This window comes from Eumetopias jubatus, unplaced genomic scaffold (genome assembly GCF_037043125.1).
Source record: "Eumetopias jubatus isolate StellerSeaLion01/CBP00866 unplaced genomic scaffold, mEumJub1_p1.0 scaffold_2, whole genome shotgun sequence".
Classification (NCBI taxonomy): domain Eukaryota; kingdom Metazoa; phylum Chordata; class Mammalia; order Carnivora; family Otariidae; genus Eumetopias; species Eumetopias jubatus.
Window position 1 is genome coordinate 82,940,892 of NW_028274808.1, and position 253,302 is coordinate 83,194,193.

A 253,302-nucleotide genomic window follows, 5' to 3' on the forward strand; every position below is an offset into this window, starting at 1 on the left:
GACTATTTTGCAAGAGAGTCAGGAATTACAGAACAGGGACCTTGTCAATAAGAACTTTGTAAGCCTTTGTAATCTTTGCAGGCTGCTCCTACTTGTTACTTTTGTCACTCCTTTTGATGACCATTTCAAACCTAAGTTCTTTACCATTGCATTTTCTTCTTCTACATTCAGTACTCTGAATTGATGAACCATTATATTTGCAAGTAGGCTGAATTTTAATTCTGGATTTTAAACTCACAAGGAAGTATTATTTATGATGCTGTAATTTCCTTTACTAAACTAGTAAATCTTAAGCACTTAGATTCCAAATCAGAACCTTTAAGGTGGAAATTGTGATAGCAATGGTGTCTCACAGCTGGTTGGCATTTTGTTTACATATCGTGTCCACATCCTCACAGAAGCAGACACCAGGACGGGATCAAACACGCAAAAGATTTATTGGTGAGGAAATGCCTGCTAAGGATAAAGGGAGGCAGTGGGAGCAGGGAGAGAGCTCCTTCAGGAGGAGATGTAGAGCTAACACTTGCACAAAAGAGGGTAAAGATGGAGGGCTGGGGGCCTCGTGGGTGGCTCAGTTGATTGAGCCTCTGACTCTTGGTTTCGGCTCAGGTCATGATCTCAGGGTCTTGGGATTGAGCCCCACCTCTGCTCTGCGCCCAGCATACACTCTGCTTCAGATTCTCTCTCCCTCTCCTTCCTCTCTGCCCCTCCCCCCACTCCTGAGCTCACCCATGCTTTCTCCCTCTCTGTCTCTCTTTCTGTCAAATAAGTAAATAAAAATAAAATCTTAAAAAAAAAAAAATGAAGGGCTGGGAAGGAGGAATTACAGTTTACAGCAGAGCTCTAAGAAAGTTTTGACTACTCCTATGTGCAGTTCTCAAGCCATGGCCTCCTGTAGGTAAGTCCCATGTCCCATGGCAATGTTCCTGTTTGAGTACCACTGTCTACTGGGACACCCCGGAAGAAGTGTGCCCTAAGAACACAGGGGTGGTGGTGGTGAGGAGAGGATGGAGGGCTGCAGAGTTGGATCCACAGAGGCAGAGGCTGCAGCTACCACAGAAGAGCTGAGGTCACAGTATCGGGGTGGGATAGGAGGCCAGAATGTGCCACTCCAAAATATGCCACTTTGGCCTGAGGACTATTTTGAGCTAAAGGTAAATGTGAATCAAGAGATGCAGAAAAAAGCCATCCTGGGGCTTCTTTTGTCGGACTAAAGCAGAAACTTCTGAAAAAATGAGGAATGCCACAAATCTCCTGTCCCAGGGAAGTTCTATGGCTATGAAAAAGACTGAAAGTCAGCGTCCAGATGGATCTGCACAAAACCTTAGTCCATTAGTTTCCCCTATATATTTACGTTCTCACAGTTTACCACCCTTGAGAGCCTAAAACCCTTTTCCTTTGCCTTGTCAGTTCTCTACTAATGTATTGTTCTTTTGTTAAGACGCTATATAAGCCCAAGTTCTAGCCACCTGTTTGAGTTACTCTTCGTCGGGATTTCTCCTGCACTATGAGCGCCGTGCATGTTGATAAATTGTTTGGTTTTCTCTTGTCAATCTGTCTTCTGCCATTCTAATTTTACAAGGCTCCAGCCAGAGAAACTGGGAGGTAGAAGGAAAAAGAACTTTTTCCTCCTTTCAGTCACAACAAATTATCTGACATGTTTTGGAAAGAAAACAATATGTACTTTTAGTAAATTTGTCTCCTAATTTTAATTGACCAATCTCAACTGATTTTGTACACACACACACACACACACACACACTACGCACACACTACACAATCTTCAGCACCCAAAAGTAAAACATGAACTTATCATTGAACCCTTATTTGGATTCACAAAGACCCAATGCACTCCGAGTAAGGAAAAATTAAATGAAACAAGACTTGGACTTTGATGATGATGACGATCATGACAATGATGGTGATGATGAGATGATGATGATAACAAACTTTTGTTTGTTAATTACATGTATTGTGCCACATAATGCTCTGGGTGTTTTACATGCACTGGCTTATTTGGCCCTCACATTAGCCCTTGTGACATGGATATTTGTCCCCCTATTGCAGAAAGAGAAACAGACAGAAGGTAGAGTGACTTGCAGAGCATCATGACTCCAGCGGTACAATGTGTGATATGGCAGATTAATTAGACCAAATGGCATAAGAGTAAAAGATGAAACCTGTAGCTCAGGGCTGGTAGCTTATTATGAATGGGGAAACAAATGAAGGCCACTCAGGTGAGAACACCCAGAGGCTATTTATTCAGAGGTTACTCTACCAAGGGAGTTAGGTACCATCACTTGCTCTTGGCATGGTGGAAAACTGGCAGAATGGGGAGTGGAAAAGCTTTACAGTGGTATGCTCTGATTAGAAACTGTTGGCATGGAAAAGCTAGAGGTGCACTGACTAGAAGCAGGGCATCTTATATGTTTGGTTTGGGGAAAGTATTTGGCTTTCTCTGATTGGTCCTGGGTTTGAGGTGAAAAATAGGGAAGTTGGCAGTCATTGACCAAGTCCTGATGATTCTGGGCAGATTGCTGTAGAAGCTGTGGTTTAGCTTCTCAGGCTGGTTGCTACAGAGACTGTGGGTCAGAATCCCATTGTCGTATTTGATCAGTTTGTATACTTAGTGTCTCTAGAGGATAAAGAAGTCACCCAGTTTATCTTAATTCTGCTAATAATAGTTTGCTTCTGTTTAATGGTAATGCTGATAAAATGTTATTTAGGTTATCATTCTATATATGTACACCACGAGGTTTCCTGCAGTAAAAAGTGAAATAAATAGTACAAAAAAATATATATACATATGATATATATATATTCACAAAAGAAGGTTAATTCTAAGAAAAATGAAAAGGTTAGTACCTCTACTAGTTCCTATATTATTTTTATTGAGAAAGTTCATTTTAAAATGTGTTATTACAATAGACTTAGACTTTTCTCCAAAAGCCATTCTCCAGTACTCTCATTTTAGCTGGGCATGTGCTCCTGTTAATTGAAGACAGCATTTCCCATCCTCCCTTGCAGCCAGGGGTGGCCATGTAAGTGAGCGATGAGTGCAGTTTTTCATGCTTCACTTACATGAGAGAAATAAACTTCTATCTTGTGTAAGCCACTGTTATTTTGAGCCCCTGTTACACTCCACTAATCTACACTCAATAATACAATGTTTAATTTTTCTCTTGTGCACAGTTCTGGCCTTGAAACTGTGATTTTTTTTGAAACTAATTGAGATCAAGGGGAAAAAGTTATTTAGAGATAAATATTCAAAAATGGGTTTTCTACATGGAGCAGGTACCCTTCAATGAAAAACAAAAGGTACTTTTCAAGTGTACAAAAATTCTTTTAAAAATTTGTATATAAATGTGTGCCTGTCACCTGTCCAGAAAAAAAAGGTAAATGTTTGGTGAAAATACATTCATAATTATGTTTCATGCATTCTCATGGTGAGCCAAATATTTTAAATATACTGAAATAAAATTTTATTAAGATGCTATATCAAAATAGTACATTACTTACTTCCTATTTCAGATATGACTTTGTGTAAATAAGGATTACTTTCCTACGCAGGTATAAATAGGAGCTAAGCACATGGCTGGGAACCACCAACCACCAATTTTTTAAGTCTTGCAAGAGAAAAAAAAAAAAAAAGAATTGATGAAGCAGAAGCTGTGTTCCCAGCACTTCGGTAAGGAAAACAATTCAAGCGCAAGAATGAGGAGGGGAAAAATACAGGCTCAGAAGAGAAATTCTCAAAACCAAGCACATCCCCAAGGACATGTCAACTCTGCTCAAAGGCAGATATCAAGAAAGAGACTAAATATTCCAGTTAGGGAAAAAAAAGCATCAGACTGGATAAAACAACAAAACTAGTCTATATGCTGCTTATAAGAGATAAATCTTAAATATAAGGGTGCTCAAAGGTTGAAAATAAAGAGAAAAAGATAGTTCTTGCAAATATTGACCAAAAGAAAACTGGTGTCATTATAATAACAAGAAGCATTACTAGAAATAAAAAGGAACACTTCATAATGGTAAAAGGGTCAATTTACCAGGAAAATATAAAAATTCTAAGTTGATATGCATCTCATAACAAAGCCTCAGAACATATGAACCAAAAATTTACCGAGTTATAATGAGAACTAGGAAAATCTGCAATCAAGTGGGAAATTTCACATTCTTTTCTTAGAAACTGACAGAACAAGCAGTTAAAAATATATATATATATCAGTATGGGGGGGGCCTGGGTGGCTCAGTCGTTAAGCGTCTGCCTTCAGCTCAGGTCGTGATCCCAGGGTCCTGGGATCCAGCCCCGCGTCGGGCTTCCTGCTCTGCGGGAAGCCTGCTTCTCCCTCTTCCTCTGCCTGCAGCTCCCCGCGCCTGTACTCTGTTTCTCTCTCTCTCTCTCTCTCTCTCTCTCTCTGTCAATAAATAAATAAAATCTTTAAACAAAAAATATCAGTATGGAGGTGTAAGATGGATATGATTAACAAACTTGACCTAATTAATATATGAAGAAAATGGCACCTACCAACTGCAGATACTCATTCTTTTCAAGAGCACTTGGAACATTTACCATATTTGATGCTATGCTGAGTCATTAAGCAAGTGTTAACAAATCGTTTTTTTTAAATAACTGAAATGAGAGCATCTGTTTTCTGACCATAGGGAAATTGAGGAAGAAACCAGTAGCTAAAAAATTACTATAAATTCCTCACATTTGGAAATTAATCAATATAATTGTGAAGAAATCAAACTGGAAATTAGAAAATATTTCAAACCAAATGGTAATAAAAATATGACATTTCCAATTTGGGGGATATAGCTAAAGCTAAAATCAATAATCCAAGTGTTCATCTCTATAAATTATGAAAAGGATAACAAATTAAACTCAACTAAAAGGAAGGGTATTATGAATATTAGAAATTAATGAAAGAGAAAAGAGATGTTCAATAAATGTCAGTACTACCAAAAGTTAGTTCTCCGAAAACGAATAAAATAGATAAATCCTCAGGATGCCTGTGTGGCTCAGTCAGTTAAGCGCCTGCTTTCGGCTCAGGTCATGATCCCAGGGTCCTGGGATCAAGCCCCGTCTCAGGTTTCTTGCTCAGCGGGGAGTCTGCTTCTCCTCCTCCCTCTGCCTGCCCCACCCCCTGCTTGTGCTCTCTCTCTCTCTCTCTCTCTCTCCCTCCCTCCCTCCCTCTCTCTCTGACAAATGAGTAAATAAAATCTTTAAAAAAATAGGTAAATTCTTGAAAAGGCCAACCAAGAAAAGAAAAGAAGAAGCACAAATAAAATATCAGAAATGAAAAAAGAACATCAGTACAGAGCCACCCAGCATTAAAATGATTAAAGCATATTATGAACATTTTGTCGATAAACTTGAAATTTTATTTGAAATGGACAAATTCCTAGAAAAATATGAAATCCAAAGCCAACAAAAGAACTAGACGTAGAAATTTTGAATAATTTTATGTCTACATGAGGTGTTCCTGCTCTGGATTCCATCTGTAGCCATATCAAGGAGGTTGCTCCTGCAGTTATTTGTCCTTTTTCCAGTATCACAGATATTTTCCCCCTTGTTTGCTGGATCATTGCTATCAGCATGCAAACATGGGCTCATGTGAACAATTTTATCTTTCAGTCTTTTGTTTTACAGCTAGCACTTCTTTTTTTTCTTTGTTTAAGATTTCATTTTTAAGTAATCTCCACACCCAACATGGGGCTCGAACTCACAACCCCAAGATCAAGCGTCGCATGTTCTACCAACTGAGCCAGCCATATGCTCCTACACCTAGCACTTCATGAGTTCTATTGAAGCTGTTAAAGCTTTCTGATCTAGCATAGTCATTTTCCACCTGAGCAAATTAAGATTAACTTTCTAAAGTTATATGGGCAGTTAGTGATCCACTCAACCTTTCAACCTTTTGGATTCCAAGTCTAGTGCTCTTCTCAATTTTTAAATTATTATTTCCCTCTTCAAATTTATTAACATAGATTTTTAAACTTCATTGGTAAATCACTAAAATTCTCCTTTAGTGTTGCCAACATGAGTTGTGTTTATTTTTTGATGTTACTTAGTATGGTCAAAATGATTCACATTATACTAAGTATCTTGTATGATTTTATGGGGTTTGGGAATCACAACGAAAATCCCACTGCACAACTATAGAACAAGGTTAACTCTAGTACAGTATCTATCTAACTATACTAACTATAGTACAGTATCACAGCTAGGATCTTGACATTGACATAGTCAGGGTATAGAAGGTTTCCAACACCACAGAATCATCTGGTGTCTTTTTATATCCACACCCACAGTGTCCTACCCCGAATGGTTACTGATGCCCTAGCAACCATGAATCTCTTCTCCATTTCTATACTTTGTTATTTTAAGAATGTTGTATTAAATGGAATCATACAGTAAGTAACCTTTTGGCACTGGCCTATTTCACTCAGCATAATTCTCTGGAGACTCATCCAGGTTGTTATATGTACCAATAATTTGCTTTTTGTTTGTGTGTTTTCTTTGGGTAAATATCCAGTAACGGAATGACTGGATCATAGGGTAGTTCTATTTTTAAGTTTTTGAGGAAACTCCATACCGTTTTCCACAGTGGCTGCACCAGTTTGCATTCCCACCAACAGTGCATGAGGTTTTTTCCTCCACAACCTCACCAACACTTGTTTCCTATGTTTTTGATCTTCACCATTCTGACAGGTGTGAGGTGATATCTCAATGTGGTTTTAAGTTACATTTCCCTGATGATTAATGATGTTGAGCATCTTTTCATCAGCCCATTGGCTATCTGTATTGAAAACTGTCTTTTCAAGTCCTATGCCCATTTTTAATCAGATTATTAGGGGTTTTTTTTTGTTTTGTTTTTTGTTTTTTGGTTTTTTTTTTGGTTTTGAGTTGTATAAGTTCTCTATATAGTTAGGGTATTAACCCTTAATCAGATATATCATTTGCAAATATATGCTCCCATTCAGTAGGTTGTCTTTCCATTTTACTGATAGTTTCCTCGCCATGCAAAAGCTTTTCATTTTGTTGTAGTCCCAGTAGTTTAATTTTGCTTTTGCTTCCCTTGCCTGAGGAGATATATCTAGAAAAATGTTTCTATGGCCAATGTCAAAAAAATTACTGCCTTTACGTTCTCTTCTGGGATTTTTATGGTTTCTGGTCTCACCTTTAGGTCTTTAATCCATTTGGAGTTTATTTTTGTGTGTGGTTTAAGAAAGTGGTCCAGTTTTCCCAGCACCATTTATGAAGAGACCATCTTTTCCCCATTGCATATTCCTGCGTCCTTTGTCATAGATTAATTGATCATATAAGCTTAGGTTTATTTCTGGGCTCTCTATTCTGTCCTCTTAATTTCTGTGTCTACATTTGTGCCAATACCATACTGTTTTGAGTATTACAGTTGGGTAGTAATTTGCTTTTTATTGCTAAGAACTCTCCTAATTATTATTTTTTTTTTTTAGGAGTTTATGAATCATGGGAAAGTGTTTCCATTCTTTTTTATTCAGAAAAAAAATGTCCAACTTACAGAGAGTTATGTAAACATGACAGGGAACTTCTGAATACCTTTTAAACAGATTCGTTAATTTACACTATTTTGTCACATTTGATTAATCTCTTTATCTGTGTATGTGTATACATATACACATACTATCATTTTATTAATGAGCCATTTGAGCACTTTAGGACTTCATTAGACTTTACTGACTGACACCATGTCCTTCTATGGATATCCCATTAGGGAACACTGAGATCTCTCTGCCTCCTTTTGGTAACAGGAATTTGGGTCACCAGGTCAAGATATTTTCCAGTTTCTTCTCTGTAAAGTTACTATGCTTTCCCCATTCATTGTGACTAATAAGCAATTGGGGCAAAGGTGCTTTAAAATCACACAAATATCCTAATCCTCATCAAACAGCCTAAATTTAATGTATATTGGTTATCCATTGCTTTGGAAACACAGTTGATTTTCTGGTACGTTAGCTTCCTATCCTGCAATCTTTTTTTTTTTTTATTGTTATGTTAATCACCATATATTACCTCATTAGTTTTTGGTGCAGTGTTCCATGATTCATTGTTTGTTCATAACACCCAGTGCTCCATGCAGAACGTGCCCTCCTCAATACCCATCACCAGGCTAACCCATCCCCCTACCCCCCTCCCCTCTAGAACCCTCAGTTTGTTTTTCAGAGTCCATCATCTCTCATGGTTCGTCTCCCCCTCTGACATACTCCCCTTTTCTTCCTCTCCTGTTATCTTCTTCTTTTTCTTTTTTCTTAAAATATGTTGCGTTATTTGTTTCAGAAGTACAGAACTGTGATTCAACAGTCTTGCACAATTCACAGCGCTCACCGTAGCACATACCCTCCCCAATGTCTATCACCCAGCCACCCCATCCCTCCCACCCCCAACCACTCCAGTAACACTCAGTTTCTTTCCTGAGATTAAGAATTCCTCATATCAGTGAGGTCATGTGATACATGTCTTTCTCTGATTGACTTATTTCACTCAGCATAACACCCTCCAGTTCCATCCACGTCGTTGCAAATGGCAAGATCTCATTCCTTTTGATGGCTGCATAATATTCCATTGTGTATATATACCACCTCTTCTTTATCCATTCATCTGTCGATGGGCATCTTGGCTCTTTCCACAGTTTGGCTATGGTGGACATTGCTGCTATAAACATTGGGGTACACGTACCCCTTCGGGTCCCTACATTTGTATCTTTGTGGTAAATACCCAGTAGTGCAATTGCTGGATCGAACGGTAGCTCTAATTTCAACTGTTTGAGGAACCTCCATACCGCTTTCCAGAGTGGTTGCACCAGCTTGCATTCCCACCAACAGTGTAGGAGGGTTCCCCTTTCTCCACATCCCCGCCAACATCTGTCGTTCCCTGACTTGTTAATTTTACCCATTCTGACGGGTGTGAGGTGGTATCTCACTGAGGTTTTGATTTGGATTTCCCTGATGCCGAGCGATGTTGAGCACTTTTTCATGTGCCTGTTGGCCATTTGGATGTCTTCTTTGGAGAAATGTCTGTTCATGTCTTCTGCCCATTTCTTGATTGGATTATTTGTTCTTTGGGTGTTGAGTTTGATAAGTTCTTTATAGATTTTGGATACTAGCCCTTTATCTGATATGTCATTTGCAAATATTTTCTCCCATTCTGTCGGTTGTCTTTTGGTTTTGTGGACTGTTTCTTTTGCTGTGCAAAAGCTTTTTATCTTGATGAAATCCCAATAGTTCATTTTTGCCCTGGCTTCCCGTGCCTTTGGCGATGTTTCTAGGAAGAAGTTGCTGCGGCTAAGGTCGAAAAGGTTGCTACCTGTGTTCTCCTTTAGGATTTTGATGGACTCCTGTCTCACGTTTAGGTCTTTCAACCATTTGGAGTCTATTTTTGTGTGTGGTGTAAGGAAATGGTCCAGTTTCATTCTTCTGCATGTGGCTGTCCAATTTTCCCAACACCATTTGTTGAAGAGACTGTCTCTTTTCCATTGGACATTCTTTCCTGCTTTGTCAAAGATAAGTTGACCATAGAGTTGAGGGTCCATTTCTGGGCTCTCGATTCTGTTCCATTGATCGATGTGTCTGTTTTTGTGCCAGTACCATACTGTCTTGATGATGACAGCTTTGTAATAGAGCTGGAAGTCCGGAATTGTGATGCCGCCAGCTTTGCTTTTCTTTTTCAGTATTCCTCTGGCTATTCTGGGTCTCTTCTGGTTCCATACAAATTTTAGGATTATTTGTTCCATTTCTTTGAAAAAAGTGGATGGTATTTTGATGGGGATTGCATTGAATGTGTAGATTGCTCTAGGTAGCATTGACATCTTCACAATGTTGATTCTCCCAATCCATGAGCATGGAACGTTTTTCCATTTCTTTGTGTCTTCTTCAATTTCTTTCATGAGTATTTTATAGTTTTCTGAGTACAGATCCTTTGCCTCTTTGGTTAGATTTATTCCTAGGTATCTAATGGTTTTGGGTGCAATTGTAAATGGGATCGACTCCTTGATTTGTCTCTCTTCTGTCTTGTTGTTGGTGTATAGGAATGCCACTGATTTCTGTGCATTGATTTTATATCCTGCTACTTTACTGAATTCCTGTATGAGTTCTAGCAGTTTTGGGGTGGAGTCTTTTGGATTTTCCACATACAGTATCATATCATCTGCAAAGAGTGAGAGTTTGACTTCCTCCTTGCCGATTTGGATGCCTTTGATTTCTTTTTGTTGTCTAATTGCTGTGGCTAGGACTTCTAATACTATGTTGAATAGCAGTGGTGAGAGTGGACATCCCTGCCACGTTCCTGACCTTAGGGGAAAAGCTCTCAGCCTTTCCCCATTGAGAATGATATTCGCTGTAGGTTTTTCATAGATGGCTTTTATGATATTGAGGTATGTACCCTCTATCCCTATACTCTGAAGAGTTTTGATCAAGAAAGGATGCTGTACTTTGTCAAATGCTTTTTCTGCATCTATTGAGAGGATCCTATGATTCTTGTTCTTTCTTTTGTTAATGTATTGTATCACGTTGATTGATTTGCGGATGTTGAACCAGCCTTGCAGCCCAGGGATAAATCCCACTTGGTCGTGGTGAATAATCCTTTTAATGTACTGTTGGATCCTATTGGCTAGTATTTTGGTGAGAATTTTTGCATCCATGTTCATCAAGGATATTGGTCTGTAATTCTCTTTTTTGATGGGGTCTTTGTCTGGTTTTGGGATCAAGGTAATGCTGGCCTCATAAAATGAGTTTGGAAGTTTTCCTTCCATTTCTATTTTTTGGAACAGTTTCAGGAGAATAGGTATTAATTCTTCTTGAAATGTCTGATAGAATTCCCCTGGGAAGCCATCTGGCCCTGGGCTTTTGTTTCTTGGGAGATTTTTGATGACTGCTTCAATTTCCTTAGTGGTTATAGGTCTGTTCAGGTTTTCTATTTCTTCCTGGTTCAATTTTGGTAGTTGATACATCTCTAGGAATGCACCCATTTCTTCCAGGTTATCTAATTTGCTGGCATAGAGTTGCTCATAATATGTTCTTAGAATTGTTTGTATTTCTTTGGTGTTGGTTGTGATCTCTCCTCTTTCATTCATGATTTTGTTGATTTGGGTCATTTCTCTTTTCTTTTTGATCAGTCTGGCCAGGGGTTTATCAATCTTGTTAATTCTTTCAAAGAACCAGCTCCTAGTTTCGTTGATCTGTTCTACTGTTCTTTTGGTTTCTAGTTCATTGATTTCTGCTCTGATCTTTATGATTTCTCTTCTCCTGCTGGGTTTAGGCTTTATTTGCTGTTCTTTCTCCAGCTCCTTTAGGTGTAGGGTTAGGTTGTGTATTTGAGACCTTTCTTGTTTCTTGAGAAAGGCTTGTATTGCTATATACTTTCCTCTCAGGACTGCCTTTGCTGTATCCTAAAGATTTTGAACAGTTGTGTTTTCATTTTCATTGGTTTCCATGAATTTTTTTAATTCTTCTTTAATTTCGTGGTTGGCCCATTCATTCTTTAGTAGGATGCTCTTTAGCCTCCATGTATTTGAGTTCTTTCCGACTTTCCTCTTGTGGTTGAGTTCTAGTTTCAAAGCATTGTGGTCTGAAAATATGCAGGGAATGATCCCAATCTTTTGGTACCGATTGAGACCTGATTTGTGACCTAGGATGTGATCAATTCTGGAGAACGTTCCATGGGCACTAGAAAAGAATGTGTATTCCGTTGCTTTGGGATGGAATGTTCTGAATATGTCTGTGAAGTCCATTTGGTCCAGTGTGTCATTTAAAGTCTTTATTTCCTTGTTGATCTTTTGCTTAGATGATCTGTCCATTTCAGTCAGAGGGGTGTTAAAGTCCCCCGCTATTATTGTATTGTTGTCAATGTGTTTCTTTGCTATTGTTATTAATTGCCTTATATAATTGGCTGCTCCCATGTTCGGGGCATAGATATTTACAATTGTTAGATCTTCTTGTTGGATAGACCCTTTAAGTAGGATATAGTGTCCTTCCTCATCTCTTATTACAGTCTTTGTTTTAAAATCTAGTTTGTCTGATATAAGGATTGCCACGCCAGCTTTCTTTTGGTGTCCATTAGCATGGTAAATGGTTTTCCACCCCCTCACTTTCAATCTGGGGGTGTCTTTGGGTCTAAAATGAGTCTCTTGCAGACAGCATATTGATGGGTCTTGTTTTTTAATCCAATCTGATAGCCTGTGTCTTTTGATTGGGGCATTTAGCCCATTTACATTCAGGGTAACTATTGAAAGGTATGAATTTAGTGCCATTGTATTACCTGTAAGGTGACTGTTAACTGTCTGTTGTCTGTGTTCTTTTCTGCTCTGTGCTGCTTTTAGGTTCTCTGTTTGCTTAGAGGACCCCTCTCAATATTTCTTGGAGGGCTGGTTTCGTGTTTGCAAACTCCTTTAGTTTTTGTTTGTTCTGGAAGCTTTTTATCTCTCCTTCTATTTTCAATGATAGCCTAGCTGGATATAGTATTCTTGGCTGCATATTTTTCTCGTTTAGTGCTCTGAAGATATCTTGCCAGTCCTTTCTGGCCTGCCAGGTCTCTGTGGATAGGTCTGTTGCCAATCTAATGTTTCTACCATTGTAGGTTACATATCTCTTCTCCCGAGCTGCTTTCAGGATTTTCTCTTTGTCTCTGAGACTCGTAAGTTTTACTATTAGATGTCGGGGTGTTGACCTATTATTATTGATTTTGAGAGGGGTTCTCTGTGCCTCCTGGATTTTAATGCCTGTTTCCTTCCTCACATTAGGGAAGTTCTCTGCTATAATTTGCTCCAATATACCTTCTGCCCCTCTCTCTCTCTCTTCTTCTTCTGGGATCCCAATTATTCTAATGTTGTTTCGTCTTATCATATCACTTATCTCTCGATTCTGCCCTCGTGATCCTGTAGTTGTTTCTCTCTCTTTTTCTCAGCCTCTTTATCTTCCATCATTTGGTCTTCTATATCGCTGATTCTCTCTTCTGCCTCATTTATCCTAGCATTTAGTGCCCCCATTTTGGATTGCACCTCATCAATAGCCTTTTTGATTTCGATTTGGTTAGATTTTAGTTCTTTTATTTCTCCAGAAAGGGTTTCTCTAATAACTTCCACGCTTTTTTCAAGCCCAGCTAGTATCTTTAAAGTCATGATTCTGAACTCTAGGTCCGACATCGTACTAATGTCCGTATTGAGTAGGTCCCTGGCTGATGGTACTACCTCTTGTTCTTTTTGCTGAGGTGATTTCTTTCATCTTGTCATTTTGTCCAGAGGAGAATAGATGAATGAGAGAACAAAATGCTAACAGGTTTACAACGTCCCCAGCAAATATACTGTATACAAATCAGAAAAGACCTGAAACCAGGGGAAAAGAAAGGGAAAGAAAGAAAAAAGAAAGAGAAAAAGAAAAAAAAAACATAAAAACAAAAACAAAACAATACAAAAAAGGCAGAATATGATCAAATATGATCAGGCTAGTGCATAGATCAGTGCCACACACTAGATTTTGGGCGTATTTTGGTCCGTTAGAAAAAAGTGCCTCCTAAAATTTTAAAGGAAGAAAGACATATATGTACAAAATAAGGGTTGATACAATGAAGGGATGGAAGATGACTGTAAAGATGAAAATTATAAAAGATTTTATAAAAGGACTTGGTAAGATAAGTTGTTTGAAAAAAGAAAGAAGATTTAAGAAAAAAAAAAGGAAAAAGGGAGAGAATGTGATCAGGCAGGAGACTAGAACAAAGCCATACACTAGTGATTTAGGGTATATTTTGATCTGTTAGAAGAAACTGTACCTCAAAATTTTAAAGAGAGAACAACTTATATATATATGCCAAAAATAAGGGTAACTACAATGAAGGGATAAAATATGACTCTAAAAATGAAAAATAAAAAATGTTTTTTTTTTTTTTAAAAAAAGGGATTTATAAGATGTTGGTTGAAAAAGGGAAAAAGAAAAATAAAAAAAAAAACAGTGAACAAAAATTAACTTTGATGAAATAATGAATCATGGTTAAAAAAAAAAAAAAAGCCTTGAATCTATGTGCAGTACTCCCCTAGCGCTGGAGTTCTCCTATTCTCCTTGATCGATCAACTTGGTCTTGGCTTGCTGGCTGTTTGTGCTGATCTTCTGGGGGAGGGGCCTGTTGCTGTGGTTTCCAAATGTCTTTGCCGGAGGCGGAATTGCCCCGCCCTTGTCGGTCCGGGCTAAGGAAGCTGCTCCGGTTTGCTCTCAGGAGCTTTTGTTCCCTGCAGGCTCTTGGTACAGCTTTGGAGGACCAGGGCAGAAATGGTGGCCTCCCAATCTCCACTCGGAGGAGCTGAGAACTCGGGGCCCCGCTCCTCAGTGTGCCCCCAGAGAAAAGCAGTCACTTCCGTGTCCCCGGTCTCTGGCCGCACTCCGTGCTCACCCGGCCTGTGACCGAGCTTTGCTATCTCTGGCACCCGACCCCGCACGGAGTCTCCAAACCCAGCAGATCCCTGCAGTGCGTTCCCGCACCACTCCTCCCCGGGAAGGAAGGGGAGTCTCCCCGGATCTGCCGCTTGTTGGGTCCCTGCTGGAGGAGCAGTGGCCCGACTGGGCCGCAGATCACAGTTTATGGCGACCCCGAGCTGAGAGCCCGCGACTCTGCTCCGTCTCTGCAGCCGGCTTCCCCGCTCTGATACCTGGGAGCTCTGGCGCACTCAGGCACCCCCGGTCTCTCTGTGACCCCAAGGGTCCTGAGACCACACTGTCCCGGGAGGATTCCACCCCCCCTTAGCCACTGGAGCGACGTCCCTCAGCGGAGCCAACTTCTAAAAGGTCCGATTTTGTGCTCCGCGGCTCTATCACTTGCCAGAAGCGGCCGATGGAGGCCCCTCCCCCGCCGTCTATCCTCCCGAATATCGCCTCGGATTCACTTCTCCGCACGCCCTACCTTCCAGTAAGTGGTCGCTTCTCTGTTCAGAGAGTTGTTGCTACTCTCCTGTTCGATCTTCTGTTGAGTTCGTAGGTGTTCAGAATGGTTTGATCCCTATTCAGCTGAATTCCTGAGACCAGACGAAATCTAGGTCTCCTACTCCTCCGCCATCTTGCTCCGCCACCCCTCTCCTAATTATTTTTGACATTGTAGGAACAGTGACATTTATCAATAGGTGTCACACTTTAAGGAATCACACAACAGTGATTTAATGATACCATTTGTTACTTCTGTTTCATGTAAGTCTGAAAAGCAGTGTTGAAAAGTCATTTAGGTTAAATTGAGATCACTTCAGTAGAGGAGGTGTACAACAGCAATGGAATCCCCTTGGTAAAGTCAGTTTATAACATTCCATATACATTTACAAAGTTGTAAATTTTAGAAAATACAGCTTTTATTTGACATAATTGTCTCATAATTTAAAAACCCTCTTATCCATAATAATTACCAAACACCGAGGCTCACCTGAAAATATGAGCACTTGCAGTAGCCATGATGATATGAAGTGCTCTACTGAAGAGATATACTGACTGTCGTGTGCTCTAGTCCCTTGGAGATTGTCTGCTTGCTTTTTTTTTTAATTCTTTATTTAAACTCAGTTTAGTTAACATGTCCTGTATTATTAGTTTCAGGGGTAGAGTTTAGTGATCCATCAGTTGCAGATAACACCCAGTGCTCATTACATCAAGTGCCCTCCTTCATGCCCATCACCCAATTACCCATCCCCCCACCCACCTCCCCTCCAGCAACCCTCAGTTTGTTTCCTATAGTTAAGAATCTCTTATGGTTTGCTTCCCTCTCTATTTTCATCTTATTTTATTTTTCCTTCCCTTCCCCTATGTTCATGTATTTAGTTTCTTAAATTCCACATATGAGTGAGATCATATGGTATTTGTCTTTCTCTGATTGACTTATTTCACTTAGCATAATACACTCTAGCTCCATCCATGTCATTGTAAATGGTAAGATTTCATTCTTTTTGCTGGTTGAGTAATATTCTATTATATGTATATATATATATATATGTGTGTGTCTGTGTGTGTGTGTGTGTGTATACTTTTTGCTGGTTGAGTGATATTCTAATATATATATATATATACATCTTCTTTATCCATTCATCTGTCAATGGACATCTGGGCTCTTTCTGTAGTTTGAGAATTGTATCCTGGAATTCTCTGGCTACCTCAGATGCATATTTGGGGGCATTTCTTCTGTTTCTCCACGTCATCTAAATCTCAGCCTCTGGGACCAGGGTTTGGACGGGCACAGAATTCCTCAGACAGGCACAGCTTGGAATTCTTCCCAGGAAGGGCCAAATAGCCCTGGAGGGCCAGAAATGCCAGGGACACCTGGCCTTATATTAAAGTAGAGGAAGAGAGGGGGCAAGAGCATTTGGAGACATAAAAGAGAATGGGGGCAGAGAGTAAATATTTTGTTATATATTGCTACATTAAAAAAAATTACCACAAATTTATGGGCTTAAAACAGACAATGTATTTATTGTCTTACAATTTTTATGGGTCAGAATTGTTAACAAAAATGAACAAACCTTTTAAAAATTTTTAAAGAGAAAGGGAAAGAGTTTTATCCAAGCTCAAGTCAGGACAGTTGCCAAGGATACACAACCTTCACAAAGAAGAGAGTGCTCCAGGGAAGGGACTTTTGGTGCAGGGTTATATATGTTTTTCTACATGAAAAGTTACAAATTATCATGATGAAGGACATTCCAGAAAGTTACAGACTTTCTCTTATGTTTTTAGTAATACAAAGCTGCATGCCTTTAATCTGATGGGAACCCGGGAGGTTTCTTTGTTTTTCTTATCTTTATGTTCAGAATGCTCCTTTTTGGTTATTACTTATTTATTTTTTTAACAAAACAGACAAACAATGTGTGCTTGAGGCAGAAATAGAGCCACGCTTTGAGGTTTTGCTGAGTCATTTTGACCTTAGTAAATGTTAAGCATAGCTTCCCTGGGAGCCCAGGAGCAGGGCACGCCAACATCAAAAGTTCAACATTTCCTTTAGCATTTCCCCCCTTTTGATCAATAATCTCGCCTCAGAAAGCATGGATGATCAACTCTATGTTTTTATGTCCCTTCGTGCCAGAGTGATCAGCTTGTCTGCCCTGGGTCCATCAAGCCCCTCTTTGCTAGATCTGAATATATATATATTTTACCTAGGGTTTCTCATTGGGTGGAACATATTGTAACATAAATGGTGGGAAGCTTAAAAGAGATGTATGTTCTCTATTTAAAGTCCAATTGACAAGCAAACATAGAATGTGTGCTTGGCTTAGAGCATCTGGTTTTATATTTGGTAAAGCATTTTTAACAAAACACATGGACAGTAAAAGAATTCAAATAAGTACAATTTGTTTTCTTTTTTAAAGATTTTATTTATTTATTTGACAGAGAGAGAGACAGCGAGAGAGGGAACACAAGCAAGGGTAGTGGGAGGGGGAGAAGCAGGCTTCCCATGGAACGGAGAGCTGGATGCGGGGCTCGATGCGGGCTCAATGCAGGGCTCGATCCCAGGATCCTGGGATCATGACCTGAGCTGAAGGTAGACACTTAATGACTGAGCCACCCAGGCGCCCCATCAAATAAGTACAATTTGAAGGAACCAATGCAGCATTGGAATAGACTTGAATAGACAGGAGGAAAAAAAAATCTAAAGAATCCTTTATATACACCTTGATAAAGGAATAGGGAAACTTATGATTATTTATGAGGAAAGATGGAGCATGTGCGTTGAGCAAACATCTATGTAAGGTATATCCCCATGTTTACTTTGGGGTGGAGACTTAACACCGGAGCAGGGGAAAATTCAGTCCCTGACATCAGGAGGTTACCTTAGGACAAGGAGAAGGGGTTATGGGCGTGCTCCAAAAGCTGGTGTAACCTGGATGGGGTCTTAGGCTTGTCTCTGGAAAGGAATTCAGGGCCTTGCTCATTCCTAGGTTGGAACCGTATCAGTTGACCTTGAGTCCAAGCTTCTGCAGAGACAGCTAAAGAGACTGTTAGTGGGGTCTGAAAAGACACAATAGCTGATTAGGGGGAGATAGTTCTCTGAAAAACAAGCTCTAGACTTTTTGCTAATTTAATCTCGTTAACCCTATGGGGCACGGTTTCAATTCCCCCCTGAGTTATGATCATTTTTCAATCTTGAAGAATCGGAATGATGACCTCTCTGGTATTTCCTTATCTCTTCAGGTAAGGTAAGTTTTGGATGAAGAGCATTTTCTGTAAATCTCAGCTGTAACATGCCTATATGCTGAATTAGTCAAAAAGAAGACTTTATTTAGAATTTGAATTTCTAGGAAGTCTGTTAAAATATAAATGTAAATATAAATATAAACATAAAGATAAAGATAAAGGCACCCCTATATATGGCTCAATTGGTTAAGCTTCCAACCCTTGATTTTGGCTCAGGTCATGATCTCAAGATCGTGAGATGGAGCCCCATGTTGGGCTCTGTGCTGGGCGTGGAGCCTGCTTAAGATTCTCTCTCTTCCTCTCCTTCTGCCTCTCTCCCCCCCTCCCTCTCTCATTCTCTCTCTCTCAATATATATTTCAAGGCACATGCCTAAATAAGATCACAGATCATTACGAAACTTAAGACTTAATTATCGGTTTAACCAAGATAGCCATAAGAGATTGTATAAAAGGCTATATAGTTGTTAGCAAAACTTAGCCCATTTAATATTAAGGAGTTTTAGTTTTCTTAATTAAAGACCTGATAAAAACAAATATAGAAATTTTGTTTTTCTGGGCAGGTCAGGGGAAAAAAATACTGTTTATAATTTCAAGAGCAGATGAACAATCCAAAAAAACCTTGTCTTTTTAACAGAGAGAAAAGCCAGATCTCAAACCTGTGTACTTTTATTTTTTTAAATATTTTATTTTTAAATAATCTAATAACCCACACCCAATGTGGGGCTCAAACTCAACCCTGAGATCAAGAGTGGCCTGCTCCACCCACTGAGCCAGCCAGGCGCCCCTATGCCAGTGTACTTTTAAAATTCTCTTATTCCAATCTTAGTTGGTCCTGACTGTGCATAAAGTTCTTTTCCAAAGATTTCCCTTCACAAACTTTCTGCAACGTTTTTTTTTTCTTTTCATTCAGACTTGGTCCTAAGTTTTACCTCTCTAAATAGTCTCATTTCAGGACAAAATTACTTTCTTTTCCTTTAGCAAAAATGTATTGTCATTCCTTATACCTTTCTCACACATCTACTTTCCTACATACAGATTTACTTTCCTTATCATTTTCCAGCGGTCTTAATTACATGTGGCAGAATTTTAACTTTCAGAAACCTTAGTCTCCAGTGAAAAGAAATAGTAACCAATTGTGAACTATGACACCAGAATTCTTTAGATTGGCAAATTTATGAATATATGCCATAATTTTCTTAGAAAAGTGCAATTTTTAAGAAACCATAAAATAAGTTTACTAACAGACCCAAATATCTTTAGTTTTTCTGTAATAAGATAAGATAGACAAATCTTACGGTTTAGTAATTAATGTTTCAGTATTTTATCTTATTTGGAAAAGACTTAGATATTCAATGAATTCAACCCAATTTATCATTTAATTTAGCAAAACTTCAAAGTTTGGGGTTGCTAAAGAGTTTGAAAGCTATTTTAAAATTTATCTGTAAACCGTTTTAGTTATTTAACCTATTGGCTCTTAACAATTACTCATGAAAACTTTATGAGACAGACAAAAAAAATCAACCATCCTTTTAAGTCATGTTTTTCTTCACAAATTACAATAGAGATAACACACGTTTATTTGGCTTGAGTAAACCTTGGCAGAACGAAAGTTTTATATTTAATGCTGAGAACTCTAAAGACATGTCTATTTTAATTGGACCAACAACCTTGGATTAGCTTCAATACCGAACGCGCTGCGCCCGCGTCCACTAACAAGTCAACCGGTTTGTCTCCCACTGTCAGGTCTTCCCTGGGGCTCCTGTGGGGAAATGGGAAGCGAGCGGTTTAAGTCCAGGGGAGCGCTTAGGCCCCTGCGTGCTGATTTGGGAGACGCTTCGGTTTGAACCTCACGAGGAGGTGGCCCAACAGCTTCGAGTGCTCTTTGCTCCTTGCTGGTGAGGGTAGGAGGAGCGGGAGCGGATGGTGCGGGCGTGCAGGTGCTGAGGGTGTTACAGGGGCGGCCGCGCGAGCAGAGCAGCCCGGGAGCTGGTGCCCGGGCAGGAGGAGGGGGGAAGCAGAGGCAGCAGGGGTGCTACTCGCAAGACCAGAGGCAGATTTAAACTTTTGAACTGACATTCTCTATTTTTTGATCTCCATCTCCTGTCTTTTCCTCTTGCAAAATGGGCTTTTTCTCTGGGTGCCTTTCAGCCCTCGGGAAAAGGTTGAGGAGCGGGCAGTGGGTCGGGCATTGATTCTGGTGCTTGTGCGTGGAGAGGGGGGTGGATTTAGGATTTCTAGTGTCTGCCCATCTTCCTCCTCCTCTCCCTCATTATTCTGACTATTGGGAAGGGGATGAGGTGTCTACAATTTTTGTTCATCTTTATCTCTTCGGATCATCATCCGGGTCTCTTCCTGGGATGCATCTTTATTATGGAGTAACATAAAGATCTGGACGTGGGGAATTTTATCTGAGAGCATGTGAACTTGAAAAACATTTGGTTTAGTTTTTGTCTTTCTGAGTTGTAGAATGCCCAATTTTAACATGCACTTGCCTTTAAATCAATGAAATAGAGCCCCGTTCCAAATCAGCTTTAGCAATACATATGGAGGTAGAGAAAATATCTCACATTCATAACACACATGGACACATGGACACAGATAAGATGCAAACAAAACTTAGCCTTTGTTTCACTAATATTTGTGTAGAGGACATTCAAGACCCAATTTCCAACTAGCCCCCTTTTATTAAAACAAAACGAATTATAAGACAGCATTATAATTTATGGATCCATGAATTTGTTATTTTGCATGGCCTGTTTCATGCAAAGATCTCACAAGCTGCAGCAACAGACAAAACACACGAAGCCCAGAGCACCTCTGTGATCGTTGGTTTTCCCCCCAGAAGCTGACGGCTTCACTGACTGAACCACATGGGTTCCTAGTTTCTGGTTACTTAGTCTTAACTAAGTTTCTCTCACTGTGTTTCTCTCACTGTGTGTGCATACCAGAAAACTAATACAGACATGTCAAAAGAACCTGATTTGGGCCATCTGAGATACAGGTCATCCTGACATTTTCCCATTTAAATAAGCACTTGCAAGTATAGGCTCCCTATGTATTGTACATATAGCCTGCTATAGTTTTCCATGGGTGTTGTTGGTTTTCTGGCGGTGGTCCAGCTTTTGAAGCACAGTTCCCCATTCCTTTCAGTTTCAGCTTTATTTTTAGAATAAGACTTGAATAAAATCTAAGGATATCAAGTGTGGTGGGTCCAGAGGGTGCTGCTTGTGACAGTCACTTCCAAATGGTCTCGATACACCCTCTTATGTGTCTCGGGTTTCTCTCAGTGAGGTTTCATCCAGGGGCTCGGAGCACTGGATGATCAATCCTTATGTGTGCATCCCCAGACGAGCCAATCATTAATTACCTTATGAGATGGGAAATTCCTGTGGGACCACTACACTTCTCCAGGAATATCCTCAGACACCTCCTCTAGGCTTTCAGTCCCCCGGAAGCAGCATTCGGCTAGAAGGAGCAAATTTCCCTGCTCTTTGGAGCTGAGTGAGTTAGTCTCTCATATTTCTAGCCAGAAAATTTACTCAAGCCTTATATTAATAAGATTGGTATAATGCCAAATTAAAACAACCAACCCGGGGCCCCTGGGTGGCTCAGTCGGTGGGCAGCTGCCTTCGGCTCAGGTCATGATCCCGGGGTCCTGGGATCCGGCCCCGCATCCGGCTCCCTGCTCCATGGGAGTCTGCTTGTGTTCCCTCTCTTGCTGTGTCTCTCTCTGTCAAATAAATAAATAAAATCTTTACCAAAAAAAAACAAAAAAACAAAAAAACAAAACAAAAAACCAACCAACCCATCAACTCCTACCCCTCTGGTTATTCCCACCTTCAGAACATTACTGGTAACCCTCAATAGCTCGAATAAAAGTCAGGACCATCAGCTCAAATTGAGGAGGTCCAGATAGCAGGAGAACTCACCTGGTATGGCTGTGAGGAGCTGAGACGTCGGACGGGCACAAAGGGCCAGTGCTGGTACCGAGCACTGAGCTCCAGAGGACCCCCGGGTGATCTCAGAAGACTTGCTCTGATATCCTGGCTACTACACCAGGAAATGTTGACACAAAATGAGTTTTACTTGAGCCCAAGTTAGGACAGCTACCTGGGATACACAATTTTCACAAAAAGAAAGTGTTCTAATTTTTAATTTTGCACAACTTCAGGAGAAAACTAAGAAGTAAATAAGTTGGAATTTATAAAGTTACTAATTATTAAACTCTTATCACGTGAAAACACATAAAAGCACATAAAGCTGAATTTAAGAATCTGTTGTATACATAACTAGGAACATAATTTATAGCCAAAAAGCAGAAAATAGGAAGTATGAGAACAGGAATCTTATTTTAGGATTATAAAAGTATTGAAGAAGAAAATAATGGAAATTGTACTAAAAGTAGAGGGGTGGAGGGGAGAAAAGCAAGTACTTTGGAATGTTTGGAAATGTGCTTACAGGTAACCTGAAATTCAGAGGTCACAACCCAGAGTTCAGAGGTCAAGGAACAGTGTTTTGATGACTGTCAGCCTTTCACCAATGTTTAAAAAAGGAGTCTGTTCTCCTCCAACCTTCCAAGATGCCTGAAGGAAAGAAGGCTAGGGAAGAAGGTGTGCTGAGTCCCTGCCATCTTGAAGAGATAAGAGGCCAAGGAGGTGTTACATCCCCTGACTAAGAAAAGGCCCAAGAATTTTGACATTTGGACGAGACATCCAGCCTGAAAGGGATCGCTCTCTGCTTTGTTAAATGGCCCTACTACATCCAGCTGCAGTGGCAAAGGGCAATTCTGTATAAGCACCTGGAAGAACCTCCCGCCATTAACCAGTTCACTCAGGCCTTGGACCACCAAATAGCTACTCAACGGCTTAAGCTGGCCCACAAATACAGATTAGAGACAAAGCAAGAGAAGAACAGAGACTGTTGGCAAGGGCAGAGAAGAAAGCTGCTGTCTAAGGAGATGTCCCCACTAAGAGGCTATCTGTCCGTCAAGCAGGGGTTAATACTGTCCCCATCTTAGTGGAATACAAGAAGGCTCAGCTGGTAATGATTGCACCTGACGTGGATCCCGTTGAGCTGGTTGTCTTCCTGCCTGTGCTCTGTGTCATAAGATGGGGGTTCCCTACTGCGTTATCAAGGGGAAGGCAGGCTGGGTCCACAGGAAGACCTGCACCACTGTCGCACTCACACAGGTTAGCTTGGAAGACAAAGGAGCTCTGGCTAAGCAAGTGGAAGCTATCAGGACCAACGACAATGACAGATATGATGAGATCCACCCTCACTGGGGAGGCAACATCCCAGGTCCAAAGCCGGTGGCTCGCATTGCCAAGCTGGAAAAGGCAAAGGCTAAAGAACTGGCCACCAAACCAGGCTAAGTGTACACTGTTGGATTTTCTGTACATAAACGTAATAAAAACTGTCTTTCCACCAGTGTCAGAAAAAAAAAGTAGAATCTGATGGGTTATAATTAAATCACATGAAAACTAATTGTGAGAAGCAATGGCTTTGCACATGTTCAAATTTGAGATAAAAATCACCTCCCGGTTCCATTAAGTTATGGTAAGATGGCAGGCAGGCGAGAGATGGGAAGAGGGGGAAGGAGGAAGAAAAGAAAGAAAATGAGAGAGAAAAAGGGGGAGGGACGGAATGAGGAAGAGGAAGAGGGGAAGGAGGAGGAAAGAAGAGGGAAGAAGGAAGGGAGGAAGGAAGGAAGGAAGGAAGGAAGGGAGGGAGGAAGGAAGGATGCCTGTCAGCAGCTGGCTTTTATCAGGTACTTTACCACAAGGCGTTCTTTAGTTTTCTCTTCACTCCCTGGGCACTCTTCCACCCAGGTCTTCTCCATCTGACAGTTTCTCGGAATTAGTACCACCAGACTCACGAAAGACTCTGAGTCTTTTATCCAAATCAAAGAGTTATTGGTATGATGAACCAACCACACTGATGACTAAAATCTTAAGAAGTAGGTTATAAATTTTAAAAAACATGCAAGCCACAGTTAGAAGAGTATTTTTGACTTGTTTTAAACTGTTGTTCCTCCAGCAATGGAATAAGCCCACCTTCTGCTACTAAATATGCGTGGCTCAAATAATATTTAAAGAGTACTTTTAAATCAGAGTTCCATAAATTCTTTTCCTGCTTCTTAAGTTTGAACTATTACATTAAATGGAAGGCAAGGAAAGAGACTAAGTAGGGACCGTGAAGAGTACCCATTCTTTCATCCTGCACGAACAGATAGGCAACCTTGGTTTTCACATTTCACCTGAATGCAGCCACCTTCTAGGAGAGTTGTCAGTTATTTTCAATACCCATAAAACTAACTGCCTTGTCTAGGAATACTAGACTTGTGTGGCAGTCTCACTTTTGCGTTTATTAACTCTATCATTAAAGATCTCAAAATCCATGGGCCAGGGGAATACATGTAGTATTTGTTATCCAGAGCCATTTGTAGAACTGAAAAATCTTTTTTTCTGTCACGGATTTGTACTCTTATGTGATCTATCAGATTTTCTACAAGACAGAGAAATTCCCTATCATTATTATTCCCTGTCAGAATTATGCCATATAATTTATGGTCTACATCAGGATGCTTATGAGGTACAGAAAGAAAGCTTTTTAAAATTACTTCAGTTCAACAGGTGTAAACCAGAAGGTAGACATCATCTGATGAAGAGACGTGGCCTGGATGTTATCCTAATCAGAAAAGCAGTTTGTAGAGAATCAGTGGTTTTAGAACACTTAACTTAAGGGTAACTTTAAAATTATTCATTATTAAAGAAAATGAGGAGAAAAACTATCTGTTTGAATGAAGTAGACAGTCAAAAAGGGAAAATGGAGGACTTAAAAAGAAGAATAAAGAAGAAACAAGATATATTAGAACCAAGAGGAAATAAATATATTTATGAAGTCCATCTACTATAAGATACAGAATCAGAAAAAGAACATATTAGGATAGGATAATATAGGGAAAAAAATACAAGTTAGATAAAAAACACAAAAGTTAAGAAGAAAAACTTCAAAAGTCAGGAAGAAATCTTATCAAACCAGTTTACTTCTCAGAGAGATAGAAAATGTCTTCTCTAAAACCACTGTGTATTGTTCAGTGTGACTGCTTAAGGCTGCCATGCATGGTTGTTCAAGTTGTGCACTACACAAAGGTCCTACATCTAAATGAGTGCTGTTTACATCATAGATATTGTGGTAACTAGCTTCTACGATGGCCTCCAATAATCCCAGCCTGCTAGTACCAGTTCCATGTGTAGTCTCCTCTACACTGAGTGAGGCCGACTGTAACCGATAGGATATTGTGAAAATGATGATGCGTGACTTCAGAGAATGGGTCTGAAAACACACCGAGGCATCCATCTTCTTCCTCAAATCACTTGCTTTGGAAGAAGCTAGATGTCAGGATCTTAGGATGTTCAAAGAGACCTAAGGAGAGGGCTCCTGAGTGAGGAACTGTAGCCTCCTGCCAATAGCATGTGAGGACGTCATGTTGGAAGCAGATTTTCCAGCTTCAGTGAAGGCTCCAGGTCCCTGTAGCCTTGGCTGACATCTTGACTGCAATCCCAGGAGATACCTCCAGCCAGAACGAGCCAGCCAAGACGCTTTCAATTTCCTGGTCTGCAGAAACTGTGTGAGATGATAAATGTATATTGCTGTCTAAGGTCACTAAGTTTTCAGGTAATTTGTTAGGCAGCAATAGATAACTAATATAGATATCTTCGTTACTTTGGATGAGTTGTGTAATTATAGTGATAATTGTCTAACAGACAGCACGGATGTATCTTATTCTAACAAAATCAGTGTATTATAATTTTCCAACAGATGAGATTAAGGGTCAGTTTCTAACTTGACTGATAGTTTGTGTTCCACTTTATGAAAAAGGTAAGAACTTGATAACTGAAAAATCTCATTGATTTAATATCTAAAACATATCTAAAATATGTGCTTGTAATAAAAACCTGTTTTTCTGGCTGGTGTAATGATTATTAAATATCTTGAAAATTTTAAAAAGAGAGAGTGAAATCTCCTATTGGTACTGGAACACTGGCTAAGTTTGACAATTAAGTAGCAGTTCAGATATTCTTCTATTTGTTTACTGTACCAAGTTGCTACTGGTGAGTCCCAATTTAAATCAACAAATATTTTCATTATATAACAAACCATCATTAATGAATAAAAAAGCCTCTGTAATAAAAATCATGTATTTATAATATAAATATTTTAATAATATCTATCATACTGTTATCATATATGCAGATAATATATTTGTGTAAATATATATGATACAGTGCAATTCTTTATTAATGTAAACATACATAATATAAAATTATATTATAAAATATATAATATACGCTATATGTAGTATGTATATTATTCTTTCTAATAATATGATATATTACATAAAAGTATTATATATCATATATATGTATAATGTATTTATGTATAAGTAAACACATCTCATAAACAATATATATATTAAAATATATTTACAACATAGATATATATAACAAATAAATATTTGTATTTATAAATATATGGCATAAATACATATTGCATTATATAAATATTTATAATATAAATACTTATTTATGATGATAAAATATTTTTATAAATAGGGGCGCCTGGGTGGCTCAGTCGTTAAGCATCTGCCTTTGGCTCAGGTCATGATCCCGGGGTCCTGGGATCGAACGCCGCATCGGGCTCCCTGCTTGGTGGGAAGTCTGCTTCTCCCTCTCCCACTCCCCCCGCTTGTGTTCCCTCTCTCGCTGTGTCTCTCTCTGTCAAATAAATGAATAAAATCTTTAAAAAATATATTTTTATAAATAAATGTATTGGGTGCCTGGGTGGCTCAGTCAGCTGAGCAGCCACTCGGTTTCAGCTCAGGTCATGATTTTAGGGTCGTGGGATCAAGCCCTGCAATGGGCTCAGTGCTCAGCGGGGAGTCTGCTTGAGATTCTCTCCCTCTCCCTCTGCTTCTCCCCTACTTAAGCACTCTCTCTCAAATAAATAAATCTTTTTTAAAAAACTAAATAAGCGCATTACACAGATATATTACTATAAATAAGTAACTTATAAGGATATAGAGGAAAGATTGGCAATTGTAAAAATTGTTTTTCTTGTTTTTATGAACATTTCTTCAATACAAAAATTAATTGTTATTAAAATTTCACTGGTATATTGTTTATATATTATATTAAAATGCTACACATTCTAAGTTAAAACATTTCCATAATGTCAGAATTTTTTCAAATATACACACATATCAGAAAAGGAAAAACCTAAAGCCACTAGAAAAGACACTGAAAGACAATTATTGCATTTCCTCAATTCTAAGAAACATTTATTCATGTGTTCATTGTTCATGGGCTCAGCTCCGCAAGACTGCACCCATTTCAGATGCCAGTTGCAACCCCAGGTTGTCACTCATACTTCTGACCAACCGACTAGAAATCTATACACTGGGAGTTCCCACAACATTCTCTTCAGGGTTGATAATTTGCTAAACGGCTCAGAGAACTCAGGGAAACACATTTACCGGTTTATTACAAATGACATAATCACGGATACAGAAGAATAGCCAGGTGAAGGTGTATGTAAGCTGAGGTCTGGAAAGGTCCCCAGCACAGGCGCTTTCGTCCCCATGGAATTGGGATGCACCACCCTCCTGGCATGTGTATGTGTTCACCAACCTAGAAGTTCTCCGAATTCCATAGTTTAGGGATTTTTATGATGTCTTCAGTTATTAACTCTCTCCAGCCCCTCTCCGATTCCATGGATGGGGGTGGGGTGGAAAGATCCACACTTCTAATCAGGGCTTGGTGTTTCCTCAGGGACAAGCCCCCACCCGGAAGTTCTCCAGGAGCCCGCCAAGAATCGCCTCATCAGTACAGAAGACACCCCTATCATCCAGGAAATTCTGAGGGACTTAGGAGTTCTGTGTCAGGAACTGAGGTCAAAGGCCAAATATTAGAACAAAAGATGCTCCTAGAGCCCCTATCTCTCCAGCAATTATAATCATTTTTGAAGGAGCTCTGTGCCAGGAACCAGGGGCAGAGACCAAATTTATATTTCTTATTCACAGAGATTATTAAATCTTTCTAGGTAATGGTCAAGTAATTTGAATGTTAAACAATGGTAAACCCTTGTTGAAAATTATACACCTCAAGTGAAAAATTTTAACTTTTCAAAGGATGGTTCAGATTGGGATTTTTCAGAAATTTATTGTAGATAAGTTTTTCTTAATGGTGGTGGTAGGGAGCCAAGCAGGAGAAAAACTGATCCTTTTTACTTTATCTTAGAGGTTTGTGTATTTTGTCTGTATCGTAACCTCTTTGGGAATGGGGGGAAAAGCAACTGAAGAAAAAGAATAGACATAGGGACACCTGGGTGGCTCAGTCGGTCAAGCGTCTGCCTTCAGCTGGCTCATGATTGTGGGGTCCTGGGATCGCAACCCCCATAGGGGCTCCCTGCTCCGCGGGGAGTCTGCTACCCCTTGCCCTTTGCTCCATCCCTCCCCCCCACTCGTGCTCTCTCTCTCTCTCTCTCTCTCCCAAACAAATAAATAGAATTGAAAAAAAAGAATAGACATAAAGGTTGTTAGATTTTATATTTATCCTTGGTAAACATGAAGTGAGATAAACATTGTAAAGTATTCAAAACTGATGTAAGTCTAACTTTGCAGCAAAACAGGTTATACTGGAATGATCGTGTCAAGTGCATAACAGATGATGCCGTTCTTGGCAAGGCCATGTTTAACATTCAAAGGATCATCCAATAGATGTTGGAGTAAGATAATGAGAATTTTTTTCATTTCACACAAGCCATAGCAAACATTAATAACATTATGGTATATATTTATGCAGAATACCAACACTGACATGAATACAACACAATATATAGAGAGTAAAATACAAAAATAATTTAAGTGATAGCAACTGTGATTCACAAAATCACTTTGAACAAAGTAAGACATGCTACTACCCAACTATTTTTCAGTTGATGTACTAGATGTAAATCATGTGAACTAGTTTAAAATTATTGTTAGATTCATGGATTTAAAAGTGCCAATATTTCTATCTTGAATAGTTTTGAGGAATCTGTCCAGTAGAAGACATAACTAAAGAAAGATTATACACATTTTTAGTAGCCTGCTTTTAAACAAATTTCAATCTTGTCAAAAATAAATTGGGAGTTCAGGGATATGACAATGCCATACATCTGAAGCAAATGCAACACATTGCAAAAACATACCCTCAAAAAACAGTCTAGGGCATTATGGTCCTTGTTCCATTTGCTCTTTAAACTTGGTAATGAATGAAGCAACAGAAGAATGTCCTTTACACACTGAATTTTTTTTTTATATCATCCACTAATTTTACAATTACTTTTTTGGTTTCAACAACATATTGAAATGTACCAAAAACACATTTACTAAAGACAGATTTGAAACTATTGTCAATACATTATGGAAAAATTGAGATGACACCACCAGGTCATTAAAAACTCAATTACAGCTAATATGCAATCCTTTTGTAGAATTTATTGATGTCATTAATAAAGATGTAGATTCTATAACTTGAGCTATAGGCATAAATTGAAAGTCTCCACTTTAAATTTGTTTTCTTAGAATGAACTTGACATAATATTTTAAGTAAAAGTAATAGTATAGTCAAAATGATATATGACTAAGCTCAATGTAAATAATGCCCTCGAAAACATCAAAGGAATCAATAAATTCTACAAAGATTCCAAGCTGAACACAAACCCCACGGGGTTCTCCATCCCACAACCATGAGATCATGACCTGAGCTGAAACCAAGAGTTGGTGCCTAACCAATTGTGCCACCCAGGCGCCCCAATAAATTACTAGTTTTATTTTTTATTTATTTGTTTTTTAAAGATTTTATTTATTTATTTGAGAGAGAGAGAGAAAGAGCACGAGCTGGGAGGAGAGGGAGAAGCAGGCTCCTAGAGAGCAAGGATCCCGATGTGGGGCTCGATCCCAGGACCCTGGGATCATGACCCGAGCTGAAGGCAGACACTTACAGACTGAGCCATCCAGGTACCCCCGAATTACTAGTTTTAAAACTGATTATTACGTCATAGTTATTTTGAGTTCCTGATTGTTAAAATTAATTTTCTTTTTTTTCATTTATTTATTTGAGAGAGAGATAGAGAGAGAGCACCAGCAGCGAGTGGTGGGGAGGAGCAGAGGGGGAGGGAGAAGGAAGGGGAAAGAATCTCAAGCAGACTCCATGCTCTGTGTGGGACTCAATCCCATGACCCTGGGATCATGACCCTGAGATCCTGACCTGAGCCGAAACCAAGAGTGGAATACTCAACCCACTGCGCCAACCAGGCACCCCATATGATTAATTTAAAAAATCCTGATAATTTCATGATGACTCTGAGTTCCCAGTTATTTCAATTACAATTTTAAGTTTCCTTTAATTTTGTGTTGAAATTTGATATACAAATTTATTCAGAAGGTTTTATATTGACTTTACAGATGACTCTTCTGTAATTGCTGTTACTGAGAAGTAAATAATAAACCAACTTAATTTTTACCCATAGTTTCCAAGAGCAGCTCTTACACCTGAGAGTAAGAGGTGAAGGAAACAGTGGTGAGTTGGGCTTTAATCTGAAGGGGGTAGGGGCCCCCTGAAGGACATTAGGCAAGGAGTGATGTGATCAGATTGGAGATAAGAAAGATCCGTTTAGCGGGAGTGAGGTGGTTCAGGTGGGAAAAGATGTAGGAGTAAACTAGGGCAGTAGCAGAAGGAAAGAATGGATTTGAGAACGGCATATTTATTATCTGAGCAGAGACAAAGGACTGAGGGTTATAAAAATGTATTAATAGGAATTCTTCACAATTAAAATATATCACAAAATGTGCATTGATAAATATGAATGTGCCGGTAGTATATTTCTTTTCCTAAGTATATTCCCGGTTGCCACCACCTCCTTGGCCATCAGTCTCTATGGGCTGCCCAGCCACCTCTCCAACTTTTCTCTATCTTCTTTCTGCTCCAGCTACAGAAACAGGGAGATAGAGCAGACTCCTTCCACTGTGGCCTTTGAGCTGTCATTTCAGCTTAGAAGGCTTCCATCTTTGCAACTGTAAAAGGAAAATAATTGAATGTCTGTAAGGAGCATTATTGATAACTGCCAAAGAGTGGAAACAATCCAAATGTCCATCGATTGACAAACGGGTAATTAAAATGTGGTACATCCCTGCAATGGAATACTATTCAGCTGTAAAAAAAAAACTGAAGTAGTGATACATGCTACAACAGAGATGAACTTTGTACACATTAAGCTAAGTGAAAAAAGAAAGTCAGAAAAAAGCTACACAGCATATTGTTTGATTCCATGTATAGTAATATTCAGAAAAGGGAAATCAATAGAGACAAAAGTAGACTAGTGGTTGCCTAGGGCTGGGCTGTAGGTTCGGGGAAATGAGTAGTGGCTGCTAATGGGTATGGGGTTTCTCTCTGGGGTGAAGAAAATATTCTAGAATTATCTACATTATGATGATGGTTGCATAACTCTGAATATATTAAAAGCCATTGAGTTGTACACTTTAAATGGGTGAATTGTATAGTATGTGAATTGTACCTCAGTAGAAATTATTCCTGTTCTAATCAAACAAAATACGGATGGGAGAATACTTGAGAGACAAAATACTTCGGTGCTAAATACGTTGAAATCACTAAGGCAAGCATGGGGACACCCTCTTTGAGGGCTTAAAGAAAAGGTCTAATATTTTGAAGCTGGCCATAACTGAGTAAATGATGGTGTGGTGATACACCATATGACTCCAAGGAACTTTTACACCTGTAAAAGAATTTCCAGTTTAGTCCTTTTTGTCATGACTTGACTTGCAGATTCAGTTTTATACACAAGAGGGCACTGTCCACCAAATGACAAACTTGTTCAAAGCTGCGGGAAAGTAAGCAAATACAATCTCAGGGAAGTATCATAAAAACCAACTGATATTTACAAGTCCCATTAATATATACATGGATTTGTTTATGAGTGCACAATATCTAGAAGGGCAAAAACATGGACATGGATGGGACGTTACTTTGGGGGGGTTTGTTCTAATTTTTATTACTTAGGTACAGTTGCCATACAATGCTAGTTTCAGGTACACAACATAGGGATTTGACAATTCCATGCAACTCACCACAGTAAGTGCAGTTACCATCTGTCACTGCACGACGTTATTACAATGTTATTGACTATATCCCTGTGCTGTACTTTTCATCTCCTGACATTATTCTGTTTTTTGTTGTTCGTTCACTTTTTTTTTTAGATTCCACATATAAACGTGAAATCATATGATATTTGTCTTTCTCTGTCTGCCTTATTTCACTTATTTCAAAATACCCTCTAGATCCATCCATGTTGTCACAGATGGCAAGATCTCATTCTTTTTTTTTAATAGCTGAGTAATATTCCATTGTACGTACACCACATCTTCTTTGTCTATTCATCTGTTGATGGACACTCAGGCTGCTTCCATATCTTGGCTACTGTAAATAAGGCTGCAATGAGCTCAGGGGCACATATATCTTTTCAAGTTAGTGTTTTTTGCTCTCTTTGGGTAAATATCCAGTAGTGGAATTACTGGATCATATGGTGTTTCTATTTTTAATTTTATGAGGATCCTCCATGCTGTTTTCCACAGGGACTGCACCAGTTTGCATTTCCACCTATAGAGCACAAGGGTTTCCTTTACTCCTCATGAGAAAGATACTTCTTGTTGAATAATATTTTATGCTTTTTATGTTCTGAACTACGTGATTGTGTTGTTTATGCAAAATGTTCTATAGAAAAAATACTTTATAAGGAAGATTATTTTGTGCTTATTTAGACTAATATATGAATTTGATAAAGAGATATGGAGAATATATGCAAAATATAGAGATTATTTTAAAATGATTTAATAAATTATTGCCAATTTATACTAATAGCTTTTTAAAAAACATCCTTCTAATGAATTCGAGAATCTTCCCATGTGTTATTTATTATTACCATTCTGTTTTCTTTCTTTCCCCTTCCTTCTTTCCTTCCTTCCCTTTTTTCTCTTCCTTTCCTTCCATACACAGGAAAGATCATTTAATTATTTAATTATTTTTCAATTTTCTCCTACCAAACTCTTCAATAGAAAGTTTGAAAAAATATTACTGTAAGTACGCACCATTTTGACAATAATGATTTTTTGTTTCATTTGTTTAAATCTCTCTACATATATGTGTGATGTGAGCATTTTTTCCAGATTTTTTTTCAAGTTTTTTCTTCAGATGCTCTAACCTTAAGTATTTCAGCATGCAGCTATTTAATGAAAGATATTCAACTACATTGCCGTAATACTGTTATCACGTGAGAAAATTAAGGGTAGTTTTTAATATAATTTATTATCCAGTCCATTTAAAATTTTCTGTTGTGCCTAAAATGTCTTATATAGCTTCCCCTTGCCCCACCACATCAAGGTTTATACATAGTATTGTGACTGTTATGTCTCTTCAGTCTCTTGCTTTCGAGCATTCCCTCATTTTTTTTTTTTTAATGACTAGTTTTTTGTAGAGACCAGGCAAGTTGTGTTACACGGAATGTTTTACATTTGTCTGATTGTTTCCTAGTGGTATCATTTAAATTGTTCCTCTGTCCTCTGGAAGTTAGATTCAGGTGAAAATTTTTTGACAAGTTTATTTTTAACATTTTCATTGTGCAAAAAACAAAAGCAGCATCATGAATTATTACAAAACACACTTTTATAGACACAGTCCAGATCAATAAATAGAACATTGTCAGCATTGTAACTCTTTACCCCTCTCTCCTCATCCAACATCATCACTATTCTTTTTATGGAAACCGATTCCTTACTTTCTTTATCGTTTTACCATCCAAGCATGCATGAAATGCCTTGATAGAGTTTTCTCTGTTTTTGAACTTTATGAGTAAAATCATATATTAAGTATTCTTTTGTGTCTAGCTTCTTTTGGTCAATGTTATCTTTGTGAGATCATCTGTGTGCATGTGAATAGCTGTAATTCATTCATTTACATAGCTTCATTGTAAGAATATATCATAATTTATATGTCTTTTCCACTGCTCATGGACATACGGCTTATTTCTCATATTTGGTTTTTATAAATAAAGCTACCATGAACACTCTGTGTCTGTCTCTTGGCATACATGTGCATGCATTTCATTGGACCTATACTCAGGAATATAATGACTGGACCATGGGGTATGCATATGTCCAACTTTCATGAAAATGAAACCGTCTTTAGGGCGCCTGTGCGGCTGTCGGTGAAGCGTCTGCCTTGGCTCAGGTCATGATCCCAGAGTCCTGGATTGAGCCCTAAATCGGGCTCCCTGCTCAGCGGGGAGCCTGTTTCTCCCTCTCCCACTCCCCCTGCTTGTGTTCTCTCTCTCACTGTGTCTCTCTCTGTCAAATAAATAAATAAATAAATTTTTTTTAAAAAAATGACAGTCTTCAAAGTAATTATACCAGTTTGAACTCCCACTAACATCGGATGAGAATAACTGTTGCTGCACATCCTTGCTAACACTTGGTATTGGCAGTTTTAATTTTAATCACTCTGATCCTAGTTTTAATTGCATGTGTTTTTGTGAAAATTCTGTCTATTTCTCTTATCTTCTCCTTCCCCTTTCTGGATTACTGTATTTCTTTTACTGATCTATAACCTAAATATATTTGGGATATGAGTCCTTTGCTAATTATGTGGGTTGCAAATATAATCCACAGTGTGTTTTGCCTTTGATTTCTCTTCATGGTGTCTAGTGGTGAACAGATGTTCTTAATTCTGATATAATCCAATCTATCAATCTTTTCTTTTTTGGTTATTCTTGTCTTCTTTAAGAAATCTCTTCAGATCACGATAAAATCATCCTGTATTAATTTTGTTATTGTTTTGCCTCTCAAAATGTCTATGGTTTACTAGAAATCAATATTTGTTTATGATGTGAGTTACAAGTCAATGTTCTTTTATTTATATGGATATCTAATTTGTCCACCACAAGTTATTGAAAATAACATTATTTTTCCACTGCTCTGCAGAGTACCTTGTCATAAATCAAGTATCCATTTTTTTGTGTCCTTCTGTTTTTGTGCTCTCTCGAATTTTATGGATGTATTTTTCTTTCCTGTACCAATATTACACTGTATTAATTGCTATGTCTTTATAATGACTCTCAAGTTTTCTGTTGTGTGTCTTTCACATTTTTTTTTTCAAGAGTGTTTGGCTAGTCTTAGTCTTTTGCACTTCTATAAATATTTAAGAATCAGTTTCTCAGGTTCATTAAAAAACAAGCAAACAAAAAATCTTCTGGGATTTTGAATGAGAATGCTTTGAATTTAAAGATTAAATTTTGGGGGAAAACAACATTTATTTAACTAACAATTTTACAGATCATAATTTTTTTATTTTGTTCAATTAGCCAACAAATAGTACATCATTAGTTTTTGATGTAGTGTTCAGTGATTCATTAGTTGCATATACCACCACCTTCCTGGGCAGGCTGCTCTTGGCTCCGTGTCCTCACCAGGTGTGGGGCTCTCGGGTGGCAAGTGGGTGACAGCAGCAGCAGCTAGCCCCCAGGTGGTGGGCAAGACAGTGTGGGAGATGGGGGAGGCTCCAGACCCGGCTGGTAAGCCCTGGGGATGGCGGGGGACCAGAGGACCAGAGGGGAACGAGGACCCACCACTCTGTCCTCGCGGTGCTCCGCCCTGAGCTCCTACCAGCCCTGTGCACATTTTAGGTTAATGCTTTGGGGTTAATTCCTTGAAATGCAATTCCTGGGCAAAAGGTTAAGTACAGTTTTAAGACTTTAAGGTTGTATTGATAAAGTGCTATTTAAAAACATTGTACCAACTTATGATCCTAGTGGTAGTATATGGTAGTGTTCTACTCTCCACACCCCTATCAACATTGGATATTATCGCTGAGTATTTGAAAATATTGGAAGGAATATTATGAAGTCTTTAAAGATGACGATTCAGATCCTCCTTCACATCTGCAAATATTTATGACAGCAGTCAATGCAAAAAAAACCCAGAATCCAACTGCACATTCTGGCAAAGATAATGAAGTAACATAGTTTGTGGGTATTTTTTCTGTTTCTCCCCCAAATTTTTTAAATTACACAGTCTTACAATATGAGGGTAAGAAAAAAAAAATCCAGAATGCAAGAGGCTTGGCTCCTGTGTCGTTTTTCAACAGACTTCAGTCACTTTAATAATTTTAAACAAAAATGAATTCAAGGTAGAGAATTAAGAGTTTGCAATTGCCAGCCGGTGTGAAGGGTCTTGAGGGATGATTCTTAGAACAATGCCACAGAACCACCAGACATGGGAACCATCAGGCATCTGAGCTCAGGAAACCATGGCACCGACTTTTGAATCCAGGATCACACAGCCAGAGTACCATGAAGGTGAGGAATAGCCCACCTTGGCTGTGAGTCAAAGATCGGGAACTCATTGCTTATTGACTAAATGCAAGCTGCTAGATGTAATGATTTTGAGGGCCCCACCAAGTTCCGGCTGCCTCCCCACTGACTGAGTTTCCGAGTCTAAGTGAATGTGACTAGCGGGGAGGTCAGAGCAAAAGCCTAGCAGCAAGGAAGTCAGGAAATGTACTTTTTATCCTTACAGATCCTGAAGTACAGGATGGCACTCGAAAAAGAGGTTGGATCAGTTGTTAAACAAGCCGGTTTTCTACAGACCCTTTATTTCCTTGATGGTTTGATGACATGGTAATGATTATGAATACTGTTAAAGATTTTCTCTGCCCTGCCTGATCATGCCCTCTTCCCTTCTCTGCCTTGACATGTGCCATGGGAGGCTGACCCCTATATTCATCTCCTTGATTATTCCTGGCGGCTAGTCAGTTTTATCCAATGGCAAGTCATGGAAGAAATAAACTGACTTCCTCCCTTCTGGTCTGCTTTTGGTAGTGGTTGTATTCTTCTACCTAAGATGAAAGCATCCGCTGGTGCACAGATCTTGCTGGGCATCAGTTAGAGTGCCCTCCACTTGCCTTCTTAGTTCTAGAAATATTAATGGCTTCCTACTGTCGCTAAGCATTTTTAACCACCCCTTGTTGGTTCCCTTAACCTCACCCACAGATGTGGAGTAGTTCTTTCACTTGACTCTCTTCAATTACTTCTTTGAATGTGCCATCTTTTCCTGCCAGGAATGTGACTGATAGGATGATGGAGAAGACACAGTTTTCATTCCAAGGTACTTTTGGCCAGGTAGATGAGATAAATATAGCCATCTATTATGCAATGAATTCTTTCCCCCTTGCCCCCAAATTAACGTTGAAGTCCTAACCTGGAGTACCTTGGAATATATCTGCTTTCGGGGCTAGGGCCTTTAAAGAGGTAATTAAGGTTGATTGAGGTCATAAGGGTGATCCTACGTTCAATTGAGCATTAGCTCTAATCAAGTGTCACTAGCGTCATAAAAAGAGAAAGACACAAGGGCTTGCATGAATAGGGGAAAGATAGAAGACATAGAAGATGGCCATCTAAAAGCCAATGACAGAGGCCTCAGAAGAAAGCAAACCTGCCAACACCTTGATAATTGGACTTCCAGCCTCCAGACTTGTGAGAAAATAAGTTTCTGGTTTTAAGCTTTCCAGTCTGTGATGGCACTTTGTAATGGCCACCCTAGCAAACTAATACACCATCATAAAAGCCAAATAAGAAAAATCTGTTAAGAGTCACCAATTGTGTTACTCTCAGAGGAAGGAGCCATTATCTTTGGGTAGGTGAGCTGAAGGAAATACTCACTGAGTTGTCTCAATTGGAACTCGAAAGTTGGAGAGAATGGTAGTACCTACCTACAGTATTATGGGCATAAGAATAAGTATAAAACACAATGTTTCAGTAACTGTTAAATAGCTTTGGATTTTATGAGAACACACAGCTATACTCCTAGACCTGGGTTTAGAATGATTTCCTTACTTCCTGTGGCCTACTCTTTCAATGCTTAGGCTTGTTCTGATGTTTTAAAGTCCTTAATTCCCAATGCACTTGAGTTCCACTCGGTTCTCAAGACCTTCCATCCTTGGCCTCATCTCTTAACACCCAACTCTGCCTTTGAGATAGCTAGCCTCTAAGATGCTTCCAGTGATCCTTACTTCTTGGTATTCAAGTCTTTGTAAGTTTTCTTCCACAATCAATCAGGGGTGGACTATATGACCCATTAGAGTACAACAGAGATGACAGTGTGTGGCTTCCAAGCCCACGTCATAGAAGACACTGAAGCCTATGCTTGGTGCTGAGGATTACTAGCTTTGGGGGAAGCCAGCCACCATACCACGAGGATACTCAAGCAGCTTTGTGAAGAAGCCCACATGAAGAGGGACACAGGCCTCCTACCAATTTGCCAGTCACGTGCGTGAGCTCCGTTGAAAGCAGATCCTTCAGCCCCAAGATGACTACAGACTCAGCTGATTTGACTATCATTTTTTTTAATTTATTTATTTTTATTATGTTCAGTTAGCCACTGTATAGTACACCATTAGTTTTTGATGTAGTGTCCAATGATTCATTAGTTGCGTATAACACCCAGTGCTCATCACAGCATGTGCCCTCCTGAATACCCATCACCCTGTTACCTCATCCCCCCACCTCCCTCCTCTCTAAAACCCTCAGTTTGTTTTCTGGAGTCCAGAGTCTCTCATGGTTTGTCTCCCTCTCTGATTTCTCCCCCTTCAGATTTCCCTCCCTTCCCCTATGTTCCTCCATGCTATACCTCATGTTCCACATATGAGTGAAACCATATGATAATTGTCTTTCTCTGCTTATTTCACTTAGCATAATCCCCTCCAGTTCCATCCATGTCGATGCAAGTGGTGGGTATTCATCCTTTCTGATGGCTGAATAATATTCCATTGTATATATGAACCACATCTTTATCCATTCATCTGTTGAAGGGCATCTCGGCTCCTTCCACAGCTTGGCTATCGTGGACATTGCTGCTATGAACACCTGGGTGCATGTGCCCCTTCTTTCCACCACATCTGTATCTTTGGGGTAAATACCCAGTAGTGCAATTGCTGGATCGTATGGTAGCTCTATTTTCAACTTTTTGAGGAACCTCCACACTGTTTTCCAGAGTGGCTGCACCAGCTTGCATTCCCACCCACAGTGTAAGAGGGTTCCCCTTTCTCCATATTCTCGCCAACATTTGTTGTTTCCTGTTTTAATTTTTTCCATTCTAACTGGTATCTCATTGTGGTTTTGATTTGTATTTCCCTGATGGCTAGTGATGTTGAGCATTTTTTCATGTGTCTGTTAGCCATTTGTATGTCTTCTTTGGAGAAATCTGACTGTCATTTTATTAAAGACTCTGAGCCAGAACTGCCCAGCCAAGACAATCCTCAATTTCTGACCATGGAAACTGAGAATAAATGACTTTTTTATTATGCCTATAAGCCATTACATTTTGGTTTGTTACAGCATTAGATAACTAGTACAATATTCATAACCTTCGACCTGATACACAGCTCTCCATATTTTGCCTCTTCTGACATTTTTACACCTCTCTTCTCAAAAAACAATAGCAAACTAATAATAAGTTGTTCATATTGTTGTCTTTTCAGATGCCCTCTTTCCTTCTTGCCAACCCTACAAGACCCAGCTCAATCTCCATCTCTTTGAAGCTTTTCTTGACTATGATACTTTGAGTCTTCTTCAGTAGCTCATCATTGGTACCTCAGAAGTAATTTACTGTCTCATATAATTTGTTATTTCACACATTTGTAAATATAAAGATGACATAAATTTGTTTCCTACAGCACCTAGCATAATGCCACACTAGGAGCTAATGATTTAATTTTTTTTTTTAAGATATATTTATTTGAGAGAGAGACACAGCTAGAGCAGGAACACAAGCAGGGGGAGCAGGAGAGGGAGAGCAGGCTTCCTGCAGAGCAGGGAGCCCGATGCAGGGCTCCATCCCAGGACTTTGGGACCATGACCTGAGCCGAAGGCAGACGCCCAACGACTGAGCCACCCAGGCGCCCCGCTAATGATTTAATTTTTAATAGGCCACCATCCAGTAGAATTGAAATGTGAGACAACAGTACTCTCTTCTTAGTCTGAACTTCAGAATTACTGTTTTGTCTAAGGATTGGAGTGAGCAACTTTCGGTCTCATTGTTTTGACGAAGTTTTTTTACAGAACTAGTTTTAGAGGTATTATAGGATATGTGTCTCACATACACAAGGGAAATTTAAAGCAGGGATAATTAAATGTCTTAAGGTCATAACATGTGACAACAGTCAAGACCACAACCTGAGAGTAGCAAATGAAATTCTGTTAATAAGATATTGTGCCTCACCCAGCAAGAATATAATAATCTTTTGTTTCTTTTAGCATACTGTCTCCCCCTCATGCCAATTTAATGGTTCCTGAAAGACAAAAGTTATGGCTAGCGTAAGGAGAAACATGTTTCACTGTTAGTAAATGGCTTCAGAAATTCATGGACACTTTAATTTTAGAAGAGAAAATAATTTTGGAGTAGAGACTACCAATATATTTCAAGTTAAACTTCAAAAATCATTGCTTGGTATATGCGTAACAGGCACTCAGATTAATGAATTAATACCGGTATCAGTCAGGGTTTACCAGACAGACCGATAGAAGCGACTGATTGATCTACCCGTTCATCCATCCATCTATCCATTTATCTATGGGAGAGATTTATTTTAAGGAATCGGTTCACACAATTGTGGGCATGGGCAAGTTTGAAATTTGTAGGGCAGGCTGACAGGCTGGAAACCCAGGCAGGATTTCTATGCTACAGTCTTGAGGCAGATATCCTTCTGTGGGAAACCTCAGCTTTTGCTCTTAAAACAAACCTTCACTGACTGGATGAGGCCTATCCACATTACGGAGGGTGATATGCTTTAATCACATTTACAAAATACCTTCACAGCAACATCTAGACTAGCGTTTAAATGAACACATGGGCACAACAGCCTAGCCAAGTTGATACAACCATCACAATACTGTATTTGACAAAGTGGGCTTTTGGAGGGATTTGATTTGTTTTCTTTCCTGTACACTGTACAACCCTCATACTGAGTATTCCAAATGTTCTGGGCATCACATAGAACACAAAGTCAGAGACGTATTATGCTAAGAGTTAATCACCAATGTAAAAACTGTAATAGTAATAAAACCCTGTTCTAATGAAGTACAGAAACACATCTTAGAAACTCAGTTTTCTATACATGTTCACTTATTTTATTACAAAAATATTTTTAATTTTAAAAAAGGGAAACAAAGGAGGAACGTTACCCATCAAAACTTAATAAAATGCCTTCCATCGCTGACTCAGCTTTTAAATATGCAATAACAAATCCACAGAATTGCCAAGTTATTCTCTATGAAACTAATAAAACTGTAACTCAAAGAGTGTTTACCAGAGAAAGCAGCTTTTTTTCCAAAGAAAGAATAGGCAGTCAGCAGTGTCACCATTTACAAGGTGACAGAAACACAGATGAGTAGTGCATGATCTCAAAGAAGATAACCTCACATTCTCCAAACTCCCCAAATATCTAATGAGTCAGAGTTGCAAAATGCTGGAATGAGTAGGCCAAAGGACCGACATGGCCATTCTTGGGGTTTTATGAAGTACTGGAGATGTTTGACAACTCACGGAAATGAAAAAGCCCAGCCAGTTATCATTTCCCAAATCATGTTTTATATAAAAAAGTATTTTCTGATGGAAAAGGTTGCATGCAGACCCTTATTTATTGGCCTTTTACTCAACAAAAGGCTGGGAGCACTTGGCTAAATGAAGGCATAACAAGGGCATATGCATGTGGCAACGTCTCAGAGGTTTTTCTTATTAAGAGTGTGATCATTGTATTTCAGCACGATCTAGTGAGATCTTGGCTGCAGAAAATGAGTGACCCTACGGAAGTAGGGCTGGGGAAGTACAGCTGACTCGAACAAGACTTAGGGATGCTCACCCCTTGCACAGTCAAAGCCTACATGTAACTTTTGATTTCCCTAACACTGAATTACTAATAATTTTTTTTTTTTAAAGATTTGTCAGAGAGAGGGAGAGAAAGAGAGAGTGCACACAAGCAGGGGGAGCGGCAGGCAGAGGGAGAAGCAGACTTCCCGCTGAGCAGGGAGCCCCATGTGAGGCTCGATCCCAGGACCCTGGGATCATGACCTGAGCTGAAGGCAGATGCTTAACCGAGTGAGCCACCCAGATGCCTTAATCTACTGTTGACCAGATGCCTTACTGATAATACAGTCTATTAATTCATATTTGGTGTTGTGTATTGTATACTGTATTCTTACAATATATAAAGCTAACAAAATGCTATTAAGAAAATTGTAAGGAAAATACATTGAGAGTATTGCTATTTACTGAAAAAAATCTGAATAAGTGGACCCACACAGTTCAAACCCATGTTGCTCAAGAGACAACATATAATAAATGGCAGAATTGTTTTTTTTTTTAATTTATTTAGATAGACTCTAAGGAAGGGTTAGAAATATAAATTTATATGTCTTTTTGGTTCAGTCTCAGTATCCAAACTGACTAAAGTCTTGAAACCAAATTGTTTGAAAAGTTTTATTTGGTAGCAGAAAATATCTACAACTGGATCATTACAAAAAAAGTAGTCCAAGAGGGGGAAAATAAACTTATACATAAGATTTTGCTACTGAAATTTGGGATGATTATCAACAATTGATTCAGGTTACAACAACTTAACACAAAGTCATGCCTTTTTAGGTAAAGAAAGTAGAAGTTATGTTAATCCCTTGACTAAACAGTTTATTGAAACTCATAATAAACATTATAATGAACCTAAAGAAAGTTAAGTTTATGGAAGAGAAGACAAACTAAATTATTTCAAGCTATAGTAATATATAAACATATTTAGTCAGAGTAAAAACCAATTATCTCCACAACCTGGCAATCAACTTTTCATTCTATCAAGTCTATAATGTCTACATTATTCATTTACACCATGGCTTTTCATCTCAGAGCAGTCAGTATTTTAAATTATATACAGATTTACATATAACATATCAGATGTTACTGACAATCAATCTTACCCTAGGAGATATATATATATATATGTATGTCTCTCTCCCTGTATCCACTTGATCATATGTACAACCCCTGCCATGGACCTCATTGTTTATCTGACAATAAAGGACAAGACCTACCAGAATGACCCAAAGACAGGATTAGGAGGGATCGGCTCACCTTGTTGTCTCTAAAATTTTACAGGCTCTTGTATTCATTCAAAATACTAATACCAATACTTTCAGTGGGCCAAAGAAAGAGGCACTAAGAGTTTTGAAAGCATCCAAGAATTATGATCACTGTCCATGGTATAGTCTACAGGCATAAAGTAGCTAACGTTTTAAAAAATATCAAAAATACTGTTTTCGTTAAAGGGGGGTAAGCAGATAACTTCTTACTATTAGAAAAAGAAAAACAAACACTGTTCAATTTCCAGCTTAAATGCATTTATGAAGATTGTGACCCCTGTTATACTCCAGAAGAAATTGACTTATGACCTTAATGTGCAAGTATAGCAGTATTTCTCTATCAAATTTAGTCTGTGATTAAATACAATGCTACACACACACACACACACACACACACACACACACACACACACACACACTCATAGTAGTACCTTATGGGATTCTCTAAAATGCTCACAGTAGCTTATACGATATTGATGAAAGTACAGAGTGTAGATAAAAACCATCTTTTATAGCTTACTAAGTGATACCTTCCATGGGTTAAGTAGCTTAAATTATTCAAGTTTAAATTTCAATTCTTAAAAGCAGAACTGTGCTTTGGTATTCAAACCTTCATAAAATTTTACAGCTATTCAAAGTAAGGAATAAAAAAATAGAAAACATCAAACATGTGGGAGAAAAACACTTCTGACTTACAACGTTAACTGTCACATGATTAACCAGTGGTTTCCAACTCTTGCCTGGCCAAAACTCAGCTTCTTGGAGGTGATTAGGGTTTTAAAAAATTTTGTTTTTATAAATGTGTATTTTTAAAACTTAATAAAAATGCACACTCTAATGTGTTACATATCCCCCTTCCACTACAAGAATAATTTTTTTTTTTTAAACCTTGGAATACAACTTCAGCTATCTCTAAAGAACCTTCCGAGATGTGTGCTTAAACCTATTATTTACACTTACTTATGTTTGTGTGAATCAAAACTTTCTTGATAATATGCAAATAAAACAAATTGGGGGCTGAAGTTTTTCGCCAACTCTATAAGGCCAATTACACGTTTGTGTTATTCGCAAATTTTATTCCTAGTAGTGGACTAAGAAATAAACTTAAATGCGAATCCAAAATATTTACACTGATAAAATGAACTTTTCAGGCTTTATGTGTTGGGGTTACATGAAATTTTATTGAAGAAAGATTCCACTGCTAAAAGATGTTTGGAAAATAATGCTCCATAAGAAAATGTCTTTTAATTTGTTAATACAATGTTTTAATGTGATTTCATTTTCTAACACAAACTGCCTAATACATTTCAATTCTTAAATTACTCTGCACAGTGGGAAAACTTCTAGAAATTAAGAGTGCTGCAGGTCTTCAAAAATGATAACTTGTAAAAAATTAAAAAACTACACTAAAAAAGTTAGTCTATTGCCTTAGACTCTTTTAATAGGTAGCTTTAAACAAGATTTCCATTTTTTAATTAATAATATACTTATTGAATATACTTATTGTTGTGTTCTAAATCTGAAAATGTGTTCAGCTTCCACATTAACACATTTTAGCATCTTCACACATCAACTGTGTTTTGTGTTTTAACAGTTTAGGCACATTTCAATAATTTTGGATTTTATTTTGTGGTTTCATTATAAAACAGCTTACGCACACCAAATTCAAACAATCTTTTTATTTAAAAATCCACCTGAAAATTCACTTCTGGATTTTAGTTTTTGTTTAAAAAGAAGCAAACATTTAAAAGCATCAAATGTTACTAGTCTACAATTCATCATGTTATGAACATTTTTTTTAGTTCACGGGTTGGGGAAATAAACCCATTACATTGATTAGGCACAGTACTATGGCCAAGAGACCAGATATCAGGGCACATCTGTGTACTCAGGCAACAGTCAGAGGTCTGAATGGAGGGAATCATGCCTCAGCTGTGGGCACTCCTATCTCTGCCCCCTCCAAAAACTGTTAGTAAGCTCAAATCAATAAGAGATTGTATGTAACTTAGTTAAAAAACAAGCAAACAACCATACCTGCTTTCTAAATTATACTGCAAAGCCAAAACAGGTAAATATAATTGTAGCCTCACTATATAAAATTTGTGGTTTTGATATCATGTCACAGGACCATATAATAGGTGAGACAGAATTTATATAATTCCTCCGGTCATTTCAGAAATCTGGTTGGAGGAGGTCCATGACTATAAGATTTCACATTATAGCAATGCTTCAGTATTTCTCGAATTAGGGCAGTGAATAGAAATCACAGTACAAAATCCTTAATTATTTACTGGAAAAGCAACAGGTGCTACATATGAGAATCGCTTATAGAACATCTATTTTTTTAATGTAGATATAAAATATTAATTGCATAGGGATTTAAATATAAGGCCAAGAAGAATATAAAGTAAAGCTAAAAAAATCATAGAAAGGGCACTATGGTGTCAAAAGACAGAATTTCATTCTTAAGAGTAATAAATCTGAATTACTGTCTAATTAAAAAAATCACAGTATGTTGCTATAACTAACAGTGAATGTCTGATTAAGTCCAAACTGGAAACCAATATTAGGACTTACAAGAACACTACTAAAGCTCATTGTCTAAACCTGATCAGTGTATTAGCACATGAGTGCCTGGTACGTACCTGATTAGTTATATAACCTATGTTTTGCAAATAATGTAAAGTTTAATACACGTTAACAGGTGTGAGAGCACATCATCACCGCATACTGTAAGTGATCTGTAGGCTTACTTGATAGTGTATTCCAAGGTGCAAGATCCCACCTGGCAGAATCTTCACTCAATGAACCAAAAACACTGTAATTAACAAAATACAATAAAGTTCCACCATTGAAAACTAAATGTACATGAACCAGAGAATTAGTTCCTGACACCAGTACATATATCATCCTCAGCATTTTGGAAGGCAGTGAATGATGAGTCCAATATACACTGTAGTCTAAGCTAACGGTTATCACCTCAAGTTTCAGGTAGAAAGGTAAATCGTGGATCTACTTCTCATTTTAATGTTGTTAGAGTGCAGTTTAAAGAGCAATTTCCAAATCTAAGAGTAGCTTAGTTAACTTAGTATTGTTATATAGAGTAGTGTGAGGAAAAACAAGAACTCCCAAAGGAATTATTGTTAAGGAACATTTGGGAATACCCAAACCAACGTTTTAAATGAAAAAGTGCATAAATACAGTAATACTACAAGTGAGTTAACTATGGAACAAATGTTTCTCTGGGAGCTAGACAATACTATTTTCCCACATTATTTACATGTTATGAATTGTTCAGATACCACAAAGCACCATTTACAGTCTAAATTGTTTGATTTTGTCTGAAAGGTCCTTTGACTTCAATTCTACTCAGTTGAGGATCTACCTAGAACAGAAGCGTCAAGTCATCTTCAGTTAAACAGGATTTATCTTTACAATTCAGTTCTCTTTTGTTCAGAAACAGCGAAGCAATATTCTCATTTCACAATCTTGGCTGGTGTTTCAGATTCTGTGGACTGTCTCCCGTCTGTCCAGGCTTCCCGGGTGCTCTTTAGGGCCAGGGTCTTCTGTTGGTCAACCACAACATAATCTACTCTCTCATCAGCTACACTGCTGCCTGAGCCACTGCTCTTTTGCTAAAAAGCAAAGAAAAACACATATAAAAGAGTTCTGAGTGAAATTCAGTCTTAAAACATTGACACTCACATGCTGTGAATAACTTGAAATTCTACTGGGTCACACACACAAAATAACATTACCTCAATTTAACAATGTTGTTTTTCTCCTAACTGTATACCGTTTTCCCCTTAAATTTAAAATCACTATGTAGGGCGCCTGGGTGGCTCAGTTGGTTAAGCGACTGCCTTCGGCTCGGGTCATGATCCTGGAGTCCTGGGATCGAGTCCCGCATCGGGCTCCCTGCTCAGCGAGGAGCCTGCTTCTCCCTCTGACCCTCCCCCCTCTCATGTGCTCTCTTTCTCTCTCATTCTCGTTCTCTCAAATAAATAAATCTTTAAAAAAATAAAATAAAATAAAATCACTATGCATAAGAATGCAGACTAATGCTCCTAACACAGATGGAATTCTTGTAAAATAGGGATCACAGACACCAGGTTCATCTTAAGATACACAGCTTGCTTCTCCCTTTAGCTTAAGCTTCACTTTTTCAAGTCCTGAGAACATGTATCAGTGTTCACTTTCAGAGCTAAGAGGTGTTTTTTTAAAAGCAGTATTTCAAGAATGGCAAACTACATAGGCTGACAGGACCTCCTCTTTTTTTTTTTTTTTTAAGATTTTATTTATTTATTTGAGGGAGAGAAAGAGAGAGACTGTGCACAAGCCAGGGGAGTGGCAGAGGGAGATGGAGACTTCTCCATCTTCTCCCTCTCAGCAGGGAGCCCGATGTGAGGTTCAATCCCAGGACCCTGGGATCATGACCTGAGTCGAAGGCAGACGCCCTAACTGACTGAGCCACCCAGGCGCCCCAGGACCTCTTACTTCTAAAATACAACTAAATACTAACTTAAAACACATATAATTATTAATGCATTGCTGGGCTCTCTAGAAAGTAAGAGGAATACCCAAGGTGTGAGGGAAACAGAGGGGACGAATTGCTGCTCAAGGTAAACTTTACAGTTGTCTTCAGGATGAATGTCAATCTCAGCAATGCAATCAGGAGGCCCCGGGTGGGAGGACTTGCGCAATTTGAGACCATCCTGTTAAGCTAGGGACCCCTGAAGGGAACTGAGGTGGTCCTAGAGTGCTTCCCAGCAGAAGAAAATGCAAATCTATTTCGAAGGAAATTAGGTCCGTGGGATTCCCACAGATATGCTCAGCAAAATGATTTGCAAAAAAATGTATAAAACATGGAAGGAAACAAGTTATCAAGAGTGAGCAGAAATAACAAACACAGATTCAGGCCTCCAAAGACTTCAGACATTGAAATGACAATAAACAGTATAAAATATGTATGTATAAAATCTTTAAAGGAATCAAGAAAACTAAATAAAAGGAATAAAATAACAAGATATAAGAAACTATTCCAGGGCACCTGGGTGGCTCAGTTGGTTAAGCAACTGCCTTCGGCTCAGGTCATGATCCTGGAGTCCCGGGATCAAGTCCCGCATCGGGCTCCCCGCTCAGAGGGGAGTCTGCTTCTCCCTCTGACCCTCTTTCCTCTCGTGCTCTCTCTCACTCTCTCTCTCAAATAAATAAAATTTAAAAAAAAAACAACTATTCCAAACAGCTAGGCATATTTAAAAAAACAAGCAAAATTTCATTTTAGAAATAAAAATAACTGAAATTAAAAATTAAACAATGGGTTAAACAGGATAATTGAGAATTAGTGAACTTGGTGACAGATCTAAAGAAATTATCCAGATAAGTACAAAGAGATGAATAGAGAGAAAATATGAAAAAGTGAAGAGATATGGAAAATAAAAAAAATTCTAACTAATCTCTAATAAGAAACCTCAAATGAGAGGATAAGAGGAATAGCTGAAAAGCTGTATTTAAAGAGATAATGACTGGGGAGAAAAAAAGAGAGCAATAATGACTGGGACTTTCCAGAACTGTAAAAAATACAAATCCAGAAATAAAAACAGCACAACTTCCATCAAGCATGATAAATAAAAAGCAATCTATGTTTAGATACATTATAGTAAACATGCAGAATACTAAAGATATATAAAAGATATTAACATCAGTTAGACAAAAAAGAAATTATCTACAAAAGGACTGTAATTAGACTGACAGCATACTTTTCAACAGGAACTCTGGAAGACAGATACTGAACAGTATCTTCTATGTGTTGAGAGAGAAATTTATTGCCAATCAAGAACTGTGAACTCAAAAAAACTCTTTTTCAAGAATGAGGGCAAAATACAGATGTTTCACTCAAACAAAAATTGCAAGAATTTACCACTAACAGAACCACCCTCCCCCCCCCCCGGCCCCAACAGGAACTTCTAAAATACATATTTCAGGAGGAAGAGAAAAATGATTAATGGGGACACCTGGGTGGCTCATCGGTTAAGCATCCAACTCTTGATTTCAGCTCAGGTCATGATCTCAGGGTTGTGAGATGAAGCCCCATGTTGGGCTCCATGCTGGGTGTGGAGCCTGCTTAAGATCCTCTCTCCCTCTCTCTCTGCTCTTCTCCCCACATGCCCCCCTAACCCACCCCCAAGAAAAAAAGAAAAACAAATGATTATGGGAGGAAGGGCTAAAATACAAGAAGAAATGATAAGAAAGATAAGTTTGCAAGTACGTAGGAAAATGTAAGTAAACACTGTCTATATTATAAAGAATACTACTAATAGTACTAGTGTGTTATTTGTGGATTTAACAAAAGGAAAAAACCAAAACATTGGACAAAAATAGCACGTAAGTCAGAAGGGGAGTAATGGGAGAGAATGAAGACAATAATTAACTTCAGATTTTGTTAAGCAAGCACTTCAAAAGTAACCACTAAAAGAGAAGAAGTGTATAATTTCTGTACCATTAAAAAGGAAAAAATTAACTTATTAGTCTCCATAACTTTGTTAATTGTGATTTATGAAATAATATTAAGTAACAGACTTTACTAAATTTAAATTAAACATAGTAATAAAATTTCCCCAAAGGAAACATGAGTCTGTGGGTTTGCAATAGGTGAGCTGATTGTGTTTATAGAATGAGATTTCACTTACCTTACGTGGTGGTGTGGATTTCCCAGAATCTAAATCGAGATCTAGGTATTCCACTTGTTTGTCTCCTTTGGGCTTGACCATAGGACTGCTTCTTCCATCAAGACTATTACTGCCAAAAAGATTCTAAAAATGGTGATATAACAAAATCAACTGTTGGACATCCATGAGACATACTGCTTATCTTGTTTATTATCTATTAAAGCCAAAGTATTTATTTCAAGAGGATATGGCTTAAAACAATGTCTGCTTAGAAAGTTAAGTAACCTTTTAGGATTGGAGGAAAATAAGTAACATTAATAAAATTAGTTACAACTTAGCTTAGAGCAAGTTAAACGCAGTTTCAAAAGTTAAACTTGGTCCAAACTAGGACTAAAACATCAAGTTACAGTTAATTGCAATAGCACCACCTGAGCATTATTAAAATGGTATCTTTACACAATTATATTTTTAAACTAATGGATCTTTTCACTCCTTGCTTTCTAATTAAAATTTTTAATAAGTTTTATATTTTATTTAAAGGCTTTCATGTTGGGCGCTCGGGGGGCTCAGTCAGTTGAGCAATCGACTCTGGGTTTAGGCTCAGGTCATGATCTTAGGGTAATGCGGTCAGCTCTGTGCTCAGCGCGGAGTCGGCTTGCGTCTCCCTCTCCCTCTGTCCCTCCTCCTGCTTGCACTTTCTCTCTCTCTCTCTCAATTAAATAATCTTAAAAAAAAAGCTCTCACACTGAAATCAGTTTATAATATGTATGTTAACTAAAGGCTATGAACAATTACTCCACTGGCAAAGTTTGTTTTGTTTCAACCATCTGGAATTTTTACCACTTCATTTCTTCTGTCTTCTTCAGCCTTATCTCTTCCGTCCTAATAGGAATTGTACAACAGAAGCGCTACCTTCTAAAAACAGATAAAGGAAAAAGGAAGATAGAGGACAGCAATAAATGATAAAAACAAAAAAGTCCTGAGGCAGAAAAATGTAAAAGCAACAGGTTAACAGGAACCTGAAGATCACTGCTGAATAAGGAAAGGATGACATGAACTTATGCCCCTACACATATATCCTCTATGCTAATTACAACAGTCCTTCTAAACGTGTGCCAACAAATGCCTTGTTTCCCTGCCTTGCTGCTTTTAACCTCACCCAGAAATGTTCTGGACTTCTCATAGGCAAGACTATATACATATTCATTAGCAGCTTCCATCCTTGTGTCTTCTATCACATACATAGGAATATTCACGTATTATCTCATACTTTTGAAGAAAACCATAATGATGTAATATACTTAAAATTTATACTTGTTATAATGAACAAAACAATTTGGAAACTGCATAAACCTGGTTCTGTTCTTTTTTTTTAAGAGAGAGAGAGAGAGAGAGAGAGAGGGCGTGCATACCAGCAGGGGTGGGGTGGGGTGGGGGCTGGAGAGGGAGAGAGAATCTTAAGCAGCTTCCCCACCCAGTGCACAGGCCCCGGCAGGGCTTGATCTCAGAACCCTGAGTTCATCACCTGAGCCAAAATCAAGAGTTGGACACTTGACCAACTAAGCTACCCACACACCCCCTGTTGATTCTTTTATATTGCTACTCCTTTTCTTTTAGTTCAAGTTAAACAGAGTAAATTGTGATTTAGGGAAAGGAAATTGCTAGAAACTAAATACTGAATTTATTTCCTCATTTGAAGCAGGGCTGCTGATAGCCCGTGTCAAACATTTCTGTGAATTAGAAAAAGGTGTTCCTGCCTGTAAGGCTACACAGCTCTGTGCCGGGCCCACAGCCTGGTGAGCAGGACACGGTCTGAACTGCACGTACCCACAAACACAATACTCTGCAGTCTACTGTACATATTACATACTGTACACAGCATATCTATGCAGTGAGCAAGATGCATGGCTGAATGTGAGGGCTCTATCTGCAGGAACAGATTTTTAAACCAAGTTTACCAACTACTACTGATAAAACATTAAAAAAATATTGAAAATAACATATAGGGCACAAAAAAATGTAAGCAGTTTTGCTGCTCAATTAGTACAAATAGCTATTTCCCTCTCTCTTTTGTTCCTAATTCATAAAGAAACTGAAATTTTTTTTTCTGAATGACTCCATATTTTCATTCTCACATATAAAATCAAGCAGAAGAGTGTGTGTGTGTGTGTGTGTGTGTGTGTGTGTAAAATTTTGTATTCAAATGTGACTCGTGAAAGAACCCATACCTGGAATTCCCCTAACTGGAAATGCCTAGCGTTGTTCACAGTATTACAAGGCTATGAAAGGAACCTATGAGTTCATATGAGGTACACTTTAACTTAAACTCAAGCTGTTCCTAAAGAGAATTTCTCAGAATTGCTGGCTAAATTGTTTTCTGTCTAGTTATTATTAGAATTGGAAATTTTTTCATCTTTAAGTATTGTTAAAATTTGTGACCCTGCAAGGTAGTCCATTTACTCTTGATCTAATCTCAACTGGGAACAACCTGTTCCTGCGTTCTAGTCTTTAACCCAGTGCTTTCCCAAAACAGTTTAGAAAAACCCTAAGATTCTAGGAGTTATAATAAATGTTCTATGATTTAAAAAGAAAAACAATAGTGCTTTGATTTTCTAAAATTCTTTTTTTAAAGTACGGGAAATTATTGAACATATTTTTGTCGTCATTGTTATATAACAATATTTATGTCTTTAGTAGTGAGGTACAGTCACCCAAATTTCAAGTGTCATTTTAAGGGTTCACTTCACGAATGCCTGACTTTGGATCTCTATAAATTAATAGACCAGCATCACGGTTTCATTAAATACTGCCCGCTCTATGATCACCGGGATGGTAAATGTATCATGCTTTGAAACTTCAATGTACAGAATTTAATCTTCATTGTAGGCATAAGCCAGATTTGATCTGATCCTGTCTCAACTTCTCCAAGACAATTTTTTTTATTGACTTCATCAGTCCGAGCATAATGAGATCTTGTGAATTTCTATGGTATTCCACTAATGTACTAACTTCCAAGAGGTATGGAAAACATTGGGGTAACTATCATGTTCTTTTCTAAGGAAGAGTTGTCTGGACTATGATGAACTCTTATAGCTGGCAGCATGAGGAAATGGAAATGGTGGCTGGCTTCTCTATTGTGAATGGGGGGGTGGATATTTTTACGGGGAACATTTTTGCTTATTTCTAACACTTAGGACCGAAGTACTTTAGAAAATCATCAGCCGGCAGGCAAAAGGACCTTTCTGGCTTAATGATATAAGGGATAAAAGAAAATTTTATTTTCTTAATTTCCTTTGACTTTCTGATTGTAATGTTTTTCTTTCTCATCTTTTCCCTTCACCTAACACTAACTTGTGACAAATCACATTTCCAAACTTGCCTATTACATGTCCTTTCCAAGATTTTTATGGTAATTTACTACTTTGGGCAAAAGGAAACTCTTTTAGTATCTCCGAAAATAATTATACTTTTGTAATAAAAAAAATCCATTCAACCACCTAAGGATAAAAATTGATAACAATATATACTCTGATATTGCACTGAGGATTTATGTAGACTTTTACCAGTCTATTCATTATAATGAGAAAAAAATAAGTTAATAAAAATAATAAAACACCACTTATCAAGTTGAAATATCTTGAATGCAAAAGCAGAAACCAATTAATAAAAATTGCTCTGCCTTAAAAAATTAGTGAAAGCATTATTGATATAGCTAGCTTGTATTCTAATCCAGGACTGATATAAACATTTTAAATTATCTTATTCATTTTGTACAACATATAAATTTGATATTTTAAAGTTAATTAGTTTAAGCACCATATCAAGATTTTCAAATCACCTAATTTTTGTGAGGAACCTGTTTTTGCCTAAAGTACATTAAAGACGTAAAACAAATTTGTTGATAGAGATTCTATTTTGAATCTCTAGAGTATTGCTTTAAAGAAAATAAAGTCACTAAAATGTTACCCATTCCAAATTTTGGTATCACATGCTTGCTTATCCTGGCAATACTACCTGGTTGTGCCCTAACATCTGCCTTTCCCTCTCCCACATGAATAGGTTTTTGGCCAGGCCCACTGTCTCTCAGAACAAAGGATGTTTCCCAGCCCCTCTTGTATCTATGTGGCCACACAGTGTGTACGGCAGTTTCTGGGAATCTTCTTTATAAGGCAGATAGGCTTTCCTCTACTCTGCAGCTTAGAATGTGAATTGCTGGTGCAGCACCCCTTGTTCTAGGAGCATGTGAACCACACCCAGAAGATGGTGGACAGGAGAAGTGGAAGGGGTCAGAGTCCCCAAGGACTTTGTAAAACAGGGCTGCCACAACAATCCTGGCTTGATTCTCTGGACTCTTACATGAAAAAGAAATAAATGTCTGTTTAAAGTCATTGTTATTTGTTTATCTTTTGTTACTTGCAGGTGAACCCAATCATAACTGATACACTCATCTACCAAAATACAAGTAACAGAGCAAACACTGAACCTGATTTGAGGGAAAACAAAAGCAAAATATTATTTCAACATTAAAATAGCTTGTATTCTTAAATATCTGCAGTATTTTCTAGCAACTATGTAATTTCTGGAGAACTCAGGCTTGCTACAATTATAAAATTCTTGTGCCTTATGCCAATACAGCCAATCTGAAACAAATTAGGTTTGTAACAGGTCTGTAATCTTTAAGCCACATCTAAGGGTATATTATTGAAAGATTATCAAAAGCCTCCTATATAAGATCATTTCACTCTAAGAGTGCCATAAAGTGGGCCTGGAGAACTGCATTATGAAATACTTCCAGTATATTTTCTTGAATAATTTCAAAAATCAAATATATCTTAAAAGAAACATAACTATAAAATTATGATTTTTAACTAATTTTTATCTACTTTATAGATGCTGATATTAAACACTGATGCTTTATTGGTTTTAAACTTTACAACATTATTATTTAAAAAGCATTTTAAATAATTGTCTTCTAGCCTTTTTCCATAAGTATATAAAGGTAAGATTTAGAAACTGGAAGAAATGTCCTGGCGTGCAGGACTTGGAAGGGCTGCTTGGAAGGACAGAAGTGAAGATGCAGACATTACGTACTGAGTCCTCGCTGGAAAGGTTTGGGTTCATGGGAACGTAATTCTCTTCACTGTCGTGGGAGTCGCTGCTTGAAGTTGTGCTATGCACTGAATCCGGTCGGGGAGATAAGGGAAACCTAGAGGAGCTAATTACAGAAACTACTGTTACAAACCTAAACCTGAACAAGTTTCTAAAATCACTTCCAAAATAAACATGAGTGATAGTTTACATTTTTTCAGAAGTATTCACTAAAGTTTACAATCATTTATTGTATATATTTATTTTAATACAACTTATTGCATACATTCAAACGCACACCTAATGTTTATGGCTATATAGTAAAAAGTATATCTTCAGGCATCAAATTCCTTGTGTAGAACAAAAAAAGTACTACCGGTGATTTGGGGGATAAGTAGAAAGTCACAGATATGAAAAGGAATATTGAAGAGTTCCTAGTTAAAAAAACTAGCTATATGAACACATAAAACACAAACACATATTTAGTGCAGGTTTGTAACTTCACATATTCACAAAAATCTTGATTAAATAACCCCCACAAGAAACTGCCGTATTTTCCAGATCAGTGGATCTTGGAAATTTCTAGCCTCACGAACCATTTATACCCTTAAAAATTATTGAGAACCCCAAGGAACTTTGTTTATTTGGGTTATACCTATTTACCATATTACAAATAATAGAACATTTCTTAAAAACACAAGAGTAATAGTCCAGGATGGTGGAGGAATAGGTGACCTTAGTCTTGTCTGGTCCCAGGAATTCAGCTAGATAGCTATCAAATCATTCTGAATACCTGCGAACTCAACCAGAGATCTAAGAAAAGAATAGCTGCAACTCTACAAATAGAAAAGTGACCACTTTCTGCAAGAATGGCAAGACAGAAAAATTCACCTCAAAAGTGAATAAGAGGCAGTACCAACTGCCAGGGACCTAATCGGTATGGACTAAGTAAGATGTCGGAACTAGAGTTCAGAATAATGATTATAATAGCTGGGCTTGAAAAAAGCATAGAAGACACTAGAGAATCCCTTTCTGGAGAAATAAAAGAACTAAAATCAAACCAAGTCGAAATAAAAAAGCTATTAATGAGATGCAATAAAAAATGGAGGCTCTAACTGCTAAGATAAATGAGGCAGAAGAGAGAAGTAGTGATATAGAAGACCAAGTGATGGAGAATAAAGAAGGCGAGAAAAAGAGAAACAACTACTGGATCACAAGGGGAGAATTGAAGAGATAAGAGATACCATAAAGTGAAACAGTATTAGAATAATTGGGATCCCAGAAGACAAAAGAGAGAGAGAGACAGAAGGTATATTGGAGCAAATCACAGCTGAGAACTTCCCTCATCTGTGGAAGGAAACAGGCATTCAAGTCCAGGAGTCACAGAGAACCCCCCGCAAAATCAGTAAAAATAGGTCAAAACCTCGACATATAATAGTGAAATGTGCAAATCTCACAAGGAGAAAATCCTGAAAGCTGCTCAGGACAAGAGGTCTATAACCTACAATGGTAGAAACATTAGACTGGCAGCAGACCTATCCACAGAGATCTGGCAGGCCAGAAAGGACTGGCATGATATCTTCAGTGCGCTAAATGAGAAAAACATACAGCCAAGAATACTTTATCCAGCAAGGATGTCATTCAAAATAGAAAGAGAGATTAAAAGCTTCCAGGAGAAACAGAAACTAAAAGAATTTCTAATCACTAAACCAGCCTGGCAAGAAATATTATAGGGGATCCTGTAAACAAAGACACAGCCCAAAAGTAACATAAACCAGAAAGGAACAGAAACAATATACAGAAACAGTCACTTCACAGGTAATACAATGTCACTAAATTCATTTCTCAATAGTTACTCTGAATGTAAATGGGCTAAATACCCCAATCAAAAGACAAAGGGTATCAGATTGGATAAAAAGGCAAGACCCGTGGATATGCTGTCTGCAAGAGACTCATTTTAGACCTAAAGACACCTCCAGATTGAAAGTGAGGTGGGAGGGAAACCATTTATAATGCTAATGGACATCAAAAGAAAGCTGGGGTGTCAATCCTTGTATCAGACAAATTAGATTTTAAACCAAAGACTGTAATAAGAGATGAGGAAGGACACTATATCATACTTAATGGGTCTATCTAACAAGAAGATCTAACAATTTTAAATATCTATGCCCCTAACATGGGAGCAGCCAATTAATAACAAAATCAAAGAAACAAATCAACAATAATACAATAATAGTAGGGGACTTTAACACCCTCCTTGCCAAAATGGACAGATCATTTTAAGCAAAAGATCAACAAAGAAATAAAGGCTTTAAATGACACACTGGACCAGATGGACTTCACAGATATATTCAGAAAATTCCATCCCAAAGCAACAGAATATATATTCTTCTCTAGTGCCCATGGAACATTCTCCAGAATAGATCACATCCTAGGTCACAAATCAGGTCTCAACTGGTACCAAAAGATTGGGATCATTCCCTGCATTTTTTCAGACCACAATGCTTTGAAAGTTGAACTCAATCACAAGAGGAAATTTGGAAAGAACTCAAAACATGGAGGCTAAAGAGCATCCTACTAAAGAATGAATGAGTCAACCAGGACATTAAAGAAGAATTAAAAAAATTCATGGAAACCAATGAAAATGAAAACACGACTGTTCAAAATCTTTGGGATTCAACAAAGGCAGTCCTGAGAGGGAAGTGTATAGCAATATAAGCCTTCCTCAAAAAAACAAAGTCTCAAATCACAACCTAACCTTAAACCTAAAGGAGCTGGAGAAAGAACAGCAAATAAAGCCTAAGCCCAGCAGGAGAAGAGAAATAATAAAGATCAGAGCAGAAATCAAGAAACAGAAACCAAAAGAACAGTAGAACAGATCAACGAAACTAGGAGCTGGCTCTTTGAAAGAATTAATAAAATTGATAAATCCCTGGCCAGACTTAACAAAAGAAAAGAGAAAGTACCCAAATAAATACAATCATGAATGAAGGAGGAGAGATCACAACCAACACCAAAGAAATACAAACAATTATAAGAACATATTATGAGCAACTACATGCCAGCAAATTAGGCAATCTGGAAGAAATGGATGCATTCCTAGAGATGTATAAACTATCAAAACTGAACCAGGAAGAAAACCTGAACAGACCCATAACTAGCAAGGAAATTGAAGCAGTCATCAAAAATCTCCCAACAAACAAGAGCCCAGGGCCAGATGGCTTCCCAGGGGAATTCTACCAAAAATTGAAAGAAGAATTAATACCTATTCTGAAACTGTTTCAAAAAATCAAAATGGAAGGAAAACTTCCAAACTCTTTTTACGAGGCATTACCTTGATCCCAAAACCAGACAAAGACCCCACCAAAAGGAATTACAGACCAATACCCCGATGAATATGGATGCAAAAATTCTCACCAAGATACTAGCCAACAGGATCCAACAGTACATTAAAAGGATTATTCACCATGACCAAGTGGGATTTATTCCTGGGCTACAGGTTGGTTCAACATCTGCAAATTAATCTACGTGATACACCACATTAATAAAAGAAAGGACAAGAACCATATGATCCTCTCAATCGATGCAGAAAAAGCATTTGACGAAGTACAGCATCCTTTCTTGATTAAAACTCTTCACAGTGTAGGGATAGACGGAACATACCTCAATATCATAGAAACCATCTATGAAAAGCCCACAGTAAATATCATTCTCAATGGGGAAAAACTGAGAGCTTTCCCCTAAGATCAGGAACACGACAGGCATGTCACCTCTCACCAATTTTTATTCAACACAGTACTAGAAGTCCTAGCCCCAGCAATCAGACAACAAAAAGAAATAAAAGGCATCCAAATTGGCAAAGAAATCAAACTCTCACTCTTTGCAGATGACATGATATTCTATGTGAAAAACCCAAAAGACCCCACCCTGAAATTGCTAGAATTCATACAGGAATTCAAGTGGCAGGATATAAAATCAGTGCCCAGAAATCAGTTGCATTTCTATACACTTAACAATGAGACCGAAGAAAGAGAGATTAAGGAGTCAATACCATTTACAATTGCACCAAAACCGTAAGATACCTAGGAATAAATCTAACCAAAGAGGCAAAGAAAACTATAGACCACTCATTTAAGAAATTGAGGAAGACACAAAGAAATAGAAAAACATTGCAAGTTTATGGACTGGAAGAACAAATATTGTTAAAATGTCTATGCTACCTAGAGCAATTCATTGTAATCCCTACCAAAAACGCCTTCAACTTTTTTCACAGAGCTGGAACAAATAATCCTAAAATTTGTATGGAACCAGAAAAGACCCTGAATAGCCAAAGGGATGTTGAAAAAAACCCCAAAGCTGGTGGCATCACAATTCTGGACTTAAAGCTCTATTACAAAGCTGTAATCATCAAGACAGTATGGTACTGGTACAAAAACAGACACATAGATCAATGGAACAGAATAGAGAACCCGGAAATGGACCCTCAACTCTATGGTCAGCTGATCTTTGACAAAGCATGAAAGAATATCCAATAGAAAAAAGATGGTCTCTTCAACAAATGGTGTTGGGAAAATTGCACAGCCACATGCAGAAGAATGAAACTGGACCATTTCTTTTCATCATACATAAAAATAGACTCAAAATGGATAAAAGACCTAAATGTGAAACAGGAATCCATCAAAATCCTAGAGAAGAACATAGGCAGCAACCTCTGTGACCTTGGCCACAGCAACTTCTTGCTAGACACGTCTCCAAAGGCCAGAGAAACAAAGGCAAAAATGAACTATTGGGACTTCATCAAGATAAAAAGATTTTGCATGGCAGAGGAAACAGTCGACAAAACCAAAAGACAACTGACAGAATGGGAGAAGTTATCTGCAAATGCCTTATCAGATAAAGGGCTAGTATCCAAAATCTATAAAGAACTTATCAAACTCAACACCCAAAGAACAAATCATCCAATTAAGAAATGGGCAGAAGGCATGAACAGACATTTCTGCAAAGAAGACACATCCAAATGGCAACAGACACATGAAAAAATGCTCAACATCACTCGGCATCAGGGAAATACAAATCAAAACCTCAGTAAGATACCACCTCACACCAGTCAGAATGGCTAAAATTAACAAGTCAGGAAACAACAGATGTTGGCGGGGATGCGGAGAAAGGGGAACCCTCTTACACTGTTGGTGGGAATGCAAGCTGGTGCAGCTACTCTGGAAAACAGTATGGAGGTTCCTCAAAAAGTTGAAAATAGCTACCCTATGACCCAGCGATTGTGGGTATTTAACCCCAAAGATACAAATGTAGTCATCCGAAAGGGCACATGCACCCCAGTGTTTATAGCAGCAATGTCCACAACAGCCAAACTGGAGAGAGCCCAGATGTCCATCCACAGATGAATGGATAAAGATGATGTGTTTTATATATATACACGCAATGGAATACTACTTGGCATTCAAAAAAATGAAATCTTGCCATTTGCAGTGGCAAGGATGGAACTAGAGGGTATTACGCTAAACTAAATAAGTCAATCAGAGAAAGACAATTATCATATGATCTCACTCATATGTGGAATTTAAGAAACAAAACAGAGGATCATAGGGGAAGAGAAGAAAAAATAAAACAAGATGAAGTCAGAGAGGGAGAGAAACCATAAGAGACTCTTAATCATAAGAAACAAACTGAGGGTTGCTGGAGGGGAGGGGGGTGAGGGATGGGGTAATTGAGTGGTAGATATTAAGGAGGGCACACGATGTAATGAGCACTGGTTCTTATATAAGACTGATGAATCACTGACCTCTACCTCTGAAACTGATAATACATTGTTAATTAATTGAATTAAAAAAATAGACTTATACATAAAAACAAACAATCAAAAAACACCACAAGAGTACACAAATATTTTCTATTTATTACCTGTCCCGGGATATGATCAAACACTATGTAGCCTCTGGAAAACTCCAGCAAATACTCATGAGAGAAAGAGAGTGGAAAGGGCAAAAGCCATCTTAGCATCTTAATGAAAATAGTTTTGACCTCACAGAACCCGAAAAGGAGGGGCTTCCCAGACCATACTGTGGGAACCACTGTTCCAGGTATTTTCCATTATAGTGAACAATCAAGGTACATATTTTAAACAAAGACTTACTCTCGAGCAAAACTCCTAGTGATGGGAGATCTAACTGGGGCTTGTAGCTCTTCCCATTCTGGCAAAGGTTTTATTTCTAAAGGTGCTGGCTTGGCTGAAATGAAAAAGAGAAAAAGAGGCTTCAGTATACAGAAATTTGGAAAACAAAACAAGATCCTCACTCTCTCTCTCTACTTATACGTTATAGCCAGAGTACACCTAAGACCAGCTGGTTTCACACATGAAAAGAGCTTCATGGATGTTAGGTGATTTGCCCAAGGTTACACAGCTAAATAATGAGTGACAAAAGCTAAACCCAATAATGTTTCCTGGTTGTTGACTCAAAGTCTAAAGCTCTATTACAACACACTGCTTCTTAATTTAATATTTTATGAAAATAAACTAAAAGAGAAGAAAGGGTAATGTGACCCAATTCCTTTACTTAATGTATACTTTTCCTTATTTCCTTTTTGTAAAAAATAATTTATCCCCAAGTATGGAGCTTTAATTTCTATGTAAAAACATTTCTACTCTTCAACACTGAAGCATCAGTTATATAACTATACATATAAAATGATGTATAGAAAGCATTAAATACCAAACTTTGCTAAAATCAAAAACTGAAAAAAGAATTGACCAAATCTTTTAAACTAATTCAAGCCCAGTCTGGAAACAAATAAAAGAAAGCAATAATAACATTTTAAGGCTCAAACTCAGCTCTGAGAGAAGGCCATTATTAAAAATTACCTCAAAGTTTTAGCTTATTTAACCAACAATATCCTTTACCAAATTAAATAATAAACACTAATATTCTTATTGGCTTGATTTATAAGTGGTCTTTGCTTATGTACCTCATTATTACAACAGACAATTACCACGCTAGTAAATACCACAGAGCTCTCAGCCCTTAAGGTCAAGAATGAAACATTTTTCAGAAATAAACTAAATGAACAAAAGAACTAAAATTGTATGTTAACATTAATTATATTTTAGGAGACTATTTAAACATATTAGGTAAATATTTTGGTTACATTTCATCCTGCCACTCCAAAGAAAAATATTTCATTTTTCTAGGTTTCCTTCTTCTAGTCTTTGTCCATATATGGACATACTTTTACTCAACTCATACTTTTAATCAACTATGTTATAATTACCATCAAATTATAAAATAGCTGGTCATTTTAAAGGACTCTATAGATTCACTGGGGCTTGTAGGTATTTTTGTCTATTCAAAACAAAAAACAATGTGATTTTCTGAAGACGAGATTAAGTCTGAGTTTAAATCTTGCGCACCTATACGCTTAAAATAGATAAGCACAGAATATTGTGCTTAGCGAACATATTTCTTTAATTCTTATGTTTTATTTTTTTGAAACCCAAAGGTTAATGGCAGTTTAAGCTGTCAAATACTAAGTAATGGCATAAAATAATCCATGGGAAGTGATTCTTTATTTTGTCTCAGAACAGAATACATATCACATTCTATATAAATAAAGAAGGCATTTGGAACTCACAAGTAGCTCACAAGCTTAATGAAAACAATGTATGGATGTCCAAAAGGTTAAGAGAATAAGGCAAAAGGACAAGACTAAATATCATGTATTATCAAATTTATCATGCTGCTATTCATGGCACAACAAGTAGACTTGGGTGTATGGAAAGCCACAATGGGAAGACACACATCATGGGAAGCATTCACTTTAGAAATAATGCGCTAGGAAGCTTTATTTACAACATCAGTAGTACTTAAGGCTCTTCTCTTTTACTTTTTAAGAAAAAAGCATCACAAAATAAATAAATTCCCAATGCCCCATCCAGCATGCGGTACTAAAGTACATACCCTTTCTTCTTGTAGCAAAGTCACCTATGGTTTGTGAATCAGTTCGCTCTAAACCATGGGTTTTGGGTCTTAAAATTTTAGGACTTTGACCTAATTGGTAAAAAGAAGACTCTCTTAATATGTTATTTTTTTAATTGGAAAAATGGATTCTGTAAAAAAGCATCAGAGCCCTGAGCAGAAATGTTACATCTCAAAGCATAAACAAAAGTTTGTTTGTGGAAAATATTTCAATCTTGCTACATATAATTCATGCTCAGTACAATGGAAAGGAAGAAGCTTCATGCAACAGTGTGACAAGCCAAGTGTTATAAAAGATGGTAAGGTTTTAGTGGGATAACCAGACTGGTTAGTGGTTATCTTTATTTGGGGGAAGGGAGGAAAGACATGTGCCATGTTAGTTATTCTTCTAACATGCCTTAGAAAACTGGATCAAATAAAAAATTATAAAATACCTCAGACCTCAAAGTACATCTTTTCTTTGAAGTCTGATAAGAAAGTACCAAGGCCTACTTCCCTAGAATATTACTTTCTTAATTTAATGGAGGTATTTAAACAACCTTAATCTGATTACTCTTTGACCTCCTGTCCAAAAGCCCTTCTAGAGAAGCATGTTGATGCTACAATGTGTGCTAATCCAAGATCAAAACCAAGACCACTGATGTTTCCCCTGGATACTGGTAGTTGCCGGGGGACATCATTTTGCAAAGATTAGAGGTCTCGATTCTGGAACTGCTGGTTGTTTAGCTTCTATGTAAGTATTTGAAAACAAAAATTCAGTTGCCCTCATTTTCTTTTCATTTACTCTCTGCCACATACAAGTGCTGCTGAAAAGCCCTATGAGAAGTACAGGGTGAACATTCAGCAGTGGCCTTCACTTTTTCCCATAGGAAGCCTGGCGGCCAGAGTAGCAATATCATTTAAATCAGTAATTTAAGCTGCTCTTTTCTCAATGGAACCAAATTTTCATCTTTTTTTTTTTTTTGGCATTTACAAAACTGAGTCAACATCTATTAGATGGCAAAATTAAGAATTTGCTGATTAAGTGGCAATATCTAGTACCTTATCTACCGAAGGTTAAAAGTTTCTTAAAATAGGAATCTCTAGGTTATAAAACGTGAGAGTTCTCTAATGAACCAATTTTCTAAGTTAGGCAATTAATACATTGAGTTGATTCGGAAATGAGGCAGGTCTAGTTTAAAATGTGAGTGATGAGATTTGGGGCTGTAATCCTACCCCTAATGCTGAATACCTATCCAGGGCCCACACTGGCAGGGCACTTTCCTAAAAACAACAGAGGAGGGCAGCTTTTTATCAACTCCCCAAAACAACGTACTTCCCTTCAAAAAAAGTAAGAGGCAGAGGGTAAGGGTTACCACAGAAAAATACTTATTTCACAGCTAAAAGGCTTTTACACATCAAATCCAGCTTCTTCATTTTATGGATGAGATACCCCTGAAGAACGAAAGAGGTTACGTGACTTGCTTGGGTAACAACATTACAGACACCAAATGAAGGCTTCCCCTAGCCTCGCACCTGCTGGTGTATGCTCCTGTGCTGTCCACACTGTTTTACCTCTCGATCCTTTTGGGCAATCGAAAATCCGAGGAAACCAGTGTTTAGAGGTCAGTTTTGAACTGCTCAGTTCAGTTCGAGATCTTATATCTACTTGAATGCCACAGGTAGCTGATCTGTGAGTGACGTGAAGTTTAATAATTGTTTTCAGGGCGACTTCTGGTTTGCTGGTGTCCCCTCAGTGTGTCTTCTGCCCTCCTCCTTTTCTCAAAGACCCACTAGCTTTGGGTGCCTGGGTGGCTCAGTTTGTTAATCGTCTGCCTTCGGCTCAGATCATGATCTCCATGTCCTGGGATCGAGCCCCATGTCCAGCTTCTGGCTCAGCAGGAAGTCAGCTTCTCCCTCTCCCTCTCCCCCCTGCATGTGCTCTGTCTCTCTCCCTCTCAAATGAATAAATAAAATATTAAAAATAAAAAGAATCTCCTTTTGACCCTCCCCTTCTCTATAAAAAGAAAAAAATAAAACCTCTTTGTGCCATAGTTTCCTCATCTGTAAAATGGAGATGATGATAATAATAAAATACCTATATCATAAAAATATTGTAAAGTTTAAAAAAGATAATACATGAAAACATTGAGAACATTGGCCTATTCTAAGCATACAATAAAAATTAGCCATTACGGGGCACCTGGGTGGTTCAGTTGGTTAAGCGACTGCCTTTGGCTCAGGTCATGATCCTGGAGTCCCGGGATCGAGTCCCACATCGGGCTCCCTGCTCAGCGGGGAGTCTGCTTCTCCCTCTGACCCTCTTCCCTCTCGTGCTCTCTATCTCTCGTTCTCTCTCTCTCTCAAATAAATTTTAAAAAAATAATAAAATCTTTAAAAAAAAAAAAAGACCCACTAGCTTCATTAGGTCTGGGCTTCTTCCTGATTTGTCACTGGGTTTCTCCCCCAGTGGTCACCCCGCCTGTGATCTACTTCCATTCTTCCCATGTCTGACAGCTCCCTGCAGTGATCCTTCTACTACCTGACCCTGAACAGATCATCTCTTCTCCAAACCAATTCCATCTGTTAAGCACTGTCAAGGGCACACCTTGGTTTTCCTAATAGAAAAATATTGTATCAGGTGAGGTTTTTAAAGTGTTTTTATAAAATTTATATGTATTTTCCACTCCATGCAAAGCTCAAGGTTGATTTTGGGACCAAAGTCGCAATGTGGAAGTGTGGCACTGAATCATACTGAGTCACTTAGGACATTTTGTTAGCTTTATCTCTTTATATCCCTCCAAACTCAATTTGACATTGATGTTCCAGACAGAAATGAAAGTCATACCCAAATGATGGCTCAGTACTACTTAGCAGAGAAAGGTGAAAAAAGGTCCAAGGTATTAGTACGCCTGTCTTGGCCCTGTCTTCTTCTCTACTGTCTACTGGCAAATATTTGAATGTTTTCCTGATTGTTGAAGAAAAGGGTGAAAATAAAGAATAAGAAATAAGGATAATAAAGTAAAAGCAAAAATAAACCAACTCTGGAGAAACACTGGTTCTCAAATTCTGAGAGGAAACAGAGTAACTCATTCGAGGCTCAAATTTTAAATCCACAGCAGATTACAACTTGGCTTTAGCTAGACTACCTTTGAACAAAGAAAACAACATTATTTCATTTAGAGTGCACTGATTACTGGCGAAATTCCTTCCGTACTTTAACGCTTATGGGGGTCAATCTCGGGATCATGTGACTTGCTCTGTAATTTGGAGTACAAGTTGACAGATCTTCATCCCTGGTTCAGATCTTTTTCTGGAGATCCTAACCTACACATTTACACAACCACCCCATATGACTGTTCTGCAGGCATTCCCACTACATGTTCAAAAGGCAATTTCTCTTTTGAGTCACCACAGACCTGCTTTGTTTCCTCTATTACCAGTTGCCACTGCAGATCTCTTACAAGAAGTCATTCTAAATTCTACTTTCTCTCTAATCTTTATTTTATAAATTTTAATTTGTATTTATAATGACAGTATAATAGTCTGTTTTCATTTACCTAAGAAAATAAAAAATCTGCAAGTCTGAAGTCTTTTCTTAAGACCTTCCTATTTTTAATACATTCCTCACTTACCTGGTCTGTTTTTCTGAAAAGTGATGAGCTCACACTGTATGGCTAAATAACCTCCACCTATACTCTAAATGTCTTCAAAACTTTAAAAATCACTGTAAGTCCCCAAGTTGAAGGACCAAATAAGAGCCAGGAAAGGGGCTCTGTTATGCCTTTCCTCATTTGATCATTTCTAAACCAAGGCTTTAAGAACACTAGATTTGGAAAACCAAGCCAAGCACTCTCTGAGGAAGATGCTGAAAAAATGTGACTTTTGTAACATTTTACATTAGAGAATACAGTCTTTTTTCCTAGCATATCCTTAAATTTTAGCATGAGCTTTCTAGGGGCCAACCTGATTATGTTACTTGCCTGCATAAAACCCTTTAATGGTGTACTCAGAATAAAGCCCAAACTCATTAGCATGGACTGTAATACCCTCAGGATCAGGCACCTGCAAGGCATTTGGCATTTCTTCCTCCATTCATACTTTGCTCCCCTCCTCCCTCCCTATCTTATTCCCTCCCTCCCACCCACAACCCAGCCAGTCCCATCTGCCCTCTTTTAAAGCATCTGGGTATGCTGTTTATTCTGACTAGAAGATCTTCTGCAATCCCTCCCTCCTCTACCATCATTTAATTGCCATTCACCCTCTCAGACTTTCCTCAGGGGAGCTCAGATAACAGTGCCAAAAGCTTACCTCAACCACAGCCCCTTTCACGCCAATTACGATAATGTGTTTACTTTTCTACATCCTCCACTAGACAGTGAACTTCTTCAGGGAAGCCACCTTATCTTCCTGTGTTTGGAGACCCAAGGCCTAGCAAAGGTTATATCCTATAATTGGTAGGCATTTAAATCTATGATGATGAACTGCTGTTCTCTTAAAGCTGGTAGTGTTTAATCTGATCAATATCATAATTTTTTGTTGGTCTTTTAAGTGGGAAAAAAAGAACAACTGAATGTTGTTTAAGAAGTTGATCACCCCAAATACGGTCAAAGCAGTCACATGAGGTCATGTTTCAAATCAGATGCAATTGTTTTTGCAAAGTCCATACACTATCAAGTATTCTTTTCATAGGTACTGCTTACATAAATTCAACACAAAGTGGAAAATTTATTTTGTTTTACTACAGGTTTAACTTAGCCTAAATTATTTACTCTTCCTCAGTTTTACAGATTATACTATTTCCATTAGCTATCTCAAAAATCAAGAAAGAAGAAAGATAATTCACAACATTATTATCCTCTGATAATTCCAAAAACTAATCCAGGTAACTTTTACACTTGTTTTAATGGTCTGACTGTATGAAGAAGAATGTAATAATGACACTTATATATTGGAAGGTAAAGACTATTTAGGAGAAACAATCTGCATGTAAAGCCTATGCTATAAAAACGCACTCCATTCTTTTTTTAAGTTTTTATTTATTTAAGTAATCTCTACACCCAACATGGGGCTTGAGAGATCAAGAGTCACATGCTCTTCTGACTAAGCCAGCCAGGCACCCTAAAAATGCACTCCATTTGCATTTCCTTTAAACTGTAACACCAAACCAAAATTAATTCAAACTTAACACTTGTTTATTAAAATCTAGTTATATTTACTAGTGTCATTCATCTCCCAAACATTTATTATAGTATAAAAGTAGTTTTTAGGGGTGCCTGGGTGGCTCAGTCGTTCAGCGTCTGCCTTCGGCTCAGGTCATGATCCCAGGGTCCTGGGATCGAGCTCCGCATCGGGCTCCCTGCTCGGCGGGAAGCCTGCTTCTCCCTCTCCCACTCCCCCGGCTCGTGTTCCCTCTCTTGCTGTGTCTCTCTCTGTCAAATAAATAAATAAAATCTTAAAAAAAAAAAAAAGTAGTTTTTAAAAAGCATGTTAATTTAAAAAATAGAAATAAAAAGCATGTTCATTTTTAATCACATTCAAAAACTTCAGACGATCTCTTGAAAAAACATCTAGAGCAAGTATGTCAACTGTGTCAAAAAGACCCATCTAGGGAAGCTCATCCAGACTGGTCTTCTGGATGCTCCCTATACTGAAGTGAAGATGCATATGTGAAGATACTTTAATCCGACTAATGTACAAAAATACCAGAAGTAAACTTGCACTGCTTTTTCAAAATCAATACAATAACTTAATGGTCAGAACTACTACAGAAAGCCATGGTTGGACAAAGCCGAACAAAACAAAGTATAAAGACAGTGTTTGAGGCTCAAATGGCTACCACATCATGTTAGGAGACTGGATGGGGGTAGGGGGCCTAGATCAGCACAGTGGTTAAATACAGTAGATTCAGGTAATGATTTACTTTAAGAGAAGCCACAATAGATAGCTTACAGAAGTTTCCAAAACTTTATAAACTTGCTTTTCAATTAAAATGTAACTTCCAGGTGAAACAATCAAAACATAATTTTTCCTGCATTTACAATGACCCCCCTGCTTTCCTATATTTAATATAATATATGTAAATTATGCTCTTCTCCTCTATTAATATACACAAAACTTGGTTCATAACAAATACTATCGTGACAGAAATAGTAGGGGTGAAAATACAGCTACCATAAGTTGGGTGATGGGCAAAAGGGTCCATGAAAATAAATTAAACATAAATGTTTAGAACATCTATGCATTTCTGAAGCTTCAGTTACTCAGAAGTATTCGAAAAACTTATCTGTACTACTAACTACAGCAGCTGACATCTATAATTGGGGGTATAAACAAGACATTAGAATGTCACTCATTTATTGTAGACTCTTCCAAAGAAGACAATCACAGAAACTGGTTACACTGGGTACTGAACTAGTTATATGGGGCTCTGAAACTAATCAAGTCAGATTTGATAGAATCAGGTTTGCTAATTATGAGATATAGTTAACAAGAGATACTGGAATAGATTGAGTCATGTATCTGATGTCACAAAATTTGAAAGTAAAACAGACTCATCTGATGCTATGCATGTGAAGAATTTCATGACCAAATAAGACATTTGTCTTACAGTTTAAGTTTTTATTTTTATTTATTTTAAAGATATATTTATTTATTTTAGCATGAGTGAACAAGCATGTGGGGGGGGGCTGGTAGTAGTGGAGGGGCAGAGGGAGAGGGAGAGAGAATCCCAAGCAGACTCCATGCTGAGTGTGGAACCAGACATGGGGCTCAATCCCACGGTTCTGAGATCATGACCAGAGCCAAAATCAAGAGTCGGATACTTAACTGACTGAGCCACCCAGGTGCCCCTACAATTTAGGTTTTTAAATATAAACTGCTCCAAGGTCTGAATTTGGGTGTTCAATGTGTTTTTCTTGAATAGTTATTAACTTCCTAAAGTGAGTCGATCAAGTTTGCTAAGTAGTTTCTCATGCTTTCTCTTTTGTATCATATTTTTAAAAAGTAGAACAGTACTAAAAGAAAAGCAAAACCTTTTTTTTTATTACTATGATTTTAGTAACCTCCCCTGTTTTGCTAAACCTATTCTCCTTGATTTTGCCAAAAACGATGTATTTTATTCTGGGTGCTTTCTCAGTTCATTTTGTATCTAAGCATAGATACCAAATAAACCACCTGGCCAGTGAGCTCAGGATTGTCTCTCAACAGTTCACTTAATTTTTTAAAAGCCTGAACACAACCTCCAGAAGTAACCAAGAACCTACTTTGTTCTGTTCTACTGTAAAATCATTTTACGTTGGTTTAGAGAACTAGGGCAACTAACTGCTACCATACTAGAATATATAGTACTTTCACTATATATACATAAGGAGGTATAATTATACATATATGTAATATAAATGATATACAGTACACATGCCATATTATTATGACATATACATAAGATGATACATATCATAATATGAGGTACATGAGCTCTGTCAGACTTAGGGAATACTAAAAGCATATCATTACAATCTTAAAATTTTTCTAACATATAAATAGGGATCTTTTCTGATTCTTCATTATGCTTACCATGTGTAATCACTAACTGAAATACACTGGGAATTTTCGAATTGTGTTCTGCAGAACCTGGGGAAAGGAAGGGGCAGGCAGAGAAGTACAGTAGGTAGGACTCAGCGCTTTGTACACTTACCCTAACAATACCACCTCTACATTTATGTAGGACTTCCAGATATAAAAGTTACATTTGGGGTTAAAAAGCAGAGATCTGATGGGGCACCTGGGTGGCTGTTGGTTAAGCGTCATGATCTAATGGGTCATGAGACTGAGCCCCACATGGGGCTCTGCGCTCAGCGGGGGAATCTGCTTGAAGATTCTCTTCCTCTGCCCTTCCCCCTATTCGTGCTCCCATGCTCATTCGCTCTCTAAAATAAATAAATCTTTAAAAAAAAAGTAGAGATTTGCTGCTCACATGCACTAAGTAATAAGTAAAGAACCAGTTTAGCATTAAAAATGACTATTTCAATATTGCGAAGAGTTCATGACACTTGGACCTTAATCCTTCAGCTACCTGTCAACTCAATTATAAATCTATGCATGTCCAAACATACTTTTGCATTTTGTATGCAAAGAAAATGACTAATAATGCCTAAATAGATTTAAAGACAAATGAGGACAAAGAGAAGCAAAAGGAAAAGTTGTCAAAGAAAAAGCCTGTGATGCTCACACCCTTTCTAAGATAACCACCCCTGATTATAGCCCTGCTGCTGGGGCTATGTGGGCAGCCGTGGGTGTTACGCATGATTATCCCTCCAGCTGTCAGACCAAAGGTGGGCAGCTGACCAGTGGTAGCCAATCTACGGGCTGGCCTACAATCCATCCTACGGCCTGGTGTGAAAAGACAAATAAGAGAAATCAAATTCTCTGTGAGCACCCTACAGCGAGTGAACAATGATGGAGGCAGCAGATGCAGAAGCTGCACGCATGTAAAATAAGGAGCCAGGAGGCAGAAGTGAGGCCACAGAGGGGCGTTGTGGGCCACAGCTCCTGGAAGGCAGAAAACACGTAGAGGATCCAAGGCAGGAAAACAAGAAAAGAAGGAAAGAATGTGAGACAAAACAAAGCAGATACAAAGACTTCCCACAGGATAGAAATGCAGACAGCAGGACAAAGTGATGGTCCCCTGAGAGTGCTTCTGTTCCCAGTAACTTTTCTCATTTCAGCAGAGGACCGGCCTTACTTACTTACTTAAAGGCAAAACAAAACAAAACTCATTTTCTTCAGATACTCTGAGTGAGTCTCAGACTCTGTTCCCCACAGCTGGAACTTAATTAGAAAAATTGTAACGATCTAAAACCCAGGTTAATGAGAAATTTACACAGATAGTACATACCCTTAAAAAGTTATGTACAGCACAAGAGACTTCAGATGTGCTGAATTCCCCAGAAATGGTGCCAACTCATCACACAGCCAATATACGAACTTATGTGGTTGTCAAGATTAAATCACACTAACAGCACGCTGCAACACAGCTAGTTGTCTGGGTTTTAACCACTCAAACCCCAAATTCAAAAACCTGGGTGTGTATTACCAGTTTGGAGTTTCTTTTATACTGAATTCTTATCAAACCATGCTACCCTAGAATTCAGTGTTACTTACGAAGGCCAGTATGAAAGAACAGACCAGAAGCATTTATACCCCAGCAAAGGCAGAATCATTTTTAAAGAAGCTGTTATACGGACAGACTAGAAAGACTGTACAAGCAGCCTCACTGTTCTTAAAGAATTACGTCAAATGCACTAATAACCTCTAGTCTGAGTTGGTATTATATACTCTGGAGAAGAGGTTACAAACCAGCAGCCAAAGACCACAGCTAGCCTGTAGAAGGGTGTGGTCTGTCTGCGGTGTTTTTTGGTTTTTGTTTTTAAATTACACTAGCTGATCAAACTCAAAAATCAAAAGATAATACATGTAAGAGATGAAATTTCTGGCTTCTCTTGACACATCAGATGATTTGCCCATATGGGCCCACATTATTTTCATACAAGTGAACAAAGGATTACAGCCAACGAGCAGTTAGTTACTCCATTTACAATGCGCAAGTGCATTCCAGTTTCTCCTCATTTTCTCCTGTTGCTTGCCAAATCTTGTGAGTAATTTTTAGTTTGTAACCTCTGCTCTAGAGACAGGAGACAGAAATCTCACCCGGGCATCAACAGATAACAATTATTAATCTACAAATAGCAATACCACACTTAAAACACGTTGATAACTAAGGTAATATGAGATACTTCAGAATTTCTAGTCCCAATAGCATTTGGGATTTCATGACAGTTAAGAGCAGCTCTAAGCTGGCAGATCTAAACTGGCACCAACCCCCCCCCGCCGCCCCAACCCTTTCACCATGCCATCCCTCCTTACCTTTTCTGTCAGGCTTGAGGTTCCTATCCACGGGGGGTGGTTCACAGTCTGCAACAGGAACTGGCCTTCGGGGAGGGGTCTTTGGGCTGGACCGGAAGCCCATATGAGCAGGAGGAGGAACTTGCATTCCAAATGAAGAAAAATCAAATGTTCCCGGAGTCATTGGCACATAATTTGCTTCCTGAATTGGTTCCGTAAAACTGCTGGAATGTTGTCGTGGAGGAGAATTGGGATTCATTGGGACGTAATTTTCATCCAGTTCTTCACTTGATACGCTTCCCACTGTCAATATATTTTTGATTTTCTAAAACACACATACATTTCTTTTAATAAACAGAAACTATTATCAAACAGGAAAACACAACTCTAAGTCACACCTATTCATACGGAGCTGAAAGGACTTGTATTTCGTGATCTCATTTAGTCTCAGGGCACTGTGTGTGAAGATCCTGAGAGTGAAATACACTTGATGACGCCAGGTCAATTATACTTACAAAGTGGTTATGGAAGCCTTCAAGTGAACTAGATCTGTCACTTGGAAATGTTCGTGGAATATCATAGCAGTCTTGAGAACTAGCATCTAAAACAGAAAACAAACGATCAGCATTTCTTCTCACCTTTGCCAGTTCTCAGAATGGTCTGTTCTCTCTTTACACACCTGTGTGCAGGTATGCGTGCACACACAGATTTTTTAAAAAGATGCTCACAGAATAATATCCCGAATGGGCACATTAAATCATTAGAAAATGCAAACGCTCACTATATGCTGACCAGTACCAGCATTTGATTACGGCAATGAATGAATGTCGAAGCCCAGGATGAGATGGATTCTTTAAAGATGGAGAAAGAAATACTTTTCTTTTCTCAGCTTCTGCACCACCTTGGTCCTAACTTATATCTCAGTAACCTTTAATCAGATTACAGAGCCACTTCATGAAGAGAATCAGAAACTGGTAGTGAATGGCCAAGTCAAGTCTCCCTATTATTACTCTTCGTGATGCATTAAATCTTTATTTTCTTTAGGACAGGTGGGTAACTCTACCACAACATACAGAAACATTAGCACACGGTTTTTAGGGTATGGACATCTTAAACTCTGGCCTTCTATCTCTAGGACTTTAAGAACCTCAGAGTGTAACCCAGACTGAATCTTTCTCCTCTCAAGGTCTATAACTTTTGGCAGGCTCTGGGACATGGTGTAGGACTAAGTGAAGTGGCCAGGGTAAGGGGAGAGAAGATTCTGAGCTTTAGAGATAAATAAAACCAAACAAAAGTGGAATGGCATGACTGGAACAGAGTTTACTAGTTAGACACAATGTGTAAACTGCTTATCGAGGAAGGAAGGAAATGGAGCCCAGCAGATGGGACACAGAAGCAGCCATAATGGCACACAAATACAGGAAAGGGATGACTCGGAGAGGCTTTGTGGCTGGTCCATTTCCTGCTCCTCTGCCCCAGTAGAGAGTCCACCCACCCAGGATACATGGAAAGCAGGAAAGAGGGGTGCACACTTCCTGAGGCAGGAAGGTATTACTAAGGCCATACTTCTTCAGGGGTGAAAAACTCCAAGTCTTTCTCCCTGCCAGCAGAACATGCACTCAGGCACACGCTGCATGCACAAACACCCTTCCAACCATCTACTGAGACTCCGATAGCTTCGCTACATGAGTGGGTAACCGCAGAGCTGAAGAAAAAAAGGACTATCATTTAACATCATACGATGCTGCAAAGAACAAATATTCAGATGAACATATTTTCTATCATTAACCTCTTAACACAGTAGAAGCCAGTTAGAGCTGACCTTTTCGCAATTTGTTCAAATCCACAGTGGAAATGGTATTACTACGTGATGGTGGCATCCCTGCTGTAGGGATACAGTAACTATTGTCAGTATCTGAGGCCGTGCGAGGGATACTGCACGTTTCCACAGGAGATCGGTCATGAGCTGGATGTGGTTTCGGCGGCCGAGGTGGAGGAATATCTGGAATAGTGTCTAGCTTTGACGTCTGTCCCAAAGTTCCTTCTGGAAATGTTCGTGGAATCTGATAAGTATTACCAGGTGTTGGAGGAATGTCATAACTAATAGATACATGCCTCATTTGAGTCTCTACACTTGATGTCCCAGATGGGGTATTAAAAACATAGAGTTCTCCATCTGCCTCGGTACTCGATGGAGACACCTTTGGTAAAACATCGTGGGAGTAACTCCTGGGCAGGTTATAAAGGCTGGAGTCTACAGAAACAGATGCAGCACGAGACGGTGGAGAGTCATACATCATTTGCTGCTGAAAAAAGCCATTCATTCCATGTTTGTTCTGGGAGGAAGCAGGATTTTTATGAGAAGGGACGTTATCATTGCAGTCTGTTTCAGAAGAGGTGGATTTTGCAGAATCAGCGTGTGTTCTAAATAAAAATTGTTAATGACAAAATAAAACATGGTGAAGACATAAGACTACATTTTAATAAATATATTTATAGCTTAGCAATCAAAATACATGGCTTTTTTTCATTTGATTTTTTGTGCGATCCATAAGATTTAAGCATGAAGGTTTCTCAGTCTTTATGATTATACACCAGACAACAAAACCACCACCACAAAACCACCAAAAGCATTCTCCCTAATGCCTGTCCTGTATCGGCCCACACCCCCAACTCCACCTATAGAACCCACACATAAAACCATGATCCCTGAGGCAGTGGAATTAGAAAGATACAAAACTCTGAGAAAGGTAAATGATTAAGGCATAGACACAAGGAAAAGCATTTCCTCTGAAGAGCATGCAGAAACCTCGTGCCAACACTTATCAAGTTGGTCCATTGCTCTTTATTTAGCTTACCTCTGGCAACTGTTGTTCTTTAAGACTAACAGCCTAATGATTACCTGGTATTGCATAAATTCAATGTAACCTACAAGGAGGTGGCAACTTGAAAGGTTTTGTGTATCTTTCTACTAATTTTTTCTTTTTTTTTTTTTCAAGATTTTATTTATTTATTTGACAGAGAGAGACACAGCGAGAGAGGGAACACAAGCAAGGGGAGTGGGAGAGGGAGAAGCAGGCTTCCTGCTGAGCAGGGAGCCCGATGCGGGCCTCGATCCCAGGACCCTGGGATCATGACCTGAGCCGAAGGCAGACACTTAACGACTGAGCCACCCAGGTGCCCCTCTACTAATTTTCTTTAACAAACACTTAGCCCATACTGTAAAGATGATCAAAATACAACCCACAGAGTTGGCCAACTCCAAAAAATAATTAACCTTGAGAACTCTCATTAGAGTCTATTTAATGTTTTGGGTACATTTCTAGTTTCTGCCTTTTGCAGTAACACAAAATTTGGGTAGAAGCCAAAATGAAGCTAACAATACTAGCACCCTGCATGCACTTCCTTAATGGTTAACAAGATACCTTAACTACTGTGAATGTTGTCCAAAGTCCTGTAGGAACTTGAATTTAATCTTCTGAAAAATAACTTGTGATAGTCTTTTTAAGGTCTGATCTTCCCTGATTTCTTAATAATGCCTGGCACTGTGTATCACATTTATTCGTTCAAACTCTTTGCCTCTGGTGTCACAGAGCCCATACTGCAACATCCTCATTTCCCTTCTCCCCCCTCACTGATTATTACCTTCTTTCACTGACTGGTTCCTTCTTCCTGCGCCTCTACCTTGGAACAGCCAACAGAATTCAGTCTTCTAATGCTTTACCACACACACCATTTAAAAATCCTCCTTTCTCGGACGCCTGGGTGGCTCAGTCGTTAAGCGTCTGCCTTCGGCTCAGGTCATGATCCCAGGGTCCTGGGATGGAGCCCCGCATCGGGCTCCCTGCTCAGCGGGAAGCCTGCTTCTCCCTCTCCCACGCCCCCTGCTTGTGCTCCTGCTCTCACTATCTCTCTCTGGGTCAAATAAATAAATAAAATCTTTAAAAAAAAAAAAATCCTCCTTTCCCATAACTTCACCTTCTGCTGAATGTTGACAACTCCGATCTTCTCAATCGAACTCTGAGTCCCGTATTTTCAAACTGTTCAAATATATTTCTACTTGGTTATTCTGGTGTTACCTTCCTTGAGTGTACCAAGCCCAACTCAACTTACTTACTTCTCAAATTCATTGTCCTTTCTGACTTGCCATTAAAAGAAATCTCTTCATCCAGAATCTCGAGGCTCAAAATGCTATCAGCTTTGATTCATTCTCTTTGATCTCCACCACCGAGGCACCAAGTTCTTCTTCTAACCAAGTAACTATTCCCCAGCTCTGTGCCCACTGTCACCACCTCATGTTCAGATCCAGGTCTCTGCTACGATTCATACTACTAAACCCTCCTAAGAAGTCCTAGTGGAATTCTTTCCTCCAGTCTCTCCTTCTTCCAATGAACCCAAGGGACCATACTGCTATACTGCTGTAAGGTCAGTATTTGCAGAACACGGTTTTCGTATCACTCATCTACTTGGAGAAAATCCTTTTAAGGGTCCCAACTGGCTGTGGGAACTACAAAAAGCCCACAAACAACTCCACTTGGTACTGAGGCTACCATCGCTGGCTCCATCTGGCATGCCCTAACTTATGTGCTACTCTTCCCCAGTGGAACCTCTACTACAGGCAAGCTCTCCTCCTCATTAGCTTCCTCCCAGCCCTCACTCTTACCTTGCCTTTCCCTAAAAAAATTTTTACACGGATTGCGAATGACAGGGTCCTCTTCTCTCACCAACCAGTGTAGTTCAAATCCTACTCCTCCTTTGAAGCATTTCACCCTCCATCTTAAAAATACTTGCACTGTCCCTTCTAAGAATTTCTAATGCACCTACACATATTCTAAAATTTGCACTTCACTGAATTCAAACAAGTGAGTTAAGAAAAGCTAGAAGTACAATGAGTAGTAAGTTCCCTGCCCTTGACTGGCTTATTGTTTGGTGACGAATAAATTAAAATATCAAGCTATTTCCAATTCTGTGATAAAACACAGATTAGGGGGCACAACCAGGATGCTAAGAAAACCCACACAGGCATTTCGTCCAGTCTGGGAGTTTGGGAGATGTTTTCTAGAGGAGTACATGCCTGAGCTGAGTCCTGCAGGATGAATAAGAGTTTGCAAGGCAATTATCCTGACTTCATCTACAAACACTTAACGTTTTTGCATGTTCTGACTTCTTCAAAAGCTTCCCTTATAAACTCTGAAGGGACTTATCTGAGGCGGCTGTATCTTACGTAATTAGTCTGTACCTTCACAGCACCCTGCAAAAGAGTGGGCACATAGTGGGTACTTCATAAATATTTGTCAATTAACTGTCACTTCTGCAAAATATATCTGAGCAAGGACTCTGAGCATATTTTCTACTACAACAGGAAAGCTGTAATACCAATGAGATCAATGAAAGATACCATATAAAAAGAAAATGTACTGAAAACTGCCACTTAGCTGCTGGCTTTAAAAAAGTTGATATTGGAAAAATAATTGTGAATCTCCGTAAAATAAAATCTTAGTTAGTAGCACAGGTAACAAAGTTGCGAATGTGTAATTTTAAATACTCACAGCAAACAAGCAAAATCAAGTTAGAATTTGGTATTATTAACTAGTGTTGATTTATAAAAAGATTTCTTTTTTTGCTCTTACAGGTAAAATCCCATTACAACAAATATGTGGAAACCCAACTTTGGAATGTTTGTATTCCAATACCTCAGGGAATAATTCACAGCAACTAAACTGTGGTTCTTGACAAATTCTGTATAAAAATTGAACAAGCGCTTTGTATGATCTTAGCCCAGTAACAGTCACTTTCTCCATGAAAACAACTTTTTTGTTATAAAATAAAATAATGCTTAATATCCAATCATTCTGTTTAAAAAATATCTTTCACATCTACTATGCAATTCATTCCCACTTTTATGTATTGCAAATCAAGATGTAAATATCCCCAACATCACTAGTTGCCACACTGCTGTTAATGGCAGAAACGGGCTCCCCAGTCTCTATTTTCTGGCTCCAATTCTGTTACCTCAGGCCTTCCAATTACTTAACAGCAAATGACAAGAATGATCAAATTAAAATATCGTATAACTTTAAAGAAGAGAGCAGGAATGGAGATGACGGGGAAACCAAGCATTTGAGAAACGCTTTATGATACCTTTGGGCAAGCACTGAAATCCACATGCTTCTTTCTACTTAAAAATGTATGAAGTCAGAGTACGCTCCACTTCACTGCTAGATAGGATGATTGGGAAGTTTTAGTTTCTAGCAATTTATTTGATTTCATCAAATTTCACTAAAACCCAGTTTGTATATCCCATAAAATTTGCTATATTGGGATTTTACCTGAATAATTAATTTCTCACACAGATCCAAAGCAACCACAACACACTCACTGCAATGGAATCGTTTTGCTTTCAAAATCTTCTAGTAGTAGGTATTCCTCTCCTTCTTCAGAAACAAAAGATGACCCTTGGCTGGTTTACAATCACATAAGAAATGGAGCAAGATCACCATTTATAAATCAGTGAAATCTGTTAAGCAAGTAATACTGTGAGTCTGTAACAAAGACTACGGAACAGGAGACAGATTTCCAAAAGAGCCTTGTAGGTACAAGTGTTCTCTACCTAGATAGTAGAGAACATGTTTCTCCCGTAAATCTCCTGAATATCAGAAATGTTAGAGGAATATACCCTGAAATATAATAAGCCTAAAATATAAATCTATATAGTTGAGTTTCTTTTAGGCCTTCGAATCAGAACTGAAAAAGTTTAAAGGTAAGATTTCTAAATGTACACACACACACACACACACACACACACACTCACCCACGCGCACACACACCCACGCGCACACAGGCATCTGTGGTTTACCTGGTGGGTTCAGGCTTCTTGCTTTGACAGTTGATTAGCAAGAGGTAGTCTTGAGGATCCTCCTGGATGCCAAGGGTTTCTAGGTGTGGTGGTAGGTTAATTAGCTGATATGGAGGAGGCGCAACAGCGGAGGATGAATCCACCTGGGTGGATGGTGGTGCTGTACTTACAGCTAAAGGTAAATCAGCTGGCGCTTGTATGGAGCTGCCAGGTGGCTTCACAGGATCTGCAACACCAAAACGTAACTATCATCATCTATCCCATTCTAAGAATTTTTTCTTAAATAAAGCTACTTCAAAGTTTGGAGATAAACTGTTTAAACACACAAAAGCATGATAAGCCATGACAATGTCAATTAAAACAAATACTACCTAAATAGCAAGATTTATACAGGAAATAATTGGCTCTTGTCAAAGAGATCTGAAGAGTAGGGCTCTTTCTTCCAGAGGCTGTAATAAAGCCATGGTGAACTTTGTCTTGAACAGTCTTTAGTTTTGAGGCTACTGGCAATGAAGACGTTCTACAATCTTAGCACAAGAGATAGATTTTTTTCCACGATAAAAAATAAAGTCGGGACGTCTGGGTGGCTCAGTCAGTTAAGCGTCTAACTTTTGGTTTCAGCTCAGGTCATGATCTCAGCGTCCTGGAATTGAGCCCTGTGTCGGGCTCCGTGCTCAGCAGGGAGTCTGCTTGAGGATTCTCTCTCTCCCTCTGCCCCTTCCCATCGCTCTCGCGGGCGCTCTCTCTCTCTCAAACAAATAAATAAATTTTTAAAACAAAACAAAACAAAAAACCAAAGTGTTTCCCAACCCAAGCCAACTTTCCAAGGAGGCCCATCTTGTTATGTGGCATCTACAGGCACAAGCATCACCTCTTTATCTCATCTTTATTTGCTGTTCATTCTTTTCTTTCTACTTCCTCAGCAGACTAAGGAGAAATAGTTCTAATTGTGGGATTCATGTTCAGAGAAAGAGCTTTTTTTTAAGACATCTCCTCTTCCCTCAGCTCATAGCCTCAAGTGCCATTTACTGGATTTCCGTAATATTTTCATGCAAAAGGGGACAGCAAGTAAAGGAATAATTTATTAAGCACTTAACAACGTTCTGAAAAGACATATGAAACTACCTAAATTGTTTAGAGCGAAGTAATTTGAAAACAAGCTGAAAACCGAGAGATAAAATCCCACTGTAATCACTGACACAACCAAGTACATTTTGAAGAGCCCAGAAGAAAAATTCTCTGTTGGTCTGGTTAGGAATACAAGACCATACACCCAGAAAAAGATAAACGCTCATATATGAATAAACAAATTTGTTTACTGTCTATGTTAGAACAGAAAAGCCTGGGTTGAAACTGAGATTTTTATAACAAAACATTCCCTAAAAGACAATAAAAAGTGGTAAAAGGACTTAATATGTTCTATCAAATAAAATCAAATGCAGGTCATCTGGCCTGTTAGATTACCAGGGAGGAGCTACATGTCAGCTCTAGCTTCTCTAGATACTACAGAGTAAGTCCATATGCTTTTGATAATGTCTTCATGTATTCAACTTTAATATTTGTATATGCACCCCAGTGAAATTTATGTAGTTTGTATTTTATGGCTCTTCTTCCTAGGCACAGAAGCTCACATCATAATTGCTAAGCTTGAATAATAACACATTAGTATGGCTAAATATAAGTTTACCTTTATTTGTGGTTCCCCAAAACAAACAAAAAGGATCAGAACTCCTATGCGATAGTTTGCCCTACATGTTGTAGATGCTCAAAAGGGTTTCATTCACCCAGCGCAAACTCACTGAGCACTTTCTCTATGTCTTGTTGGAAGAGGCCAGGGGCACTCGCAAATCTTCAAGACCCATTCAACTGAATGTGCAGTTTGGAATGTGCTCCTTAAGAAATATAGGGACCCTACTAGATGCTAACTAAGTTTAAAGACTTCTTTCAGTTGGAAAGTTTGGCCTGAGTAAATAGAAGTTGAGCTAATTTCTAACTTTTTTATCAGTTATGCTGCAGGCAATGTCAAGTCTTCATACAAGCTCGTCTAATAAAATCTAATCCTTAATGCCAGGAGTTTATTAGTTAATTCTTTCTCTTTTATGAAAGGTGAGAAAAGATAATGGTGAGAAAAGAAAAATATTTTGGGGGGACATTTATACGACATAATGCCATAATTTCAGTAGGAACTCATAAATATCATGTCTAACAGATGATTATAAATAGTGTATATAACATACTCTAGGAAATAATGTTTTACTGTTTTGAACTAATTACAAATCTGAAAGATTTATTTAAGGGGATATTAAAGGCCCTAGATTAACCAGTGACTCAGGAAATCCTTGTGGCTTGTTAAACTTAATAGAACTATGAAAAATATTTAACTTTTAAAGAAAAGTTTTTGGAAAAACATACACAACATTGAGGAGAAAAAAAAAGAGCAGAGTGGTCAGAAAGCACTTATTGTATCCTACAGGCTGTATTCACAAATGTATTTTACATACTTCTCCTTTTTGTACTGTAGAGGTGTGGTAAAATTGTACGATCCCATTCAATTTTCAGTTTTGGCCAAAACAAAATGAAACTTAATACTGGAAATACATCACTACATAAAATAGTATGAGAATTCTAATTTTCCAGTGTAACTCCTAAAGTAAGTTTTCCAGGTGGCTGTTTTTACAGATACACTTTTCCTTTAATTTTTTTTTTTATTTTAAATTTGATAGCTATACACTAAATTAACTGAGTCATCTTAGGTAGGAAAAGAATCACCCAGCCAGGTGATCACATTTGTCTGACTTGTTTTATTAACACAATGGGACCATCTCATTTTTAAACTTCCATTTCTCCCACCTGTGAATGACTAAAGTTTTTTTTTTACCCTCTTTAAAGATGAAAGATCCTCTCAATTTCTGGAAAAAAGAAAAAAAAGGGATTCAAAGTTCCTCTTTTTTTTTTTTGGTCTTTGTCAGTGTTTTCTTGAAATTAAAATAGATATGTTATACAATATGCATTATTTTTAAAATCCTTTTGTTCTTCACTATTTCTGGTATTTGGAGCTCATTCCCTAGGAACACAGATGAATTTAGTTGCATTTAACATTGAGAGAGAGTTTTATCAATGAATATATTTTACAATTTATTATTCTATTTTGTGACTCATAGACATTAATGCCATTTCTACTTTTGTGCTATTACATGTCTTTACACGGTGAAGGCAGTGGTGTGGAGTAGAATTCAGTGATTCATCATATACATACAAAAATAAGTGCCCTCTTTAACATCTACCACCCATCTAGCCCACCCCCAATCAACCTCCACCCATCACGCCTCAGTTTGTTTTCTATCGTTAAGAGTCTCTTATGGTTTGTTTCCCTCTTTCCCTTTCCATTTGATCATCTGTTTTGAGTGAGATCATATGGTATTTGTCTTTCTCTGCCTGACTTATTTCACTTAGTATAATATACTCTTAAGAGCTCCAACCAAAAGTATATAATATCCTGATCACACTATGGGAAGGCTTACATCTACTTCTAAGAGGCAAGAACTAGAGAGAACTTCAAGTCTGTTCACAAGCAAGCTCACGAAAGAAAAGACCTTCACACAGCCATGAAAAGCAAGCCCAACCATTCCAAACAACATGGCATACAAAGGACTTTAAGAGGGAAGGGATGGGGTGCCTGGGTGGCTCAGTTGTTAAGTGTCTGCCTTCGGCTCAGGTCATGATCCCAAGGTCCTGGGATGGAGCCCCACATCGGGCTCCCTGCTCGGCGGGAAGCCCGCTTCTCCCTCTCCCACTCCCCCTGCTTGTGTTCCCTCTCTTGCTGTGTCTCTCTCTGTGTCAAATAAATAAATAAATAAAATCTTTAAAAAAAAAAATAAAGAGGGAAGGGAACACTGCTCTACCACTTTGGCTCAGATAATGCCCTGCCTCCAAAGTTTTAGTCTTTGGGATTATTTTACTCATACTCCTATTTCTCAGCTCTGCATATTTTAATGCAAGCATTGCAGTGTGTCTAAATATGCCTTAATATAAAATTTCTGGTCAAAGTTAACCAACTGGTGTGAAAAAATTAACTTCTATTTCACTTTATAAAGGCATGTGATTTGCCTCATTCTACCCAACGAGTAGTTGAGCAACCACATTTGTTGCTTTCTGCCTCACCTAGGTTTCTAACTTACCGCTGCTCTAAGTAATGGCTGGTATCAACTTTCTGAGAACCAAATATCAGTTTAGGGTTTGCTTATGTGTGTAAAATTATTCCCTGTCTCTTAATTCAAAAGGCATAAAGAGTATAATTAGCATCCATTAAAGGCTTAATGAGTTGCTAGAGCAAATTCTTAATTGAATTTTACTAAGAAAGCTAATAAGTACTGGTAAAGTAAGCCTTAACCAGCTTTCAGTCAAGAGAAGCAAATTATGATGTGAGAACCACAAATAATAAGTTGGTCCACAGATCCCTAGCTTAATGCACAGTTTTATCCTGTTTGGAACCATAATGCCCTGGTGTTATGTCCCTCACAGGAGTTGGGGTGCCCAGATAATGCCTCTAAACATTCAAAATAATACATCTACACACACATACCAAAAGGCATAAGAGCTTAAGCCCAGGGAAGCAATTCTACTCTTTCTCATTGGTAAGGAGAATATTTCAAAGTTAATGTGACAGGTTCTCTGATTTTTTTTTTTTTTTAGATTTTATTTATTCGACACAGAGAGAGAGAGACAGTGAGAGAGAGAGATGACAAGCAGGGGGAGCCGCAGGTAGAGGGAGAGGGAGAAGCAGGCTCCCCACACAGCAAGGAGCCCGATGCGGGGCTCGATCCCAGGACTCTGGAATCATGACCTGGCTGAAGGCAGCGGCTTGACCAACTGAGCCACCCAGGCGCCCCAGGTTCTCTGATTTTATAACTACTGCCATACTCTATCAACCATGTGGTAATAAAACTGAGGTGCTGCTCATGTCCTTGTCAGGAGACCAGATGAGATCCTTGTCTCTCGAGATGGGACTACGCTTGCTGAAAGGATATTTTTGGGTTTCTACTACAAAAATTACCTTTATGTTCACAATTAAAGGTAAATAGGTCAGGGTTATTCTGTTTCTATTGATTACTAATTTACCTGTCTGTTGTAGAATTTGTTTTTTGTCAAGAAGCATTTTGATTGGATGTATGTCTAATTAACTCAGCAAATAAGACTCTACCCACAAAGAGGAGTATTATCACTGAAGCTCAAGTAACCATCTTCTCATTTCTGAACACACCGCTTCTCATAGAAGACCATTTTGTAAAGGTAAATCTAACAAATGGATACAAACAAGAAAGAGCAGTAGTTGCAATTTTCAGTGAAGCAACCTGTAATTTCTTCAATTTATTTCATCAAAAATTGAAGATCTTTAATCATAGCCCAATCTATTTAATGTGTTTCAAATAGAAATTTTTTTTATCTTATTTGTCATGATTATCTCCTTAACAGGTCATACAAATATTCTTGGGAGACTTTAAAAATAAACCCTTAGGAAGTGCTGAAAATGCCTTAATTCTTATCCAGAAGTGTCATGGCATCAGAATCACTTTTTCAGAGTTCTAAGTGCCTGAGCCCCATCTCAGGAGACTTAATGAATCAATATCTCAATATCTTGAAAATGTGTAAGAAAACAAAACAAAAACCGAATAAATGCTCTAGTTGAACTGGTCCTCAGGAAAATGCAAATTAAAACCACAATGAGACACCACTACACATTCACTAGAATGGCTAAAATTAATGACTGACAATACCAAATGAAGTGAGAATGTAGTGTACCTGGAAGTCTCCTACACGGTTGGTAGAAAAGCAACTGGTACATAACCTATGATGTAGCGATTCCACCCATGGGTACACACCCACAAGAACTAAGTGTTCATGTGCATCAAAAGATACATATATAGCACAGCTCACAGTAACTTTATTTGCATTAAAAACTAGGAACAACCCAAATGACCATCAACATTCAAAGAGACCCATAATTTGGGATCTATTCACACAACGGAATGCTACAGAAGATGAAGAACTCCCACTACATGCTCCATGGATGAACCTCACAGACTTCTACTGGAAAAAAAGAAGCCAGATTCAGTGGTTTTATTTATATGAAGTTCATGTATAGGCAAAACTAATCTCTGGTTATAGAAGCAAAATCATAGTTACGTTTGGGCTTTTTTTCTAGGTTTTTACTGGGAAAAAGAATGAAAAAGCCTTCTAGGGGGCTGGAAATGTTCCACTTCTTGATCTGAGCAGCAGGTACACAGACTTCTGTTTCCATATGTAGATAGAGATGGATATATAAAACTATACTGAACTGTATACTTAAGATGTGTACCTTCCACAGTAGTAAGTTATACCTGAATAAAAAAGTAAATAAGAAATTTAAAAGTTCTCTAGTTAAGAAGCATGGCTTTACAGGAAAGGGAACACATGCACATTCTTACATCAGCTTACCTACTTTTCCAAAGGGAAGAATATCAAATACAGAAGCATTATTTTTTTTAAGCTACTACTACCTGGACATTCTGAGAAAAGCAACTCAACTGACTGATAAAGGCAACTTTCTAATCTTGCACCCTGAAATTAGACCAGGAGCCTTTGCGCCAAGTTAGTTAGCTGTTTAAAGCCTTTAGGCTGTGTTTCCTGGCACTTGTTTAGCAGATTTAACAGCTTCCACCTCGGTGTAGAAACAAAAATAAATCTGCACATTTCCAAGAAAAACAAAAGAAATTAGTTTCTACCCTCAAATCTGCTAAATAAAAGCATTCATAGGAACCGCACATAGTTCAATGAGCTAGAATTTAAAAACAGATTCAGCTTGCCAGCATTCTGAGTATTCAATAATAGCAGTGGTCACCTGGGGCAGCGGAAATAACATGGTAACGATATTTTGAGAGGTTCCTGGAATCAAAACACAGGTCAGATTTTTCCCCTTTCCTTTTGTTTTCAGCAAAAACTAGTTACTCTCCTAGGGACTGTGGATAGTTATTTTCTCAGACTGTAGTATCCAAGCATAGGGTATTTCTTCCCACATCTAGCCTGACACGAGTAGAGTGAAAAATGGTTTCGTGTCATTAGTTTTAAGCCAAGAGTGAGAGCGTACTCAACTCTGAAATGGGAACAGCACAGGGCTCCGGGGACAGATCTAGGTAAAAACAAAAACATCTATTATTTAGTGATTGGTGGGGAGATCTATTTGGAAGCAAGAGACTATAAAGCAGGTGGTAAAGTAAATGGAAGAACACAGACATTTTGATATTTTGATATTTATCCTGTCATATTAAACTGTACAAACGTGATCACAAAGGATAATAGCAGTTCTCTGCAGTTTAGAATCTGGCACCAATCTTCAAATGTGTGGACTTTTTTTAAAAGGCATCTAGCAAAGTCAGCTACTACAAATGAATAGAGAAAATACAGTGGTTACCTTTAAAGCCTTTTTGCAGTTTTGCTACTATGCATGAAAAATCAAAATTATAGAGTAAAATATTTTTGTGGCCCCTTGATACTACACAATGAAAGACTGTTCATCTTCAACTGATTTAGGACTTACTGATTTATTTACAACTTTATGATTTATGAGAAGCTCAAGTCTTCAACATCAGAGTAAGACATTTCTGACTGTGGCTATTGGGGAGAAGGCCAGGATGAACTTGTAAAAAATCTATATTGTAGAATTTAAAAAACAAATGCACTTGCATTTAGATACAGCTCGTAAACTACATTTAGAAAGCAAGGGCCAACTGAAGTCCTTAGTGGCTTGTTTTAATGAAGCGATAAAAAATGAGTTATGATTAGCACAGCTGTTCTTGGTAACCAACTCATTACATATACCAAATTTGACTAATAATACTATTAGTTTTCTTACAACCTCTCCCTTTATTGATATTGTGAAGATAAAACATTCACAAGTTGAAAGTTTCATTCAAGGCAAATATACTTTATCTGTTTTAAAAGGATTTGGGAGTTTGCCCCCCTCCCTATATTAGTTAAGTTTATAAAGTGAAAAATAGACATTGTGACCGATTCTGACCACCAATATCAATGAAAATGTTCCCCTAAGTACAAAATAAACTTCTTAGTACATTATCAGCTGCAGTCACAGAACCATTTAAAACTACCTAGCCTTTTCCTCACTTTCTTAAATTAGCTGCTATCTGTTATTTCTTCTTTACCAGGACTCTTATTCCTAGAGTATTTGCCTGTGTCTATTAGACTGACTATAAGCTCTATGAGGGCAAGAACTGTATTAACACAGTCTTAAAGTATCATACTTTAATATATGCACATAATCATACTTTAATACATTGTAAAGTATGATTATACACCATATATATATATATATACACACACACATACACACATATCTATTATGTATCTTGCACTCACCAACTGTAATGAATTATTATGGGTATGACTTCTTCCCCACTAGATGCTCACTCTGTTCCATGTCTATAATGTTTGCCATCGGTCTCCCTAACTAGTCACCTAATAATATGTAGGTTAAACGAATGTCCAAAGCTTAGTTGAGTGTTGGCAAATTCAATAATTTGGTAAATTAATGAATCAATTTTCTAAAGCAGACAAAACTCCTTCTTTCCAGAGATGACTGGGTGTTCATCAAACTCTCAGATGATGAGAGTCGTCTTAAGGTGGACAAATGGACCAGACTTCATGCCTTGAACTTGCAAAGTTAACCTCAGATACTTGTGCATTCGAAATTCTTATTTGGGGGGGGGGGGGTCTCAACTCTACCCACCCCTGAATGGGCTTCAAAAAATTAGACCATTCCTTGACTGCAGAATGTATCTCCTTGGGCGCCTGGGTGGCTCAGTTGGTTGAGCGACTGCCTTCGGCTCAGGTCATGATCCTGGAGTCCCTGGATCGAGTCCTGCCTCGGGCTCCCTACTCGGCAGGGAGTCTGCTTCTCCCTCTGCCCCTCCGCCCCCATGCGCTCTCTCTCTCTCTCATTCTCTCTCTCTCTCAAATAAATAAATAAAATCTTTAAATAAAAAAAAAGAATGTATCTCCTCTAGGAGGGTATCTCATTTCCTTTGTTAATTATATTTAGGAGAATTATATAGAAAACAAAGAGAGATGGAAGAACACCTACTACTCAGTCTTTCAGATCAACAGAATCGATACAGGCAACCAATGAGGACAGAAGTCTACTTTTATGTCACTAAAAACAAATTCTAAACTTTTCAGTTTAGAAGGTAGCAGGCAAAAGAACATCATCAACCCAAAGAGTATACAATGACTTAAATTATTTTTAACTGAAAATCCATTACATCATGAGCCTAATGTAGTATTTTAATCCAAAAATTATCATTACTGAGTGGTCGTTAAGTAACCACTAGAGACCTATCTCATTTGTGACTTTAACTTTAAAATCCTCCACGGTACTCAAATATTGACTATATATGCAAGAAGAAAAGAAAGGAGTTTAACTGGAGTTAGAAGTAATACCCCCACACCCACTTAAAATGTGAACATATTTAGTACTTCACAAAAACCACCAAAGCCTTAATTCCACATGTGAAACAATTTCTTGAGGCTTTTAATCACTAGAGTTCTGTTGAAAAGCTCTAGCTCATTAGCCACCTCCTGTCTAAACTGGAGGCCTCCTTTCCTGTCTCAGTGCTGCCCCCCTCAGGATTGTGGATTCCCTCGCCAAGGGGTTTCCCCACCCTGCTGGGCCAATCCCAGTCCTGGAAGGCTTCTTCTTGTGGGCCGCTGACTGGCCAGAAAGGAAGCAGCAGGCTGACCTGAGCTAATTAGAGATGATTGCTCTTTCACTTCGATCCAAAACTTGATGTTGATTGTTGATGCAATTTTTCCAGCCCTCACCGAACCTCCGGCACTCCTAAATATAGATATTTGGAAATGCACACTGTAAACGTGAGTATAGCCATGAAGACGGTAAGGTCAAAGAGCTCAAGCCTTTATTTCTGATTTTCGGCTTTACGAACCTAAATGTGTGCTGGAGTCCCCTAGATAGGTGTTTGTTATAAATGGAAGAGAAGTGGAGAAGTGGACAGGGACTAAGTAGTCAGGAAAGCTAAATAAAAGCACCTGAAGAGGAATTCTACCTGTAGAATTCTTCATGAGACCTCTACCCACTCAGCTCTTCCCAGGACAAGCACTCCAAATCTCAGCTCCTCAAGCAACTCTCCCCCTGCCTTTATCATTCACAGCCCCCTGCCCCAGGCACATAGAATGCTGTTCCACCTCCGGGTCCTTGCTCTCCCTTGCCCCTAAGTCTAGAGGGTTTTGTATCCCTTTTTTTCCCTTATGTAGAAATACTACTTCCTTCAAAAGCCTAGAGAAGCTTTTCTTCACTACGCTTATCCAAACCTTGAGCCTCCTCTCCCTCCATGCTCTTTTTAGGACCTCTGTGTTAAGCAAACTCATTTGTTACTTGTTCATCATGTTTTGTGACTGATTGTCATTTGCTTTTCATAGGTACTGATAACTGTCTTGGCTATTTCCTAACTTCATAATCCAATCTAGTTTTTAAGATGACATCTAAAGAACTGAGTCACATGAAAATGATGCTTTTAATAGGTGAAAAATAGTCAAGTATCAGCTGTGCTATAAGGCTCAACTTGATATATACAGATGCAAGAAATGCTCTTAAATAAGTATGTCTTCTTGTCACCTTTTTTCAAGACATTTATTTAGACATGGTCCCACAATGGCTAAGTCTCCCCTAAAACCTAGAAAAAATTTCTCCCCAAAATGATTAAAGACTTTAGTGCTTTTTTTCCAAATGTTGTTTGTTAGCTATTATAAAAAGGTAAACAATATTATATTGTGTAATTGAAATAACAAAGAATTTTGTACCAGTTCTAAAAATGCAGTAATAAAGGAGAACTCAGGTGGAATAATAAAATCTTGAGCTTACCTTCTTCTGTAGGATTAAACCCACAGATGTCACAAATACAACGAACCCACTTGTTCATCTCTTCCTCACTGTCTGCTACCAAGTAGAATATTCGGTCAATAGTGTTGATATCAAAAATGTAGCTGTTTTCAAACTCTTTTTTGTTAAACGTCAATCCAGCATCAACTTGCTGACATAAGTTTAAATCAATAATACGGATAGGCTTCTTGGCATGATCATTTTTGTAATATTCCAAGACATCTGGATCTCCAGTTAAGCGACCACTGCGTAACACAAACCATCTCCTCTTCCATGCCTGGGAACAAAACAAAAATACCATCTAGTATTAATTTGACAGAAATTTTTCAAGAAAGTGCACACTTATCAAACCAATTTTACAACTGCAATGTCTGGAGAAAGTCACATACATGTTTTGTTTCCACAGAATAATCTACCACTCCAGCAAAATTTACTGATGGCTCAATTAACTTAATAATGTGTCTATATATACATATTTATTATGTTCTATTAGACCTTCTAATAGAAGACTAGAAGATATTGATTGCTATCAGAAGATATTACATTGATATGTAATATCAAGTCAACAAGGAAGACTTAGTTTTTACTAAATATAAAAAAGCAATGGTTTCAACAAATGGAACCAGGAAAACTTGGTATCCACATGCAAAAGAATGGATTTGGGACTCTTTACATCATACAGAAATTAACTCAAAATGGATCAAAGACCTAAACGTAGGAGCTAAGACTATAAAACTCTTAGGAGAAAACAGGGAAAAGCTTCGTAACATCAGATCTGGCAATGATCTACTGGACAGGACACTAAGGGTACAGAAGAAACACACAAAAAAATAGGTATACATCAAAATTTAAAATTTACACACTGAAAGACTCGATCAATTGAGTGAAAGGCCAACTCAAAGAATGAGAGAAAATATCTGCAAATAATTTATCTGATAAAAGATTAACGTCCAGAATATATAAAGAATCCTACAACTCGATAACAAAAATAAATAACCCAATTTAAAAATGGGCAAAGGACTTGAACAGATTCTCCAAAGATATGTAAATGACCAGTAAGCACATGTAAAGATGCTCAATATCATTATCATTTACAGAACTGCAAATCAAACCCACAATGAGATATAACTTCATAGACGTTAGAATGTGTTATCAAAAAAGCAGAAAATAACAAGTGTTGGCCACGACGGCAGAAATTGGAACCATTGTGCATTGCTGATGGGAATGCAAAATGATGTAACTGGTATGGAAAACGGTATGGCAGTTCCTCCAATGATTTCAGTTGTGAATAAATATCCAAGAGAATTGAAAGCCAGGTCTCAAACAGGTATCTGTACACCCATGTTTATACTAGCATTATCCACAGCAGTCGAAAGGTAGAAGCAACCCAAGTGTCCACTGCTGAATGAAGAAATGAACAAAATGTGGTATACACACATAATGGAATATTATTTAGTCTTAAAAGGGAATAAAAATCTGACACATGCCATAACATGGATGAATCTTGAGATGTGATGTTAAGTGAAAAAAGCCAGTCACTAAAGGACAAAAAACTGTATGACTCCACTTATATGAGGTACCTATTGGTAATCAAATTCATAGAGACAAAACACAGAATGGTAGTTGCCAGTGGCTGGAAGGCAGGGATAAGGAGTTAGTGTTTAGTGGGTACAGTTTTAGGAAGATGGACAGTTCTGGAGATGGACAGTGGTGATCGCTGCACAACAAGGTGAATGTACTTCATGCCACTGAAACCAAACACTTGAAAATGGTTAAAATGGTAAATTTTATGTTAGGTATATCTTACCACATTAAAAAAAAAAGCAATGTTTTTTCATGCCTTAATATCATGCCATAAAGAATACATAAAGATACTTCAAAAGACTCCTTTGTATTTTAAGCTATAGATTTCTCTCTTTTGTTGTGTGTGTATGGGGGGGTTGCAAGGAGTTGGGGGGGGAAGGGTTCAGAAGCTTTCCTGATTTCTCACTTGAAAAGCAAGCAAAGAAATGGACTATGTCTTTCTTCTGGTCAGGCTATTGTTCAAAGACCACGTGGATAAGATCTGTATTCTTTGAGTATAGGTTGCAATCTTCCTTCTCCTTTCCCTTTCTCCTTCTCTTCCCAACAAACATATATTGGCAATCTGGACATGTACTCACACAATGTATTCTCTCCACAAGCTTTGGTAAATTTTGAATATGATGCTATGCCTGAAGAAACTTAAATTCTTATACTATTACTCTCCCTGAAATCTATACTGGTTAAATAATAAAAGCAGAACCAAAAGACTGAAACAGTCGGCTTCAGCTGTCTTTAAAACCAACAACTCTGCCCAGAAACGATACTAAACCTTACTCCTCTCTGAAGGTCTTCCTCTTTACTAACTTGGACAACTGTACCCATAACTGAATTAACTTGGGTGATAACTTTAGGTTTAATATTTAATAGATTCTTTAAATTGTATCCATTCAAGGAAATATAGATACACTAAAAGGTAAATCAACGAGTTAACCAGTCAGTAAATTATTGATTATATTGTAAACACCTGTAGGAAGAAATACACGTAGGTAATTCATGATTGCTACTCTACTCAACTCCTTGAGAGTAGAGTTGACTAATAATGAAAAAAACATTTACCAGACATGAAAATATTTGAGAATATAGCAAACCCAGCAAAGTATCTGCAGAACTATCGCTAAATGGAGAAACATTCCTTCCTGGAAAAACTGGGTGCAATCCTTCAACAATATTGGTAGAAATATCACAAAGGCCTAAAAATACTATGTAGTTCTTTAATGTCATCAAGGTTTTAAATTAACATCCCAGTCTGACTATAGCTCCAAGTAAAGAGTAAATAATTAGTGGTGTCCAGAAGGAGAAGGCAGTGGAGAGTTCTTACATATGCTTTAGAGAACACTGAAAAATCATGATGTGTTAATTCACATAAATTTAGCACTGGTTTCTGGATTACAAAAATCCATTCAGTTAATACGTAAGACATCTATTTACTTCAAAATAAATAAATATCATCTCTTAGTAAAGTTATGCTTCTATGGATACCTCCCTATCAAGCAGGAAGCTTGCAAAAGTAATACAGAAGTAAAGAGAAAAGAAAATACAGTATTATATCATTTATCTAGGGCCATCGAGGAATCGTATCTTTTAGTAAGTGATTTCTCCAGACAGTGAAGGTTCTGTCTTTAAATACAGAAATGACTTTTTAAAACTTTAATGTCTTACATGGCAATCTTTCTAAAATGCCTTACTACATAATTCATTGAACATAATTCATCCAGTCCCCAATGACTCACTTAGTATCATAGGCATCAATCTCTATTCTGCACTTTTAGGGAAGCTCTCAAAGGCTACTGAACTGTATGGAGGATCATTTGCCCCTATACTAAATAGTACCATACTGCTGTGCTCCTATAGTTCATCTATAATCTTTTTAATACAGTTAGGCTTATCAATTGTCACTTCTCTCTTCTAATAATACAGTTAATAGGATGGGCCCTGTGTGCTCTGTTTCCTGCCGCAGAGACTTTACACATGCCATTTCCTGAGTCTAGTATGTTCTTTCCTTGTCTTCGCCAGGCTGACTCTGACCTTCTAGGCCTTCCCTTCCCAGTGGCCCCCAATGTAAAGTAGGGCACAATTTCAGGGACCTTATTGCCTATGTAATATACTTTATTACCTATGTAGTGATTATTGTCATTTTGAAATTTAAGTTTTCTTTGTATTTATTTAACACCTAACTCCTTAAGCAGACTGTAAATCTGTAAGTCTGTAAAATCCATGAAGACAGTGACAATTTGTCATTACATACTCAATGCATAGCACAGCATCTGGTACCTAGAAATACTTGTACAATAAAGAGAATTCCCTGAAGACTCTATGGTTGTAAAATTTTGAGAATATTAGATTAGATAGATGGGCCACATTGAATAGAAAGGCATATTTTCAAAAACTCTTCCACTTGAGAAAAAGAGCTCCAATACTGAACATATGCATAATAAAATAAACATAACTAAGACAGCTTTACCAAAACACATGCACAAAACACCTTGGGAAAATGACAGAAAGAAAAAGATGGAAGGTGTCCTTCTGCTACGGCTTATGTGTCACTCTTTGCCTTCCAGCTAACTGTGGCCCCCCTGCCATTTCTTTGCTTCTCTGTTGAAATGATATTGTTCAAACTTAAAGGGCTCTCGGAAACTAAAATAAATAGCCAAGAAATGAGTAGCAATCAATCAGGGTGCAGTAGATAGGTTGTGCTCGCGATTACAGAGGATAAGAGAGGAACCCTTACAGCAGGAAATTACAACATTAAAACACAGACTTTAGCCAACAGCACCTGCCACTTATTTATTTATTTTTAACATGGTCCAAATGTGAATGTTTGTCTCAGTCACAAAATGAGTCACTCTCATTGAATCTGGCACAGATTAAACTGGAAAACAAAAGCAATTACATAAACTACACACTTTAATAAGGCAGATACAAAGGTTCTCTGGATTATGGTACAAAGCACAATTTAGCCACAGAATAAAGCTTGATGCTCGACAAGAGAACTGACATCAGCACCCTTGCTAATCACAGCACAAAAGCTTCTCTATGTTTTGTCAGAGCGCAAAATGGGCCCACATAAATCAGTCTTTGTTATCCGAAAATATCTGGGATTCTTAAAGTTTGCCCTATTTTTATCCTTGCTGCCTTGGTAGCCCCAGAGAAAGCCGTACATTGCCTCACCAATCCTGCAGCAGTAACAGACAAAAAAGGATAAGTTTTCTAGAAACCTTCAAAACCAAATACTCAAAGCAATTTTACACAAAACCCATGTGAAAAATCATTTTCACTACTGGACTTCCATTACAAGCAGGTTTGCTTGAGAGGAACTACGCAAAATTACTTTGTTGTCTTTTCTTATATGTAATACTCATTTCAATTTTAAGTTGAATAACTGATGCAGTAATAAGACTTCATCATTAGGTCTGCATTTTGAAGTAGCTTAAAAGCACCCTACTCTAGTCCCAGTGTCTTGTCTCAGGGTTTTAAGAGTAACTTTGGCTACTACATTAACATCCAAAGAGCCTATATAGTCCATGGATCCCAATGGAATATATTTAGATGAGATGCCAAACTAAATATCCATAACGCTTGGAGTATTTGTACGTCCATTTACCCATTCCCTGTGTTCAGTGACTGCCTGCAGGATAGAGCCCGAACTCTCTGGCAGGCCAGGGCACACAGGGCCCTCCAAGCCTCTCCTTTCTCTCCAGCCTCACTTCTTGCCTCTCTGCCTTCCAACCACATCAGAAGTGATTGCAGTTCCCCTAACACTCTGATTCTGCCCTGCCTCTGGCCCTGACACATGCTGCCCTATGACACAAAATCTAACCCCCTAGACTCAGCTCAGACCCCTTCAGGGCACCATCCCTGAATGGGCCCCTGCATGCTCCCCATTTCCACGCTGGTGCTAGTTACGATGTTTGACATTTCTACAAGTTTTTTAAGCTGGAGCCGTATTTTTTCACCTTCATCTTTCTTTTCCCACTGCCCAGCCCTATGGCTACATCTGCTGAATATGCCAATCAAAGGAGGCAAGGATAAAAACAGGGAAGTTCTCACATTATCTTATGCATTATGGGGATGATGATATAACTGCAATCTGCCCCACCCATTTGTAAATGGGAAACTCAGGCAAGAGAGAGGTGTATAAGCCATAAATTAATTTGTTTTAAAAATTCTACAGATATGGGAGGTATTTTTAAACTTCATTTTAAAGGAACTGTTCTTTTAAATACTTTCTGTACTTGGGCACCTGGGTGGCTCAGTTGGTTAAGCGACTGCCTTCCGCTCAGGTCATGATCCTAGAGTCCCTGGATCGAGTCCCACATCGGGCTCCCTGCTCAGCAGGGAGTCTGCTTCTCCCTCTGACCCTCCCCCCTCTCATGTGCTCTCTCTCTCTCTCTCATTCTCTCTCTCAAATAAAATCTTTAAAAAAAAATAAAAAAATAAATACTTTCTGTATTTAAGCAAATTATGTAAGTTAAACTGAAAACAGGATTGTCCCATTGAAGCGAGGTCTTAAAATACGCTTATCATATACCCTACTGAGTATGGGTATGTACACACTGGCTAGAGAGTGTAGCTGGAGCTCCATTATCTGGTGGGAAGGAAAAAAATCTCAATCCAGATGAGCCTCAAACCACTACCTGCAATAATATTAATAAATTCACAAAATATGCCTAACTGGCCTAAAATGGCAAATGGGCTCTGTTTTAAAGAAAAACACTGTAACTGCTGCGCTGCTGTTTTCTGACTTCTCTGTGGAATCACCGGTAGAGAACATGCCCGCGGTAATGCTCGCCAAGACTCCCTAATCCCTTTCCTGAATCCTTTACTGGAAGAATTGATTACTAAAGAAATAACCAATATACGGGTGGGCAAAAAAAGAAGAGGTCAGGGTGGTCCAGTGATTGTCAACTCTAATGGCTCATAAGAAATATCTGGAGAATTTTACTTAAAAAAAAAAAAAAAACAACCCCGATGCCTGGGGCCCCACCTCTGATCTGATCTGGGGCATTAGCCCTGGCACAGGCATAGGTAGTTTTAAATGCTCAACAGATGATTCTACCGGACCGCCTGGGCTGAGAACCACTGGCCCAATCAACAGGCAGAATTAGGTTGCTCAATGAAACAGAATTTCAAAAACAAGCAGAGATCCTTTTAAGCTTGTATCTGTCTAATTCCTCATGCCTTCTACTGTTGCCAGTGAGGTTAACTATATCTCAAGACCTTGTTTTTGTTCACAATATTTATCCCACAGGCAAATGTTTGAACTCCTTTCTACTGCTGGAAACCTAATCCATTCTTTAAGATTCTGCCCAAACGTTCCCCTTTCCTCTGCACACCTTCCGTCTGGAGTCACTGCTCTGAAATGTCTCTTGCATTGCCACGGGGACAGCGTGCAACCATCTGTCATTTTACCACATACATTTCCAAATGTTCCCAATGCTTATGAATTATTTCCCCAACTAGACATCAAGTTCCTCGAAAGCCAAGACCATTCCTTAAAGTTTTCTGTATCTGCAACAGCACTTTACGTGTTGTGAAGCCCTCAAAGCCTTGATGGGATGCTTTTGAAGTTTTCCATTCACCAGAAGGACCGCAGAGAGTCAGTGAACTGAGAGAAGATCTCGCGGAAAGAAAAAAGAAGTCCAAAGTTGTGATGAGGGTAAAGTTCAAACTCCTTTCATAGAATGGCATACAGGGTTCTCTTAAATCATACTTACCTGCCGCTCACCTCTCCGATCTTTCACCTCCACAGACGACTGCACCAAACACCAATGCTCTGTTGTTTTGAGTCTAACACACCCTCTCTCTCTCGCCCAGTGAGCTCCTACTCATTCCTCAAGGCCTCTTCTCTGAAGCTTTCCTCAACTCCCCCCTACTTAAGGGAACTCCCAGCTACATTCCTCTGAATTCTCAGCACATGGGTCCCAAGCAGCCCATTAACAAGCTCATTCTCTTAGAGCACTTCCGAAAGAACTCTGACGACTGCATTTAGGTCCCTCATCGTTGTCGAACCCTAACAAAGTTTGCCCTGACTGGATAAACTGAAGAACAGCACTTTCTACCTTCTTGAGCCAATTGCCCAAGAAACATCACCACTGTAATTTTACTAACCCTCTAACATCCTTGCAAACTGGGAAAGAAAGGACAGTAGAACTTTCTTATTTGAAATCTCTTAAAAGGTATTTCACTATTGATGGTTAAGGAAAGAAGTTCGTTACCATGAATTCTTTGGTAAAATTCAAAATTTATGTATGATGGCCGAAATCTGTAAAATGTTAGGGCTGAAGATATGTGTTTCATAAGATGAAAATGCCATTTTTAATAAGACAGTTTTTTTTAAAGGTTTTATTTATTTATTTGCGAGAGCAAGTGAGCCTGAGCGGGGTGGAGGGGGGGAGGGGGCAGAGGGAGAAGCAGGCTCCCCGCTGAGCAAGGAGCGTGCGGACTCGATCCCGGCACACTGGGATCATGACCTGTGCCAAAGGCAGACGCTTAACCGACTGAGCCACCCAGGGGTCTAGTAAGACAGGTTTTAATCCAAATTTCTTCATCAGGGGAATGGTTAAATTAAATAAATGATGAGACACTTATATAGTAACAAATCGATGTAAAACATTTAAAACATAGATCTATATATGAAAAACTGCCCATAACTGTCAAATGAAAAGAAACAGCAACTTGCAGAATTATACATACAGTACAATTCCCATTTGCCTAAAATGAATATGTGTTTGTGCACAGAAACTATGTTTAGATAACATGTCTGGAAGGAGACACACTGGAATCCTTCACTGCGGTAATTCCAGAAATAGGGATGGGAAGGTCAGACAAGTTTCCTAATTTTATTTTATATACTTCTGTATAGTCTGATTTTTTTCCAAGGAGCTTCCATTTATTACTTCTATAATTAAAAAAAAAATAACATGCTTAAAAAGCTTATGACTAAATATGCTCTAAAAAAGAAAGTCTATTAATATTTAAAAATTTAGGAACGATGTACACAAAACAAAAAAGTTTATGTATGTATGGAAATGTATATTCTTCTTCTTACTCTGAAATTAGTGAATGAATTTAGTCTTTCTTTTAAATATAGAATTCCAGGATACATCTGGAAGGAGTCTTAGTCAGGAAATAGCTTAGACAAAGTAGAACTACTTTGTTTTAAAGACTGGAATTTAGGGGGTTAAAGAAAAAAGGCAAGTTGGGAGCACTTAAAAGACTTCCCATAAAATTTGGTGGCTATAATATTCATATTATTTTAATTTTCTTTAAAAACCATGTCAGTAAATGGTAATATACTAAATATCTAAGTATTAAATATCTAAAATAAACACTTTGGGAATTACTTTACCTACTAAAAAATATTAAATTTCCATAATAATCCAACCAGGGTAAATAAAATAAAGAAAAACAAATTAGCCATAAAACGGGGACAAAAGAAAACCATTTGCTTTAAAAGACTTGAGTTGTTTTCCAGGAAGCACCATCTTTTCTCATAGAGCAAAATAAGGAAAAAACAGGCTCGGTGGAAGTTTCCACTCCACTGGCTCTATCATTATGATCATCTGTTCCAAACACACACAAGCCTAAAATTTCCTGTTTTCAAACTATTGTCACCATTTTCTAGCCTGGTGCTATCTGTGCTAACTTTAGCTTAGTAATATAAACAAAAGAATACACCAAAAATAATGTAGAACAATGCCTAGATGTAGGCTAACAACTGTTCCACAAACCTTTTAATAGTTTACATATATTGTCTGGACAAAAACAAATTAGCTGGACCTCAAACAACTTCATAATAGCAAAATTAACCAAAAAAAAAAAAAAAATCTAACTCAGAAGTAAATACCTGAAGAAAAAAAAAATCAGGGAATTTTAAGTTATTAATTGAAATCATTGTTAAATGGATGCCTACCTCAAAGCCCTGGCATAAGTCCTACATAAAACAAACAAACGAAAGAAGTAACAGCAGAAATTTCTGAGTATTTAATGTACGCAAAGCAGTTCCTACACCTTTTCTGGGTCACAGACCACTCTGAGAATCTGATAAAAGCAATGGAACTTTTTCTTAGAAAAAGGCACATAAATTACATTGTACACAGTTTCAGGGGTTCACAGGACCCCTGGGGCACAGGTTAAGAAGGCCTGAAATAGAACAACACTTTAATACTTCTTACTACAAAGAAGTTTGGTATGAGACCTTGGACCCCAACCAGGGAAATTTAGTTACTAAAGTTCCACAGGAAAGTAGGTCACCTCATGGCATGAACTCTCAATGCTGCACCGTGGGGCAGGCTGAATATATTTTTACTTGTGAATACTAGTTCATGTATCTCATCATATTCCTAACTGTCAGGGTTGCGGGGACACACTCTAACTTGGCGGGGGGGGGAGGCGTTTCATGGCTACCTTACCCTGAGCAGAAGGAGGCTGAAAGAGGCAAGAGTCTGGCTAGCAGTGGTGCCAAGAGAAGTTTGCAACATCCTGAGTGACTGGGGGTGGAGGCCTGGGGTGATGTATAGCTGAAGCTGGACTGGTAAGAAAGACAGCCAGCCTTGGGTTTCCTCTGATCTCATGCTTTTATTTCTACGCTGTGCCCTGACAGTCAGGGACTCATGTCAGGGTATGGTTGTAGATGAATGGGCTCAGGGAGTCCACTCTCTTTTGGAATCAGACTTCATTCAGCCTTGCCTAAGACAAAGGTAGTCGGACTGTGTTGTAATAATTAGTTCTCTTGTGCTCTAACAGTGAATTGGGACAGTATCTTCTATTTACTTGATATTCTGCCATTTTTTGTCCAGCATGAAACTCAACACAGAGTAGGTAATAAATACTTGTTACATATAATTGAATTTCAAGAAATATTTATGTGAAATAAAATGAGACAATAAAAGGTGATTAAAAAAAGGAAAGGTAGTTGGAGTCATATGTAATTTGGCAAGAGATTTAGAATGGGAGCCAAGCTAGTATGTTCCTATCTCTGTTTTCTGCATATCTCCCTAGGAACCTGTGGAGGCAAAGGCAGCACAAAACATCCAGGCAGATTTTTACCAATCTGGCTGGAAAAGGGCAAAAATACAATAAAGGGCTGTAAGAGTTACCATGAGCTCCAAACATGTCCAGAGTCACTGAGCCATTCATACCATTTCTAGGAATCTCATCTAAGGAAATAATGCAAAAATGCAGCTAAATACTTAGGCATCAAAAGAGTAACACAGTACTGTTTATATGAGTAAATAATTGAAGTGATCTAAATATTCAACAATAGGGAGAGTGACCAATCATTCCAGTTTTCCCAGGACCATTCCTGTTTTAGAAAACTGAAAGTTCCACATCTTGGGAAACCCCTCTGTCCTGAGCAGTGGTAAGGCTGGTGACATTAGGGAACCGAGTAAATAAGTTAGGGTACATCTCCATACAGAATCTTACAAAGTCATTAAAAGGATGCTTTTGAAAGGCATTTTTAAAACATTTCCCCCCACGGTTTACAAAATTTCCAAAATACTGAGAGATCTGGGCAAGGAACTTTTCTGTTTGGAGTAAATGGAAACTGGTATGGAAGAATACTGCTAACACTTTCTATCGTTCTACCTGTCATCTGTGCCAGGTAGAGCTGACCGCTCGGGGGTGTCCCCAGCACCTTGGGCAAACTTCTATCAGAGCACCCTCCTCTTGCATGTCAATCAGTCCTTTGTACAGCTGCTTTCCTCCCTAAGACCCTGTCTTATTCCTCAAGTGCTTGGCATAGTGCACAGCATGCAAGGACCCGGTGGCCTAAAAGGTGTGAGAACTGTTACCTGAACAAATGGACAGTGTCTCCTGGTGACCCCGATGATGCTGTCTCTGTTGCCCACTAACTTAGTCTCCACATAAATGGATGATACACCAAAGCAACAGGGGGCCTTCTTACTCTGGAAGAGTTCAGCCATAAATCCTATCAAATCTCCTCCACAAGGTTCAGTCAACAAAAAGTGAAACCAACTTAATCAAGAAATAACTCAATATGAAACCACACCAATGTACGAAACTTAGGAAACTACAACTTCAGATGGTGCCTACAGTATTAGGACATCTACATATTTTAGTTATGAAATATTATTTGTGTTAGTATATTTAATTATATATACATAGTTATAGTCCCTACACACACACTCGTACACATACTCAAAATTGTTGCACATGTGTATGCCTGTGTAAAACGCTGATCCAGTGCCTGAGGGTAGAATGCAATGTCATAAGAGAGAATATGGGCAGACTGCCATATGCTATGAAGTATGATGTCAATGTACACGTTTAACTGAAGAGTGAGATGTGAGAATTTCACTTACACGTTATTGTTTAAGTGGTAGGAAGCTGGTATCATACCTTAAAGTCACAAGATTCTCCAGCACAGATACAAATTCTAATTGCAATCCAGAGCAGTGCTGTCCAACAGAACTTTCTGCAACTCGGGAAATGACTACACGGCCCATCCCAGCACTACCAGCCACATGTCGCCATAGGAAACTAGAAGAGTGGCTGGCGCAACTAGGAACTGGTTTTCTAATTTATTAGAAATTCAGTCACCTGGGGCTGGTAACTATTATATGGACAGGGCAGTTTTAAAGTCCACTTCTTGACTTGAGAGACAGGCAATACCAGATGCTGAAGAGGCTTGCAGCTCCAAATAAGACCCACGAGTTAGAGAGCGCGGCTGTAAGTGGCGGTGCCTAGGGTGGTAACAATGATATGGACTGACTTCCTGATTTCACTGTTTCACAAACTAACTTTGGCCCACAAATTCATACCATCTGTGTTGCTGTTGTTATTATTATTTGGAAAAGAACATGCTTGCTTCAATAGAGATTTTAAAAAAATGGAATACCAGTAATAATCTGGAATTTAAAAAAAATTATCTTCCGTAAACCCGACAAATTTCTAAACTCTATTTCTTGTTCAGCTATCCAATCCAAAATAATTAATGCTGGAAGAGAGCTAGTGTTTTGAGTTTCCAGCAAAACATACGAAAAATGTTCTCATTTTCTGTTCTGTATTTCTTACTGAACATTCACAATTCACAATAAAGTAAAACACGGATACACTGAGACTTGGATCATGGTTCAAAAACAACATTAAGAACTAGAGGAAAAGCACTGAAGTGTTACAAAAACAAATTTCAAATTTCCATAATTACATTTGTACATAATAAGCCAAAATAACGCTTAGTACAATTTTCTTCTAAACATAAAACTCACACCAAAGCTTCCAGAACAAAGGAAATGTGGCACTGAAAAGCCTTCCTTAGAATGACACTTCCAAATAGATAAATTACGCATTCTGGAGTCAGTGACTATAAAACACATTTAGTTCAAGAAGCAAGGAAGAATAACCTCATGCAAAGAGGGGAACTAACTACAAAATTGAAGATGTATAAAAATTACTCCACAGATAATGAAATCAAGAAGATCTCTGCAAACGTGCAAGACTCAGACCGGTGCTGGTGCTGATGCTGACTTCCCTTCTGCCTTCCCTGCCATGACAGAAGGGGGTGTCACTCTTTCCTAAAGCAGCATTCTTGGAGTGTAATCTCTTTTTCATTCATGTAACAGGCAGATAAGGATCTCATCATACAAGAAAAGCTGCTGATCATTTACTACTTTTTGTTTTCAACAATTCAGTGCTGTCTTGCCCATTCTATGGTATGTCGGCCCTAAAACTTTTTTTTTTAGTTTTTTTTTTTTTTTTCTTTTTTTTTTTCTGTCCAATTTCTATCTCTCCCTCTACGCCACTCAAGCCTCATAACCTTTGACCAAGAGGAAGTAGATACAATGGGTTGAAAACAACAGTGACTGTAAGGATTTGTGTATGATGATTTAATGCTTGAGGACTAGGAGAGAAAGGCTGGGAGAAGGAGAAAACAACTAGCTATTTCTGCCAGAGGAGTAACAGTTCCATTTGGCAACACCCAACTTGTCTTGAACTCCAAGCAAAACTGTTACCCAAGTGATACAGTTCATAAAAGCTTAAAAAATATGTAGAGTATGCAGAATCATAGGTAGATACACCACACAGAGTTGACACGAGATAACTTCTTACACTTATCTGCTTTAAATATGTAAGAAACCTTTGAGACAATCAGAGTCTTTCACAAAGTGCTGGCATCCGAGGTAACAGACAAGTGACTGTCTGACTTGCCAACTTGAAAGTTCACTAAAGTCTGTAAAAGCTAAAAATAACCACACAAACATGTTTACAGCATTTTGAAACTACAGGATCCACACTGTCTTCTAAATATAAACCTTGAGTTCGGAGTACAGAGATTGGCTTTGGGTTTTCAGGGATGTCATCGGGCCATCCCACACTTCACCACAGAAATTCGCATTTCAGTACTTTACTTTAAATATGCAATTGGTGGTATTTTAGAGTGAAGGAGGGATGGATTTGGATTGGGGAAGATGAGCAGAAAAGGGAAAGATGGCACCTCTTCCCCCATTTAATTAGAGGGCTTCAGAATCCCACAAACCCCCAACTCTTGATGGTGGGACGTGACCTTCTGAAAGAGGATATCCTGTCTGTATTTTTCCACTCAGCCTATCTATTCTCCAATCCCATCTCTTACCCCTTCCTCATTCCTGAGACTGTAGATGCTGCTACAATAGATAAATGTAGACAGGAAGTCAAGTAGAATATACATACATACGGAAAAGTCCCCACACCCCAGCTGCTACATGAATGCAGGCATGTTGAAGGCAACAGTTTTAACTTTTATTCTATTCCTAAAAAGGGAGATAATTCTAAATCACTAATTATTAGGGAAACGCACATCCAAGCCACATGAGATAACACCTCACACCAGTCAGAATGGCTAGTATCAAAAAGACAAGAAACAAGTATTAGCAAGGCTGTGGAGAAAACTGAACCCTCGTGCACTGCTAGTGGGAATGCAAACTGGTGCAGCCACGGTGGAAGACAGTACGGAGGTTCCTCAAAAAAACTAAAAACAGAAGTACCATATGATCCAATAATTTCATTGCTGGGTATTTACCTGAAGTCAATGAAAACACTAGTCAGGAAAGATATATGCACCCCTATGTTTATTGCAGCATGATTTGTAACAGTCAAAATATGGAAACAACCCAACTGTCCATGGATAGATGAGTGGATAAAGAAGATGTGGTGTGTTTATATAAACACACACACACACACACACACACACACACACACGCACATACACACACTGGAATACTTCTCAACCATAAAAAAGGATAAAATATTGCCATTTGTGAACACATGGATGAACCTAGAGGGTATTACACTGAGTGAAATAAGCCACACAGAGAAAGACAAACACCATTTGATTTCACTTATATATGAAATCTGGAAAAAAACAAAACAAACAACAACAACAACAGCAACAAAAAAGAGAGAAGAGACTCATAAATACAGAGAACAAGCTGGTGGTTGCCACCGGGGGAGAGGGGGAAGGATGGGCCAAATGGGTGAAGGGGATTAAGAGGCACAAACTTCCAGTTAAAAGTAAATAAGTCATACATAACATAATAAAATAAAATGAATAAAAAATAATAAAAAATAAGTAAGTCATGAGGATGAGAAGTGCAGCATAGAGAATACAGTCAATAACAGTGTAATATACTTATTTTGTGAGCATTTTGTAAGGTATATAATTCTTGAAACACTATGCTGTACACCTGAAACTACTTTAATATTGTAAGTCAACTATATTTCCATTAAAAATTTAAAAATTAAAAAAGAGTAAGTCAAACACTTGGAAAATTCTCCAACTAAAAACCATCTGGGACTGCCAGGGGGTAGAGGTGGGGGTCAGTAATACTAAGACTATTAAAGATTCAAAAGAGTATTTTATCAGTATAGAAAAAAATGTCCATTTGTTCTCTGTTATGTAAAATTATTTTTGATATTAAGTTTTGGATAGAATTTGTTTAACCTTTATCCTCTGCCTTTAATTCTAAGACATCTTTAAAATGTAGCAGCTATTTAAAAAATAAGAGAAAGAAAAACCTCCAACAGGCTTAGGCCTATACTTTTAAGTCATAAACTTCCAAGTGGTGACTGTTCCTCTTAGTTTAAAGTACCGTGGTGAGATCTGTTATTTCTGGAGGTTATCCAATTTCCAAGTCAAGTGTTCTCCAGAATAAAATCGTGTAAGTTGTATGGGCAGTTTCTTAATGAATTTATTATTAATAAACTACTAGCAACAACAAATTCAACTGAAAAATTAGGGAGAAATTATATATAATCCTATTGATATCAAAATTTTTTTCCATATTTTCATCTTATTTTTATTCATATACATACATACTTTTTAAGTAGCTTACTTTTTATTTTGTTTAGATTTTATTTTTTTATTTGACAGAGAGAGATACAGCAAGAGAGGGAACACAAGCAGGGGGAGCGGGAGAGGGAGAAGCAGGCTTCCTGCTGAGCAGGGAGCAAGATGTAGGGCTCGACCCCAGGACCCTGGGATCATGACCGGAGCCGAAGGCAGAGGCTTAACGACTGAGCCACCCAGGTGCCCCAAGTAGCTAACTTTTTAAATAAGATGAATGTATCTTTGGTTTCATGAGCTATGCTTCTAACTTTCAGTGGTCTAAGGTCCTCAGGTTTAAAATTTTAATTCACTAATATTTTACTTATTGTGACTTTTCCCAAGTCTTGTTTACCATGCTAGAATTATGGAAAATAAAGGTGAAGCCCTCACTAAAATGTCTTCTGAAACCCAAATAAAGAAAATATATTTAATGACTAAAAACACAGGACACTTATTTACGGTGGGATTTCTTATAATAACATCCCAGATACGTTTTAGTAATTAAGATATTTAATTATGAACTCAAAGAATGTCCTGTTAGGTTCTGTCCAATTTGCTACAGCACGCAATTCATTCTATAAGCAAATAATAACTAAAACAAATATGTATAATCCTCGACAGAAATGCAATCACTTGTTTTACCAATGATTGCTTTCTCATACTGTATAGAATAACTTATTAAATCTAACAGATGAAGAATTTATTCCACCAAAAAGATCTTTCGAGACTTCACTTGTGTTAGGCCTTGCTGTAACCTGAAGACATTCTTGAAATAAATACCCCTACTTCTTACCCATTTAAATGTTTATTCCTTAACAATTAAAAGATGAGGCAATCTATTTATAGATTATCTACAATGAACAAAGGACAGTTTGTTCCCAAAACAGAGGGAAAGTTGAGGAGAAACAAAGTATCTCTCGTGAAAATCTGACTAGCTTTAAACATGAAATAAAAACAAAAGCACCCCTCTGTATTTTGTTGAATTACTGACCATGAAAAGGCAAAGCAAAGAGATTTTCATTTAAAGATGCAGATTATATAACCCTGGGCTGGCTGAAGTAAATGACTTTTTGGTAACTAAGATGCAATTCTTGATGGTGCAATTCTTGATGGAGCAAAAGACAGAGGAAGAATAAAAAACACATCTTTAGTTGTCTTCCTAGACATGGCCCAGATAAGAGGAGAGGCTTACTGTCTCACTTAACAATTGAAGTCCCCACTCCAACCCCATATGGCATTCTAATCTTTATGAGCAGTTTGAAAAAAGAAAATAACCAGAAATAAAAATTGTCAGCACTGTAGCCATCAAGAAGCTCTTCTGGTTCCTCTCATCTTAGTTCTTCCATCAAACGACTCAGAGGGCAACCGTAACCTACCACTTCTTTATACTCAGCCTCCTAGGCTCTAACTCTTCACAGCTCTGTTCTCAAACCCAATACATAGAATGCCTGACAAAAAGGAGGAACTTAAAAGTGTGGTGACTGAATAAATGAGTGACAGTCTTGATGTATACAGTGAACTGTATATAGGGATTATCATTATGGTTGTCAACAGATAATTAAGTGGTTTGAGGTGTAAGTATGGTATAAAAGCAAAACAAACACTATGACAATGAGTTGATTTAAAAATTATCCTTAAACTTGTATAAATATGTTTACACTTTAAATGTAGAAACAAGCATACGAAAAAAACCACTTTAGATCCTACTATATGAAATACAACCAAATAGAAAAACCTTCCTCCAAGGCATTCAGAAGGAGTAGCAAACACAGGGCTTAAGGTTATAGTGAATACAATGCACTGTATGGGTCTCCTCTCCATTCTTTTGTCTGCCCCCTAGTGGAGTCCCTGTGAGCAGAGAAAACATAAAAAAGGCAGACACCACAAAAATGAAAAACACAAAGAGAACAGAGCAGAACAAAACAAAGCACGAAGCACTTACTTTGGACTTCTACAACTCAGTTACTCAAGAATAGCAAGTTAACTTACGAATTCCTATTCAACACTATGTTCCAAAGACAAAACTCTTTTATCAACCTAGGAAGGTTCACTATTTCCTTAAGCACCTTTGGACTTCTGATCATTGCCTTTTAAGGAAGAGTCCACATGTCTAAATTGAATCTAGGTAGTATATGGCTTTCTCAATATTTAAAAAGACAAACAACTTACTAACTGACGGTTTCTAAGTTGACATGGTTTGGCCACTATTTTTGGTTTTCAGGTGTCTCAGACATGAAGAGCTAAAACAAAATCATTTCCAAAACAAAGATTCTGGAAAACTATAGATTTATGTCCACAGTAGTACTTCAAGTCAAGGAACAGGTAAAGTGAAAGAGACCATGGTTCAGTGATGGTGTGGCTGAGTGACTCCTCTCAAAAAGCATGCTTATCTCCACGGGGATCTTTCTGTCTAGAGAGGAGTGTGGGTTTTGGTTATGATCTCATCATCAGCAACAGCAGACTCTCCTCTAAAGTGTCTGCCCATTGTATACTAGAGTTTTGCACTAACATGTAGCGTTCTTTAAACACGAAGATGATAGACATAAATAATCAATCATGCAGCATGCCCCTCTACCCGTGACTGGTGACACACATTAGCAAGACAATCGGCCAGGGTTTTACAAATTATACTCCCTGAAGAAAACATCAGAAAATGATCCCTGAAGGGGAGATTCAAGTATTAGACATGGATTCTGGGCTACAGTGATCTCGTGGTTCCGTTTCTTAATTTCTAGAGCAATAAGAATACATAACTCATGATTATTAAAAACAAAATGATTTCTGGTGAGGCAATTCTAGATTTTCTCCCATATTTAAGGAAGTGAACTTATATAAAACTCCTGCATTAGTAGGAATTCTGTTTCCTGGAACTGTATCAAAATCAAATGAGAGAGGGCGCCTGGGTGGCCCAGATGGTTAAGCGTCTGCCTTCGGCTCAGGTCATGATCCCAGGGTCCTGGGATCGAGTCCCGCATCGGGCTCCCTGCTCCTTGGGAGCCTGCTTCTCCCTCTGCTTCTCTCTCTCTCTCTCCCCCTCTGTCTCTCATGAATAAATAAATAAAATCTTAAAAAAAAAAAAGTGTGTGATCTTTATAAAAAAAAAAAATCAAATGAGAGAATCCATACAAAAAACATTCTGAGAGGCATAAGGGGACAAAAACAAAGTTTACTTAATTACCATTTTTAACAACCTTTGAAGAAGTGCATTAGTATGATAATTCTGGCAGGCTCTAAAAGCAGTGAGCTTCCCGTGATTTATGACTACATTTTAAGGGATGCAGTATCAGCTTAAAACACCCTCTCCAGCTTTTTCATGGAGGAAACAGAGTAGCTTAAATCAGGAGAGAGAAAATGTTCAAAGGTTTATTTTAACAAGCAAATGCTGAGGATATAGGAATACAGGACTTAAAAGTTTTTCTGTTCTCAGACTGCTGTGAATGCTCTGAAAGGCAAGCGGAATGAGGAGACAGCTGACATCCATCTTGCTTGTTCATTTATCTTTCCCCTTTGGACAACACCCTCAGAGACAGGAAGTATCAAGGAAGACAGGATAAAACTCCTATGCTTTTAATGCTTTCCCCAATTTCTCTGTTGTTGCTCAGATCTCTACTAGAAAAGCAGGAAAAGGCAAATTCCAACCAAGGACCCCCAAAAGACTTATTCAAATCATTAAGGTTCATATGTCGGGAAGCAGGAAGGTGTGTGGGGGGGGGGAATTTCCCCACGTCTCTGTACTCGGATATGGATCCCTGGGTTAATTTTTATCTCTTCTCTATTTTACTACCAGATTATTTATAGAGGGTAAAGCAGCTAAAATAATTGACTTTAAAAATTTACTGTATTTAGGCAATGATATCACTACTAAGTTTTAAATACACTGACATTATGATACAATTCTTAAAGCATGCTTATACATCTAATTTAATGTTTTGAAGTCTGCTCCAATTATTCATTAAAATGAGTAACAAAGGAAAAAAACAATGAAGAAGCAGCTGTTCAATTTGTGTATCTGATTTGCAGCATGTTCTGTATTTATAGTTAAAAAGAGCAAAATAAGCTACTCAAGAAAGAACTGTTCCCACTCCCAAGTAACTGTATTTTTAAAATTAGTGCAGTATCACTGGTAAAGAAATAAGTTTATATAAGCAACACTAACTTTTTAAGTTTAGCATTAATCACAACCTGTAATCATATTTATTATCTTTTCTTCTGGTTTGGTTGGCATCTTCTTTCTCCAAGTAGACTACACATAAGCAACTTAAGAGCACAGACTATCTGTTTGAATCGCTCCTGTCTACCAAGCTCACAGCACATTAGATGAACTAGTAATAATATAAATAAAAGTATTTATATTAAAACGTCCTATTAAATTTATAGCTATAGGAGGTTAAACGTCAATTCTACAGTATCAGACAACACAATAATCTCCACTCTAGGCACCCTCTCCCTTCTATTCTAAAGAAAAGCATGCCCGGTTTTGGCTTCTCTCGGTTGTTACTCTTGTAACAACCACAGCTTTAAACCACTTTAAACCACAGCTTTAAACCACAGCTGCCCCCTAAGCAGCCCTGCTGGGCTCCATCCCTAACCATCCTCTGCCCTTCTCTGTGTTTGGCGAAGGGGTTAGTGTGTTTATTCTCTTTTCTCCTGGCTTTAACTCCTGGTTTCCAGTGGTGGCTGCCTAATTCCTAAGCACAGTGCCCCTGGGTGGTTGCTCCCACATTGTTCCAGAGCTCAAGGGTCTTATGTACACGGTTATTAAAATCAGTTTATTACATCCTCCCGTCCCTCCAGCCCTAAAGGTGTAAGGACCCTCCTCTAAACCCAGCCCACAGAACCATAAGTAGTCCCTCATTAAAGTGTGCATTTGAACCCTCTGAGCTGAATTCAGTCTCTTACAAGGACACTAAAAGATACTGCATATTTCCAAATACGATGCTTATATAGGACTTACTACTTTTACATTATCTACCCAGCCTCACCTGTCAGCTCACTTTCCCCCTATTGCCTCTCTCCTTCTTCCTCCCAATGCAGAGAGACCACCAGCTCCAGTACCTCAACCAGAAGAGCTTCAAGCCACATACTTAACACCGGTTTTCGTTATCAGTGTAGACAGAGGGGTAACTTTCTTGGAACGATGAGTTTTCACCCCCTGCTTCATCTTCCCTCATGCCCTTCCATTGCCTAATTATCCTCTGCTATACATGTACTTCCACATTGTCGAGGCTGGTAACATAGACATTCTGCTCTATAACCACCTCACTTCTCCGTGTTTTTTCACTCGAAGGTCGAGTCTGAGATTTTAAAATCAGTGAGGGGCACCGACACCACCATGACGACAGGTGTGTTGTTTCCTACGGTTCCAGGCTGGGGCTGGGACCGCAGCCGCCTCTACCCTTGTCCGGTGCCAGTGTCCCTACCCAAGGCCACACGGCAGAGAATGCTCCTGTGGCCAAAGTCTAACGGATTCTCTGTGTTTTACCTCACCAACTGTCTTTATGAACTTCCACTTCCTACCAGCCCCCTCCTTTCCTCGGCCCACTCTGCTGGAATCCCTGCCACCACCTCCCTATCCTTCTCCTTCACCAGAACTGGCTGCGGATGGTCCTGGTTCGTGGCTTTCATCCGCGAATTCCTGCACTGCTTCCCCAAGGTGGGTCCGCCAACCCCTGCATGCCATGTCTCCCTCTCCCTTGGTTTACTCCTCATTTTGTTACATCCAAATCCTAAGAAAGAGCACACAGAAGGAATGCTTACAGGAAACAGCATAGCACAGTGGTTACTGTTTCATAATTTACTTTTATTTAAAAGAACAGTTTTAAAAAATAGTATTTGTTATGCTATTCTCTTAGAATAAAGGGGACAATATTTAAAAGCCCTTTCAAACATTTTTGGGGGTTGAGGTGCAAATAAAGGCCTTAACCCCCTAACTCGTGGGCACCTAATAATCTTACTGTTCACCATTTAAGTTACAATAATATTAACCCATGAAAACATGGATTTCATGTTCCATTTCCCTTTTACTTACTCAAAAACTGTGCATCTGTTGAACAGAACTCATTCAAAATCTAAAATATTATTCTTAGCACAAAAACATCTAAAATGATATCAACTGGTAACCCTATGTAAGTCTGGAGAGGATTATTTCAGTGGAGTAATGAGTAACTATATTCAATTTATTCTTTCGTTCACTCATCCAAATGTATTTATTGAGCACCTATATGTGCCACTGTGCTGGCTACTGGAGGAATGGCAATAATTCAAGAAACAAAATTTCACGTAGCTCAGCAAACTCAATTTCCAGTAGAGGAAGACAAAAGCAAGCAAACAAGCAGGACTGGTTTTAGAATTCTACAATCGCTAGACAGGAAAACTAAAGTTGATCTGAAAGTCCTAATCTCATGTAAATAGTGCAAAGGATGTGTGGAATTGTTAGGATACTCTCACAGAAAGTAGTTTCGCACACCAAGCCAACACTACTCTTAACATAGTCCCACCGGGCAGTGACAATTATCAAGCTCTTAGGATCAGATCCTGGGAGTGTGGGCTTGAAAGCTCTGCAATCTTGTCTTCTCAAAGGTCTCCATCAGCTAATCAGATGAGGTAATCCATGTTAGGCTTCCCTGTGTAATCTCCACGCAAGGCCATTACTTCAGTCCCCTGACATCATCCAATACCAGTCCTGGAACACTTATCTCCTGAGTCCGATAGCCATAAACAGAGTAAACAACTCGAGTGAAAAAGGAGGAAAAAGAAAGAGTGAATTAACCTTCATTATATGTTTTTTTCTATTCCTTTTAACAGTTTCTACATTTTATAAATAACAAAGTTTGCTCTTACCCTACCTGAGAGAAAACAAGGCAATACATAAAGAGGTATTAGAGAAGACGAAGAAAAGTATTCAGAAATCCAACAAATGTTGTATGGTGATAAGGCATGTGGCTAAAGATAATAAAATTACTGGGCCTAAAAAATAAATACACAAATTACGATGTTTTTTTATATATGACAGGTTTCCTGAGGGAACATACCTTACATATGTGTGTTCAGTAAGCATTACTTGACTTGATGCTGAAAATTTATTTCTGCAAAGGAAACATAATCAAACAAAAGTAGACATATTTTCCTTCAAATGGGAGCAATTAAACTGGACACACAGAATAACTGAGGTGGGGTCCCTAAGGAAGTAGAAATGTTAAAACTGGCCATCCTGCAGAAACCCCCACCTTCCTTTTCATCTAAATGTTTCTCCTCTTCTGCTGACTACCTTTCTTATTCTTGCTTCTTTTTCTTTCTCTTTTTAACCATTATCCTCTCTTCCGTGTCTCTCATCCACTTTATTTCTTCTTACACTTTTTCATATATACATTGTTTGCAAATTTAAGTGTCCGTCACATTTAAGGTCCTTTTCTTAACTTAAAAACAGGTATCTTTATTATTTTTTATGCTTTCAATTTTTTTTTTTACATTTGAGTTTAGGTCTTTTTTTTTTTTTAAAGATTTTATTTATTTGTCAGAGAGAGAGCACAAGCAGACAGAGAGAGAAGCAGGCTCCGCACTGAGCAGGGAGCCCAATGCTCATTATTGGGATGGGATCCTGGGTCATGGGATCATGACCTGAGCCGAAGGCAGGCAGACGCTTAACCAACTGAGCCACCCAGACATCGTGAGTATAGATCATCTTGACTTCTTTTTTGAACAAAGCAGGCACTATTAAAAAGAAAATGGCCCTTCATTCTTGATGAAGAAGACAGAAAATGATCTTTGATAATTTGGACATTCATCACTTGAAAGAAAAGACTACTTCAGATCATCTCTAAAGACTTTCCACCACCACTACAGTAATAATAATCATCATTTGAATACTAAATACCAGGCATTGTTTTAAGCACTTTATACATTAATATAGTGCTCACCACAATCCTATGAGGTATGCACTGTGATTATTCCAATTTACAGATGAGAAAAAAAGTCACAGAGAGATTGAGTCACTTGCCCCAGGTCATACTAGAAGTAGTAAAGTTAGGACTTGAACCAATGCAGCCTGGCCCCAGAGCCCAAGTCCTTACCCATTGTTATACTACCTGTCTTTGACAGGGGGCGGCAAACATTTTTGTAAAGGGCCAGCTAGTAAATATTGTAGACCTTGCAGGCTACCCGTGGTCTCGATCTCATTGTTCTTCTGCTTCCTCTCTTTAAACAATCTTTTTTTTTTTTAAGATTATTTATTTATTTATTTAAGACACAGAGATAGAGAGAGAGAGAGCATGAGCAGGGGGAGAGGCAGAGGGAGAGGGAGAAGCAGGCTCCCCGCTGAGCCAGGAGCCTGACATGGGGCTTGATCCGAGGACCCTGAGATCATGACCTGAGCCGAAGGCAGATGCTTAACCATCTCTGCCATCCAGGCGCCCCAAAACAATCTTTTAAAAATGTAAAAAACCTTCTCACACATAATCAGGGCTACAGGTTGTATAGTATGCTAACTCCTGGGCTATGATTTTTTTATTTTCTGTGAGCCAGTGTACTACTTTTTATTTAGACAAATTCGGACAGAAGCAAAGGTGAAAGATTCCAGACAGGTAGCTTACAATCCATAGTCCATGAATGCCTAAGAGCTATCAATTGTGGGTTGCCACTGAAACAGTAAAGGTAAAGAAAATGCAAACATCAAAATCAAAGAATTGCAGGTGGTTTGTGGACACACACGGACATATGAGCCAGGTACAATTATCACTAATGGGAATTTTAAACAAAAATTTGAGTGAGCCTCAACACCCTAGTATTTCACAAGTAGAAAACCCTGGATGTTTCTCTTCCTTACTTTATGTGCTGGGCAGAACTACTATTGTAATCTGCTCATCGATGTCATCTGCATGTTTTCAAAGTCCCTCATAAATGCAAATTCATTGTTGCATCATCAAAAGATTCATTATCTTCAATGTCAGAAAATAAAGAAGAGTAACTAATTAACTATTAGCTCAAGACCCCCCAAAGAACTTGGAAATCCTAAGAATATAAACTTCATCAACTGGTATCCCTCCAGGTCCTCTGGCAAGGTCCCACTTACATGAAATATTAACATGTCATCACCACTTACCACTCTCTTAAGATTTCAGAATTTTCTACATGTTTTTTTTAGCCCCCATACAATTTACCACAGCTGTCCTTTAAAAAAAAAAAAGCAAAAGCTCTATTTCAACAATGAAGTAGTCATTCTGATAAATGCAATCAGAAAGTATGAATTTAAGCACTTTATTTTGGCTTTTGACTCTACCAAGTCAAACAGGTAACTCTACAAATCCCACCTCTTAGGAAACTTATTCCTTAGAGATAAACATTTAGATAAAATTTGGTTCAGGGTTCTACTGTTAATTATTTTGCCATTTTGGTGGGGGGCGGAATAAAAACTGAAAAACAGATTCACTTCTACTTTCTTTCCTATCAGCTTTGGACCATCTGTTTAAAATGACTGCAACTATTTTTAGCAGTTAGGCAATGGGTTACTTATAAAAACAAAAACAGATGCCTGCTCTTTAAGATGACCCCGTTATCAAACAGATGAGCATTACTTGCAGACAAGAGTCCAAAGCAAGTTACCCTGCAAGGCTAAAAATGCAGATTAAAAAAAATATTCTACGGAGCAACTCAGGACATGATTTCATTCCTTCTAATTGTTTCTTAGCAATTGCTAAATACACATGAATACAGTAAGTGGAGGTCACATTTATAAGGTTTTTAAAAACATTTGCTGTAATACTAGATCTTTACCCCTAACTTGGCTGTCCTTAAGAATTTGTACATTTCTTCTCTTGAGAAAAGTTGCTTACTTAATAGTTAATTTTTACCTGAAGCACTTTCTACTCAATGCAGGAACTTGTGCATTTTACCTTTGTTTTTTCTTTGACAACAGTGACAAGTCAGAGATAATCTCAATGAGTATTTATGTAAGTGTTTCTTAACACAGTACCAAGTATACCTTTTAAAGAGAAAAATCAAAGGTGGACTGCGCAAATCCCCTCTTCCCTGCCTTCTTTTCTGTGCTTTGAAATAACTACCTTGCTCCTAGAAAAAGTTTCGTTAGAAGCTGGTGTACTTTGTCCTTGCCAGGTCAGATAAAGGGTTAACTTTAATTTACAGATCAGGCCTTTTTCCTAGTGGCTGGTTGAGAGGAAGGAGAAGCACAGCTAAATCAGCATTCACTCCTTTATCACAGTCCCACCCCTTTTGCTTTTTAATCCACCCTTTTCTACCCTCAAGGCCTTTTGATCCACCCTCAAGGCTTACCAGGATTTGAGGTTCAATACTTAAAGGACACCCTCCCCCAAAACAACTAACATCTTATGGGACAAAAAATTCTGCTGCAGCAGGTCTTTGATCCATCTTCCCTTTGAACAAGAATATTTAAACGCTTCCTTGAAATGTTATTTTTTAATAAATAAATAATGGTTGCATTTTTTAAGCACTGTGATGCAGACTCTTGAGTTGCTCACCCAAATCTGCTCTTCTATTCTTTCACAGTGAAATGAGTTTTAACTGGGTACAGGGCTATCCAGGTGAATGGCAGGGATGTGCACCATTTCTGGGTCTGGGCTTAAATGCACTGAGCATGATGTCTCCACACTCCCCCACCAACTTCAAGCTGGGACACAAAACATGCCCATGACCCTGCCTTAACCATGTAGATGGACTCTGTGACGTTGGGGGCAGTAGAGTAGCAAGGCAGAAAGGACCTGGCTCCCTGCACTTCTACAAGGAGCATGACTGCCTGGCAAAGAGCCTGGAAGGCTTACCTGGTTATGTGAGCAATAAATAAAGTCTTATCTCCTTTAATTCACTATATGTTGGGGTCTCTGTTCCAGCAGCATAGGCTTTACCACAATTGGTGCAAATACTCCATGTAGCTCTGTTCTTAGTGCTTTACATGAATCATCTCATTAATGAGCCTTTGAGGAAAGTACTATTATTATTCCCATTTTCCAGCTGAAGAAATACAGACTTAGAGGGTTGAGTGACTTTTCCAAGGGCAAAGAGTAGGAAGGACGGTGCAATGGTCAACTGCAGATCTGTATGACGCAAAGTTCAGATGCCCAACAGTGTTTCTTAAAAGGAAACTACTAATCACTGTGCAAGTATCTCACTCTGAGATTTTTCTTCTGTTACCTCTTACATACCTAGAGTAGAAATATTATGAGCTCAAAATTAAGGAATATAAATTATATGTGGCTTGTTCATAAATGCCTTTCATTTACTACACTGAAGATTTAAATTTTATAAAACCCCAAAACTTCAAAGGAATCACATAGCAGGAGGCGAAGCTGAAACAGCCTTCTATTTGAAACTTTTTACTCCATTTTCAAAATTCTATCATGTTACACACAAAACCAAGATCTGTACCTCAGTTCAGTGCTGTTAAGTCACAGGATTAATTCAAAACAAACTCTTTTTGACTGTGTTTAATATTGTGTTTGTTATGAAAGGGCCCATGAAACCCTTACACAACACTGGGGTTTTCCTTTCAGTAATATGAGGCCACATACCTTCAACTTTCACTCCTCCCAAACTTTTTAGACAAAAACCAGGAGAGTTACCAGGGATGTATGTATTGGAGAGGTTTGACAGGGAAAAGGGATGAGGGGGACTTTGTCTTTATATTTCACCTCTTAAAAAAATCATTTTTCTTGTTGAAAACAGAGCTACCATACAATCCAGCAATGGCACTACTGGGTATTTACCCCAGATACAAATGTAGGGATCTGAAGGGGTACATGCACCCCGATGTTTGTAACAGCAATGTCCACAACTGCCAAACTGTGGAAAGAGCCAAGACGTCCATCGACAGATGAATGGATAAAGAAGAGGTGGTATATATATACAATGGAATATTATGCAGCCATCAAAAGGAATGAGATCTTGCCATTTGCAACGACGTGGATGGAACTGGAGGGTGTTATGCTGAGTGAAATAAGTCAATCAGAGAAAGACATGTATCATATGACCTCACTGATATGAGGAATTCTTAATCTCAGGAAACAAACTGAGGGTTGCTGGAGTGGTGGGGGTGGGAGGGATGGGGCAGCTGGGTGATAGACATTGGGGAGGGTATGTGCTATGGTGAGTGCTGTGAATTGTGTAAGACTGTTGAATCACAGATTGTACCTCTGAAACAAATAATGCAATATATGTATGAAAAATAAATAGAAGATAGCAGGAAGGGAAGAATGAAGGGGGGAAAATCGTAGGGGGAGACAAACCATGAGAGACTATGGACTCTGAGAAACAAACAGGGTTCTAGAGGGGAGGGGGTGGGGGGATGGGTTAGCCTGGTGATGGGTACTAAAGAGGGCACGTTCTGAGTGGAGCACTGGGTGTTATGCACAAACAATGAATCATGGAACACTACATCAAGAACTAATGATGTAATGTATGGTGATTAACATAACAATAAAAATTTTTTAAAAAATCATTTTTCTTAAGAATCCATTTAATCTTCTAGAAAGCTCTGACAATTAAGTGCCAGAGCCCACTTATTTATTCGTTCAATAAACAGGCACTGAACACATACTGTTTGTTGAGTCTGTACCAGACACTGGACACAGAACAGTAAAGGAGAATCATAGGAGATAGAGGTAACATCGGGACTTTCTCATAATGGTAACGGTTTTTTACCTTAACTTAAGCTTGTGTGAAAATTCCAGAATAAATTGTCTTACATTCTAATAACTGCAAATGCATAACCTGTAAGAAAAGAAAACGCGTCTTTCCCTCCTTTGCTGCCTCCGTCAGAAGGGCTGCGAGTACCGTGTACTTATGTTTCCAGCATCGGCTCCCACACTCACAGGGGAAGCCTTGCCACTTTGTCTAGGTAGTACCCTTCCTTCCAACCTTCACAAGGTCTGAAGACACACTGGAAATTCATCCTTAACCATCTGCTTCCCAACATGGTCGCCAACCTCACTAGGTTTTAATTAACAGGAGATGAGTGAACAACATGAGTTCTTTGCCAGCATAAGCAAGTATTTCATTATTTAGACTGGTCTCCTCATTCTAGGTTTGGTTAAAAAGAGAGAAGAAGAAAAGAGAGTTGCCAATCATTTCTATAAAAATAAAAGCTCTTTTACATGTGATTACCAACTGTGGAAAGACAAAGCTGTGAAAATACTACTTTCTGTGATTATTACAGGGGTGATTTTGGAGGGATCTTCCACGTGGTCAGGTACCTTTCCGGTAGGAAGGTTGAGAAAATGCTGCAATCCTCCACTGGGAGTGGCCTACTTGGCTTTCCTGCGGGTGGCCCATCTTCTGCACTCGGGGGTTCTGCACACATGCTCTTCCTTATTTATGCCTCACAAAAGCATTGTCTGATTTCTGGCTCAGCCTTGGCTTTCCAAGGAACTGTTTTAAAACTTCCAAATATGACTGCATTCAAATACTGCTTCAGGTCTTAAGAAAACACTTTAAAAAAATATAGTGTTCTTTCAATAAAAACTAGCTAAAAAATGGCTCTGGCCTTTTAAGATCTTAAGTGGCACTCATTTTGAATGCAATTATCAGAGCTCTATTTTCATTTGCACCAAAGTTTCTCCAGGTAGTAAGTGCTAGTTTTTAGTGAGAGGCATTAATTTGTAGATGGCACTGTTTGTAAACAGCATCGCCGTTACACTGACCAACTGATGCTTCACATTGTGTCTGAGGGCTGTGCCTTGCGATGGCAGGGACCAGGGTCAGCCATATTTCTTGGGGGGTCTGGGCCAAGGCTGGGAAGGGAAATCAGCTGGGTCCAGGAGAGGCTGGGCCAGGAGTGAGGCAAGGGCTCCCTTCTTCCCTGCAAGCCTGCCGCTGCTGCCTGGGCCTTAAGGCCACCTCCCCCTGAGGCCTTCTCTGGTCTCCATGCCAAGGGGCTGGCCCAATGTGGGGCTCGGGGCTCAATTCCAGGACACTGGGATCATGACCTGAGCTGAAGGCAGACACTTAAACGACTGAGCCACCCAGGTGTCCCGATAATGCTCTGAAGATGGAATCTCACTTTAGTAACCAACCTTCTGTATCCTCCCCCTTCACCTCCACCAAATCACTTCATGCTGACACGCCTTAAATCGTTCCTTAAACACTGCTTCTGAATACCAACCCACTGCCCTGGGGGTCACTAGTCTTCAGAAGAACCAAGTCCTGACTGAATTTCCAAGGCAGTGACTCACCCTGCTTACCAGGCCCCTTACTGAGGGTAGGGATACCAGTTGCTTCCCTAATACTCATTTCCTCTTGTCAGCGAGCCCTCTTGCTCAACTACAGACCCCAAGAGTTATTTCTAATGGCACTTTCTTGAAGCACTGACAATTGGTGGAACATTCCAACCGCCGGTCCAGAAAAGCCCTAACAGCAACAGAATGCCTAGAAGACCACACCCCACGCAGCCCCTTCCCTGAACCTCTTCCGATACAACTCCAGGTATCCATCTTACAGGTGGGAAGGTCAATGAAGGCTTGAGCCTGCCACTTCCCTTGGCTGCCAGCACCAGAAGTAAATTTCTCCTTTCTCTTTTCCAAACCCTCATCTCTTGAGTCATTGGCTTTTCTTGCTGACAAGTTTATCCGAGTTTGTTCAGCAAAAGTGTTGGCAAGCCCAGCCAGATGCCGTGCTTTCAATTTGTCCAGCCCCCTTGGGATTCCCTGGGAATGAGTAGTTGGCTGGGGCAGTGTGCCAGGGCTTACCTGTTTCCTGAGTTAGTGGCTATGAAAGATGGCTCAGTAGCACCCTTTTTCCATAGTAAGCCAGCAAACTTCTATAAAGGGCCCGATAATAAGTTCCTTAGCTTTGCAGGCAATATGGTATCTGGCACAACTACTTAACTCTTCCATTGTAGTGTGAAAGCAGCCACAAACAATTCATAAGCAAATGGGAGTGGCTGTGTTCCAATATGATCTTATTTACAATGACAGATGGCTAGCTCAGATCATTGTTCGCTGACCCCTGTTCTATAGTAGCAGAAGCTTTCAGAGTGGCTGACTTGCTAAAGATGATGTTTTCCAGCCTCCTTTACTGCTAGCTGTTGTCATGTGACTCTGTTCTGGCTAATAGGATATGAGTGAAAATGATCTGTACAACTTCTAGATCAGCCCCCTTCTCTTAGGCTGAAAAGAGATCACGGGGAGTCAGTCATCTCTGTGAAGATGGGGGCAGCACCCTTGGGATGGCAGAGAAACAAGAGGGAAGGAATCTGTCTAGTGAAGTACCATAACTAGTCCTGGACCTGTATGCACCGTCTCGACTATTCTAAGACGGAATGAGAAGGAAAGAGCCCCCCCAAACCTTTTAGCCTACTAAGCCACCATATTCTGGTACATCTTTTTATAAAGCTTTGCATTTTCAGGTTTAGTTCAAGTGTGTGAGGCTGTATTCTGAAGGGGAAATGTCTTTGCTGCAGGGCTATCGAATGATACAAACCCACACACTGGTGAGATGACCCTGCACGAATCTGTCATCATCACAGGAACTAGTATCAAGTGAAAGCTTATTCCGTGGCATGCACTTATACAAGCGCTCACTTATCTTGAAGCAGTTATTATTATGATCATGTTTACAGATGAGGTTCAGAGACATTAACAAATATGCCCAAAGTCATACTCCTCCTAAGTAACTGCTCAGATATGTAAACTTGGGGACACGTGACTCTCAAACATACACTTTCCCACAAGTCAACTCCCCTGTGTCAAGGACAAACCATAGTAATCAATTCTAGGGTGATATTTAGAGATGGCTCTGTGATTTCAGGTTTCAATTTTCAAACTGAAAAGCACCACTAAGATCCACTGAATGACAGCTCCATTTGGTTTAATTACTACTCCCCTTAAAGAGCCAACTAAACCAAAATGACACAAGTTGAATGACTTACCCAGATTCCTTTGAAAGGCTCTGAGAATGCCAGAATGTGGATTTTATGAGACAGCCATGGGGGATGCCAACTTGGGTCTCAGTTACTGCCACCACCTCCTCCTCCACTGCCCATTACAAGTTAGCTGCCTGGACACCTGCAACCCCAGGCTGAACGGAGCCTGCAGAACAGTTTCAAACTATGCCAGCGGAGGGGAAGATTTTCTTTTCTCTCCAGGAAAGGGTGAGCAATGCCACTGACATGTGCTGTTGACCCTGCTCTGCCAGGTGTAGCATCTGTCTCTGCTGGGGGCCTGGCACCCATTGCGGGGACCATCTGGCTCCATTTCCCGGACCACATGGCCTTTCCTGTTCTGTACAGACTGCAGGCTCAAGGAAAGTCCAGTTCACCCCAACATGAAAGCACAGCCAGTGGCACCAACTGTTCATGGTAGATGAACCCAAAATTCAGTTGCAAAAAATCTTAACCTTATCTCTTCAAATTTGAAGGGAGGAACTATTTCAAAACTCGTTTGACTTTTTTAATAGAGTAAGTTGATTTTTTAAAACTTCACTTGTTTTATCAGCTATGAATGGCTAATTAAAAATTATTTATTATAACTGTTATTATACCAAGGATTATGTAGTTAAAGAAAATGTTTTGTTACAGAAATGTAATGAAGAAGAGATAAGTCTATCTTGAGTAAAGGCACAAAATTAACATGTTCTCAATTACTTTTTAAGCCAATTATTTTTAAAAATAGGAAGTAAGACCTTACCCCCAAAGTGGACTTTTTAATTTGGCACATCTTTATGTATTTCCAGAGCCAAAAAGATGCCAAATCATACAGCCACTGAAAATCATATTTTCAAAGAATATTTTGGAATGTGGAAAATGTTCTCATATATATTGCTATGCCAAAAAAAAGCAGGTTTCAAAAAGGCTTACAGACATTTTTATAAAGGAATAACTATGTATCTATATAATTACACATAGTAAATTTGTCTGGAAGTAAATACCTCAACATTTTAACAGCAGTTTTTCTCTGAGTGGTAAAATTGCAAGTGGTTTTTATTTTCTTTTCAGCATTCTCAAAATCTTCTAGAACATATCATAAAAGTACACATTTTTAAAACAACTAGAAAGAGTATCATGACACTAAAGGCACAGCTTTCTCCTGTGTTCTGTGAGGATGCAGAATGTGGTTTGGGGAATAGGGCAAGTTACTTTATGGCCAAATCTATGGATATAAAAGTCTCAGAAACAGCCTGGGTAGCTCAGTCGGTTCAGTGTCTGCCTTCGGCTCAGGTCATGATCCTGGAGTCCCGGGATAGAGTCCCACATTGGGCTCGGCTCCCTGCTCAGCAGTGTCTGCTTCTCCCTTGACCTTTCCCCCTCTCTTGCTCGCTCTCTCTCACACTTTCTCTCTCAAATAAAATCAAATCTTAAAAAAAAAAAAGGTCTCAGAAACTGACATATTAAACAACACACCAAGTCTTGATGTTTCAATACTGGATATTTCAAGAAGAACAGAGGGGTACCATAACATATGCAGCGAGCCACTCGGGAAAGGGTCCAGACTCATTACAGCACAACAGCTATTCTCCACATCTCATCCTCACTAAATCGACATTAAAAATGGAAGGAGGAGTGTGTGTAGCACTCAAACATCTGTGACATATCATTATGGAAGAACAGTATTTCCAGGAATTCTAATTCACAATTACTGCTTTCAATTTGAGAAAACAACCGTCAAATTAAAAAGAAATATGTGCACGTCACAATTCAGCAGTAGCTAAAATCAACTAGAAATCAGTTTCTATTTCACAATGGGAGTTACTAAAACCTTAGAAAACCCCCACAATTAGGGAACAAAAGTTAGGATAAAGTCTAAAATCGGAGAATGTATCTCCTACCCCAAGTCACAAGGCACAACAGGGTCTGAGGCAACCTCTCTGTCTGCAGATAATGAGAAAAAACAAAAACAAAACAAAACAACAACCTTAAAGTCTCAAGCTCACAAATCACTGCCCCAAGTTACACACTAATGGTCATATGATCCTCCAAGCGCTGCCTCTCAGACAGTCTCTTCTTTTGTAAAGCCAACAAGATCACTGAAAAGGCCTAAACTAACCAAACTCCTTTACTTTTTAAATGATGGAGCCTCTTAACAAAGGAAAACAGGACTTTGAAAGAAATATTTCAGGAAAAGGTGAAGGTAGGGAGTTTCAGGAAAATGATAAAATTCCATCACTTTTCTAAAACAACAAAAACATAGTCTCCCGAGCCTCAAATACAAAAGCAGAGCAGAAGACAAAAATGTGTTCCCAAATTACACCGTTCCTGAGAAAAACACACTTTCACTTGCTTTCTCTGTAAATATTTCCCCCACAGGATTATTTTATTTAGAGGAAAAAAAGACAATATAGACTGTATAATAACCAAATGTCATATATATCCTATGTAGGATATATATAATCCTACAGAAATATACATCCTAATGGAGAAATTTTACCTGCCTTAAACAACTGAAGAGATTTTCAACAATGAAACAACAATGGAGAAAGATATATAACAAAACAGCATTAGTCTGTCTAACCAGAGAACAAGGAAAATGACAGCTCAAAGAGATAGATTATTGTAGGGTAAAAGAAAAAAACATTACTAAGATACTAAATAAGATTCTGATCGATCAGCATCAGTGTGACAAAGACAGCAAACACACCTTTATGTGGGCTGCCTAAAAGGACAGCTTCCCGGTACCTCCGACTTCCATCATCCTGCTCCTGCCAGAGTCTAGGAAAGTAATATATGCTCACAGAAACACTGGCCTGGCCTGCACCCAAGTCAGTGACTTCAACTGCTCCACATTAATAACAAAAGCTCAACAGAGTGGACATGCAGGGAGAGAGGCAGAGATGAAAGCTGATGCAGACTTCTAAGAGCAAATCTATCTCCTGCTAAAGAAACTGGCCTAGCACCGTTCAGAAGTAACAGGCTCCTCAACAGAAAATACCCGTTATCCTTATAAAGCCTGTCAGTCATTCCACGCAACGTTTTTAAAGTCTGCATTAAACTCAAAGATTTTCATTGCAACAGACTGCAGTAAACATAGACTCATCACGTGCCCAGGACCGTTCTGAGCAGTGTAAACAGATTAAGACCCGGGATCTCCCAACAATCCGATGAAGTAAATGCCATAAGCCTCAGTTTACAGATCAAAACTGAGGCATTAAACAGATAATGTGACTTTTCCAAGATCACAAAGCTCATACAGTAGAACCCAGGCTCTCTGGCTGTGGAGGTCAAGGGTTTAATCACCACACGAGACTATCCAACCCACACAGCTGGTACCCGCAACACTGCTTGCCTACAGCTCACGGTGGCCTTAGGAACTGTTACTCCCGGGGCGACAATTTTGTTCCTGCTTTCTGGCTGCTCCCTAGATTGGAGGGGGAAGGCAGAGTGCCTACTTTATGCCAGTTCCTTGAAGATCAATGCTCTCATCTATCACGTCATATCAGCATTATTATTCCCATTTTACCAATGAAAAACTAAGACTCTGAAGGGCTCAGTGTCTTGCTTAATGCTAGCAAGAGGCAGGGCTGCCAATTGAGCCTAAAACTGTCTGTACAAGCCCCGTGTTCCTGCCACTCCAGAAAGCATCCTACCTCCCCAGTCACAGGCTCATCTCCTAACTGGGCGACTCAACCAACAACCAGAGATGATCTCCCATATGTGAGCTAATCTCTTCAGAAACAAACGTTGCCGGAACGACTAGGAGGAACATGAAGGGTGAGGGAAGAAAGGTCTGTAAAATTCCAACATACCTGCAAAAAAGCCTCTCAAATCACAGGGAATTCCCAGTTAGGTAAGAGAAGGCATATTTGGTATGCATGTGCTCAGCACTACCGCAGAGAACTATGCATTGTAAATATGAACAACTATATATTTTGGGTGCACATAAACTAAGGTTCTGCAAATCCTATTCTATTTTCCATGCACCAGAACTCACTATTGGAAAGAATTCAGTGGCTAAGTCCCTTTGTAAAGTCAAAAGCTCTTTATAATAATCATTCTCTACTTTCCAACTCTGTGAGTATTCAAAAGTAGATATATTCTATTTTATAAACCTAATGAGGTATGTAATAATCCAAATTATTTACAGAGGTTTGAGATCTAGTTCGGCCTTAAAATTGAAGCTATGAACCATTATACATGACTAGACTCTCTCAAGCCTGTGGTTCAATAAATTGCTAAGTTCCCTATCACATCAGCATATAAATTAGTGTTGTCTATATCTTGGCTAAGAATTTCTTGAAATAAATAATAGGATTCAAAAACCCTGATGATTAAAAAAAGTATCATGAGACATGACTCAAAAAGTATAGATATAAGGACTTCAGAATTTAATCTCATTTCATGGATAAGAAAACTCAGAAAGGCCCCAGAACTTGGGGTACCTGGGTACCTCAGTCAGTTGAGCATCCAACTCTTGATTTCGCCTCAGGTCATGATCTCAGGGTCCTGGGATAGAGCCCCATGTCGGGCTCCCTGCTTGGCTTGAGGATTCTCTCCCTCTGCCCCTCCTCCCGCTCATGCATGCTCTCTCTCTCAAATAAATAACTAAATCTTAAAAAGAACTAAACAGTCTTTTAAGTCTTAACGAGAATCAGTGGAAGAAACAAAACTAGAACCTGGTGCACTAATATCCAATTCAGTGGGTGCCGTGTGGCCCAGAATTAGCTCTAATGATGATAATACAGTATTGTAAGCTCTGAAAGAGCAGGAACTGTGTCAGACTTCTTGTTTCTACGACGTTTATAAATTGCCTTGCTTAATAAATATTACTAATTCTCGCTATGGTGACAGAAGGGAATCAGAGGTGGTGTACCTCCTCCTTCCCTTCTGGTCTTTGTAGACTGTTAGGCAGATCCTAGGGTCCCAACACACAGCTGTGCAAAATCAGTGCCAACCTTACACAGAAAACAGAGAGGTAGTGCGGGCCAGATGTAGAGTCTTCAGGATGTCCTATGAAAGGCTTCAAGATTGGAAGGCATGAGACACCTGCAAATCAATTAACCCGTCTAGCTTAAGATTTTTCCACTCTAAAATGAGTAAGTTGCATTTCCTGATCTCTAAGACCTGATCTAGTATAAGGTATTATTTTGTTTAGTCTTAAATTTATAACTTTGGCCCAAAAAATAATACTTTAGGGGCACCTGGGTGGCTCAGTCGGTTGGGCGTCTGCCTTCGGCTCAGGTCATAATCCCGGGGTCCTGGGATCGAGCCCTGCATCGGGTTCCCTGCTCAGCAGGGAGCCTGCTTCTCCCTCTCCTCCCTGCTTGTACTCTCTCCCACTATCTCTGTCTCTCTCTTTCAAATAAATAAATAAAATCTTTAAAAAAAATACCTTAAGAATCCCCTTTCAATTTGCCTCTTTGGGGCATTACTGTGACTCTTACAAGTATATAGTAGGCCCCACACCCACCCTCCGCAGTGAATAAGGCAGGGAATGGGAAAGCTTTGCTCTGTGATGGCCACAATCCCCGTTTTGTTTCCTGACACCACTTCTACCAGAAAAGCTCCTCGGGTCTGTGAGATTAGGCCCAAGCACTTCTATCCTTACTCCTGGGTCTGTCACACCAGCTATACCATAGCAAGGCTGGGGTCCCCCAGACAGGCTGCCTCTGAGCAGAAGAGGGCCCCTAGCCAGAGCTGGTCAACTGCAGGGTCTGCTAGCAGCATGGAGCTAGTCTGAGGCCAGAGGCACAGGTCAGAGAGAGGCCAGGCCACTGGAGTCCCTTTGTAAAGTCAATGCATTGGAAGGCCAGCCTGGAGTGCAAGCCCTAGTGTGAAACTTGAGAAGGTGATTAAGTAAGAGATACTCAGAGAAGTAAAGGACAGGAGAGATCTGGAGACTAGAAAAATGTGTGAGAGAGGTTGCTCTGGGAGTTCCATCCATCTCAAAAAAGCAAATGTTACTGTCTTCCAAGCAGGCTAAAATAATATGCATTTATTGTGTCTGTGAGCTAAAAGGGACCTTATTAATTACTGTTAGGCATAAAGGGTTTTGCTACCACTACACCTATGTCAAGAAAAAGGAACATCAGGTCATAGGATTTTTCATAATTAAGGAAAGAACCAGAATGCACACTGTAAATTTGTAAAGAGCTTTGCAGATTATAGATCACCATCATGTGTACTTTTTGCTCTGACCCTCACAACTACAACATTTGAAGAAACTGAGGCTCAAGGGGTTCATTTACTTGTCCAAGATGCCCAAACTACTAAATGTCACATCTTCAGGTCAGCCTGGGGCTCTTCTACCATACCACCAAGTCTCTTTAAATTACTTTCCCTCAAACCCACCTTTTAATAGAAATAAAATTTATTTCTTGCTCATTTAAAAATTTTTCATTTTTATTTAATTTCTAGCATTGAAACAGGCTGAAGTTTAAATATCATTAAACAGTGTTTTGATAAGCTACACATCATTGTCCCTTGTACCTCAAAGCATGTTAGCATATGATGGGTTAAAAAAGCTTTGAGGCCTCATCTGGAAAATTTACCACCACATATACTATACTTTTGTTTCTATGGGAAGTTCTGTTCCAAGTTCCAAGCAACTGACTTAAAAGAGATCTTTTGGAACACATGAACACAGTCTAAAAATAATCACCACTGGAAACTTAAGGAATTTCTTGGATTTCATTTTTCTTTTTCATTTCATTTAAATATATGCATACATACACAGAGCCTGTTCTCACTGAGCAGCATGTACGGTATGAAAAGCTAAGCATTTCAGTATAACGGAAGAAATTTCATAAAACTCCCACATACTATGATTGTGGATTACATAAAGAAGTGGGAAAGTCCCCTTCTGCCCCCAAACTGTGCCAAGACATCTGACATGTTCACATTTGCCAGGACTCTACAGTTACTCAAGTCCAAATCCACTCTTTACATAAATCAGCATACTATTGTAATGATCCAAAGTTCAGAAAGGACTTTTCGCCAGAATAATGAACTTTTTGAGGTCCTCCAAACTATGTGTTTTGAGAAAAATGTCTCCCTGCCAAGGGATTTTTTTTTTTTAAGATTTTATTTATTTATTCGAGAGAGAGAGAATGAGAGATAGAGAGCACGAGAGGGAAGAGGGTCAGAGGGAGAAGCAGACTCCCCGCCAAGCAGGGAGCCCGATGTGGGACTCGATCCTGGGACTCCAGGATCATGACCTGAGCCAAAGGCAGTCGCTTAACCAACTGAGCCACCCAGGCACCCTCTGCCAAGGGATTTTAAGTACTAAAAGCAGAGTGGCAGGTTTTCAGTTATGAATTTTCAACAGATCACCAACATACATGGTTGAAAGTGTTTTCACTGAGAATCAAAGTGTCAGGTTTAAGAATATAAAACAACAACAACAATAAAACACCCCAGCTTATCTAGAGATAAATCAGAGCATGATTGTGATCACTGTGTCTTTTAATGGAAACAGGAGACCAGAACATTGGGATAAATTTAATTGGCAAGTTCTCCTGATACATTTTGATTTATTAAAAATGAACTTACCTATGGTTTTTCAGAAACATTCTTTTCGTTTAAGTTTGTGACTGTATTGTACTTAAACCAAACCAAACAAAAGCAACAATAAAGAAATCTAAATACGACACTCTCAACTGAAAGTTCTGACAAAAGTTGGCTACCTGGATTTCACCCTACCTCAAACAGCAGGTATTGTGTGGCCCCGGTGCCTTAGTATCCTGCCATTTTCTCTTGTGTCCTCACTCAGGACAGTCCTTCCAGCAGGATCTTGAGAAAGACAGACTAAGAATGATAGGGATCAAAACAAAAGGCGGCTTACATGCATGAGAAACTCTGAATTGCCCAATTTCAGTCCCAAAGCGTCTCAGTCTGCAGATCCTCTATAATCTTTGATGAAGTACAACATAAACCTGTTTAAAGCTGTTTGTAATCAAAAGGTACAAAGTGTGAGAACCAAATTCTCTTGGTTATTGAGATGAGTCTTAAAATAACCACAAGCAGCTAATATTTAATTTGGAGTTCTTACCTTTATGTGAGAATTCTTAGTAAGATACAAAATACCCTTATAAAACACGACTTAACCTACGGTAGAAATATCTCATCAGGTAGGCCATTATCGTGATTATCTGGATGTAAAAAGCAAGTCATCTTGAAAAAGCCAAATTATTATTACTTTAAATACTCTTCTGTTTATTTTTAGATACACGCACTTAAAATAGTCTAATATGAAGCACATACATCTCCACAAGCCTGTGCCAAAAATCTAGCCATATCCTAGTGAGTTTCTTCTATTTTTTTAATCTGAAAAAATGTTCAATGTACATCTTGAATTCTTTTTTAGGTGCTGGCCTTTAGTTTTTCTGTGATATGAATCATTATCCCCTTCTTATCTATTTCCATAAATTTATGTTTTCTTATTTTGAGTTGGTTGGAAGGAGACATTTCTCCCTCCAAGGATCTGTGAAGGAGGTACTTCTCTTTCCAAGGATCTGTGAACAGACTTAATAAAGAAGTCTACAATCCAAAATCAATATTACTTCAAATACTTCTATGTTTTTCTGTTTTATATTCACTAATTCCCCTCAGTCACAGCTTCTTCGGGTATAAAACAGTGGTATGTGTTGCAGTGGGGGTGCGGATGAGGAGCACCAGGAGAAACAACATGGGAGATGATTTCTAAGTTCCCTTCCAACTCCAAACTTCTATTATTTGCTGGTTTCTTTGGTCTGCTTTTATTCCAGATAGGTGCTTCCGTTAAGCAGTGGTTCTCAAGAGGTAGGGTGGGTCTCTATTTTGCCCCCTAGTCATCTGGCAAGGTCTAGAGACATTTCTGGTCATCACGGCTGGGGGTGGGGTGTGCTACTGTCATCTAGTGGGTAGAGACCAAGGATGCTGCTAACTTAACACCCTACATTGCACAGGGAGCCTACCTTAAAACAGAGTCATCCAGGCCAGCCTGTCAATAGTGCTGAGTTTGAGAAGTTCTGCTGTAGAGTAACAACCCTGGGAAACTAAATGATGTGTCATATTCAGAAAATTGGGAAGGCCATTTCCTAAAATATTTACTACCCTTCATATTCCTAGACAGGCAGCTCAGGTACTTGAATTCCTAAAAGGGAAGCAGAAAGCAGTGGGGCTTATTCACAGCCCCCTTTTTTCCCCTATCTCCCTCTTTATGCCAGCCACACCTACTGAGTGATCAGTGCTGGGAGGCAAGATGAAAAAGCTAGGGTCCCTGCCTTCCAGGTGCTACCACCTAGAAGAGACAGATAAATCAAGACACTGGTCAGTATTTGGATAGAGCCAGATACAATGCGGCTTGCAAAAGCCCATGTGTTCTTTAGAAGATCCTGCATTTATTTTTTTTAAGGATTTTATTTATTTATTTGAGCGAGAGAGAGAGTTCAGGTGGGAGGGGTGGAGGAGGAGGGAGAGGGAGAAAGAATCTCAAGCAGACTCTGCCCTGAGCGTGGAACCCAATCTGGGGTTCATTCCCATAATCCTGAGATCGTGACATAAGCCGAAACCAAGAATAGGACGCTAAACCAACTGAGCGACCCAGGTGCCCCTAAGAGATCCTGCACTTAAACAGCAGATATCATTAAGGGGCCATCATTGGCAAGTTTTTAAATAGATCCATTCAGCAAGAAAAGTTCGGTTACATTGAGAAAATGTGTTTTCAATTTCCTAACATAATGAAAGTTGCTCCTCAGCCGTGAGTATCGCCTCTATTCTTCTAAGGAAGTATGTAATCAAATGTTCCTTCAAGAAGATGAACAGTATTCCAAGGATCATTGGATTTTCTGGTCCTACAAGTCATTCTGGGTTCTTGTTGTAAGGAATGGTGAGTAAGAAAGGCCCAGAGGTCAGAGCAAGGACTGCACAGCGGGAACCACGTGCTTTCTAGGATACTCTGGGACATATCCAAGGCAACCATACAGTTTTTCTTCCAAATCAAGACACTTCTGTGAGGGAGTTATGCCAGAAGACTGGTATAAACCAGGGTAAGTGTTCACCAGAGCATTACTGCTATGTCTGCGTGTGTGAAGCAACCATAGGGGGACAGTGATGCCCACACGAGCCTGGTAACAGCTGCAGGTACTAAACACAAGTTCAACTTCTTTAGTCAACCAAAATTCAATTATAGTTAAAAGGAAAGAAACAATTTTTTTAAAGATTTTATTTATTTATTTGAGAGAGAGAGAATGGGGGGGGCAGAGGGAGAAGCAGACTCCCCGCTGAGCAGGGAGCCCGATGAGGAACTCGATCCCTTGATCCCGGGACTCCAGCATCGTGACCTGAACCTAAAGCAGTCGCCCAACCACCCAGGCACCCAAAAAGGAAAGAAATTTGACACTTAGTATAAAATCAACACAGAACACACTCAAGCAAATGCCAAATCTAGAAAACCCGAACATACTGTTTATGAATCTAAAGTATAAGATTCCCACAATAGTGTGCACCAGATGGGATTTAGCCTTTTCTCTGCAGTATGGGAAAAGCAAGAAAAGTTGTTAAACAGCTTCCGGTCTTTAAACTTAGCTAATACACTGGTCTCCCAATCAGCATAGGCACATCTCCAGTACTTGCAGTCAAAGCCATTTGACTTCACAGGTTTGGCGTGTTTAGCCACAAGGTCCATGGACACGTGTGTACGAGGCAAGAGACTGCTTCACTAACTCTCCCCTTTAAAGTCACACTGCCAGCAAGATGTATGTGCTTTTAAGCATTTGAGCAGAATCAAGATGTTATATATTTCATCTAGAAAATCCTAGAAAACAGGATACCAAACTCTTTGGAGAACAAAAACATTCCCACGAAGAATAAGGTCAAGACTGTCTTTTTTTTCCTAACCCATAAATACGGAGGCCTCTAAAAAAAAAATACTGTGGTCTTACAGGGAGCTCACAAATTAAAAACCAAACCAAAGACATGTACTAATTAATGCTCTGGACACAGACCTAGGGCTGAATGCAAGAGCTGACTTCCTGCAGGCACTTCAGGGAGGCTAGAGAGCCCAGAAAGACCTCGGGTACAGCCAGCAGTACCAGCAACCAGGGTTAACACATCCCTTCCCCTTCTTTTAAAATCCTGGCAAAAATGACACAACCTTCACAGACGTGGGAAGGTAGAATTATCCAGCTTCTACTTTGCCTCAATGTTCTAGATTTGATCAAGGAAGAGACTTAAAACTGGAAATGGTAGCCCACCCTGAAAAGAGGGAAGTCCACTTTTAAATTTTAGTCTCATCTCATCTCATCTTCAAGAACCAAAGAATCACTCCCGGCAAGTTCCCTATACATGAAAGTAGAGTTCCAGAAAAGATAAAAAAGGTACATACGGAAAAGAGGAAACCACAGACAGGTAAGCTTGGTATCAATTCAAACAAAATTCCACCTTGGGTTTTCAAGTAGATCATAAGGCTTGGGTATGGGAGGGGCAGCAATAGCCTATTGTATTTCCAGTGTCATGTCCAATTATCCTAATATGTTTTTTGATAAGCCTGGTATCAGAGAGAAATACTGTAAACAAAATATATCCTCATTTCTCGAAAAGGTCCGGGTAAAATAGAGAAATGTGAAATGGATGCCGTAATTAAGGGTACTCGCAGTTCTTTGAAACACAATCCTAAAAGAATATTAATTATTGAGCTGCTATAATCTGAAGGAATGATCTGGAGTCACTGATTTTCTTTGAACAGTTATATTAATCACATAGACGAAGTTTGAGAATATGCTTACTAATTTTGCAGAGGACAAAAAGATGAAAGACAATATTCAAAAGAATCTTAATGTAGAATACTATATGGACAGCAATGAGATGATATTTTAATATAGATATTAAGTCCTATATTTAAGTATAAACATGAATTGTACAAACAGAAATGCTCGAAACCTGGCTTAGCAGTACGCTGAGAGTCAGAAGTAACGCAGCTGTTTAAAAAAACTACAGGAAATTCAATCCTCAGCTGCATTACTAAAATTAAACAACTAGATCAAGGGAAGAAACAGTTTACTAGGCATTACCTAAGTTGAAACCACATCTAGAGAACTGAGTTAAATTCTGAGAGCAGCATTTTGAGAGTAAATTAATTACCTGAGAAAGATCAGGAAAGTTAAGAGTATAGAGATGATCCCACATGAGAAACTGTCAACAAAACCGGGAAGGTTTGGCCTAAAGAATACTCTGCGGCCTTCCTCAACGATTTAAAAATCTGTAATGAAGACATCACCTGAACAAGTCTGTTTGTCAGTGCCCCTCTAGAATATAAATGCAACACTCCAGGTCCAGCTGGACAATAAGAAAGCGGAGGAAACATGACTTCTCCAGTGTTGGGCATTCTATTTACACAGACTAAAATGGAATTAGGCTTTTGGGCAACTGCATTACACAATTGACTCAAAATGAATTTAGACCCCAATTCAACCATAGTTTTCTCTTGTGAATGATGGTTAACAGCCAATAGTCTCAGAAATTAACACCACTGGACATCATGTTATATATTTGCTCAATATATGTCCCCACCTACTAGAACAGAAGCTTCATAAATACAGGAGTTTTGTCTTGTTCACAGCTGAATATCCAGCACCTAGAACAAGTCCTGGCCTATAGTAGTTGAATAAATGAATGACCAACAGCACAAAACTAAAATGAGGATAAAAGATAAATGGCAAGAGGGTAGCCTTTTTTTGTGTAGCCCCAAAAGAGAAAACTGGCAACCACCACAAGTTATAGGAAGCCAGGTTTCAATGCAAGAAAAACCTTCCTAATAATTAGAGCTGTTTAACAACAGAACAAGCTGCTTCTTGAAGTAAGATTTTGTTCTCCATAACTGAAAATATTAAAATAAACATTGGATGAATAGAAAGTTGCCATTTTCTACATGCCTGAACCAGGTAACCTTAAGCATTTTTGAGACTCAGTGACATAGAAAAGAGTTCCATTGTATCAAGAGGGAAGAGAGGGATATCCCAATCAATACAGGAATCTTTTACAACATCTGTGGTAGACAGTCACCATCTACCCCTCCAGACCCACCCTCTATCTAGTTCCACCATGCTCTGAACCTGGAGGGCTGAACTATGAAGGACTGCATCAACTCTTGCTCATGTTTTGGCTTTCGGTCAGGTTTGGCCAATGGGGATAATCGAGAGAGGGGCCTCAGGGCAGGGGACTGATTCTCCGGCTGCGTCCTTGTGTTCTCAATGGACAACCACATCCTTTGACTGAAGATCTCAGCTCCTGCAAGGCAGCTATTTCTACATAACCATCTTTTTGGGGGTTTGGTAACACTGCCTCCTCTTTCCTCTTCAGGTATAGGTACTAGCCCTTGCCCACCCCATTTATGGGCCTTTATACTCTCATTATACTGTACGTCTTAGTAAGTAGCGTTTTTTTCTTGAATGTTCCTCAAATTATGGAGTATTGCCGCCTGCTTCCCATCCCTGACCAACCACCACCTGAGCCAGTATTCATTCAGTGTCGGTGAAGACTTACTGGGACAGGGTGGGAGCACAGTAGGTTTTGGAGAGATTTGTTGCTCCTTAGTTTTAGTGCTATTATAATGCTAACAGTAGGCCTTTCACGTATTTGAAGCTGGTTTTTAAAACCAGCCCCACAGTGGGAAGACATGCAGCCTGTACAGTTTACAGTTAGGCTGTGTCTCGGCACAACTGCTCAAGCAGCCTGAGTTCCTGTGCATTCTGAAACGGCAGTTTCCTGGTTTAGCAAGCAGTTTGGCTTCACATCCAGTCATCCCCTCAGAAACAGGAAGCAATGTCAGATTATCATGCAACAATATCAGATTTTGGACACCAAAGGCAGTTATCAGGAAATCATGTATATATTATGTTCTTTCTCCAGATACCAGTTTGTGAAAGAACAAACACTACCAAACTTCTCTTTTTCATCTTTTATTATTGAGGTTGTGGGAATTACTAGAGCAATAAGATATTTTCACCTTGCACTGCTTTTTACCTTGTAAAGAATGTACCAAGTGGGAAAATACTATCTTTTCTCAGTGCCAACAGAGTGGTATAAAATGAAAACGTCTGGTAAGGGTCGGTATTTCTTTGTATGTCCTAAAGTCACAGCAAATGTTAAACAAATTGAAGGTCAGGTGGGAAAAGTACATGTAAAGCCAGATGAATTTAGACAAAGGAAAATAAAGACAACTTTGTAAGTTATTATTAAATAAAAAGGAACAAAATTTTGAGAGCTGCACAAAATATAAGGAAAAACCTCCATAGGAATCAACTACCAAGAACAACTGCTTATAATATTATAGAATTAAAATATTTTAATTGTAAAATTTAGTTATAGAAACTTGGTTATAGAAAATATAGAAATTTGGCATATCTGTAGTAACTTAGAGGGGTAGGAATAGAGAAGATAAAAATGAAAACCATAAAACTTTCATATTATAATTCCTACCATAACAAGTTTTCAAACTATTTAAGTAATGGATAATCACAAAATGATGGAGTACCATCATTTGCTCCAAAAACAGCACAGTCCTATTCTGGGGACAACTGTCATTGGAGAAAGAAACTAAGAGAACCCCAAGAGTCTGGTGCTTACCTCTTCCAATCCTGGGCCCCCCTCTCTCTGATCTTTTTTTTTTTTTAAAGATTTTATTTATTTATTTGACAGAGAGAGACACAGAGAGAGAGAGGGAACACACGCAGTGGGAGAGGGAGAAGCAGGCTTCCCACTGAGTAGGGAGTCCGATGCGGGGCTCCATCCCAGGACCCTGGGATCATGACCTGAGCCGAAGGCAGACGCTTAACCGACTGAGCCACCCAGGCGCCCCCTTTCTCTGATATTTGACCACATAAAGTAATTAGCGCTAGAATATAAGAAGTTATTTGCCATGCTGACACGACCCCTGTTTACTCTTTTTTTCTTCAAAGACAGGACCTACCAGTAACCTCTTTCTTCCTTTTCAAAGCCCTGGGGATTTGGCTGAAAACACTAGCCCAGAATCAAGGTCCTTGCTGCACCCAAGAGCACTTGTGTGATACTGCCCCATTGTCAGAACTTAAAAGACCTTCATCTGAATTTACAATTCTACCTCTGACTTCAGGCTGGTCCAAATAAGACTTCGAAAAAGATGTTAAAATGTACCCTCAGCCCTTGCACTTAGAGAACTTACTATAGTCTGTTATTGTTAAATCTTCAGTGGTAACTAGAACTTACTCCTCTGGAAAAGAAAAAAGCAAGCATTTACTGACATATCCAACTATGACACATCCAATATAAAAGTGAAAAGCAACTGCTCTGTGGCATTCCTGCAAAGAGGTTCTCCAAACCTTTTCCTCATTTGACCAACATATGCTCTCACTTTCTTGCTCTCTTTCTTTTGAACTTGGGCTTCTAAGTGTATTTATAAACAAATACAGAATTTCCTTTCTAGAGACACTGAAAATTTACCCAGTCGTGCTACCAGATACCGGGTCCAATTCAACAAACATTTACTAAGTTCCAGTTATGTACCAGACACTAAGTCACTGCACTAATAATGAGAAGACGGGTTTTTCCAAAAACATAGTTATCTTCTTTAACTCCCGAGACAAACACAGTTATCTTCTTTAACTCCTGAGACAGTTTTGGCATCCCAACTAGAAATAATAACTGTCAATGACAGCCTTATTTTACGATACCCAAGTGATCTTCAATGATCTCATTCATTATTTTAAAAACCATGTATTGATTTTTGGCTATTTGTAGGGTTATTTCTGATAGCAACAGAAATGTCTCTGGTCTCATGCATTAAAATATGAAATAAGAGATAAGTATATAAACAACCAGAGCACATGCTGAAACTATGGCAAAGGGGCACCTGGGTGGCTCAGTCGGTTAAGCGACTTCGCTTCGGCTCAGGTCATGATCTCGGGTCCTGGGATCGAGCCCCGCATCAGGCTCCCTGCTTCTCCCTCTGCCCCTCCCCCTGCTCGTGTGCTCTCTGTTTCTCTCTCTCTCTCAAACAAATAAATAAAATCTTAAAAAAAAAAAACTATGCCAAAGATGAAGCACTGTAAGAATTTGAAGGAAGAAAGATTACTTATTACTCAAGCAATCAAGGAAAAAAAATTCAGAAAGGAAGCAGCATTTGAGGTAGTCCTCAGACATGGAAACACAGTGAAAACCTGGCCCTGAAACGTGTGGGATGTGAACAGAGAGAGGTAAGAGAAAGAAGTCTGGGAAAATTACAGAGGGCTTTGAGGCTTGTCAAATTTTCAGTTCAAAAATAAATTTAATCCATTCTGGATAAATTGTGATATATCCATACAATAACAAGGAATGAAGTTCTAATATATGCCACAACATGGATCAATTTTAAAAACGTTATGCCCAGTGAAAGAAGCCAGACACAAAAGACCACATATTATATAATTCCATTATATGAAATATTCAGAATAGGCAAATCTATATGGACTGATCAATGATCACCTAAGGCTAGTGGGGGTAGGCTGGGGGCTGTGGAGAGCGACTGCTAATGGGAATGGGGTTTTTTTTCCTGTGGTGATAAAAATGTTCTGGAATTAGACAGTGGTGATAGACACATAACTCTGTGAATATACTAAAAACCACTGAAATTGTATACTATATATAAGGGTACTGGTATACTTTATAGTACATGACTTATATCTCAATAAAACTGTTACAAAAAATAAAATCAATCTGTTTGAATAGGTATGTTTATATAGAACTGAATACCTAGGCTAATGTCCTATACGTATTTTTCACCAGACATACATATTAACCATGTATAGAAGATATCACATGGCACAAAACATAGAACATAATAGCAGATTGAAATTTTTTAAGTGTAAGATTCACTGCCTTGGAACTTTCCTAGAAGAAATGAACCTGCTATCTTGTTAACCCTTCAAATCAGGTTCACTTCAGGTATTAAAAAAAATAAATAAGTGATAAAGTTTTATGAAGCTCAATATCTGAACACAAGGTAAAATTGTTAGAATAAGGTATTAGTGTCTTTTATATGGCATCAGGTATATTTTCAAATGGCATTATTTTTGAAACCCAAGGGTGCTATGTTCCATTGTATATGTTTTATAAGACCACATTAAAAAAAAAGACAGATCACACATTTTCAGATGCTGGTTTTTGTTTTGTATTGATGGTTCATTTATTTGTTCTTAATTACACAAAGTGGGCCTCATGTGAGTATTTAATTTGTCTGCCTGAGAAAGACTCAAAGACTTTAGAAAGCTCCAAATTTCCTCTTCTGAGTCATACTTACCATAAATTTCTGATTGTGTGCTTTGTTATACACAGTGAACTTAGAAAAAACCCAAGTAGAAGCAAAACTTGACTCATGACAAGTAAAAATCTACTTTAAGCAAAAGTTATTTTAAGAGTAAAAGCAAATGAAAAGACAAAGAAAAAAATTATGAAAGTAAAAAAATAGAACTGCATATAAAACAATAAAAAGCTTACCAATTTTGCACCATGTGCACATATTTAAGGCACAATATGGAGGAAAATGCCTCATGATGTGCAGATCTGTGGACTGCTGAGATGGCCTTAACTTCTAAATCTGAATGTTTACCTTCTTTGTCATAAATGAAACTATTACTTATTGCATACCTATTATTTGCCAGTCATCAAGAAAAGCATTTCTCTCATTTCAAATTTAATTCATTACTTTGTAATGTGATTTCTCCTAAAACGGAAACTTAAGTTACAATCTTCCAATGAACTTGTGCGAGTGCCTCTACTTTCAATTTCAATTAACGTGATTAAACCATGTTAATATGCATCCAGTTTGTTTTAATAATCTGAGATTCTTGCCATCTAGATAAGATCTCTTTTTGTCAACAGAAGCATGGTGATATACACCTGCATTCTGCATTAAATAAAATAGCGAAGAATACTTAAAGGACCACAGAAGCAAATTATTGAATAATTTATGAATTGTTCTTTCCCTAAAATTGAACTCCTCAAATGTGGGTTTTCAATCTCCCATAAGTATGGGGACCAGATTCTAGCTAGAGGTTGATTTTTACCTTAAAAGAAACTGCTGGAGCAACTGGGTAGCTGAGTTGGTTGAACCTCCTACTTGGTTTAGGCTCAGGTCAGGATCTGGGCGTTGTGAGATCAAGCCCCACCTCGGGCTCCATGTTCCTGCTCAGTGGGGAGTGTTTCTCTACCTCTCTGCCTCTCTCTCTCTCTCTCTCTCCCTCTGCCCCTCCCCACTGTGTGTGATTGAGATCTCTCTCTCTAAAATAAATAAATCTTAAAAAAAAACTGCTAAAATGATGAATAGGAAACCAATAAGGCAATAAAATATGTAGTTTATTAGTTATTTCAGAGAAGAAAAATAACACTCTAAAATGTATTGGCAAATTTAACTCTAAATACTAATTCAGGGATTATTCCAGTCACTACATAGGAGAATTTTAGAAGCTAAATATAGAATCTGTTTTTCTCCAGGGGCTGGGAGGAAACAGTCATTTATTCACTTGTCAGAAACAGTTAATATATTACTTGAATTATAGGCTTTTATTAAAAATCAGAGCTCCACCAATAAGGAAGTTTGTGGTTCAAACATATCTGAATTAACCACCAGGTAACTTTTCAGGTTTCAGGGCAGAATAAGACTATTTCCAGAGAACCCAAGTCACAACTCAGAGAATTCAAGAAAGGCTTATTTTTTACTCCACAGAGTTCTAAGTATATTTTATAAATAGCTGTAGAATTTTTTATATAAACATTCAGATTTCCCACATTCCAACTCCCAGAAACTAGGTTCTGTTGATCAAGTCTTTATTCAGACACATGGGTAAATGATTTGGGGAAAGAAGCACACCTCACTAAAATATTTTAATTTATCTGAAGAAGTGTGAAGAAGTGTTGCATGCACACGCACTTCTGAATAGTGTGCAATGGTGGCAGTGGGGAAGTACCTATACTTGCTATAAACTGTTCAAAAATTACAGGAAAGCATTCAGAAAAAAACAAAAATATTTGTTAATCCCAACACCTATACATATTATCCTTGCGGAATACTAGCACTTTCAAAGTAAAGCTCCTATCATTCAATATATTTTTAATGTCAATTTTGTGATGCGTCTGGCTTCATTTTTTTAATGATAAAAGCTAGAATAAAAGTAAATGTTTTTTTTCCTCGATTTCTCATTCTTAATAACAAAAGCAGATTTAGAATTACTTAAAAGTTGTAAAGCTGGGATTGCTACTATTAATTGCTACTCATGAATGTCAATGCTCTCTCTAGCATTATCTAAAAATACATTTTATAACAGAACCACATATGACAAGGAAAATGGGCCAATGAATAGAGCAATTCAAAACCAGAGTTACTGAATTTCAGAGCTGGAAGTGACCTTGTGGACTATATGAGTCTAATTCCTATTTAAATGGAAACCTGATTGTGACCTTACCAGGAGAGAATCCCTATTTTATTCACATGTGAATCCTTTGTACAAAGCCCAAGAGGTGCCAGGCACTCTATAAATACATTTGAAATAAACTGCCATGTTTTTTGGATGAATGAAATTCATTTTAATGTAACAGTTTATAATCTCAGAAGGAAAGACTTCTGGCTCTGGTCCTTCTACAAAGAAATGGCTTATTGTTCATTTATATATTAGTAATGAATAAGAGCCTGAATGGGAGATCATGCAATGGCAGTCTCCAACTAATGGAAAGGTTGTAATCCAAAAGTTTGTATGTAAGTAGATTCAACTGAAGTCACAAAGCATTTTCCCATATAAACAGTGTTGTACATAATGGTTTACTTCTCTGGCCAGCCCACAAGAGCTTCTTTAAGTTAAAGTTCCAATGCAGCTCATCATTATACAGAAAAACACACCATAGGAAAATGTGTGCAGGACCCCACTGTGAGAGTCACCCTCTTGCTGCTGCCCAGGAGGCAGGTTCCCCTCACTCAGGATTAGAGAACTGGGGGGAAGAGTAAGAAATCAGACCAGGGGAAACTTGTCAAGGATGATACTGACAGATACAATGGTTTCCTCCCATGACTTCCTCTCCTCACTCATTGACCAAGCAAGCACACGAGTCTTCTATATATCAGGCCCTGTGCTAGGCAACTCGGGGCGGGGGGCACAGCAAAGACCAAAATTGACATGATCTTTCTACCTTGGGAGCTTACATTCTAACAGGGAAGAAAGATACTGAAGGGTCAGAAATGAGAATAGGGGTCCGGGGGAATGGGGGGTTTGATGGGCAGAAAAGGAAAAGAATATTAAAAATATGAGGGACCATTTCCCTCTCCTTCTTCCTTCATCTGCATTCATTTCATCATTGGGGTGAAAGGAGATGAGGGACAGAAACAAATAACTAAAAAGCAGATGCAAGGAGAGCTTTTATTTTCATCTCCCTTATTCCCACCCTTTTTTACAAACCCCAATGCCAACTAGTGTAAGGCAGAGATGACTGGCATTGATAAAGGCGGGGGAGTGAACTAGCAAATACTGGGGCTGTAGCAGTAACCAGAAAAGGGGGTGGGAAGGGAAATCCCATCACTCTAGGACAAAGGAGAGATTGTGCAGTGATCAGAACAGACAAGATAAGGCCCCATCTCAATCAGGAAAAGGCCATCCTGCTCAGGGCCCATCCAAGACAGACTCTGCTCTGAACATACAACCTTAAAGACATTAAAATCCATTCCAACACCTCTCCAATTTTTCCCATAATTTTCTGTAACCCATTTAGGAATACTTTTATTTTTACTCCTATGCCTGTGTATTCTAAAGGGGTTCTCTAGAGAGGGAAGAATTAAATAAACTATAAATAGCTAAATTTTAACCGCTCATCCTTCATCCTTTCTGAAGTTTAATTAGCAGGATGTTTAAAGGTGACATGATGCTCAGCTGATTTGCAAAAAGAAACAAATAGCATAAATGGCTGGAAGATTTCACAAGGCTGCATGAGTAGGAAGGAAAGTAGACGATTAGCTTCTACGTGGGCAGACATAAAATAACAGACTGATGGGGAGTCAATCCAAGTCATTCTTGAGGGACGATGGCCTCTAAATAAAACAAATGTGACTCCAGATTGGGGAATAGGGGAAACTCTAGTCCATCTGGACTGTTCACTATACAGGTGTGTGGCCCCAACAACTACCAAAGCATTATTAAATAAAGGAATGAAAAATTTAAACACAAAATTGTACATGTCTATTGAGTATGAGAACCTAAAATCCAGGGTCGTGTTTCCATCACTGCACTTCATGGTAGATTAACAGAGATGGGTAAGATTCAGAGACTATTATTTCAAATTATAGAAGGCCACCATAACTTCTTGCTTGGCCAGTTCACCTCAATGGCTATTTTCCACCTCATCCTATTTTGAATCTTGAAGCACCTCACTCCCAACCACACCCTCCTTCTTAAACCATGATCTCTGGCTTCCCTAAGAAGTCCCTTTTCTGAATCTCCTCCTACCAAGGAAAAATCACTGTGTCTTTTGCTGGTTCCTCTCCTTCTGATCCACCTGCCAAACTAGTGTTCTGTAAGTCTCATCATCCCTTCTCTCACTCAAAAAACTCTCCTGAGATGACCACATGGATGCCTGAAGCACCCAGGGACACTTAGATTCTTACCATTCCTGAATCTGCAGCTCTAGTCCCAGTCACTCTCCTGAGCCTAGAAGGGTCTCCCAAGTCATGATAAATGGTAAGTGCTAGATTAAGGGAAACAATGCAGAAGCACCCAGAAAAATTTCTGGTTTAAATCAGGGAAGCCATATGGGCTCTTCCACAAAATTTCTGTGAGGGGGAAAGCTGGTACAATGGAAAGAACAGGGGTTCTGGAACAGACACAAATGAGTTTGAATTTCAGCACTGACATCTACCAGCTATGTGAATTCTGATAAGTTACTTTGGAACACCAGTTTCTTTACCTGTAAAAATGGGGGCCGTAATGTTTAATTTTCAAGGTTCTTGTATGGATTAGAGATAAAATTTTAAAAACAAAAACACCACCACCAAGCACGGAGCAGCTGTTTAGTAAAGAGTGCTTGCTCTTTTGTCTGTGGAGGCTGCTGATATGAGAATACTGAGAAATAATGGGTTTTGTTATGACATTTTTTCCTCATACCTATTATTAGCAGACATTTTAAGTTCTGTAGGAGGGTAGTTATCCTTATTTTGAATCTTCTACCTCTACCTGCAATATGCCTGGAACAGTAGACTTATAAGATTCTTTTAGGGTGTCCAGCATCTGAACTCCTCTCCCTATATTTGGAAAATTATTAACTCTAATACTACAAAAGCAGAAAATTTCAGGTAATTGCTTTCTTAGCTTCCCTGCAACAGAGTGCAGGTACACAATCAGGTACACTGGCTTCATTAAATAAATTCATTCCAGATTTCGAATCTCAAGAAATAAGAACTATACAAAATCCAAACCTGGGATTGGGGCAGCAAATGCAGCTTCCAGAGGTAGTAATGGCAGTGTTCATTATCTAGTGTTACTGGGTTTGGCAGTATAAGATGCAGGGCCTATGGTCGTGGCCTATGAGGCGGTAATATTCTACTGCCTCCTGGACCAGGTCAGTGGTCCTGTTCCTGATTGACGAGCTCCTAAGCTAGGTCCTCCGCTTTCCCAGAGAGACTGTGTGCTACCTAATATCTTTCATAAACTCCTTTCCTGATGAAATTAGGGTTTCTGTTGCTTACAACTAAGAATACTGATATAGCAGGTCAGGTAACATTTCATTACTTTTGGTCAAAGGCCAATTTATAGAGTGATTTAAAGAGCAATTTATAGTACGATTTATAGAGCAAACAAATAGAGTGAGATCCTCCCAGTAAGTCAGGCAGTCAGAGTGAGCTGCTGAACAAGATGTCCTTGACCATTTCTGAAATCATTTCTTAAAAAACAGGATGAATACATCACATGCTGTTTTAATAGTAGTATCTAAATATGATTTCTTTTTTGCTATCAGACTGAGAGATGCAGAACACTAGCTATCCCCTTAAAAGCGTTCAGTTACTTTCTTGTATGCTTTAAGGTATCACATTGCTCAAGAAGTCCAATCACGCCCTCTAAAAAACTTGGATTTTTACCCTGCTTAATTATTCCCAAGCAAACCATGATGTCATTCCATTAAGCTGGCTCAGTCAGTAGCATTACCTTGCGTTAGCCTGATAGAGAAATCTCAAAAATATGCATCCTTGGGGGAGAAGACCAGGCGCCAAGTGAAAAGTGTAATTTTTGAAACTGGAAATAAGCACTCATACTTTATCTTCAATTAGAATTGATATTTCTCCTATAATAATTTAACTTCATTCACCTTGGATAATGCATTTAATTCCCCCTAATCACTATAACTAAACTGTACAGAAGTTCCTATTAAATTTTCCTTTTGGCTTACTATCAACAACTTTTGCCACTGCACTTAAAAAAAATTTTTCAGTAAGACCCAAATTGCTGCAGAAATCACATGAAAAACAAAACTCTGGCACATGAAAAAAAATTCTTACTAACAGTAAGCAGCAGGATTCTGAGAAAAATCAACTTGCAAGAAAACTTTTTTTAGCATGATGGCAAGGGTTTGGGAAAAAGGAACTTACAGGAAAAAGAGTTTGTGTTGCCAGTTATTCATTCACTTTTTTTTTCTATTTTTGCAATATCCAAGTAGAATTCCTTGTCCTAGACCTAATTTTATTTTCCATTTTATCCTCTAAAGGTCTCTGTTTATAATCTTCTGATTATAAACTTCAGTAATTAACCACTGAAAAGTGGGTAATTCCATGGATGTAGGTTTTAAATATTCAGTTCAAAAATAAAAAGAATAAAAAATATATTTCTGATCTCAATAAAAGCAAATTTAAAACAGCAAAAATAATGTTAAAAAAATGTATGTGCTATATATGGGATGATTCTGTCCCCCATTAATTCAGACTAGCACAAAGAGTGGTGAATCTACCCACACATATGCAGATTCTGTCTATAAGGCATGATTCACGTGAAGTTAGATCATTTGCACAAGGCCACAGAGTTTTATGCAACATTCATTAAAAGAGCCATTTCCTCTTCTGTGCTCTAAAGTCATTATTAACCAGAGATACTAAAAACTCAAGCAGGCTGCAACCTGCCTGACCTACAGAAATGAGAACCTCTTTTAGCATACTTCAAACTAAGCACTGACTCACGAGGAAAAAGCAGGTTGCTGTTAACCTGAGATCTTCTAAGTTAGGGTCCCCAGTCTGTAGGCTCAAAGAGAAGCCCTGAGATTGAAACAGGTGAGAGCGTGAGAGGTTGAAGCATGTAGGATGGCAGGGGGAGGTCGTCACCACCACCACCATAAGTTTAACTAACACCCTGTGGCACTAGGAACCCCTGCAAATCTCAGAGAGGACCTGTATGGACGAGAGAGGCATTCCAGGAAAGACTTCCACACCCACCATTAGATCCCAGTTTCCAGCTGGGGGCCTAACGGTAATTGAACACGAGAAGGACGTACACACATTGAAGAGGGACACACGGCCCCACAGAGGTTTTTAGAGCACTCACACGAGACGCATAGCTTTCATAAAGTAAACAGGTAAGGACAGAGGATGCTTTAGAAAACCCAGTAGCCCTATAACTGGGGATAAGTTAAGCACGTATGTCAGTTTAACCCAGTACTGTGCAGCCGTAAGAAATACTCATCCCCAAGCACATGGCAATGTTCTCCCGTTATACACTGAGGGAGGAGAGGAACAAAACTCATCTAGTTACCTTCCTCCTTCACTGTTTTCACACTGGGCACAGACAGATGGAAATGGTTCCACCAGTTTGGTTTGTGGATTTCTGCCTATGTACAGAAGTCATTGGTGGACATAGTCAACATCTACTTTCAGTATCAGACATTTTCAGTATCAGGCGGGATGTCACCTGGAAAAAGGAGTGGTCCTCTGGTCAGGCATTACTACAGTTTCATGTTTATTTCCTGTTACCCACAAGAAAACGGAAATGGCCCGAAAGGAGGCTGACCCTGGGGCACCTGACAGCTGGGGCCCTCTGCTACATCACTCCTCAAGTACTGTTTAACTTGTAATGCCATTTAAAATGTTATCACACATTTACTTAGCTCTGCAGTTTATAACAAACCTACCAAACAGGACAAACCAGTCTGGATTATATAATATGTAAATATGCCAGGGAGCTGGGGAGCACACCCAGGAGGATAGGCTGGAGCAATGGTTAAATGAGCTAAAGCCTCACTATACCTGAAGGAGCCTCTTCATTCATATTTCATGGGTAGCACTTTGTAACTAAATTATGGAGAGCACAACAACTAATGAAGTTCTATGTATCCCCACAAATACCACCTAGTAAGTCACTAAAATTAATTAAAGGGGACACAAAAGTCAGTATTTACATTTCATTTAGTTTTTAAAATCTGATGTACCTACTGAATAACTCATATTTGGACCTAAAAATATTAACACATTCTAAAGAGACTATCAGTGATTAGTATCTTTTACTTACACACACACACACACACACACACTCAGCTTAAATGTGGGCCTAGTGCCAGAACTCAAGTTTCACTACAGTTGTTAGAGGACTTGAATAAATTGTTTCATGTAAGTACTTGTTTGAGAAAAAGATTTTATATCTACCACCCTCAGAGATATTAAACATACACTAAATAGGGAACTGGTAATATTCCATAACTATTCCTGTAACTCAATAAAATGACACAACAGAGAAGCTCCACAAACACAAATTTAACATTTTATGATAAAAAATATAAATACAGAAATGATCAAAGGTATTCATTAACCCTACACTGCTTCATGATTACCATCACCTATAATTTTTTTCTTTTAAACAGGCTGTTATGAATCACTAAGGAAAAAAAGCTGTGAAGACTCAAAAATATATTTAATTAGTTAAAAGTAGTGATTATGTAAATATATTAATCACACACATTATTCACAAAATTACAAGTAAATCAATGAAAGTCAACAAAAGCTAGCTAAAATTTAGTAACTTCCATCTAGAAATTTAAAAGCACAAATATTTATTTACATATATATGATTGGCATATAAAATGTAAATAGATATGCTCATTACAAAACCTGTTAAAAATTTAGGGCTTGATTTAATGTACCAGAGTTCTTTCCTAGGTTCTCATTTTTAAAATTTTTTTTAAACAGCTATAATCAAATTGTTCTTTCCTGTTTTTAATACACTATATTTGTGTGATTTTAATAAGTCTTAAGAAGCAAGTTTGAAGAAATAAAGGGGGGAAAAAAGCTCCAAGCAGGAAGAAAACCCTCTTTTGGCAAGTCTATTAAATGCACATTTGATATATTACTTCAAAATCTTTCATAGGAGCAGTGAGAGTTGGTGTCATCTGGCTGTATCTTTCCATTCTAAAGAGTAAGCAAGAGGCAGGGTTGCAAACTGGCCTAAACTATGGAAACTACCACACAGTGGCAAGCACCCATGGTTTCAACAGGTTGTAGATTCAAATGCCTCCTCATTACATTGTCATTCCACCCTTCACTGCAATACGTGTGAAAGAGGAAAAAACAATCATGGCAAATAGTTTCTGAAAAAGCTCCCTGGTGATTTCTGATACTCCCTGCCCTGGCCCCCAAAATAAGAACTACAGAACTAAGCATATGTGCTGCCTTATCTTCTTACCCTTTAAAATCTGCTACATTACAATATCCAAGAACCTGGTTTCAGCTATTATTTCCTTAACTAGTTTTAGAGCCCCAAGTTGTGGTTTCAGCCAGAAGGTGTCAATGCAAAGTCAAAAAAGTATTTCTGGACACAGTTACAGGCCACAAAACTAGAACCGTGTAAAGACCATTTCTGTGCTCTATAGAGCTGAGCCAGGCTGGCATCTTTATGATCGGAGCATCCACTGGGCAGGAATTGACTCCACAGGCACCCTAGTTTATCCTGTCTGTCCTGTTCCAGCCATTTGTGTTCACACGATAAGCCTGCAGAAGAGGTTCTCCAGATCGGCCACAGAAAGAGCTTTAGGACTAATTTTGCTTAAGACCAAAGACAGGCTGAGTAGGAACTCAATTTAATCCGGGAGAGATTATCAAAGGTATTTCTGAGACAAGTCCTAAGGTACATATTCCAAAAAAAAAAAAAAAAAAAATACACAAAGGTGGTGGGAAGAGAAGATCTCAAATTTCTGCAGAATTAAAAAAAAAAAAAGTTGTTCTGTTGGGAGAATAAGGGAAATATCCTAAATAGCAACTTCTAAAATGTTTCCCCTCCAAGAAGCAAAAGTAAACATTTTACAGGCTCAAATCTCTATGCTCCTCTCAGAAGTTCCCACTGCTCATTTGGCAAGCATCCAAATAGCCTAGCTTAGCTGGCAAATGTTCAAATACAGTTATTCAAAATATGTTAATGAGGCTAACATGGTGCTTCCACCATGTAACCCCACCCTCCCTTTCTCTGTGCGAAGTGAACCTGTGCAGGTTAAAACAGGCGTGCCAAACACTTGCTGTGTGAGATTAATGACTGCTGGATAAACCACTGCCAATTTAAAATAAGCATTTAGGGAGAACGGCTTGTTCAAATGTATGTGGTCTTAAAAAATGGATATTGTGAGGTTCACTCCCACTGCCATATACCCCCACGGGTATGAAAATATAAACGTTAATGATTTACATTCTTTAAGTACCACATTCAAAGTACCTAAAAGATTCCAAAGTACTTCACAAGTATTCTTTTTAAAATAATTTCCCAGTGAAATACTTTTCATTCTACAAATGAAGAAATGAAAGTACTGGCTACACATTGTTTAGATAACAGTAACTGGAATCAAAAGGAGAACTCAGTTATTTTGTTAGCTAATACACCTATTCAGCAATCTCTTTAGCCAGATATCAAATATTCCTTCTGTGTATACAAAAAAATCACGGAGCAACTAGTCAGTCATCTTTGGTTTATACATATTCTCAAAATCTCAAAATTTCTCCCACAAAAATCAGACTAGCTTAAAATTTTCATTCTTCTTTCCTCCTGCCTTCCAAAAAAGCATTTAACATGTTTCTTCATCCACAGAGACATTCCACACATAGCCTGAATTTTAAAACTTAGGCCATACAGCTTCATTTTCAGTAGAACAGAAAGTGCTGTTCCAAAATAATTTCAACATTGCCCAGTCCCTAAATTAGTCCCCAGTCACCAGACCCTACACAGGAAATCAGGATCTAGTAACTTAAGTTTAAAAATTAAAGGGAGGTTGGAAGGAAGGTATAAATGGGATTACCTACTTACCCAGGGTGACTCATTCTCATATGCTCAAGATGAAACTGAACACTGACTCTGGATCACGAAAGAATTTTTCCTCAGGGGCAGAAAGGGGCATGGGATTTCCAAATGTACACTAAAGTAGGATCTTATGTGTGGCTCAGGTGAGTAAATCCCACATAATTAACTTCCTACTACAGAGAAGGAGTAAACATAGGTGAGGTGTACAACCTTTCCAAACGGCGCTGGTATAAAGCCCCTTCAGATGTCTCCCATGCTATAAAGATTACATGGAGAGGCAAGAAAGACTGGGGGGGGCACAACACTCGGACTGTAGTTAACATTACTGAACTGTGCACTTAAAAATGGGTTTTTTACAATTAAAAATTAAAGAAAAAGAGGGACTAGGGTGAACTTACCATGTTGCCACTGCTCTGAGGGACAACTAAAATGCTCTTAGAGTGTCCAGCTGTTCAAATGTGATAAATCACAACAACCTACTGAAAGCCGAGGGGGAAGAGGGCAGACTGGGATGGCACCAGGCTGGGCTGGAGCTTGTGCTCACGTCTATGTCTGCCTGCTGAAACCAGCTGGCCTTGCACTCAGGGTATTTCCTAGGTCCAACTGCCTAGGGCCTCGTTTTTTCTCATTAGGAATAGGAAGAGTAATAGAAGTTTTCACCCCTTTCATTACTTTAAGAAAACCTGGTCTTTATCTTTCTTGAGTTATTTTCTTCTCCCTAAAGTTTTCAATAAAAATCTCAAAGCTATGAACATTTATTCTGCTTTAGAAATACATGGTTTAGAAACACAAGAGATTCTATTTGAAAACATATATGAATGTTTTCAAGGCTAGAACCTTATTTGAAAGATTAAAAATAGTTCAATATCCATGTTCCGATTTCCCTTTATAAAAAATTGGTTTCTTAACATACACTATTTCTCCAACTTAGAATAAAAACCAATTTCCTCAAAAATTAAGTATGCACAAAACCTGTCCTAAAAGAATATCACGAATTGCTTAAGACTTATTAAAATTAGTAGGGAGATATTAAACATTTAAATATGTCTGAGTATTAAAAACTATACCTTAAAACATAAATAACCAAAGCACCAACACATTAAAATTTTAAGTCAATCTATGTACTTTTCCTATTCAAATATAAGTAAATATAAAATTGTTATAAGGCTAAATATGTATATTAACTTTAATGATAAATCAGATATAGTTAAAGAAATATTTCCCTTTAGTAACTTATACAAAGGGCAATAAATCTGCTTACCTAAGATTTTATAACTTATTTTCCAAGTTAAACCTAAACCAGAAAATTTTAACTTAAAATACTCCCACTTAAGTTTATAAGCTATGTGTTTCTTTATGCTGCACTTGTAGGACTACTTAATGTTATGGTTCTCCCTAAGAGCATTCATCCTCGTTTTCAGCAAATATAAAAATTCACTGGAAACATCTATCGCCATGTTAAACAACATATGGATTGGAATAAATTATAGAAAAAAATCTGAAAAAAACAGCTAGAAATATTAGGAGACTAATAAGCAAAGAGGTTTACCAAGTATAGGGTTTAAAAAGTACAGCAAAGTGAGAAAATAAGGTCACCTGGAATGAAGAGAGCAAGTCATGAGCCCTGACTTCAATTCTCTGCACAGAGTAGAAGTCACAGGAGTCTGGCCTTTCTTGGTTGCCAGAGTGAATGGTAGAAGTTGGTTCTGGGTCTCCACCACATCCAGCAACAGCCCTTCTCCTCACTTCAGGAGCCAAGTGATTTACTAACCAAACTTACTCGGACTCACAGTGCAGGGAGAGGGTGTGGTAGACACTTCATATAATAACAGTAATGATACTCGACACTTATAAAGCAGATGTGGAGATTCTCTAAGATCTTGTGAGCAGATGGGAAGAGGACATAAGAGGCTGAAGTATTTCTGGGCATTTAAATAAATGGAGAAAGGAGAGAGCATGAAGGATGGAAAAAGGAAGGGAGTGAGGAAAGATTAGCAAGCCAGTGAATACGGTATCATAATGGTGAAAAGTTTTACAAAACAGTCTAGGTTCCTAGCATGGAAAAATGAACACTTTGACACAGGGATGGCCAGAGCAGGGTAAAGAATGATTTAACAAAAGCTGATAGCCATCACTTTGTAAGTAACTCTCCAAAATCTTTTTTTTTTTAAGATTTTATTTATTTATTTGAGAGAGAGAGAATGAGAGATAGAGAGCACGAGAGGGAAGAGGGTCAGAGGGAGAAGCAGACTCCCCGCTGAGCAGGGAGCCCGATGTGGGACTCGATCCCGGGACTCCAGGATCATGACCTGAGCCGAAGGCAGTCGCTTAACCGACTGAGCCACCCAGGCGCCCACTCTCTAAAATCTTTTTACTTTCGGTGGAGGCGGTGTCAAGGGCTTTCCACATTTTAATTGAATGGAATCATAAAGTTCCCCTAAGGAACTAATATGCCAAAAAAACAGACATAGCTTTCTAGAAATGAAGTAAGTTCAGTAGGCAGTTCGTAATAAAGTGCTTTACTTTATTCCTTTGCTATGATTAAATAACCACTCCCACCTAGTCCACTTCTTGACCAGTTTTCTACATAGAGTCTGTCTTGTCTGTCTCTCTTGCTCTCTTTCTCTAAAATGGACTTTAAAATCAAAGTTTAGGTTTAAAAATATTAGAATATATACATTAAACAGAAACACAGAGACACACACAGACTGAAAAACAACAGAACTTCTTCAGTCGAGTACAACTGCTTTGGTGCTCTTTTATAAATCAACCACATCTCAACTAACCAAAATTAGGGTGAACCAGATATGAATAATAAAGACAATAGAAAGAATACTTGAAATTAGAACTATTCTAGGAAATCTGGACTGAATTTTAATAATATGCTCTCAGATCCAATAACCAGAATACCCAGAACTTCTGGTGAAGACCTAATCCTTCTTCGTATCTTTCCTCTTTGTCTTAAGTCATTCATAAACACTTGATTCAGGAATGCACATTCTTTTTTAAATCAATAGTTACATAATACCTTCCTTGATTTAATAATGTCTTCCAAGCTCAGTTAGGTACTTTCTCACATTCTCACCTTTCTAAAAACTCCCTTTCACTTTTGTCTTCCTCTAAGTTTGTCCTCTTTATGGGACAGTTTGATCTAAATCACTGCTAGAACACAGTAAGCACGTAGCAACACAGCATATTTCCCTTATCTCAAAGTAGAGAGGCTAAAGTTCCTTTTTGAGTTTTGCCTTCCTATCCCACTCTTTATACACATTTACTTCTACTGGATTTTCTTTCTTCTCCCTTTTTCCCTCCATGCCAACTAAGGATTTCTCCAAGTATAATTTCAAGGACCACCTACATCAGAATCAGCAGGGATTTGAGGTAAAAAGTGTTTTGGACTTCAACCTAAATTTACTAAATAGCAGAAGGTGGGTAGGGCTCAAGAATCCTCACTTTATGGGGCGCCTGGGTGGCTCAGGCGTTGAGCATCTGCCTTCGGCTCGGGTCATGGTCCCAGGGTCCTGCGATCGAGCCCGGCATCGGGCTCCCTGCTCTGCGGGAAGCCTGCCTCTCCCTCTCCCCCTGCTTGTGTTCCCTCTCTTGCTGTCTCTCTCTGTCAAATAAATAAATAAAATCTTAAAAAAAAAAAAAAGAATCCTCACTTTAGGGACACCTGGGTGGCTCAGTCGGTTAAGCGGCTGCCTTCGGCCCAGGTTATGATCCCAGGGTCCTGGGATTGTGTCCCACATCGGCCTCCTTGCTCAGCAGGGAGCCTGCTTCTCCCTCTCTCCCTCTGCTTGTGCTCTCTCTGTCAAATAAATTTTAAAAAATCTTAAAAAAAAAGAAAAGAATCCTCACTTTAGAAGTTACCCAGGTGACTCTAATACATATGGAAGAAGTCTGGGAACCACTGCCCCAAACCCTGGATTCTTCCCAAAAGACACAGGGGCTCGACCAAATTATAAACAAGCACCATTAGAGCATCGGAAAAGAGAGCATGGTGGCAATTCTCTCTTCATCTTCCTTTTAAAAAGCATAAGGAAGGGGCGCCTGGGTGGCTCAGTTGGTTGGGAGACTGCCTTCGGCTCAGGTCATGATCCTGGAGTCCCAGGATTGAGTCCTGCACCGGGCTCCCTGCTCGGCGGGGAGTCTGCTTCTCCCTCTGCCCCTCCGCCCTCTCATGTGCTCTCTCTCTCTCTCATTCTCTCTCTCAAGTAAATAAAATCTTAAAAAAAAAAAATCTTTAAAAAAAATAAAAAGCAGAAGGAAGAGGCAAGAAAGCGTGGAGAGTGGAACATGAGCTAAATATGAGACATCAGCATAAATGCGGACTCGTCAGCCCTGCTCTGTGGCTACTGCCAATTACAGTAGCCAGACCTGCAAGAGGACTGATTACATGTAATTTATAAAAAGTAAACAAGCTGGGCGGCTTGTGAACAATGAATGGTGATATTCAAGCCAAGAGGTAATAAAAATCATGAATAAAAGACTCGACATCCCCCTCCCCACCCAGACAACTGGTTGTACTCTGGCTAGGATTAGCAAGGGCAAAAATGAGTATTTGGGTAATGATTTAAATGACAAAAGACCCTTTGAGAGAGATTTTGTCTATCAAATAAACCCTAGGGAAAGAGTTACACAGCACCAACCTCTCATGTTCATAGGCTCAGCCATTTCAATGACTGTTCTTCTCAACCTTACTGAGGTAAAAATAAATAAATAAATAAATGTTTGGTTCCAGACTACAACACAACCCTACAGCTGAAATACAGTTGACCCTTGAACAACACAGGGGCTAGGGGTGCCAGACACCCATGCAACTGAAAATCTTGCATATAACTTCTGACTCCCCCAAAACTTTACTAATAGCCTCCTGTTGATCAGAGAAGTCTTACCTATAAAATAGTCAATTAACACATACTTGGCATGTTATATGTATTATATACTGTATTCTTACAATAGTACTTTTTTCTTAATTTTTTTGGTATTCTAGCCTACATGGTTCATCTGTGAGTTTTTCTTTCTCTTTGTCTTTTTTTCTAGGGTAGGAGGGGCAAAGAGAGGGGGAGAGAGCAGGCTCCAAGCCCAACACAGAGCCTGACTGAGCGCTCAGTCTCACAACCCTGAGATCCTGACCTGCACTGAAATCTAAAGTCAGACGCTTAAAGGACTGAGCCACCCAGACGCCCCCTCTGTGAGTTTTTCAAATTATTGCAAATCTCCAAAACATTTTCCAACATATTTATTGAAAAAAGTCCAAGTCTAAGTGGACCCATGTGGTTCAAATCTGTGTTGTTCAGGGGTCAACTGTATAGCTTTTAAGGGACACACAGGGAAATAAGCTAAATAATATACATGTAGAAACTAAGCTTTATGAAGAAACTAAGCTTTATGAAGAATCCGTCTACATTAATTCCTCTACATTCTCAACTTCGGCACTGATATTTTGGGCTAGGTTAATTCTTTGTTGAAGGGGCTGTACTGTGCAATGCAGGATGTTCAGCAGCATCCCTGCCCCCACTGACTAGCAGCCAAAGTGCCCCCGCTGTGACAACTAAAAATGTCTCCATTCTCACATGTCCCCCACAAAATTACCTCCCCACTTCCACTAAAAACCACTGCTGTACACAGAAGCATCACAAAGAAAAGTTTGTGTTAATAAAATAGTTCATACAAGGTATTTTTGACATCGTAAAAAAACTCACGATATCTACTTTTAAATAAATAAATATATATATATAAAAAATACACACTTTTTGAGTTTATCACCCTGTTTTCCATACATTTTTCCATTACCAGGGGCTAAAATACAAAATCTTAATATTGTTTAATAAGCTATCCAAGCCATTACAAAATGGACACATAATAAAATAACTGAGTAGTCCCAAAGTATTTATGCCCATTTAACAAAGCCAACATACCCATCAGGCACAGGAGGGACAATACTAGGATCCATGAGACTTTTAGGAGCCCATGAAAAGTGTTTTTATATCAATTTAAAGTGGGGATAAAAAATGAATGTAATAATAACAATACCAGCTTGGAACATATTCATCTTTATAAAGATGCAGTTGCAAAATACAATTTTTCTTCTTCTTTTTTTTTTAATAGAGGAAGGGGGGGACCATGAAGGCTAAAGTACCTGGGGTTCACAAGTCACCATATGGCCCCGCCATCCGAAGGGGCAGTAAGCAATTAAAACAAGCATGTATGATCAGGTGTGACAGGCGCCATGCTATGGAAACAGAAGAGCATCAAAGGAGGATAGAACAGATGCCGGCAGCCCACTGTGTCTATTATGTGTGAGAGTGGTGGAGTTCAGAGGAGGCTTCAGGGGCAGAGAACAAGCAGAAGTTAGCCCGGTTGTGAAGGCAGATGGGAGGACCAAAAATTCCGGGAGAAGAGAAGAGCAGCGCAAAGGCCAGACTGGCAGATCACAAGGCCAATGCGGGGTGTGGAAGTTCAATACAGCTGAAGCGGAGTTTGAAGGCAGCAACAAATACTATGGGAGGCACACACAGGCACCCATCGCAACGGGCCTTGCAAACTGAGAGAAGAGGTTTGGGCGTTCCTAAGGCCAAAGGAACTGCGGCAGAGCAGCTTCAAACTGGGGAGTGGTATGCTCAGATTTGTGTTTCCGAAGGCCTTCATGGCTGCCTTAATGAAGACAGTCTGGGGGGGTGGGGGGGTGGAAGAATGGAAGGAGAGAGGCCACTGGCTACTGCAGCAATCCAGAAGAAAGGCAAAGGTACCTTAGGTAGCAGAGGTCGATTAACTCAAGAGGTATTTATGTGCTGTTTTGTTTTTTTTTTTTTTTTTAAGAGAGATTGAGAGAGATCACGCAGCGCATGCAGGGGGGATGGGGAGGTGGGGAGGAGGGGCAGAAGAAGAGGAAGAAGGAATCTTAAGCAGGCTTCATGCCCAGAGGGGAGCTCCGCATGGGGGGGCTCGATCTCACGACCCTGAGATCATGACCTGAACTGAAACCAAGAGTTGGACGCTTAACCGACTAAGCCACGCAGGGGCCCCTCAAAGAGGTACTTGGGAGGTAAAACTGATAGGACTTGTCACTGGGTATGGAGAATGACGGAGGGACAACACAAAACAGCTCTGGACAAGGGACGGGGGAGCGACTGACTGAGGGAACAGCGAGAGGACCAGGTATAGGGAGAGGACGACAAGGTCTGCTGTGGATATGCTGAGGCTGGGTTGCTGTGGGGGAGCTAAGTAGTTATGGATCTAAGCAGTTAGCTCCACAGACGTGGAGTGAGAAACAGACTGAGATAATGCCCTTGAATCATCATCGTATAATTCAAGGCCATTTAAGATCCAGAGACGGGCTTTAAAGGTCAGGAAAAATGCAAGGTTGTAACAATTATGTGTAAGTGTGTAAGAGTTTACAGAAACTGAGAGCGCAGACCTTTTATCAAATTTTCAAAGGGGTTCATGAACTCATATAGGATGAAGTGGCAACCAACAGCATGAGATGGGAGAAGAGGCCCTGCAGGGCTGGCAACAGAATGCTGAAGAACTCCCACACATAAGGAGACCAGAGCCCGGTATCAGCAAAGCACGGAAAAGATTTTGAAAAGAGGGACTGCTCATCTCTCCATCAATGTAGTCAGGAGTTCCATGAAAAGAACTAAAAAGTTCAAATCTCGTTCTGCTAGATCTGGCAACCAGGAGGTCACTGGGGACCTCAAAGGGAACTGTTTAGGTAAAGGTATTGGAAAAGGACACAGGCTCTATTCCATTATGAAACGAGCGGCAGGTGGAAGCAGCCAAGTGTACAAACCCACTCAAGAGTCTGGCTGGGGGGCCTGGCTGGCTCAGTCAGTAGAGCATGCAACTCTTGATCTCAAGGTTGTGAGTTCAAGCCCCACATTGGGTATGGAGACTACTTTAAAAAAAAAAAAAAAAGAGTCTGTCTAGACTCTTTTGAGGAATAGAAAGAGTCTCACTCCAGCTCCAGCTTTGAAAATGGAATCCACCGTTTAAGATCCTGGTGAGAAATTTCTAACCACCTTCATTAAGCCTTCTCAGAGTCCCTGAATTCACCTCCTTCTGCTAAATTCTTCTAGAGTCCTATCTCGAACATCACTGATCATAATAAAATTTGCAGTACTACGTGCATCCTATGTATAAGCTATATAATCCTATATAAACTCCTAAAAGATGGAGACAGAGCCCTCTTGGTCCTCTTCTTCTGAATTCTTCATAGTCCCTTGTTCATAGCAGGCATTTCCTCGGCGACTGGAAGGATCTGACCCAAGGGGTGAGAGATCTGGCTCTGCCAGAACAGCCGGTTAACATGTATGACCTGGGACAAATCAATTAGTCTCCCGGAGGCTAATTTTCACTCCCTGTAAAATGAGGAGGTTGGATTCTTGACTAGGGAAGAAGGAGATTTGTGTAATTGGGAAAGATATGCAATATAGCTTGTTTTGGTAATGCAAATCATAGAAAGAAAAACTGGATAAAAAGTCAAGAGAGAGCCAAACAACACATGAAAGAGAAATGGGTTAGAAAGGTTGAAAAACACTGAACTCGATGATTTATAATTTTAGGTTTAAAATTCTATAACTATCTGGTCATGTTGTTCAAGAGATCGTGCAAAGTATCACACCGTACCTTTAGACACAGAGAACAAATGCCATCTTTGTCCTCTGGAAACTAATATCCTATTACAAACACTAAAGAATGATAACTGAAGCCATAATTTTCTTTGTAAACAGATCATGTGTATGTAACTTCTACTGTGTATACTGTGGGTCATTATGAAAATCATCTAGAAAAATATATCAAATATAAAAATATATTAGGCTTGCTTTTCCTTTTTTGATTACTTAAGTGAAGAAAAAGAAAAAAAGGAATACTGTTCAAAAGCACCAGTTTAATTTTGCACCCTGTTCTTCGGAGATAAATGACCTATATACCCAGTGAAGATTACTCAGAAGGCTTTGGTTTTATGTAACAGCATCACTAGGATCCAATTACCTTCCCAAATACTTTGCATTCTTACTAGTTCAGTATTTCCTTTTACCTTTTCTCAACACTTCAAACATTCAAACCTGAAACTGTCAAGGAGAACTTGTAAAATTTAATACTCCTACACAACTTTGGGGTCAATTATAACTTTGCCAGAGGGAAGGGGGTTCAAATAATACCTCCTTAACTGAATGAGGTGATCATTCCTCCTCAAGGTCTACCTAATGCCATTGGAATTCAAAACACTGGAGGGAGCATTCTACCAAGTGTTTCTCTTTCAAGAGTGGAAGATTAAAACTTCTCTCCCGCTAATCAACTGGTCATCCCTCCAACCAGAAGCACTTTCATCTTGGCTGCTGTGACTCTGGCCAAGGCACTAATGGGAATATGTAATGGACTGGAACTGAGAAAGCACACCAGGTACTTAATTCTTTAATCAGGTAGTCATCTCAGGGAGGAGTTCTGCTACTCGGAAAGTGGCCTGACCACATTTCCCAATACAGCAGTAACCAAAAACTGCATTTCAGGAGAGGAAAACAATCTACATGCTGGGTGGAACATTATTATTCCTAGTCTTGATTACCACATTACAGAGACAGAAATAACTCCCCCCTTTTAGAGAAAAGATGAAAGAATGTGTCTGTAAAGATTCTAACACAAATATCTGTGATACTGGTGGCTAGGCTTACATTACAGAAAAAGAAATGAAAACAAAGAGAAAAGAGCAAGAGGGTAGATAGAGATTCACAGGACAAAGAGTGCTTTTACCTTTCTCCCACTTAAAAAGTTTGCAAATAAAATGTTATAGCAACTGGCTAACTGATGCATTAAAAACAAAAAATAAAGGGGCGCCTGGCTGGCTCAGATGGCAGAGTATGCGATTCTTGATCTCCGCGTTATGAGTTCGAGCCTCACACTGGGCTTGGAGATTACTAAAAAAAATAAAATAAAATAAAATAAAAACAAAACAAAAGTAAAAACAACAACAGATTGAGTTCTCAACCTTCTCCTGAGAGCTAATATCCTATGTCCTCATTTCACAGAAGCTTACCTTGCCTAAAATTATATTTACCTGCTTACTTCATGTATAATAACTAAATATCTGTAGGCAAATGACAAATATTCAACTCAACCAAGCAACAGGAAAGTAATGTACAAAGCTGCGGTGTCAACTGACATTTCCCCCCCTCTTCAGACTATAGAGGTCCTCCTCTCCCTTTTCTCTTGAAATGTAAAATGGAATTTTGATGTTTTCTTTTTCTATGTGTGGCGTTCTTAAAGAACATATAAAACTGTTTTCAAAAAAAAAATTAAACTACACGAGTCAAAGAAAAATAAAAAAGGGAAAAGAAAAACAATGAACAGGATAGTTAAAGCGAAAGTTTAATATTTTTCTTCCTTTAAAAAAAAACGACCTAAGATTTTTACATTGAAAAGAAATATTTGGACTCTCCGTATATTGTTTTTAATTCATGGAACAATGCAGCCATTTGTTTTTTTCCTTCTGGAACACAGGGAATTATTTAGGCCAAGTATGAATTCAAAGTAAAAAGTTGAGAGAAAAAAGAAATACCAGTATAAGAAAACTCATGGTGAATTTGGCATTCTTTCCAGTATATCAAAATAAAACTCAGTTTAGAAATATGATAAAAATTTCTGACATACACATAAAGGAAAGAACAATTAAATGGTAGAAAAAATTTAAGATAACTCACATTTCCCCTTCTAGAAGCTCTATTTCTTGCAACTTACATCTTCACGTGCAGTTTGCATATAGCAACTCTGCTAAAAACAACCACATGGAAAATTTTTGTTCCAGATAATACTGCAGGACGGGGCTTGGCAGCTACAAGTTGTAATCAGAACACTTCAAGAGCTAATGTAACAGAGATAACAACCACACATGCATTTTGGTGCACAGCGTTAACTATTTTTCACAAAGCAGGCTGCAAGAGAGTCAAAAGCTGTTAGGTCCTACTTCATATGCATTCAGCAAGGAGAATTATTCTCTTCAGTTAGGGAGAGTTTTGCGCTTATGAATAAAAGAACTGCTGAAAATATAAAAGATTCTCTTTTCCAGTTAAGGCATTCTTGTATTATTTAAGGGGCTTACACATATAAGTCGGGGACGGTCAAAGTGACGAAAGTGACTTTTCCCAGTACTTCCGCAGGCCTCAACTGCCACCTACTATTCAGTTAAGACCCCCCAGCCATCTACTTGGCAACTGAAGAGGCTACTTATTTAATGGATGTGGAAATCCACTGTACAAAGAACCACTTTTCCCCAGGAGTAATCTAAAGAAGAAAAGAATGCTAATTTTATTTGTGCTTATAGCCAAAGAGGGGAGAATAAAGAGACCTGTGACTTGTTAAGTTTCCTGTACTCAAGTCCATAGACTGGGATAAAAGGAGTCACAGAAACGTTGTGACTTCAAGCCAAAGTTCAAATGGCAAATTCAGATGAAGCTCTAACTTGGTGGAAATTAGCCACCATGTTAATTTGAGGAATGTGAAATGAGAGAAACCCCTCCATCAACAACAGTCAGAGGGGGTTTAATGAGACCCAATGGCGTTATTCTCTTTCCTCCAGCCCTAGCTGGCCTCACACAGCTGGGCTAAGATGGCTTCCAAAGTCCAAAATAAGACACTAGCCCAAGGCAGTGCTGGCCCTCCTGCTGGAACTCAGGAGCAAAGGAATCAAAGGCTCTTTTATTCTCCCTCCCACCAGAACATGCTCCCTCTCTGTTGTAAACTAAATGCTTGCCAGAATGAATTATTTAGCTCAAAACAGACATAAAGAAATTCTTAAATAACACATGTCCCTTGGAATTTTAATAAGTTCAGGTGACCAAACGAGTTGTTTTGTTTGTTTGTTTCTTGTCTGACACATAATATTCACTTGTGGTCAGGATCCCATCAGGAGCCTTAGGTCATGGCAGACACAGAAACTTCTCAAACTATAGACTTTACAGCTGACAGTCGTACTCCATGCTTGAAACTGAGGTGTTCTGAGGCTGTTCTCTTCACTACAATGTCTAAACTCAACACAAAGTCTTTGTTCTTCCTCTAAAACCAGGCTTCCCTTAGGATTTGCTATTTCTGCCAGCAAGACCTTAGTTCTTCCAAGAACAAAGCCTGAAAAGTCGTTTGTGAATCCTTCCCTGGCAGCCCCCTTCCGTTCCCCTCTCAGTCTGACCTCTTAAGCAATTATTGTCTGAATCATTCATCTGGCAAGTAATCATATACGGCCTTATAACATATGTCTTGTAAAACGATTTAAATGTCAGTGCATTTACAGCTTGTCTTCATAGATAGATTAGAAACTCCTTGAGGGCAGGGAGTGGGCCTTTCCCTCCATTGTATTCCACACATGACAAATTACAAAAACTCCAGAAATACCAGTTGATTTATTCAGTCAACAGATATTTGTTGCACTTCTTATTCTGAGCCAGGCACAGCTCTGGGTGCTGGGGACACCATGACACTCCAGCAACCCCACAGCCCTGTACTCCGTGCACCTGTGTTAAGGCAAACGCTGGAGGGTCCCCAAAGAACCTCTGCTTCAGCAGTTCCTCATACATTCACTAAACTATTTAAGATGAGCAAGAAAATTAAAATTTATTTCCCAAAAAAGAGGCCTACTGAGAAGCTCCCCCCTCTGCCTCTCACTTCCAAGGAAATATCTAAGGAATGTTAAGCCACAAGAGAGTTTAGAATCTAGATCTGCATGCCCCTTCCCCATTTTACAGATCAGGAAACCGAGGTCAGAATGGTCAAAGTATCACCCGGACAATGGTAAGGTCAAGTCCAATCCTGGGTCCTGACACTCTGTCCAGGGTTCCTTCCACAGTAGCACAATTTACTCCAAATCCTTCAAAAATAAAGTAGTAGTCTACCTGCTGTGATGTCCCTTCTCCTCTGTTCGTTTCTGTGAGAAAATTAGGAGTGACGGCACTCAGTGTTTTGAATCTACCACCTCTTAAACTTCCTCAATCTGCAAATTATCAAGACCTTATCTACATATTTTTTATGTTGACTACCAAATATGGAATTCTATTGGGGCACCTGACTGGCTCAGTTGGAAGAACATGCGACTCCTGATCTCAGGGTCATGAGCTGGAGCCCCAAGCTGGGTGCAGAGATTACTGAAAGTAAACTTAAGAAAAAAAAAAAAAATATATATATATATATATGGAATTTAGTCATAAAAAGTGCTTTATCATTTTATTTTCCTTATTTTTAAAGCAGACTTAATAATCGCACAACACACTGAAATAACCAATACAGCTGTCAACCAGATTATCCAAGTATAACTCTTGTCATATTATTGTATTTTCTTCAAAGATGATCTTTTTAGAAAATTTAAAACCAAATTTTCAAAACATCAGAATTCTAAAACTACCTTCCAAACTGATACAACTTCCCAATGATAATTTTAAATCCCAAAAGACAACAATCAGATTTAGGAATTCAGCAAGTTTTACATGGAGAGTTTTGTACTCATCATTAGGTCCAGGCACAATGAAAGAATTAACTATCATTACCTATCATGAAGGCTTAATGGAATTGGTAGTTGATGATCTTTGGTAACAGAAACAGTGTTTCTACCACATGAGAAAAGGTAAAAAGAAAACATTAAGAATTTGAACGGACGTTTACTATCCTGAAGTTTTCAAGATAAAAATTCCTTCAACAGAATAATTATGCTCCTTCAGTCACTGTAAGCAAAAGCTTCGGGGTCCCTTGACTGCTACTGGTAATTGCAAAAAAAAAAAGTACAGAAGAGCTTACAGACATCACAGTCCCATTTGCTGTAGTGACACTACTGAGCAGCGACCTAATGCTTAGCACAGATCCTGGGCTGTCCTCGAACAAGGGCATGGTAATTCTGGCTGCCTGTGCCCCTCTCCTCCATGTAAGAGGTCAGGTGCCCACCCAGAGGAAGAGGCTATTTCTGTTTCTAGGCCCAATTCCAAAACCAGGGGCATGTTCTGGAAGTCCGGACAAGAACCATCCTATTAACTGACAGCTGAAGAGTGGAGCCCAAGCTGGGTGCAGATTACACACCCGGGAACTGGCCGAGGTCTTACTCCCAGGCTGGCTGGCAGCTCACAGGCCACCTTGGTCTGGCCTCAGAAGCAGGTTCTCCTGCTGAGATTGCACACCTGCCCAATGCTGACAGCTGGGCCATGAAGGAGCCCAAACTTGGTGTCCAGATTTGAGGCAGGCCATAGGGAAGCTCCTCCTGCAGAGATACAGTGATAGCCAGCTGGCTTAAATCAATCCTTTGTTTTCAGACTTACATTTTATCTTGGCTGAAATTTCAAGTCCTGATGAAAATCCTACCATTATTCCAAATGGCTGACTTGTCTTTAAATAACTCTTTAAAAATCTGAGCGCCACTGTTAAGTGCATACTACCAAGAGTTTACTTGTTTTCTGTAACCCTAGTGACGGTGATCTGTATGTTTCCACTCAGGTCCTTAAAGTAAAAAAGCAGCTGTTTAATATACAACACAGGACAAAAAACAAAACACAGCACTAGCAAAATTGAAAGAAAGCATGGACATTTTCACCTCCACTTTAAGTAGACTTCAAAAAATTCAGAGGATGAAATATATTAGAAGAGGTTCTTACCCTTTTGCAAACAGATATAGAAAAAAGTAAAAAGAGATGAAAAGGCTAGGGAATCTACACACTTCCTCCAGGCTTTCTCTCTTTTTTTGATGTCCCTTTCAGTCTCTCTAGGAAATTTAAGAAAAGCTTTCAGACCAGAGGAACACACTAGTGTGCAAAGAAAACAATGCTGTGTGAGTTGACTATGAAACAGTAAATATGAAATGGAGTTGTAAATGGAATGCACAGGAGCCATAACAAAAGATGACTTTAAAGATAAAAACTAAAACAAATTTTTTGTCATGTAAAAGCCCTTAAGTATCATCTTAATTGACATTTGGACTACCCTGTAAATACTGTAAACAGCGAGACAACCGTCAAAATCCCATGGGCCAAATGCTCCCAAAAGAATCAGTGTTCAAACTCCCGATGTCTTGTTTAACAATCACAGTACCACTCATCCAAGATAAATTTTTACAGCAAATCTATTCATTAAAAACTATTATCAAGCAACATTTTGTCTACTGGATGGCCAACAATGTTTCCTTTTACCCTTTGTTTTCATAAAGATTCTACATGAAAAGAAAACAAAAATCGGAAATGCATGAATATATGTATGTCTTTGAGGGTCAAAACTGCTTTAGCAAAAACAATCTGAACTGGATACCAAAGCCTAAAGATCAATAATCTGGAAATGTCAAAAACTTCTGGGCAACCAACTTGACTGCTAAACTATAAGACAGGCCTCATTATAACTTACAACACTCTAGTCATCCTCTGGGACCCCTTAAATTCTGTTAGCCACCTGCACACTGTCTTCCTGGGCCATATCCGTGTATAAAGAAAACACTAGTGCTCAGCCAGGCAAGAAAACCCCACCTCCCCCAAGCTGCTAGGCATATTCTTCCCCCTGTTGAAAACAATTTAGAGAGCCCTCCATCTCTCTAAAGCATCCCCATGGTTTCAGACGACATTGAGCTTGTTCCTCAAAACATCTATTAAAAATAAATAAATAAATAACAGCTTGGGCACACAATCTGAAACCACTTTATGTTGTTGGCTGACTTTTTCACATATTCTTGTCTCATTTCTCCGTAGACTCAGAAAGCTGTTTGAAGGGTCTTATGTTTCTTTAGCACTACACAGCTTATCCCCAACTCGCTTCTTCCTTGCATTCGCAACGAATATTCACAGACTCCTAGAAAGTTATAAACTGAAAGGAGCTTTAAAGATGACTTAGTCTGAGCTCCACTTGAAATGAACTAGATGATTCATTAACCTTTGATAGCCCAGTTAGGCAGATCTACGTTCAAATTCTGTCGGTGGCACATTCTGGTTACAGAAACTGTTTTCTCATCTGTAAAACAGAGATAATACGTACCTCATAAAACTGTTGTAATGATCAAATGAAATAATACATATATTTTTATTTGGGACTTTTCATTTTCTTTGTCCTTGCTAAGACAATCTTTTTGGCTGATTTTCTTCCTAAATTATATTACACTAAACTGCAAGCTCACTAGGCAGGGCTTCCTTCCTACTGTATTTTCTAATCTTATGGTGCCTAGTCCAGTGGTAGGCATCTTTTGAGAGAGCCATAAACCAACCATGTGAAAGAATGCGTTAAGTCTCTATAATCACTACCTATTTAGGCAAATGTACAGTCCTTGAGTTTCCTCCTTAGGTCTGTGTGTTTCCTAAACTGTGCCTCTCAAAACAAACACACCTATCTCCCTACTCCCTCTTCCCACACACATACAACCTTCTTTTTAGAACTAAAAAACTAAATGAACCACGGCGTCCCACAAGTGTTGGAATAAAGTTAGCATCTTCACCAGAACACTCAGGAAACTGTGATTAAGTCAAGAGACGGGATCTGGAAGGGTTCACATTTCTGGAGAAGTTTCTTAGGATGCGTGGCATCAAGTTCTTAAACGAGAATTACTTGCCTATAACAAATGCTCAGCAGAGAGTGAACCAGAAACTCACTGGTGAGTTGGTGAAGTTAAATATTGCACTTCACTAACCAAGCAGTGACTAATAAGATTAGTTTGGGTTCTAATACTGGGTGTAGATATCCTTCAACAAGAATCAAGTTCCATTGGAAGTGCGGGCCCCTTAAAGTAAATTTAGATTTAAGGAGGCATACATTTTGCTTTTGAAAACACATTTTATTAGAAAAACACTGGCTCCATACGCCAGGACAAACGTGTCATTTCTTTCCTTTGCAAAGGGCAGCGACAAAAGAACCAATGGGTGAGAAGGGGATAAGATTCTAGATCCCTGAAGAGGACATCGATGTCCCCCAGAGTCAGGTTGGTTCTTTCAAGGAATATTTTTCTTAACAGCTAAAATGGTTTAACACATAATCAGCATCTTGTATCAATTACACCAATGCCATTTAAGTAACCCTGGTGGCCTGGGAAAGGACCGCAACACACAGAAATCCTCCTGGCCTCAGCTGTAACCCCTCCTGCGAGGCTTGACAGCGCGTCCAAGGCGCCCAGACACCAGCCGCCAGGCTCCCCCCAGCGCCCTCCTCTCGCAGCGAACTGCCAAGGCTCTCGGGCCAAACTCCACCGTCCCTCGATTCAAAACCGCGAAAATGCGAACCCTGCTAAGCAAACGGCAGGGCGCGTAGCAACTTTTCTTTCCCTTCTGCACGGATTTGAGATGCTGGTTTCTAATACCAACTTCTCAGGTCCACAGTCCACAGTTTCCCCGCACCTCGGGGTGGGGGGGTGGGGGGAGGAGGAACGGGGAAAAACGAGAGAGAGCGCGGACCAAAGAGAGGGCTGCTGAGTTCTAAAACCTCAGCGGTTTTTCGGTTGCGAGAAATTCAGTATACAGCAGCCCCACGATGATTAAATGCAAACATAAAGAAAGAAGAATGCTCTTCCCCTCACCTCTGCTACAAGGAGTAATAAACACATGCAGCAGGCATTAGGTGGAAATGCCGGGCCCTCCCACGGGCCGATGAGGCCCGCAAAGCAGGCCGTCTGGAATCTGGAGGAAGAAAGCCGGCAAAGTGGAGGCAGGCCAGGGCGTGAGCTTACAGCCTCGGTCCCGAGCCTGCCGCGGAAGGGGCCGAGGGGAAAGAGATGGGGGACTAAGTTGAAGAACCAGCCCCGCGCGCCGTCAGGACAGCGGTGCGGGCCGTGAGGCCCAAGGAGAGGCGGCCGAAGCTCTACTTACATAACGCTTCAACTTCTTCTCCGGGGGGGACTTGCGGAGCCATCCCGAGCAGACCACTTCGCCGCCGCTCATGGTGCGCGCCTCTCCGGCTCCCGGCCGGGCAGCGGAGGGGCGGGCGGGCGCGCTCCCGACGCAGCCGACGCCTGCCGGCGGCGCAGCGGCCAGAACCTGGCTCTCCCGAGGCGCAGCCGGGACAGACGGGACGAGCGGGCTCCGCGGCGCACTGCCTGTGCGCGTCCGAGCGTCTCCCGCACGGGTCCGCAGACGTGAACAGAAGCGGGCAGCGTCGCCAACGCCGACACCTCGGGGCAGGGGCAGCTGCCGGGCCGAGGGCGCCCGGGCCTTTCAGTGCGCCCGCCTAGCCGCCAGGCGCGCCGTCCCGCCGGCCGCCTCAGCAGCGCTCGGGCTCAGCGAAAACTCTGCCCCTGAACGGAGCCGAGCCTCGGTCCCCTGCGCTCCGCCCCCTAGGAACAGGACCTCCCCAGGCGCTTTCGGAAACAGACACTACGTTGCACGCGCGCGCACACTCTCTCTCTCTCACACACACACACACACACACACACTCACTCACACAATGCCCCCGCGCGCGGCGCCCACTCCGGCTCGCCCCTTGGTTTCGGCGCGCCGGGCGCGATCCTCTCCTTCCCCTTCCTCGGGAGAGGGTGGGTCACTTCCCCGCGGCGCCCGGGGAACGGCGGGGGGCGAACAGAGGGAAAAGGGGAACCGCGAGGGTCTCCTGCAGGCGCAGGGCAGGTCCTGGGCCACGCAGGGAGCCGCCGCGGTGGCGGCGAAATGCGGAGCGTCGCTGGGCGGCGGGTGCTGGGCAGGGCGCAAGTCCCGCCGGAGGGTGGGTCCGCTCTCGCCGCCGCCGGAGAGGGCGGGGAGCGGCGGAGGAACGAGGCACTCGGCTGCTCCGCTCCGGGGACCGACCCCACTGTCCCGTCCCCTCACGTTCCTCCCGCGCCGCCTCCCCCACCGCGGGGCGCGCGGCAGGTTCAGAGCGGCCGAGCCTCCCGGTTCCCTCTTCCTTTCCTCCTCCCCTTCCCACGTTCGGGCCGGCTCCGGTTTCTGCCCAGACTTTCTCTGAAACTCCGCCGGAGCGCTTCCAGCCAAAACAAGGGCCGGGGGCGGAGGGAGCGGACGGAGGGAGGGAGCGAGAGAGGGAGGGAGCGGGAGTCCGAGAGGCACCCTGGGATCTGTAGTTCGGAAAGCTGGAACGGGGTCCTCAGCCGCCCTGCGGCAGCGGCGGCCGGAGCCCCTAGCCGGCCCCTAGCAGGGGAAGGCCGGGCGAGGCCAGGGCCGCCGGGGCTCGGGCCCTGGGAGGAGCGAGGAACGTTCGAGTGTCAGTTCGTGGTTTGCCATGTTGGCTCTGTCGGGTATCAGAGTGTGTAGTGTACACAAGATCAGGAGTTTGGGGGGTTTTCTGTACTTGACAGCCTGCAAGCAAAACAGCCCGGAGGGCGACCGCGACCCGGCGGATCCAGGCCGGGGAGACAAGGGCCGGGACCGGGAGGCGGAGGGGGGAGCGCACCGTGGCGACTGGCCTGGTGGGGAGGACGGGGGAGGGGGGGGACCAACGGGGGAGGGGGGGGACCCGCCCGGGCTGGCTTGGGTTGGTCCCCGGAGCAGGCCTGCCAGAGTGGTGGGAGCGCTTAGTGTGGCCAAAGCATTTGACAGTCTTTGTGTGGGACGTTTTAGAGTCTCACACTCCCTCCGTTTGTGGCCAGTTTCTTCCACTTGACGTTGTATTTGTTTAGAATCTACCCTTGGAATGTTGGTCTAGAACAGGGAGACTCCCTGGGTGTCCTAGTACTATTTGCCTACTGGTGTGTTTTATAATTGTGACACCTGGTCCTGAGCTTACCATTGTCCTGTAATAGCAATATCTTTTCCAATTTATTTATGAAAAACAAAGCCCCAAAACAATTTTCAGAAGGTAATGTAAATAATCGGATAAAACTGCCAAAAATACTAGGAGATAAGTGGGCATTTGCTTATTAACACGACATTCATATTCGGCAGTTCCTCTCAGTTTGGAAAATGTACAATTGCAGTAGGGAATTAGGTGCTGGGGTGGTGACCAAGATCCCTGCACTCAGGGAGGTGACGTTCCTGTGGTGGCAGAGGATCGTAAACAAAGGGTCAACCGAAGTACAGATTGTGATAAATGTTGTGCCCTGAGGGAAACATATAGTAAAGTGAAAGAATAACTGGGGTGGACTCAGTCAGCTGGGGTGAGAGGTAAGTCTTCCTTCAAGAGGCATTTAGATGGAGATTTGTAAGATGTTGTGAAGAGAGGAGCATCTCAAGACTTGTTTTATGAAAAGATAAAAGGGATAACCTTGACCAGGGCAGAGGGAAAGAACAAGCGAGGGGACTTGTTTTTCTTAAGTTGTAAGGCTTTTTAGAATACCAGTGATTGTCATTTTTACAGCAGCTAATAAACCAGAGCAATTCTTTTTAAGTGTGTGAATGCAGATTTTGTCACAAGTCCAAAGGAAAATAAATCATTGAATTTGTTTTCCACTTCTCCCGTAGGAAATGTGTATATACACTGAGTATTTGTAATTAACATTCATAAGATTAGTTCACTGTTGGCTCTAGAAAATTTATCACTATCTCCACTCCTGTTATAAAGTCTTTTTAATGGAAAATTGTAATATATCTTGTAATATTTAGCTTTTGGAAGTTCCAGTAAACTTTTCTTTATTTCAAATAAGGGATTCAGTTATCTCGTTTCTATGAGACAGAAGAATACTTGAAGAAATATTTAAGTATTTTCCCTATCTTCAACTGTGTTGTTTTAGATTTGTATTTCAAGAGATCAAATAAGGGTTGGGGAGAGGTTGAAGATAGATACATCTTCATGTGTGTACTTTAGAAAGGACATTTGCATTATTTTAACATATGCCATTTTTAGATTATCTGTTAAATCACATTTTATATCTTTATACATTAAAATGTGTGCTGGAAAAGCTATCACACATAAGATTCTTAAATTTCATTCATACAACGAATACTTATAGAATATCCTGGTATGTGCAAGTCCCTGAGGACCTGGGATAGGATAGGGAGGAAAGCCAGACCTGTTCTTGTACTCCTCTATCCTGGAGAAACACATTTTACAGATAATTAGCGCTGTAACTTCTACAATACAGTTATGTGTGGTATGCAATGGTGTGAAAGAAAAGTAGAGTTTTATCTGGGCGTATTAACAGGAAGATCTGTCCCTGGGAGGAGAATGAATAGGTTGGGATAGACTTCCCTGAGGAAAAGACTTTAAACGGAGATCCTCAGGTTGAGTGGAATCAGCCTGGCAAAGCAGCAGAGAGTATTCCAGACAGAGGAACTACTAGGTGTACAAGTCCTCAGTGTAGAAGGAGCTCCCGAGGACCTGAATGAAGGCAGCAGTGAGGCAAGTGAGAGGGACATTGGACTGAGTAAGGTTACAGGCAAGGGACAGGTTGCACACATGCTTGCAGATTAGAGTTGAAACTTTTTCTTAGAACAAATGATCGTATCATTTCCTGTGGTTCAAATCACCTCAAACAATCACCACTATGGACTTTGTCATTCACTTCCAGCATCCTCCTTTAACCACATGTCCTCTAACTTGATCTTTTAAGATCTTCCTGTGTAATCTTCTTAACAGCTTTTCTAGCCTATTAACACTTCGCCTTTGCATGATCCATCAGACCTCTCCTTTCTCTGCTTCCCCCTTGTCCGGTTTAAATTCCATGGTCCATATTTTTAATGACATGGTCCCAACTCCCAAAACCCAATTCTGAATGAGCCCAACTCTACTTTCTTCTGCACCCAAGCAACCAGGTGCTGTTGGAGGGAATCACCCAACAGGATAAGTGGCATCACCATAAATTCATGTTCAAAGACCTCAAATAGATCCTTAACTTTCTAAGGAGGACAGGTCTTAGTTTTCTGGGCCCTAAATCTTATATAGTTTGGAGAGTGCTTTTAAAGGAAAAGAATATACAATTACAAATATAAAATTAGGATGAATATGTGTTTAGAATGAGGACATAAATGGCAAACATATTTACTGGAGGCATGGAGATACAGGCGCCTTTCTTTTGAGGTCTCTATGATGATTACCAGAATCCTTACACAAATATGCTTCCTGAGTGCATCCTGGCTTCCCCTCCCAGCTATGACTCTCCATCTCTCCCAGCAGCTCCCTACCATCAGGGGAGACCTGCGCTGAAGTTTCATTAGCTTTATGGCTGTCCCTGCTACCTGGCGATCCCACTTCCTTTATCTGGAAAGTGCACTAGCCTACCCTCTGCAATAACTTGTCTTTAAAAAAAAAATAGCTTTATTGAGCTATAATTCACATACCATAAAATTCACATCTTTAAAGTGCACAATTCAGTGATTTTTAGTGTACTTACAAAACTCTTCAACCTCACTACTATCTAATTTCAGAATATTTCATTGCCCCCCAAAGAAGCCCCATCAGCAAAGAAATTCCCATTAGCAGTCACTCCCCATTCTCCCCTTCCCCCTGCCCCTAACAACCACTTAATCTTTCTATTTGCCTCTTTTGGACATTTATATAAATGGAATTATACATTAAGTGGCCTTTTGTGACTGCTTTCTTCCAATTAGCATAATGTTTTCCAGGTTTATCCATGTTATAGTGTATATCAGTACTTCATTCCTTTCTATTGTTAAATAATATTCCATTGTAGAGATATGCCACATTTTTCTTATCCATTTATCAATTGATGGGCATTTGGATTGTTTCTACTCTTCGGCTATTATAAATCATGCTTGCAATAACTCTTAAACCGTCTCAAACTTCTCAAATTTCCAACTCCCTACCATCCCCATTAACTGAAGATCTTTTTTACGGCATCACCAGAATGCCAAAGTGCTCAGATGTAAACTCCAACCTATGGCCATCAGATATGCAAACCTACATACTGTCTTCATTCCTCCTACTCTCCCTTCTTCCTATGGCAAATAGAAAACATTGCTTTCTTCCTATGAGAGGCCAATCTGTCCACTTATGCTTTGCATTTCATCCCAGTGCACCTTCTCAAGAACCTCATCTCTTCTTTCTTTATCCAAATACTCTCAATGTAGTCCTTTCTATTGCCATCTGTGTATGTATGTATTCCAATAAAACTTTACTTACAAAAGCAAATGGTGAGCCAGATTTGGCAAAAGGGCCATAGTTTGTCAAATTTTGCTTTATGCCATCATGATCTGATTGGGTGCACATTAACACACACGCACACACACACACACACACTTCTTAAAATGGAGCGAACCATTACTATAATACTTTTTAAAATTGATATTGTGAGGGGAATCTTACATGAAATTGCTGATAACATGCGATTGCAGATTATTTAATTCTTCCCTAATGTTAGCACTATTCTTCTGAATAAACTACCATATAATTAAAATGAAAATTGACTGCATTGTAGTTGACAAAAGGATTAGAGGCAATAGATTACAGTTCTCTTCAGTTTTAATTGAAAACTGAGTTAAATTATCCATCATGTTTTAAACATACATCTCTTCTGTCAAAACAAAATGATGTGAAAAACCCTCTACATCTTATATTTCTTTCTCTAAGTACCAGCTCTTCTCTCTTCTCTCACAGCCAGACCTCTCTTAAGTATTGCTATAGTTTCTATCTCTAGTTCATCTTCCATCATTTTTCAACCTGCTTTCATTGCAGCGACCATTCCAATTTCTCTCTTGTACTTTCCAGGTCACCAGTGACCCCCACATCACTAAATCAGACCAGAATTTTCAGTCTTCATATTTCCTGATCACTCCTTCCTAAAAACTCAGTACCCCTGTTCTCTGAGACCCCACAGCTTTGAACCTTCCTGTCTCCTTGCTCCATCTCAGGTCTCTTTGCAGGCTCTTCCACTCGCCCTTGGCATTCTAAAGTCCAGCTACCTCTCTTCTCATTCTGTGCCTTCTCCTGTGTGGTGGCATCTGTGACTTTATCTCCACACAGACACTTCACAAATGTCTATCCTAGCTGAGTTCTCTCTTCTGAAAGACCATCCTGTAAATCTAACTGCCACTTGGCTCCACAACATCAACAAAATCAAAATCCTGATCTCCCAGTTCTCACCCAATCTAGTCCCCTTCTGATTCCTTCCTTTTCTCTGGAGTCATTCTTTACATCTTCTCTCATCTTCCATCACCAGCCCATGACCAGATGTAGAGGAACTTGCCTATGGAATCATTTCCTATCTCGCCCATGTCTGTACTACCACTCTTTATTTATTTATTTATTTATTTATTTATTTATTTACTTACTTACTTACTTACTTACTTACTTACTTACTTATTTATTTTTTTGTACTACCACTCTTTTTGAAGCTACTTCATCTCTCACTTGGATTTTTGGTTATATTCTTCATGTATCTACATTTTATTATCCCTGATCAGTAGATTCTCCCCTTTTCAGCCAGAGTGATCATTATAAGACACAAATGTGATCACTTCAATGGCTGCCCATTGATCCTAGGATAAAACCCTAAATCCTTAACATGGCCTACAGATGTGCATGGCCTCTCCCCTCCACAGGTATCCAGCCTCATCTCGTACCATTCTCCTATCTCCTGTGCTAAGTCACTCAGCCTTCTTCCAATTCTGCAAACACACGCTTCTCCCTTCCTACTACGAGGCCTATGTTCTTGCTGTTCCTGTGCCTGGCATGCTGCCATCCCCCTTGTGTGACTTTCATTTAGTTTTATTGGGACTGGTTAATTCTTGCCCACCCTTCAGATCTCAGGTCACCCATTTCTCCCACAGGAAAACCTCCCTCATGCTTTCGTTGAGTTACATTCCCTATTCTACCCTCTTAACATGCTGTTTATTATCCTCGCCTTCAGAATATGTATCATAGTTGTCATTTTACATCTGTTTCTGAGGTTATTTTATTGATATTTACTTCTCTCACTAGACAATGGACTCTATGGAGGGAAAGGACCATGTCTATTTTGTCTATTCAGTTTATTTGTACCCCTTCCACCTAGCAGGGTCCCTGGCGTATAATAGGCACAGAACACATACTTGTTGAATGAGTTAATGACTGGATGAAGTGAAGGGCTTTGATCATGAGGCTGAGTGACCCAGGTGTTTGCTTACTGCTGCCATGGTGACAAGAAATGGTGTTGGCATCAAGGGGCAGTGCTATGGTCTGAATTTTTATGTGCCGTTAAAATTCATATATAAAAATCCTAGCACTCAATAGGTGATGGTATTGGGAGGTAGGGCTTTGGGGAGGTGATTAGGTCATAAGAGCAGAGCCCTCCTGATTGGGATTAATAACTTTATTAAAAAACCAGAAAAAGCTCCCTTACCGCCTTCCACCATGTGAGGACACAGCAAGAAGGCAACATCTATGAACCAGAAATAGGGCCCTTGCTAGACACTGAATCTGCTGGTATTTAAAATGTTAGACTCCCAGCCTCCAGGACTGTGAGAAATAAATTTTTTGAATTTCTGTTATTTATAAGCACCTAGTTTAAGGTATTTTTGTTATAGCAGTCCAAATGGACTAAGACAGGTAGAAATTGTCTCCTGAATAACCAGACTCCAAAAAGTGACAAACCATACTTTGTATCATTACCTAAAGGTGGGATTTTTTTTCTTTTTTTTTTTAAGATTTATTTATTTATTTGACACAGAGAGACACAGCAAGATAGGGAACACAAGCAGGGGGAGTGGGAGAGGTAGAAGCAGGCTTCCCGTCGAGGAGGGAGCCCGATGTGGGGCTCGATCCCAGGACCCTGGGATCATGACCTGAGCCGAAGGCAGATGCTTAACGACTGAGCCACCCAGGCTCCCGGGATTTTTTTCTTTTAAAGAAAAAAATGTATCTTATTTATCTTGTATATGTTTGATCTTATCCATTTATCTTATATATGTTTGATCTTTTCTCCATAACAAAAATGCATTACTTTTGTAATAGGAAATTTTTATTTCACGTTAAAAAAAAGACATGTAATATTTTTTAATTAACAAATAACTTAAACCTGCACTTTACAAATTGAAATTTTCATACATCTAAGCATTTCTAAGGAAGTTCTGTTTAAATAATCTTGGAACGAAAATATCCTTGGAGGGGCGCCTGGGTGGCTCCGTCGGTTAAGCGGCTGCCTTTGGCTCAGGTCATGATCCCAGGGTCCTGGGATAAAGCTCCACATCGGGCTCCATGCTCCTCGGGAAGCCTGCTTCTCCCTCTCCCCTACTTGTGTTCCCTCTCTCCTGTCTCTCTCTCTGTCAAATAAATAAATAAAATCTTAAAAAAAAAAAAAGAAAATATCCTTGGAATAAGATTTACACAGATATAATGAGAAAATGATTTTTTTTGAGAAAATGATCTTTTGACAAAGGAATAAAATATTGTTTGTTTTTAGAATATTTCAATTATAATTATTAGGGGCCATGAAAAATTAAACAGATTATGATAAGATTGCCTAAATTGCATAATTCTATTTCTAACCTAATACTTCAAAATGTAGGTTATTAACTGGGCTAAAAGAGAGTATTCATTTTGTAACCAAAATACCTTTGTTATTGTAACATAAAAATATTTATATAATGATGGTATTAGAGTTATTTAATATAATAATTACCTTTTCACACTTCGTGAGTTCAAATTGTATTTTGGATGAGCAACAATATTGTAAGTCAACATTATATATACTTAAGAAAACTCAGTTTTCTTTTATTTTTTCTTCCTCTTCTTTTATCTTAAGTAGTCTCCATGCCTATGTGGGGCTCAAACTCACGACCCTGAGATCCAGAGTCATGTGCTCTACCAACTGAGCCAGCCAGGTGTCCTGACTCAGTTTCTTTTACATTGAAAATTATGAAATGACTGCCTCAGACCAGTGCTATTTATCAGACTGAGATAAAAACTATATGTACAAAGAACCAAGAAACAGACCAATACATATATAGTCATTAAATTGAGGACAAAGTTGGCAGTACAGTACAGTGGGGAAATGACAGACTTTTCAGTAGGTGGTCTTGGGTCAGCTGGACATTCCTAAGAAAAAAAAGAAATCCTGGCTCCTATCTTACAACATACACAAAAATCAGTGCCAGATGATTTGTAGATTTAAAAATTTAAAGTGAAAAAGTGGTGCAGTCAGTTAAGTAGTTAGGTGTCTGACTCTTGGTTTTGGCTCAGGATCCTGGGGTTGAGCTTCCCCTTGGGGACTCCCCTCAATGCAGAGCCTGCTTGAAATTCTCTCTCGCTCTCCCTCTGCCCCTCCCACTCATGCTCTCTCTCTCTCTAAAGTAAATAAATAAATCTTTAAAAATATTAAAGTGAAAAAACTAGAACTTTTCTAAACAAAAACATACCAAACTATCTCTTTGATTTTGGAAAGGGTCAACAGAAACAGAAAGCACTAATCCTAAAATTTAAAAAGTTATATATTGGACAACACTAAAACTGAGAATATCTCTTCATCAAAATCATGTTTAAGGGAATACAAAAACAAGTGACAGAATGGAAGACCTTTGCTTACCTCTATTTGTCACACGGCTTATAATTAGAATATATGAAATATCCAAATCAGTGAGAAGATGATAGGCAATTCAAAACTCAACATCCAACCAAGATTGAGTAAAGGAGACTAGACTTACTTACCTTACTGAAACAACTTTTTAACAAGAGAACAAAATATATGAAACAACAGTTTTCATGACATTAGGCCTCAGGCATTGAAGGACAGTAATACCTGGAGGCAGGAAACAAAGAAGGTGAACATTACAATTCTCCTAGGTTGCTGCCTGCAAGAGACTTTCTAGTTTATAGCACAGGGAGCTTGCACTCTCTCTGAATTGAGAAGATGGATCTGGGGATTTGGGAAGGCGAATGCAGTTAGAACTTACAGGACGGAGTACTAGACAGGAGAGAGCTCTGGAGAGTCCCTACTCAAGTGGTCCCCTCAAGTTTTCAGCTGAACACTGATTGGCAGGTACAGGTGAAGAAACTCCTTGACACTAGGGAAAGAACCACTGAAAAGGATTACAGAAAAAAATCACCAGGGCATTACACAGGGAAGGAATAGTTTCCATTCTCCCAGCCAGAGTGAAAAACATCATAATTCACAGGGTGCTGTAGAGTACTCTGAAGGATTTTTGTCTCAATGGTGGGGCAAAGGGACACCTGGGTGCTTCAGTCGGTTAAGCATCCAACTTTTGATTTTGGCTCAGGTCGCGATCTCAGGGTCATGAGATAGAGCCCTGCTAGAGATTCTTTCTCCCCCTCCCTCTGCCCCTCCCTCTGCTCGCTCGCTCTCTAAATAAATAAATAAATAAATAAATAAATAAATAAAATCTTAAAAAAAATAGTGGGGCAAAATGAGCTCTAGACTAAATGCTGCTGTGGTCTTGCCTAAGAAAACTTAATGACAAGACTCTTAGGATCAAACTGTTTACAAGTAACTATGTCCCAAATAAGAACTCAATATATTTATAGGTAAACAAAAATATCCAACATCCAACAAGATATAATTTGCAGTATTTGACATCCAATCAGAAATTACAAGTAAGCAGGTAAATATGACCTAAAACGAGGAGAAAAATCAACTGAAGCCAACCCGGAAATGACACAGATGATAAAATTAGTTGATAAAATTAGATGTTATTATTACTGGCGGAGCAAGATGGCGGAGGAATAGGAGACCTAGATTTCGTCTGGTCTCAGGAATTCAGCTGAATAGGGATCAAACCATTCTGAACACCTACGAACTCAACAGGAGATCGAAGAGGAGAGTAGCAACAACTCTCTGAACAGAGAAGCGACCACTTACTGGAAGGTAGGGCGTGCGGAGAAGTGAATCCGAGGCGATATTCAGGAGGATAGACGGCGGGGGAGGGGCCTCCGCCCGCCGCTTCTGGCAAGTGATAGAGCCGCGGAGCACAAAATCGGACCTTTTAGAAGTTGGCTCCGCTGAGGGACGTCCCTCCAGTGGCTAAGGGGGGGTGGAATCCTCCCGGGACAGTGTGGTCTCAGGACCCTTGGGGTCACAGAAAGACCGGGGGTGCCTGAGTGTGGCAGAGCTCCCAGGTATCGGAGCGGGGAAGCCGGCTGCAGAGACGGAGCCGAGGCGTGGGCTCTCAGCTCGGGGTTGCCATAAACTGTGATCCGCGGCCCAGCCGGGCCACTGCTCCTCCAGCAGGGACCCAACAAGCGGCAGAGCCGGGGAGACTCCCCTTCTTCCCGGGGAGGAGCGGCGCGGGAGCGCACCGCAGGGATCTGCTGGGTTTGGAGACTCCACACGGGGTCGGGAGCCAGAGATAGCAACGCTCGGTCACAGGCCGGGTGAGCACGGAGTGTGGCTGGAGACCGGGGAGACGGGAGTGACTGCTTTTACCTGGGGGCACACTGAGGAGTGGGGCCCCAAGTTCTCAGCTCCTCCGGGTGGAGATTGGGAGGCCACCATTTTTGCCCTGGTCCTCCAAAGCTGTACCAAGAGCTTGCAGGGAACAAAAGCTCCTGAGAGCAAACCCCAGCAGCTTCCTTAGCCCGGACCGACAAGGGTGGGGCAATTCAGCCTCCAGGAAAGACGTTTGGAAACCACAGCAACAGGCCCCTCCCCCAGAAGATCAGCATGAACAGCCAGCAAGCCAAGACCAAGTTTACCAATCAAGGAGAAGGGGAGAACTCCAGTGCTAGGGGAATACTGCACATAGAATTCATGGCTTTTTTTGTACCATGATTCATTAGTTCATCAAAGTTACTTTCTGTTAACTGTTTTTTTTTTTACTTTTCTTTTTCCCTTTTTCAACCAACATCTTATCAATCCCTTTTTAAAAAAAAATTTTTTTTATTTTTCATTTTTAGAGTCATATTTTATCCCTTCATAGTAGTTACCCTTATTTTTGGCATATATATATAAGTTGTTCTCTCTTTAAAATTTTGAGATACAGTTTATTCTAACAGATCAAAATATACCCTAAATCACTAGTGTATGGCTTTGTTCTAGTCTCCTGCCTGATCACATTCTCTCCCTTTTTCCTTTTTTCTTTTCTTAAATCTTCTTTCTTTTTTCAAACAACTTCTTATCTTATCAAGTCCTTTTATAAAATCTTTTATAATTTTCATCTTTACAGTCATCTTCCATCCCTTCATTGTATCAACCCTTATTTTGTACATATATGTCTTTCTTCCTTTAAAATTTTAGGAGGCACTTTTTTCTAACAGACCAAAATACGCCTAAAATCTAGTGTGTGGCACTGATCTATGCACTAGCCTGATCATATTTGATCATATTCTGCTTTTTTTGTATTGTTCTGTTTTTGTTTTTATCTTTTTTTCTTTTTTTTTTTTTCCTCTTTCTTTTTTCTTTCTTTCCCTTTCTTTTCCCCTGGTTTCAGGTCTTTTCCGATTTGTATACAGTATATTTTCTGGGGACGTTGTTAACCTGTTAGCATTTTGTTCTCTCATTCATCTATTCTCCTCTGGACAAAATGACAAGATGAAAAAAATCACCTCAGTAAAAAGAACAGGAGGTAGTACCGTCATCCAGGGACCTACTCAATACGGACATTAGTACGATGTCAGACCTAGAGTTCAGAATCATGACTTTAAAGATACTAGCTGGGCTTGAAAAAAGCATGGAAGTTATTAGAGAAACCCTTTCTGGAGAAATAAAAGAACTAAAATCTAACCAAGTCGAAATCAAAAAGGCTATTGATGAGGTGCAATCAAAAATGGGGGCACTAAATGCTAGGATAAATGAGGCAGAAGAGAGAATCAGTGATATAGAAGACCAAATGATGGAAAATAAAGAGGCTGAGAAAAGGAGAGAGAAACAACTACAGGATCACGAGGGCAGAATTCGAGAGATAAGTGATACGATAAGACAAAACACCATTAGAATAATTGGGATCCCAGAAGAAGAAGAGAGGGGGGGGGGGCAGAAGGTATATTGGAGCAAATAATAGCAGAGAACTTCCCTAATGTGAGGAAGGAAACAGGCATCAAAATCCAGGAGGCACAGAGAACCCCTCTCAAAATCAATAATAATAGGTCAACACCCCAACATCTAATAGTAAAACTGACGAGTCTCAGAGACAAAGAGAAAATCCTGAAAGCAGCACGGGAGAAGAGATCTGTAACCTACAATGGTAGAAACATTAGATTGGCAACAGACCTATCCACAGAGACCTGGCAGGCCAGAAAGGACTGGCAAGATATCTTCAGAGCACTAAACGAGAAAAATATGCAGCCAAGAATACTATATCCAGCTAGACTGTCATTGAAAATAGAAGGAGAGATAAAAAGCTTCCAGGACAAACAAAAACTAAAGGAATTTGCAAACACGAAACCAGCCCTCCAAGAAATATTGAAAGGGGTCCTCTAAGCAAAGAGAGAGCCTAAAAGCAGCAAAGTGATATCAGAAAGGAACACAGACAACATACAGCAACAGTCACCTTACAGGCAATAAAATGGCACTAAATTCATACCTTTCAATAGTTATCCTGAATGTAAGTGGGCTAAATGCCCCAATCAAAAGACACAGGCTATCAGAATGGATTAAAAAACAAGACCCACCAATAGGCTGTCTGCAAGAGACTCATTTTAGACCCAAAGACACCCCCACATTGAAAGTGAGGGGGTGGAAAACCATTTACCATGCTAATGGACACCAAAAGAAAGCTGGGGTGGCAATCCTTATATCAGACAAACTAGATTTTAAAACAAAGACTGTAATAAGAGATGAGGAAAGACACTATATCCTACTTAAAGGGTCTATCCAACAAGAAGATCTAACAATTGTAAATATCTAGGCCCCGAACATGGGAGCAGCCAATTATATAAGGTAATTAATAACAAAAGCAAAGAAACACATTGACAACAATACAATAATAGCGGGGGACTTTAACACCCCCCTGACTGAAATGGACAGATCATCTAAGCAAAAGATCAACAAGGAAATAAAGACTTTAAATGACACACTGGACCAGATGGACTTCACAGACATATTCAGAACATTCCATCCCAAAGCAGCGGAATACACATTCTTCTCTAGTGCCCATGGAACATTCTCCAGAATTGATCACATCCTAGGTCACAAATCAGGTCTCAACCAGTACCAAAAGATTGGGATCATTCCCTGCATATTTTCAGACCATACTGCTTTGAAACTAGAACTCAATCACAAGAGGAAAGTCGGAAAGAAATCAAATACATGGAGGCTAAAGAGCATCCTGCTAAAGAATGAATGGGTCAACCAGGAAATTAAAGAAGAATTAAAAAAATTCATGGAAACCAATGAAAATGAAAACACAACTGTTCAAAATCTTTGGGATGTAGCAAAGGCAGTCCTGAGAGGAAAGTATATAGCAATACAAGCCTTTCTCAAGAAACAAGAAAGGTCTCAAATACACAACCTAACCCTACACCTAAAGGAGCTGGAGAAAGAACAGCAAATAAAGCCTAAACCCAGCAAGAGAAAAGAAATAATAAAGATCAGAGCAGAAATCAATGAACTAGAAACCAAAAGAACAGTAGAACAGATCAACGAAACTAGGAGCTGGTTCTTTGAAAGAACTAACAAGATTGATAAACCCCTGGCCAGACTGATCAAAAAGAAAAGAGAAATGACCCAAATCAACAAAATCATGAATGAAAGAGGAGAGATCACAAGCAACACCAAAGAAATACAAACAATTATAAGAACGTATTATGAGCATCTCTATGCCAGCAAATTAGATAACCTGGAAGAAATGGGTGCATTCCTAGAGATGTATCAACTACCAAAATTGAACCAGGAAGAAATAGAAAACCTGAATAGACCTATAACCACTAAGGAAATTGAAGCAGTCATCAAAAATCTCCCAACAAACAAAAGCCCAGGGCCAGATGGCTTCCCAGGGGAATTCTATCAGACATTTCAAGAAGAATTAATACCTATTCTCCTGAAACTGTTCCAAAAAATAGAAATGGAAGGAAAACTTCCAAACTCATTTTATGAGGCCAGCATTACCTTGATCCCAAAACCAGACAAAGACCCCATCAAAAAGGAGAATTACAGATCAATATCCTTGATGAACATGGATGCAAAAATTCTCACCAAAATACTAGCCAATAGGATCCAACAGTACATTAAAAGGATTATTCACCACGACCAAGTGGGATTTATCCCTGGGCTGCAAGGCTGGTTCAACATCCGCAAATCAATCAACGTGATACAATACATTAACAAAAGAAAGAACAAGAATCATATGATCCTCTCAATAGATGCAGAAAAAGCATTTGACAAAGTACAGCATCCTTTCTTGAACAAAACTCTTCAGAGTATAGGGTTAGAGGGTACATACCTCAATATCATAAAAGCCATCTATGAAAAACCTACAGCGAATATCATTCTCAATGGGGAAAGGCTGAGAGCTTTTCCCCTAAGGTCAGGAACGCGGCAGGGATGTCCACTCTCACCACTGCTATTCAACATAGTATTAGAAGTCCTAGCCACAGCAATCAGACAACAAAAAGAAATCAAAGGCATCCAAATCGGCAAAGAGGAAGTCAAACTCTCACTCTTTGCAGATGATTTGATACTGTATGTGGAAAACCCAAAAGACTCCACCCCAAAACTGCTAGAACTCATACAGGAATTCAGTAAAGTAGCAGGATATAAAATCAATACACAGAAATCAGTGGCATTCCTATACACCAACAACAAGACAGAAGAGAGACAAATCAAGGAGTCGATCCCATTTACAATTGCACCCAAAACCATAAGATACCTAGGAATAAATTTAACCAAAGAGGCAAAGGATCTGTACTCAGAAAACTATAAAATACTCATGAAAGAAATTGAAGAAGACACAAAGAAATGGAAAAACGTTCCATGCTCATGGATTGGGAGAACCGACATTGTGAAGATGTCAATGCTACGTAGAGCAATCTACACATTCAATGCAATCCCCATCAAAATACCATCCCCTTTTTTCAAAGAAATGGAACAAATAATCCTAAAATTTGTATGGAACCAGAAGAGACCCCGAATAGCCAGAGGAATATTGAAAAAGAAAAGCAAAGCTGGCGGCATCACAATTCCGGACTTGCAGCTCTATTACAAAGCTGTCATCATCAAGACAGTATGGTACTGGCACAAAAACAGACACATAGATCAATGGAACAGAATCGAGAGCCCAGAAATGGACCCTCAACTCTATGGTCAACTTATCTTTGATAAAGCAGGAAAGAATGTCCAATGGCAAAAAGACAGTCTCTTCAACAAATGGTGTTGGGAAAATTGGACAGCCACATGCAGAAGAATGAAACTGGACCATTTCCTTACACCACACACAAAAATAGACTCCAAATGGTTGAAAGACCTAAACGTGAGACAGGAGTCCATCAAAATCTTAAAGGAGAACACAGGCAGCAACCTCTTCGACCTCAGCCGCAGCAACTTCTTCCTAGAAACATCGCCAAAGGCACAGGAAGTCAGGGCAAAAATGAACTATTGGGATTTCATCAAGATAAAAAGCTTTTACACAGCAGAAGAAACAGGCCAGAAAACCAAAAGACAACCGACAGAATGGGAGAAAATATTTGCAAATGACATATCAGATAAAGGGCTAGTATCCAAAATCTATAAAGAACTTATCAAACTCAACACCCAAAGAACAAATAATCCAATCAAGAAATGGGCAGAAGACATGAACAGACATTTTTCCAAAGAAGACATCCAAATGGCCAACAGGCACATGAAAAAGTGCTCAACATTGCTCGGCATCAGGGAAATCCAAATCAAATCCTCAATGAGATACCACCTCACACCCGTCAGAATGGCTAAAATTAACAAGTCAGGGAATGACAGATGTTGGCAGGGATGTGGAGAAGGGGGAACCCTCCTACACTGTTGGTGGGAATGCAAGCTGGTGCAACCACTCTGGAAAACAGTATGGACGTTCCTCAAACAGTTGAAATTAGAGCTACCATTCCATCCAGCAATTGCACTACTGGGTATTTACCACAAAGATACAAATGTAGAGAACCGAAGGGGTACGTGCACCCCAATGTTTATAGCAGCAATGTCCACAATAGCCAAACTGTGGAAAGAGCCAAGATGTCCATTGACAGATGAATGGATAAAGAAGAGGTGGTATATATATACAATGGAATATTATGCAGCCATCAAAAGGAATGAGATCTTGCCATTTCCAACGACGTGGATGGAACTGGAGGGTGTTATGCTTAGTGACATAAGTCAATCAGAGAAAGACATGTATCATATGACCTCACTGATATGAGGAATTCTTAATCTCAGGAAACAAACTGAGTGTTCCTGGAGTCGTTGAGGGTGGGAGGGATGGGGTGGCTGGGTGATAGACGTTGGGGAGGGTATGTGCTACGGTGAGTGCTGTGAATTGTGCAAGAGTGTTGAATCACAGATCTGTACTTCTGAAACAAATAACGCAACATATTTTAAGAAAAAATAAAAGAAGAAGATAGCAGGAGAGGAAGAATGAAGGGGAGTAAGTCAGAGGGGGAGACGAACCATGAGGGATGATGGACTCTGAAAAACAAACCGAGGGTTCTAGAGGGGAGGAGGGTAGGGGGATGGGTTAGCCTGGTGATGGGTATTAAAGAGGGCACATTCTGCATGGACTACTGGGTGTTATGAACAAACAATGAATCATGGAACACTACATCAAAAACTAATGATGTAATATATGGTGATTAACATAACAATAAAAAAGATGTTATTATTACCATTATAACTATATCCTATATGCTCAAGAAGCTAGAGAGATGACATCATATTAAGTAGAGACATGGAAGATATTGCAAAGATGTAAATAAATCTTCTGGAGATGAAAAATACAATAACATGAAAAATAAACTGCATGCAATTAACAGCATATTAAACATTACAGAAGATTAGTGAATTTGAACACATAGCAGGATTAAACTGTTAGAACTCAAACAGAGCATCAATAAAAATGTGACTACTTCTACTGGGCTAATGTACATGGAATTGGAGTTTCCAAAGGAGGGGAGAGGCACAGAAAAATATCTGAACAGATAATGGTCAAAAGTTATCCAAATTTGTTGCAACTGTAAACCCATAGATTAAAGACCCAACATTGGTGGGAGAAATTAAAGACCTAAGTAAGATGTACTGAGTACATGAATTACAAGGTGATATTATTAAGTTGTCAGTTTTTCTCCAGATTGGTCTATAAATTCAACACAATCAATACTTTGGCAAGGTTTTTGTTTATTTGTGTGTTTGCAAAATTGATAAGCGAATTCTAAAATTCATTTGGAATACAAAGAACCTAGAATAGCTGAAATAACTTAGAAAAAGAATAAAGTTAGGGGCGCCTGGGTGGCTCAGTCGTTAAGCATCTGTCTTACACTCAGGTCATGATCCCAAGCGTCCTGGGATGGAGCCCTGTATCAGGGAGCCCACTTCTCCCTCTCCCACTCCCCCTGCTTGTGTTCCCTCTCTTGCTGCGTCTCTCTCTGCCAAATAAATAAGTAAAATTAAAAAAAAAAAGAAAAAGAACAAAGTTAGAGAATTTATACTACCTGACTTCAAGACTTGTATAAGCCACAATAATAAAAACAGTGTAGTATTGGCATCAACATAGATAGATGGATTAATGGAACAGAATATAGTCCAGAAATAGACATACAAAGATGGTCAATTGATTTTTGACAAAGGTGCACAGGCAATTCAAAGAAAAAAGGATAGTCTTGTCAATAATTGATGCTGAAGCAACTGGATATCAAATTGCAAAAAAATACCCAACAAAAACAAAAACAAAAAACAAAACCAACCTTGATACATAACTTTAAGCACATGCACAAATGTACTCATGATAGATTATAGACCTAAATGTAAAACCTAATAACAGTAAAACTTCTGGAAGAAAAGATAGGAGAAAATCTGTGTGATGCTGAGTGAGGGAAAGATCTCTGAAATATGACACCCGAAGTATGACCCATAAAAAAAATGATAAATTGGACTTTATCAAAATTTAAAATCTCTTTTTGTTTCATTTGTTTTTTAAAAAAGATTTTATTTATTTATTTGACAGAGAGAGGGAGAGAGAGAGCACAAGCAGGGGGAGCAGCAGGCAGAGGGAGAGGGAGAAGCAGCCTTCCTGCTGAGCAAGGAGCCCGAAGTGATCCCATGACCCTGGGATTATGACCCAAGCCGAAGGCAGATGCTTAACCAACTGAGCCACCCAGGCGCCCCTAAAATCTCTGCTCTTTGAAAGACACTGCTGAGAGAATGAAAAGACAAACCACAAACTGGGAGAAATTATTTGCAAATCACATATTTGATAAAGGACTTGTATCCAGATAATATAAATAACTATTAGAACTCAATAATAATAAAACAAACAACCTAATTAAAACATGAGCAGAAGAGGGGCGCCTAGGTGGCACAGTTGGTTAAGCATTCGACTCTTGGTTTCTGCTCAAGTCATGATCTCAGAGTCCTGGGATGGAGCCCCACGTCTGGCTCCACACTCAGCACGGAGTCCGCTTCAGAATCTCTCTCTCGCTCTGCCCTTCCCTGTCTCCCTCACACTCTCTCTCTCAAGTAAATAAATAATCCTTAAAAAAAAAAAAAAACCATGAGCAAAGATTTGTACAGCACTTAACCCAAACAGGAACACAGATAACAAATAAGCACATCAAAAGATATGCTCATGGCACCTGGGTGGCTCAGTCGTTAAGCCTCTGCCTTAGGGTCAGGTCATGATGCCAGGGTCCTGGGATAGAGGCCTGCATGGAGCCCCGCATCGGGCTCCCTGCTCGGCGGGAAGCCTGCTTCCCCTCTCCCACTCCCCCTGCTTGTGTTCCTGCTCTCGCTGTCTCTCTCTCTGTCAAATAAATAAATAAAATCTTAAAAAAAAAAGATAATGCTCACAATCTTTAATCATTAGGGAAATGCAAATTAAAATAACAATGAGATTTCACTATATGCCTATGAGGATGTCTAAAATTAAAAAGATTGATCACATCAAGTGTTAGTGACAGACTGAGCAACTGAAACTCTCATGCGCTGCTTGTGAGAGTATTAAATGGAAGACATTTTGGTAGTTTTTTTATGTTAAACATACACGTAACACAGAACCCAGACATTCCACTCCTACACATCTACCCAACATAAATGAAAAGATATGTTAATTCGAGGACTTGTCCAAAAATGTTCTTACTAGCTTTATTTTAAATAGCACCAAACTGGAAACAAGTCCAATGCCCATTAACAGGTTCTATCAACCAAGTGGTGGCATATCCATACAGTGGGATACTTACTACTCAGCAATAAAAAGAACGAATTAGGAGTGATCCATGTAATGATGTGGATGAATCTTAAAATTATGCTGAGTGAAAGAATCCAGGCAGAAATAAGGACATACTGTATGATTCCATTTATAAAAAATTCTAGAAAATGCAAATGAATCGATAATGACAAAAAGGGAATCACTGGTTAGCTGGGATTGGGAGGGATGTATATGTTCACTATTTTGATTGTGGTGTACAAATTTATCAAACTGTACACTTTAAATATGTGCACTTTACTGCATATCAATTATACCTCCATAAAGTTGCTTAAAAAAAAACAAAACAACAACAACAAAAACAAGATAGGCAACTCAGTAGGAAAAAAGGGCCAAACACTTAACCTTAGGCAAAGCTAATCTGTGGAAGTCAGGAGAATGGTTACCTTTGCTATGCTTTGGGGCAGGGGAGAAATTGCTTCTGGTAGGGTGGTAATGTTGATTTCTTGATCTGGTTGCTGGTTACATTGAGTGTGTTTCCCTTTCAGAATTCACCAATCTGAATGCAGTTGGTGTACATTTCTTTTTTTTTATGTTATACTTCAATTAAGAAAAGCTTATTTATTATAAAAAAAAATGATATATACATCTGTGATAGTGGTGTGGAAATTTGCCACAGGTTGAAAGTCTGTTTCAGGGTAAAATCTCTGCTGCTCTATTCTGGGAGATGAACCCTCTCGCTGTGCTTTTCCAGGTGGTAAAAAAATTTCTTCAGAAGTTTCTCAAAAAGCTGTTTATTATTTTTATAAGTGAGGGATGTGCCTATTTTAGCTTCAAAGAAATCAGTAACCTCTTCCAGACAGGAAATTGCTGGGGAAATGAAATTAGATTGTTCAGAATGTTAATGCAGTTAGAGTCCAGTGGGGTGGTGCCTTGGCATGCTAGCCAATTTGCCTGTTCAGCTCATGTGCTTCTTCTCTGAGAACCACCTCCCTTCCCAAGCCCACCGCAGTGGCTTCTTTTGGTCATGGTTGCACTCTCTAATGTTGTCTTTGGTGACAGCTGGTGGTATCATTTGACATATGGGAAAACAACTGAGAAGTTGTGCCAAGCCAATCAGATGCACTCTTGAAGAACCTGGATTTGAGACAGAGACTCTAATTAGTTAGTGATGGGGCCTGGAGCTGGGAGGTCTTGCAGCTCTCCACTTAGGAGAAATGAGATGTCCCTGAGGGAAAGAGTGATGAAGTACTAGAAAGGCAAAGAGACAATCCTGGTTCCAGCCTCTCAAGGGGCCACCCTGGAGTTCTTGCCCTTGGAATCCTCGAGAGTCCATGCGTAAAAATAAAAGTTCTCTTTTTATTTAATATAACCTGGGTGGTTTCTCTTCCTTGTAACCAAATGCTTCCTGCCTGAGAAATTTGGCAAGTAATAAATCTAAGTCAGTAAAAATCTGGGTTACGGTGGAAGAAGAGAAGAGTCCTATCATGTAGAAACTTAAGATTTGTAAGGAAACTTTCAAGTTTCCAAGCCAAACTTCTCTCTTATTTCAGGAATTCCTTCTGTGAAAGAACTGCTTTGTCTCTGCATGACCACTTCAAGTCTTTCCCCCCCTCCTTTCCTCCTTCCTTTCCTTCAACAAATGTCTACTGAGTGTCCACTATTAACTGGGCACTGTGCTGGGTGCTTAGGATTGAACAAACCAAACAAAAAAATTTAAAAAAGACAAAATCCACTGCCTTCTTGGAGCTTACATTCGTAGAGGAGAATTAGATGATAAACAAGAACATAGAGTAATTGACACAGTATGTTAGAAGGTGATCAAACTTATGAGAAAAAGAAAGTGAGTAGGGTAAGGGGCATGGAGAGTAACAGTAATGAGGGGGTAGAGGGAATGCAGTTTAAAAATAAGGTGGGTCTTACTGAGAATATGTCATTTGCAGAGACTTAAGGAGGTGATGGAATTCGAGGAATAGAAGAACCGGAATAACGTGAGACAGTTGTAGGAGATGAAGTGGGAGACATAACATGGGACAGGTCATGTGGAGCCTCGTAGGCAAATGCAGGAACTGTGGCTCTTGCTCTGAGGGAGCTGCGGAGCCATTGTGTGATTCTGAGCAGAGAGACATACTCTGACTTGTTTTAACACAACTGGCTTGTTTTGAGAGTAGGAAAGCAAGGATAGATTTAGGGACATGGTGATTATTCCCAAGACAATCAGTACCACTGAGTGAAAATCTGTGTTCTTGTTAATTTCACCCATTATTCTAAACTCTGCCTGAAGCATTTGAAAATGTAATTATTTTTCTTTTTTAAAAATGCTTTATCTGATTATAAAACTAACCATATATGTTCTTGGTAGGATAATTGGGAAACACACAAAAAAGTAAGAACTATCCATTATACCATCCCCAAAGAGAACCATATTTTCACTTTTATATAACATTCTAGTCTTCTTATTATACATACAATTACATATTTTAATCCCCTTCTCCAACAATTCTTCAGCTGTTTGAAGGCATATATTCATATTTTCTCCCCTCAGTATTTCACTCTCTGGGCCAGGGTTTCTTATTTTGGTGTCTATGGATATATCCCAAAGTTCTAGGAACTTCCTGCAAGCATAAACAAAATTGTGGGTGTTTTTACATAGAGGAAAACATAAGTTTCTTCAACTCTTCAAAGGGGCATGTGACATCAGAGAAAGTTACGAAACTGATACCAAACATTTTGGGTATTTGCCTGCCGCAAAATGATTCATTGATCATCCCCATCTCAATTCATAAGGGCAAGTTTCTAGCTGCCATGTTTGTCTAATGGACTCCATCCACTTGGCCACACTGACAGGGACAAGGGTAGGTACTTGAACCCATGCTACACCAAACAGAATCCCTTCTATTGGGGACTTGGAGAGGGATCAAGAGGCAGCCAGTTTTGGGCAAGTAGAGTAGGAATTGGAGAAAGCTGTCTCACACAGACAAAGAATAACGACGAAGCAGAGGGGCGGAGTAGAGAGCCAATACTACCAGCCTTCCCAGTGACATTCCATTTCCTGGCTTTAGCCCTTCCCAAAGCCCAACTATATTCCTACCCTTGGATTCTATGAGGCACTCCTGTTTCTAGGGGTGACATTCAAAATATTTAAAGCTGCTACTCTATGGGAACCAATGAATCAGAGCAGATGCTAGAGATAATGATTAGCTGTGCCATACCTGTGTGTCTCATCTGAATGGCAGCCCCGTCTACATCATTAGGGTTCATGACCTCCTCTTTGCCTAAACCAGCTAAGTTTTTTTGTTGTTGTTGTTGAAATCAAGAGTTTTTAGCTGATATAGAGCCACTGCTCTGGCTAGACAGTTGTCCCGACGATTCCCTATGCAGTGGAGAGCTCATACTTCTCTGTCCTGGTCTGCTTCCCCTGCTTTGTCTGTGGTTGTTAATGACCCTCTTGGAGAATAGAGGTCACAACTGAGTAGTCAGCTGTTGCCTGACTAGTTGAAGGTGAGTCTGCTGGGATTGTTGCCTTGCGTGATTTGGACACAATCCTATTAATGCAGCCTACAAGAGGATTAGCTTTTAGAGCAGCTAAGTCACATCACACTGAACTTAGGATCAACAAAAACACCCAGGTCTTTTCACATAAAATAGTCAAGCCATTTTTTCCATCATCTGTATTTATGAGATGGTATTTGGAACCCAGACTCAAGGCTATTAAATCTCATTCTGTTGCTTTTGACCCAGCCATCTAACCTCTCAAGAGCTTTTAAACATCTTCATCATATTAGCCGTCTCTCCTGGCTTTGTGAGATCCATAGATTTGGAAACTTTGCTCTATTGCATCCTAGCATGATTAGTCTGACCCAGTCTGGGGGGCATACCCAGTTGCAACTGGAGCTTTGACGGGGTATCAGATGTTGCCCAATATCTAGAAGGCTGGACTGTGGTCAGATGGCTGAGCTGGCAACAGATATTCTTGTGAGAGGCACTAAGCTAGGTTTTAGGAGGTGTCAGAATCTGCAACCAGGGGGCAAAGCTGAATTGCAAACCAGATGGAATGACCATTATTGGGAATTGCAGATATAAATTCTGGTAACCCAGAAGGGAAGGATGGGGAACCCAGTTGTACTGCTTGAGGGCTCAGCCCAGAACTGCTCTTGTAGATGTGAATGAGTGGTCTTTGCTGTTTCATTGTCCTCACTGACCTGGTCACTGGGAGCAGCCCTCTCCCTCGCCTCAGCCTTCCTCCAAGTTGTTTGATTAAAAACACAGATCCAGAAAGGATCCAGGGCAAACCCACTAAAGACCTGGATATTGCTAGATCTATAAAACTACAAAAAGCTGAGGTCAGGAAGCATGAAAGGAAAGGAGAGGCTGAATCCAAATAGGAACGTGAATCCAAGGTGCAAGTCTGACAAGTACCCGTGGGAGACCCCGATGGTGTTTCGCTGAAGTGGGGATGCTCACGAGTGCTAGCTCTTCCACCTCAGACTCCCCCCCCAACCCTACCACCCCCACCCCCAGCTGAAAAAGGATGCTTCCCTGAACCCAATGGCCAACTGTTTTCATTATAAAAGTGATTTTGCACAAATTATAATGATTTAGTCACAGGTTTCACTGTAGATTCTCTTTCCTTTTCTATCTTTTTATGAAATGTTAAGTCAGAGATTTCCTCACTGATGTATTTCATCTGGAAATAGTGACATCTTTAAATTCCTGGGTAAGTGATTAACGATTTTCAGATTGTTTTTGCACGACAAAAAGTTGCAGCTGGCGGTGAACAAAGAGTAAGACAAAACCATAGTTACTATCTTATTACAATTGTGAACTATATGCGGGCCAATAAAAAGGAAACGAACATGTTTAAAACGTGTACCTTACCAGTGATTTCCAAAAATGGCATTGCTTTCTAGTCAAGGTTTTATTATCCTATTATTTCATACCTTAGGATTTTTCATGCAGTTACTATAGAAATATATGCTATTTTTGTAGTGGAGTGTAAAACTATTACAACCTGTTCACACTTTCTCAGGATTTATTTTTAAAGTTTTTTCTAAGATCATTTAAACTTAAGCGCTAATGCATTCCAACAAAAATCCTACTTTTTTCCCCTTTTCTTTTATCTCTGCACTTAGATACCTAAATAAAAAACTGTAGTAAGCTGATGGAAACTCATACATTACCAACAGTATAGAAAGAGTACATTCAGTAAAAACACTTGGTCCACTTCCTCTGGTGTGTGTGAGAAAAGTAGGAACTCTGAGGCCTACTTGAAATGGCCATCACTGCAAAATGCTCCATGGCCTACCATCCATAATGAAGGCACAATCATGATAAGGTGAGATGTGTGGCCCCGAGATACCCATTCACCAGTCCCTGTTCGGACCGCGGGACCTTCTCTGTGCTCACATACCCTTTTCTTTCCACCATGGGATGAGGTAGTCTTTTCCCTGAGTTCCCATGTTCAGTGTGCAGTGACCTAGACTTCAGAGCATTACTGAGTTGGCTTAGTAATATATTCCTCCTGGAGACTCTAATTAGAGAACTGAAATTTCCTTCCGGGGAACACAATTTATTCAGTTATTCATTTGCTTTTCTGGTAAAAAACACCACTGTGTGAGGAGATACTAAAAGGAAATTTTTATGAAATTTCTGCCATCAAGAAGCAGATAGTCTAGTAGTGTTAATTTCCAGGTTGTCTAAATTCTAGAGCATGTAAATAGTGCCAGGATGTTGGGAAATGAGCCATCTGTCCTTGAATCATTTGTCCATGAGGGATCCACTGTTCTAGTTGTTTTTGCATACGATTGTCACTAAGATGTCCTTCATTCCAAACGAGTCTGTATGACTTTTTTAGTCTTAACAAATCTCTCAGATACTCCCATGCTATGCCTGAAAGGCCCAGGAGTTATTCTGCTTCCTTCTTGCCGAACTGAGGCGAAGTGTATTTGTGATGTTCATGTCCTTATCTGCTCAGACACATCTTACAGACAGATTTCTGGAGTCTTATTGTCTCCCTGGAGCTCTGTGCAGTAAGCATCCTGCAGATGCCTGTTGCTTCCAGTCCCCACACCTCTCAGAGGTCTTGCTTCCTTCCTAGGCTTCTGCCCTGAAGCTGGTAGAGAAACACTCTCTCTGGGATGCACTGATGTCTCTTGGCTTAATGCCTCTCTACCCTTACTCTTCTCTCTACCCGGTCCAGGGGAATCTTTTGTTCTTCTTCTCTTTGATCTACTTTTTTAAGTCAATCTGGAAATTTAGTCTTATTTTCTCCTGCTTCCTTCCCTGTGGCCAGAGCTCAGTTCTGACTATACGCTTAAGTGGGTCAGGGAGAGGAAAGAATTGGGAAAATCCAGGGAGAACAGTGGTTAATGGATGAAAAACACAAGGGTAAAACACGAAGACCATGAACAGTAAATGCAAAATGACTAGTACAGACTTTCAGTGCTCTTGGCAGTGTTCAGAGGAGGGAGAAATTAGTGCTAGTTAGCTGGAGAGGCAGAGTGGGTTCCATGGAGGAGGTTGAATTTAAGCTGGGCTCTGATGGGTGGTTACATTTTGGGCAGATAAGAGGCCAGAATCTTGCATTCCAGTGGAAAGAATAATATCCTTATGGCTCAGATGCAGGAAGTTTAGAATAAGGAGCCCTGATAAGGAAGGTAGAAGGATTGTGAAGGGCCTTGAATCCCAGGTAAAAGAGGTTAGTTTTAACAAGTGGAACAGTGTTTCCTAAAATGGATTAGGTTAATGAAATAAGTAAACAAGTGAGTACCTCTATAGTCAAATTCATTTAAATAATTCATGAATTCTTTCAAATGTTTCTTAAGTGCCTAGGATATGTTGGACTTTTTATTGGAAGTGAAGACTACAGCAGTAAGCGGGAGTTAGTTCCTATTCTAGCGAGGAAGTGGAGATTCAACAAGGTGTTTCCAGCCATGATAGAAGTGCAGGGGATGTATAGTCAGAAACATAACCTGGTCTCCAGTTCAGGGAGCGCCCTGGTTGGAAAAAGGGAATTTTCAGTTGGGACTCGATGAATGGGTTGGAATTCATCAGATGTGGAGGTGGTAGAGTAACAAGCAAAGGTGGAGAGGAGAGAAAGGGTAGAATATTTGAGGAACCGAAAAGATTTCCACATGACTCGAGTGTAGCATTGTCAAGGGTTTTAGGCCAGAGAAAAGGTTGGATCAATTTAGGGATTTTAGATCTTGTCTTCAGAGTTTGCATAGTGAGATGATTTACATTTTTGAAGATACTTGCTACAGTTGGGACGATGGGTTAGAGCGGCAAGACTGGGAGCAGGTAAATCCAACTAGGTGGCTGCTGCAGAAAATCAGTTGTGACTTAAGTCAGGGTGGTGGCAAATGAAGATGTAGAGATGACCAGAAAAATGTGGGGGCAAGGGCGGCTTGAGGGGGGAATGGTGTGTCTGACAGTTTCTTATATGAGTAATTGGATGGAAGGTCACTGCTCTGAGGAATTCTAACTGGGCACACTCAGGAGAGGCCTGGCATGGGCAGATGTGTTGGTGTTCCATGGGCTGGGGGCAGAGCTTTGAGCCCAGGCCTGTTGGGCATGTGTATTGGTTTTCCAAGGCTGCTATAACAAAGTACCACAAACTAAATGGCTTAGAACAACAGAAATGTTTTGTCTCACAGTTATGGAACCCAGAAGTCCAAAATTAAGGTGTCATCAGGGCTATTCTCCCTCTGCAGACATTAGGGAAGGATCTGTCCTAGCTTCCAGTAGCTTTAGGCATTCCTTGTCTAATAGAGGGCTATCTTCTCCTGTGTCTCTTGATTTCATTGGCCTTTTCCACAAGTCTATCCCAGTGTCCAAATTTTCCCTTTTTAGAAAGACATCAGTCATATTGGATTAAAGCCCACCTTTATGACTTCATCTTAACTTGACTACGTCTGCAAACACCCTATGTCCAAACAAGATCACATTCTCAGGTTCTGGTGGGGGTGGGGGGGGGCATCCCTTTCTTGGGGGATGGAATTCAACTCATATTCAAGATTGAGAGTCAGATTATAGAAACAGATGTAGGAGCAAAGATAGAGGGAACCAGGAGGTTAAAAGGCCAGGAGTTTTTGGGAAAAAATTAGGAGGCCCTGGACTCCCAAGCTGTAACTCTGGGCGTTCAAGTCAAGTCTGCCTAAATCTCTAAGGGTTAGGGAGGCTTTCCTATGAGATCTGGGCCGCAGAAGAACAGGAAGAGGCAAGGACACTGCCTCCCGGAAAGGAACACCCTCTTTGATGGAGCTGTAATGATCCTCACACTGTGGGGTGGATTCGTGGTCTACAGGAAGCCCATCTTACAATGCAATTTCCAAGTATTTTTTAATATCGATGTTAAGGTGGCTTTCCAGCTGCCACCAGGAAACATTAACCTAAAATATAATCTTGCAGCACGTTACAACAACATCATTAGAGTACAGAGCGGGGAAGTGGGATAGAGCTGATGTTATACTTAAACAAACAGAAGGGAATCTTGAAAAATGAGAGCTGGAAAATAATTGTTTTTCCTTTACTGCTATCTAATGTAGAGGGTGGTGATTCTAGATCAACAGTTTCAAGTGATTAGTCCCCAGGGAAATAGTTAGGTTTATCCCAGGCCCCCGGGGTCCCTGCCTATAAGTGCCCCCAGTAACTCTCAGACGAGCTGCGGGTCCCTTGCCATCTGGCTCAGTTCTGGTCACTTCCTTCCCAGAACAATTCTGACTTGAGGCAGGAATCATTTCAATATCTCCAGGTTCCCCTCAAACCAGTGAAGGATTACTACTTAGTTCTCTTGTAGGTTTATCCCAAATATAATATCCAAGTGCTGGCTCTGTGCTGCAAATCTTTACTAACCACCGAGTTTCCTGATTTATAGCTTGCTCATCTGTGGGGTTCTCACCCTAATTATGGGGTTGTTGCCTTCAAATTTTTTAATTTACATTCTCACACACACACACACACACACACACACACACACACACACACACACACACACACTTCCCCAGTCCCTGGTGCATAAGCCCATTTGGAAGAACCAGGCCTCTATTTTGGCTTTCATTTTAAATTCCCACCCAAGTCATCTATTCAATCCTGCAGTCCTGCAGTGAGTTCTGGGATCTAGCTATGCTTTCTTCCAAGTTCCCACATGCCTATGGCCTTGTGCCCAGATCTTAGGACATTTAACCTAGATTCCCTGTTGCCATGCAGCCCATCTATTGTGATCCCTGTTAATTCCTCTGGGACCCTTCCTTGATCTGAAAATGGAGAATGTTGTCTTATAGTTGTTCTCTTATTACCTTGCTTTGGCGAGTTGGTCTGACTCAGGGACCAGCAAACTTTTTCTGTAAAGGATTACATTGCAAATGCTTAGACTTTGCAGGCCATGTGATCTCTGTTACAAATATTCAACTCTACTCTTGTAGCACACAAGCAACCATAGACAATTCGCAAACCAATGAGCATGATTGTGTACCTATACATCTTTATTTATAAAACAGGCAACAGGCTGAATCTGGCTCAGCAGGCATAGTTTGCTGACCCCCCAGACTTGTATCTTTATCACTTCATTTTTTTAACTCTCTTACTTTGATCTCTTCCACCTTCACCCCCTACCCCTATATTGCTGAGAATAGAACACCATCCCTTAGTATCAAATCTTAAGACAGGGCATTAATTACCACTGGTTATTCCAATCTGTATAACTGAGTAACAAGTCTGAGTTTTAGTGTCTATGGGGGCTTCTTAGATGAAGCACAGAAATGAGGGTCCCAGATGGTTAATGCTTTAATCATTTGGCCAGTTCTACCATTCCGTCCCTAGGAACCAGGAGGACCCTGCCTTGACTCTCTGATATAATCTGGGTGGTTGTCACCATTAGTTACTTTAGCCAACACTATTCCTTCCTTAGGCCTTGAATAAGGACACTGATTTCTTTGTTCACCTATGGCTGCAGTGTGCTCAGGGAAGATATATCCATCCCAAGTGCAGGGAATGAATTCTTGTCTGGAATTCATATTCAAATATATTTCAGGCCCAGTTCTGTACAATAGTATTTGGGGAAAGGCTCTTTGGGGCTTCTAGGAAAGATTTTTTTCTCGATGATAAGAAAGAGACATGAGGAGAAACCCATGTCCCTCTCTCCCTGTTCTTAAATATCATCGTATGAGAACAATATTCTCGTAGTTGTTGTACTCATCTTGGGACCATGAGGTGAGACCTTGACAATACTTTAATGTTCGAAGAAGGGGGAAATGGGGTCTGTTTGATTATGGGGTGCTACCCTATCCTCTCTGAAGAGAAGGGTGTATGCTCCATATTAACCTTTAAAAAATCGGAAAGATCCCAAATTCTGAAACACATCTGGCTTCAGGAGTTTCGAATAGTGGATCCTGGACCTGCACTATAATTTGTACACTGCATGGAGTAATACAATCCCATTTCTAGGGTGGATAGTACCCCCACACTCCAGAAAATCCTATTTTCCATATGCTAACAAAAAAGCAACCTTTCTGTCTCTAGCATCTCCCCAGAGTCTTCCCTGCACTGAATTCAAATTTACAAACGAAAAGAAATTACTGGCTACTACCCATGAGAATCCAGGGAGGGGTAGCTTCTCCCACATTATACATTTGTTTTTATGCAGAAAACCCCATATAAGGGTACAACTACCTGGAAGTCTCCTTTCCTTCTTCAAGGTACAGTGGTGGAAAGCAGCAAAGCAATGTGGAGTCAGAGATCAATTCTCTCTCCTGACCTTGTGTGCAAATCAGACAAATATGCAGTGATAATAAGTGACTTATCGTTCTCACTGGTGCTTCTCATTTCAACAAATTTCTCCCATTTTATCATAAGAATCACTGTATCTGCTTGGCTGATAAAACTCTGTTTTAATAAGGCCTATGTACTTTGGGTGGCCTACAACAAACCCCTAAGGGCAGTAAATTGCATCTTGGAAATGCGGGCTTTTTGGAAATGTGTCTGCATCAGGACTCGGGGGGATTTAAATGCAGAGGGGATTTGCAAAGTTTGCATTTTTCATTCATTAAGACTGTGTTGCTGCCAAACTTCTCTTCCTGTTAGTCATAGGGGGAGGAGGGCTCAACACAGCGGGCTGGTCGTAAATTACTGTGCGGCTCAAGGCGGCCCAGATGTAATACCAAGGGGGCCATAGATCTTGGCACAGGTTTTGTGAATAATTTCTGAGAAATCCAAATGTATTGAAAAATCACATGTTTACAGAGGAATAAAAGACTCAGACTATCTTTAAATTCAGCAGGCCAAGAATTAAGCTGGTCCTTTATCTAAACCAGTGTGAGAAACCCAGAATTAGATGGCAAGAAGTAGTCTATTCTTGTAGCATTCCATAGAAACATTACTACAGTTAAATGATTCTTTAGGCTTGATCTGTGGTTCTTAACCCTTTTTAAAAAAATTTCTTTGAGAATATGAAGAAAACCCTGGATCTTCCAACAGAGATTGCCCACAAATACACACACGATTGTGTATACAATTTCAGAAGGCTCAAGGGTCCTCTGAGGCTCATCCATAACCCTCAGGTTAAGAAGCCCTGCTCTTTACACTGGAAGCTCCTTGATGGAAACGATTATGTCTGATCATTATGTCTAATTATGTCTAATATGCATAATATTCCTCCTGTTCTTGCCTAATACCCCATTACATCTCAGAAATTTTAGTGTTTCCTGACATGCACTTATAGTAAAATAAAGTTCCTTTCTATTTTTACAGTGTTCTTTTGAAAAGTCCAAGGGGTTTATTTCATTAAAAATGCAAGATTTTCCTTTAAGAAGTTCTGCAAGGTATCATTATTCCCTTGATACAGAAAAATTAGTAAAAGGGGTTACCTCCTCCCGAGCTCCAGATTTGCCCCGAACCAAATTTATGCTTAGGCAGAACTGAAAGTTCTCTTGCTGCTGCTCAGAATTTGCCCATCCAACTTCCACTTCACGTGGACTTTGAAAGGTTCCCCTTTTTCCTTACATCTTCCCAGATCTACAAGGTAAAGTGTCACTGCAGGCATGGGGCTGAGCAATTCCAGGGAGCGTCATTCCCCCATGTGACCCTGGGGACCTGAGTCCTCACTCAGTACTCTTAAGGATGTGTATGATCTTCCCAGCACCTGGTGAGTGAGATGTTATCTCCATCATTCACTTGAGGCAAGAAAAGCTAAGAAAGCTATAAAAGAATCTGCTCAAAGCCATAAAACTCATGATATGCAGAGTCACAATTTGAACCCAGAGTTTTTTGACTTCAATACCCTTGCGCTTAACTACTACGCTTTGTGCTTAGTATTCCTCTGTACTTGTGAATATGCCAAAGAAAGTCAAGTTGGAGAAATGGGTGAGGGAGCGATCGATTATCCATCTTCCCATTCCAGGGGAAGTTCCCAGGAGATTTGTCTGAGGAGTTTCAAGGCATTGACACTTCCGTGCATACTAGCCAGTGTTCCCACTGACGTGGGATGGGATGGGACGGGACGGCACGCTTGTGAACCGCTTTTGTTCCTGAAGAGAGTTGAAGATAAATGGTTGAGGATTATCTAGGGTGGCCCCAGGAAAAGCTGTGAAGCAGATAGACATTGTCTCTGTCCCTTCAGCTTCTCTCTCATCCTTCTATAACTTGCTAGTACCACTCTTTTCACCGGTGAAAGTGTGCTGCTGCGGGGGCCTCGGGGATTTTCTCGCTGTTTTCCACACAGGCTTTTGTTGCCAGGTAACAAAGAAGGGGGGCATGTGGGAAGAGAGATTCACAGAGACGCGTATGGAGGCTGGGAAGTTCAGAACCTGATACAGGGGTGGGGGGAGCAGGGGTTGGGGTTTATGCAGGAGAGGCACCCGTCAAAGCTGGCTAAGAAAAAAATCGATTTCTCTTTTCTCAGGTCTGACTTGTCTAGGGAGGGGCTCCTGGGGCATCTGGTCAGAGAAAGATTCATCCTCTAGTCCGAGAACACTAACCGTCTCATTGAGCTCTCCCAGCGCTGCTCCCTGAGCCTCTGATTGGCCTGTTTTCTGGGAAAACAGAGGTTGTGGGCAGTAACAAAATCTGGACTAGTTAGTGGCAAAGCTGAAGAAGAAACAGGTACTATTCAGCTCTGTACCTCCAAGCTGGACCTAAAATAATGGAAATACATGCCCCTGGAGTTGTGACTTAATGAAGGAGGACTGGACTACAGCTACCTGGCTGGAGCCAAGGTTGACAAGAGTGTGCCGGATGGAGGGGAAGGAAGAGGAAGGAGGCTGCATTGGCACACACTGTGGGTCCACGTCCAGGAGAGAAGCATGGGAGCTAAGGGCAAGCCTCTCTTTAGCCTGACACCATCCCTGGACGGGGGCCAAAGTCGCCTGGAAACTGTGCACACTGCCCCCCCCGAATGGACTACTCCAGTTCGGGCTGTTTGGGAGCGCTAACCCTCTGTGCACAGAAGGCTGGCGCTGACCCCTGATGGGCAGCGGTGGTGTGGGAGGAAAAGCCTCAGCTGCAGAGCTTGGGGGAGGCTGGCTGGTAGAGAAGTCCACCCATGCTGTAACGTGAACTACTACATTACTTAGTAAAAGTAAAATGCCTCAAGGGTTATCGGGCAAAATTTAGAACTTCTCCTGAAGACTCTTTCCTGATTGCCACCTCATCTGACATTTCAACTGGGGTTAGAGAAATCAGGCTGATCTATCCTATTGCCTGGTGGGGATTACAAAGGCACAGGACAATAGACTCTGTTGTTGGAGGTCCCCAGATGTGACAAAAGTCACTAAGCGTAATTTTTTCGGACCAGATATAAAACCTTATTACAGGGATTGACCTACAAGGCCATCGAGCAAGTCAGTGTGGGAGATAAGTAAACAATCCTGGTTTCCAAATTCTAGTCTCCCGTTACTTCGTTCCCTGCGTGGGTGAGCACTAGCATGCTCCCACTCTTATCCCTCTAGATGAGCATTCTCATCTCTGGGCAGGATCACACCTAACTGATGGGAAAGTACAAACACAATAACCTGAATTTCATATTCAAAACAAGGTAGGGTAAGAGTCCTGAAAGATGAGGACAGTTTAAAAGCTACCCTTCTTTCCCTTTTCCAAGGAAGAGAGAAGGGAATGTTCTAGGATTATTTCTCTTCCTTACCCTGCTACTATGTTCTTCTCACTTCCATTAAAAAACACATTTACTGAGTATCTTTTGTGTTCAAGACATTGTGACAAGCATCACTAAAAGGACAAGGCCGGATAGGCCTTGGGTCCCCTTCTGGTGGGAGTTCTGGTACTTCATGGCACTAGGAAACATCAAGAACTAGACAGCAGGGGCCCATTCAGCAAATATGAAGAATGCGCTTGAGAAGCTCAAGGAGGGAAGGACCGGGAAAGACTTCCTAAAGAAAGTCACACTTGAATTTGGGCCAGCTATTCAACAATCCTAAGCAAGTAGCGTGTTTGAACAAAGAAGATTTTGACTACTTTACATAAAAAGTTTTATAACATATAGTATTTAATGACATGCTTTTTGGGGGAATCTATACCATTTAGTTCTGGAATTTGGGGATGTCTCATGGCTGCCTTGATTCCAATGGGATTTCTTGGCATTGTTCTATTTCTAGTCAGAACATTGTTCATGGAAAGATTAAATTTCTCTATGTAGAAGAAATCACAGCAGCAGAAAGGCTCACCAAGTCAATGTTAGATCAGACTACCCAGGCATCCCGGGAGATGGGAAGTTTGTAAACCCAACATTATCCACTTTGCGGTATTGCCCAGGCACCTGCTGGTGGGACTCACCCCTGACATTGAGGAAAGCTTGCAAATTTCTTGTTCCCCACTCAATGGCTGAGTGGCTTAAAATATTGGAGAGCTATTTTGCATTTTCCCTTTCCTGTAGTTCGTTAGAAGAATCTGATGGAGAAGACTATTGCTTTGGAGTAAAACAGGCTCTGGTCCTTAACCTGGTTCTGTCACTAATGCGCTGTGTGATGCTGGGCGTATTACTTCACTTATCTGAACACCCTTTTGTTTTTTCCATGTGTAATAAGAGAGGCAATAATCCTGTTTTGCAAGGTTAATGTTAGAACTAAATAAAATAATATATGTTAAGAAAGCTCAGCAGGATACTTTGAATATAAATACTCTTTCTTTCCCATAATTCTTCATTTCATGTTGGAATTCTGGAAGGACAATCTCACTGTTGAAGAGCAGGGCACTAGGGTTATTCTTTATAGATCCTGCAGGTCTCCTCAGCTGCAGCTCCCACACCTCTAGGACCCTGAAGCCGATTCATTCTCTCAGGGGACCTGGGAGCTGCAGAAATGGACTTTGGTTCACCGCCAACTAGAGCAGATCCTTTCCAGAACTGTCCCAAGCCCAAGGCGTTTCCTTGGAATTGGACCAGCCATGAATGGAAGAGTCCTGGCTTCACTGTGTTTAGCTTGTGTTGTAGTTTCCAAAGAACTCAGCCAGGGTCCTGCCAGACCTGAGATGCTGTTCCCTTTTTCCTCAGAGCTATTTACGTTAATTAATCAAGGCATTTTGAAGCAGAAACTCCTCATGTAGAAGATATTTCCCACAAACATTCCAGCCCGTAACACATCTTCCAAGCTAAAATTATTTTGTACATTCTAACCCCTAAACCTTTATAAATTACCATTCAAGCTGGAAGCAGTGATGATTTATTTGCACATGTTCCTTAACTGAATGTCTTTTGAGGTGAAAAAAAATCAATAGTTATCCCAGCAACCATCTAATACATTATAGAATTAACTTCAGCCTCTCTAATTTGCATGGTTAAAAGCACTTTCAGAGACCATAGGTCTAAGGAGAAAAAAAATAATTGGGGAGTTACTGTGTGTTGATGTGTAGATTCATTTTGGTGCATGTTTCTTGGAATGGTCAAATAAAATTTCTGAGAAGATATTTTAGTAGCTGTGTCAATTCCTTTACTTTATGGTAAATGTCTTTGCAAAATATAGGTCACCTGACACAGCGTGAGGCCGTAAACCTTGTTAATGGCAGGTCTAAGTTTAACCTGGTTCCCCCATGAAAAAGGAAGATCAATTATTGGGTCATCGTGATACAGAGTGGCATTCCTGGGGGAGGGGCAAGGAGGCTAACCTTTTTTTCCTACGCCTTGGAGTACCCTCTGGGGAGGGTAGGGGGACTTATTTTGCTCTTCAGATTGTCCTTTCAATTTTTTCTTTTTTCTTTCTTTCTTTCTTTTTTTTTTTGTCCATGTGGCCAGTTCAAAGAGAGGTGAACTGAGGTAGCTTGTCAATCGGCAGGGGCCCTTTGGGCCTTTGGAAGTCCTGGGAGGAACTGAATGGGGCTCTGAGAAAGGAAGGCATTGGTCAGCTGTTCTTGCCCTGGTGTGGAAGGGCTCTTCCCTTGAATTTGTCTTGTCTCTTCCTGCTTCTGGAGATGTAGAACCCTGGGGTCAAGGACTGAGTGTGGGTCTGTAACAGTGATTCTCAGAATGCGGTCCGCTGACCAGCTGCATCAGCATCACCAAAGGACTAGTAAAAATGCATATTCTCAGGCCCCATCCCAGATCTACTGAATCAAAAACTCTGTGGGTGGAGCCCAGTAAGTCATGTTTTAACAAGCCTACAAGATGATGCTAAAAAAGCAGGTTAAAGTTGGAGAACCACTGGCCAAGGAAAGTTCAGTCTACTTCTAGGCTAAGCTTTAATTGAGCTAGAGGGGCCGTGCCTACCCAGCTCAACAGAGGAAGAGGGTTCAGGGGTCAGAAGCTCAGTGAGTAATGAAGTACATGGGAGCGGGATGACTCTGTAGATAACCCTTTTGGAACTTGCAGCAGCGGGAAGTATCTGGTCGAGGAATCAGGATTTTCACTCAACTTGCTTCTTGAAGACACAATTTAGACACTAGCTCTGTCTTCCAAATAGATTTTCTGTCCTGGAAGCTGGGCATTCTGGGTCTCATCGCTGTTTTAACCCCTGCTTTGCTGATGGATCTTCTAGAAGCCATTCTCCACGTGGCAGATGGGGAGTGCTGCTAGCCAAGGCAAGCCTGGGTCCAATGGTTGGGAGGATCCTTGCAGCTGAGGCCATTTTCGACTTGGGTGTCCAATGCCCCCATGTCGCCACTTGTACACTGAGAGCTCTTTGCATTGTCTCTCAGGCCTTTTCACCCCAAGAAAAATCTGTTATCATGCTCGCCATCCCAGCTTGCTCTTGAAGCCAGCTAGTTCTAGTCAGACGATTGGAAGTGTGAAAATTTTGAGCTGTAAGTCAGCGCAACGGTGAAGAGTTCTGGGCACTGGACCCATTCAGATTTCTCAGTCTTGTGACTTTCCATCATCCAATATTTATGAGAGGCTGAGAAGACATCACATGAAGGGTTGCAAATACAGACAGCTCTTTGTTATAGATGTTAATGCATTAGGAAGAAAGGAGGCTTATAGAGAAAGACCTAGGTTTGAATCCAGGTTCTAACACCTACTAGGCCAGTGGCCTTGAGCAAGTGGCTTAGTTTTAGTCTTGTCAGCTTGGTATAGGAATAATAATTTCTACTTTCTAGGTAGAGCTGACATGATCAATGCTTAATGATAACTTTTATTAAATGGTATTAATAAAATGATAGGTCCAAGCTTTTTTCAAGTTGAAGTCTTTTCCGTTTGGGAATGAATCCGGTATCTTGATGTTGTTTTCCCACTTTGGTTTTATGTTTGCAATACCATGTTTTGGGGCTAATATTAATATTATTCTTCTGTCAATGAGCACGTACATTGACAGGGCCCTGAAGGTTACTAAATATACAGAAAAGGCCAGAATAAAATGTAACATTTACTGTAAGTAGCTGACAAGGTATCAGGCTGGATAATTGAGCCAAAGTTTTAACTGTTTTTAATCATGCTTTTAAAGAGAAGGAGTGCTTCCCTTTCATTTCACTCTCATGTTTGTTTCATTGGGGAGGGAGTGCCTTACCAAAGGTAAGTGTGGTTCAAGAGCCTCACTTCTGGCACCTGCCAGCTGTATGGCCTGGGGCAAGTTGCTTAACCTTTGAGAATTATTTTCACCATCTATAAAAATAGACTAATACCTAGTTCAGGTCTGGTGTAAGGTTAGGGATTCCAGGTAACCCCAATTATCTGCCTTACTGGAGGAGAGCAATAGATAATCTAAAGAGAATGTGTTTCTCTTTGGCTTTGGAGGCATCATATGATTCCTTTTGCCTACAGATTTATCCTCCTAATTCTTTGCTCATGCCAAAATGAAAATTCCCTTACATCATGGGATTTATCCCCTTGTATTGTGGGAATACATCTAAGTGGCAGGAGTTGGCCAAGGAGATGTGCAAGCCTTTTGCAGATAACTGAGAGTTGGCTGTCAAACGTTGTTCGGTTCAAAAGTCACAGGCTACTGGAAACACCTTCAGTGCTCATTTATGTGCCAACTAGAGTCTCTCTGCATGCCAGATGGAAGGTGAGCAGAGCAGAGAAGGTAAGTGAAGTAAGTCTGTGCTCAGGGAACAAAGCAGGCCTGGTGGGTGAGCGAGGACACGCTTTCATGTTGAAGGTGGCCGATTCTCACAAAGCAACACAAATGATTGTTCCAGAGACACCTTGGGAACAATACAAGGGTCACTGAACCTCGATTTTCTCATCTGCGAAACAGTGTGGTATGGCATGTACTTTGCATTAGTGTCCCAAGGGTGAAATGAGATAGCTGTATGCAGCCAGCTCATGCTAGATCACTTTATAAAGGAGTTTCTTTAAATCCTTATTGGCCTTGGGTATTTTTCATGATTCGATGTTTCCCCATTCTCTCCCAACATTTTTAATCTGTGAAGCATAAAAATAGGTTATTTCCCCCTGATATGTCAGACTGTGGCCAAAAAGAAAATGTCTTCATTTCCTGAGACGAGCTAGATAATTCTTTCATTTCTTCGTGCTGCAGAATACAGCTCTAGCCTGGTCCAGGTAAGAGAGGTGCTGCTCGGGTCTGAGTTCACACACGAACTCTCAAAACTTCCCAAGATTCTCAGCGCCTCCTTCTGTTCCAGTGGTGGAAGAAAGAGACAATAGGACCAGAACCTCTGTGAGCATCCTCCCACCTGCTTTTTGTCTCAAGTTCTATATCACCTTGTCTCATTTTCTAAGAATCCTGTTGAGAGTAACTTGTATTTGTTCTTTTTCTTTCCTCGGAATATGGTAAATCAATGTTTTCCTTGACGGTTACTTTATCAATCCCCATATTTCAACGAGTGCCATATTAACCTGTTTATTCATCCCTTTTGTTCTCTTAGGCAAAATAGAGCCCTAGTGACAAGGCAGCATGATGACGTGGAAATGATGTATGCTTTCAAGTTCCATAGGCTTAGGTTCCATAAACTCAACAGAGGCTTCAGACAAATCACTTAAGCTCTCTGGCCTTCAATTTCCTTATCTATGAAATGAAGATAATGATGCTTATTTCATAGGATTATTGTGTAAGTTAGAGATACTATCTTAAGAGGCTTTGCAAAGGTAAGCAATAAACCAAGTAGAGCTACAATTGATTCCTAACACTAGAAATTGTAACATTTATCTGAAAATTTAACAACGTTATGCTCTTCACAATTACCCTTCCAGGCACTACTGTTCTCTTTTTGTAGATGAGGGAATGAGGCTCGAAGTTAAGTGACATGCTCAAAGGTATACAACTTGGAAATGGAAGAACCAGGATTCAGCCGAGTTTTGACCCTAAATTCAGGGCAACTCAGGGCATCTTTTACTCCACACCAACTCTTATGATGAAAACTTAATTCTTTGTGGTTTCGGAGGATCAAAAACTGTGGAATACCAAAGACAAACACTTTGCCTGTTCCTTTTAAAGTACTGTTTAAAGTACTGACTACTTTCTGTCTCATAGTATGATTACTTATGCATATTAATAGTTTTCCTGTTAGCCTATGCAAAAAAACCCCCACACATACAAAAAAAAATATATATATATATGAAGTACCATCTGTATTTATGTATGTATATAGAGATGTATATATGATGTATCATATATACCAGATACACACACATACATACACATACACGCACACAAAATATATATATATATATATATCTCAAAGCAGAGGCTTACTCTGGGATTCTCATGTTCTCCAGCACAGGGCCTTGGAGCCAGTGGGTACTCAACATATATTCACTGGATAAATTATAGAGCTGAGTGATAGAAGTTTATATCCAGCTTTGTGTAATGGTTATACCAGCATGCCACCCCACTCTTCTGTTGTGTCTCCCAGAGCTCATGTTTTAAAAATAATTTTTCACACCTGTCTGTATTCCCAAAATGCTTGAGGTGGTGCCTTGCTCCAATTAATCTGTACCTGATTTCACTGATTCACTTGGAGAGATCAACAAGTTCACACACTGATGTGAATAAAGATGAGGGAGGGCACAGGCATTTTATAATTTGTCAACAGACAAGCACTGACATATCAAAACTTTTGTATGCAAATGAAATGATCTTTTAAATGAATCAATTAACAAAAGTATATGTTGCAATCATTTCCAAGCAATGCTCTGAAAAAAAAATTAAGGTAGTTGAAGGACTTACCAGATAACAAAATCTAAAAGCATTCATCTGCTTGGCTAAGTCATCCTGTGGGCTCCTCATCCCACCCCACCCTGCCCACGAGCAACTCTGCTCTTAGTAAAAGCTTTACATTATCAGTGATTCTGCATGTACAATTAGGGGGTTGTTGCTGGTCCATTTCATGCTATACAGACTTGCCCCCTATGAGAGGAGTTAGTCTCAGAAATCACTTAGTGACTCCCAGGAGAGTAACACCAGTCAGATATACTCAACCCAGCCAAGCATCCAGTACATCATGAGGGAAAATTTATATTGGCCACTGAGTCCTAGTGGATGTGTTTTCAGAACTAACCAACCCAAGGAATACCTTAGGGACTTGGGGGAAATAAATTAAGGACTCAGATGAGTTTCCATGCAAGTAGGCAGACGTGGTGGTAAGGGTCACACGCTTGGGACCAAGAATCAGCTTTTTCTTCTTCCATTTTGGCCACTGCTTTCTGGGTGGCACTGTTGTACAGTTTATTGACCACTTTGTGCCTTGGTTTATTCATTTAGAACAGTGCTTCTCAACTGGGGACCATTTTGTCCCCCAAAGGACACATAGCAATGTCGGGAGACATTTTTGGAAGTCACAACCAGGGAAGGGAAATTGGCGCTAATGGCATCTAGTGGGTGGAGGTCAGGGATGCTGCTAAACACCGTGCATTGCACTGGATGGCCCCTCACAACAAAGCATTACCAAGCTCCAAATGTCAATAATGTTGATGTTGAGAAACTGACTTAGAAGGACTGTGGTAATTTCCCGAACCTACCCCCTCCATGGAATGTTAGATGATCTTACTTTTGTAGAATACTTTGAGATCCTTGAATAAAAGTTGCTGTGTAAGTTTTTTGGGGTTTTTTTGTTTTCTTTCTTTCTTCTTTTTTTTTTTTTTTTTAAGATCGTGTTGCTACAAGTCCCCAGGCTTCAGTGAAGCTTGCTGACAGGGTCTGACTCAGCTCCTTCCCACATTTTAAAGGGTTATCTTTGCTCTCACTGGAATTTGACTTTTTTTAAATCTTGTTTTTCTCCCTAAAATGCTTTATATTTTAAAAGTTTGGTCTTAAACCACCTAGTTACCTGAGTCATTTCTGGCATAGTTAGCAGGATTCTTAAAGAGAAATTTTCAAACTGGACTTAGCTTGAGAACTAAAGGATACTTATTTTCCTGAAGTCAAGGAACCAGGTGAGCTTTTAACAATAATCCCATTGCTGGCTGACCGATAGCTCACCCACAAGTATGAAAGAGTTACGCTAGTAAGAGCAAACTTAGCCTTTCACTGGATCTTCTCTTCCTTTTGCTCCTGGAAAATTCTCTTCAGTGGCCCCTTGGGAATCACACGGAGAATGACAAAGAAGGGAAAATAAAAAACAAAACAATTTCCAAAGTAGACATTCACAAAGAATCATATTTATTTTTTCTGGAACCATCTAGGAAAAAAAACAACCACACAGACAAGACAATTTTAAACCAAGCCTGCTTCTGATTTAAGTCATTTCCTTTCTGCTAGCCTTTCAAAACTCAACTGCATCATATCAAGTAGGTCTAAAAACCAGATTGGTGCATGAGGTATTTTTGGAACTCCTTTGACTTTAGCAGACTCTAGAAAATCTCATGTCAGAATTCTGGGAGGCCAGGGGAATGGAGAAATGGAGTTTATCTTCATGGAAATTTGGTTGTATACCTAGGTTGCTGGGAACATTTTCCCTATGAAAAAACGATTTAACTAAGGCCTAAGATTGGGGGTGGGGGGTGGGAATTAAGCCACTGAGGACCAGGCAAAGAAATAGAATTTCTACATAAGAAAATTTCTTTTGGCATAGACACCTCAACCTCATTATCCAAGGAAGAGCTTTTTACCCGCCCTATTAATAATAGTTCATTGTTGTTCAGTGAATTCCTTTAGTGGATAGCAAGGGCCATAAATATAATGAGCTGGAGGGTGGCACTGGAAAGCATGGAGGGTGTGTTGGAGGAGGCGGCTCTGAGAAGCCAGGTCTGCAGAAACCTGGTTGTTGTGAAGGCAGCACCACTCTCGGCCTTACCTTTTAAGTCCCTGGGATAGAGAGTTCTCTCGTTTTCTTCCTTCTACTGCTTGAAGGGGATTATGGGAATACAATTGGCTCATGGTGATGACATTAGCATTATGAATAATGCTCGGAGGCTAGAAGGAGGGTGCTGAGAGCTGACGGCTGGATTCCCAGAACATTTGCACAATGATGTCTGGGGTGCCAGGTCAGCAGAGTGACTGTCACAGGAAATGCAGGCAGCAGAGATCTGTTGGAAGAAGACATTAAAAACTCGATATTTAAATAGAATTTTACAATAGCTTCTCTGTTTCATTTGCATTGTGATGTGGGGGTGTTTACCCTGCCATAATTTTGTTATTCTTTATTCCTAGGATTATGTAGCTTGACAAAAAATACTCTTTGGCTGCTACTTAAGTGTGATCTCCCTCTTGGTTTTGTAAGATTCCTATAATTGGGCATGGGGTTGGCAGAAATTCGGGATTTATCAAGAAACCAGCAGTCTGGGGCACCTGGGTGGCTCAGTCGGTGAAGCGTCTGCCTTCGGCTCAGGTCGTGATCCCAGGGTCCTGGGATCAAGCCCCGCATCGGGCTCTCTGTTCAGCAGGGAGCCTGCTTCTCCCTTTCCCTCTGCCTGCTGCTTCCCCTGCTTGTGCGCTCTCGCTCTTTCTGTCAAAAAAAAAAAAAAAAGAAAGAGAAAAAGAAAGAAGAAAGAAAGAAACCAGCAGTCGTGTCTACGTGCTTGGGTAGGTTTTTCTCTTCCACACATAGACTGGAATTAAATTAAAGAAGAAAGTGACTCAATCTGATTGGTAGAATATTAAGTAAGAATGAGATTTCTCTTGCAGGCTAGAGGTGGCAAGCAGGGAGATTTAACTCTTGTAGAAAACCACAGAGATGTGGTTTGGGAATACTGGTTATATCTACAGTGAGGAAAGAAAGTCTGCTAATGCTGGGATTATTATTTTTTTAAATGACATTTAAAAAAAATTGCTACTACTAAATTAGGAGGCAATGGGACATGGAGCAGGGGGTCAGCAAATGTTATCTTAACGAGCCAGATAGTAAATATTTTAGGCTGTGGGCTGTGTGGTCTGTGTAGTAACTACTGAACTCTGCCATTGTAGTGGGGATGCCACATAGATTAGTAAGGAAACGAATAGGCGTGGCCATGTTCCACTAAAGCTTCCTTTACGGACACTGGTAATTTTTGCATGTCCCAAAATAATATTCTTCTTTGGGGTTTTCTCAACCATTTAAAGGTGTAAAAACCATCTTAGTTTGTGGACTGTGAGGTGGCACGGCAGATTTGGTATGTGGTCTGTAGTCTGCAGACTCCTGGTTTAGAGGAAAGCATGGTGACTTTGGAATAAAATAGACTCAGGTTAAACATGCAGCCCCATGATTAACAAGCTGCATGATTTGGCCAAGGACAAATCACTTTTATTTATTTTCTTCTTTCTTTCTTTTTTTTTTTGTTTAAGATTTTATTTATTTACTTGTCAGAGAGAGAGAAAGAGTGCGTGCACAAGCAGGGGGAGCAGCAGGCAGGAGTGGGGGGAAGCAGGCTCCCCACTGAACAAGGACCCCGATACGGGACTTGATCCCAGGACGCTGATCGTGACCTGAGCCGAAGGCAGATGCTTAACAGACTGAGCCACCCAGGCATCCCCAGGCGTCCCTATTGTTATTATTTTAAAAATTTTTATTTGTTTATTTGAGAGAGAGAGTGCATACACAAGCGGGGGAGAGAGGCAGAGGAAGAGAGAGAAGCAGGTTCCCGACTGAGCAGGGAGCCCAATGTGGGGCTCGATCCCAGGACCCTGGCATCATGACCTGAGCTGAAGGCAAACACTTAACTGACTGAGCCACCCCAGGCACCCCCCCCCCCAACAAATCACTTTTCTAAGCTTCTGTTCCTTCCTGAAGTAGGAAACTCTATTAGTAAAAACTATTATTGTGAACCACATGTACCAAATTTTCACTCCCATTTTCACCCACATTTGCAATGGGAACATACTGTTGTTCACTTCTTTGTATGGTAGCATTAGATCAGATTTTCCCAGGTCACCTTAGTTTTATTCCACAAGGATTTTCTTCATCCAAATGCATTTCTGTGGTCTCTTGCTGGAGTCTACACATTCAGAATTAATATGTACAAAGCCCCTATATGTCCTTTCCCACAGGAACAGATAAATTAACATTCGAAGCATGTTTTTCCTGAACCTTCTGACATTGCTTCAGGGTGAAGTTTGTCAGGTCCAAACTGCAGTGTAAACCTGGGAGTTGCTGTCTTCCTGGTTTGCCCTTCTCAGCAGACTTGGCAGGACAAGAGTCTTAAGTTTCATATTAGGGCCTTACGTCTGTGACAGAGCAAGAGAGAACCAGGAGACAATTGTTTGCTTGGCTTTGGCTCGATGACGTCAATGAGCACTTGGAGGAAACTTTATTCAGAGTAACTCTTCGCATCTAATTCTTCAGGTACAAGCATGTCTCTAACCCCATAATCTGTGAAAATAGCTTCTCGAGAGAGTTTCCAGTCTCAAAATCTATGTTCAGCTGAACTCACTAAATTAGACTTTCCATTTGAAAGGAATGTGTTTTCTCCATCTTATTTTCTGACAGCATCAAATCAGATTTTGAAGAGAAGCCTGATCTAGGGAGCCAGGACTGGAGTGAGGCAAGAGAGGCATCCGCCCTGGGTGCAAAATTGAAGGGACACCAAAAACTCAGTAATCAAGATAAATAATATTAAAAAAATAAAAAATCCATAACGAACAAAATTAAAAAAAAAGAAGGCAGGATCTGTAACAGTGCTGGTCAGACCATATTGGAACTTAAGACAAAAGGAAAAATCAGTCCTGCCGATCTGGGCTAAACAGATCTTATTTAGACTCCCTTGTAACCTTTTTTCCCTTGAAAGCTGTGCCTAAAGTTATCACTGTGATTAGTAGCATTGACTTGGAAATGGAATTGATTTTGTTGCACTGTTTTTCCCTCTTCATTGCTTACTCTTTCTTTCCACATTCTCTTCTTTGACTATTCTTTTCTCTCCTCTTGATCATTCCCTTACATTTCTTTTTGCTGCTTCCTCACTTCAGGTAGGACCTATCTACTCTTCCTCAGATTTTGCAAGGAAAATGGTGAAAGAACTCTTTCATTTATAATAACGGAGCAGTTTCCTACAAGTCAATACTAACTCTAAGGCTAAAAAGCCTTTCGTTGATGGTGGTTTATGTCCTTTTGGTTTGAAGCCAAAATGGTGACCTATTTAACAATTCTCATGATTCCCTGGGGTAAGGAAGTCTCCAATCTGGGAAACGTTCTGCTATGTGAAAACTGATAAACCACAGTATGGTCCAGGGATTTCCCTTCATTCTGTCAGTGGCAATCTTAGAGTGAGTGTTCCTGAAAGTAGTGTAGGAATCACTCCTCTGTGATTCCTGACAGTTACCAGCCCATTCTTTCAGAGGGGCGGGTTTGAAAACCAAATGTTTGAAGTAAGCACCATTGGGATGCGCAGGACAATTAATGTGGCAGCATCTGGCATTTATAATCTGAACAAAAGCTCCCTCCCTCTTTCTTAATGTTTATCCCAGATGGGAGCATGGCTCAGTACCAAGAAAGTATCCAGTTTTCCTTCCCAGGGAAAGCTAAGCCAGAAGCATAGAATGCCACAGGGAAGGGGCCATGGGAACAGGGCTCAGAGCTTTCATATATTCCATGCAGTAGCTAGCGCACCGTGGGGACATAACCTCTCAGGAACAATTTTAAATGCAAGCAATCACATTAACACTGATTAAATCCACCCCTGTGATTCTACCGCAGATAATCGGGCAGAATCATGATTTGGGAGTATTTTTACAATTATGCAGTGTTTAAAAATGTATTTGGCTCCTCTGTTGCCCAAGAGTTGTATGTTATATGTGTTATAGTTCCTTTGGTTCAGAAGTTTAAATTCTAAAACAGTAAAATAAACATGTCACATGTTTATTCACATATCGTCCAAACACACACCAAGTGCTTTCTGTGGTTGGTTTGAAGTTTTGATTCTGGTTTTCTGTATTTATTTATTTTTCATTCAAGAAACAATGTGAATATCCTCTGCTAGGTTAGGGTGGGAGCTGGGGGAGGTGACTCTTTCCAGATGATGGGAGAAACTGAATTTAGTCCCTCCAGGCTTGGAAAGCTTCCTGCATTAAGTAGCATTAGAGATGAGCTTGAAAAAGACAAAAAAAAAAAAGAGAGAGAGAGAGAGAGAGAGAGAGGGAGGGAGGGAGTCCTCTGAAGGGAAGAGGGGAAGCCTTTTTTGGTCAGGTGAGAACCAGTACTTTCTGAGGTAAATCGAAGGGCAGTATAGAGATGTGTCTTCAAACTCTGCATACATGCAAATCACCCAGAGAATTGGTGAAAATGGGAGTCACTGGTCCTCACCCTTGGAGTCTGATTCAGCAGGTCTACATGAGGCTTGAGCACTGGTACTTTTTTTTTTTCAGTAGTCTCCATGCCCAATGTGGGACTTGAACTCAGGACACCGAGATGAAGAGTCACTTGTTCTACCGACTGAGCCAGCCAGGCTCCCCAAGCAATAGAGTTTTTAATAAGGTCCCACGTGATGCCGATGCTGCTGGTCCAGAGACCACACTTTGAGAACTACAAGTTTGGAGTAAGAATTTCTTAGTTTTACCAGGCTATAGAGTCCTTTGGGAGTCCGAACAACGCTGTTAGACTCCCCTTGGAAAACTACACACACAAAAATGTGAAATTTTGGGGGCGTCTGTGTGGTTCAGTGGGTTCAACATCTGCCTTTGGCTCAGATCATGGTCCCCCTAGTGTCCTGGGCTAGAGCCCTGCATCAGGCTCCCTGCTCGGCAGGAAGTCTTCTTTTCCCTCCGCCCCTACCCCTGCTCGGGCTCTCTCTGCCTCTCTCTCTCTCAAATAAATAAATAAAATCTTTTTAAAAAATGTGAAGGTTTGGATATACTTTCAGGATTCTAGTGACACAGATTAATCCAGATATTTGCATTGCTCAGTTTGAGATGCCGCATACCATCCCCAATTCTGATTTTTCAGTTAGGGACTTCATTCATTCATTCCACCAAACCTTTTGGATATTATGTGATGCTGACTTCAGGGATGCCTTAATTAAAAGCACCCGGATTTTACTAACATTCTTGAAGATGGAAAAGTTTTTGTAGATAAAAAAAAAAATAATTAAAGAAGACCCTCCAAATAGCCAAAACTCCGTGTAAATGCTCTTACAGTTTATTTTGGTGCACCATAGGTAGTCAGTTCATTTTTTAAATAAATCAAATAAAACTATAACCCTTCTTTAAAAGATGGTCGACCTTGAACTAAAATATGAAGGACAGCAGGGTGCTTGGGTGACTCAGTCGGTGAAACGTGTGGGTCTTGATCTCAGGGTTGTGAGTTCAAGCCTTGCTTGTAGTTCAAGCCATGTTGGGCTACACACTGGGTGTGGAGCCCACTTAAAAAAAAATCGACGAAGGAAAACTACAGCACTCCTAAAATATGTTGAATACATACATTTTAAGTGTTTTGTGCAAGTTTCAAACAACTGTTTGTTAAGAAACAGAGATCTCCAGCAAGTAAAAAAGAAGAGCTAATCAATCCTCTTGGAATTTTGTCAATCACCCGCTACCGTGACAGGAGAGAGAACGCATTATATTGCAAAAGACAAAAGACGTGTGGTTTTGGTCAGCATACTTAATCTTGAGTCTGGGTACTGACATTTTCTAGCTGGGTAGCCCTGCGAAAGCTATTACCTTCTATCTATCTTACAGGTAATTGTGAAGATGAGAGATGCTTGTTAACTTGCTTCACACATCGGAGTCACTCAGTAAATATCCTGTGGCATAAATTCATGTGGCTCAGGACCGGTCCCCTTTGATCCTATCAGGTGGTTCTTTCCCCAAACTTGGATGATTTCTTCACTTGCATGTGATTATCAGAATTTTGCTACATTCTCAAAGAGGACTCCCTGCAGATCTCTGGAGTTCTCTCTCCAAGTAGTTGCTCTCTTTCTGGTACTCGGTGCTGTGAACTCTAGTCGTGTTGGTCCCGCATCATCACTGGGAGCCTCCAGAGCTCTGCGTGAGATCCCCCTCTGCTCCTTGGGCTAGAAGCTCTCAAAGCAGTAAGCTGGGCCATTTGTAGGGTCTACCTTATTTGTTTCCTGTCTCTCAGGAACCGTTATCCTTCGATGTCTGAGGTTCAGTGTTTTGAAACCATTGTTTTAGATGTTTTGTACAGCTTTTTGGTTTTTGTTGTTTTAAGTAGTAGAATAAATCTGGTCCCTGTTACTCCATCTTGGCTGAAGTGAAGATTCATTATTTTTTAACTTGTTTTTTCTTTTTTATTGTGAAATCTATCACACATACATAAGAGCATTTAAAATATATATGTATGTTTTTAATAATAAAGCAACCACCCTTTTACACATCAACCAAGTTGTAAATAAGAACATTGAGAGTTTATTAGAATTTCCCTTTATTCCTCTCCCCAATTCCGTTCTCTTCCTTTCTCTCCAGAAAAAAACAATTCCGCTGAATTTTATGTCTATCATTCAATTTATTTTTTTTATATTTTTGCCACCAGTGTTTGCATTTTTCTGTTAAGATTTTATTTATTTATTTGACGGAGAGAGCGAGAGAGCACAAGCAGGGGGGGTAGTCAAGGGAGAGGGAGAAGCAGGTTTCCCGCCAAGCAGGGAACCCGATGCGAGGCTCGATCCCAGGACCCTGGGATCATGACCTGAGCCAAAGGCAGACGCTTAACCCACTGAGCCACCCAGGCGCCCCTTGTGTTTGCATGTTTAAAGAATATATTTTTTAGTTTTGCCTGGTTTTGCATTTTCTATAAATACAACCATGGTTTATATATACTTTTATGACTTGCTTATTTTATTCTACATTGTATTCGTGATATTCATCCGTGTAGATGTGGTTCCTTCCTTCTCCTAAATGTGTTAGTAACCACCTTTCATTTATCCATTTCGCTGTTGGTAGGCTGTTGGGTTGTTTTGAGTATGGAGCTATTGTGAATGATCCTGCTTTGATTGTCCTTATACTTGCCCCCAGGTGCTCATGTACATGAATTGATCCGGGGTGTACATGTTGGAGTGAAATTACTGGCACTGCAGTATATGTATAAGTTTACATTTACTAGCGATGCAAAATCGGTTTTCAAAACAGTCATACCAGTTTCTACCCTCCAAAGTGCATGAGAATCCCTACTGATTCACTTCTTCTGCATTTGGTTTTGCCAGGTTTTTTAAATTATGCAAACCCAAAAGGTATAGAATGGTGTCTTATGGTTTTCATTTGCATTTCCCTAACTATTAATAAAGTTGAGAATTTTTAATATGTTTGTCATTTGAGTTTCTTCTTTAATGACATACACGTACATATCTTTTGCCAAATGTTAGCTTTTCTCTTTTATTTATTAATTCAGTAGTGTTCATTATATATTCTTACCCTCCCTCCAGCAGCAGCAGAGCTCTAATTTATATCAGTACAGGAATCTGAGCCCAAGAGGTATTCCTGTCTTTTTCTCAGGAGCAGGGCTTTTATTTCGACCCTTCCTTCCAGAAGTGGATCTTTGCACAAGGGTTTGCTTCCCCTACCCAAATGGTATAGAGCTTTTGCTTCATATGAAAGAAGGATCTAGGGAAGCAGGCAGCGTTTCTCGCCTTTTCCTCTACCATCAGTCCATTACCATTGCAGATTAGTCTCACCAACAGGGACTCTGTTGAATCTTCTGCCCTATGCTTCGTCTTTCCTGTGAGCACCTAGAGGAAGCCTGCAGGAAGGACTTGGCAAGTGAGTGTAGATTCTCTTTGTGTCTGGGGCTCCTGACTATTCTCAGCTGCTACACTAGTCTTTAAGAATTTGTTAATCTGGGGCGCCTGGGTGGCTCAGTCAGTTAAGCGTCTGCCTTTGGCTCAGGTCATGATCCCAGGGTCCTGGGATCGAGCCCCGCATTGGGCTCCCTGCTCAGCGGGGAGCTGCTTCTCTCCCTCTCCCTCCTTCCCCACCCCCGGCTGATGTGCTCTCTCTCTCTCTCTCTCAAATAAATAAATAAAATCTTAAAAAAAAATTTGTTAATCTTGGCCAATTTCTTCTTATTCTCCCTCATGGCAGTCACTTCTGCCCATGTCCTCTCAAAAGCAAAACAATTCTGTTTCTCTACAGAGGGAATTGTCACTCTTTAGAATTCAATTTACTTGGTTATCTTCTGACCTCGCCTCTCTGAGGAGTTTAAGAAAAGTTATAATTTTATTAATTATCTGCTTTTCTCTTTCCTGTTAGAATGGGAGCATCTGTCTCTAGCAGCTTTTTACATCCAAAGCACCAGCACAACACCCCCATGTTTCTTTAAACATATGAAACATGGTCATTTTATAATCTGTGTCTGATAACGTAATAGTCAAGTTTCAAACAGCAACATAAATCCTCCACTAGGAAATACGTACACACCCACACAAACACACCCACACTTTTTTTTTTTTTTTTTTTACAGGGAATTGGCTCATGCAAATTGGAGAGCTTGTTAAACAGTCTCTGCAAAGCCGTTCTCTGCTTCTGAATCTGGAGTTGAAGTCTACATGGCAGCAATGAAAGATCACAAGCAGGCTGGAACTCACCAGCATGAACTGGACTCCCATGAGGGTGGACTGAAACACATGTCCATTCTTGTTGTCTCCACTCTTGGTGACAAGGGTATTTTACAGAAGTGGGGGTCTTTTGTCACAGAACTATGTATACATGCTTTCCCCAGGAGTCAGAAAAGCTATTGAAAGATGGAAGGGAAGACAGAGCAATTGCAGGTCCAGTTAATGCTTCACATCAAAAGGTGAGTCGGCAAAGCAACACTGCACACACACTACAGTATGTTTGCTGTTTGCCCCCTGCTTTCCGAATCCCAAGGACTTCCCTTGTAAGGCTACAGGAAACATTAACCGGACACATTCAAGAAAGAGAATTCTGGGAAAAGCACTTCAGCCTAGTGAAGCTGACACATTTACAAATCCATTAGAGATAACCCCACAGTCTGAATTTTTTACAGGACTATTTTGTGGGCCATAGTGTTGCACTGGTTTTCATTCCTGGTGCCTTTTTTTTTTTTTAAAGATTTTATTTATTTGTTTGACAGAGAGAGACACAGCGAGAGAGGGAACACAAGCAGGGGGAGTGGGAGAGGGAGAAGCAGGCTTCCCGCTGAGCAGGGAGCCCGACGTGGGGCTCGATCCCAGGAGCCTGGGATCATGACCTGAGCAGAAGGCAGATGGTCAACCAACAGAGCCACTCAGGCGTCCCTCTTGGTGACTTTTTAAAACAATGTACTTTGTTATTTTTTGTTGTGGACTGTTCATTTTCCTTAGAATTTTGTTTGTGAGGATTCTTATTGGCTTGGTTGGAAGTTGAATTTCTGCAGAGTCTATTTCCATTTGCCTCTTTCAGGAACCTGGGGTATTACCAGTAAGGGATTCTGCTGAATTCTTGGCTTGAGATTTTTGCACTACACATATGTGATTTCAGATACAAACCCACAATGAAAGCTGAGTTGTGGATCCAGTTCTTAGCATCATTTCCCCCCCTTTTTTTCAGTGCCATATTTGACAGAATTGATTTTTCTGGCAATGCTCTGGGATCAAGAACAGATTTACTTTGAGCTTCCTTTACAGTGAGAGTATAGCCCTCTAAGTCCCAGAGTCAGCTTGCGGAAGGGAAAGAATATATTTGTTAGGTTTATACATTAGCTTGTCCCTGGATTTTATTTCAATTTCCTATCGTGGGATTAAGAGAAAGAAAATATTGAAGGGAATATTTTTAAAAGCATAATTGAATTTGAGCATTAAAATTAAAACTCTTTTAAGTGAAAATATTTCTAAAATATTTTCCTGTCATGTTTAATAGAGTATCAAGCATAATTTAACTTGTTTTTGCTTACTCAGAATAATCATTGTGAATATTCTTGAACTTCTAATCATAACAACAACCCTACAAGGCAGATATTATTAAAATTATTCATTTAAAAATCAGAAAACACTAAACTGAAGTTCTGAGATCACCAGGGAGTAAGAAATGATAAAAATATTCCCAGACGATTGTTTTTATTATTGGTGAGATCCACAATTATTACATTTTAGAAGCTGTGTTCTCTCATTGGTATCTTTTGAAGATATTCAGTCTTGCCTTAAGAGACCGCCGGTGCTGATTCATAGATTGAGCTTACCCTTATTGACCCTACTATTTGCTCGCATCACTCTACATGCTTTAATCCTCACAAAAACTTTATGCGTTTGGTGCTATTTTTAATCCCCATTTTATAGTTAGGAGACTGAGGCACCTGGAAGTTAAATAATTGGTTCAAAGCTACACAGTTAACTATGTAAAAAAGTTGTAATAGGAACCCGGAAGTTTGCCTCCGGAGCCTATTCCTTTAACACCACACCATCTTGCCCTTCACCCTGCTGGTTTTTTTAAATTTAAATTCAATTAATTAACAGATAATGTATTATTAGTTTCAGAGGTAGAGGTCAGTGATTCATCAGTCTTAAGTAACACCCAGGGCTCATCACATCACGTGCCCTCCTTAATGTCCATCACCCAGTTACCCCATCCCGCCACCCACCTCCCCTCCAGCAACCCAGTTTCCTATAGTTGAGTCTCCTATGGTTTGTCTCCCTCTCTGATTTCGTCTTGTTTTGCACAGAGAGTGGATGGAGAGAGCTATTCTCCACTTCTAGAGAATAAATATTAAATAAATAAAAGATATCTCCACTTCAGGAGGCAGAGTCTTTGCATTGTCTTCTTTTCAACATCATTCTTATTTGGAAAGATTTCAAACCCACAGAAAATTTGCAAGATGAGGACAATGAGCAACTATATATTTATCTAGATTCGCTCATTTTTAATCTTTTGCTTCTTTATTTCTCTCTTTCTGAGCCATTTGCAAACATCATAATCTATCAGCCCTTAGGAGGTACAAGTAGTTTGTATATGAAGCTATTCTCTCATACGTGACCCATTAGCAAATTTCTGTAATTATTTGCATGGTATCCTTTAGAGCTTTATTCATTTTTTTAAAAATCCAGGATCTAAAAAAAGCATAACTCATTGCAATTAGCTGTTGTACTTCTTTAGTCCCCAATCCAGACCAGTTTCCCATCCCTTATTTTTTTTAATCACATTGACTTTTTTTTTTTTTTTTTTTTTAGCCCAGGACAGTTATTGTTGCAGATTGTGCCTCAGTTTAGTTTTATTTGATTGTTTTCTCATGATTCGATGCACGTAAAACATTTTGGGAAGGAGTACCATACAGGCAATGTGGGGCCTTCTCAGTGAATCACATCATAGGCAAACAGGGTTAGGTTGTGTTATTATGGGTAATGTTGAATCCGATCATTTGGTTAAGTTAGTTTCTGCCAGATTTCTCTATGGTAAAAGCGACATTTCCTTTTCAAATTAATAACTAATACTGGGGTGAAATCTTGTGACCATGTAAGTATTTTTTCTCACCTAATCGTTTACCCAGTAGGTTTGGCACCCATTTATGGCTCTTGCTGAATCAGTTATTCCTCTAGTGATTGTAAAATTGTAAACATGTAAATTTTCTACTTCCATTGTGCCTTTGCATTTAATAGTTGGCATTTTTTGGCAAAGAACTCTTATTCCACCTGAACCTTCTAAAAGTTTTTTTAGCTGTGTCAGTATAAACTTCGCAGATCCTTTTTCTTCAGTGTGTAATATCCATTCCAGTTGGCATTCATTCTGATGAAAGCACTGTCTAGAATATTGCCAGCAGTTGCCCTTTCATGCTGATTCCTACAATATTTTAAAATGTTCTCATCAGTTTTGAGCACTACCTTACTTTCTGGCACTTTTTTAGTTTTCGACAATAAGATGTCCTGGGTCTTGGAAGTCCTCTTTAGGGCCTTCTCTCTCTGCTCATTATACAATGCCCATTCATAGAGTCAGATCTTTGTCAATTTCTCTCATCTTCCGTCCTTTCTATGCTTTTCCTTTATTCTCCCATTTACTTCAGCCATTGTGCTCACATAATGGCCTTTCATACTTATTATGGGAAATCAAAATGCATCATGCCATAAAAGTTTGGTGCAAGCTGTAATCTGAAATATCCTCCTAACTTGTCCTCTGCTTCTCTCTTGCTCCCAACAGTCCATTCTTCCAAAAGCAATTGTTTAAAAACATAAATAAGATACTGGTTACTTTTGTGCTTATGATCCTCCAGTGCATCCCAGGCACATAGACCAGAAACTAAACTTCTTTGTATGGTTACTCTGTACGTCTCCAGTCTTATGTCCTACCACTCTCTCTCTCGTTCCCATGCTTCAGCCTTTGTCCATCGACACTAAGCTAATTTTTACCTCAGAAACCTTGTTCTTGGGATTTTCTCTGCCTGGGATGTTTGGCTTGGAAATCGTATGGCAATTTCATCCCCAAGTCGTAGCTTGAAGGCTTTCCCTGTTCACCCATTCAAATAAGCCCACTCACTCACTCTCCATAATATCTTTCTGTTTGAGTTTTTTCTTAATAGCGTTATCACCAATCTTCCCCAGCTCTACTAAAACATGGTCTCCATAAGAACAGAGACCTTGTCTGTCTTATATACTGCCATCCACTCACCTCCTTGAATAGAACTCATTATATATAGTAAATAAATAGTCCAATGAGTGAGTAAGTGAAGGAATGAATAAATCATATACAACACATCAGAATCTGAAGTGTGATATATATAGACTGAGGGAATTGCTGTTTGTTTGGTTTTCTTTTCTTTTTAAAAAATACTACCTAAAGTTCATACTTTATTCAGATTTTCTTAGTCTTTTCATTTTTTGAATCTTGGGCATTTTATTTTTTTCTGGTTTTATGGAGAAATAATTGACACACATCACTGTACACATTTAAGGCATACAGCACAATGATCTGACTTACATATATTGTGAAATGATTACCACAATAGTTTCAGCTAACATCCATCTTTTCATATAGATACAATAAAAAGAAAAGAAAGAAGAAAAGAAAAAGAAAAAAATTACTTTTATGATGAGAAGTCTTAGGATTTACTCTCTTAATAACATCCTTATGTGTCATACATCAATGTTAGCTACATCATCATGTTGTACATTACATCCCTAGCACGTATTTATTGTATAACTGGAAGTTTGTGCCTTTCAAGCATCCTCCTTCCATTCTGCCCCCTCCCATCCTCCTCTGGTAACCACAAGTTTGAGCTCTTTTTTATGAGTTTGCTTTTTTTTCTCCTTTTTAGATTCCACATATAAGTGAGAACATACAGTATTTGTCTTTCTCTATCTGACTTATTTCACTTAGCATAGTGCCCTCAAGGTCCATCCATATTGTTGCAAATGGTAGAATTTCCTCTTTTTTTTGTGGCTGAATAATATTCCATTGCATATATACCTTTATCCATTCACCCATCGACAGACACTTAGGTTGTTTCCATATCTTGGCTATTGCAAATAATACTACTATGAACATGAGGGTGCAGATATCTTTTTGAGTTAGTGTTTTTGTTTCCTTTGGATATATTCCCAGAAGTAGAATTGCTGGATCATATGGTAGTTCTATTACTTTTTGAGGATCTTCTATACTGGTTTCCATAGTGGCTACACCTATTTACATTCCCACCAACAGTGCATAGGGAATCCCTTTTCTCCATATATGCACTGGCATTGTTGTCTCATCTTTTTGATGATGGCCATTCTAAAAAACATGAGGTGATATTTCATTATGTTTTAATTTGCATTTTCCCAATGATTAGCCATGGGGCATCTTTTCATATACCTATTGGCCTTTCATATATTTTTTTTGGAGAGGGTGTCTGGGTGGTCAGTTAAGCATCTGCTTTGGACTCAGGTCATTATCCCAGGGTCCTGGGATTGAGTCCCGTATTAGGGTCCCTGCTCAGCGGGGGATCTGCTTCTCCCTCTGTGCACCCCCTAAGCTCATGCTTGCTCTCTCTGTCTCAAAAATAAATAAATAAAATCTTAAAAAAAAACCAAACTTATCTTCTTTGGAGAAATGTCTATGCAGGTCCTTTGTCTATTTTTAAAATGGGTTATTAACTTTTTTCCTATGAGTTGTATAAATTCTTTGTATATGTTGGATATAAACCCCTTGTTAGATATATGTTTTGCATATATTTTTTTCCCATCTTGTAGATTGTCTTTTCACTTTTTTCATTTTTTTTTTTTTTTTGCTGTACAGAGGATTTTTAGTTTGATATAGTCCCATTTTTAAAATTTTTGATTTTGTTGCCTGTACTTTAGAGGTCATATCCAAAAATAGTACTGGAAGCCCTAGCCAAAACAATTAGGCAGGAAAAATAAATAAAATGCATCCAAATTAGGAGGGAAAAAATAAAACTGTTACTATTTACAGGTGACATAACATTATATGAGGAAAACCCTAAAGATTCCATCAAAAATTATTAGAACTGATAAACAAGTTCAGTAAAGTTGCATGATAACAAAATCAATACATAAAAATCTGTTGTATTTCTATACACTAATAATGAGCTATCAGAAAGAGAAATTAAGAAAACAATCCCATTTACAGTGACAACAAAAAGAAGAAAATACCCAGGAATAAATTTAACCAAGCAGGTGAAAAACCTGTATATTGAAATCTACAAAACATTAATAAGAGAAATTGAAGAAGACACAAATAAATGGAAAGGTATTTTGTGCTCATGCATTGGTAGAATTAACATTGTTAAAAGGCCCATTCTACTTAAAGCAATCTACAGATGCAGTGCAAATCCTATAAAAATACCAGTGGCATTTTTACAGAAACAGAACAAACGGTCCTAAAATTTGTATAGAACTGTAAAAGACCTTGAATAATCACAGCAATCTTGAGAAAGAAGAACAAAGCTGGAGGCATCACAACCCCTGATTTCAAGTGTTTATTGATAGATGTATGGATAAAGAAATAATGAAATATTATTCAGTCACAAAAAATGAGGAAATTCCACCCTTGTGACAACATAGATGGATTACGAGGGCATCATGCTAAGTGAAATAAGTCAGAGAGAGACAAATACTGTATGATCTCTTTTATATGTGGAATCTATATATATTAATATAGTAATATATTTAAGATAATATAATTATATATTAATGATTTATATATTTGTAACAACAATGTATATATCATTAATAATTTATTTATATTTATTTTTATATAGTATATATTAAATATCATAGAACAGAGGCAGATTGGTTGCCGGAGGCAAAGGGTGGAAGGTGGGAGAAGTGGGTGAACTGTTTTTGTTTTTTGCTTTAGTTTAAATAAATTGGTATACAATTAAGTTAAATTAAATTTTTAAAAAAGGCATCAAGAAATGCCAGGCTGAGAATAGAGAATTTAGACCTATTCTAGAATTTAGACCTACTTCCTCAAAGTACCCAGGTGCTAGACCACCCACATCAGGGATATTTTTTATTTTACTATTTTATTTATTTATTTTTCTTTAAAGATTTTATTCATTCATTTGAGACACAGAGATACAGAGAGAGAGAGAGCATGAGCAGGGGCAGAGGTAGAGGGAGAGGGAGAAGCAGACTCCCTGATGAGCCAGGAGCCTGATATGGGGCTCGATCCCAGGACCCCGGAATCATGACCCGAGCCGAAGGCAGACGCCCAACCATCTGAGCCACCCGTGTGCCCCAGGGATATTTTTTAAAATACAGATTCTTGAGCCCTCCTGGATTCTGAGGATTAAAGAAGAAGAAGGAGGAGGAGAAGAAGAAAAGAAAAAACACAATCCCTAATCTCTAAAGTAACTACAGATCTCATAGTTGTAAAATAACTTACATGTAACAGGTCATCAATAATTATTAGTTGAATGAATAATTCATACTTTTCATTTCCATCTCAATTTTCTTTGTGTTTTCTGAATGCTGTTTTTCTCAAGTTTTGATAATCATTTACTCATAATACAAATGAATGTGTGTTGAAACTAAGTTGTATGCTCTGTGTGTTTCCACAGTTTCCTGTACTTTCCTTCATGCAAGGGATATCTACCGGCCCAGTTCATTGAACTCCTCATGAAAGATGGAGCTTGCACATGTGTTAGCACAAAGAAACACTGGTCTTTAGGAATATTTAGAAAGACATTCATTAAAAGGAACAATCAGCAAAGCTGGGGCCCTGGGAGCTAAAGTTCCTTCCTCCCCACCCCAAAGCCTCAGGATGCCTGCAGGGACCCTTTTCATTTTGGTGCATACACAGTCTGGGCATGAGGCTCACATGATTCTTATCAGACTCAGACTAAGAACTGACATCTGAACTCACTCAGCTTCCAATGAATTTATATTCAACTTCATATGGAATGTCACTGAACAAACTACACTTCAGGTATTCACATCCTTGAGGTATTCATAATGTAGGCATGCGGTGGAAATGAACCATCACTGAACACCTCGAATATCCTATCCCAGGATGCACTGGCATTTTGTTGTTATTGCTTATTCAATCATATCTCTTATGCATTCTAGACTTGGGCAAAAGGAACTGTGCTAATTTTGTTATCCATTTTCTGTCTGGTAGTTAACACAATGCCTGACACACAATAGGAGTTATTATTAACTATTCCAGGCGCTGTGGGGATAAGGAGGAGTCACAAATGTGAAAGAACTGGTTGTTTCCCCAAGAACTTGAAATTTGGTGAGGAAGATTGATGGGAAAATAACTAACGGTAGTGTAAGTCATTACCATAAATGTTAGGACGAGATTAAAATGATCAGCTCTTGTAGTCTCCAAAACAGGGAAGTTAATTGCTAATTTATGGGATCAAGGAAGGCTTTACAAAGGAAGTGTTTTTCAGCTGCATCTGGAAATAATGCAGTCTAATATCTGGTAGATTCCTTCTCTAGAGTGCATTCCCTTTTTCCTGACTTCTAGTCTTTTTCCTGAAAGGAGAAATTTTTAGAAGGTCTTCCTGTGACCAAGGGTCTGCTTCCTGCGGAAAACCCTGAATAGTATTCAATGATTTAAAAACAAGAATCTCTGTGTGATAATAATGGATCCAGATCTGGGTGCTTCAGTCTGGAAGGAAAATATTAACCAAATTTTCAACCCAGATGCTAGTCCAGGGCCTTTGGGTGTCTCTCTGCTTTGGTTTAAGCAATTAGTTTTTGGCTTACAAATAATCTCAGATAATAGCAGCGTTTCTAATTAGATCTTAGTCTGTTTACTATAATTCATTCAAGGGTGTGAACATTTTTTTTTTTTTTAAACTGGATTCATCATGTTTCTGAATGTTCCAATGACCAAGAGAAAACATAGATTTCCGTAATTGGATTTTCCAACTGAAAGGCTATTACCTCTCTCAAAAAGAGAGAATATATAAGAAATCCATTTGAACTCTGATATTTTCTTATAAAAGGATTGCACATTTTTATAAAATATTTTGCTAAAATACTACCAAGTTCTGGTGGGCTATGTCACTGGTTTACATGAGGAACCTGGCTGAAAAAGTGAAAGAGAGACAAATCATATTATTTTTCTTTAAATGATTCCTTCAGCACAGGAAGTTTAAGAGACTTGCTCTTTATCACACAGCAGAATCATTAACTGTATGCTATATTATGTGCTTGCTTTGTGGCTTTAAAAAGAATTTAAAAAGTTTGCCCTCATGATAGAGTTTTCACTAACCACTCAGAAAATGAGGTTGTGAGGTGGGAGATAAAGAAGTTAAAATGAATGTCCTGAAAAAGGCAAGAAGAGGTGGGGAAGATGAAGGTTTCCTGAAGGAAGCAGAATTTCTTGAAGCAATCTCTAAGGCCACACCATTGGCCCATGATGCCAAAATGGTGGGCTAAATAACATCAGAAGAGGCTGAGACCCTTGGTGATGGGTAACCAAAAAAGAGCTGTGGCATAGCTGACTACGTGAGGGTTGGTTGGCTGAATTAAACATTTCCAAGCCTTTTCTTCTTCCGCCTGAAATAGTTTATGTGGCATTCTCTTCAACAAAGTTTGTTGCGGTCAAAGCATTTATTTTCTGTATCTCAGAATTAGCTCTCATCTATTCCTTGGGCTATTTACACCAGATTCTCCTCAAATAGATTGTAGTTGCTTTAGGGACAAGGACAAGGGGATATAGATTGCATCCCCACAGGATTTGGTACAATTTCTTCTACAAGTTAGGAAGTCAATAAATACCTTTTGATGGTATTTTGTTTAATTTAGATGTAAGGGATGTCCATTGCACTTATCACCTGTTCAAGAAAATTCCCATTTTTTTAAATAAAGATTTTTATTTATTTATTTATTTATCAGAGAGAGAGAGAGAGAGAGAGAGAGAGAGCACAGCAGGGGGAGTCATAGGCAGAAGGAGAAGCAGGCTTCCCGCTGAGCAAGGAGCCCGATGCGGGACTCGATTTCAGGATCCTGGGATTATGACCTGGGCTGAAGGAAGATGATTAACACACTGAGCCACCCAGGCATCCCCCATTTATTTTTTAGGGCTGATATGCTCCCCTTTCCTACCTGTGAATCACCAGATGAGGTACCAGAAACCTTACCCTCATGTTGAGGTTCTCCCTGAACCTCACGTGGAACTAATAAGATTCTTTTTCTTAGACATTTGTAGTTTGACCTAAGGAAAATAGACATTTGAGTTTCTTGTCAGTGGAAACCCATTTATAGAAGAAAGGAAGGTCCACAAAGTCCCTGGTTCCCAAATGTGACACACACTCTGGCTGTGTACCTAGAAGCATAGCTTCTCTTTTTATCCATTATCAAACAGCACAATTGCCCTCCAGTGTTAGCTGAAGATTCCTTGATCTCATGGAAAATGAGTACAACTTCTAGTCTAGGGATGGTCATAAATCTACAACCAAACTCATTCTAATAATAATCATAAACTCAACTCTATCTAATGAGACATAATAGAAAGTCTGCTAAGTGTCTTCTGAGAAATACTTATTATTCCTTGAGAAAAAGAGAAAGAATAGTAAGTTTCTTTCTACCTTAGCCATCATCCTCACCCCCTGACTCCTGCCTTTGAATGGAGTGCCTGGTGTCAAGGCAGCCATCTTGTACCATGAGACAGCTAAGCACAAAAATGGCTGACACACAGGCTGGTGGAGTAAAAGGATAGAAATGTCATCTTTGATGACTTTGAGACATCAACGTCTCCTTGATGACATTGTCAAATCGCAGAATCAGCCCCAGAAAATCTGGAATGTTATTTTGCCAAACAATTACATCTCTTTATTTCTAAAGCCACTCTTAAATTTTTACTTACTTGCAATAAAAGGTATCCTAAATGATAGACCATAGTGCCCTAGATCTTCCTTATATTCTATTAAATTCACTAATATACTTCCTACAGATTCTTTCTCCTCATTGGATAACTAAAGTAAATTTATATTTTATGCAGGCAAAGAAACATTAATTTATTATATAGGCTTTTTAACTCATTATATAGGCTTTTCACAAAATATTTGAAGTTTCTTTTTACATCATAGGAAAAAGTCAGGAAAAGGTTCATCAAAACACAAAGAATAAATGATATTTCCTCTGTCTTCTTTGAGTGTTTTCCTCTGCAGTTTGACTTAACTCTGGATGAAAGCAACACAAACTCATCAACTGTTGTTGCTCTGATACTCTCCACTTTGAGAAAGAACTGCAAATGGGCAAGGAGATGATTTGAGCATAGCTTAATCAAAGGTAGGTGCTCTTGCAATTCAGAGTTACCATTTTATGTCACCTGAGTTGAAGGTAAAGTTTAGATACAAATATGTGGCAAAGAGCATTTCAAAATGACATCGCTCCCTGTAAGATAACACTGAATAAAAGCTACAAAGACATTCATGTCCTTTGACCAAGTAATCCTACACTAGAGAAGTTTTCCTAAGGAAATATTTTGACAGATGTAGGACAGATGTTTCTATCTGTAAAAGAAAATAAAGAAAAAGAAAAACATTAAATATTCAACAATAAGGAAATAGTGTGGTTAATTACAGATTGTAAACAAGAGGGACTCCAGTACAACCATTAAATATAATGATTATGTAAGCATGTAAGAATACAGAAAATGTATTTTTTAAAAACACAATATATAAAATGACATGTAAACTATGATTGCAATTGTAGATAGGATCTGGAAGTTACATGAAAAAATAAAAATAGTTTTTGGAGCAAGGTGGAATTGAGGGTGATCTCTTTCATTTGTTCCATCTTATGCCAAAGTGTTTTACTATTCATGCCAAGCATTGTGTCATGCCAAGATCACCACCTATGCATAGAAAAGAATGTTTTCCCTCTCTCCAAACATGATGTGGACCTAAGAATTTGCTTGTTTTATGTTCTCATGCTGAATAATCTGAATGATGGAAAACTCTTGATGAGTACAGACCTGAGAACTGACAGGACCACCATCATAAGGGACAGAAATGTTCAACACAAAGCTCTTTGAGGCCTTAGCAAGACTGATGATACAGTGTCCAAGTGGGATCAGAGTGGCCTACATTCTTCGCAATCCCTAATTTCTCTCTGTTGTCTACCCGGCAGCTATTTGTCTCTTATCCTTGAGGCAGTTCCTGAACTTAAAAAGTCCTCTCCTAGGCCTACTGTAATTCACTCACAAGGAGGTTGTGTTCAAGACGCACCACATATGTTGCTGGGAAAAGATCTCAGTGAATAAAAGTAGTTCCTCTTACTAGAACCGGGAGTGCTTTTCTTGAAAGAATGAGATCGGTGCAATAATATCTAGAAAACACTTTCATTTTTCTTTCGGATGAGGAAGTGTTGGAAAATGGTGAACGTGGGCAGAGCTGGGCTAAGACAACTTGAGAGGGAACTCCAAGGTGAAGCAAATACACCCACTTTTATTTCCACATTGCTCTGTGTCTATAGAAGATAAGAAAACCCTAAACAACAACAATCATGTGTCATGGTCAGAATGGGCCTATGTTCAGTAGGAACCACACCTTCAGCAGAGAGGAATGCACCTCTGGAGAGAAATCTTTGCATTATGAGTAAGAAATCTTGTGTCCCAGCCACAGGAAGTATAAATTGCCTTTTAGGGTTGTGAGAAATAGTAGTTGTCCATACAGAAGCATACATTAGAGGTGTAGTGGTTCTCAACCACATGTGTTCCACCTCTTGGTAGGCATTTGGAATGTGGGGGAGAATGTGTGATATCAGAATGACTAGCAGATGTTGCTCATTGTAGTGAGCTAGGAATACTAATGTTGTCCTACAATGTCGTAGACTGTCCCGAACAGTGAAGAATCAGCCCCCATAAAATTCCAGTAATGGCCCTATAGAAAACACCAGAAGATTGAAGCTGGGAATAATCATGAAATTATCATCAAAAATAGAAAGAGGAGGGGGAATACAGAAGAAAAACACACTTCTCTGAATAGTGAGTTTTTGTTTTGATGGTAATAATTCCACAGTGCAGCAATGTACCGTGTATGTTAGGAAAGGCTTTATTAGAGACCCTTATGTAACATTGTACAAGGAGAAACCAGCTGCTTTGGAATTCCCCAGTTAGATGCATTCTGAAAGTGGTGACATTGAGAGATTTTTATTTTATTTTATTTTTAAAGATTTATTTATTTGAGAAGACGGAGAGAGTGAGTGGGGCAGAGGGCGAGGGAGAGAGAGACTAGCAAGCAGACTCCCTGCTGAGAGCGGAGTGCAACACAGGGCTCAGTCCCATGACTCCGAGAACATGACCTGAGCCAAAATCAAGAGTCGGATGCTTAACCGACTGAACCACCCCGGCACCCTGAGAGATTTATTTTAGAGAGAAGCTTCCAAAACTCAGGTTTCAAAAATATACCTGCTGCAGTTTTTATCAGCCTTTATAATTTTCCTAGGCTTTACAATTTTACCTAGACTTGGGATGGCAAATTTGTACACAGAGAATATCAAACAAATAAAGAATACTTTTCACTTACATTACAAATATGGTATGATATCATTTACATGTGGAATCTAAAAAAAACCCCCAAACTGGGGCACCTGGGTGGCTCAGACGATTAAGCGTCTGCCTTCGGCTCAGGTCATGATCCCAGAGTCCTGGGATCGAGCCCCACATCGGGCTCCTGGCTCAACGGGGAGCCTGTTTCTCCCTCTCCCTCTGCCTCTCTCCCTGCTCGTGCTCTCTCTCTGTATCTCTGTGTCTCAAATGAATAAATGAAATCTTTAAAAATAAATAAATAAATAAAATTAAATTAATTAAAAAAAATGAACCAACAAAACAACACAAAAACGGAAACAGACTAATAGATAGAGAGACCAATTTGGTGATTGCCAGAGGGAAAGACCATCTTGGGATGGGTGAAATAAGGAAACGGGATTAAATGGTACAAACTTGTAGTTACAAACGTCCAATTTGGGGAGAGTTGGGTTTGTACTAATGTGTTTAGCCATGCAGCATGATAGACTTTTAATTAAAACTATTGCATGATGAACTTACTGAGCATAAGGATGTTTCGGTAACACATATTCTTCATTTGTCAGCTTCATGCAAAGGCATTCTAGCAACCATACAGCTCCAGCTATGTGTTCAACCTGTAGTTTTAGGGTTTGGCTAAGCCTTTAATCTTCTTTTCCCTATGACTGATTATTCGTTATTACAGGGAAGGATTAGTCTAGTAATGACCCTTCCTTAATTGCATTTTATACTGTAAATAATGAGGAAAACCATAAATTGAGCACACCACCCATCAAGCTAAGGGCAAGTAAACACATTGAAAAGAGATGTATTATCAACTTCTTTTCAGTGTTTTTCATATGCTACTAATGTATTTGAAAGTGTTTGCAACCTGGGAGGTGGGTGGGGGATGGGCTAGATGGGTGATGGGTATTAAGGAAGGCACTTGTTATGATGAGCATTGGGTGTTGTATGTTAGTGATGAACCACTGAATTCTATTCCTGAAACCAATATTGCACTGTATGTTAACTAAATAGAATTTAAATTTTAAAAAAAGTGTTTGCAACCCTAGATCTAGGTTTCCTCATTGAAGAGACTTTAGTTTCCCTTAAAGAAAAATTAAAATCTTCTCTCACTCACTCATTTCCTCTCCCTCCCTTCATTTTTCCTCCTTTTTTTATGAAAAGGATTCTAGTGCTTTGGCTACTTCTCAATGTATTTTTGTTCTCCTAGTGCTTTATTTTTACCCATCTTGAGTACTAGAACCCTGTGAAGAAGAAGTAACTTTAAAATCTTAACACACCTTCTCACCCCTTCATTGCTCTCCTTGTACAACTCCTGCCATGTTGCTTTTGGTTAAGTCCTCTGGTACCTTTACTTCTGGGTCTTCTGGAGAAAAGGAGTGTAGGTCTTGAGCTGGCTATGGGTCAGCTTCCTAGGTGGCTTTTTGGAGCCTGAACTTCCACTGCACTGACAGGGGAAAAACCCTCTAGGGATTGGAGGGAAAAGATAAAAGAGTGTTCTTAGTTTATAGATCAAAATAAGAACCTGATACTTGAGCTTGGTTTTCAGCACTCCCTAACCCAAGGAAACGGTCAGAAGAGGGAGGGCAGGGAATTTCTCTCCACTTAGGAGGTCATAACCCCATTCCCAGAGGCATTCCCTCCAGAGCAGAATATTGCTCACAGCCTGGGTGGCCCTGAAGTTCCCTCCTGGAGAGATGAGCTGAGAGTAAGGGAGTGGCCAGAGCAGTGGGTAGGTGAGCTGTTGGTGCTAATTCTTCCCTATGCTGCCCAGGGGGCTTCTGTTGGGAGCTCAAGTTGGGAGGGCTGATGGAAACAATTTCTGTTTTGTGTTGTTTTAAGTGAGAGAACTATGACTGTATCATTCCATTCTGTATCTTTTCTTCAGCCCTATTTCTAGAATATACCTTTTCTTTTCCCCCTCAGTTGATAGTGCTAACTTAAAAAGAGTTTGTATTGAAGGTTTCTTGAGTGGATATAAGAAAACATGCAAGGTAGTCAGAAGAGACACAATTCCCTCCTGATAAATTCTGGTAGAGGCTGAGTACCTGTGTGGCTCAGTCCATTAAGTATCTGACTCTTAGTTTTGGCTCAGGTCATGATCTCAGAGTTGTGAGATCAAGCCCCTCATTGGGCTCTGTGCTCAGCGGGGAGTCTGCTTGAGGTTCTCTTTCTTTCCCTTTGCACCCCCCACCCTGCCCCACACACGTGTGTTTGTGTATGTGTGTGTGTGTGTGTGTGCACGTGTGCATTCTCTCTCTTTCTCAAGTAAATAAATCTTTAAAAAATATTCTAGTAGAGGCTTATCATGCTGTTTCTGTTGCTTTCATTGTCCACTGAGTTCTTTTCTGTTTGGAGAACTGCTACTAAATTTTCAATCCTCCTCTGCAAAACCTTTCCTGAGAGCATTTCCTTCCCATCTTGTTATGACTTGCCAGTGCCTTACCCGGGTGGAAATAAAGCTTTATTAAAACAGCATTCTCTAAGCAGCCCACAGGCAAGCTGTTTACTAGGTTTTTGTCCCATCTGGGACAACAGATCAAGTAGTCAGTTGGGCCCATGCAGTCCCCATAGCTTTCTGGGGTGGTACCTATAGAGGGATTCTTGAACTTGAGATTTTCAGAAAGACAACAGCAACAAATCTACGAAAGGAAGATGACTGAATCCACATGATGAATGAAAACAATTTACACTTGGCTATAGTCTTAACTTAAATCTTTGTGCTGGATTTTCTGTTGGGATCTAAGCAACATTCCAACTCTGCAATATTCCGCCCCTGCCCACACCCCCTCCCCCGCCCCATATTCCATACTGTAAGGTTTGGAGGCCTGGAAACTACTTTTACCGAACTGCTTTGCCGTCAGGCTTCTAGTATAGGTTCCAGAAATGGGAAACACTCTGTGAGATTTAGAACATAACAGAAAGAAAAAAAGAGAAGTAGAAGCTATCACTGACTCAGCTACTGTGGACAAGTATGTAAGCTCTAGCAAAGGGCAGTCATGAGGTTTTGCCAGAAGTTTCTAAGTATTCTTCTGGAAATCACTCACTCTGGTGCTATGGAAATCTGAGATAATTGGCAGAGGTTTCTTCTGAATCCTGAACTTCCTGATTTCTGAATGTTGTGAGGAGCTTCCCTGACCTTTATTCTCCTCATCCTTTCCAGTGCTTTTGTGTAAGAGCTCTGATTCTCCGTATTAAATTCCTTTTTTTTCTTTTAAAAGATTTTATTTATTTATTTGAGAGAGAGAGAGAGCACAAGCAGAGTGAGCAGTAGGCAGAGAGAGAAGCAGGCTTCCCACCGAGCAGGGAGCCCAACTCAGGGCTTGATCCCAGGATCCTGGGACCATGACCTGAGCCGAAGGCAGACACTTAACAGACTGATCCACTGAGGTACCCCTCCATATTAAATTCCTTACTGCTTGAAACACCTAGAGTGGTTTCTGTTTTCTTGACCAAATTCTGACTGATACAATCTACATAATCACGTAGAAGAGACATTATGGGCAAAAGGGTAGATTTTTGATATGAGATTTTGGTTACTATTTATTAAGGCTCGGATGATTAAAATAAGAGTCATGCTTTTTCCGATGCTATCCACTCTGCTCATCCTCTTTTGTGTGTTTCACTTCTGTTTTGTTTCATACTTCTATTGTGATTTGCTTTTCATGTAGCAGCTCTTACTCTATTCCAATGCTCTGCACATAGTAGGACCACAATACTTATTTGTTCAATTAAAAAAAACTATGCTTATGCTCATGCTCTTGCTTTAAATTCATTTCAGCTTTAATATTTGGTAGCTGAATAGCAAGTAAAGGAGGCTGCTATACTTGCAAAACATTTTGCAAAATGTCTGATGCTTATACACACTGAGAAATAGTTTATCCTTCAGTGTGAATAATGTTGAATTATTGCTTATTCATTTTTGCATATATCATTCACTCAGTAAATATTTATTGGCCACCTACTAGATGTCAGGAATCATTATAAGTACTTGGGATGTACCAGGGAACAAAACTGGCAGAAATCTCTGCCCTATTCATCTCATTGCTTTGATTTGATTTTGAAACCTGAGACTGGATGCTGTTTCCTTTCTTTGTTAAGTGCCTCATTGTGACTAAGGCAATTATTCTTGGTGGGATAACAAGTGTTCTGATTGCCGTTCCAAATGGAAAACAGAGTTCCCATATTAAGAAGAAGCATAGAGTCCAAAAAGCCTTGTGAACTTCATCTTCGTGGGATGCTTAGTACAGGATCGACACTTTCTATCTTCCTTACTACACAATGTCACATACATATATGGACAAATTTTTTTCCTGTGTGAGAATCCAAACTTCTTCCTCTTTATTAGAAGAGGAAGGCATCGTTTCTTCTCAAATCTTAGCAAGTTGTTCTACTGAGATGGATAATATGCAGTAGCACTCATTCAAGTTTTTTCTTGTCTATGATTTATAATATAGCTCTTATTGTTTATATTTAGACATAAAATAGTCTGCAGTGGTTTCTTATTCTATCTCTTATTTTTGGCATATTTCCATGAAAACATCCTCATTATCTTTGGTCATATACCACTTCTGAGTGATCTGGGATGAGACTGACTCATTGCTTATGACTATGTTTGGTAGATTTTCTTTGGAAAAGATTATAGTTAATCTTAATACATAACAATACTGAAATATTGAGTAATTTAATTGTGGGTAAATGATGGAAAGGACTTCATGTATATATGTGGTCCTTCTTAGTAAATTTATTTATTTATTTATTTATTTATTTATTTATTAAAGATTTTATTTATTTATTTATTTGACAGAGAGAGACACAGTGAGAGAGGGAACACAAGCAGGGAGGGTGGGAGAGGGGGAAGCAGGCTTCCCGCCGAGCAAGGAGCCGGATGTGGGGCTCAATCCCAGGACCCTGGGATTATGAACTGAGCCGAAGGCAGACGCTTAATGACTGAGCCACCCAGGCGCCCCCCTTCTTAGTAAATTTAATACATGAGGAGGAGAATTCACCCAAACATCATTTAGGTTAATTTTACTGCTATTCATGAATAAAGGAGGCTGAAGCAGTCACTATACTCCTGGTGGTCTCAAAGAGTGGCCAGAAGGAAACCAGGGACTGATGGTGTTTCTGGTTGATAGAGTCCTGGGGATAATGCCTTTGCCTTTATTTCCTTATTCAGTCTGTAGCTCCTGCCTTGCACCAAAGGTGTGATACTCTGACCAGGGCTGAGAAGGGCAGGGCTGGCAGTGGGCGAGGTGAGATCTGCTGATCTGGGCCAGAAGAGCAATGGGGATTGAGGCAATAGCACTGCTTATTTCCAGCCTAAATGATGTTTGGTTTGGGCAGCTGGGATTTGGCTCTATTCAAAAGAACCTGTGATTAAAGTCATAACATAGGCCAACCGAACTTGGATTTTAACAATTTAGGCCAATTAGTACAGCATGCATTTTTTCCCCCCAAGAAGATGGGAAATAGACACTTCCAGATTTTTACTCTTTGTCCAGACATAAAGGTAGAAAACAGCAAGTCAGGACAACTGTATTTTACAGTGTGTATATCATGTTGCCTAGCTGCATATAGAAACAGACTGAGCTAGGTAGAAGAAAAGACCAATAAATTATGAAGGGAGTAGGCAGCAATAAAAGAGCAAGGTAGTGGGGAAGACTTACAAATCAGTTATAAAAAAAAAATACAAGGATGGGGCGCCTGGGTGGCACCTGGGTGGCTCAATTGGTTAAGCGTCCAACTCTTGATTTTGGCTCAGGTCATGATCTCAGGCTCCTGAGATCTAGCCAGCGTAGAGCTCTGTGCTCAGTGGGGAGTCTGCTTGAGATTCTGTCTCTCCCTCTGCCCTGCCCCCTGCTCTCTCTCTCTCTCAAATAAATAAATCCTTAAAAAAAAATACAAGGAAAGGAAATACTAGAGGCTTACTTTTAATAATGCTTATGAATTGTCTTAAACCAACAAAGGAACCCAAGCCAAAAAGAAACAAACAAAAACACCTCAAACAAACTTTGTAGGACAGTACACCAACTGAGAAATTAATTTTACTGTATGTCATATAAATAAAATCATAATAAAGTTTTTTAAAACTCAGGAAAAAAAAGTGTTCCAAGCATGAGGCAGAGCTGGAAGAAGCAGAAAGATGAGGCTTAATGATTGCTCTCTCTTTTGTAGTGTGGTTCCATTTTAATTCAATCTATTAACATTCTGCGTGGTACGTATTCAAACTGAGGGAGGTATAACAATATACTAAATATAGGAAGGCATAGCTGGAGATGTTCTAGCTTTGAAAAAGTGGTAGGTAAAATGGCAGTGGAGCTCCCCTGGCCAGCACATTCCAGTTCCCTTGGCTAACCAAAGGGCGGTAGTGCAAAGAAATCCTAAGCAAATATTTTTTCAGTTAATGGGAACAATTACTGAAATTTCACACAACACTTCCATCTTGCTCTGCAGTTCAACTTCCCTTCCATACTTAATATCCAGCCTTTAAAAATAAACATTTACAGAGCTAAATTTACTTTAGCAAGTTTTGAAAAGTCCTATGAAATGGGTGGGAACATGCTTTGGCTTGTTTTAGGCTGTGAATTTCTTCTCTTTCCCACCTCTTTTTTCTCCAGATTTTCCTGTCCTGATTTAGGGGCTGTGTTGAGGCAGGGAAGCAGGTGGGGTCTAGAGGCAAGAATAGGGAAGGGTGGTTCCTATATACTATCTGGGGTATCTTTTCTTAGGATGCAATCTCCTTAGGCAGTATCCACAACTTTTTACATACCAATCAACATTATCTTTAATATCTTCTTGATTTCTACCAAGATTATTTCTACTAAGAAAGATGTGAGATTATAATTAAAACTGTATACAATGAGTGGAATAATAAGATTAGAAAGCAAATTTAAAGGCCATATAGTGCAGGAAATGAAAATATAATGGACTATTGCTTATATTTAGATCTTTAGAGTAACCAAAACAAGAAAAGAAAAAATACGCATGTATTTATTGAGATTTTGCAAAGTGCCCAGCTCTGTATTTGAACACAGAAAAGCACTCATAATAATACATAATAATGTCCAATTATATTATCTTTGGTTTCTTCACCCTGGAGAAAATTTGGCGATAATTAGCTTTAAACAAACAAAAACACCTCAAACAAACTTTGCAGGACAGTACACCAACTGAGAAATTAATTTTACTGTATGTCATATAAATAAATCATAATAAAGTAAAGCTTTGGCTCCAGACCCAAATCCTATGTGTGACCCATCTTTCAAGCCCAATCATAGGCAATTAGAAAGGCTTTATCTGGTAGACCTCTAGGGGGAAAGCTGCCCTTGCCACCAGTGGTGCAGTCTGGAGGGCATTTCAGACACTCAGTTCCCTCACAGGCCAGTTGTGCTGTTGCACATATCGACATTCCTAGTCCAAAGGCCTCCATTCGGAGGCCTCCTTCTCAAAGGGACTTCAAGACCCTTTTCTACACTCTGGCTCAGTGTTTAGTACTTTTCCACTCTTGTCCTCCTCCCCATCTAGAGCTTCCCAAATAGTGAGGCAATCTCCTCATCTGTGCTAATACACCTAGCTCTCACCTAGAGCTGACCTACAGGCAAAAACAGAACACTGAGGGAGCCAATGCCTTTTAGTATTTTACCTCTTTATGATTCTATTGCGACAAGTCAACATAGGCTAATATACCTTGCTCTGTAAATTGGGCATAAAACATCAATCAAATTCTCTGGGTTCCAGTTTACTCAACTATAAAATGGAGACTTTGGACAAGTGGATATCTAAGATGCCTTTCACTGTATGATTTTATGAAGAGAGTGATTGCCTGGGTCATTGCCTCTTCATTCCTGGATGTAGGTCCTGGTATCTATAAATAACTTTACTAGGATGTGAGAGAGGTGGAGAAAGTAGATTAGGGCGGAGGGCATAGTCCTTGGTGTCCTCAAGAACAACTGTCTGGTCCTAGATCATTCAATGGGGAGCTCTAGGATTTAGATAAGAATTTGTGTTTCTCCAAGGGCAAGAGTAAATTGGCCTGGAAATTTTACAACTGTAAAAAACTGTATAAAACTCATTGTCTAAATATGAAGCAAACAAAAAACGTGGCATGATAATGATTGATGGAATATAAGAAAAGAATATTCATTTGATCTCAACACTGGAAAAGTTTCCTTCAAGCAGCACATGTTTATTGACATAAGCTTCTGTTTCACTCTTTCATTTGTTCTGATGAGAATAGCATTTCCTTAATCATGTTTTAAATATTTATAATTGTTTTTCAGTTTTCATAATTTGGCTTTAGACAAAGTTTAGAACATTGAATTGTAATTGTATATATGTACATGTATGTAAATCCACATAAAGTAAAAATACCATAAACTTCAATAGTGTACACATTAAATGTAGAGCTGATAAGCTGGAAGATGATGTAGAAGGAAAGTTGGAGCAAGAATGTAGGGAACTGATTTTTCATTTTATAAATTGGGGAGTTGAGAATTACTCTCTGAAGTGGGGGGATAGAGAAATAGAAGATACAGTTCTTTAATATTACAAAGATTATGAATAGTAGAATCATAAGTAATTGGTGTTGGAGACTCTGAAGAGAACTAATCAATGGAACTCCTCTTTCCCAACCAGTTTCTGAGCAAATTGGGGAATAAGGCTAGGAGTAGGGTTGATGGGAGATTCCAATGCTACTTTATTATTCATAAAGGCTAAGCTGGAGTATATGATGGCTGTGAGAGCTAAAAGCCTCGTTTAATGCATGTCAGGAGGAGGAACTTGGTCCATGCAGTGATAAAAGTTCTGGACCAGGGTAGCCCTTCCTCCATTGCAGGCAGAGCCCACATCTGGACGAGCAGCAGAGCACAGCTTCCCCCTGAAGCTCCAGCCCCAGTTTCTCTTTCTCAAATTGACCACTCAGATTAAGCCATTTAAAAAACAAATTTCATGGTGGAATGGAGAGAGACCAGGACTGACACATCCCCACATGGAAGGAAAAATCAGGAATGGGGAGTTTTTCCCTTAATAGTTTTCTCTGGGGAGTTGAACCTGTGTAGGCTGTGAGGTGGGGGCAGGAGAGTAATTTTACTTTTCACTCTATACTCCTTTGTACTCTTCATATATGCATATATAAAGAGTGACTCATAATAATATAAAAATAACTTAGGGATACTAGCAATAGAGGGAAAGAGGTGAGTGAGGGCTTGGTCTGTGCCTCACCTTCACTGTGGCCTATTTATGTTCTTATTTTGCCCCTTCCTAATCCCCCTGGATTTAGGTTGAGCCAGCTGAGAGGAGGAGATGATGGAAGATTAAAGAGGAACAAATGCCAGCTCAATACTGTAAGTCCTTCTCCTGAGTATTTATTTCCAAGTCACATCACCTCTGATGTAGAAGCCATACCTCAGTCTCCTTCTATAGACTTACCTTTATTTTGTTCACTGAGACATGGGCCTGATGTGATAGCTCAGCCACCATGTCCTGTTTTTTGGATTCTCAACAGCCTTGCTTTCTTGTCTTGCATGTGAATAGATTCTAACAAGAGTGAGAATCAAGGGAAGAGCCCCAGGCCCTGTGAACAGACTGAGGTAAGCTGCTCCCAACAATACAGATCTCTCTTGACTTAAGATGGGGTTATGTCCTGCTAAAACCATCATAAGTTGAGAATAAGTCAAAGTCAAAAATGTACTCAATACACCCAACCTACCCAACTTTATAGCTTAGCCTAGCCTACCTTAAATGTGCTCAGAACACATACATTTGTGTATAGTTGGGCAAAATCCTCTCACACACAGCCTATTTTATAGTAGTGTTGAAGTTCTCATGTAATTTACTGAATACTGTACTAGAGTGAAAAACAGAATGGGTTGCATGTGTACAGAATGGCTGTAAGTGTATCTGTTGTTCACCCCTGGGAGTGCGGTGCTGACTGGGAGCTGCAGCTCCTTGTTGCTGCCCAGCATCATGAGAGAAGATCACACTGCATAGCATGTTGGGGAGCTGCGGCCAGAAATGTTTGACGTGAGAATGCTTAATGATTTATGGTCTCAGAAACCAGGAAGTGCTGGACATGAGTTTCATTTTTTGAGGAGGTTTTCTTTCTGGTGATGCTGCCCACAACCCACTTATTTTATCAAAATAACAAGGTTTCTGAAGAAAAATAAAGACCTCTTTCAACCTTCCACCAAGAGAGAAAGGAGACAAAAAGATGAGATTCTTGAGAATGTTGCAGAGTACAGTTGTGTCCCCCTCCCCCCACCCACCAAGTGGAGGTGAAGATGATGAGGGAAAATAGGCAAGGGTAGGAGAAAAGAGAGGACATAAAGGCCTCCTCCAAACAGAAGAAGGAGAAAGCTGAGAAATGGAGGGCCTCTAAGAAGGAATGACAGGAGTCAGAAGAACTGCCATCTGGTCTTTGTGGTAATGTGGTGGGGCCTGAACCCTCTGCATTCCTTATGAGCACAAGGAGTTAACACTTCCAAAAGAGGAATAGAGGCAAACAACACAATTTCCATCAATGAGGACTAGTCTAATGAACCATTGTCTATCCACATGATGGGATGATTCCAGTTCCAAAAGGGAGGGAACACTATTTCTCTGTACTATTATAGAGTGATCTCCAGGATATGCTTTTTAAAAAGTAAGGTGGATAAAATCATGGATAGTGAAATTCCATTTATCTAAGTGTGTTTCTATCTCATCTATCTATCTATCTATATCTATCTATCATCTATCTATCATCTATCAATCATCTATCATCTATCTATCTATCTATCATCATCTATCATCTATCTATCTTTATCTAATGTATACATATATTTGCTTTAAAAACAACAGGAGGATAGGGTGCCTGGGTGGCTCAGTTGTTAAGCGTCTGCCTTCAGCTCAGGTCATGATCCCAGGGTCCTGGGATCAAGCCCCGCATCATCGGGCCCCCTGCTCCATGGAAGGCCTGCTTCTCCCTCTCCCACTGCCCCTGCTTGTGTTCCCTCTCTCGCTGTGTCTCTCTCTGTCAAATAAATAAATAACATCTTTTAAAAATAAAATAAAATAAAATAAAAAAACAGGAGGATAAACTATAAAATTAAACAAAATGGATTACTAATGGGGGAGGGAGTAGAATAGGGAGAGGGGTAGAAATTGATCTTTGAATATACCTTATTTTATAGTTTTGATTTTGGAATCATGTAAGTTTTACATAATTATAAAATAAGAAAATAAATTAAAAATCAATTCCTAAAAACAGAAATTAAGAAAAAGACAAGTGAATCTAACTCTGAATCAAGTTAGAGGCATACCATTTAGTAAGGAACTATTCTAAGTGATTCTTTTTTTTTTTAAGATTTTTTATTTATTCATTTGTCAGAGAGAGAGAGAGCACAAGCAGAGGGAGAAGCAGGCTCCCTGCTGAGCAAGGAGCCCGATGCGGGACTTGATTCCAGGATCCCGGGATCATGACCTGAGCCGAAGGCAGACGCTTAACCGACTGAGCCACCCAGGCGTCTCTCTAAGTGATTCTTTATAGCAGTAATTTGATTGTAATCCTAGAGGGATATTTTCTATGGGAAACTATAAAACAGGGAAACTGTTTTATCCAACAATGACAACAACAAATAATTTCCAAGGAAAATAAAAGAGAGAAGGAGAGGGAAACCTATAGACTTAAGAAGTCTGAGAGGGCATATCTAAATCCATTGCAATGTATTGATCACATGTGGATTCTGATTCAAACAAAAACAAACATTCTAAGACAAAACATTTCCAAGTAATGTATAAGACAAAACATTCTAAGACAATAGGGAAAATGACATTGACTGGAAATTTTATGATGTTAAGAAACAATTGTTAATTTTTCATATATGAAATATTTATTGGTTAAATTTTATTTTAAAAAGAATTCTTAGGACTTAGTGATATAAATAGAACTATTTGAAGATAAAATGAAGCCTGGGATTTCTTCAAAATCCTGGGAGAGGGGAAGTGGTGATAGTACACCGAGGCTCATTATACATCTTATCTTTTTATATCTTTGAAATTTTCCAGTCTAAAAAATAAATCATATATGGCCAGCAGGAGAGAAAATTCTCATTGAATGGTACATTTGCAAGTTTTATGAGTAAAGTTTTCTTCACACAATTGAGGTCTTTAGTTAGATTTGAGTATCTGTGTCCCCTCCTGTGAGATTCAAACCCCTAGAGATAATGTACTTTTTCAGGCCACAAGAGAAAAATGAAGGCTTTAGGAGATCAGAATTCAGAGGTTCATGGGGTCTGCTGATTTTAAAATGGCCCCACAATTTGCTTCTCTCATTCGTCTTTTTTTTTTTTTTTTTTTGCTGCTGCCACCAGCCTAATTCTATCCTTTTGCTAATTCATGCTTAAATAATTATAGTCACTACCTTATTATTTTTTTCTATAGCATAAGGCTAATAGCATAGAATCATCTCTATTTAGTAACATACTTAAGACCTCTCTAAACATAAATGTTTAAAAAAGGGTCTAACCAAAAAGTCATTGAATGGAGAGGCACTATCGATTAAAAACACTTTGCACCAATGAACAGAATTTATTTAGGTTTACTGTATTGTCAGGTAAACGGTGATTTTTATTTTTATTTATTTATTTATTTATTTATTTATTTATTTATTTAAGATTTTATTTATTTAATTGACAGAGAGAGAGAGAGACAGAGACAGAGACAGAGAGAGAGGGAACACAAGCAGGGGGAGTGGGAGAGGGAGAAGCAGCCTTCCCGCAGAGCAGGGAGCCCGATGTGGGGCTCGATCCCAGAACCCTGGGACCATGACCTGAGCCGAAGGCAGTCGCTTAACCAACTGAGCCACCCAGGACCCGGTAAATGGTGATTTTTAAAGAACAAATTGAAAAAATGGAATTATATACACATGATAGAAAATTCAAAAAGTACAAAAAATATACTGTAAAAACAAGTCTCCTTTCTACCTCTAGTCCCCCAATTCTCTCCCTGGAAGCATTAATACTAACAGTTTATTGTGTATATTTCCAGAGATATTCTAAATATATTTGCAGAAAATATAATTATATATCACAAATGGTAAAAAATTAAATATAATTATTGAATAGTTTTTAACTTTACCCAATCTGATTTTTTAGCACTTCTTTTTATTTCTGGACTGTCACCAGATCAGAAGAAACAGTTCTGAAAAAATATTTACCTCACATTTATATTTTTCTTTGGTTTTGAAAAACCCACTACATATCAGGTATATGGTAGACACTGGGATGCAAAGATGAAGAAGGCATTCCTTCGGAGGGAATTCAATCTAGTTACAGTCATATTTTCAAAAAGAGTTAACAATCAACTGTCTTCATGTACTCATCACTTTAATGGGGATTGTGTTAAATATATATATATTTAAACCTGTAATGGCAAAAAATTTCACATTAATCAATTTATTTGAAGACTGAAAATTAAAAACAAACTCCCAACTTAAAAAATCAGAGGAGAATGTTTACAAATAACTCAATACATTAATGATTGATGTTTAAAGTTATTTGACAACCATAAAAACAGTCCTCCATCTGTTACAGATTTTCCTAGTGATGAAGGAAAACCAACTCACTCTTCTAAGTGCCTGGTTATTGCATCTATAGATGATTCAGATCCTTAATTTTTCCACTTTTCTGTTGCCTATTTTTGGGGGACTTTATTTTTTAATTAAAATCTCTCCTTAAAATGAGTAGGAGGAGACAGGAAATGAAGGTTAAAGCAATGCTCAAGTATACTTAGGCTAGTCATGTAACTCCTTGCTAGCAGCTCTGTTCAATTTCTGTGGAGAGAGTAAGGTAAGCCACTGACTACAGGGTTATCACTGAAGTTTTGCCAATTGTGATCATTTGTGTTTTTTATAAAGATCCTCTTTATAAAAAACATCATTAACTCTCTTGTTCTTCCTTCAAACCAAGTCTCCAATATACTAGGTGTTGTTAATTGACACTGGGTTGCCTAGAAAATGGAGATATGGATTAAAGCACTTATTTTGAGTCAATAATAGATCTGGGAAGATAATTTATTTGCCAGAAGGCAACCAAGTTATTATTTTGTCTCTAGTACTTAATACAAACTTCGCCCTTACATACTTTATATACTTACAAGTATCTAACCATGATATTCCAATAAGGGATAGTGAGTATTCTGTAACTGTTTCAGAAAACTGCTGACGTTTATATTGGCAGCCAGTGTCCTTGCTGACGACAAAATAGAATACTCTGGGCAATCATTTTCCAAAGCAAGATTCTTAGTTTAGATAGGAATATTTTACTATTATTTTGGCAGGATTTAAGGGAGGCCAGTGGAGACTGAGAGGCAAGTTTTGTATTATTATCATTATTGCTTTACTTTTAGTTTTGTGCTCATCTTAGTTAGCCATTGGTGAGGAAAGTAATAAACTTGTCTCTGATCATTGGCTAATTTGATTAGTTGTTGCTTCTGCTATTACTGAAAACCAAGAGGGTGGGCATTATCCAATGCAAGAACTTATTCAGCTGAGACATATAGAAGTGTACCATCAATTACCATAGCAAATTACTTTTCCATGTTTTGAACCTAGATTTCAATATTTTCCTCATTAACTCTGGACAGTGTTTGAAAACAAACTGCTCCAAATGGAACCAAATGAAGGTCAAGCCTGCCTTTCACACCTGAAAATGATGAAGTTCTCTGGAAATATAAGCTGTCAAAAATACATCCTGAGTAGTATTTATAAACATGTGCCTTGGACTTGGCCAAGTGCATAGAGATCACCCTAGAGAGACTGAACGGCAGCGGTGCTCCCTACTGGAATATTGTGATTTTGATATCAGGAGCACATACCACATCTGTTATTGTCTGCTTAAAGAAACTAGGATCAGTGCTAGCAAGTGGAAGACAGTATAACCCCAAGCTCAAGAAATAAAAATAAAATTAAAAAGAGGACAAGATGTTCTAATAGGCAAGGAAGCATTATGAGCTATTTCTTTTCTTATAGCCATGGGCAGAATGGTTGGTTAATAAATGGTCAACAGAAGCAGAATTAAAATAAGTCTATTGCTCTGTAGCCTTAGTAACTGGCAAGTCATTAATATTGTCATTAGGTTCCTCTTTTAAAAGTCATGTATGGTTCATTCTCTAAGAAGGACTGAGCCTGAAATTTCCAGGAAGATGGGTACCCAGAGTTATTTTAAGTATTTTCATTTATTTCAGAATTAGAAACTAGATAGGTATTTAATTTTTTAAAAGGGTACCCAGATAATGGGTATCCAGGTTGGGAACGAGGCACACAATTACAAAATGTAGTTTATCACCACTCAATCATGTCCATTATGGTAGCCATGGCCACATGAGGCCAATGACCACTTAAAATGTGGTTAATGCACCTCAGAAACTGACATTTTAATTTAATTTAAATTTAAACATACTCAGTTTAGATGTATGTAAACAATTCATTTTCATCCTCTCCAATTTTCTGCAACTCTTAGACTGACCCATCATTCATCCCTGGGGTTCTTGCAGTAGCTTCTGAACTGCTTTCTGGCCTCTCGTCTTAAACTCTGCTAGGCCAGTCTTCAAAGAAATTCCTGTTATAATTAAATTTTCAAACTTTTCTCGAGGTATACAAGACATACAGAAAAGTACAAAATTGTAAGTATACAGTTTGAGATGTTATATCATAAAATGAACATGACTGATACATGAACAAGCAGGTAAAAAATAGAACATTAATTAACATTAATTAATCACACTGCAGAAGTTCCCCTTTCATGGTCCTTTCTGATCACTTCCCTCTTCCTTTTTTCCAAAGGTCATATCCTTACTTCTTACATCCTTACGTAAAATGACCTGTTTTATATGAATGGAACTATAAGATTATGCATTCCTTTGTGTCTGATTTGTTTTCCTCGATATTATGCTTGTGCAATTTGTCCATATTATGATGTGCATCTGGACTTTATTCATTTTCGCTGCTGTCTAGGACTTTAATACATGAATATGCCACAATTTATTTACCTACCCTACTCTTCATAGACCCTTGGGTTATTTCAAGTTTTAGGCTATTATGAATAAGACTACTTAGAACATTTAAAATTTTGTTTTGTGCACACATTTCTGTATGATCTATTCCTAGAAGTGAGTTAGTGGGTGACAGAGTATGCTTATGCCTTGTTTTGGAAGATACTGCCAAACGGTTTTCCAAAGTAATTTTTATCAGTTCACATTCCTATAAATAGTATACGAGAGCTTACATCCTACATCTTCATCAATGTTTGATTTGTTAACCTTTTTTACATTTATTCTGTGAGCATTTAAAGGATTACCAAGTGCTTTTATTTACATTTCTTGATGTTTCATAAAGTTCAGCATCTTTTTGTATTAGAAATTTGTTGCCTTTTGAAGTGCCTCAAGTCTTTTTCCCGTTTTTCTATGAATTGTCTATTTTTTATTGATTTGCAGCAGTTATTTATATATTCATTTATGAGTTGCAAATATCTTCCATTCCGTGGTTTTCTTTCCCATTCTTCATGGTGTATTTGATGAACATAAGTTTTTCATTTTATCTTACACATTTTATCATTGTTTTCCTTCATGACCAAGGCTTTTTGAGTTCTATTTAAGAAATCTTTCCATATTCCTAGGTTTTGAAGATATTCTAAGTAATCTTTTAGAAGTGTTATCTTGCCTTTTAGATTTATAATCCACCTGAAGTATATTTTGTATATAGCGGAGGTGAGGGCTAAGTTTCTTTAATTTTACATGATTATCCAATTACCCCACTATAAATTTATAACTTTATAATTTATTACAAAGACCATCTTTTCGTTACAGCTCTAAAGTGCCACTGTTGCTTACGGTGATCAACTCATCCCAGTTTGCCTAGAACTTTCCTAATTTTAGCTCTGAAAGTTCTGTGACCTGGGAACGGCCTGTCTCAGGCAAACCAGGATGTATGGTCATCTCATTTTTGTCATAAGTCATATATGCATGTAATTTTGGGTCTATTTCTGGATTCTTTCTTCTGAACAGAAATAATTAGCCCACTCTGTATTGATTTTAGCTTTATAAAAGCCTTGTTATCCTGTAAAGAAACTCATCCTAACTTGTTCTTCATTTTCAAGAATCTTGGCTATTTTTTATAAATTTTCCATTTTAGAATCAGCTTCTCAATTAATACAAAAAAGAAAAAACAAACAAACAAAAAATAATCCCAGGGTACCTGGGTGGCTCGTTAAGCGTCTGCCTTTGGCTCAGGTCATGATCCCAGGGTCCTGGGATCGAGTCCCGCATTGGGCTCCCTGCTCAGCAGGAAGCCTGCTTCTCCCTCTTCCGCTCACCCTGTTTGTGTTCCCTCTTTTGCTGTCTCTCTCTCTCTGTCAAATAAATAAGTAAAATCTCTGAAAAAAAAAGAATCCCAAGGTTGGGAATGCATCGATTCTATATGTCAGTTTAAGAAAATTTAGATATTTATACTATCGAGCTTTCTAAGCCATGATTTATTTGGGTCTTCTTTAATTTTCTAAATGTTTTGTAGTATTCTGTGTGGAGGTCTTTATACATCTATTGTTAGGTTTCTAAAAAATGGACTTTTTAATGTTAGTGTATATGTTATCATTATTAAATTTTATATTCTAATATAAATTAGAAATTTATAATTCTAATATAATTAGAATTTATATTCTAATACTTGTTCCTGATATTTTTCTGTATAGTGTATATCTATACACTTAAATTTTATATATTGGCTTTGTATTCAGGGAAGTTGTTAAACTTATTAATTCTAAAAGTTTATATGTAAGTTATACGTAACATTCTTATATTATTTTGGATTTTCTATGTAGATAAGTGACTGGCTCTCACAGGGTATAGCTTGCCAAACCCTACTTTAGTCCATGTTTATACTTCTTTTCCTGGAAGGGAGTCTCTTGTCTTTACGGTGTGTGCTAGATGCATGGTGGATGCAGCAGGAGATCTAAATTGCTGCTCATGGGCACAGTGTGAGTCTTGAGCTTTTCCAAAGCTGTTCCTCCATTCCCGGATGTTCTGTAAATTGAGTCACTGGTGCAAAATCTATTCCCACTATTCTTCATTCATTTATGTAGATCCAAGTTTTCACCTGGTATCATTTTCCCTCAGCCCGAAGATTTTTAACATATCATCTAGTGCAAACTTCAAGGAAAAATTCTTTTGTCTCTAAGTATCTATTTCATCTTCATTTTGAATGACATTTTCACAGATACAGTGAATATTCACAGGTTGTTTTTTTTCTTTCTGCACTTTTTAGATGTAAGTCATTCTATTGCCTTTTAGCTTGCTTATTTTAAGATTGTTTTTCCTCTGTTTTTATCAGGGGTCACTATTTTTTTTTTTAATAAAGCGTTCTAGTAAATATTTTTGGCTTTGCAGGCCATATATTCTGTCACAACTACTCAACTCTGCCTTTGTCGTGTGAAAACAGCCACAGACAATAGGTAAACAAGTAGGTGTGGCAGTGTTCCTATAAAACTTTATTTATGAAAAATATGGAGGCAGGATAGATTTGGCTTGAGGGTTGTATATAGTTTGCTGACTTTTTTGTATGTAATGTGTTCTTTTTCTTTGGCTTCTTTTAAGAATTTCTTTGTCATTAAGTAATTTGATTATGATGTCATCATGTGATTCCATGTTATTCTGCTAGGGTTGAGCTTCTTGAATTTTCCACTTCTTTCTTCATTGTGTTCATAATTTTTCTTTACATTCTTTTAAGCTCTTAGTTTGCCAATTCCCTTTCATAATTTCTGAATCTGTTTGTATTGTCTTTTCCCCCCTGGATATATTTTCCTCCTTTGAATGCCTGATAAGTTTTTAACAGATGCTGGAATTTTACTTTCTTAAATGCTAGGTTTATTGTACTCCTTTAAAAAGTGTTGGAGTTTGTACGACAATTAAATTACTCACAGATGAGTTTGATCGTTTCAAGTCCTGCTTTTAATCTTTGTTGGGTGTAAATGATCAGCCTGTACTCTATGACTAATTTCACTCTCCACTACTAGGCCATGGCCTTTTCAAAGCAAAAGCAGTAAGACACAATCCAGGATAAAATGGGAGACTAATAGGTTTGGGAGTGTAGTATGAGAAGACTTAAGCATAGTAAAAGGTTAGCAGAAATTAGTCAACAGAAAGCAGGGAGGGGAAAGTAGAGTAAGGGGAATGGTATGCTCTACTGAGACTTGTATGTACAAAAGCCTAGAGATGGCAAGTACATAATGTTTGAATAAGAACTATGCAAGATCCAATATGACTGAGGGAGGCCAGAAGGGGAAAAATGGAAGAAGTTAGGCAAGTAAGCAGAATTAAACTGGCCTAGCAAATGAGTTTGCTAAGAACCATGTTTCTCAACCATTTAGATCATTACTTACAGGTTTTAACAAAGCAGATCTCACTTTATTTTTTTGGAATCATATTTGAAGGACACAAGGAAAAGTGAAACATTATAGAAATTTTGTTTCAAAAAATTTATTGGGCAAGGCTTTATTAATATGTAATTTGCACAAGTCTTTAGCTCACATTTTTCTCCCACTTGTTATTATCTTTCCATTAGAATACTGACTCTGGAGTTTTTTTTTTTTTAAGATTTTATTTATTTATTTGAGAGAGAGAGAAT

At 39.3% G+C, this 253,302-nt stretch overlaps 1 protein-coding gene and 1 pseudogene across 1 annotated transcript; one reads left to right on the forward strand and one right to left on the reverse strand.

The window, feature by feature from the left end:
• Window positions 1-22,759: 22,759 nt before the first annotated feature.
• Window positions 22,760-23,558, forward strand: LOC114208149 (large ribosomal subunit protein eL8 pseudogene; annotated as a pseudogene).
• A 21,582-nt stretch (window positions 23,559-45,140) lies between these two features.
• On the reverse strand, window positions 45,141-168,993 carry GAB1 (GRB2 associated binding protein 1). The gene is made up of 10 exons (XM_028102265.2): window positions 168,778-168,993; window positions 90,886-91,180; window positions 79,959-80,184; window positions 74,925-75,526; window positions 73,618-73,703; window positions 73,124-73,427; window positions 61,384-61,477; window positions 55,236-55,359; window positions 50,166-50,288; window positions 45,141-47,111 (listed from the first exon to the last, which is right to left on the reverse strand). The coding sequence occupies exons 1-10, from the start codon at window positions 168,847-168,849 to the stop codon at window positions 46,953-46,955; spliced, it is 2,085 nt and encodes a 694-aa protein (XP_027958066.1). The 5' UTR covers window positions 168,850-168,993; the 3' UTR covers window positions 45,141-46,952.
• Window positions 168,994-253,302: the final 84,309 nt, after the last annotated feature.

Coding starts and splice junctions, on each gene's coding strand:
- GAB1 (XM_028102265.2), bottom strand. CDS start 168,849: ATGAGCGGCGGCGAAGTGGTCTGCTCGGGATGGCTCCGCAAGTCCCCC. Junction 75,527..79,958: donor AAGAAGCCTGAACCCACCAG/GTAAACCACAGA, acceptor ATTTTTATTTAG/AACACACGCTGATTCTGCAA. Junction 55,360..61,383: donor ACTAGGAGTTTTGCTCGAGA/GTAAGTCTTTGT, acceptor TTCTGTAATTAG/CTCCTCTAGGTTTCCCTTAT.